The following is a 202,259-nucleotide window of genomic DNA, read 5'->3' on the forward strand; positions in this document are numbered from 1 at the left end:
TGCCTGTCTCATAGTTTGGCTCACTCTTCTATTTTTGCCTATGTTTATACTGAAAACACATTTTGGCCCCAGTCCAAAAAAATGACCAAATCCATGATAATTTCCAGAGACTGTTGGCCAAAGCTTAAATGAAGAAATATGTCACTTCTCTCACAAATAATCAATCAGTCTTGGCAGCAAGTTACAATAGCGGTCCATCTCATCAGAACTGGCTCTTACTACTATGGATTCTAAAAAATCCATAACCCTGAGGTTGAAGACACAGTTCCTCTTTCTACAGCAAAGAGAATGCTTAATATTATCGGAGCCCTGTCTGCTCATAGACAAGGAACTCACAAAATAATAATAATGCTAGAAACTGAAGTGGTATATTACTTAAGAATAAAACTATTACCTTCAATGACATACTGACCAATACAGAATGTAAAGACTTTAGAAGAGGCTGGGCTTTTTTTTTTTGTTTTTTTTTCCTTTGATTTGAGGGGACTTTGGAGTCTCAATGTAAGGAAGCTAGCTGTGAGACTAAAAATTAAGATTCTCAATTTACAGTTGATTTTTCAGGCTATAAAAGATCTTGATGGCTTTTAGACACACTCATGATTTAGCTTTTTGCAAATAAAGGTGTTGAAAGCATAGAAAATTTCCTTATGAAAGAAAAATCTGTCTTGTTTTCTGCGTGTTTTACTCACTGGCTATCATTGACTAAAAATTTACACTACAAGCTGGAATTTTAACTATTCCACAATGTCAATTTAAATTTTCCATGAATAAATGAGAAATGCCATTGAGTGGCTGTTCTCCAGGTACTTTAAACGCCTCAGTAAGTCATGATAGCTGCCTAAGAGGATGGTCTGTACTGCTCATCTAAAGCACCTCTTCATAAACACTGTTTTAACTACTGTCTACACCTCAAACAGAAAACTAACACCACGTGTCACCTAAAAGGTAAACCCGCCTCAGCAAGTGGATCAAAAAGTCATTCTGGTGTCTTGTTAAGTATTACTTTCATCACTAATTTCCTTCTTCAGTTACTTATGTTTAAAGAAAAAAAAAGTGAGCCATTGATTTAGCCACTTCACTCGAAAGTGCACCTTCCAAAGGTGCTCTTGTGGTCAAAATTTTTCTTTGAAGACAGAAAAGGTGAAGGGCGGACTTCTCCTCAGTGATCCTGGTCACTGTGCAGCAGGTGGGTGTATAAGAAATGCACCAATATGGGCAATCTCAGAATAGAGGTTTGCAGAAACCGTTCCTAGAGGCACCAAAACGTAGTTAACCGGGTGTCTGACCACATGGCTGCCAGGAGCCTAGTGAGTCTGCGCACACGCACTACCTCCGCCCCGGCAGTTCCTGAGTGGGTGCGCAGGCGCAAGAGGAGCACACCGTTGCCATTGCAGACCGTCACTCCCTGAGGAGCCTGAGAGCCGGCCGGGTGCTGGGCTCCTGGCTATCCCTGTGATGGTAGCTCAGCGAGATCTGGGGACCTGGCGCTGAGCGCGTTGCCAGCCGGGATCTTCCTCTTCATCTAGGCCTGGGCGCTGGCGTGAGAACTCGGACTGGGTCCTGGACGAGCGCCCCCCGAAACTCCTTGGAACCTTGAACAAGTAAAATGCAGGGTAGTGATGTCGCTTTGCTGGAGTGCTTTCGTGTCAGAAGCCATAAAGGGACACGGAGGCTGATTACGGTGTTCCTCTCCCTATCATACTCTGTAAACAGTAGGCACTATTTACTACTCAGAGATGATAGCTGTAAAATGCCGATATGTTTTAGTCATAGAGAGAGACTTTTCAGTTATGAAGGCTGTTATTCAGAACAGATGGATGAAAGTTGATGCCTCTAATATTAAGGCCTAGAAAGAAGAAAGAAGGCTATTGCTTCTGAATTTGGAGAGGTGGTGACTGAACAATAAGGAAAGGATCAAACTTACGTATTTTCTTCTAAGAAAATAATGTATATGTGCTTTGTACTGTTTTGTAGAAGTTTGCTAATAAAGACATCACCAAAGGTTAAAGAGAAAATCATCTAGAGGAAATGCTGGCAGTATGGCATGTGTTCTTTAACAAATCTCTACAGCAGATTCTCTCGTTTTAGGGGTAAGATTTCACTTTGACTAACTAAATTTAAGATCATGAACTATTTCATTTTTTTAACGGATATATTGGATCTAAAGGGGGACAGACTTGGTTAAATCAAAAGGGTAAAAGTTTTTTTTTTTTCAAATGTTGATTGTCTTCTACAAATTTTGACTGATCTCATGTTCCTTCATGTGCTGAGATATGGGGATACAGACTAAACCAACACACACAGGATAATAGAGAAATCCAAGTAAGGTTTAAAAGGAAAAAAGAGAGTACTGCACTTACATTTATGCAGTAGGATGATTATAAATTTGTCTCTTCTATTAAGTTATAAACATGTGAAGTTACAGTTTAGCTTTCTTAATGAACACCAAGGAATTATGAGTATCATGCTTTTTCACATCCAAAGGGGAGAAAACATTTCCACTCGTGAACTTTTCTTCTGAATTTGAATGTTGCATAGATCAATTATCTAAGTCGCCTATACGACTGTTCAGCAGAGGTTCTTAACCTCTTTGGGGTCACAGACCATTTTGGCATAGAATGAAAACTCTGAATCTTCTTTCCAGAATTATGTACATGTCACAATCCTTCGCATTTTTTTTCCCTGGGGGCAGGGGGTAGGCGGGTCTGACCTCCTGGAACTCATATTGATTCTAGATTAAGAATCATTTTTAAATAAGAAAACCTATCTTGTCCTTCTCCACACACTGGCAGTTCTTAACAAGCATTGGCTAATTAGCTATCTCATGGTTTTATATAAAACAATAGTCAATCATTTAAAAAGAGATAGTACTTTTCAAGCTCACTTACTTTTTTAACAGTTGGGAAAGTCACATGGAATCACTATTCTTGACACCAGTATGCTTATATAAGAGGTATTTGCTGGATGCCTTCTCTATTCTGGGCACCATATTAGAGGCTGGTGATAAAACAATAAAAAAAAAAAAACTCCAGGCCCTAAGGGATTTTGCAGTCTAGTGGGAGATATTTCTCCAGGCAAATCCAAAGAATTTCTGGAAAATTACCATTCTTGCAAATTTGATGCAAGGGGAAACGTTAAATTCTAAATCTATAAAAATGCATGATCGTTACCAAAAAAGAGACTTTTTCTTAAAAAAAAAACAAAACTTCTCCAAAATGTATTTTTTAAAGTTAGCCAATTGCACTTATATATTTCATAGACTGCCTGCTTTGCAAAGAGCTGGAACTCTTAAAACATTAAATAGCTTTCTGTTTAAGTTTATATGAAAATAAAATTTATGTGTCCTCTGTCATTTTTAAAGAGTAATCAAAAATGTGATTAAATATATGAAATATCAGTTCACATATAAATTCAGAAATAAATTTGCTGGGATTATAATTATCTTCTTACAAATTAGAGTTGAGTAATAATTCTCCCCTATTCAAAATCCTTCCCCTTTCCAATGGGAAAACCGAGTTCAAGCGAGTCCATTTTGGATATTTTCTGTATTGCTGTGTTGGATTATGCCCCACTCCAGCATACTTGTGAAAAAAATCATACCAAATACTCCTTGAAGGAAAAGATAAATCAAACCTTTATAAAATTCAAAAAGTGATTCATCTTTAATAAATTACTAATGTACAAGAAAATGTTGGATTTATGGCTTCCTGCATTATAGTAGATTAGTAACCACATTTTCTCTGAAGTAACCCCAATATTCTCTCATACCATTACTTGATAGGTAGGGAGACTATCCAGTGATAGAATCAAACTGTTAACTTACAGGAGAATTGGCCAGAGCTACTATTATTGAACAGCCTGTTGCTTTCAGTATGACTGATTCCTATTTGGTAAATCTCAGTCCTTCCTGATCGGTCCTTTTTTCTGGGATAACCAATCCAGGAAATACATCATTAAGTGCATTGCTGTTTTACTTTTGTATTTGTAAAGGTGTTAAATGCTTCTTATAGTTAACACTTATTGGAATTGTGTTTTAAATTACATTATTTCGGTACTAACATAATTCTCTTCTCACAGACTATCCAGATTATGATTGGCATCTTTCACATTTTCATGTGGTACTTTCTATTGGTTTTGTATATGGGACAAATTAAAGGAGCCTTTGGAACGTATGAACCTGTAACTTACAAAACAGGATGTACTTTATGGGGAATTTTTGTGAGTAGAATACATATATATTGCTTTAATCATACAATAAATAATATTCATGCCAATAGTAGAAGGTAGGGAACGGTTTCTGAACAAGGTTTTCAGGAGAATTATGTAACTAAATCCCATGTTGATAATTTATTCAAAGTCAGATTCCTTTTTTCAACAAATATATATTGAGCACCTTTAATTTACAAGTGCTGTTTCAAGAGATATGGATACAGGAGTACACAATGACAACCATAGGGCAGTTTGTCCCTAGATATGTGAAAGGCAAAGAATCTTAACTATAATATCCATTAGCATGATTAACTTGCATGTTTATTATCTTCACTTCAGTCTCCTCACCCAATGAGTCAGTACTCATTTTCTAAATTTTTCATTACTAACACTCTCCTGTGGTTTCTAGATAGCCATTAGGTAGAGGAAAACCTGGAGAGCATGATATCCTGGAAGCCAAGTGAAGAAATTGTTAGAAGAAATGAGGAAGGATCAACTATATTATATTTTGTTGTTTTGTCAAATAAAATGAGGACTACGAATTGACCATTGGATTTAGCAATATGGAAGTCAGTAGTAAATTTTACAAGTAGTTTCAGTGGAATTGTGAAGCAAAAACCTGGTAGGAGTTGATTTAAGAAAAAAATAGGAAGAGAGGAATTACAGACAGCAAACAGGAGCTTCTTTAAGGACTTTACTGTAATGTGGTATAAAGAAATGGGGTGATAGCTGGGGAAACTTGGCTCAAGAGAGGGTTTGCTTATTAGTTTCTGTGAGTTGAAAGAAACAGCATCATATCCTTTGTTGAGAGGACTGAACCAAAAGAAAGAAAATTGATGATATGAGTAAATGGGGGTGGGTATTGGGATCAAGTATTTGTGTAGGCAAGAGGTGATGGATTTTGATGCACAAATAGCTAGGAGCATAGAAAGTTTATCTAGGGCATGGTTCTCAGCTAGAGGCAATTTTGCCCCTGATAACATTTTATAATATCTGGAGATATTTTGGATTTTCACCGCTGGAGATGTACATCAGATGGGCAGGGGCAAAAGATGCTGCTAAATAGCCTGTGATCCACAGGACAGCACCTCACAACAAAGAATTATCCAGTCTAATTATAAATGGTTTCAAAGTACAAAAACAGAAGGGAAAGGCAGAGAAAGGAGAGTTTTCTTTGATAGGATGTTGGAAGCCTGTGGAAGTTTTTTTTTTTTTCCAGTAGCTTCAAATAGCTCAATGAATTAGGAAGCAAGATTATGAGCTGAGATTGAGTATGGGGAAGTGGTTTGGTTGTTTGAGGAAAGGCAAGAGAATATGAAATAATCATCGAGGAAAAGTGAGAGTGCACAGATTATGGAGAGGTGGTTTTATTTTCACACAGCATTAAGGACATACTTGAGGTTTAGGAACAGGATATGAATATGGGTTGTATGCCTTCCTCAGGCCATGTTCAGCTGCATGAGTGCAACCATGCAGTAGGATAAAAACAATCAGGATCTTTGTTTAGCTGTGCAACTATAATAAAACAAGAAAGGTGCAAAGCAATTGCAAGTGGATATAGGGCAGTGTTTGTAATGGTTGGCCATGAAATTTAAGTTAGTGATGGAAAGAAGAATTTAACAGAGAGTTGAAGTTCTCAGATTATAGACCCAGGTGGGGTCAAAGGGTTGTTAGAATTTTAATACTAGAGGGCATGAGCTAGAAAGATAGCAGGTGATGATCAGGTGGAATACTTGAAATTAAGATTTGAAAGGTACAACAAGGACAAGAGAATGATTATGGGAGTGAGTGACTAAGATAGTTTGGAGTCAGGGATTGGAGGAGAGAACAAGAACCACAAGCCCAAGGTATAGAAAGATGATATGGTTTGGCTGTGTGTCCCCACCCAAATCTCATCTTATAGCTCCCATAATTCCCAAGTATTGTGGGAGGGACCTGGTGGAAGATAACTGAATCATGAGGCTGGGGGGGTGGCGAGTCATTCCCATGCTGTTCTCATGATAGTGAATAAGTCTCACAAGATCTAATGGTTTTAAGAAATGGGAGTTTTTCTGCCCCTGGCCCCTCCTAAATTTCATGTCTTCACATTTCAAAACCAATCATGCCTTCCCAACTGTCCCCCAAAGTCTTAACTCATTTCAGCATTAACTCAAAAGTCCACAGTCCAAAGTCTCATCTGAGACAAGGCAAGGTCCTCTCCACCTATGAGCCTGTAAAATCAATAGCAAGTTAGTTACTTCCTAGATACAATGGGGGTACAGGCTTGAGTAAATACAGCTGTTCCAAATGCGAGAAATTGGTTGAAACAAAGGCTACAGGCCCCATGCAAGTCTAAAATCCAGTGGGGCAGTCAAATCTTAAAGCTCAAAAATGATCTCCTTTGACTCCATGTCTCACATCCAGGTTATGCTGATGCAAGAGGTGGGCTCCCATGGCCTTGGGCTGCTCTACCCCTGTGGCTTCACATGGTGTAGCCCTGATCTGGCTGTTTTCACAGGCTGGCGTTGTCTGCAGCTTTTCCAGGCACACGGTGCAAGCTGTCAGAGGATCTACCATTCTGGGGTCTGGAGGATGGTGGCCTTCTTCTCACAGCTCCACCAGGCAGTGCCTCAGTAGGGACTCTGTGTGGCAGCTCCGACCCCACATTTCCCTTCTGCCCTGCCCTAGCAGAGGTTCTCCATGAGGGCCCCGCCCCTGCAGCAAACTTCCGCTGGGCATCCAGGCAGTTCCATATATCCTCTGAAATCTAGGCAGAGGTTCCAAAACCTTAATTCTTGACTTCTGTGTACCCGCAGGCTCAACACCACATGGAAACTGTCAAGGCTTGGGGCTCGCACCCTCTGAGGCCATGGCCCAAGCTCTACATTGGCCCCTTTCAGCCACAGATGAAGCAGCTGGGATTCAGGGCACCAAGTCCCTAGGCTGCACATAGTACAGGGGCCCTGGGCCCGGCCCATGAAACCACTTTTTCCTCCTAGGCTTCAGGGCCTGTGATGGGAGGGGCTGCCATGAAGATCTCAGACATGCCCTGGAGACATTTTCCCCATTGTCTTGAGAATTAACATTCAGCTCCTCATTTCTTATGCAAATTTCTGCAGCTGGCTTAAATTTCTCCTCAGAAAATGGGTTTTTCTTTTCTATCACATTGTCAGGCTGTAAATTTTTTTGAACTTTTATGCTGTGCTTGCCTTATAAAACTGAATGCCTTTAACAGCATCCAAGTCACCTCTTGAAAGGTTTGCTGCTTAGATCATTTCTTCTGCCAGATATCTTAAATCATCTCTCTCAAGTTCAAAGTTCCACAAATCTCTAGGGAAAAATGCCACCAGTCTCTTTGCTAAAACATAACAAGAGTCACCTTGCTCTAATTCCCAACAAATTCCTCATCTTCCATCTGAGACCACCTCAGCCTTGATTTCATTTTTCATATCATTATTGGCATTTTGGTCAAAGCCATCTGACAAGTCTCTAGGGAGTTCCAAACTTTCCCACATTTTCCTGTCTTCTTCTAAGTCCTCCAAACTGTCCTAACATCTGCCTGTTACCCAGTTCCAAAGTCACTTCCAAATTTTTGGGTATCTTTTCAGCAGCACCCCACTCCTGGTGCCAATTTATTGTAATAGTCCATTTTTATGCTGCTAATAAAGACATACCTGAGACTGGGCAATTTACAAAAGATAGAGGTTTGTTGGACTTACAGTTTCTCATGGCTGGGAAGGCCTCACAATTGTGGCAGAAGGCAAGGAGGAGCAAGTCACATCTTACATGAATGGCAGCAGGCAAAGAGAGAGGGCTTGTGCAGGGAAACTCCCATTTTTAAAACCATCAGATCTCATAGGACTTATTCACTATCACAAGAACAGCATGGGAAGGACCCGCTCCCATGATTCAATTATCTCCCACTGGGTCCCGCCCACAACACATGGGAATTATGGAAGCTACAAGATGAGATTTGGGTGGGGACACAGAGCCAAACCATATCAAAAGATCAGACAGATAGATAGATAGATAGATAGATAGATAGATAGATAGATAGATGTATATATATAGATATATACACACATATATATGTATGTGTGTGTTTGTGTGTGTGTGTAAAAATCACCAAATATTAAGTGATGTTGGAGAGAGAATCAGAGAGTCAAAATTTCAATTCATTCGAAAAGAGGAATGGCCAAGGGGTCAATAGATTACTTAAACCATGAAGGATAGTGAGTTATAGAAACTGACATGTGATTCAAAGGTGGAGGAGAAAGAATGGTTGGATAGCAATAATGAGCAAGGAAACCACTTATCCCACACTTCGAACAGATGGAATGAGGGCTGTAGGATACAATATGGCTGCCCATTGAGACAGCAATTAATCACTAGAAGAAACAATGATCTCTAGGAGGTCTCCCACTTTTATACATACACTAATTCATAAGTGTCAATGGATTGCCTTGAAAAAATAGGAGAAAAATATTGAATTTTTGCACAAAATCCAGATAAATGATACATGGTTCATAAAAGATGAATGGCTCATAAATAATGCACTGGTTCATAGGTGATAAATGATAAATGATGCACTGGGTCACAAGTGTCAAAGCACTACCTTAAAAAAGAGGAGAAAAACTGTGGATTTTCCAACAAAATCCAAATAAATGATGCATTTTCCTTAGTGTTTGACCACTCATATTATAAAAATAGTATATTAAACTCCTAGGATAACTTATCTAAAATTTCAACTAAATGTAATTTAATACTAAACTTCTCACTTAAGCCTAAACTTTGAAAGGCATTTTGTAAAACACATAGTAATCGAAAGATAATCTCATTAGAGAGCACTCTAATTCAAAATTCACAAGATATTTTCACTTTAAATTCTGAGCTAGTTCTTACGTTCACTGTGTACCTCCTTAGAAATCTCAGCTTTTGTTGTGGAATGAAGTGCTGAACAAATAGATTTAAAATTATCCATGGGAAGTTTGTAAGCTTCAGGTTTGGGCTTCCTACATATAGTGTATAGCATGACAAAAATAGCCTTTGACTTGGATCTTTAGTGTCTTATCAATAAAACAAATAAGGAATACTTTGAGGAAATTGTGCAACCCATCTTCAAACAATATGGCATAGTTTTATACTTCTTGGAAGTAGACAGACTTCCTGACATGAAATAATGGAACCTCTGTTTTAAAAAACAAAGGCAAAGGCATGAATTTCTGCCATTACCTTAATAATGACTACAATCTCATAAAAGAGACTGCATATTTTGTACCATCACAATATGGAATAGATTCTTGAACCACTTTTTCCATATTTGGATATGTACATAGTAATCATAAGTAGTGTCATCATCTCATTAGGAAGGATAACATTAAAAGCAATAATCAAATGAGTTATATATGATGTATCTCATACACATAAAAGCAAACTTGGTTCCCGGTCAGGACTGCTTAGGCTGTCTGGCATATTATCACAGTGTGAATCTGCCCACTGTCCCCTATGTGTCTCTGTTATGAGTGACTCTACTATTACCTTTCAATGTATTACTACATGATGTAAATTTGTCCTGACCCATCTACTAAAACTTCTGTATATTTTGTTACTATTAGCATTCTTAAAATAATTGACTTACAAGAGAGTTATTAAAAGTACATTCTAAATTGGCAAGCATTATCAATGAGTATTTATAAATATGTTTTTATATCCAGTTTATCATTGCAGGAGTCTTCCTAATAAGAGTAACAAAGTATCCGACTCGATCTGGAGTAAGTTGAAATGTTTGAGGTATCTCTAGAAATCACTTATCACAAAGCTAAATATTAAGTTTTAATGAAAATATAACGTCTAAACAATGAAGGAATCTACCCTACCTGTAAAGTAAATGAAAGAATTAAGAATGAATCTAGAAGAACATAATTTAATATAGACAAATATACTGTATTGGTTAAAATCATGATTACTTTATGTATAGGTTTCTAAATGTATATATAGTTTTTGTTTTGTTTGATGTTCTGCCTTTTAACATTGTGTAAACTTTATAATTAAAAAATTTTAATAGGACCTAATGCCTTTAGATATAGACATTATACTACTGTAAAACTTCATTTTCTGAACTATCCAGTTTGGGAACAAGATTGTGTCCTGTAACAAAGTACAGAATTGGTCCAGATTAAAGATCCATGCATGGTATAGGTGGATAGAATTGGGAAGAACACTTTAGAATCTTAGAGCTAAAACGTACCTTAGAAATTAGTCTGCCCTCATAATTTTACAGATAAAAAAATGATGTCTGAAGATACTGATAGATTTCCTTAGATAATGAAAACCCAGGATTAAAATTTTATCAACTGACTCCTATTTCTACAAGCAGTCATTTTCCACTTTTTTTTTTTTCTTACAGTGGAACCACTTTTGTCCAAATCATATCTTATATGCTTTCTTCCAAATGACCTATAACATTGAAAAACACAATACTTTTTTTTTTTTTTTTTTGAGATGGAGTCTCTCTCTCTCACCCAGGCTGGAGTGCAGTGGCACAATCTCGGCTCACTGCAAGCTCTGCCTCCTGGGTTTACACCATTCTGCCTCAGCCTCCCAAGTAGCTGGGCCTACAGGTGCCCGCCACCAAGCCCGGCTAATTTTTTTGTATTTTTACTAGAGATGGGGTTTCACCGTGTTAGCCAGGATGGTCTCGATCTCCTGACCTCGTGATCCACCCGTCTCGGCCTCCCAAAGTGCTGGGATTACAGGCGTGAGCCACTGCGCCCGGCCCCAAAAAATACAATATGTTTTAGCCTAAATGGAAGATTAATGATTAATGGACTGATGGTGTTAATGTTTCCTCCAGATTAACTGGGCTTCATATAAATCAGAAAAATATTTTCTTAATATTTAATACTTCTAAGACTTCAGAAACTAGATCAAAGTTTTAACTAGATGAGTTTTTTCAGCAATGCAAACTATTACACCAAAATGTTTATTCTGAATATAATAAATTTGCCCTCTGTCTCCTTTTCAGATTATAAGTACTTTAATCATAAACATCATCTGCATAATTACTACAATTACTGCAGTAACTCTAACAATAATAGAGTTGTCTCATTTTAATTCTGTGTCATACAGGAATTATGGACAAGCAGTAAGTGACCAATTCTATGGGAACATATTAATTTTAAAATTATTCTTTTTAATAATTTTGAAATCTTAGGAGGTAAGATGAGGCTTTTATTCGTCCTCATGAAATTCTTTGATTTAGTTGTGAGCTCTTGATTGAAAATTTTAAATCAAAAATAATTCTAGGCTGTGAGTTTTAGTAAATATTAAGAGAATGTTTGAATTCTTGACTTGCTGAATTAAAGTGAGTAAAAATTTGAAAGCTTCAGTGGCAAGTGTCTATGTATTAGGCACAGAGCCACTTAATGATTCTCTTAATACAAGAAAAGTATAATCCTGGACAATAAAACCATTTTGCAAATAAACAAAAGAATTCTGCTACTGACACATATGGTTCAAATTGTAGACACCTAGTAATTTCTGGCTTAACATAGAATTTTTCATACATAGCCTATCTTTGCATCTTACATAAATTTTGCTTTAAGGCCAAAAATGCTAAATATAAATAAACCTAACTTGTTTCCATTTAGTTGCCCAGTAAATGTGAAGATTTTTACTGATAACACAATAGTTTTATTTTAATTATATTGGCTTTAAATTCAGAATCATAAAATATTAGTGGGGCAAAAGACCTTAGCAAAGTTAATACAAAATCTCACATTTAAAGTGAGGACAAATTGGAGTGAAACACCTTGTCTGACCAACAGAACAAAACAAATAACAATTTCAGTAATGAGTAGAAGCGTCATTACAGGTGAAGGATAAACTTCCTCCTCCTCCCCTACACACTTTCACTCCATACCTGTGACATATTATTAAGGGGGACATCAGAGGAAAGAACCCAAACCTGGAGAACAAAACCCTGGAGGACAGTGATACAATAATAGAAAAATGCACTAATACCCCAAAATATATTATCTGTAACAAGTGATTATGTAAACAAACATGGACCAGATTTTCCCTATAAATTATAAGAAAATTGTCCAGTTGCCCTGAACATTCAATCTAGAAATCTTTAGTTCTAATTTTGAGGGCAGAGAATAGGAAAGGAGGACTTAAGTTATTAAGTGCATAATTGTTTCAAGTTATATGTCACCATTCTTATTCATAAACTTTTAATTATCAGTTTAATATGGCATAATTGCCAAGGATTGCCTTTTGCAGTCAGTGTGACAAACTATTGTAGTCTGTATTTATCTGATCTGAACTCAATGATAACGACCAGTTTTATAGTCTCTCAAAATCACAAGTTCAGCACAAGTTTGCTGTGATTAGTTACACAAAATGAGCTTGTATATTAGACTTATATCTCAAAGCCACCATCTTTTTCTAGTGTCATTACAGAATTATATACTTACACTTGCTAAGGCAGCCAACATTTTACAGGACTTTTACATGCCAACTTTTCTCACATAAGCAAGGGGCTTGGCTAAATCTACAAAGTCATCAAGTTTTCAGTGTTCCCAGGCAGGGTCAGAAAAGTGCATGCATCTGAAATATACTCCTCATATAGCAAAATGGTTAATAGTATAGATTCCAGGATCAGAGTGCACTTATTTAAATACTATCCTCAGTACTCACTGTGTGTAAACCCCTGGAAAAGTTTCTTAACTTAACTGTTTCCAAGTTTTCTTTTGTGAGAAATGAAGAAAATGCCTGCTAGTTAACTGCTCTGTTCTTTCTTCCAAACTCCCGGCCTGTTGTTTTAAAAGCTAGTTTGACTTTTCTACTTGGCTATGTTTCTATCACTATTATATCAAACTCAACAGATATAAAATGGAAATTACTTACCTCCTCAGAAGTACTATACTGCAAGACTCCCTCGTTTCAATCTCCCACATACAAAACCTTGACATAATACCTCATCTCTTTCTACTGTCTTTATAATTACCAAATATTGCTTATTCTTCATTTAAGTATTTATTAATTAGGGTTATCTTGGTTTTAAGTAATAGGAAATACAACCCAAGTTGACTTAAGGCAAAAAGGGTCACTTACTTTACTTAAGCTGGGTCCAGAAGCTTACAGTTTACATCATCTGCCAGGAACTCATTCATTCCGTCTCTCTCTCTCTCTCTCTCTCTCTCTCTCTCTCTCTCTCTCTCTCTCTGTGTGTGTGTGTGTGTGTGTGTGTGTGTGTGTGTTTCCGTTTCCTCAGTTTTCATATTTGAGCTGCTCTGGCCAACCTTTTGCCGCTTTCAGTCAGGGAGGGAGTTTTAGAATAGCACTCTCATATAAATTAAAGAATATGGGGCCAGGCACGGTGGCTCACGCCTGTAATCCCAGCACTTTGGAAGGCCAAGGCAGGCGGATCACTTGAGATCAGATGTTCGAGACCAGCCTGGCCAACAAGGTGAAACCCTGTCTCCACTAAAAATACAAAAGTTAGCTGGGCATGGCGGTGGGCACCTGTAATCCCAGCTACTCCGGAGGCTAAGGCACGAGAATCGCTTGAACCCAGGAGGCAGAGGTTGCAGTGAGCCGAGATTGCGCCACTGCACTCCAGCCTGGGTGATAGAGCGAGACTCAGTCTCAAAATAAATTAAATTAAAAAATTAAAAAAAATAAGGAATATGGGTAAAATGACTTTTCACAGTCTTGTCAGCTAAGAGGTCCCAAGTACTTTCTAGCTAAAATGTTATGATTATGATTGTGCATTTCTGCCAACAAAAGTAAATCAAAATTATTTACCTTGGTATTTCAAACTTTCTACATCTTTTCCTTATCCTCCTGTTTATATCATATATGAATGAACACTGTAATTCAGTTAAAACCTGTTTTTCATTTTCTCAAAATGTTATATTGCTTACACTCAGTTTTGTTCTCACATTAAAAACCATAGGTTGTTCAAATATGTATTTTAGCTTTACTCTACTGGTTGTATTTTATGTCTCAATTTTTAAATTATTTTGTCACACTTTTAATTTATGCTATTAAACTCTTTCTGAAACAAGATAGGTTACAAGGAAACAAGCAAATAAAAATTTAAAGTTGCCTAGAATGCTGTTTCCTTCCTTCGTTTTTCTCAGTCCTACCCTTATTTCAAAGGTCCTACCACTTTATGAAGCCTTCCCAGAGAGTAATAGCTTGGAGTGAACCTCCTGTCCCTCCTGTCCCCTATAATGATTGAGCAAGTTTTTATCCATTTTTTATGGTACCTTATATTATCTTTCTGTCTCTTCTACTTCATTATAAACTCTAAGAAATCAGGAAGTTATGTGTCATTGCATTCCTATCATCTAATTCCTACTACCAGATAGTTTCTTGAATATAAAAGATATTAAATAAACCAAACAAAGAAGGAGGAGGAAGAGTTAGAGAAGGAATTGAAAGGGAGAGAATTATGATGTCATTCTTTCTAGTTCTGAGTATCATTCTTGTCTTTCCACAGCCAGCACAAAACCCACATTTTCAGGATGAGTACCAATATTATTCACATAACTAACCAATCGGATTTGTAGTTGAAAATATCTTTCTGATAGCAACAGAAGGGAATCTGTTTTATTTATCCCAGCAGTCACAATCACCTTATGCTTCCAAGTTAAATGTTCTTTGAACTCTTTTTGAATGTATTAATCATTTTAAATGATATTAGAGCAATATATATGTGAGAGTTTTATCACCATGTATGTAAATTTAAGAAGGGTTGTGATTAATAATAGCTGTTTTAATAGAAAAGGATTGCTTGATAAATCTGTTGGTGGCCATCTTATCATTAGAGACAGGAAAGTCAAATCTTACTAACTGGAGAGTTTAGATAGTGAGCTGTGCCAGCGACTCTGTAAAAGCTGTCAGAAGTGAGACAAGAATGCTAAGCAATGGAGATCAAATGCAGAAGCCACAGATGCTGAATTGAGGAACTGAAAGCTAGGGAAAGTGTAGCAGAGGGCAAAGGAGTAGAAATGTCTAAGGAAATCAAATGGTGAAAGGTTTATCTGTTCTTATTTTCCTTCCTTTTTTTTTTTTTTTTTTTTGACTCTCATACCAGTAGCTCCTTCCATGATCATGTTTGCACTCACTAAAGATAATAGCATTAAGATTTCTCCCTGTTTTTTGGTTATAGAAACTTGGGAGGGAAGTATCACGTATTTTACTGTTCTTCTACGGTTTGGAATTTTCTATTGCACTTACACACTCAATATACAGCTGTTCCAATTTGGTAAGTGTTTACCCACTCTCTGGCAAATCAAAAGATGTTGATTTCTAGTAACTACACTCTATGAGAAGATGAAGTGCACTGATACAAAATATTTAGAACTAATATAAATGGAATGTGTGATATTGCCTTTATTTTTTATTTTTGTTATTTTATAAATAGCATAAAATTATAACAGTAATACATGAAACTACATTTAAAAGCAAAAAGCATATAGAGTAAAAAGTGATTTTTCTTTAATATAGTTCTCATCGTATCCACACATCCAATTCTATACAAAAAAAGACGAATACACACACATTCTCTTTACTAATTGTATGTATTATATTCACATTATTTTGTCACATTCATTTTTTGCAATGATTAGAAATATCTTTCCATTACAAAACATATCTAAATAATGCCTTTTATTGCCTTCATTGTTTTTCTTAGTATTTAGCATTCCCTAATTACTGCATATGTAGCTTGGTTTCCAGTTTTTTCTAAATTATAAACAATGATGCAGTGAACATTTGAGTATAAATATTTTTGCATACAGGACCACTAATTCTTTAGGTGTTTGATTCCTAGAAATGTCATTGCAGGATCAAGTGTAACAACATCCCAAAATGCTATAACAACTCACAAAAGTTTATGAGAATGATTATTTTCTCACAAGCTTAAAAGACTACATATCTAACATTCATTCATTCTTTCTCAAATATTTACGGAGAGCATGCTATTTGCTAGGCATTGTCATAGGCACTAAGGATGCAATGATTAACAAAACAATGGCCTCTCCATTAGGGAGTTTGCATTCCACTGGGGGAGAAAGGCAATAAACAAACACATAAAATTATAAAATGTCAAGAACTGAAAAATGTTATGAAGTAAAATAAAGCAAACTAAGGAGATAAGGCAAGATTATTTTATGTAGGATGGTCAAGGAAGACTACTATGATCAACAACTGATTGAAATACAGAAACAACTATAAGACTACATGGTAAAAGGATTTCTGAAGAGAGGGAATGAGTTGCATTTCCAGAATGGCTGATTGAGGACATGGTAACTCTCCCTAAAAATGAAATTATAAAACTGAACAAAATTGTCAATGAACAACCTTCTAAAGATTCAGGAAGTTGACCAAGCATACAAGAACTTGAGAAGTGTTTATTTAAGAAAATCTACTGGACCTCAGTAAGAACAGTGCATGTCTGTGGCATGTTAGCTTGGGACTGTTCCCACTCTTCCCACCTGATATGGTTAGGCTTTGTGTCCCCACCCAAATCTCATCTTGAATTGTAATCCCCAGGTTTTGAGGGAGGAACCTGATGGGAGGAAACTGGATCATGGGGGCAGTTTTCCCCATGCTATTCTCATGATAGTGAGTGAGTTCTCATGAGATCTGATAGTTTTATAAGTGTTTAGCAAGTTCCTCATTCACTCAGTCTTCTTTCTCCTGCTGCCATGTGAAAAAGGTCCTTGCTTCCCCTTTGCCTTACGCCATCATTGTAAGTTTCCTGAGGTCTCCCAAGCCATGTGGAACTGTAAGTCAATTAAACCTCTTTCCTTTATAAATTACCCAGTCTTGACAAGTTTGTTATAGCAGTGTGAAAACAGACTAATATACTACCCCACCCTCAGATTCCGTTACGCAGAAGTTTACCTTGGTGGGTCAGACTGTGAGGCCCAGCAGCCTCATTGCTTGAGATGACTAGTTTTATTTGGAACAGAGCTCAGAAAGTTCCAAGACCAAAAGCGTTATTAAAACAACAGTAATCCCAGTGACAAACAAGCAGATAAGGCCAAGGTCACTCCTAGCCTGACTAAGATCACAATACTTGTTGGGGCAAAAAATTTACTAGCAACCAACCAGAAACTCAACAGAGAAATTTGAAGAACAGGACAGCCACAGTGGACCTTGATAACTTCCTACTTTTCCCCTGTAGTCTGGAAGAATATAAATATGTGCAAAGCTATACACATACTAAGGAGACAGGAGAAGGTCCTAGTGAGCCCTTGGTTGAACAAGAGGCCTTGCAAAAATAAAGTAAAAGCTGGGGCAACCTCAACTTTGAATATATTGCTCAAGCTACACTGATTCATTGGGAAAGGGTAGAAGTCTTACTGGCTCAAGGTGTCTAATACTTTCCTAGAGCTTCTATAACAAAGCACCACAGACTGTAGCTTAAACAACAAACTTATTTTCTTACAATTCCAGAGGCTAGAAGTTCAAGATCAAGGTGTTGGCAGGGTTAGTTTCTTCTGAGGCATCTCTCTTTGGCTTTCACTTGGCTGTCTTCTCCCTGTGTTTTCACATGGTCTTCTCTTTATTTGTCTGTGTCCTAGTCTCTTCTAAGCTCACCAGTCATATTAGATTAGGGCTCATTCTAATTACCTTATTATAACTTCATTGCCAGTTAAAAGACCCTATTTCCAAATACAGTCACATTCCAAGGTACTGGGAGTTAGGACTTCCAGTATTCCAAGATACTAACCACTGGTATTGCTAACCACCACTCCTGGGAAATGAGGCAATCAGAATCTAAAATTGCTACCATATATTATCTAAAATGTCCAGTTTTCAACAACAAAAAGTATGCAAATAATAATAGTTACCCATAGGGTTCAAAACAACACTTAATAGACATAGCGTCTTTGAGCAAGGGAAGAATAAATGTTGGACTTAACAAAGAAAGGCTTCAAAAATTAGTAAAGTAGGTTGGAGGAGCCAAGATGGCCGAATAGGAACAGCTCCGGTCTACAGCTCCCAGCATGAGCGACGCAGAAGACGGGTGATTTCTGCATTTCCATCTGAGGTACCAGGTTCATCTCACTAGGGAGTGCCAGACAGTGGGCGCAGGCCAGTGTGTGCACGCACCGTGCGCGAGCCGAAGCAGGGCGAGGCATTGCCTCACCTGGGAAGCTCAAGGGGTCAGGGAGTTCCCTTTCCGAGTCAAAGAAAGGGGTGACGGACGCACCTGGAAAATCGGGTCACTCCCACCCGAATATTGCGCTTTTCAGACCGGCTCAAAAAACGGCGCACCAGGAGACTATATCCCACACCTGGCTCAGAGGGTCCTACGCCCACGGAATCTCGCTGATTGCTAGCACAGCAGTCTCAGATCAAACTGCGAGGTGGCAGCGAGGTTGGGGGAGGGGCGCCCGCCATTGCGCAGGCTTGCTTAGGTAAACAAAGCAGCCTGGAAGCTCGAACTGGGTGGAGCCCACCACAGCTCAAGGAGGCCTGCCTGCCTCTGTAGGCTCCACCTCTGGGGGCAGGGCACAGACAAACAAAAAGACAGCAGTAACCTCTGCAGACTTAAGTGTCCCTGTCTGACAGCTTTGAAGAGAGCAGTGGTTCTCCCAGCACGCAGCTGGAGATCTGAGAACGGGCAGACTGCCTCCTCAAGTGGGTCCCTGACCCCTGACCCCCGAGCAGCCTAACTGGGAGGCACCCCCCAGCAGGGGCACACTGACACCTCACACGGCAGGGTATTCCAACAGACCTGCAGCTGAGGGTCCTGTCTGTTAGAAGGAAAACTAACAACCAGAAAGGACATCTACACCAAAAACCCATCTGTACATCACCATCATCAAAGACCAAAAGTAGATAAAACCACAAAGATGGGGAAAAAACAGAACAGAAAAACTGGAAACTCTAAAACGCAGAGCGCCTCTCCTCCTCCAAAGGAACACAGTTCCTCACCAGCAACGGAACAAAGCTGGATGGAGAATGATTTTGACGAGCTGAGAGAAGAAGGCTTCAGACGATCAAATTACTCTGAGCTACGGGAGGACATTCAAACCAAAGGCAAAAAAGTTGAAAACTTCGAAAAAAATTTAGAAGAATGTATAACTAGAATAACCAATACAGAGAAGTGCTTAAAGGAGCTGATGGAGCTGAAAACCAAGGCTCAAGAACTACGTGAAGAATGCAGAAGCCTCAGGAGCCGATGCAATCAACTGGAAGAAAGGGTATCAGCAATGGAAGATGAAATGAATGAAATGAAGCGAGAAGGGAAGTTTAGAGAAAAAAGAATAAAAAGAAATGAGCAAAGCCTCCAAGAAATATGGGACTATGTGAAAAGACCAAATCTACGTCTGATTGGTGTACCTAAAAGTGATGGGGAGAATGGAACCAAGTTGGAAAACACTCTGCAGGATATTATCCAGGAGAACTTCCCCAATCTAGCAAGGCAGGCCAACGTTCAGATTCAGGAAATACAGAGAACGCCACAAAGATACTCCTCGAGAAGAGCAACTCCAAGACACATAATTGTCAGATTCACCAAAGTTGAAATGAAGGAAAAAATGTTAAGGGCAGCCAGAGAGAAAGGTCGGGTTACCCTCAAAGGAAAGCCCATCAGACTAACAGTGGATCTCTCGGCAGAAACCCTACAAGCCAGAAGAGAGTGGGGGCCAATATTCAACATTCTGAAAGAAAAGAATTTTCAACCCAGAATTTCATATCCAGCCAAACTAAGCTTCATAAGTGAAGGAGAAATAAAATACTTTATAGACAAGCAAATGCTGAGAGATTTTGTCACCACCAGGCCTGCCCTAAAAGAGCTCCTGAAGGAAGCGCTAAACATGGAAAGGAACAACCGGTACCAGCCGCTGCAAAATCATGCCAAAATGTAAAGACCATCGAGACTAGGAAGAAACTGCATCAACTAATGAGCAAAATCACCAGCTAACATCATAATGACAGGATCAAATTCACACATAACAATATTAACTTTAAATATAAATGGACTAAATTCTGCAATTAAAAGACACAGACTGGCAAGTTGGATAAAGAGTCAAGACCCATCAGTGTGCTGTATTCAGGAAACCCATCTCACGTGCAGAGACACACATAGGCTCAAAATAAAAGGATGGAGGAAGATCTACCAAGCCAATGGAAAACAAAAAAAGGCAGGGGTTGCAATCCTAGTCTCTGATAAAACAGACTTTAAACCAACAAAGATCAAAAGAGACAAAGAAGGCCATTACATAATGGTAAAGGGATCAATTCAACAAGAGGAGCTAACTATCCTAAATATTTATGCACCCAATACAGGAGCACCCAGATTCATAAAGCAAGTCCTGAGTGACCTACAAAGAGACTTAGACTCCCACACATTAATAATGGGAGACTTTAACACCCCACTGTCAACATTAGACAGATCAACGAGACAGAAAGTCAACAAGGATACCCAGGAATTGAACTCAGCTCTGCACCAAGCGGACCTAATAGACATCTACAGAACTCTACACCCCAAATCAACAGAATATACATTTTTTTCAGCACCACACCACACCTATTCCAAAATTGACCACATAGTTGGAAGTAAAGCTCTCCTCAGCAAATGTAAAAGAACAGAAATTATAACAAACTATCTCTCAGACCACAGTGCAATCAAACTAGAACTCAGGATTAAGAATCTCACTCAAAGCCGCTCAACTACATGGAAACTGAACAACCTGCTCCTGAATGACTACTGGGTACATAACGAAATGAAGGCAGAAATAAAGGTGTTCTTTGAAACCAACGAGAACAAAGACACCACATACCAGAATCTCTGGGACGCATTCAAAGCAGTGTGTAGAGGGAAATTTATAGCACTAAATGCCTACAAGAGAAAGCAGGAAAGATCCAAAATTGACACCCTAACATCACAATTAAAAGAACTAGAAAAGCAAGAGCAAACACATTCAAAAGCTAGCAGAAGGCAAGAAATAACCAAAATCAGAGCAGAACTGAAGGAAATAGAGACACAAAAAACCCTTCAAAAAATCAATGAATCCAGGAGCTGGTTTTTTGAAAGGATCAACAAAATTGATAGACCGCTAGCAAGACTAATAAAGAAAAAAAGAGAGAAGAATCAAATAGACACAATAAAAAATGATAAAGGGGATATCACCACCAATCCCACAGAAATACAAACTACCATCAGAGAATACTACAAACACCTCTACGCAAATAAACTAGAAAATCTAGAAGAAATGGATACATTCCTCGACACATACACTCTGCCAAGACTAAACCAGGAAGAAGTAGAATCTCTGAATAGACCAATAACAGGCTCTGAAATTGTGGCAATAATCAATAGTTTACCAACCAAAAAGAGTCCAGGACCAGATGGATTCACAGCCGAATTCTACCAGAGGTACAAGGAGGAACTGGTACCATTCCTTCTGAAACTATTCCAATCAATAGAAAAAGAGGGAATCCTCCCTAACTCATTTTATGAGGCCAGCATCATTCTGATACCAAAGCCGGGCAGAGACACAACCAAAAAAGAGAATTTTAGACCAATATCCTTGATGAACATTGATGCAAAAATCCTCAATAAAATACTGGCAAACCGAATCCAGCAGCACATCAAAAAGCTTATCCACCATGATCAAGTGGGCTTCATCCCTGGGATGCAAGGCTGGTTCAATATACGCAAATCAATAAATGTAATCCAGCATATAAACAGAGCCAAAGACAAAAACCACATGATTATCTCAATAGATGCAGAAAAACCCTTTGACAAAATTCAACAACCCTTCATGCTAAAAACTCTCAATAAATTAGGTATTGATGGGACGTATTTCAAAATAATAAGAGCTATCTATGACAAACCCACAGCCAATATCATACTGAATGGGCAAAAACTGGAAGCATTCCCTTTGAAAACTGGCACAAGACAGGGATGCCCTCTCTCACCGCTCCTATTCAACATAGTGTTGGAAGTTCTGGCCAGGGCAATCAGGCAGGAGAAGGAAATAAAGGGTATTCAATTAGGAAAAGAGGAAGTCAAATTGTCCCTGTTTGCAGATGACATGATTGTTTATCTAGAAAACCCCATCGTCTCAGCCCAAAATCTCCTTAAGCTGATAAGCAACTTCAGCAAAGTCTCAGGATACAAAATCAATGTACAAAAATCACAAGCATTCTTATACACCAATAACAGACAAACAGAGAGCCAAATCATGAGTGAAATCACATTCACAATTGCTTCAAAGAGAATAAAATACCTAGGAATCCAACTTACAAGGGATGTGAAGGACCTCTTCAAGGAGAACTACAAACCACTGCTCAAGGAAATAAAAGAGGACACAAACAAATGGAAGAACATTCCATGCTCATGGGTAGGAAGAATCAATATCGTGAAAATGGCCATACTGCCCAAGGTAATTTACAGATTCAATGCCATCCCCATCAAGCTACCAATGACTTTCTTCACAGAATTGGAAAAAACTACTTTAAAGTTCATATGGAACCAAAAAAGAGCCCGCATTGCCAAGTCAATCCTAAGCCAAAAGAACAAAGCTGGAGGCATCACACTACCTGACTTCAAACTATACTACAAGGCTACAGTCACCAAAACAGCATGGTACTGGTACCAAAACAGAGATATAGATCAATGGAACAGAACAGAGCCCTCAGAAATAATGCCGCATATCTACAACTATCTGATCTTTGACAAACCTGACAAAAACAAGCAATGGGGAAAGGATTCCCTATTTAATAAATGGTGCTGGGATAACTGGCTAGCCATATGTAGAAAGCTGAAACTGGATCCCTTCCTTACACCTTATACAAAAATCAATTCAAGATGGATTAAAGATTTAAACGTTAGACCTAAAACCATAAAAACCCTAGAAGAAAACCTAGGCATTACCATTCAGGACATAGGCGTGGGCAAGGACTTCATGTCCAAAACACCAAAAGCAATGGCAACAAAAGCCAAAATTGACAAATGGGATCTAATTAAACTAAAGAGCTTCTGCACAGCAAAAGAAACTACCATCAGAGTGAACAGGCAACCTACAACATGGGAGAAAATTTTCGCAACCTACTCATCTGACAAAGGGCTAATATCCAGAATCTACAATGAACTCAAACAAATTTACAAGAAAAAAACAAACAACCCCATCAAAAAGTGGGCGAAGGACATGAACAGACACTTCTCAAAAGAAGACATTTATGCAGCCAAAAAACACATGAAAAAATGCTCATCATCACTGGCCATCAGAGAAATGCAAATCAAAACCACTATGAGATATCATCTCACACCAGTTAGAATGGCAATCATTAAAAAGTCAGGAAACAACAGGTGCTGGAGAGGATGTGGAGAAATAGAAACACTTTTACACTGTTGGTGGGACTGTAAACTAGTTCAACCATTGTGGAAGTCAGTGTGGCGATTCCTCAGGGATCTAGAACTAGAAATACCATTTGACCCAGCCATCCCATTACTGGGTATATACCCAAAGGACTATAAATCATGCTGCTATAAAGACACATGCACACGTATGTTTATTGCGGCATTATTCACAATAGCAAAGACTTGGAACCAACCCAAATGTCCAACAATGATAGACTGGATTAAGAAAATGTGGCACATATACACCATGGAATACTATGCAGCCATAAAAAATGATGAGTTCATGTCCTTTGTAGGGACATGGATGAAATTGGAAACTATCATTCTCAGTAAACTATCGCAAGAACAAAAAACCAAACACCGCATATTCTCACTCATAGGTGGGAATTGAACAATGAGATCACATGGACACAGGAAGGGGAATATCACACTCTGGGGACTGTGGTGGGGTCGGGGGAGGGGGGAGGGATGGCATTGGGAGATATACCTAATGCTGGATGACACGTTGGTGGGTGCAGCGCACCAGCATGGCACATGTATACATATGTAACTAACCTGCACAATGTGCACATGTACCCTAAAACTTAAAGTATAATAAAAAAAAAAAAAACGAAAAAAAAAAACAAAGTTGAACTCATAGAAGCAGAAGGTAGAATGATGAATACCAGAGGCTGGGGGCCGATGGGGCATAGATGAGGCAAAAAGGTGTTGATCAAAGGCCATACAGTTTTCGTTAGACAGGAGGAGTAAGCTTTAGGGATCAATTACGTAGACTGGGGACTATAATAACTAATCATGCACTGGATATTCCAAAACTACCAAAAGAGTTGATTTTAAATGTTTTCATCACAAAGAAAAGTAGTAAGTATATGAGGTTATGAATTTGTTAATTAGCCTGATTTAATCATTCCACCCTGTAAACATATCAAAACATCACATTGTACCCCATAAATATATCTGCAATGATTATGTCAATTAAAAATAAAATTTTAAGAAATAAAAATAAAAAAAAAAATTGCAGGGACAGTACAGAAATTTTTTTCCCTGAATTATTTGAAGGTAAGTTGCCAGCCTGGTGTCCCATCTATCCTATGAGAGGCAGAATTTTAAGATAATCCCTATGACTTTCACTTCCTGGGGTTACTCCTATCACTATGTTACATGACACAGCAAAAAGGAAATTATCTGGGTAGGCCTAATCTAAGCCCCTAAGCTCTTTAAAAGGAGAAAGTTTTATCTGGCTGATGGCAGAAAGGGAAGTCAGAGAGATTTGAATCATGATAAGGGTTGAATGCATCTCCATTGCTGGCCTTGAAGGTGGAGGGGGCCACATGCAAGGACCAGAAAGAAGCCTCTAGGAGCTGAGAGCAGCTGCCTGTCAAAAACCAGCAAAGAAATGGAGCCATCAGTTCTACAACTGCAAGGAACTGAGTTCTGCAAACAACCTGAATGATCTTAGAAGGGGATTCTTCTCCTGGCCCTCCAGATAATAGCCCAGGACAGCCAACAACTTGATTTCAGTCTTGGGAGACCCTAAGCAGAAAACCAGCTGAGGCTACCCAGAATACTGACTTGCAGAACTATGAGTTAATAAATGAGTGTTGTTTCAAAAAAAAAAAAAAAAAAATTTAGTAAAGTAAATATGTTTGAAGAATTATAAGATGGCAACAATGATTCATCAAATAAAAGTCAATAAAAGAGACAGAAATTATGAAAAACCCAATGGAGGTTCTAGAGTTTAAAAATACAAGAACTGAAATGAAAAACCACTAGAGGAACTCAAGAACAGAGGTGAGCTGACAAAAAACAAAATAAACAGACATAAAGAGAGCAAAAAAGATATTGCCCAGTCCGAAGAACAGGAAAAAAAGAAAATGAAGAAAACTGTACAGAACCTCAAAATCCTTTGAGATACCATCACATGTATAATGGGAGTCCCATAAAAATGGGGAGTACCAGAAAAAAAATTAAAGAAATAATGGCTCCCAAATTCCCCTAATTTCATGGAAAACATTCAATACATCCAAAAAGCTCAAGGATCTTCAAGTAAAATAAACACAAAGAGATCCTCCTAGACACCTCCATGTCAAACTGATAAAAAAGAAAATCTTGAAAGCAGCAAAAAAAAATAAAAACAAGACTCTTCATATATAAGGGAACCACAATAATATAAACAGCTGGGTTCTCATCCAAAACAATGGAGGCCTGAAGGTAGTGGAATGGGATATTAAAGTGCAGGGGGAAAAACAGTCAGGCAGGAATTCTTTATCCTTTAAAACTATCCCTCAAAAATGAAGGTGAAATACAGACATACACAGATGAATAATGTGTTGCTAGCAGAAATTCCTCATGAGAAACACTAAAGGAAGTTCTTTAGACTGAAGTGACATCAGATGAAACTCAAATGCACATGAATAAATAAAAAAAGTGCCAGTAAAAGTAATTATGTAGGTGGTTATGAAAATCAGTATAAATACATCTTTTGTGTTTTCTTCTGTTAACTGATTTAAAAGACAGTAGCATTAATTGCATTGGGCTCACCCAGGTAATCCAGGATGATTACCTTAATTTAAGGTCGTGTTATTAGTAACATTAATTCCATCTGTCATAACTACTCAGCTCCACCTTTTAGCATGAAAGTATTCATAGACAATACATAAAGGAATGGATATGGCTTGTTCCAGCAAAACTTTATTTGCAAAAACGGGAGTGGGCTAGATTTGGTCCATGTATCATAGCTTGCCAACCCTTCTTCAATAGACAGTTTCTCAATTTTTCTCTTAAATTTTAAAAGATAAGATTATAAAAGCAGTAATTATAACACCATATTGGTAGTTACATAATATATATAGATAGAATAGATGACAATAATAGCACAAAGAAAAGGAAAGGGAATGAGTTATATGGGAATAAAGTTGCTGTATTTTACTGGAATTGAATTAGCATTCATCTGAAGTAGACTGTGATAAATTAGGGTGCTTATTTAGTGATTAAGCAAGCTAAAAATATAATAGCTTAAAAACAAGGGAATTAACATACACAAAGTATGTTTAATTTTTAAAAAATAAAGAAAGAACACAATGGCCAGGCTTGGTTGGTTAACACCCATATTCCCAGCATTTTGGGAGGCCAACTCGGGAAGACCATATGAGCCCAGGAGTTCAAGACCAGCCTGGGCAACATGACGAGACCTCATCTCTACAAAAAAGTAAAAATAAAAACACTAGCTATGCATAGTGCCACATGCCTGTGGTCCCAGCTACTTAGGCAGCTGAGGTGGGAGGATCACTTGGAACCCAGGAGGTCAAGGCTGCAATGAGCCATATTCAGGCCACCGTACCCCAGTGTGGGTGACAGAGTAAAACCCTATCTCACAAAAAAAAAAAAAAAGGAAAGGAAAAGAAAACACATGAGACGTGTATAAAACAAATAATAAAATGTCAGATATAAATCTATTCATTGTAATAATAACATTAAAATGACAGAGATATTTTAAAGTACCTACTGGAATGACTGAATTTCAAACTATTGACAATGCCAACTGATAGCAAAGATTGTAGATAAAAGAAATATCTCTCAAACTCCTAGTTGAAATATAAGTTATTGCAACAATTTTTAAAACCTTTTGGGCATTACCTACTAAAAATTAAAATGTGCATACCCTATGATCAGTAATTTAAGTCTTTGGTATATAACCAACAGAAATGTTTGCGCTTATGCATTAAGATAAACTTCCAGGAATATATAGAGAGCAGTATTATTCATAGTAGTCCCAAAGTGGAAACAACACAGGTGGGTGAGTGATGAATAAGTTGAGGTGTATTACTTCATTCAAATTTGACATGGTGATTAAAAGCAACTATACCTGCACTTAACATCATGGATGGATCTTACAAATAAAATGTTGAGTATAAAAACTCAAAAGAATGCATACTTGTAAAAAAATCCATTCATATGAAGTTTGAAACCAGGTAAAACTAAAGCTAACCTATAGTGTTTAGGGATGAAGCTTAGTTCATGAAACTAGAAAAAAAATTGACCTTATCTAAAAGTCAAAATGACCATTACCTTGAAGGGAAGGAATAGGTAATGGTTGAGAAATGTCATGAGAGGCTAGGGTGCTGGCATCTATTAAGATTTATGTTCAAGAAGACTATGGTTATTTTTATTATAAAAGTTTGAAGGTACACCAAAAGATACAAGTGATCCAACAGAAATTAAGAAAGTAGGTTGAAGGCTGGGCATGGTGGCTCACACCTGTAATCATAACACTTTGGGAGTCTGAAGCAGGAGGATCACTTGAGGCCAGGAGTTCAAGATCAGCTTGGTCAACATGGTGAAACCCCGTCTCTACTAAAAATACAAAAAAATTAGCCAGGCATGGTGGCACAGGCCTGTAATCCTAACTACTCGGGTGGCTGGGGCATGAGAATCTCTTGAGTCTGAACCTGAAAGAGAGGTGGTTGCAGTGAGCCGAGATCGCACCACTGCACTCCAGCCTGGGCGACATGACCTTGAAAACAGAACAAGACCTTGAAAAAAAAAAAAAACCCAAGGAAGGAAGGAATGTAGGAAGGAAAAAGAGAGAGAGAGAAAGAAAGAAGAAAGGGAAGAAAGGGAGGAAGGGAGGAAGGAAAGAAAGAAAGGAAGGAAGGAAGGAGAAAGAAAAAGAGAAAGAAAGAAAGAAAAAGGAAAGAAAGAAAGAGAAAGAAAGAAGAAAGGGAGGAAGGGAGGAAGGGAAGAAAGAAAGAAAGAGAAAGAGAAAGAAAGGAAGAAAGAAATAAGGTTGAAATAGGAATGGGACAGAAATAGGATACTTTAAGATTTCACTCTATAAATATCAGTATTACCTGTATTTTTTAAGAAAAAGATCTATTTATTAGTTGTATAATATTAAGAAACATGATATGATTTGTAAGAGGTTACTTTTTTTCCAGTTTCGAAGACAAAATGATCTTACATCTGTTACTGAGGAAGCTGAGAGCACTCCTTAAAAACCCTAGAAATATGAGAATTTTGCTGTTGCTGATGCCTGGTGTGGGTCCTAATGATATCTCTGTATAACAAAGCAGTTACGAAGCCTACAGATTTTGTGCAAAATAAAATACAAACAAGGTGAATTTTTCTCCTCATTCAAAAATGTCTCTGCTTATATTTTTCTAGGCTGCAAGGAAAGTTTTTCCCTATTTAAATATGAGATTATTACAGGATGAATGTGTTATCTAGGTACGCTGAATAGCTGTCAACTCTCCATAATAAAGCTTTTGTAAGAGACTGTAAAAAAGATTCATTATTATCTCTAGAGTGAAGGCTATAAAGACTTGGGCCATGATGTCGTATAATTCACAGGAAAACTTTAAATACTTATGTCCATACAAGCAGAAAGCACATTTTACAGTCTGAGTTCTTCTACTTTAACTAGCTTCTATCAAAGTATGAATCAAAAGGCCTCTAATTCATATTTCCTTCATTGTTCTTTGACTTCTCTTCTCCTTATTTAAAGTTCCTTTCTGCCCTGAACATATCTGCTATCTTTCTTATCTTTCTTTCCCCTTGCTTCTTTCTTCTTATCATTGTTTGGATCACCTGTTCAACTGCTTTTCAAAGCAGACAGACTGTCCACAATAAGGAGAATTTTCTAGAAATCGGTTCTGAATTCAATTCACCCTCTCTTCTAATATGGAATATTACTTCAGAAAGATGTTTCACTAATTGTTATCTAACACTGCAAACTAAGGTTACTTGATTCTAAGAATTTCAGCACTTATCTCATTTTTTTTCAGATTGTCTACTGTATGCCAATGAATAATATCTTAAGCTCTGGAGTATCAACAATTAATAAGGTACCTGATGACAAGGAGACTTATTTTAGGGGAGGAAACAAACAGCTACCAAGTTAAGACTATGTATGACATATAAACAGAGTATAAAAAAGTAGAAATAAGACAGAAGAAATAATCCTTCAGATGTGAAATAAGAGTAATAAAGCTTTATGAAAGACCCCTGAGCAGGGGATTAGTAGTTTACCAAACAGAAAGGTAGGAAGACATTTTGAATAGAAGACTTTAGGTTATTAGAAATGTGGGAGAGATCACAGCTAAAATAAATATATTAAAATTTAATGACAGGGAGGAGGAAGTCAAGAATGAAAGCTGGAGAGATCGGGGGAGGCCAGATAATAAAGAAGTCAAATCATCAAAGAGTTAATACTAAAGTATTGAACTAAATCTTGCAGACAGTAAGAGGCCATTGGCAAGTAGTTCAACAGGAAAATTATAGGCTTGGATTTACATTGAAAAAAGTATGAAATATGGGAAAATGCATTAGAAAGTATAAATTTGATTAAAGCAACTAGATTGTGGGAGGGAAAAATGGATAATTATTGTAGTGATTCAGAGAAGCAGTGAAAAGTGGTAAGTTTTAGCCTGACTGGCTGATTAAACATGAAGTGTGAAGGAATCTAAAATAATCCCCTAGTTTCTGGATTAGATAAAACCTACAGTGATATAAAGCATATAAGACATAACAGAATTGGAAAAAATGATCAATTCTATTAGGATAAGTTGAGTTTGAGATAACTAGAGAACATCAAAGTAGAGACGTCAATTAAACAGTTGAAAATACAAATCTGGAGACAGAGGAAAGATCAGCTATAAACTGATTGATTTTGATGGTAATTAAAAATATTGAGGGGTGACGTCACCACGATGGCAGACTAGAAAATAACCTAATCATATCTCCCAGAACAACAACAATTCTGTACCCATTCCAAGTCAAAAGTCTCTCTGCAGGAGCCTCGGGATTCAGGTAGCAGTTTGTCAAATACCCAGTGGAGCCCAAGACCCAGGAGAATCATTTTTAGAGTGCAGACCAACACCCGAGTGGCTGATTTGCCAAGATTTCTTGTAGATTCAAGCCCAGTAATGTCCTAGTCCTTGAAGGGGCTTGTTTAAAGTCTCATTTGGCTTTGAGCTTACAACCAAAACCATCTGCCAAGGGTTCTAGAAGGAATCATGCACACCAATGGCTTGGTGGAAAGGCTTGTCTGCCTGCTGACATTGATCTTGGCAGGGACCCTGAAAAGTGCACTGTGGCTCTGCTTCCGCCTTCCTTAGCTGAGATCCCAGCTCAGAGCTACTCACACAAGAACCCCAAAGGGAGACTCACTCATCTCTTGTAACCCGGAAATCTGAGCCTCCGTGATGGGCTTGCCAACCTCTGTCCCACAGCATATCCCAAGGGGGTCCACTCTCAGCTCCAGTGCCTCTCACTGCAGTTGAGAAACTATCCCATCTGTGCTGAGATCTGCTGGGAAATGAGTACCTGTCTGGGCCAACAAGATGGGCTTTCCATCCTACATCACATAGGAGATCCCAAAGGAGCCCAGTCTCAGCTCCAGTCCCTTCTGCTGCAGTCAAGGAACTATCCCATTTTTGCAGGGTCCTCCTGTGAGACATGTGCCCTCTGAGCCAACAAGACTGGGCTCTATAACCTTTATCACACAGCAGATCCTGAGGGGCCCAATCTCAGCTCTGGCCCCTCTCACTGCAGAGGTGAGGAACTATCCTATCTGTGCAGGAACTTGCTGGGTGGCATGTACCCCTCTACACTGAGATTGACCTCCTCATCCTCTGTCTCACTGAAAATCCCAAGTGGGCCCAATCTCAGCTCAAAACTCTCCTGCTACAGTAAGGTAGCTATACCAGCATGCCAGCCTCTGTTTCACAGCAGATCTTGAAGGGGACCAATCTCAGCTCTGGCCCTTCCTGTAGCAGTCAAGAAACTAGCCCACTTGTGCAGGAATCTGCCGGATGATGCATGCTTATCTGAACTGACATGGGCTCACTAGCCTCCTTCTCACAGCAGCTCCCAAAAGGGCCCAGGCCTTTTGCTACTCTTGCTGCACTTGGGGACACAGCCCACCTGTACAGAGACTTGCTAGGAGGTATGTGCCTATCTGGGCCACTGGGACAGTCATTCAGCATTTTCACACAACCCCAGTACCCTTCTTGAGTCTTTCCCAGGTCCATCTGGGTCAGAAAACTGTGTCAACCTTGAAGCCTTCAAGAGGTTCACAGTAAGCCTGGGCTTAGGGTGTCTTATAATGCTGAGACAGCTGCAGTGGTCACAGGCTTTGGGAAAACAACAGTAAGTCAGCTTAGAATCCCTGGAAATCCCTCTAAAGGACAGGCATAAACAAAGCCAGTCTGTGAAGAATGAAATAAATACCTAATCCCTCAATGCAGGGATATTGTCACACTTCCACAAGCATCAATAACATTTAGGGAAATATGACCTCAACAAATGGACAAAATAAGGCAGCAGAGACCAAACTTAAAATGATGGAGATGTGTGATCTCTCATACAAAGAATTCAAAAAAGCTGCTGTAGGGAAGCTCAATGAACTTTAAGGAACATAGAGAATCCATTTAGAAATTTATCATAGAAATTTTAAGAGAGATTGAAATAATTAAAATCAAACAGAAATCCTGAAGGTATAAAATACAATGAATGAAATGAAAAACGCAATAGTGAGCATAAACAGCAGAAGTGATCAAACAGTATAATCAGTGAGCTCAAAGACAGATTATTTGAAAATATACAGTCAGGAGAAAAAAGAATGAAAAAGAATAAAGAAAGCTTACAGGACCTATGAGACAACATTAAAGGAGAACATATTCAGGTTATTGGAGTTAAAGAGGGAATTGAAAAAGGCAAAGGGGTAGAAAGCTTATTCAAATAAACAATAACATAAACTTTCTAAACCTGAAGAAAGATATAAATATCCAGGTGCAGAAAGGTTAAAGGTCATCAATCAGATTCAACACAAATAGGAACACCCCAAGACATACAAAAACACTAAAAGGTAAAAGACAAAGAGAGGATTCAAAAAGCAGCAAGAGAAAAGAAAGAAAATATAAGGGAGATCCAATACACGTGGCAGCAGCAGACTTCTTAGCAGAAATTTTACAGGCCAGGAGGGAGTAAAACAATATATCCAGAGTGCTAAAGAAAATGCCAGACAAGAACACTGTACCCAACAAAGCTATCCTTCAGAAACGAAGGAGAAAGAAAAAGCTTTAACAGACAAACAAAAGCTGAGGAAACATATTGTTACTAGACCTGTCCAACAAGAAGTGCTAATGGAAGTTCTTCAAACCCAAAGAATAGAATGCTAAGGTGATTGTTACACTGTTATTGTGATTGTGGTGTTTAAACCATTTATATCTTTAGTAAGAAGACTAAAAGACAAAACTATTAAAAATAAGAATATTTTAAACTATTAAAAATAAAAATATTGCCTATTTTAAATAGGCAATATTTATCATAGAAATTTTAAGAGAGATTAAAATAATTAAAATGAAACAGAAATCCTGAAGGTATAAAATACAACTATTTTAAACCAGCATTATTTTTTACACAGTAAATTGTGACTTCAAAAATTCAAAATGTGGGGAGAGAAGGAAGTTAATGTGTACAGGGTTGTTTTTTTCTTCATGTTATGTGCAATCAGTTCAGTTGGTGACAGTTTTAAACAACTTGCTATGGCTATAAGATGCTTTATATAAGCGTCATGGAAACCACAGAGTAAAAACCTATCACTGATATCCTAAAAATTAAAAGCAATGAATTAAAACAATGCTACCAGAGAAAACCACTTACATACAAAGGAAAACAGTATGAAAGGAAGAGAAAAGTTACACAACAACTATAAAACAAGTAGCAAAATGGCAGTAGTAAGGACTTACCTATCAATAATAACACTGTTATTAAGTAAATTAAATTATCCAATTAAAAGACAAAGAGTGGCTGCATGAATTAAAAACAGAACCCAACTATATGCTGCATATAAGAAATTCACTTCACTTATAAAGATGCATGCAGATTGAAAGTGAAGGGATGGAAAAAGATATCCCATGCAAAGGCAAACCAAACATGAACAGGAGTAGCTATGCTTAGATAATATAAAATAGACTTTAAGTCAAAAATTATGAAAACACATGAAAAACACATGAAAACATATGAAAAAATGCTCACCATCACTGGCCATCAGAGAAATGCTAATCAAAATCACAATGAGATACCATCTCACACCAGTTAGAATGGCAATCATTAAAAAGTCAGGAAACAACAGGTGCTGGAGAGGATGTGAAGAAACAGGAACACTTTTACACTGTTGGTGGGACTGTAAACTAGTTCAACCATTGTGGAAGTCAGTGTGGCGATTCCTCAGGGATCTAGAACTAGAAATACCATTTGACCCAGCCATCCCATTACTGGGTATATACCCAAAGGACTATAAATCATGCTGCTATAAAGACACATGCACACGCATGTTTATTGCGGCACTATTCACAATAGCAAAGACTTGGAACCAACCCAAATGTCCAACAATGATAGACTGGATTAAGAAAATGTGGCACATATACACCATGGAATATATGCAGCCATAAAAAATGATGAGTTCATGTCCTTTGTAGGGACATGGATGAAATTGGAAATCATCATTCTCAGTAAACTATCACAAGGACAAAAAACCAAACACCGCATGTTCTCACTCATAGGTGGGAATTGAACAATGAGAACACATGGACACAGGAAGGGGAACATCACACTCTGGGGACTGTTGTGGGGTGGGGGGAGGGGAGAGGGATAGCATTAGGAGATATACCTAATGCTAAATGACGAGATAATGGGTGCAGCACACCAGCATGGCACATGTATACATATGTAACTAACCTGCACATTGTGCACATGTACCCTAAAACTTAAAAGTATAATAATAATAAAATTAAAAAAATAATAAAAAATAAAAAAATTATACAAAAAGGCAAAAAGGCCATTGTATAATTGATAAAGGGGTCACTTCAACAATAGGAGATAACAATAGTAAATATGTATGCACCCAACACCAGAGCACCCAAATATATCAGCAAATATTAACAGATTTGAAATGAGAGATATACTATAATACAATAATAGTTAGGGACTTCAACAACACACTTTTGGTGGTGGACAGATCATCCATGCAGAATATCAACAAAGAAATATTGTAGTTAAACTACACATGAATTCGACCTAACAGACATTTAGAGAACATTCTACCCAACTGCTGCAGAATACACATTCTTCTCATCAGCAAATGGAATAACCTCCAGGATAGACCATATTTTAGCAACAAAATAAGTCTCAACAAATTCAAAAAAGTAAAAATTGTATCAGGTGTCTTTTCCGACCACAATGGAATAAAACTAGAAATCAAGAACAAGTGAAACTTGGGAAACTGTACAAATACATGAAAATTAAACAATATATCCTCAAACAACCAATGGGTCAAGGAAGAAATTAAGAAGGAATTTTAAATACTTTTGAAACAAATGAAAATGGAAACAAAACACACCAGCATCTATGGGATACAGAAAAAGTGTACTAAGAGGGAAGTTTATACGAATAAATAGCTACATTAAATAAATTTCAAATAAGCAACCTAACAGTGCACCTCAAGAAACTATAAAAGCAAGAATAAACCACCCTGAAATTAGTAGAAAGACATTTTTAGAAGATCAGAGCAGAAATAAGTGAAATTGAGACCAAAAAACAATACAAAAGATCAGCAAAATGAAAAGTTGAATTTTGAAAAGATAAAACAAAATTGGCAAATCTTTAGTTAGAATAAAAAGGAGAATAAAAAAGAGAAGCCCCAAATGAATAAAATTGGAGAAGAAAAAGGAAACATTACAACTGAAACCAAAGAAGTACAAAGGATCATTAGAGACTATTATGAGCAACTATGTGCCAATAACTTGGATAATCTAGAAGAAATGGATAAATTTCTGGACACATACAACCTACCAAGATTGAACTATGAAGAAATAGAAAATCTGAACATACCAATAATGAGTAACAAGATCAAAGCAGTTATAATCAGTCTCCCATCAAAGAAAAGCCCAGGATCTGACAGATTCACTGTTAAAGTCTACCAAACATTGGAAGAAGAACTAATATCAACTCTACTAAAATTTTAAATTTCAAAAAATTAAAGAGGAGAGAATAGTATTCAACTCATTTATAAGGCTAGAATTACTCTGATACCAAAACCGAACAAGAACACAACAAAAACTACAGGCCAATATCCCTAATGAACATAGATGCAAAAATCCTCAACAAAATACTAGCAATCTGAACAACATACTAAGAGAGATTATTTATCATGATCTATTGGAATTAAACCTAGAGATGCAAAAATGGTTCAACATGTACAAATCAGTATATGTGCTCAATCGTATCAACAGAATAAAGGACAAAAACTATATGATCATTTCAATACAGGCTTAAAAAACATTCAGTAAAATTCAACATCCCTTCATGATAAAAACCCTCAACAAACTGGTATAGAAGGAACATACCTGCACATGATAAAGGACACATATGACAAGCCCACAGCTAATCTCATACTGAACAAAGAAAAACTGAAAGCCTTCCCACTGAGATCTGTAACAAGGCAAAGATGCCCATTTTCACCACTTGTATTCAAAATAGTACTGGAATTGCTAGCCAGAGCAATTAGGCAAGAGAAAGAAATAAAGGGCACCCAGATTGGAAAGGAAGAAGTCAAATTATCTTTTTTTCCAGATGACATGATCCTATATTTAGAAAAATATAAATACTCCATGAAAAAACTCACAGGACTGATAAACGAATTCAGTAAATTTGCAGGATATAAAATCAACACATACAAAAAATCAATAGTGTTTCTACATGCAAACAGCAATCAATCCAAAAAATAAATCAAGAAAGTGATCCCGAGATCTTTCCAAGATGGCCAAATAGGAACAGCTCCAGTCTACAGCTCCCAGCATGAGCGATGCAGAAGACGGGTGATTTCTGCATTTCCAACTGAGGTACTGGGTTCATCTCACCAGGACTTGTTGGACAGTAGGTGCAGCCCATGGAGTGTGAGCCGAAGCAGGGCAGGGCATCGCCTCACCTGGGAAGTGCAAGGGGTCAGGGAATTCCCTTTCCTAGCCAAGAGAAGCCATGACAGACTGTACCTGGAAAATTGGGACACTCCTGCCCTAATACTGCGGTTTTCCAACAGTCATAACAAACAGCACACCAGATTATATCCCGCTCCTGGCTTGGCAGGTCCCATGCCCATGAAACCTTGCTCACTGCTAGCATAGCAGTCCGAGATTGAACTGACAGGTGGCAGCGAGGCTGGGGGGAGGGGCATCTGCCATTGCTGAGGCTTGACTAGGTAAAAACAGCAACCTGGAAGCTCGAACTGGGTGGAGCCCACTGCAGCTCAATGAGGCCTGCCTGCCTCTGTAGACTCCACTTCTGGGGGCAGGGCATAGCTGAACAAAAGGCAGCAGAAACTTCTGCAGACTTAAATGTCCCTGTCTGACAGCTTTGAAGAGAGCAGTTGTTCTCCAAGAATGGAGTTTGACATCTGAGAACAGATAGACTGCCTCCTCAAGTGGGTCCCTGACCCCCGAGTAGCCTAACTGGGAGACACTTCCCAGTTAGGCACCTCATACAGTGGGGTGCCCTCTGAGATGAAGCTTCCAGAGGAAGATCAGGCAGCAACATTTGCTGTTCTGCAACGTTTGCTGTTCTGCAGCCTCTGCTGGTGATACCCAGGCAAACAGGATCTGGAGTGGACCTCCAGTAAACTCCAACAGACCTGCAGCTGAGGGTCCTGACTGTTAGAAGGAAAACTAACAAACAGAAAGGAATAACATCAACAAAAAGGACATCCACACCAAAATCCCATCTGTAGGTCACCATCATCAAAGACCAAAGGTAGATAAAACCAAAAAGATAGGGAGAAACCAGAGCAGAAAAGCTGAAAATTCTAAAAATCAAAGCGCCTCTTCTCTTCCAAAGGATCGCAGCTCCTTGCCAGCAACAGAACAAAGCTGGATGGAGAATGACTTCAACAAGTTGACAGAAGTAGGCTTCAGAAGATTAATAATAATAAACCTCTGAGCTAAAGGAGGATGTTCGAACCCATCGCAAGGAAGCTAAAAACCTTGAAAAAAGATTAGACGAATGGCTAACTAGAATAAACAGTGTAGAGAAGACCTTAAATGACCTGATGGAGCTGAAAACCATGGCACGAGAATTACCTCGCCAATTTGATCAAGTGGAAGAAAGGGTATCAGTGATTGAAGATCAAATTAATGAAATGAAGCGAGAAGAGAAGTTGAGAGAAAAAAGAGTAAAAAGAAACAAACAAAGCCTCCAAGAAATATGGGACTATGTGAAAAGACCAAATCTACGTTTGACTGGTGTATCTGAAAGTGATGGGGAGAATGGAACCAAATTGGAAAACACTCTTCAGGATATTATCTGGGAGAAAGTCCACAACCAAGCAAGGCAGGCCAACATCCAAATTCAGGAAATACAGAGAACGCCACAAAGATATTCCTCAAGAAGAGCAACCCCAAGACACATAATTGTCAAATTCACCAAGGCTGAAATGAAGGAAAAAATGTTGAGGGCAGCCAGAGAGAAAGGTCAGGTTACCCACAAAGGGAAGCCCATCAGACTAAGATGGGCTCTCGGCAGAAACTCTACAAGCCAGAAGAGAGTGGGGGCCAATATTTAACATTCTTAAAGAAAGGAATTTTCAACCCAGAATTTCATATCCAGCCAAACTAGGCTTCATAAGTGAAGGAGAAATAAAAGCCTTTACAGACAAGCAAATGCTGAGAGATTTTGTCACCACCAGGCCTGCCTTACAAGAGGTCCTGAAGGAAGCACTAACCATGGAAAGGAACAACTGGTACCAGCCACTGTGAAAACATGCCAATTTGTAAAGACCATGGATGCTAGGAAGAAACTGTATCAACTAACGGGCATAATAACCAGCTAACATCATAATGACAGGGTCAAATTCACACATAACAATATTAACCTTAAATGCAAATGGGATAAATGCCCCAATTAAGAGATGCAGACTGGCAAATTGGATAGAGTCAAGACCTATCAATGTGCTGTATTCAGGAAACCCATCTCATGTGCAGAGACATATAGAGGCTCAAAATAAAAGGATGGAGGAAGATCTACCAAGCGAATGGAAAACAAAAAAAGCAGGGATTGCAATCCTAGTCTCTGATAAAACAGACTTTAAACCAACAAAGATCAAAAGAGATAAAGCCATTACATAATGGTAAAGGGATCAATTCAACAAGAGCTAACTATCCTAAATACATATGCACCCAATACAGGAGCACCCAGATTCATAAAGCAAGTCCTTGGAGACCTACAAAGAGACTTTGACTCCCACACAATAATAATGGGAGACTTTAACACCCCACTGTCAACATTAGACAGATCAATGAGACAGAAAGTTAACAAGGATATCCAGGAATTGAATACAGCTGTGCACCAAGTGGACCTAATAGACATCTACCAAACTCTCCACCCTAAATCAACAGAATATACATTTTTCTCAGCACCACATTGAACTTATTCCAAAGTTGACCACATAGTTGGAAGTAAAGCGCTCCTCAGCAAATGTAAAAGAACAGAAATTATAACAAACTGTCTCTCAGACCACAGTGCAATCAAACTAGAACTCAGGATTAAGAAACTCACTCAAAACCGCACAACTACATGGAAACTGAACAACCTGCTCCTGAATGACTACTGGGTACATAACGAAATGAAGGCAGAAATAAAGATGTTCTTTGAAACCAACGAGAACAAAGACACAACTTACCAGAATCTCTGGGACACATTTAAAGCAGCATGTAGAGGGAAATTTATAGTACTAAGTGTCCACAAGAGAAAGCAGGAAATATCTAAAATCAACACCCTAACATCACAATTAAAAGAACTAGAGAAGCAAGAGCAAACACATTCAAAAGCTAGCAGAAGGCAAGAAAAACTGAGACGAGCAGAATGGAAGGAGATAGAGACACAGAAAATCCTTCAAAAAAATCAATGAATCAAGGAGCTGGTTTTTTGAAAAGATCAACAAAATTGATAGACCACTAGCAGGACTGATAAAGAAGAAAAGAGAGAAGAATCAAATAGATGCAATAAAAAATGATAAATGGGATATCACCACTGATCCCACAGAAATACAAACTGATCCCACAGAAATACAAACTACCATCAGAGAATACTATAAACACTTCTATGCAAATAAACTAGAAAATCTAGAAGAAATGGATAAATTCCTGGACACATACACCCTCCCAACACTAAATCAGGAAGAAGTTAAATCCCTGAATAGACTAACACCAAGCTCCGAAATTGAGGCAATAATTAATAGCCTACCAACCATAAAAAGTCCAGGACCAGACGGATTCACAGCCGAATTCTACCAGAGGTACAAAGAGGAGCTGGTACCATTCCTTCTGAAACTATTCCAATCAATAAAAAAAGAGTGAATCCTCCCTAACTCATTTTATGAGGCCAGCATCATCCTCATACCAAAGCCTGGCAGAGACACAACAAGAAAAGAGAATTTTAGACCAATCTCCCTGATGAACATCAATGCAGAAATCCTCAATAAAATACTGGCAAACTGAATCCAGGAGCACATCAAAAAGCTTATCCATCACGATCAAGTTGGCTTCATCCCTGGGACGCAAGGCTGGTTCAATATACACAAATCAATAAAAGTAATCCATCATATAAACAGAACCAAAGACAAAAAACCACATGATTATCTCAATACATGCAGAAAAGGCCTTCGACAAAATTCAACAGCCCTTCATGCTAAAAACTCTCAATAAACTAGATATTGATGGGACGTATCTCAAAATAATAAGAGCTATTTATGACAAAACCACAGCCAGTATCATACTGAATGGGAAAAAACTGGAAGCATTCCCTTTGAAAACTGGTACAACACAGGGATGCCCTCTCTCACCACTCCTATTCAACATAGTGTTAGAAGTTCTGGCCAGGGCAATTAGGCAGGATAAAGAAATAAAGGGTATTCGATTAGGAAAAGAGGAAGTCAAATTGTCCCTGTTTGCAGATGACATGATTGTATATTTAGAAAACCCCATCATCTCAGCCCAAAATCTCCTTAAGCTGATAAGCAACTTCAGTAAAGTCTCAGGACACAAAATCAATCTGCAAAAATCACAAGCATTCCTATACACCAATAACAGACAGACAGCCAAATCATGAGTGAACTCCCATTCACAACTGCTTCAAAGAGAATAAAATACCTAGGAATCCAACTTACAAGAGATGTGAAGGACCTCTTCAAGGAGAACTACAAACCACTGCTCAAGGAAATAAAAGAGGATACAAACAAATGGAAGAACCTTCCATGCTGATGGATAGGAAGAATCAATATTGTGAAAATGGCCATTCTGCCAAGGTAATTTATAGATTCAATGCCATCCCCATCAAGCTACCAATGACTTTCTTCACCGAATTGGAAAAAACTACTTTAAAGTTCATATGGAACCAAAAAAGAGCCCGTATTGCCAAGTCAATCCTAAGCCAAAGAACAAAGCTGGAAGCATCACGCTACCTGACTTCAAACTATACTACAAGGCTACAGTCACCAAAACAGCATGGTACTGGTACCAAAACAGAGATATAGATCAATGGAACAGAACAGAGCCCTCAGAAATAATACCACACATCTACAACCATGTGATCTTTGACAAACCTGACAAAAACAAGAAATGGGGAAAGGATTCCCTATTTAATAAATGGTGCTGGGAAAACTGGCTAGCCATATGTAGAAAGCTGAAACTGGATCCCCTCCTCACACCTTATACTAAAATTAATTCAAGATGGATTAAAGACTTAAATGTTAGACCTGAAACCATAAAAACCCTAGAAGAAAACCTAGGCAATACCATTCAGGACACAGGCATGGGCAAGGACTTATGTCTAAAACACCAAAAGCAATGGCAACAAAAGACAAAATTGACAAATGGGATCTAATTAAACTAAAGAGCTTCTGCACAGCAAAAGAAACTACCATCAGAGTGAACAGGCAACCTACAGAATGGGAGAAAATTTTTGCAATCTACCCATCTGACAAAGGGCTAATATCCAGAATCTACAAAGAACTTAAACAAATTTACAAGAAAAAATCAAACAACCCCATCAAAAAGTGGGTGAAGGATATGAACAGACACTTCTCAAAAGAAGACATTTATGCAGCCAAAAGACACATGAAAAAATGCTCATCATCACTGGCCATCAGAGAAATGCAAATCAAAACCACAATGAGATACCATCTCACACCAGTTAGAATGGCGATCATTAAAAAGTCAGGAAACAACAGGTGCTGGAGAGGATGTGGAGAAACAGGAACACTTTTACACTGTTGGTGGGAGTGTAAACTAGTTCAACCATTGCGGAAGACAGTGTGGCAATTCCTCAAGGATCTAGAACTAGAAATACCATTTGACCCAGCCATCCCATTACTGGGTATATACCCAAAGGATTATAAATCATGCTACTATAAAGACACATGCACACATATGTTTATTGCAGCACTATTCACAATAGCAAAGACTTGGAACCAACCCAAATGTCCATCAATGATAGATGATTAAGAAAATGTGGCACATATGTACCATGGAATACTATGCAGCCATAAAAAAGGATGAGTTCAGGTCCTTCGTAGGGACATGGATGAAGCTGGAAACCATCATTCTGAGCAAACTATCACAAGGACAGAAAGCCAAACACCGCATGATCTCACTCATAGGTGGGAATTGAACAATGAGAACACATGGACACAGGGTGGGGAACATCACACGCCGGGGCCTGTCATGGGGTGGGGGGCTCGGGAAGGGATAGCATTAGCAGAAATCCCTAATATAAATGACGGGTTAATGGGTGCAGCACACCAACATGGCACATGCATACATATGTAACAAAGCTGCACGTTGTGCACATGTATCCTGGAAATTAAAGTATAATAAAAAAAAGAAAGCAATCCCATTTACAATAGCTACAATTTAAAAAAAAATACCTAGGAATAAATTTAACCAAAGAAGTGAAAGATCTGTACAAGGAAAACTATAAAACTCTAATGAAAGAAATGTAAGAGAACACAAAAGATAATAAGATATCTCATAATCATGGATTAAAATGATTAATATTGTTAAGACGTCTATACTACCCAAAGAAATCTACAGACTCAATGCAATCCCTAACAAAATACCAATGACATTTTTCACATAAATAGAAAAAAATCCAAAAATTCATATGAAACTACAAAATATCCTGAATAGCTAAAGTAATCCTGAGCAAAAAGAACAAAGTTGGAGGCATCACACTACATGATTTTAAATTCTACTACAAAAGTATAGTAACCAAAACAGCATCGTACTGGCATGAAAATAGATACAGAGACCAATGGAACAAAATAGTGAATCCAGAAATAAATCCATACACTTACAGCCAACTCATTTTCAACCAGGATGCCAAGAATACACAATGGGAAGAGGACATTCTCTTTAATAAATGATGCTCAGAAAAATCAATATCCATATGCAGCGGAATGAAACTAGATCCGCCTCTCACCATGTGCAAAAAAGCAACTCAAAATAGATTAAATATTTAAATATAAGTCCTCAAACTCTGAAACTAGTAGAAGAAAACATTGGGGGGAAAACACTACAGGACCTTGGTCTGGGCAAAGTTTTTTGGGTAAGACTTCAAAAGCACAGACAACCAAAGCAAAAATAGACAAATAAGATTACATCAAACTAAAAAGCTTCTGCACAACACAGGAAACAATCAACAATCTGCACACTAGGAGAAAATATTCACAGTCTCTTCTTCCACACAGGGGATTAATAACCAGAATATATAAGGAACTTGAGCAACTCAATAGCAGAAAGCCCAACTAATCTAATTTAAAAATGGTTAAAAGACCTAAATAGACATTCCTCAAGAGAAGACATACAAATACTCAACAGGCATATTTTTAAAATGCTCAACATTACTAATAATCAGGGAAATAAAAGTCAAAATCACAATGAGCTATCATCTCACCCTAGTTAGAATGGCTATTATCAAAAAGACAAAAAATAACAAATGTTGGTGGGAATGCAGAGAAAGGGGAATGCCTGTACATCATTGGAAAGAATGTGAAATAATACAACCATTATGGAAGACATTAAGGAGGTTCCTCAAAAAACTAAAAATAGAACTACCATATGATCCAGCAATCCCACTGCTGGGTATATATCCAAAAGAAAGGAAATTAGTGTATGAAAGAAATATCTATTCTCTCATCTTTATTGCAGCACTTTTCATAATAGCAAAGATATGGAATCAACCAAAGTGTCCATTAATGGATAAATGAATTTTAAAATGTGGTATGTATACAAAATGGAATATTATTTAGCCATAAAAAAGAGTGAAGTTTTGTCACTTGCAACAACATGGAAGAACTGGAGGTCATTACGTTAAGGGAAATAAGCCAGGCACCAAAAAACAAATACTGAATGTTCTCACTCATATGTGGAAGCTAAAAAAGTTTATCTCATTGAGGTAGAGAATAGAACAGTGTTTAGCAGAGGCTGGAAAAAGAAGGGAGGAGGGGGTGATGAAGAGAGTTTCATTAATAGGTAAAAAATACAATTAGATAGAAGGAATAAGTTCTGGTATTTGATAGTACAGTAGGGAAATTAAAGTGAACAATAGTTTACTATATATTTCAAATAGCTAGAAGAAATGTAATGTTCCTAACAAAGAAAAGATAAATTATTGATGTATGAACATCCTAATTACCCTGATTTTATTACACACTGTTTACATGTATCAAAATATCACATGTACTTCAAAAATATGTACAACTATGATATAACATTAAAAATGTTTTTAAATGTTTTAATTTTTAAATATGGAAATAAAAGGGTGTCAATTTCCAGCAGTTAAGGACTAGCTTCCTGCAATCAAAGCCTCCTACAAAGAACAACAAAAGGAAGCCAATTTTTAAAAATATCATTTGTTTGAAGGCTGGAGATCTGGGATTTAAGGAGACATGCTTCCAGAGTGGAACCAAGAGATAACCCAGGCTTTTGGCACAACATTTTGCCCAGAGGCATTTTCTAAATCACAAACATCAAATTAGAGGTTAAGAAGTGGAGAAGAGCTTTCATTACTCTCAAAAGATTGTAAAGAGTAACTATAAACACCCAGGACTTACTGCTGTGATCCTTAAAAGGGCTGTATCCTAACAGTAAAGTTGAACGAAAATAGGCTCTACCTCTAATAGAAGGATACTCCGACTCAAATCAGGTCAATCACATGATATTAAAGTGAGCTTCACCAAAACTAACATTCTACCAAAAACAAAAATAAATCATTTCAGGAGGAATATAATATCACCCAGAGCATCAAGTTATCACTACAAATTTTCATACACAATGTCTGAAATTCTGTCAACGTAAAACAAGAAATGACTGAGTAATGTCATCAAGATGACAGAGTAGGAGATACCAGCCTTCATCCGTGCTGACCTGCCCCACCGCAAACACACATACATAAACAAAAAACATATATAGATGTCTACCCACAAACCAAAATCACCCTGAGAAGACTCAAGGGACCAAGAAAAAATCTGCAGCAACGCAATAGAGCACACAAAATAGAGAATATTCACACAGAAAGGATTGCTGGTGAGATCAGTATATTTGTGATAACTAGAGATGGCTAGGAACAAAAATGAAATGCAGAGACTATTAGTATCAGCCATGTACAGGAACCACCATCATCCCCAGTGGCCTGCTCCACAGAAAACACTGGCATCTTTTACTTTTTTACTTTTTACATCCAAGAGACAACTAACAGTCATTCTTGCAGGGGAACCTCAGAGAGAAAGATGCAGCTGTACACCACTTTCCCCTCCAAAGGCAGCCTCTGTTGAGCCCCTAAAGGAATGGAACCGCTATCTTTCCCAACCCTCAACCCTTGAGTAGCAGCCGCCCTGCAAGTGCCCACACTCCAGACTTGGGATCTAGGGCTGCACTGCACATACCCACATATCAGACACCAAAGCCATTGCCATAGCAATCTAGTTCATATTCCAGACCCTGAAGCCAGGGTCTCTTTGAATGTGACCATATTCCAGGCAACAGCCACCATACAGAACTGGGCACCTGAGCCCTGTATCTCTGCATATGTCTCTGCTCAGCTCCACAGTTGCTTCACAAGCACCTATGCATTGCATACTGTTACCAACAAGACAGCAAGGGTGCCAGTGCCCAAGCCACCAATGCCAGTACCACCTCAGATTCAGGATTCATAGACCCTCCACAAGTACCAGTGCTTCAGTGAGATATTGCTCCTCACTGGAGGGCATTAGCTATGGGGGTCCACCCGCAGACCCTGACCCAAACAACAGATGAATAAAACCTACACTGATACACAGATAATCTCTTTTGCCAGTCCTGCTGAGTGTCCGACTGCCTGCACACCAAGAGGGGTTTGTCACTGCGGCCAGCCCTGAGCAGTTCGCACTCCAGGCATTTATTTAGTATACAATAAATAACAAAAGCTCTGAGTCGACACACTTGTGGATAATTAACATGGTTAAGAGAGTAGTTCTAGGAATGATTAAAGCTCAGGTACTGCCATCTAAACACTATTAGGGGGCAATATCCCTGGTCGACCTCCCCCCAAGAGGGTCATCTGGCTCAAAGGTTAGTTAATGGAAGTAGGGTAAACAGACTTAACTGGGGAAGCCTCTATTGTCCCTAGTATTTACCCTATGACCTAATGCTCTAAGGTAAGAACTGGTTGCCTTCAGCCTGTTCAATTATTACAAGCTATGTAACCTTTCGGCCTTCCAAAAGGTTTGTGACTATTTCTTATAACTTTTCCTAATATTTCCCGTTAATATTTCTGCCACCATCCTGAGTGAATCCCAACATTTCAGGCTTCATTTCTATGGCCACTCCACAGGTACCACTCAGCAGACATCAGTGCCAATGCCATTTGGGCTTGCAAGTAGGATCCAGTGTCAAGAGAACTTCCATCACTACAACATCAGGATCAAGAAGACCTTAGCAGCTACTACCACCATAAACCCCAACAACTCACACTACTGCAACAAACATCCCCACTGTTGCATGCTGAGGATCCATGTAATCTTTGTCAGTACCAAACCCAGCTGACAGAGCTGCAAAGAGACTGCACAGCTGTGCACTCAGTGATGCCAGAACTGCTGTTGCATCCCACCTAGCAAACACTCTTGCACCTCCTTTTTACCCATAGGAAAAGGTGTTTATACAACAAAAACTAGTCTGTAAATTCTAGTATAGGTGACTGCTCTACAAATGCACAGAAATCAACATAAGGCAGTAAAGAACATGAACAACTAAGTAGACATACTACCAAAATAACACAGTCTCCCAGTAGCTGACCCCAAAGAAATAAAGATGTATAAACTGCCTCACAGACCATTTAAAATAATTGCTTTAAGAAAGCTCAGCAAACTTCAAGAAAAAACAGATAAACAATTCAGTGAAATAAGGAAAATAATAAATGATCAAATGAATACACTTAACAGAGAGATTAAAATTATTTTAAACAACAAATTTTGGAGCTGAAAAATACAATAAATGAAGTGAAAAATGCAATAGACCCAGTAATGCAATTGCTGAGTCAAATGAGGCAAATCCTATATCTTTGAGGATTTGCCACACTGTCTTCCATAATGGTTGAACTAATTTATACTCCCACCAAAACTGTGAAAGCATTTCTTTTCTCTGCATCCTCTCCAGCATCTGTTATTTCTTGATTTTTTTAAATAATTGCCATTCTGACTTGCATGAGATGGTATCTTCCTGTGGTTTGGCTTGCATTTCTCTAATAATCAGTGAAGTTGAGCTTTTTTCGTATGCTTGTTGGCCACATGAATGTCTTCTTTTGAGAACTGTCTGTTCATGTCCTTTGCCCAGTTTTTAATGGGATTGCCTGTTTTTTTTCTTGTACATTTGTTTAAGTTCATGGTAGACTCTGAATATTAGATCTTTGTCAGATGGGTAGATTGCAAAAATCTTCTCCCATTCTGTAGGTTGTCTGTTCGCTCTGATCATAGTTTCTTTCTTTCTTTTTCTTTTTTTTTTTTTTTTTTTTTTTTGGGAGACGGAGTCTCTGTCACCCAGGCTGTAGTGTAGTGCAGTGGTGTGATCTCAGCTAACTGCAACCTCTAGTCCCTGGGTTCAAGTAATTCTCTGCCTCAGCCACCCAAGTAGCTGGGATTACAGGTGCCCACCACCACGCCCAGCTAATTTTTGTATTTTTAGTAAAGACAGTGTTTCGCCATCTTGGCCATGTTGGTCTTGAACTCCCAACCTCATGATCCACCTGCCTCAGCCTCCCAAGAGCTGGGATTACAGGCATAAGCCACCGCACCTGGCCTCATGATAGTTTCTTTTGGTATGCAGAAGTTCTTTAGTTTAAGTATGTCTGTTTTGTCAATTTTTGCTTTTGTTGCAATTGCTTTTGGCATTTTCACCATAAAATTTTTGCACTTGCCTATGTCCTGAATGGTATTGCCTAGAGTCTCTTCTAGGACCTTTACAGCTTTGGATTTTACATTTAAGTCTTTAATCCATCTCGAGTTAATTTTTCTATAAGGTCTAAGGAAGGGGTCCTGTTTCAATTTTCTGCATATGGCTAGGCAGTTCTCCTAGCACCATTTATTAAAGAGGGAATGTTTTCCCCATTGCTTGTTTTTGTCAGGTTTGTTGAAGATCAGGTGGTTCTAGGTGTGCAGTCTTATTTCTGAGTTCTCTATTTTGTTCCATTGCTCTACATGTCTGTTTTTGTACCAGTACCATACTGTTTTGGCTACTGTAGCCTTCTAGTATAGTTTGAAGTCAGGTACCATGACATCTCCAGTTGTGTTCTTTTTGCTTAGCAAAAATTTTAAAATAGTTTTTTTCTAATCCTGTGAAGAATGTCAATGGTAGTTTAACTGAAATAGCATTGAATCTGTAAATTACTTTGAGCAGTATGATCATTTTCACGTTATTGATTCTTCCTATCCATGAGCATGGAATGTTTTCTTATTTGTTTGTGTTCTCTCTAACTTCCTTGAGCAGTAGTTTGTAGCTCCCCTTGAAGACATTCTTCACTTCCCTTGTTAGCTGTATTCCTAGGTATTTTATTCTCTTTGTAGCAATTGCAAATGGAAGTTCATTCATATCACTTGAGTCCAGGTGTTGGAGACAAGCCTGGGCAACATGGCCAAACCCTATCTCTACAAAAAAATTAAAAATTAGCTGGGCATGATGGCTCATGCCTGTAGCCCCAGCTACTCTGGAGGCTGAAGTGAGAGGATCTCTTGAGCCCAGGAGGTTGAGTCTAAAGTGATCCAGGATTGCACCACTACACTCTAGCCTGGACAACAGAGTGAGACCCTCTCTCAAAAAAAAAAAAAAAAAAAAAAAAAAGAATATATAAAGAAATCCTACTAAGTACTAAGAAACAGACTAACATAAAATTGGATATAAAATGTGAATAGGTACTTCTCAAATGAGGATCACCAAGTATCCAATAGTCATATAAGAATGTGCTCAACATCACTAGCATTAAAGGAAATGAAAAACCTCAAATACAACTCTACTACAAATATGCTAAAATATAAAATTACAAAAAATAAAAACATCAAGTATTAGCAATATGTGCAAGTCTCATATTGTGTATGAGGGAAGCATAAATTGATATTTTTAGGAAGCTGTTTAGCAGAATCAACTATAGCCAATTAAAAGTATGCCCATGACTCAGCAATCACATTCCTAGGTATATATTCCTAGGTATAACAGAAATTAGTCCATATTTGAACAAAAAAATGTTTAGAATGTTTCTAGTAACTTTATTCAAAAATAGAAAACTGGAAAAAATTGAATCATCCATCAACTGTAAAAAGTGTTGCAGAATCTTGCTCCTTAGTTCAGCTAAAACTGGGTTCTTGTCACTAAACCAGGAAAATTTAGGCATGCAAACACATTGAAGGGTGAGTAGAACAAGATTTTACTGGGTGAAAAGAGAAAAAAAAGAAAAAAAAACTCAGCAAAGTGAGATGGAGTACTGCTAACAGGCCACTGACCTCACAGATTGGATACTGGGCCACCACACAGGAACTGAAGAGAGCAGGCTCCTCTCCTGCATAAGGCCTGAATTCCCCGTGGCTCCACCTACTTCCCCCAGTGTACATGTCGGCCTCCAGTCCGCTGTGGGCATGCCCAGACAAGCCCTGGGCAGGTTTCCCCATCTGCACAAAAGCATCTGATGTAAACACTTCTGGGGCAGGTGGGAGATTCTCCAGGGACCTTTTTTTTTTAATCTGCCTAAGCATTTGGCTGTCTCATTATCCCCTTTAATGAAGTACATCTAGCTGCCATTAGAATAAGGATACGGGTAAGGATGAAGACCGATCTTAACTGCTGCTTCCAACAGTGGGCGCTGTTCGGGAAAATGGCAGTCAGATCTCCCTCAGAGGCCTATCTAAGGGTCGTTGTTAAAGGGGCCATTGTTGGAGGTTCTGGTTGCATGACCATGTGGAGATTGATGGCCTGAAGGCAAGAAGAGACAAACAGGGTTATTAAGAAACACATATCAAAATGAAACAAGGGGTGGGTAAGGACAGCTCAGAGATCCTGAGATCTTTTATTAGTTTGCACAGGGAGAGGGAGGCCAAAAACCCGACTGGTAAAAAAAGAAAAAGAAAAAAAAAACTTTTGCCCTTTTGCTAGCATGTGAGGCTTCTGGGTCCCTTCCCCTGAGCCCAATCCTAAGCCAATTGGTTTAAGGTTTGAGAAATTAATTCTTCCCAGTTTGGAGAATGCATCTGAGGGGAGTGTTCCATAGTATGGATGAGAAGTGAAGCCAGCTGGACTTCCTGGGTCACATGGGGACTTGGAGAACTTTTCTGTCTAGCTAGAGGATTGTAAATGCACCAATCAGCGGTCTGTGTCTAAAGGATTGTTAACGCACCAATCGGCACTCTGTAAAAACACACCAATCAGCACTCTGTGTCTAGCTAAAGGATTGTAAATGCACCAATCAGCACTCTGTGTCTAGCTAAAGGACTGTAAATGCACCAATCAGCACTCTGTAAAATGGACCAATCAGCAGGGCGTGGGCAGGGAAAAATAAGGGAATAAAAGCTGGCCACTCCGGCCAGCAGTGGCAACCCGCTTGGGTCCCCCTCCATGCTGTGGAAGCTTTGTTCTTTCGCTCTTCACAATAAATCTTGCTGCTGCTCACTCTTTGGGTCCGCACTACCTTTATGAGCTGTAACACTCACCGTGAGGGTCTGTGGCTTCATTCCTAAAGTCAGCGAGACCATGAACCCATGGGGAGGAATAAAAAACTCTGGACATGCCACCTTTAAGAGCTGTAACACTCACTGTGAAGGTCTCCAGCTTCACTCCTGAAGTCAGTGAGACCACAAATCCACTGGAAGGAAGAAACTATGGACACCTCTGAACATCTGAAGGAACAAACTCTGGACACACCATCTTGAAGAGCTGTAACGCTCACCGTGAGGGTCCGTGGCTTCATTCTTGAAGTCAGTGAGACCAAGAACCCACCAGAAGGAATAAATTCCAGACACATGGAGACACAATTATGTATCAGTGAAGAGAGAAAGGGAAAGAAAAAGGAAAAAATAAGGTATTTTTTTCAGAGGAGTCCTACAGGTTCAGGATGCATTTGAAAGGGGTACAGACTGAAGATGAATGACTACTCATCTAGAAAGAGGGGAGCAGGTGTCCCTGGTTACTTTCTCTTCCTAGTCAATGCCCAGGGTATATCAGGGAGGGAAAGTGAGACATTCCTCTTTCTTTCCTCTGTCCTTGTATCCCCAAGTCCTGGCAACCGTGATAGGGTGCCCTCCATGGGTGTCAAAGCAGCTTTTGCCCATGTTAATGGGGAGGGGGTGGGGAAGGGAATATTTGCTCTTACCCTATCTCCTCTGCTGTCAGTAGCCTTTGAATTCCCTAGTCCTCATTTTGCACCATGGATACTAGCATGACCTTATCCATGAAATGGGAAGCAAACCTCATATCTGACCCAAATAATTTAGTTTGCCTATTTATATTTTGACTACATCTGCATTTCACCAAAAATCTTTAAGGCTGCTTTTATTTCTCAAAGATTAAAGTCATGTGAACTAAAATGTACCACAGCTTTTATCTTCCCTTTTAAAAAATATTTGATCCAAGTGCTTATCTTCCTTTAGGCCAATTAATTAGCAATTTTTTAATAGACATCACACATACAATACATATATAACTACACAGACAGGCAGAAGAAATCCAGCATCCATAAGATTTTTCATTTGCTAATCTCCTAATTGGATTATTGGTCTCTGGGTGGAGCCCTTTAAGAGACAGGGCTAGGAAAACATGCAGCTTCTAGGGTCTAATAAACAGGCACGACTGGGAGGCAAAATAGATTTTGAGAGAGATCAATCCACTTTTAATTCCTGGGGTTCCATGATGAAAACTGATTTCTTCCCAAAACAGGGTGAGTGGTGCCTTCGCCGTTTTTCCCAAGGAGTCCAATGACCCCAGGAGTTATCTTAAGGCCTCTCATGTGTGTATCGAGTGGAAAGACAAAATGGAGAAAAAGAATTTAGACAACTGAGAACAAAACCTTTTTCCAGCAAAACAAGATCCAAGAAAAGAAAAACATAAAGACCTTTTTAAATATACCTATAACTTGGATATCCACTTTTAATTAAGTTGAGTGCTCTTTAATGCTCATTTACCATGCAAAAATCCTAAGCCTTTAAGAATAATGCCAAGTCTACTCTGCCTGCGCCCTATAAATGGAACAGCATATGAATAACACCTGGATAACAGCACATCTGTTTACAGCATGTTTACTAAATATTTTGAGCCCAGTGTTGAAATCTACTGTGCCAAAAAAAAAACACTTTAAAAATATTACTGCTCATTGACAATGCACCTACTCACCCAAGAGTTCTGATGGAGATATACAAGGAGATAAAGTTTTTTCATGACTTTTCCTTTTCCTCCTTTTCCTCCTATTGCTCTATAGGATATTAACCATTTCATGATTTTAACACAATACCTATTCTGCAGCCAATGGAGCAAGGAGTAATTCTGACTTTCAAGTCTTATTATTTAAGAAATACTTTTTTAGGACTATAGCTGCAATAGATGGTGATTCTTCTAATGGGCCTGGGCAAAGTGAATCCGGGAAAACCTTCTGGAAAGAATTCACCCTTCTAGATGCCATTAAGAACATTTTTGATTCATGGAAAGAGGTCAAAATATCAACATTAAGAAGAATTTAGAAGAAATGAAGACCAAGCCTCATGGATGAGTTTGAGAGGTTTAAGACTTCAGTAGAGGAAGTAACTGCAGATGCGGTGGAGATAGCAAGCAAACTAGAATCAGAAGTGGAGCCTGAATGTGACAGAATTGCTGCAATCTCATAAAACTTGATTGCATAAGGAGTTGCTTCTTTTTTTTTTTTTTTTTTTTTTTTTTGAGGTGGAGTCTTGTTTTGTCACCCAGTCTGGAGTGCAGTGGCGCGATCTCAGTTCACTGCAACCTCCGTCTCCTGGGTTCAAGCGATTCTCCTGCCTCAGCCTCCTGAGTAGCTGGGACTACAGGTGCCCACCACCACACCAGGCTAATTTTTTTTATTTTTAGTAGAGATGGGATTTCACCGTGTTAGCCGGGCTGGTCTTGATCTCCTGACCTCATGATCCGCCCACCTCGGCTTCTCAAAGTGCTGGGATTACAGGAGGAGTTGCTTCTTATGAATGAGCAAAGAAAGTGGTTTTCTGAGATGAAATCTACTCCTGCTGCAGATGCTATGAGCACTGTTGAAATGACAACAAAGGATTTAGAATACTACACATACTTAGTTGATAAAGCGGTGGCAGAGCTGAAGAGGATTGACTTCAATTTTGAAACAAGTTCTGTGAGTAAAATACTATCAAACAGCATCACATGCTACAGAGAAGTCTTTCAAGAAAGGAAGAGTCAATCATCATGACAAACTTCCTTGTCTTATTTTAGGAAATCACTACAGCCATCCCAACCTTTAGCAACCACCACCCTGAGAAGTCAGCAGCCATTAACATCAAGGCAAGACCCTCTACCAACAAAAGATTATGACTCACTGAAGTCTCAGATGATCACTGGCATTTTTAACAATAAAGTATTTTAATTAAGATATGTCCAGTTTTAAATACAATACTGTTGTACACTTAATAGACTACAGTCTAATAGTCTAATAACTTTTTTTCAGATGGAGTCTCACTTTGTCACCGAGGCTGGAGTGCAGTGGCACAATCTTGGCTCACTGCAACCTCCGCCTCTTGGGTTTAAGCGATTCTCCTGCCTCAGCCTCCCTAGTAGCTGGGACTACAGGTGCACACTTCCACACCCAGCTAATTTTTTTCTATTTTTAGTAGAGACGGGTTTCACCATATTGGCCAGGCTGGTCTCGAACTCTTGACATCAGGTGATCTGCCCACCTCAGCCTCCCAAAGTGCTGGGGTTACAGGTATGAGCCATTGCATCCAGCCCTAATAACTTTTATATGCATGGAAAAACCAAAAAATTACTGTGATTCACTTTATTGCAATATTTGCTTTATTGTGGTGATCTAGAACTAAACCCACAATATCTCCAAGGTGTGTCTGTATTTATGTATATATAATATTAAAATAATTCAAAGATCTAATATAGGGGCAAGTCATATTACAAATTAGACGGCTCAAATTTTAAAGATATCAATCCTTCCTGTGGCAAATTAGAAGTGATCATAAACTCTTTGACACTCCTTGACCACAGAAAAAGTCAAGTCTAGGTCCCTTTCTCTTGAATCTAAGTGGACTTTGAACATTTTGACTCACAGAATATAGGAGAAATGATACTGTGACTTTCTAGGCCCACGCTTCAAAAGGACACAGCTTCCATTCTCTATACCTTAGAGCACTCTCTCTGGGACCCCTGAGCTGCTATACAGGAAGTCCAGCTACATTGACACTGCCCTGCTGTAGAAGCCACCTGCAGTGGCTTTTATCAGAGTCTCAGTTCAGCCAGCCTTACTTGCCAGTATATCAGGCATGAGTGAGGTCCTCTCAGACCCTTCAGACCAACCTATCCATCAACTGAATATCACCAAAATTAACAAGCTGAGAGAATACATGGACACATAGAGGGAAATGACAGACACTGGGGCCTATCCAAGGGTGAAGGGCGGGAGTAGAGAGAGGACCAGGAAAAATAACTAATGAGTATCAGGTTTAATACCTGCATGATGAAATAATCTGTTCAACAAACCCCCATGACACAAGTTTACCTATATAACAAACCTGCACAGGTACTCCTGAACTTAAAATAAGAGTTTAGACACAAAACTCATTCTAAATGTATGTGGAAATTAAATGAGACAAGAATGTCCAAGTTTATGTTGAAGAAGAATAAAGTTGGAGAACTCATGCTACCAAATATCAAGACTTATTCTAAAGCTACTAGTTTCTTGAGACACTCTGTTTCTGGGGGAGCCATGAGGGGCCATATTACAAGTATAACTACACTGAGACTGCAGAACTGGAGAAGCCACCTATAGAGCCTATTGTCAGAGTCCTAGCAATTGAGAGATTTAATAACTGTCCCAGTTATTAAGACAGTGCATGTGTAAAATATGCCAACAAAACAGAATAGAGTTCAAAAACAGATGTACACATTTTTAGACAATTTATAACAAGAACAGTTCAGAGCTGTATAAAGTATAGTTTTCAATAAATTGTCTTACAATGGGATAAAATGTACTTATAACTTTCAATAAATTCATAAAAATGAATGAGTTCCAGGCAGATTATAGATCTAATTGTTAAAGATAATACAATCAACAAAATATTAGCAAGTGAAACCCAACAGCATATTATTTACAAAGAAACAGAATTATTTAAAATGACCAAGTTAGATTTATCCTAGAAATGCAAGGGTGGTTCAATATAAGAAAATCAATCAGTGTAATATATCAAATTAATAAAACAAAGGGGAATAAAATGATATGATTATCTCAATTGTTGCAGGAAAAGCATATAACAAAATTCAACACCTTGCATGATAAAAACTCAGAAAACTAGGAATAGAGGAAAAATTTCTGAACACTATAAAGGATATTTATGAATGAATACAGATAATATGATTATCTATGGTAAAAGACTGAAAGACTTCTCTCTAAGATCAGGAACAAGACAAGGATGCCCTCTTCCACCTCTGCTATTTGACATTGTACTGGAAGATCTAGCTAGAGCAGTTAGACAAAAAAAAAAAAAAAAGAAACAAAAGGCATCTAAATTGAAAAGAAAGTGGCAAAGCTCTCTCTGTCAGTAGATAACATTATCTTCTACATAGAAAATAAAAAAGAATCCATATAACAGCTAGTAAAAGCATTTATCAAAGTAGCAAGGTATAAGATCAACACGCAAAAATTAGTTATGTTTTTATATACCAGTAATGAACAATCCAAAAAGGAAATCAAGAAAGCAATACCATTTACAATAGCATATAAAAAACTAAATACTTAGGAATAAAACAAACCAAGGAGGTGAAAGACTTGTATGCTAAAAACTAGAAAATATTGCTGAAAGTAATTAAAGGAGATCTAAATAAATGTAAAGACATATGTGTTCATGGATAGAAAGTCTTAACATTGCTAAGACATTAATACTGTTACCCAAAGCAATATATAGATTCGATGCAATTTCTATCAAAATCCCAACAGCCTTTTTGCAAGAATGGAAAATAAGTTCTTCAAATTCATTTGGAATTACAGGCCAAAATGATCTTGGGAAAGAACAATAATGTTGGAGGACTCACACTTCCTGACTCCAAAAACTGTAGCAAAGCTACAGTTATTAAAAGTATGGTAATGGCATGAAGACAAACATACAGACATATTGAAAAAAATTGAGAGCCCAGAAATAAAGTCTTGCATATATGGTCAATAGATTTTTGTCAAGAATGTCAGGACCACTGAATGGGGAAGGGACAGTATTCTCAACAAATGCTGTGGGAAAATTGGATATCTATATGCAAAAGAATCAAGTTGGACCCTTTATACCATATACAAAAATTAACTGAAGAGAAACTTAACATCTAAACTTAAACAAAAGACAAAACTATAAAATGCTTAGAAGGAAAGAGTGCGGAAAATATTTACAAGACTGGATTTGGCAATAATTTCATAGATATGACACCAAAGGCACAAAGCAGCAAAAGCAAAAAGAGATAAATTCGACTTAATCAAAATTAAGAACTTCTGTGCATCAAAAAACACTCAAAAGAGTGAAAAGACAATCTACAGAGTGGGAAAATAGTTGCAAATCATATATCTGACAAGGAATTAATATCCAGAATATATAAAGAACTCCTATAACTTAATAATAACAAAAAATTTTCAAAGTGGGCAAAGAACTTGAATAGACATTTCTCTAAAGAACATAGACAATGACTAATAACCACATGAAAAGATGTTCAGCATCACTAACCATTAGGGAACTGAAAAATCAAAACCACAATGAGATACCACTTCATACCCATTGGGACAGCCATCACTAAAAAAGGAAAGGAGGGAGGGAGGAAGGAAAGAAAGAAAAAAGGAAGGAAGGAAGGAAGGAAACAAGTGTTGGTGAGGATGTGGAGAAATTGGAACCTTGCGTCTGCTGGTGGGAATGTGAAATGTTAGAGCCTCTGTGGAAAACAGTGTGGTGGTTCCTAAAAAAGTTACACATAACATTACCATATCTTCCAGCAATTCCACTTCTAGGTATATACCTCCAAAGAACCAAAAGCAAGGACTCAAACAGATATTGGTACACTAAGTCAATGTCAACATTATTCATGATAGCCAAAAAATGGAAACAATCCAAATGGCCATCATCAGATGAATGAATAAACAAAATGTGTTATATATGTATGCAATAAAATATTATTGTCTTACAAATGAATGAAATTCTAATGCGTTCAACACCTTGAAAGCAAACCTTGAAAATGTTATGCTTAGTTAAATAAGCCAGGCACAGAAAGACAAATGTTGTATAATTCCACTTACATGAGGTATCTAGAATAGGCAAATTCATACAGCCAGAAAGCAAAATAGAGGTTACAAGGAGACGGAAGAAGAGGAGAAGGGAAGATACTGCTTAATGGGGAGTATTTCATCTTGTTGGGATGATGAAAAAGTTTTGGTTATAGATAGTGATGATTGGTACACAGCATTGTGAATGTATTTAATACCACTGAATTGTATACATACAAATGGTTTAAATGATAAATAATATGCTAAGTATATCTTACCACAATTGAAAAGGATAATACAATAGGCTTCTAGATTTTAGCATAGGTGATTATCATCATCATCTTGGAGCAGCTAAAGATTTCCTAAAATAGATACAGAGAGCACTGATCATGGGGGATAATATTGATAAAATGGTATACATTAAAATCAGGAACATCTATTAAAGGACACTATTTAGAAAGTGAAAAGGCAAGCCACAGACTAGGAGAAGGTATTTCAAAGTATACAGTATCCTAAAAGGTTTACTTTCAAGTTTTGGTAACTTCAAAAGTACAAACTCAAACAAATCATTTTATCATTTAATTACTTAAATTTATTTTACATGTATTTAGTTTTATGAATTTTTAGTAATACAATTTAATGTCCATTTTTCATTTCAGTCACTCTGAAGATGGAAATTTTTTTCTATAGAGTCAATTTGCTGAACATGAAAAAACCAGTGCCACATAGCACAGGGAGGTCTCCAAGAGCCCCTGTGTCTTTCTATTGAGCCCCAAAGCCCCATCCAGATCTCTTCATCCTTCTTGATGAGTTTTCCTATAGTACCTTTTCTTTCTTTTTTTTTTTTTATTATTATACTTTAAGTTTTAGGGTACATGTGCACAACGTGCAGGTTAGTTACATATGTATACATGTGACATGTTGGTGTGCTGCACCCATTAACTCGTCATTTAACATAAGGTATATCTCCTAATGCTATCCCTCCCCCATCCCCCACCCCACAACAGGCCCCAGTGTGTGATGTTCCCCTTCCTGTGTCCATGTGTTCTCATTGTTCAATTCCCACCTATGAGTGAGAACATGTGGTGTTTGGTATTTTTGTCCTTGCCATAGTTTGCTAAGAATGATGGTTTCCAGCTTCATCCATGTCCCTACAAAGGACATGAACTCATCATTTTTTATGGCTGCATAGTATTCCATGGTGTATATGTGCCACATTTTCTTAATCCAGTCTATCATTATTGGACATTTGGCTTGGTTCCAAGTCTTTGCTATTGTGAATAGTGCCACAATAAACATATGTGTGCATGTGTCTTTATAGCAGCATGATTTATAATCCTTTGGGTATATACCCAGTAAAAAAAGAGCCTGCATTGCCAAGTCAATCCTAAGCCAAAAGAACAAAGCTGGAGGTATCATGCTACCTGACTTCAAACTATACTACAAGGCTACAGTCACCAAAACAGCATGGTACTGGTACCAAAACAGAGATATAGACCAATGGAACAGAGCAGAGCCCTCAGAAATAATGCTGCATATCTACAACCATCTGATCTTTGACAAACCTGACAAAAACAAGAAATGGGGAAAGGATTCCCTATTATTAAGACAAGAAAATTGTCAAATAAATACTCCAAACTCTCACCTAAAAAAAACTAGAAAAGGAAGAGCAAAATAAACCCAAATAAATCAGGAGAAAATAATAAAGATAAGTCAATAAAATTAAAATTTAAAAAGTAGAGAAAATCAGTACAACAAATAGTTGATTCTTTTAAAAGATCATCAAAATCAACAAACATCTAGCAAAACTGATCAAGAAAAAGAAAGAGAAGACAAAAATTATCAAACTCAGAAATAAAATAGAGTATATTACTACAGATAATTTATATCTCAAAATAATATTAAGAGACTACTATCAGTAACTCTATAGACACAAATTTGACAACTTTGATAAAATGAACAAATTTTCCCAAAAAGCACAAACTACAACTCAATATGAAATAGATCATTTTAATGGCCCTATAATTGTTAGAAAAATAAAATTTGTAATTTTAAAACTCCTGAAAAAGACATCTCCAGGCCTGATTTCACCAAAGAATTCTACCAGATGTTCTTAGAATATTCAACACCAGTTTTTCTCAATATTTTTCAAAAAAACAGAAGAGAATGAAACATTTCCCAACTTATTTGAAGAAGCCAATATTATTCTGATACCAAAATCAAATAAGACAAAGATAGTACAAAAGAAGAAAACTATAGATCCATATCCTTCAGAATATAGACAAAAACATCATTTATGAAGTATTAGGAAATATAATTCAGCAATACTTAAAAATAATTTTCCACCATGACTAAGTGAAACTTATTCCAGATATACACAGCTGGTTTAGTACTCAAGAAGCAATCAATGTAACCCATCATATTAATAGGCTAAAGAAGGAAAATCACATGATCATGTCAGTTGATGCAAAATAAACCACATTTGACAAAATTTAACACCCATTCATGATATTTTAGAAAGCTCTTAGAATAATAGAAATGTAGGAGAACTTCCACAACCTGATAAAGAACACCTACAAAAAAACTTACAGCTAACATTATATTTCATCTTTAAAAATTGAATTATTTTCCCCTAAGATTGGTAACAGTGCAAAGATACCATCTCTCACCATGCTTACTAGCACAGTACTAGAAGTCTTAGCACAGATCAATAAGATAAAAAAAGAAACATAAAAAGCATACAGATTGTAAAGGAGAAAATAAAAATATCCCTGTTTGCAGATGACATGATGATCTGTGTAGAAAATCCCATGCAATAAAAAAGAAAAGGACTCCTGGAACTAATAAGTGAGTTCAGCAAGGTCACAGGATACAAGATTAATGATCAACATACAAAATTAATTATATTTTTATATAATAGCAATGAACATATGGACAACAAAATTTAAAACAATATTATTTAAAATCACTCAAACAATTAAATACTTAGGTATAAATTTAGCAAAATATGTACAGGACTTATATTTTGAAAATTATCTAATACTAATAAAAGAATTCAGGAGGCTGAGGTGGGTGGATCACCTGAGGTCAGGAGTTCAAGACAAGCCTGACCAACCTGGTAAAACCCCATCTCTACTAAAAATACAAAAATTAGCCTGGCGTGGTGGCATGTGCCTGTAATCCCAGCTACTCAGGAGGCTGAGGCAGGAGGATTGCTTGAATCTGGGAGGCAAAGGTTGCAGTGAGCCAAGATCATGCCACTGAATTCCAGCCTGGTTGACAAGAGCAAAACTTCACCTCTGAAAAAAAAATAAATTAAATAAAATAAAACAATTCCAAGTAGGTTACATAAATGAAAAGCCATTTATATTTGTGGCTGAAAATCTCAACATAGTAAAAATATTAATTGTCCCAAAATTGACATATAGATTTAGCACAATTCCTATCAAAATCCTGGAAACATTTTTTGTAGATTTAAATAAGATTATCTAAAATTTCTATGGAAAGGTTGAGAAGCTAGAATAGCTAAAATTTTTTAAAGAAGAATGAAGTGAAAGGAAACATACTACCTGATTTTAATACATATAACTACAGATATTAAGACTGTGTGGTATTGGTGTAGCAACAGATACATGGATAAATGGAACAGAACACAGAATCCATGAGTAGACTCATACAAGTACGGTTGACTGATTTTTTATAAAAGTAATTCAACGGAGGAAGTATAGTCATCTCTAAAAATGGTGTTGGACTAACTGGATAACCAGTGGCAAAAAATAAAAGAAAAGAACCTCAAATTAAAGTCTCCTACCTTATACAAAAATTAATTCAAAATGAATAATATGTTTAAATATAAAACTATAACACTTTTAGAAGAAAGCATAGGAGAAAATATTTAGTACCTAGGACTCTAGAGCTCTTTAACATGACCTTAAAAACATGATCCATCCACAAAAGACACAAATCAATACATTTTACTTCACCAAAATTAAGTTTTGTTTTGTGAAATACCCTTGTTAGGAAGATGGAATGACAAGCTACAGAGTAGGAGAAAATACTTGCTAACCACATCTCTGACAAAGGATTTGTGTCTAAGAATATCCTTCTTAAAATCCTTAAAACTCAACAGCAGAAAATACACAAATGATCCAACTTTAAAACCAGCAAAAGACGTGAAAAGACATTTCACTGAAGAAGATATACAGACGGCATAAGCATATAGAAAGATGCTCAACATCATTAGCCACCAGAGAAATGCAAATTAAAACCACAATGAGATATCACTACAAACCTATTAGAACAACTAAAATAAGAAATTGTGACAATACCAAATGCTGGAGATGATGCAGAGAAACTGGATCTCTCTTACATTGCCAATGAGAATATAAAAATGATACAATCACTCTCGAAAATAGTTTGACATCTTATTTAAATACTAAACATACACTTAACATTAAATTTAGCAAGTGAGCTCCAGGGTATTTATCTTGGACAACTGAAAACTGATGTCTGCAGAATTTACACATGACTATTCATAGCATCTTTATTTGTAATAGCTCCCAAAGTGGAAACTATCAAAATACCCCCTCAAGAGCTGAATAAACTCTAGTTGTTCATACCGTAGACTACTACTCAGAAATTAAAAAGGAGTGAACTACATTATTACACATAACAACTTGATGGATCTCAAAGGTATTTTGCTGGACAACAACAAAAAAGCCAATCACAAAATGAACATACTGAATTATTCCATTTATTTGACATTATCAAAATGATAATAGTGAGGATAAGAAAAACAAATTAGTGACTACCAGAAGTTCAGCATTGTTGGGACAATAAAGATATAGCATGAGGGATATCTTCATGGTGATAGAATAGTTCTGTATCCTGATTATGGTTGTGATTATGCAAATATGCTTATGTGCTCAAATGACACATAACTATACACACACACTATATCAAGGTTATTTTCCTAACTTTGATATCGTCATATAGTTATGTAAGATGGTGCCATTCTGAAAATCTGGATTCAGGACACAAGGACCTGTCCATACTAGTTTTGAAAATTCCTATGAATTTGTAATTACTTAAAAAATAAAGTTATTTTTAAATTCTACATCCTTCACTAAACTCAGACTTCAGAGAAAGTCATCGTTTTCCATGCCAAGCAAGGAGATGAAATGTGCACAGCATGTCAATCAGTGGGAAAAGTCCTATCCATTCCAGTTTCCCCTTGCTTCCTGCCACAGCCTGCCTGAAGTACCTCTAAATGCATAGTTTTGTGTTGCCTAGGGGTTAATCTGTAAGTGAAAATAGTATTTTCATTAATTAGCCACTTCTTGGCTCTCCCCAGAATCACACACCAGAACAGAAGCTCATTGCAAACTTCAAGTAGAGATGTCCAGTGTTTTAAGAAAATCTGTGAGAAAAATATGTCAGGAATCCCCAGACATTGTGAAAATATGGTTGCAGTATGGCAAAAGATGCTAAGTTATGAACTCCAATCCTGCTCCTTCAGCTTTTTCAAACTTAACCACTGCGCTTACCTGGGGGTGTAGGTAGGGAGAGTCGGAATGTTGGTTCATTCAGCTGTGGCAGAACAAAAGCACCCCTGAGAAATATCTACCTGAAAACCAACTGGAAGGCCCTACAGTGATACGTTAGAGGGCTCTTCATACAACTTAGAATTGTCCTCCTCCTATGGCTCAGAAACTGTCATAGCTGGCCTATAACTTCTGTGGGTACAAATTATCTGAGACCTCCACATCAGGAAATAGCCCCTTGGAAGAGTGACAGAAAACCAAGGATCCCAAAGGCTCACTATCCTTTTGAAAGGACCCTCTTATAAAGGACCCAGGACTATCAGTTATAGATGTTATGGAGGTGGGAAGAACAAAAGGAACCAAAGTCCAAAAATCAGCTTTGGTAAAATAAGAGAAATCTAGGGAAGGTCAGAAATACCAAGTCTAGTTGCCTGTAGAACATAAAAGCTGTATATTCAGGATAAGATTGTTGACCTAGGTCAAGAATTCTTGACCATACAGGTACATAGTCATTATATCTACAAACTGCTCTGAAATAATAAACTTTCCTTATCTGAGTTGAATGTTGAGAAATTTAAAATTCTGTTAGGTCATCACCTTCTGTCTTCATCATGGCTTTTTCTTGATGTGTATTCCTTTCAAAGGTTGAACTAAAATAATAATTAGTGATAGTGTTATTTTCTTCTAGGTGATACAAGTAATGACTGGCATACTTCTTCACTGCCTGGGACTGCTCTGGATGTATTTGTTACTCACACAAACTACTGCATTTGGAGCCACATATATTCCTCTTGCATTACTAACGGCATACCCATTTTGGTCATCCTTGCTTGTGGTAAATAATCAAATTTCTGATTGTTATTCATTAATTTATTCGTTACATGTAATGACTGTTTATCAGTCAAGCAGTGTGCCAGAGACTGAACACTAAAAATGCACAATCTCTATTCTCAAGGAACTCATTTTACCTGGTTGAAAATAATATACCAATATGAAAAAACTTAGATTCTTATCAGTGATATTCTTTAATAATAAGAGTCTATTTTGTTAAAAGGCTACATTTTACATTCTTCTAGGATATGGAGAAAAATGATAAGATGCCCAAGGGGCATTTTGGGAAAACAGAAAATGGTTGGTGACTATTCAACTGCCCATATGGTATTTATTTTGCCAGTGGGGCAAATAAAAAATGAGAGAGCATAACTGCTGAGGAAATAGTGGGATATATACAATTTGTGTAGGGAAAGAAGCATAAAATCTTTGTGTTGTATTCAAGAAGTATTTGGTAAAATTGAACAGAGATTTTGAAATTGAATTTTATTGTGACTGATAGTATGATGAGTGATGTGCCATTGTCTTTAAAGGGGATATCATGAAGAAGATATTATGGTGGTTGATGTGCCATGTTTCCTACAAAATCCTGAGTAAAGTTTATTATAATATCACATTTGGAGTTTGATCACTCAACCAGTACTTATTGAGTACTATGATGTGTCAGGCACTGTTTTAGGTGCCTGAGATACATTAGCAAACAAAACAAAGATCCCACTTCTTATGGAGCTTTTATTCTAGCATGGTGTAGTATATTAGAAGATGATAAGGCCATAGAAGCAGAAAGAAAAAGAGTAGGCTAAGGGGGACTGGAATTTTTGGGAAAGTGGCAAAGGGATGTAGGTTATCATCTAAAATTGGATGGTTGAGGTAGGGCTCCTTGAAAAAGTGACTCTATTACTGATCTATTGTTATATAATAAACCACCAAAAACCCAGTGGCATACAATTACAAGCATTTATTTTTTACTCATGCAGACTTGGCAGAGATTCAACTGCTCTTGGCCTGGTTTCAAGCTATAGGACAGGTCCAGATCCACTCCATATGTATCTTATTGCCTTTAGACTAGTGACTACTAGAGGCATATTCTTCTCACAATGAAAAGCAAGAACACAAGAGGACAATCCTAATCACACAAGACCATTTCAAGCTTTGGCTTGGGTCATGTTTGTTAAAATCCCAGCTAAAACAAATAAAATGATCAAGTCCTAAATTAAAGAGCAGGGAAGCATAATCTAAGCACCATGAGATCACAGCAAGAGTATGAAAATATATTATTATTACCTAAAAGTAAAAAATTGTGACCAACAGTTCAAACTACCATAGTGACATTTGAGCAAAGACTTGAAAAAGTGATGGTTTTGACCACAAGGATATGCTGGGAAAGAACATCTCAGGAGAACAGTTAGAATGAATTCTTCAATGAAGGTTCCTAGAAAAATGTAGTCAGTATTTCTGGAACAGAGTGAGCAAGCACAATAGTAGTAGAAAACAAGTTAGAAAAAATAATGGGGCGCCGGTTAATATAGGGCTATGTAAGCCATTGTAAAGATTTTAGCTTTTACTGTTAGTGAAATTGGAGTTATTATAGTGTTTCATAAACAGAGTTAAATAATCTGGCTTAGGTTTTAAAGGAATCACTTTGGTTTCTGTGTTGAAAAGAGAATGAAGGGGTCCAAAGAGACTTTTTAGAAAGCTACTTCAAAAGTCCAGGTGAGACTCAAACAAAGTTGTTAGTAGTGAAGGTGGTGAAAGTAATGATGTAGATATATGTTGAGGTAGAGCCAATTTAATATCCTGATGGATTGGGTATGGAGTGTGAAAGAAGTTAAAGATAATGCCAGGGTTTTTGTTCAAGCTAATAGAAGGAATGACTTGACATCAACTGATACAGGGAAGACTGTGTACAGAACTGGTTTTCAGAGGAAGACAATGAGTTTGCTTTGAAAATGTTGAGTTTGAAGTATTTATTTAATATTCAACTGGAGATGTCAAGTAGCCTGTTGGACATGGAATGTAGAGTTCAGAAGACAGAATTAGAATAAAAGATACAGACTTGCAGAAAGGACAAGACTTCACCAACCAAGTATCTGCTGCCTTCAAGAGACTCACCTAACACATAAGGAATCACATAAACTTAAAGGAAAGGGGTAGAAAAAGATGTTCCATGCAAATGGACACCAAAAGCTAGCAGGAGTAACTATTCCTCTATGAGACAAAACAAACTTCAAAGGAACAGCAGTTAAAAAAGACAAAGATAGACCTTATATAATAATAAAAGGCCTTGTCCAACAAGAAAATATCACAGTCCTAAATATATACGCACCTAATGCTGGAGCTCCCAAATTTATAAAACAATTACTACTAGACCTAAGAAATGAGATAGCAACACAATAATAGGGGGGACTTCAATACTCCACTGGCAGCACTAGACAGGTCATCAAGACAGAAAATCGACAAAGAAACTATTGATTTAAACTATACCCTGGAAGAAATTGACTTAACAGATATTTACAAAACCATTGTACCCAACAACTGCAGAATATGCATTCTATTCATCAGCACATGGAACTTTCTCCAAGATAGACCAAATGATAGGCCACAAAACAGGTCTCAATAAATTTAGGAAAACTGAAATAATATCAAGTATTCTCTCAGACCACGTGGAATAAAATTGGAAATCAACTCCAAAAGGGACCTTCAAAACCATGCAAATACATGGAAATTAAATAACCTGCTCCTGAATGATCATTGGGTCAACAATGAAATCACAATGGAAATTACAAAATTCTTTGAACTGAATAATAGTGACACAAACTATCAAAACCTCTGGGATACAGCAAAGGCAGTACTAAGAAAAAAGTTCATACCCTTACATGCCTACATCAAAAAGTCTGAAAGAGCACAAATAGACAATCTAAGGTCACACCTCAAGGAACTAGAGAAACAAGAACAAACCAAACACAAACCCAGCAGAAGAAAAGAAATAGCCAAGATTAGAGCAGAACAAAATGAAATTGGGGGAAAAAAGCAATGCAAAAGATAAATGAAACAAAGAGCTGGCTCTTTGAAAAGGTAAATAAAATTGATAGACCATTAGCAAGAGTAACCAAGAAAAGAGAGATGATCCAAATAAGCTCAATTAGAAATGAAATGGGAGATATTACAACTGAAACCACAGAAATACAAAAGTTAACTCAAGGCTACTATGAACACCTTGTGCACATAAATTAGAAAACCTAGAGGAGATGGAAAAATTTCTGGAAATTTACTACCCTCTTAGATTAAACCAGGAAGATATAGAAGCTCTGAACATACCAAAAACAAGCAGCAAGATTAAAATGGTAATTAAAAATTACTAACAAAAAAAAAGCCCAGGACCAGTTGGATTCACAGCAGAATTCTATCAGACCTTCAAAGAAGAATTGGTACCAATCCTACTGACACAACTCCAAAAGACAGAGAAAGAGGGAATCCTCCCTAAATCATTCTATGAGGCCAGTATCACCCCAATACCAAAACCAGGAAAAGGACATAACAAAAAAAGAAAACTACAGACAAATATCCCTGATGAACATAAATGCAAAAATCCTTAACAAAATACTAGCTAACCAAATCCAACAGCATATCAAAAAAGTAATCCACCATGATCAAGTGGGTTTCACACCAGGAAGGCAGGGGTGTTTTAACATACTCAAGTCAATAAATGTGATACGCCACATAAACAGAATTAAAAACAAAAATCACATGATCATCTCAATAGATGCAGAAAAAGCATTTGACAAAATCCAGCATCACTTTATTATTAAAACCCTCAGCAAAATTGGCATACAAGGGACATACCTCAATGTAATAAAAGCCATCTAACAAATCTACAGCCAACATAATACTGAATGGGGAAAAGTTGAAAGCATTCCCTCTGAGAACTGGAACAAGACAAGGATGCTCACTCTCACCACTTCTATTCAACATAGTGCTGGAAGTCCTAGCCAGAGCAATCAGACAAGAGAAAGAAATAAAAGGCATCCAAATCAATAAAGAGGAAGTCAAACTCTTGCTGTTTCCTAATGATACAGTTGTATATCCAGAAAACCCTAATGACTCATCCAAAAAACTCTTAAAACTGGTAAATGAATTCAGCAAAGTTTCAGGATATAAAATTAATGTACACAAATCAGTAGCTCTGCTATACACCAACAGCAACCAAGCTGAGAAACAAATGAAGAACTCAACCCCTTTTACAATAGCTGCAAAAAAAATAAAATATTTAGGAGTACACCTAACTAAGGAGTTGAAAGACCTCTACAATGAAAACTACAAAACACCACTAAAAGAAATCATAGATGACAGAAATAAATAGAAACATCCCATGCTCATTTGCTGGGTAGAATCAGTATTTTGAAAATGGCCATACTGCCAAAAGCAATCTACAAATTCAGCACAATTCCCATCAAAATACTACCATCGTTCCTCACAGAACTGGAAAAAAACAATCCTACAGTTCATATGGAACCAAAAAAAAAAAAAAAAAGCCTACATAGCTAAAGCAAGATTAAGCAAAAACAACAGATCTGGAAGCATCATATTACCCAACTTCAAACTATACTATAAAGCCCAAACAGCATGGCACTGGTATAAAAATAGGCACATAGACCAGTGGAACAGAATAGAGAACCCAGAAATAAAGCCAAATACTTACAGTTGGTGTATCTTTGACAAAGCAAACAAAAACATAAAGTGGGGAAAGGACACCCTATTTAACAAATGGTGCTGAGAGAATTGGCAAGCCACATATAGGAGAATGAAACTGGACCCTCATCTCTCACCTTATTCAAAAATCAACTCAACATGGATCAAGGACTTAAATCTAAAAAAAAATATATAGAAGATAACATCGGAAGAACCCTTCTAGACATTGGCTTGGGCAAAGACTTCATGACCAAGAACCCAAAAGCAAATGCAACGAAAACAAAGATAAATAGGTGGGATTTAATTAAACTAAAGAGCTTCTGCACAGCAACAGGAACAGTCAGCAGAGTAAACATCAGAGTAAACAGACAACCCACAGAGTGGGAGAAAATCTTCACAATCTACACATCTGACACAGGACTAATATCCAGAATCTACAAGAAACTCAAACAAATTAGCAAGAAAAAATCAAACAGTCCCATCAAAAAGTGGGCTAAGGACATGAATACACAATTCTCAAAAGAAGATATACAAATGGCCAATAAACATATGAAAAAATGCTCAACATCACTAATGATCAGGGAAATGCAAATCAAAACCACAATGTGATACCACCTTACTCCTGCAAGAATGGCCATAATAAAAAAATTAAAAAAAATAGATGTTGGCATGGATGCAGTGAAAAGGGAACACTTCTATGCTGGTGGGGGAATGTAAACTAATACAACCATTATGGAAAACAGTGTGGAGAGTTCTTAAAGAACTAAAAGTAGAACTACGATTTGATCCAGTAATCCCACTGCTGGGTATCTACTCAGAGGAAAAAAAAAGGTCATACAAAAAAGATACTTGCACCCACATGTTTATAGCAGCACAATTTGCAATTGAAAAAATATGGAACCAGCCCAAATGTCCATCAATCTACAAGTAGATAAAGAAGCTGTGGTATACATTTACAATGGAATACTACTCAGCCATAAAAAGCAACAAATTAATGGCATTCACAACAACCTGGATGGAACTGGAGACTACTATTTTAAGTGAAGTAACTCAGGAATGAAAAACCAAACATTGTATGTTCTCACCCATAAGTGGGAGCTAAGCTATGAGGCTGCAAGGGCATAAGAATGATACAGTGGACTTTGGGGACTCAGGGGAAAGGGTGGGAGAGGGTGAGGGATAAAAGACTACAAATTGGGTTCAGTGTATACTGCTCAGGTGATGGGTGCACCAAAATCTCACAAGTCACCGCTAAAGAATTTACTCATGTAACCAAATACCACCTGTTCCCAAAAACCTATATAAATTTTTTAAAAATAATAAATGTAATGACAAAAAAGCTTAAAAAAGTAAGAAATCTTTAAAAAATAGAATAAAGAGTCATTGGCATCTAGTAATGAGACTAGATGAGATCACCAAAGAAATAAATAAACATAGAAAAGAAGAGATAACTAAGGACTAGAGCAGCACTGTCCAATACAATAGTCACATGTACCTACTGAACCTGGAAAATGCAACTAAACTGCCCTGAGAAGTGCTGTAAAGATAAAATACATATAAGATTTCAAAACTTAGTATACATTTTAAAATGTAAAATATATAATTATTTTATAGTGATTCTGTCTCGAAATAATTTTGGATATGTGAACTTATAGAAAATATATTATTAAAATAAGTTGTATATATTTCTTTTTAGTTTTCTTAATATGGCACTTGGAAACTTACAATTACATATGTTGCTTGCATTATATTTCTATTGGACAGCCCTAGACAATATTCTGACTGAGGACAGTGCTATGATTAGGTTTGTTTTAATACTATCACTCTATGAGTAATAAGAGATTAGATTAGAGGAGTTAGAAGAGGCTACTGCAGTGATTCAGACAAGAAAAATGGGGCCTTAATTCAATTTAGAGGTGCCAAAAATATAGGTTCTGTCTTAGTCCATTTTGTGTTGCTGTAATAGAACATCACAGGCTAAGTAATTTATAAAAGAAAACAAATGTACTTCTCACAGTTCTTCGGGATGGGGACTCTAATATCAAGATGCTGGCATCTTGTGAGGGCCTTCATGCTGCATCGTCTCATGATGGAAAGTCTAAGGGCAGGTCGGGCGCGGTGGCTCATGTCTGTAATCCCAGCACTTTGGGAGGCTGAAGTGGGTAGATCACGAGGTCAGGAGATCGAGACCATCCTGCCTACCACGGTGAAACCTTGCCTCTACTAAAAATACAAAAAATTAGCCAGGCATTGTGGCGGGCACCTGTAGTCCCAGCTACTCGGGAGGCTGAGCCGAGATCATGCCACTGCACTCCAGCCTGGGCCACAGAGCAAGACTCCATCTCGGGAAAAAAAAAAATCAATGAAACAGGTAGTTGGTATTTTGCAAAGTTTAACAAAATTGACAAATGTTTAGACAGACTAACCAGGAAAAAAAGAGAGAAGATTCAAATAAATAAAATCTCAAATTAAAAAGGAGACATTACAACTGATGTTGCAGAAATTCAAAAGATCATTAGTGGCTACTATGAGCAACTATATGCCAATAAATTGGAGAATCTAGAAGAAATGAACAAATTCCAAGATACATACAACCTACCGAGATTGAACCATAAAGAAACCCAAAACCTGAACAGACCAATAACAAGTAATGAGGTCAAAGCCATAGTAAAAAGTCTCTCAGTAAAGAAAAACCTGGGACCGATAGCTTAACTGATGAATTCTACCAAACATTTAAAGATTCTACTCAATTCTACTCAAACTGTTTCAAAAAAACAGAGGAGAAGGGAATACTTCCAAAGTCATTCTATAAGGCTAGTAAAACCCTAATACCAAAACCAGACAAGGACACATCAAAAAAATAAAAAGAAAAAAAAAACTACAGGCCAATCTGATGAATATTGATGCAAAAATCCTCAACAAAATAATAGCAAACCAAATTCAACAATACATCAGAAAGATCATTCATCATGACCAAGTGGGATTTACCCCTGGGATGCAAGGATGAATAAACATACCCAAATAAATCAACATAATACATTATATCAACAAAATGAAAAATAAAAACCATCAGATCACTTCAATTGATGCTGAAAAGTCATATGATAAAACCCAACATCTCTTCATGATAAAAACTCTCAAAAAACTGAGGATAAAAGGGACATACCTCAATATAATAAAAGTCACTTATGACAGACCCACAGCTAGCATACTGAATGGGGAAAAATGGAAAGCCTTTCCTCTAAGATCTGGAACACAACAAGGATGCCTACTGCCACCACTGTTATTTAACGTAGTACTGAAGTCCCAGCTAGAGCAATCAGACAAGAGAAAGCTATGAAGGCCATCCAAATTGAAAAGAAAAAAGTCAAATTATTCTTGTTTGCACATCATATTGTCTTATATTTGGAAAAACCTAAAGACTCCACTAGAAAACTATTAAAACTGATAAACTCAGTAAAGTTTGCAGGATGCAACACCAACATACAAAAATCAGTAGCATTTCTATATGCCAACAGTGAACAATCTGAAAAAGAAATTTAAAAATTAATCTCATTTACAACAGCCACACATAAAATTGAATACCTAGAAATTAACTAGGGAACCAGGAAACAAATCCACACACCTAGAGTGAACATGTATTCAACAAAGGTGCCAAGAACATATGCTGGGAAAAAGACAGTCTCTTCAATAAATGGTGATGGGAAAACTGGATATCCATATGCAGAAGAATGAATATCTCTCACCATACACAAAAACCAAATCAAAATGGATTAAAGACAAATCTAAGACCTCAGACTATGAAATGACTACAAGAAAACATGAGGAAAATCTCCAGGACATTGGTTTGGGCAAAAATTTCTTGAGCAATACCTCACAAGCACAGGCAATCAGAGCAAACACGGACAAATGGGATCACATCAAGTTAAAAAGCTGCTGCACAGCAAGGGACACAATCAACAAAGTGAAGACACAACCCACAGAATGGGAGAAAATGTTTGCAAACTACCCATCTGACAAGGGATTCATAGCCAGAATATATAAGGAGCTCAAACAACTCTATAAGAAAAAAATCTAATAGTCTGATTTTAAAAAAGGGCAAAAGATTTCAGTAGACATTTCTCAAAAGAAGACATACAAATGACAAACAGGCATATGAAAAGGTGCTCAACATCACTGATCATCAGAGAAATACAAATCAAAACTACAATGAAATATCATCTCACCCCGGTGAAAATGGCTTATATCCAAAAGATAGGCACTAACAAATGCTGGTGACGATGTAGAGGAAAGGGAACCTTTGTACACTGTTCATGGGAATGTAAATTATTACACCCACTATGCAGAATAGTTTGGAGGTTCCTCGAAAACTAAAAATTCAGCTACTATATGATCCAGCAATCCCACTGCTACATATATACCCAAAGGAAGGGAAATCAGTATGTTGAAGAGATATCTGCACTCTTATATTTATTGCAGCACTGTTTACAATAGCTAAGATTTGGAAGCAACCTAAGTGTACATAAACAGATGAATAAAGAAAATGTGGTGCATATACACAAAGGAGGACTATTCAACCATACAAAAGAATGAGATCCACAACTGTAGCAGCTCTGCTCCCACCTCAGGCCTGCAACACAGGAGAGCACAATTCCAGTGCTCACTGCTGAGACACTTTCCACAATTCTAGCTGTGGAGGCTCCTAGCCCACTCCAGGGCAAGAACTCCCATCTCTGGCCCAAGACTATAATCCTTACGTGGCCATGCTGCAGGGTCACCATAGAATGACTGACTTTGTATGCACCCAGATTAAAAATGATGTCCTGCTATTGGTCCTGGGTTTGGGAAAATGTCTGCAGCTTTTCCTAGCACCTTTCCCTCTCAGTGTCTCCAAGCTTCTCCCTAAGTTAGCTCCAGGGCTTGGGAGAAATAAAATGCTCCCCCTCAGCCTGGGTTGCTTGGATTTCCAGTGGAAAGATGAGTCACAGAGGGACGCTTTCTGCTTCTCTCACACAGTGGGACTTCACTCACTTTTATCAGCCAGACATCATCACGGGGACTGTTTTCCCATGCTTTCTTCTCCAGGATCTGGGTGTCCTTAACAACACCAGTGAGTTTCTGTTTTCCTTTTTGAATTAAAGCTCACAGAGTTGATCTTTATGCACTGTTTTTTTATTTCCAAGTTGCTAACGTATGGTAAAAGCCCCTAATCTGCCATCTTGGAAAAAAATCAAACATTATATGTAACTATTACAACACTACAACAATAACACAATGTAACAGACTATCCTCATTTTACCAATGAAAAAAGCAAAACTAAGTTATAGGTTAAGTAATTTTCCTGAGTCACAGAGAAAGCAAAGAGCAAAGAACTCAACCTCAGATCCTTCTTACTTCAAAATTCTATTTAGTATTGACATGTGAGTTTCCAGATTTTTCTGGGAAAACAATATCCCTCTCCCATACTACTAACTGACCTGTTCATTTCTTAATGCTGTGGAAAGTTTTATGTGTTCATAAATGTTGCATCTGTGAGGAAAATAAATTTCTGATACACCATAACTGCCATCTTTCTAACAAGTGTCACGAAATGATGGAATATCTCAGAAAAAGCTACTCATGGAAGACATTGTATAATTCTTCTATTTAAATATGTAAACTGAAGCATCAATATTTTATGAATGATATTTTCTATTAATAAAATATTTAAGCATTATATTAAAAGTATTTTCATATGAAGTCACCAAGATATAACATTTCCCAGTAGTAAATTCATTAATTGGGTGCATTTTCTTCTAATTCACATATTGGCTTAATAAATTATGATTGACAAAAACTAAGGAAACACTGAAACTCCTTTTTCCATAAAGTCACTTCAGAATGCCCTTAGATTCTATTTCCAATACATATATTAAATTAGTAGCCAGAGATTTCATGGCTTTCTCCCATCTCCACAAATAAAAAAAACCCTTGAATTATATCCTGAATGATTTTCTCAATGGTCCCATATTCTTTATGTTAAAACGCTCCGGAATTCTCTTACTTTTTAAGTTTATACATAAACATAATGACTGGGTATTAATAAATGTGATCTTGTTTCCAGTTTATCTTCACGGGAGCATTTACAGTATCGTTAGAAAAGATATGTTCACCATTCTTGGTAAGTCAGAATGCTTATAGCAGCTCTAGAGTTTTATTTGCCAAAAGAAGGAAAGTCAGTGCGTAGGCAGCATTGTCTGTGTGTCACTAGAAACCTATATATAATTGAAGAATAGATTTTTAAAATGTAAGAAATGTAAGTTTCCATTGCATTTTCAAACAAAAACAGAATACGTGCCAGTTACTGAAGTCATTGTTATATTTCATTAGTTATAAAAATAACTCAGGATGTATGAAGTTAATCAAGAAACTAAATTTCTACATCATAAATCATTTAATGTAAATTAAAATTCAATTAAGATGTAAATACAGCTATCTTGAAATGACCCAGTTTCTGTTATTACCTTCTTTTTCTCTTGCTTCTTTCTTCACATGTCTAGAAACTTTTAATTGTATGGAGGCTACTGTGTATGTGGTGTTTTAAAGAGTCTGGATCATGTTGATTTCCTTTAGTGAATATTGCATTTTGTATTGATAGGAAGTGAGGTGAAAGAACAAGAAATTAGAATAATTATGTATGTAAATGCTAGGAGATTGACTTCTGGAATGGCAGACTGAGAACTCCATGAAATCGTTCTTTAACAAAAACAGAGAAACCGCTGGCAAAACAACCAAAAGTAATGATTTCAAAGCATTGGAAATTAATCAAAGCCACAGCTAAAACAGAAAATTATCTAAGAGATACTAGTAAACCTCAGAAAAACGGAGAGATCTATAATGTTTTAATTTGAGGCTAATTTCCATCCCCTCTCCCTTCAAGCTCCTTGGCAGAGTATGTATGAAAAGCCAGCAGTATAGCAACCAGCTGAGAGGACCAACATCATGTGATGCTCTATTAAAAGTGCCATCATCTGAGCACAGTCAATATTTTGTCTGAAATTGCATCTCTGTTCCCAGGATATTTTGGCTATTTTTTGGATAAAGATTTCCGCTCAGTGAAAACAAAGTCCTACCACTAGATGGCTTAAACACTATCAATCTGCTAGCAATAGCACAGCTTAATAAGACTATGAATTCAGGTAAATAAGGGCTTGGTCAGAAATTTAAAAGACGATCCTGAATAACTAGATAATCATAAGGAGCTTTGAAAAGCTCTGACATATTCTTGGAGATCTAAAGTCCCTCACAAATATGGAAAGCTATGTGCATGCCCAGGAAGCAACAAAGAAAGAAGAAAGGCCCACCACTCATTTACCTCTGGCTGACTATGAGGCCCTAGGCAAGGAAGAAGTGAAAGCTGAAGCTGTCTTATAAACTAACTGAAGTTTTAAGCATATATTCTCATACACACTCTCCTTGGCAAAGGATTATTGACTGACATTAAATTACACTGAGCCAGGGATGGCTCCTAGGAAGCAGATAACCCATGGGCTTGACATTGAGGGAATAAAATATTTGCAGAATTAATCCAGGAAACTTAACAAAGACAAAGGAATAAGAAAAACAACAACAACAAAAGCAAAAATAGCAAACCCTGGGGGTGGGGAAGCAATTAAATACCAAATATGCTACAATGTATTATGTAAAATGTCAATTTTTCTAAAAAACATAAAACATGCGAAGAAACTGAAACATATTTTACATACACAGGAGAAAAAAAGCAACCAACAGAAAAATATTCCTATGGGGGCCAAAATTTGGTACTTTAACTACTCAAAGACTTTAAATTAGATCTTTTAAGTATGGTCAGAGAACCAAAAAAAAATTGTTAAAAGAATTAAAAGAAAGCATGAAAGTGATATGTCACCAAATACAGAATATCAATAAAGAGATAGAAATTATAGATTTTAAAAAATTAATACATTAATTGGATTTCCCATAGAAATCACTTTAAAACATGACTGAAAGTATACACAACAAGAAATAAGGCCATCTCCAGTGATGCCAGGCACAAGTTCAGCTCAAACCATCCTAGACTCCAGACTAGTCCTACGGACCCAGACTCTACACCTGCCCTAGCACCAGGCCAACCCTAAGCTGCAGGCCAGTCCCTGTAGCCCAAGTCTCCAGAGGACCCAGGGTCTAGGCCTGCTCCAGCAGACCCAAGGTCCAGGCCCACCCCAGTGCACCCCATTGCCAAAATGAGCCACATGGAATGAGGCACCATGACCACCCTTGCAGACCCATTCCAATGCCCATGGACTCAGGACCCAGACTCATCCTTACAGACTTGGTTTAGACTAGCCCCAGCACCAGCCCAGCCCCATGGACTCAAAATGCAGACCCATATCAGTGGTCCCAGGTGCCAGGCCCATCACAACATCTGAGTGACCCCTAAACAGTCAGGCTCAAGGTTCACACCAGTATCAGCTCAGCTCTTGTAGACTCAGGCTTCAGGCTGGCCCCCATGGATACAGGCCTCTGGCCCATCCCCATATGCCAATCAACAAGTCCACCATGGTAGATCAAGGCTACAGGCACAACTCCACAGAACCAGGATTCAGGCCTACCCACCTGCTAACCTGGTATCAGGCCATCTTGCCTGAGGACTCCAGCAACAAGCCAGCCATACCAGATGTCCTGCCCAGAATCTTTGAATGAGCTCACTGGTGAAAGTCTTTTCCAGACAAAGCCAGCATGAAAAAACTGGAATAAGGCTCCTACTTCAAATGGACAGATATCAATATAAGGCAAAAAAAGATGAGAAAACAAGAAGACATACCACCAAAAGAACACAATATGCTCCCAGTAGCTGACCCCAAAGAAATGGAAATATATGAACTTCATCATCAATAATTCAAAATAATTGTTATTGAAAGGCTCAAAGAACGTCAAGAAAATGCATATAATTTTATAAAATCAGGAAAACAATAAATGACCAAAATGAGAAATTTTACAAGAGTGAATAAAATTATTTTTAAAAATTAAATTCTGAAGCTGAAAAATAATGAATGAAATTAAAAATACAATAGAGAGCAGCAACAACAGAATTCATCAAGGAGAAGAAAGACTGTGACATTGAAGACAAGGCGTTTGAAAATATACAGTCATAGGAGAAAAAAATGAAAAGGACAAAAAAGTCTATAGGATTCATGGGACAAGATCAAGAGAGGAAATATTCAAAATATAGGAGTTCAAGAAGGAGAAGACAAAGACAAATGGGTAGGAATATTATTAAAATAACATAAGAAAGCTTTCTAAATCTGGGAAAAGATATAAATATCCAGGTACAGGAAGGTCCAAAGGTCTCCAATTAGATCAATCCAAGCAAGATTACACCAAGATATAATCAAACTGTCAAAAATCAAAGACCAAGAGAGGCTCCTGAAAGCAACAAGAAAAAAAGAAGTAACTAATGTATAAGAAAGTTTCAATAAGGCTAGTAGGAGATTTCTCAGCAGAAACCTAACAGACCTGGACAGAATAGGATGATATATTCAAAGTGGTGAAAGAAAAATACTGTCAACAAATAACCCAGGAAAGCTGTTCTTCAAAAATTAAGAATGAAGACTTTCTCAGACAAACAAAAGCTGAGAGAGTGTATTATCCTGTGATGGAAGGGTCAAAGCTTACAAAATTTTAGTTAGTTAGGAGTAATAAGTGCAAGAGACCTTATGGTGCAACATGATGACTGTAGTTAAAAACACCAGATGTAACAGAGGTGTTGGAATTATCACACTGTGACTTAGAAAAGCTATGATTAATATGCTAAGAAATATCACGGAAAAAAGTGGGCAACATGCAAGAACAGATAAGTAATGTAATCAGAGAAACAGAAATTCTAAGAAGTGATAAAAAGGAAATGCTAGAAATAAAAAACCTTTTAACAGAAATGAATCATGCCTTTGATGGGCTCATTAGTAGTCTGGACATGTCTGAGGAAAGAATTAGTGAGTTTAAGGATCAGTAAATAGAAGCATCCAAAACTAAAAAGTAAAGGGGAAAAAAACTGGAAAAAAAAAAAAAAACAGGACAAAAATCCAAGAACTGTGAGATAAAGACAAAAGAAGTAACATGTGCGTAATGGAACTGCCAAAAACAGAACACGAGGGAACGCAAGAAATGTTTGTAGCAATGACTGAGAATTTCATAAAATTAATATCAGACCAAACCACAGATCCAGAAACTTAAAGGACATTAAGCAGAATAAATGCCAAAAACATACACTTAGGAAAATTATATTTAAACCGCAGAAAATCAAATATTTAAAAAAATCTTGAAAGAAGTTTTATTAGTTTGTTCTTGCACTGCTATATAGAAATACCTGAGACTGAGTATTTATAAAAAGAAAAGAGGTTTAATTGACTCACAGTTCCTCAGGCTGTATAGGAAGCAGGATAGCATCTGCTCGGCTTCTGAAGAGGCCTCAGGAAACTTACAATCATGGCAGAAGGTGAAAGGGAAACAGGCATATCTTACATGACAGGAGCATGACCAAGGTGCGGGGAGGTGCCACACATTTTTAAACAGCCAGCTCTCATGATAATTCATTCACTATCATGAGAACAGAGGGGGAAATCCACCCTTTTGATCTAATCACCTCCCACCAGGCCCTACCTCCAACATGAGAGATTACAGTTCAACATGAGAGATTACAGTTCAACATGAGATTTGGGCAGTGACACAGATCCAAACCATATCAGAAGCCAAAAAAAAAAAATTACCTATAGAGGATCAAGGATAAGAATTACATAGGACTTCTCCTCATGCAACATGCAAGTAAAAAGAGTGGAGTTAAATATTTAAAGTATTTGGAGAAGTGCCAACCTAGAATTCTGCACTCTATGAAATTATACTTCAGAAGTGAAGGAGAAACAAAGATTTTCTCAGACAAGCAAATTTGAAGAAATTTGATGAGAGTAAACCTGCCTTGCAAGAAATGTTAAAATAAGTTTTTTCAGGAACCAAAAAATATTGATATTTGTCAGACTCAGAACTTAATAAAGAAAAAAAGATAGAGAAAGAAAAAGTGAAGGTAAAAAATTAAAACTTTTATTTTTCTTATATTTAACCTAACAGTTTGCTCAAAATGATGATAGCAGCAATGTATTCAATGATCATACCCTATGAATAGATGTAATGAAAGAAAGCAATGATACAAAAGATGAGAGGAAGGAATTAGGACTACTTTGTTAATATAAGATACTTGTACTATCTGTGAAGTAGTATATTGTTATTTGACAAATAGAGTTGGATTAGTTGTAAATGTATATTGAAAACACTGTGGTAACCACTTTAAGAAGTTTTCTTAAATACTTGATTTGCTAATAAAGAAGAGAAAATAGAATCACATAAAATGTTCATTTAAGCCAAACAAAAAGGTAGAAAAACAGCATAATCTGAAAAAAACAATCATGGACAAGGGAAATGAATAGAGACCAGTAATAAATATATGACAGATATTAATCCACCTCTATCAATAATCACTATAAACACCAGTGATCTAAATGCACCTATCAAAAGACAGATTTTTGAAGAGTGAAACAAAAAACAATATTCAACAATATGTTGTCTACAGGAAACCTGCTCTAAATATAAAGACACATATAGATTGAAAGTAAAAGTATGGAAAAAGATATCACATGTTAACACTAATTATCGCTTCTCGGCTTTTAGGCTAAGATCAAGTGTAGTACATGTGAACGCTAATTGAAAGAAAGTAGGAGTAACTATATTAACTTCAGACAGAGCAGATATCAGAGCAAGGAAAATTATCAGGAATAAAGAGAGGCATTGCATAATGATAAAGGGGTCAATGTATGTGGCCAACAGCAAAGTGATAAAATACATGAGGCAATAGCTGATAGAACTACAAGAAAACATATATGGATCCACTATTAGAGTTGAAGACTTTAACTCCTGTGATTAATAAAGACATTCTGCAAGCAGAAAATCAGTATATACAGAGTTGAACTCAACAGCACTGTCAATCATCTGGATATGATTGACACCAATGCAATACTCATACAATAAAATAATACATTTTTCTCAAGGACACTTGTAACAGCCCCTAAGATAGACCATGTTCTGAGTCATAAAATACATGCTAGTCGATTTTTAAAAATAAATATTGTACAATTTATGCTCTCAGATCACACTGTGATGAAAATACAAGCCACATTAGAAAGGTAAGAGAAATGATTTCACTTTGACTATGTCACCTCTCCACAACAATGGCATAGCACCCACCACACAGAAAGGATTTCCCTAGGCCCAAGATTTCTACAAGGGAATAAAGAGGGCGCCCGTGGTGGACATCCAGCTTCCCCAGCATTCTTGGGTGTGTTGCAGGAGGCCCACCTGCCAAATGGGGAACATTAGAAGTATCAGCAGGGGTAGACTATGTGGTGTCAGCTAGAAATAGAAAGTTGGGGCCCACAGCAACCAGCATGTGAATCTTGGCTGTGGCTCTGTATTCTGGTCAGCAGAGGCACCTGACCAGAGAGATTAGCCAAAAGCATCTCTCTGCAGGAAGCACAGTTGAGAGATTTGCCAGGCTCAAGTCTTTGTCTAGCTTTGACACCCAGCATCAGAGCTCTGCATAAGGCTCTCCCAGGCTGAGAAGCAGGTCTGCATTTGTACATTACTACAGAGTGTACCTTCTGGCCCAGCTCAACATGATTAGCTAAGCAGTAACCCAGCCTCAGAGACCTGCATAAGGATTTATCAGGCTGGGAGGCAAGCCAACATATGAGCATATCTGTGAAGCAAAGCATCTGGCTCTGCCTGACACTAGCAGTTGAGCAGAGGCCCCATCAATCTTCAGAACCCAGTCGGAGGTTCTGTCCAGACCCAGGCGGGGAGGGAATCCTATGACTACACATATCTGTGGAATATAGTCTCTGACCCTGACCATTTCAAATAACATTTTCATAATTGAATTTATAGAAGGAAAAGAGAGAAAGCAAGAGCAAGCATATTTAAGAAAATAATGGCTGAAAACTTTTCAAATCTGGAAAAAGATGGCAACATGCAGATACAGGAAGCTCAGAAGTCTTCAACCAAATTAAACCCAAAGAAGGGTTAACCGAGACATATCATGTTCAAACTAACAAAAATCAAAGACAAAGAATTCTGAAAGTAGCAAGAGATAAGAAACATATCATATTCAAGAGGGTTCCAATACAGCTATCGGCAGACTTCTCAGCAGATATCATGCAGGCCAGGAGAGAGTGAATAATATACTTCAAGTGCTGTAAAAACAACAACAACAACAACAACAAAAAAGTCAACCAAGAATGTTTTACCTTGCAAAGCTATTCTTTTTTTGACTTTTTTTCTTTTTTCTTTTCTTTCTTTTCTTTTTTTTTTTTTTGACACAAAGTCTCGCTTTTGTCACCCAGGCTGGAGTGCAATGGCGTGATCTCAGCTCACTGCAACCTCCACCTCCCAGGTTCAAGCCATTCTCCTGCCTCAGCCTCCTGAGCAGCTGGGATTACAGGCACCTGCCATCACGCCTGGCTAATTTTTGTATTTTTAGTAGAGATGGGTTTCACCATGTTGGCCAGTCTGGTCTCAAACTCCTGATCTCAGGCGATCCACCCACCTCAGCCTCCCAAAGTGCTGGGATTACAGGCATGAGCCACCGTGCCCAGTCCTTGCAAAGCTATTCTAAGGAAATAAGGGAAAAATTAAAATTTTCCCAGATCAAAAAAAAAAAAAAAAAAAAAGCTAAGGGGGCTCATCATCACTACACCTGCGTTACAGGAATCATGAAAGGGAGCTATTTAAGCTGAAACCAAAAAAAGACACAAATTCATAACAAAAAACATATAAAAGTATAAAACTTGATGGTATAAATAATACGGTCATATTCAGAATATTCTACTACTGTAATGGTAGTACATAAAGCAATTTTATCTCTAATATGAGTGTTAAAAGACAAAACTTTTTTTTATTTTATTTTATTATTATTATACTTTAAATTTTAGGGTACATGTGCACAATGTGCAGGTTAGTTACATATGTATACATGTGCCATGCTGGTGTGCTGCACCCAGTAACTCAAAAGACAAAACTATTAAAACAACTATAACTACAATAAACTAAGGGATACAAATTACAAAAGATATACTTTTTTGACATCCAAATAACAAATAGGGGAAAAAGTAAAATGTAGACATTTTGTATTGAAAGTTAAGTTGTTATCAGCTTTAAAAGCCTGGTACGACTACAAAATAATTTATTTGTGCCTCATGGTAACCACAATACAAAAACTTATAATACTTGCACAAAATATAAAAACCAAGAAATCAAATCATACCACCATAGAAAATCATCAAATCACAAAAGTCAGTAAGAGAGGAGGAAAGAAACAAAGGATGGTTTAAAAAGAAAATAAACCACAAAACAGCAATGAGTTCTTATATATTAATAATTACCTGGAATGTAAATTGATTAAATTCTCCAATAAAAAAATTAAGTAACTAAATGGACTGAAAAACAAAATGCAACTATATGCTGCCTACAAGACACTCGCTTCACCTTTAAGGACACATATAGGCTGAAAGTGAAGGGGTGAAGAAAGATATTTCAAAAAGTGGGCGAAGGATATGAACAGACACTTCTCAAAAGAAGACATTTATGCAGCCAACAGACACATGCAAAAATGCTCATCATCACTGGCCATCAGAGAAATGCAAATCAAAACCACAACGAGATACCATCTCACACCAGTTAGAATGGCAATCATTAAAAAGTCAGGAAACAACAGGTGCTGGAGAGGATGTGGAGAAATAGGAACACTTTTACACTGTTAGTGGGACTGTAAACTAGTTCAACCATTGTGGAAGACAGTGTGGCGATTCCTCAAGGATCTAGAACTAGAAATACCATTTGACCCAGCCATCCCATTACTGGGTATATACCCAAAGGATTATAAATCATGCTGCTATAAAGACACATGCACACGTATGTTTATTGCGGCACTATTCACAATAGCAAAGACTTGGAACCAACCCAAATGTCCATCAATGATAGACTGGATTAAGAAAATGTGGCACATATACACCATGGAATACTATGCAGCCATAAAAAAGGATGAGTTTATGTCCTTTGTAGGGACATGGATGAAGCTGGAAACCATCATTCTCAGCAAACTATCGCAAGACCAAAAAAACAAACACCTCATGTTCTCACTCATAGGTGGGAAATGAACAATGAGAACACTTGGACACAGGAAGGGGAACATCACACACCAGAGCCTGTCATGGGGTGAGGGGAGGGGGGAAGGAAAGCATTAGGAGATATATCTAATGTAAATGATGAGTTAATGGGTGCAGCACACCAACATGGCACATGTATACATATGTAACAAACCTGCACGTTGTGCACATGTACCCTAGAACTTAAAGTATAATTAAAAACAAAAAGAATTTTAAAAACTGAGAAAAAAAAAGAAAGATATTTCCTGAAAATAGAAGCCAAAAAGGGAAGAAATAGCATACTTAACACCACATGTCAACAAGTATGTGAAGAAAACAAGCCCTTCATATTGTCATTGGAAGTGTAAAATGACACCATGACCTTGTAAAAATATGTGGTCATTCATTCAAAATTTAAATATATACCTGCCATATGACCCAGCAATTCATTGCTAGGCACTTACCTCTGAGAAATAAAAACGTATGTCAAAACCAGAAAACAAAAACTTGCCTATATGTTTATAGGAGTTTATTCACAATAGCCAAAACCTGAAATTGAACTAGGCAAGAAAACTTTTATCTGAAATGTTTTAGTTATTTTAGAAATAAAGCCTGGGTTTTTTTAAATAAAGGTTAATAATTGATTATTTTCTCTGGCTGCAATAAAAGTATAAAAGTGTTGCTTAAAATATTCTTTATACCATCTCACTGGGCACGGTGGCTCATGCCTGTAATCCCAGCACTTTGGGAGACCAAGATGGGCAGATCACTTGAGGTCAGGAGATCAAGACCAGCCTGGCCAGCATAGTGAAACCCTGTCTCTACTAAAAATACAAAAATTAACCGGGCGTGATGGCATGTGCCTGTAATCCCAGCTACTTGGGAAGCTGAGGCATGAGAATTGCTTGAACCTGGGAGGTGGAGGTTGCAGTGAGCCAAGATCCCATTACTGCACTCCAGCCCAGGTGACAGAGTGAGGCTCTGTCTCAAAAAAAAAAAAAAATGTTTATATGGTCTCTATTTTCAAAAATTACTAAAAAACAAACAAAACTTCATAGTAGATGGCAGGGTCATAGAGGGTAGCTTATCCCATGCCTCACACTTTTTTATTGCATCTGGCTCTCATAGTGCCCCTTCATGCTCTTCTTTCTTAATTTTTAATAGCTTTATTGAGGCATAATTGACATATAATAATCAATAAGCTGTACATATTTAAAGTACACAATTTGGTAAGCCATTAATACAATAAGACAGTGCATATGTTACCTCCAACAGTTTTCTCTGCCCCTTTGTCATCCCTCTTGCTTATCCCTCCTCAAAACCCTGCCTCCCCCAGGCATCTACTTATCTGCTTTTTATCACTACAGATTAATTTGCATTCTCTAGAGTTTTATACACATGGAATAATACAGTACATATGCTTTCTTGTTTCACTTATTTCATTCAGCATAATTATCCTGAGATTCATCCATGTATATAAATTATCAATCCCTTTTTTATTTCTAAGTGATATTCAATTTTATGGATATATCACAATTCATTTATCCATTCACCTATTGATGGAACTTGCATTGTTTCCAGTTTTGAGCTTTTACAAATAAAGCTACTATGAACATTTACAAGTCTTTGTACAGACGTATGCCCTCATTTCTCTTTAGTAAATACCTGAGTCATAGGATATATGCATGTTTAACTTTTCAAGAAACTGCTAACCTGTTTTCCAAAGTGGTTGTAGCATATTACATTTCCACTCACAGGCTGAGTATTCCAGTTCCTCCATATTTTCACTCTCTTCTTACAGTGCACTTATTGTATATCTTTTTGTATTAATGATTTATCAAATTGTGTACTTTAAATATGTCCAATACCACCCCGAGAGCAGGAATCAAAACAAGTGTTTCTGCTTGTTTTATTCAGATAAGTTTTTCCCAGAAAAACTTCATGCTCCAGAGAAGAACATCTGCTCCGTGGGGTCTTATTCATGCATTTCCTCAACAAGGTGGCTCTTTTCTAAATAAAAACAGATTATTTTGACATAGCTATTGCCTACTGTATAGTTGAGAAAATGAAATATTTACCAAATATACTTCATTTTAAAGACTGGATTATGTCAACACGCCAAAATTTACTAAGCAATACAGTTGTATGTTTACATAATAATAAACATTTTATTTTAATTTGTCTTTCTTTAAGGGAGATTTGTTACAAAAGAATAAATTAGTTGAGATCACTATACAACATACAACAGCAACTTCAATAAACACATCCTTTATCCAGTGAAACTGGTTTCAGAATTCAGTAGTTTAAGCTTTTGTAGTTATTATCTAATTCATATTAGATAGAAGGAAATATACATATCTTTTTAAATTTAACTTTTATTTTAAGTTCAGGGGTACATGTGCAGGTTTGTTATACAGGTAAACCTGTGTCATGGGGGTTTGTTTTACAGATTATTTCATCACCCAGGCATTAAGCCTAGTACCCATCAGTTATTTTTTCTCATCCTCTCCCTTCTCTCACCCTCACCCTCCAATAGGCTCCAGTGTGTTGTTTCCCTCTATGTGTTCATGTGTTCTCATCATTTAGCTCCCATTTACAAGTGAGAACAGGCGGTATTTGGTTTTCTGTTCCTGCATTAGTTTGCTAAGGATAATGGCCTCCAGCTCCTTCCATGTTCCTGCAAAGAAAATGATCTTCTCCTTTTTATTGCTGCATAGTATTCCATGGTGTATATGTACCACATTTTATTTATCCAGTCTACCATTGACGGACATTTAGGTGGATTCCATGCTTTGTTATTGTGAATCATGCTGCAGTGAACATACACATGCATGTGTCTGTATGACAGAATGATTTATATTCCCTTGGATATATTTCCAGTAATGGGACTGCTGGGTCAAACTGTAGTTCTGTTCTTATGTCTTTGAGGAATCACCACACTGTCTTCCACACTAATTGAACTAATTTACACTCCCACCCACAGTGTATAAGTGTTACTTTTTCTCTAAAACCTTATCAGCATCTGTCATTTTTTGTTGTTTTTTTTAATTATTATTATTATACTTTAAGTTTTAGGGTACATGTGCACAATGTGCAGGTTAGTTACATATGTACACATGTGCCATGCTGGTGTGCTGCACCCATTAAGTCGTCATTTAGCATTAGGTATATCTCCTAATGCTATCCCTCCCCACTCCCCCCACCCCGCAACAGTCCCCAGAGTGTGATGTTCCCCTTCCTGTGTCCATGTGTTCTCATTGTTCAATTCCCACCTATGAGTGAGAACATGTGGTGTTTGGTTTTTTGTCCTTGCGATAGTTTACCGAGAATGATGATTTCCAATTTCATCCATGTCCCTACAAAGGACATGAACTCATCCTTTTTTATGGCTGCATAGTATTCCATGGTGTATATGTGCCACATTGTCTTAATCCAGTCTATCGTTGTTGGACATTTGGCTTGGTTCCAAGTCTTTGCTATTGTGAATAGTGCTGCAATAAACATACATGTGCATATGTCTTTATAGGAGCATGATTTATAGTCCTTGGGATGGCTGGGTCAAATGGTATTTCTAGTTCTAGATCCCTGAGGAATTGCCACACTGACTTCCACAATGGTTGAACTAGTTTACAGTCCCACCAACAGTGTAAAAGTGTTCCTATTTCTCCACATCCTCTCCAGCACCTGTTGTTTCCTGACTTTTTAATGATTGCCATTCTAACTGGTGTGAGATGGTATCTCATTGTGGTTTTGATTTGCATTTCTCTGATGGCCAGTGATGATGAGCATTTTTGCATGTGTTTTTTGGCTGCATAAATGTCTTCTTTTGAGAAGTGTCTGTTCATATCCTTCACCCACTTTTTGATGGGGTTGTTTGTTTTTTTCTTGCAAATTTGTCTGATTTCATTGTAGATTCTGGATATTAGCCCTTTGTCAGATGAGTAGGTTGCAGAAATTTTCTCCCATTTTGTAGGTTGCCTGTTCACTCTGATGGTAGTTTCTTTTGCTGTGCAGAAGCTCTTTAGTTTAATTAGATCCCATTTGTCAATTTTGTCTTTTGTTGCCATTGCTTTTGGTGTTTTAGACATGAAGTCCTTGCCAATGCCTATGTCCTGAATGGTAATGCCTAGGTTTTCTTCTAGAGTTTTTATGGTTTTAGGTCTAACGTTTAAGTCTTTAATCCATCTTGAATTAATTTTTGTATAAGGTGTAAGGAAGGGATCCAGTTTCAGCTTTCTACATATGGCTAGCCAGTTTTCCCAGCACCATTCATTAAATAGGGAATCCTTTCCCCATTGCTTGTTTTTCTCAGGTTTGTCAAAGATCAGATAGCTGTAGATATGCGGCATTATTTCTGAGGGCTCTGTTCTGTTCCATTGATCTATATCTCTGTTTTGGTACTAGTACCATGCTGTTTTGGTGACTGTAGCCTTGTAGTATAGTTTGAAGTCAGGTAGCATGATGCCTCCAGCTTTGTTCTTTTGGCTTACGATTGACTTGGTGATGCGGGCTCTTTTTTGGTTCCATATGAACTTTAAAGTAGTTTTTTCCAATTCTGTGAAGAAAGTCATTGGTAGCTTGATGGGGATGGCATTGAATCAGAGCAGAACTGAAGGAAATAGAGACACAAAAAGCCCTTCAAAAAATTAATGAATCCAGGAGCTTGTTTTTTGAAAGGATCAACAAAATTGATAGACCGCTAGCAAGACTAATAAAGAAAAAAAGAGAGAAGAATCAAATAGACGCAATAAAAAATGATAAAGGGGATATCACCACTGATCCCACAGAAATACAAACTACCATCAGAGAATACTACAAACACCTCTACACAAATAAACTAGAAAATCTAGAAGAAATGGATAAATTCCTCGACACATACACTGTCCCAAGACTAAACCAGGAAGAAGTTGAATCTCTGAATAGACCAACAACAGGATCTGAAATTGTGGCAATAATCAATAGCTTACCAACCAAAAAGAGTCCAGGACCAGATGGATTCACAGCCGAATTCTACCAGAGGTACAAGGAGGAACTGGTACCATTCCTTCTGAAACTATTCCAATCAATAGAAAAAGAGGGAATCCTCCCTAACTCATTTTATGAGGCCAGCATCATCCTGATACCAAAGCCGGGCAGAGACACAACCAAAAAAGAGAATTTTAGACCAATATCCTTGATGAACATTGATACAAAAATCCTCAATAAAATACTGGCAAACTGAATCCAGCAGCACATCAAAAAGCTTATCCACCATGATCAAGTGGGCTTCATCCCTGGGATGCAAGGCTGGTTCAATATATGCAAATCAATAAATGTAATCCAGCATATAAACAGAACCAAAGACAAAAACCACATGATTATCTCAATAGATGCAGAAAAGGCCTTTGACAAAATTCAACAACACTTCATGCTAAAAACTCTCAATCAATTAGGTATTGATGGGATGTATCTCAAAATAATAAGAGCTATCTATGACAAACCCACAGCCAATATCATACTGAATGGGCAAAAACTGGAAGCATTCCCTTTGAAAATTGGCACAAGACAAGGATGCCCTCTCTCACCACTCCATTCAACATAGTGTTGGAAGTTCTGGCCAGGGCAATTAGGCAGGAGAAAGAAATAAAGGGTATTCAGTTAGGAAAAGAGGAAGTCAAATTGTCCCTGTTTGCAGATGACATGATTGTATATCTAGAAAACCCCATTGTCTCAGCCCAAAATCTCCTTAAGCTGATAAGCAACTTCAGCAAAGTCTCAGGATACAAAATCAATGTACAAAAATCACAAGCATTCTTATACACCAATAACAGACAAACAGAGAGCCAAATCATGAGTGAACTCCCATTCACAATTGCTTCAAAGAGAATAAAATACCTAGGAATCCAACTTACAAGGGACGTGAAGGACCTCTTCAAGGAGAACTACAAACCACTGCTCAAGGAAATAAAAGAGGATACAAACAAATGGAAGAACATTCCATGCTCATGGGTAGGAAGAATCAATATCGTGAAAATGGCCATCTGTCATTTTTTGACTTCTTAGTAATAGCCATTCTAAGTGGTGTGAGATGGTATCCCATTGTGGTTTTGATTTGCATTTCGCTAATGATCAGTGATGTTGAGCTTTTTTTCATATGCTGGTTGGCCACATGTATGTCTTCTTTTGAAAAATGTCTGCTCCTGTCCTTTGCCTGCTTTTTAATGGGGATGTTTGGTTTTATCTTTGTAAATTTGTTTAAGTTTCTTACAGATGCTGGATATTAGACATTTGTCAGATGCATAGTTTGCAAAAATTTTCTCTCATTCTGTAGGTTGTCTGTTCACTCTGTTGATGGTTTATTTTGCTGTGAGCAGAAGTTGCTTGGTTTAATTAGATCCCATTTTTCAATTTTCAAATTTTGTTTTTGTTGCAATTGCTTTTGGTGTCGTCATGAAAACTTTGCCGGTTTCTATATCCAGAATGGTATTATCTAGTTTGTACAGGATATATTATATATATGATATCATATATATCATATATATCATATGCATAATTATATATAATATATAATGATATATAATCATATATCATTATATATGATATATATGATATATTATATTTATATATGATATATGATATCATATATTATATATCCTGTACAAACTAGATAATACTAGATAATTTCCAATGACCAAGTAATTATATATGGTATGTATCATATATTATTATAATATTATTTTTATTATATATTATATTATATATTATATTATTATAATAGTATTATATTATTATATTATATATTATATTATATTTATAATATATTATATATTATATATATATATTATATATATATTATATATATTATATATTATATATATAATATATATATATAATATATATATAATATATATAATATATATATAATATATATTATATATATAATATAATATATATTATATATTGTATATTCTTTGTCTATAAATGTAGACAAAGAAATAAAATATAGTATATTTCATATTATATATTATATATTATATATTGTATATTCTTTGTCTATAAATGTAGACAAAGAAATAAAATATAGTATATTTCATATTATATATTATATATCATATATATTATATGTCATATATATCATATATCATATATATCATATATATCATATATATCATATATATCATATATCATATATATCATATATATTATATATCATATATATCATATATATTATATATCATATATATCATATTATATATCATATATTATATATATTATATATTATATTATATAATATTCTATATTCTATATTCTTTTTCTATAAATGTAGACAAAGAAATAAATATAATAAATAAGGATCTTCTTAATATCATATCACCTCTCTGATTCTATACATGGACAAAGTGCAATTATGCAGCAGCATTATACATATGCATGCAGTTCTCTACCATCTTCAAGATAAAATCCTAAATATCTAGCTAGATAGCACCTATCTTTCCAACAAAATTTTCTACATCTCTCCTTCTTCCACTCCAAAATGAACCATAACAAACTCCTGAAATGTTAGTTCTCTGATATCCTGAAACTGTATGGCACTATGAATTTGCCTAAATTATTACAATTTTTTACATTCTATTCATATTTAACATGCACTTGTTTGTCTTCCTCAATAGTCTGAAAATTCCTTGAGTGCAGAGACCATTTCTTTCCTTTTTATCAACTAATGCAGAGCATAGATTGCAGAATATAGAATAGGCATTCAATAAATTGTCAGTGGATAAATAAACTTGTTTATTATATCAAAAGTTTTATCATCTCCAAAATTGTTTATTCCTATTGGGATCCTGACAAATCTGCAGTTCTGACAGTCTTTGTAATGATCCTACTATGCTGAAAAGATCAGAATTTATATAAACCTTTTACTTTTAAAAAAACTTTTACTTTAATATACTTGTCAATGATGCATATGGATAATTTCCAATGACCAAATGATTATTTTTCTCTATTGCAGGTGTCTTATACTTTAGTAGCAAACATCGTAAGTGCCTGTATTTCAGTGATTGGTCTGCTTTTACTATCAGTTGAGTTTATAATATATAGTAAAAGTTCAAAAAATTCTCTTTGGCCACATGTATGTACCAGGTTTCTGTGAGAATCTCATCACAATTTTAGAATTATGTGTTAAATATTTCCTAAGTGGTCAGACTACTTAAGTACAATGCAAGTCATGGAGGTGACCCTCACCATTAGTTTACCTCATGGTATATGCATATATTAAAAATGTGAATCAAACTACAAGTTATATTTCTAAACCTAAGACCAACCAAAACCTCAAGTAAACAAATGAAAGGTATTATACATATTAATAGATGCATTTTGAGTAACTAAGCATTATATTCAATTCTGGACCCACCTGATAGCCATGATATTTTTACGATGGGCAGCTCAGTTCATTCCAGGTACCTGCATCTCTGAGGTCAGTTCTCCCAGGCCTTAAAAGATCAAGTTTGTTATAGCAAGACTTGGTCTTCCAAGAAGGAACTGGCATACTCATGTACCTGTGATACCCAAGGGCTTATGTTCAATGTCAGGGCTGTAGTTTACAGACAGAATAAAGCTGAACTCTGTACATGTATGTAATTTTGAATGCACGTACTCAGTTCTATATCGTTCATGACTATGTGGACATTTTTGCACTGCCTGCTTTGAGTCTGTCAGTTGTTCAGCAGGTCTGTGGGAGTCTAACTGTGTTCACATTTGCATTTCAATATCTGTGTATATCTATGTTCCCATTCATGTGGAACTGTGGACATATGTGCATTTATCTGTATACATTTGTTGGTGTAGAGAGAAGGGGCTAGGAGGGCAAGAAGGCAGAAGTCAGTGCTAAGCAAGTTGTGCAGAAATTGAAGCGATAAGGGCCAAAGTCTTCTCTAGGATTTCGGTCCTTCTGCTCTATCCCATCTGCCCAGGGCTTGATGAAGGGCAAAATAGTGGGAACTTTTACCAATACTTAGAAATCAACTTTTCTGAATTGAACCCATTGGATATTGCCTGTATTTAAATTCCTAACTAATTAAGTAAACTCTCCTTACTTCAACATCCAAAACTCTTGGTTAATTATCTAGTTGCAAAGAATACACCAGTTTGCATTTTATTGGATTTTTCTTATTTCTATGTAGCTTTGAAAGTGATTTTACAGTGAGTGCAATGGTAAACCTCCTTAGGAACGATTTATGTCTCTGATTCAATAAAGAAATGAGTTTAGAAATTTTAAACTACTTGCTCAGAGTCACGTGGCTAGTCACTTACAGATCATTTTTTCTAATGCAGAATGGTTTTAAATTCTAAATTATCTTACCCCACAAAATGGAGCTTTTACAAAAATCAATTCAGTGGCACATCAAAGAATCATTTTGCTGCTGCGGAGAATGCTAATATTTTATGACACATACCCTGATGGATACCTTAAAGTGGTATCTTAAATAAATAGAAACATAAAGATATTGCTTAAGATTATATTTGTATAACAAGAATGGCTCATTTTATTGGATTGATCTTTAATTATGATCTTAACTCTTTCATTTTTCTAATTTATCTCTTAAACTATCATATTCATATTAGTAGGAAATCCAGAATCTTCCTTCTGAGGGCCCCTCCCTGTTGACCCTCTCAAGTTACTCAAAACCACTGGGATCCAAAGGTTCGATATTGACTCCAAGCCCTTAGTTAACAGAGTCATGTAGTACCTCATCAGTCCACCAGTGTGCCCTTAATTTCCACTGCTATGGTTCAGTTACTATTAAATGACGCCATTATTTAACACTGATTTGAGTAGCCCATGGTGACCTTGTCATAAAAGTGCACTGAGTACTGAAGAGGCTTGGGCTTCCAATATTACGGATTCTGTATTCTTGTCTCTAACCCAGCTATACTGTCAGGATATGGGTCTATTGGAGCTTATAGACAGAGGCACAATCCCAGGAGGAAATTCCTACCCCCAGGTCACATCAGCCCTTGTGTTGAGTCCAGGTTACAAGTCCAAACATTCTTTTCTTTCATTGTTTCTCTTTAGTGTCCTTTCCTATCAACAGGGCAAATTTATGTAAGTTTCTCTATTAAATAAGTTCTATAACACTAAACCTCAAGGGTGTCACAATTCCATCTTCCCCAGAGATTTATTGGACTCAATGAAAATTTCCTGTTATTATCCACAACAATAAACAGGAAAACACAATCAATGATTCTCATCATACATTTGGCAGAAATATATCAGTATATCATCATCCTCAATAATTATCCATTGTAATTACAATTAAAAAATATTTAAAATTCTATTGTTGAGGGTGGAGGATAGGGTGGGTAGTTTTTCTCTTCTATTTTTCTTCTTCAATTTTAAGATACCTTTATTATTTCTAAAGTGCTCACATAGAAAGATCTGTAAGGAATGTACATTTTCTTTGTGGATACAGAAAAGTGGCAAACTCCTTTCGGAATATCTGTTCATATTAACCATCTTGGAGTTGTTTGTGGCAAGTATAGTCAGCCACTGGGCATCCTAAGCAAAAAAGAGAAGAAGATAAAGATGCAGTGAGTATCCCATTTTTCCCTTAGTAGATCAGAAGATGTTGTCTTCTGTTATGAACACTATTTGAATAACTAAGGTTTTGATATGAATTAAGTATAAATAATGCCATCACTAAGCTGTGATTGTAGATAGCTGAAAACACTCGGCACTAACTGTCATGCACTTATATGGGTCCCTCCACAACTGAATAAATAATTTTCCCTTTTATAAAGGTGTTTTGCATTACAGGATGCTTTTATGTCCATAACATATGAGAGAATAAGGTAGAAGATATGTGATTTTCTGGCTCAGGTCTGTTTAATTCTACAGACATTACCCTGGAAACAAAAAGCTTTGTAGAAGTTGTTACCAGGCACGGGGATATGGGACTACTGAAGACTGAAGCCTTTATTTCTCAAAATTTGGGAGAACAAGTTGAATATCTAAGTGTAGAACTTTAGTGTCTTCAGAAACCAAGATTTGGGAGTAATGGAGAAGTTGAAAAAGATGGTAAAGCCTTTTTTCAATAAAGCTATTTTCCTACTTTCTCCATATCAACTACTTCACGTCTAAAGGAAAACTTAACCTCCATTTGACCTCACTAAATCAGAGAACTTCAATCTCACTAAATCAGAGAACTTCAGTGAAAGATATGCCTGCCCTTTTTCCCCAGTACCCACTCAACAGGCCGAGGCTTAGAGATCTATGAGATCATAAAAACAACTGAGAAGGAGACCACAGTTAACACAAAGAAGAAAGTGAGTTGTCCATATATCCTAGACCACATGTGTAGAAAGGTTTAGGAAATTTAAGCTTCCTCCCCATTTTACCACTTTCTAATCTCATCTGTTTGACCCTTTGACCTGCCTTCTTACCTGGGTCTTACTTAATCTCTTCAGGTTGCTGTTCTGTCCCTTGACTTTTCCAACTGTACCTCTATAGTTTTTGTATAGGCAACACCATATATACCTACAGCTTGGTAGATGTATACCATCTATAAATTTATAATAATCCAAATGTTAAATCTCCACCCTAGACCTTTCTACTGAGCTCTAGGCTCATATTGCCAACTTCTCTCTAGAGAGTTTGATTCGAAGGATTCCAAAGCACCTCAAATAAAACATATCTAAAACTGAACTAATCATCTCACCCACAAAGTCATTACCTTGTCTTTTCCATTTAAGAGCACCACCATCTATCTACCTGCCTGCCCTGGCGAGGGAGCTGAGAAATACTCTCAAATTGAAACAATTTGACAATCCTTTTTACATGATCCCCTAAATGTATTTCAATTCTGTCCTCTGTTTCTTCATCTCCCCAAATGAAAGTTTAAACAGGAAACACTTACCACACGAAAGCCTGATATTCTAGCACAACATTCATTTCTGTAATAATTTAGCCCAATCTACTTTCTTGACTTCATTTCCTACCACTCACGCCCATAAATGCTGTGCTCCAGCCTCACCAATTTACTTATCATTCCATAAATATGCCTTGTTAAGTTTACCATCTTAATTTGTAAATAGCTTTGTTTAGGAATCTCTATTTTGAATTAAACTGATAAAATGAATTAGGAGGGAGAGGAATTTATCATATAGATTTCTTTTCTTGTATTTCCCACTTTCTCTTGACACTCAGAGGCTACATCTTCATTTGTACTGCAAAAGTCACTTGCTTTTCAAAACATGTGAATTAGCTATAATTCCAGATGAATTAGGGTATTGAAAACCTGTTATCTGGATCACTGATTGCCTTTCAATGAATCTTCTTTAAGTAAGGTATTAAAATGGGGAGCTGAAGTTCCATCTAAAGGTATTCAAACTCGAAATCTCAAAAAAATATGGCTCTAACTAAAAGCAAAGTAAACAAAACACACCAAACACACACACACACACACACACACACACACACACACACTCACAGAGGTCTTATTCTTAATTCTTCTCTGAATAAAGTGAAAAGAGAACAAACATGGATTGGGTATATAAGAACATATAGATTTCTACTCCAACTAAATAGAATTTAAACTGACAGCTATTCAATGCTATACTTAATAATGTAATCAAGTTTGAGTAGAAAACAATATGCCCTTTATGATCAATCATTGTCTTGGGGACTGTCTTTTCATATAGCATTGTCTTTGGCTTTCAATCTATAGAAACAAAAAAGAAGGGAGGATGGAAACCAGGGAGAAAGGGAGAGAGGACAAAGAAAAAAACTAAAAAGTATCAAAAGCACATGGTTTAATTTAAAAATCTCGCCTGGTGGGGTGGTTCACACCCATAATTCCAGCACTTTGAGAGGCTAAAGCAGGGGAATTGCTTGAGCTCAGGATTTTGAGACCAGCCTGGGGAACACAATGAGACCCCATCTCTACAAAAATATAAAATAAAATAAAATAAAATAAAATAAAATAAAATAAAATAAAATAAAATAAAATAGTAAAGTAAAGTAAAATAAAATAAAATAAAATGCATAAAGTTGAAAAAATTACCCAGGAGTGGTGGCACATCCCTGCAGTCCTTAGCTACTTAGGAGGGGAAGGTGGAAGGAGGGCTTGTGCCCAGGAATTCAGAGTTACAGTGAGCAATGATAGTGCCACTGCATTCCAGGCTGGGTGACAGAGACCTCATCTCTAAAAAAATAAATAAAATAAAAATCTCAATGAGGAGAATACTTCTATTAGAATTATTTCCAAAATTCTAACCCAAATTCTATAGTTCTTTATTTTAGAGTGTGCTAATGATCAATTTACTGATATCTAACTTACCTCAGGTTCATGGCAGAAGGAGATCCTTTCTCTGCATATTAAAGAAACCATCAGTGAGCTCAGTCAAGGAGGAAAGTTTAGTGGCAAATGAAGAACTTCATTCTGTTCAAGAGGCTTCTTGGAAAATGTAATTTCATTAAATCCATCTCAGTATTCTCTTCCCCCTATTTCATTAATAAAAATTAAAATTGATGAATATGGTTATTTTTGTCTACATGAGGAACTGTGCATGAATTTATCTCAGTTTGAATATGGTCAGCCTGAGTTAAGGGATTCTTCCATACAAGAGAAGTTCTATGAATGGGCACATGTTACTAGAGTAGAATCTATACCTAAAATTGATAATGATGTAATAAATGCTAACTCGAGAAAATTATTTCATTGTGAGAAGGAGACTTCGCATAAATGATAAATAATCCCATTGCTTGTGAAGGCTTCTTTGCTTATTAGCTCTAAATACTACTAATTATTTCTTTCTCACTGGATATTATTAAAACATGCATAGCTTACCTACAGTGAAGAAGGTATATTACAATTAGCCATATCTTTATGTTATTGAGACTACATGAATTAATAGCTACTGGATTTAGTTTGTCTAGAAAGTCCAGCTCCCAAAACGTTACATATTTTTGCCTATAATTTTACACTGTGGCTTATCACACTCAAATTTTAAGCAAATTATCTTAGAAATGTTTTGTTGTGTCTATAAGGATGCTTCCTATTTTTTAAATTTTCTTTGATCTCCATACCCCACTCCCCCTTCCCTCCCTCCATGAGCAATTGTTCCACTTTATAAAACATGCATATTTTATTTGTCAGTATCTCCCCAAAAATGTATGGCATTCTATTGTAGGAATGTATCTGGAATCCATGAAGTTCATACACACCCATAAATTACATGCACAAACTTTGCTCCTCCTAACAGTAAGTTTTAAAGATCTATCCGTGTGGCTATCAGTACCTCTATCAGTTGATTTTAAATGCTGCCTAAAGTCTGTGCCATGCACCCCGCACATTTATACATTCGCTGTCCCAGAAATGGGCAACTGGGTTCCCCCCATCTTGCCCCTTAAGTAATTTGGGGGGATACAAATTCAAGATTAGAGTATCTGTGTTATTTACATATATGCCATTTGTTTATGAAGTGCAAAAATTTCCACCATTTAGAACAGTCTTCTGTTGCAGGTCCTTTATTATTGTGTGTTTTTCTTCAGTCTAGTCTGTATACTTTTGTTCTCTTAGGAATTCACAGATTCTGGTTCACCAAGAGAGTTGCTTCTTATTTTTCAATGTGGCAATGGAATTTTTTTTGTAAGTGTGCTCCTTGGAATTGGAGTTCATATGAAGAATAAGTAGCATCTGCTTGGTCTACCTTCATGAACTAAAAACCACAACTGTGAGAGAGACTTGCATAAATGTATGGGTTGAGAAGAAATACAAAGCAGGGAGTAATATTTGAATATACTGGGGAGAAAGAGATAATTGATGGATTAAGGTTTATAAGCCCTTTGAAGGACATGAGATTAGTAGCACAGGGACAGATTACACTTTAGAATAGAGGAAAGACACCTAATTCTGATCAAGTAAGAAAATAGTGAAAAATTAGCTTTAATGTAAATGTTCTTTATCCATTCCTCCATATGAGAAGGATAAGAAAGAACATGAGAGACTTTGTCTTTCCTTTGAAAAAATTGACAAGGCAGTCATTTAGGAGTGAGGGGTGGTAATGAATAAAGTACTTGTTTGGATTAAGAGTTGCCAGGAATCAGAGGCAAAATTGGCCAAATTATACTCAACGATTTAATTAGAAGCACAGATGAAGATACTGGACTTTCAGATGACATCTTTGTTGGGTGTCTATCCATGCCATTGTGAGAGTTTCCCTAAAATATCCTACACAGAAAAGGTGGCATTACAAGGTGGCAAACTTGCATTTGTGGGTTTTAATAAGATGATAATTAGTGGATCTGTGGGATCCAGGCTGAATGAGGAAGGATATGATGCCAGAAATTTTGAAAGAAATGTAGAGATTGGGGGCCAATAATCTGAAAAGGGGCTGCTAACACCTAAGATGCCTTTGTGCAAACTAGACAAAAGTACCCCGTTCAAAAGGACAGATTGCTTAATAACAGCTCCTCTGGGAAAATGAAATAGAAGGTAAGTCCCCTCTGAACAGTACAATTAGAAATTGAGGCCCCTTCCTCCTAGCTAATCAACCCAGCACCAAGGGAGTCTGCCCTGCAAGTGGAGACCAGGTGCAACTGCAGCCCCAATCTTTGACCCCATTTACATGCATCCTTGAACAAGGTCCCAGCTTCAGAGCCTGAGCTAGTTTAACACAAAGAACAGCTCTAGATAGGGAGTCATGACATGGCAGATCTGAAAGATATTTGTTTTTGATCACAGAGCAGGATATCACAATTGAGATACCGGAGAGAATGAGCCGCAAATGTAAATATAGGGTAGCTCCTCCATTTATTCATACATTCATCATAAACTACTTTTTGACAATCTACTTTGCACCAGGCATAATTCTTGCTTCTGGCAACAGATTTAAACAGAAGAGACAAGATCCTGCCTTCAGGGAGCTTATATTCTAGGGAGAGGAAGTCAGTGACACTATATGGACCATGCACTGGTCAACAAAGCAAATACATAAAAATTTAAAAGGCCAATCTCTCCTTCCCCCATAAAAAAAAAAAGAAAAAGAATCATAGTCACCCTTGGAGGGTGTTCATTATTTCAAAATTTCATAAGTAAAGAGATAAAGCACACATCTTGCCTTTCATTTTTGTAACAGTTTCATTGAGATATAATTCACATATTATAAAATTTACCTATTTATTTGTGGGTTTTTTTGTTTCTTTGTTTGTTTTTGAGATGGGGTCTCGCTCTGTTGCCCAGGCTGGAGTGCAGTGGCGCAATCTCAGCTCAGTGAAAGCTATGCCTCCTGGGTTCACACCATTCTCCTGCCTCAGCCTCCCAAGTAGCTGGGACTACAGGCACCCGCCACCATGCCTGACTAATTTTTTGTATTTTTAGTAGAGCCAGGATGGTCTTGATCTCCTGACCTCGTGATCTGCCCGCCTCCGCCTCCCAAAGTGCTGGGATTACAGGCGTGAGCGACTGTGCCCAGCCTGAAATTTACCTATTTAAAGTATATAGTTTAGTGGCTTTTAGTATATTCACAGAGTTGTGTAAGTAACACCACCTAATTTTGGACCCAAACCCATTAGGAGTAATTCTTATTCTCCACCCACTTACCTCAGTATTAGCAAATCACTGGTCTACTTTCTGTCTCTGTGGATTTGCCTACCAGGGCTATTTTATATGAACGTCTTTTGTGACTTGCTTCTTTCACTTACCGTAATGATTCCAAGGCTTATTCATGCTGTAGCATAAACTATAACTTTGTTGTGTTTCATTATCAAATAATACATTATATGGATATACCAAATATTGTTTGTTCATTCATGAGTTGATAGGGATTTGGGTTGTTTTCATTTTTGGCTATTAGGAATATATAAGAATGCTCCTATGAACATTTGTGTGCAAGTTTTTTTTGTAATGAGGACTTTCCTGACTCCCCTCATTTACATTTCCATTGACGCCACCTCCCTTTCATACTTTATTATTCTCCTTAGCTCTCATTATTCTTAACATGCTATAAATTTTCCTTATGAATCTTATTATTGTTTTCCTTATTATTAGAATTTCATCTGTTTTGTTCACTACAGTATCCCCAGCATTGAGAACAATGCCTAGCACATACTGGCACTCAGTGGAAATTTGCTAAATTCATTAATCATAAAAACGGCAAACATAAAAGAGTTCAACAAACATGACTGTCATCTATTACTCATTAGCCAGCTGATGCTAACACTTTAATAAATTAGACAAAACCTTGCAATCATTCATTTATTCCTACTATGTGTTGAGGATAGTTGTTAAACACTGAATATACAACTCAAACTGTCAGGTTCAGCATGACGGACATATATGCACCCGGTTATTGCAGTGGAATATGTTTGTAATCGCAGTGGAATGTGTTTGTAAAACATCTTTGGTTTTCAAAGTTCTGCAGTATAAGCGTATGAGGTACCTGAGCGGGTATCATCTCCACTCTACAAAATAATAAACTAAGGACCAAAGGAGTTAAGTGCAGTGCTGTACCCACCACATCTTGCAGAGGATTCTAAGTGGCAACGAGCTTCTGACAACGATGCTGCTTCTAAGCGGGGGTGTGTCTGGGGTTAGCAGTGGGGCCACCACGTGATCAGTCCGCCGACAGATCAAGCACAGCCTCTTCCTCCTGGGTGTGCCAGGCCCAGGGACAGAGGATGATGCCCACACAGCCAGCAAAGGGCAGCATTGTTGTCAGCCGCCACCCCACCCTCGTCTTGGGAGCCTGCAGGCTCCGCGGAGCCATGGGAGCCCCACCGCGCCTCAGGTGTCCGCGCGGGTCTCTCGGACAGCCCCGCTCTTGGACGTTAGAACCCCGCGAGGCAGGGTGAGGGGCGCCACCGAGGAAGCGCCCACCGGGCTCCCGGGGCTGCCAGGCCCCAAATTGAGGAAGTTGACTGCCAGATCACACTCTGTTGGCCCACGCGTGAGTGTAGGGATCCCTGGTTGGATTTGCACTGGCGCTGGGAATAAAACTAGCACCTGCTGAGGGTCAGGTGTTCCCCACGACCCCATAGTCACAGTGTTTTCCAAACCACTTCCAGTTGGAAAGAGCCTTAATTAATACTCTGTGGCACTTTTCACGTATTTCTTTCAATACCTTTTCTTCCAATGTGTGTTTTCAATAAGTGACCTGTTTGACACACCCAGCATCCTCTCATGTAAAAATAAATTGGCTAATTCACAGGAGGAGAATATGGAGATAGTGTAGTGAATTGGGGATCCCAGGGTCATGGTTGTGGCAATAATGACTCTTACTTTCCATCTTTTACCATCTTTCTATATTCTTTTTAGCTTAGGAGATGCGCCTTGGGTTTTGCGCTAGAGATCATATAAACAGAAACTCATATTTTGGATGATAGGAATGGTTGATTTCCAAGAACAGTAACTTAAGAGTTTCCCTGATTGTGTGTATTCCCTTTCCTGGCTGACCTACAAAGCTTTAGTAGGGAGAATCCTTAACCAGGATTATATAAGTAGATTCTGCTGCTGCTCCTCTGGAGCAGGCCACAGAGTCCTCGTGTGAAAAGTGGCTCTTCTGAGAATCGCCTCTTGAAATTCATATTGTCTGCGTGTATAAATTCAATTTGATCCTTAACATTGAAACCGAGGTTTGCTTTCTCAAGACTTTTTAGTACCTGCCGCATGTCTCAGTCAAGTCTGTTCTATCTCCTTGGGTTCATCTGCTATGGAGAAAGACAGTATGTGTCTTTGGGGTAACCTTCCAAGGCTGCCCAAAACTAATTCAATAAATGCCAGAGAACCTATGCTCTAAGGCTGAACTTCCCAAACATGTTTCATGACTGGCATAAACAAATCTACCCATTTATACGTAATGTGGTAATGTATCATGCATTTCCTGGTAACACATCAGCCAGGAAAGGGAATACACAATCAGGGAAACTCTTGGAAAATCACTGTTCTTGGAAATCAACCATTCCTATCATCCAAAATATGAGTTTCTGTTTATATAATCTCTAATGCAAAACTCAAGGCACAAGATACCCAAAATGGATAGAAAGGATTCTGCAAGCAATTATTGTTTTCCAACAATGTGCAAACTCATTGCTAGAGCCAGATACTGTGACATTGTGAGATTTTGCAGCAGCAATGATGTATATGGGAAGGCACTTAAAAATCGTAAGGTACTTAAATATCACATGGTAGTGGAAATGTCAGCGGTCAGGAATGGATGGAGTGCTGTGTGGGGAAAAGAAGCATAGGCCAAATATACCTGGCTCCAATGTGCCACACAAAGAAATGTGTACTGTGGCCCGAAGACAACAAGGAGCCATTGAAAGATTTTTTTTTCTTTCCAACTTTTATTTTAACATGTCCAGGTTTGTTACATGGGTAAACTCCATGTCATAGGGGTTTGGTATACAGATTATTTTATTACCCAGGTAATAAGCATAGTACTTGAAGGGTAGATTTCCATTTTTTTTTTTTTTTGAGACAGAATCTCACACTGTCACCCCAGCTGGAGTGCAGTGGCACAATCTCAGCTCACTGCAATCCTCACCTCCTGGGTTCAAGCGATTCTCCTGCCTCAGCCTCCCAAGTAGCTGGGATTACAGATGCCTGCCACCATGCCCAACTAATTTTTTGTACTCTTAGTAGAGATGGGGTTTCACCATGTTGGCCAGGCTGGTCTTGAACTCCTGTCCTCATGATTTCCCTGCCTCGGTCGCCCAAAGTGCTGGGATTACAGGAGTGAGCCACCGCGCCCAGCCCAATAGGTAGATTTTCTATCTTCACCTCCTCCCACCATCCACCATCACGTAGGGCCTAGTGTCTATTGTTCCTTTCTTCGTGTTCATGTGTACTCAATGTTTAGCTCACATAAGTAAGAACATGCAGTATTTGGTTTTCTGTTCCTGGATTAATTTACTTAGGATAATGACTTCCAGCTCCATTCATGTTGCTGCAAAGGACATGATTTTGTTCTTTTTTATGGCTGCGTAGTATTCCATGGTGCATATGTGTCATATTTATCTAGTCCACTTTTGATGGGTATTTAGGTTGATTCCATGTCTTTGCCATTGTGAATAGCATGGCAATGAACATACAAGTGCATGTGTCTTTGTGGTAGAATGATTTAAGCAAGTGATTCCTACATGTGATTTCTGTTTTAGAAATGCCACTGTGGTCATATTATAGAGGCTGGATTTAAGCTTTTAGGTTCCTTTGCTGTGGTGATTGGGTGGTTTCATATTTTGCTATTTTGTAGCAAATTGTAACTCAAGGGAATAATTCAAAGGAATGGTGTGAAATAACCTGTAGGGTCCAGCCCTACAGGGCCTGTGGGTTTTTCTCTTCGTGTTCAGAGACAAGAGATTGTAGAAATAAAGACACAAGACAAAGAGATAGAAGAAAAGACAGCTGGGCCTGGTGGACCACTACCACCAAGGCGTGGAGACCGGTAGTGGCCCCGAATGCCTGACCGTGCTATTTATTGGATACAAGGCAAAAGGGGCAGGGTAAGGAGTGTGAGTCATCTCCAGTGATTGATAAGGTCACGTGAGTCATGTGTCCACCGGACAGGGGGCCTTTCCCTTTTAGGTAGCCAAGGCAGAGAGAGAGAGGACAGCTTACGTCATTATTTCTTCTATGCTCTTCTCAGAAAGATCAAAGACTTTAATACTTTCACTAATAATGCTACTGCTATCTAGAAGGCAGAGCCAGGTGTACAGGGTGGAACATGAAAGTGGACCAGGAGCGTGACCGCTGAAGCACAGCATCACAGGGAGACGGTTAGGCCTCCGCATGGCTGTGGGCAGGCCTGACTCATGTCAGGCCTTCCCCAAGAGATGGTGGAGCAGAGTCTTCTTTAACTCCCCCCGGGAAAGGGAGACTCCCTTTCCAGGTCTGCTAAGTAACGGGTGCCTTCCGAGGCACTGGCGCTACCGCTAGACCAAGGTCGGCTAAGTAATGGGAGCCCTCCCAGGCACTGGCATTACCACTAGACCAGGGAGCCCTCTAGTGGCCCTGTCCGAGCATGACAGAGGGCTCACACTCTGCTGGTCACTTCTCACCGTGTCCCTTCAGCTCCTACCTCTGTATAGCCTGTTTTTTCCTAGGTTATAATTGTAGAACAAAGATTATTATAATATTGGAATAAAGAATAATGCTATAAACTAATGATTAGTAATATTCATAGATAATCATATCTATATTCTATGTCTAATATAACTATTCTTATTTTAAGTATTTTCTTTATTATACCAGAACAGCTTGTGCCTTCAGTCTCTTGCCTTGGCACCTGGGTGGCTTGCTGCCCACAAATAACCAGTGAGGTTGTTTCTAATAAAATCTGGAAAAGAAACCAAAAGTAGTGTCCAAAACTATAGGGGAATCGGGAATCTGATACAAGTAACTGGAGAGAGGTTGAAGGGAAACAGGAAAAAAGCATTATTGGCATTTGACTTTGTGGCAGTTCCTATTATTTGCTTCCCAAAACAACTCTGTGGGATTAGAAAACTAATTCTCTGAAATATTAAGTAGAACTTAACATTAGTAATTAATATAGACAACTGTTATTAGTCTAAAAGTAGTTGTACCAATTATACAGTTAGCAGTCAATATAGACAAGATTTGAACTCAAGTCTATATCCACTTGTTTCACAACACTATGCTCCATTTTCTTAGTTTCATGTGTCATTGGTACATCTATTTGGTAACTGATCCTTAGGAATTAGTGGATGATGTAAATCAGAAAGAAAAATAATATAAGTAAAGATTTTGAAACCAAGATCTTAGACTTCAGAGTTGGCTATTGGCAAAATATTGAGAAAAAATCTAAACTAGGTAATGAACAAAGATCCATCAGATATTGTAAAATCTAAAGAGTAAATTCTCAAAGCCATATGGCAAGAGTTATAAGAAAGACAAATCAATAATTTAAAAAGACTTTGGCTGCAAGTAACAGAAAACAACTCTTGCTAGCTTAAGCAAAACAAAGAAACATGTATTTTCCAAGGGCAGGAAGACATCTCAGCTTCAGAAAAGGACTATAACTAGGAAATTGAAAGTTATTAGGAACTCCAGTAGTTCTCTTGGTCTATTTTTTATTTTTTATTTTTCTGGACGTCTTCTCAGCTTATGCGGTAGAACACATTAATGTTCTTCATTTCAAGAGTTTATATAATCTCATCTAGAAGCAAACCCAGACTAAGGTTATAATATCTAAGTTCTAAATATGCAATTCCTGGGAAAGTGACACTGATGGATCCAACATGAGACAGATTCCCCACCTCTCTTCCAGTTAGTACAATAAGGGAATAATTCCTACAGATGACAAGCATGAAACAGAGGTGAGTGGGCCACATACCCAAAATGGTGTCCACAATAGCGAAGTCATAGAGATAATTTGTGGCTGCCATCTTTTAAACATTCATGGCTGCCATGTGTTAAACATCTTCCCTACTTTTTTATTGGTCACTAAGTTGTAAAAGCTACCTTTCCCAAAATGGAATCCAAAAAATTATATTCCCTTGCCTCCCTTGAAATCAAAGTGCAGGCATTTGATCTAGGTTCTGCCAATTACACATTCTTGCACTAAAGTTTGATTTAGGAGAGAACAACAAAAGAGACCCTACAGTAGGCATCAATTGGACAGATGATGGTCCAGGAGACAGGGAAGGTTTTATCATGATGCCAGTTCTACAACAGACTTCTGAGGCAGGAAATGGCAAGAGCACTTCCTCCTCAGTTTTGATCAGCGATTTGTCTCTGGCATTATTTGAAAAGCCCACCCTTCCCAGTGATTACGTGAGCTCACTCATGTTCTATTTTGCTTAAACAAGCCATATTAAATTATGCTGTCTGCATCTTAGCATCCTAAGGACCCACAGGATGTCATTTAAAATTGGTAAAAATGTATAAAATCTAATAGGACAATTAGAATTGCCAAGAGGTTAGCCAAGTCCAAGAGAGCATATCAATTGATTAATTTTAAATACCTATTTCAGGGAACGGTTTCATTATTTAAAAATTAAAGACAACAATAATAGGGTTCTCAATGACCTTTAAGTGCTTATCTGAGATCACTATTTTTAAAATCACTATGTTTATTTTTTCTATGTTGCCTTTTAGAGATAGATTCCATTCATCCTTTCTAATGTCTACACCATATTTTGGATAACATGCCATCATCTCACATTGTGTTGAAAGAAGAAACCAGAATGTTGGGGGTAAGATTCATTGCTACTTGAGTAGATAAATGGTTTTAGTGTTGCAGATCCCAAATATTTAAGGAAAGAGACATTGATTCCTCTATCTCAGTTACCCAATGGGAGAGAGTTGATAAGCTGAGTCCCAGCAATCCTACTGCTGTGATTTTCCCTTTGTCTGTGTGTATCTATAAAGAGCTTGAAATAGAGACGCTGAAGTGAAGTTACAAAGGTTACACGTTGCCCTCTCCCTCCCCCTCCCCCTCCCCCTCTCCCTCTCCCCACGGTCTCCCTCTCCCTCTCTTTCCACGGTCTCCCTCTGATACCGAGCCGAAGCTGGACTGTACTGCTGCCATCTCGGCTCACTGCAACCTCGCTGCCTGATTCTCCTGCCTCAGCTTGCTGAGTGCCTGCGATTGCAGGCACGCGCCGCCACGCCTGACTGGTTTTCGTATTTTTTTGGTGGAGACAGGGTTTCGCTGTGTTGGCCGGGCTGGTCTCCAGCTCCTAACCGCGAGTGATCCGCCAGCCTCGGCCTCCCGAGGTGCCGGGATTGCAGACGGAGTCTGGTTCACTCAGTGCTCAATGTTGCCCAGGCTGGAGTGCAGTGGCGTGATCTCGGCTCGCTACAACCTCCACCTCCCAGCCACCTGCCTTGGCCTCCCAAAGTGCCAAGATTGCAGCCTCTGCCCGGCCGCCACCCCGTCTGGGAAGTGAGGAGCATCTGCCTGGCCGCCCATCATCTGGGACGTGAGGAGCCCCTCTGCCTGGCTGCCCAGTCTGGAAAGTGAGGAGCGTCTCTGCCCGGCCGCCATCCCATCTAGGAAGTGAGGAGCACCTCTTCCCAGCCACCATCCCATCTAGGAAGTGAGGAGTGCCTCTTCCCGGCCGCCATCCCATCTAGGAAGTGAGGAGGGTCTCTGCCCGGCCGCCCATCATCTGAGATGTGGGGAGCGGCTCTGCCCCGCCGCCCCGTCTGGGATGTGAGGAGCGCCTCTACCCGGCCGCGACCCCGTCTGGGAGGTGAGGAGCGTCTCTGCCTGGCCGCCCCATCTGAGAAGTGAGGAGCCCCTCCGCCCGGAAGCTGCCCCGTTTGAGAAGTGAGGAGCGTCACCGCCCGGCAGCCACCCCGTCCAGGAAGGAGGAGGGGGTCACCCACCGCCAGGCCAGCCGCCCCGTCCGGGAGGGAGGTGGGGGGGTCAGCCCGCGACGGGGCCAGCCGCCCCATCTGGGAGGTGAGGGGCGCCTCTGCCCGGCCGCCCCTACTGGGAAGTGAGGAGCCCCTCTGCCCGGCCAGCCGCCCCGTCCGGGAGGGAGGTGGGGGGTCAGCCCCCCGCCCGGCCAGCCGCCCCGTCTGGGAGGTGGGGGGCACCTCTGCCCGACCGCCCCTACTGGGAAGTGAGGAGCCCCTCTGCCCGGCCAGCCGCCCCGTCCGGGAGGGAGGTGGGGGGGTCAGCCCCCCGCCCGGCCAGTCGCCCCGTCCGGGAGGTGAGGGGCACCTCTGCCTGGCTGCCCCTACTGGGAAGTGAGGAGCCCCTCTGCCCGGCCAGCCGCCCCGTCCGGGAGGGAGGTGGGGGGGTCAGCCCCCCACCCGGCCAGCCGCCCCGTCCGGGAGGTGGGGGGCACCTCTGCCCGGCCACCCCTACTGGGAAGTGAGGAGCCCCTCTGCCCGGCCAGCCGCCCCATCCGGGAGGGAGGTGGGGGGGTCAGCCCCCCGCCCGGCCAGCCACCCCGTCCGGGAGGGAGGTGGGGGGGTCAGCCCCCCGCCCGGCCAGCCGCCCCGTCCAGGAGGGAGGTGGGGGGGTCAGCCCCCTGCCCAGCCAGCCGCCCCATCCGGGAGGTGAGGGGCACCTCTGCCTGGCCGCCCCTACTGGGAAGTGAGGAGCCCCTCTGCCCGGCCAGCCGCCCGGTCCGCGAGGGAGGTGGGGGGGTCAGCCCCCAGCCCAGCCAGCCGCCCCGTCCGGGAGGTGGGGGGCGCCTCTGCCCGGCCGCCCCTACTGGGAGGTGAGGAGCCCCTCTGCCCGGCCACCACCCCATCTGGGAGGTGTGCCCGGCAGCTCATTGAGAACGGGCCATGATGACAATGGCGGTTTTGTGGAGTAGAAAGTGGGGAGAGGTGGGGAAAAGAGTGAGAAATCAGACGGTTGCCGTGTTTGTGTAGTAGGAGGTAGACATGGGAGACTTTTCATTTTGTTCTGTACTAAGAAAAATTCTTCTGCCTTGGGATCCTGTTGATCTGTGACCTTACCCCCAACCCTGTGCTCTCTGAAACATGTGCTGTGTCCACTCAGGGTTAAATGGATTAAGGGCGGTGCAAGATGTGCTTTGTTAAACAGATGCTTGAAGGCAGCATGCTCGTTAAGAGTCATCACCACTCCCTAATCTCAAGTACCCAGGGACACAAACACTGCGGAAGGCCGCGGGGTCCTCCGCCTAGGAAAACCAGAGACCTTTGTTCACTTGTTTATCTGCTGACCTTCCCTCCACTATTGTCCTGTGACCCTGCCAAATCCCCCTCTGTGAGAAACACCCAAGAATGATCAATAAAAAATAAATAAATTAAAAAAAAAAAGCTACAAGAGTATGTTATAACTCAATGCAAGGAAGCTAAAAATCATAATAAAACATTGCAAGAGCTGACAGACAAAATAGACACTACAAGAATTTCATAATGTAAACACAAGTATTAATAACAAAATAAACCGAGCAGAGGAAAGAATCTTAGAGCTTGAAGACTGGCTTTCTGAAAAAAGACAGGCAGACAAGAATAGAGAGAAAAGAATGAAAAGGAATGAACAAAACCTCCAAGAAAATAAGGGATAATGTAGAGACTGGATCTATGACTGATTGATGTACCTGAAAGATATGGTTGGTTCTATGCAGAGAACAGAACCAATCTGGAAAACATATATCATGATATCATCCATGAGAACTTCCTCAATATAGTGAGGGAGACCAACATTCAAATTCAGGAAATGCAGAGAACTCCAGTAAAATACTCTACAAGAAGATCATCCACAAGACACACAATCATCAGATTCTTCCAACACCAATATGAGGAGAAAAACATATATTAAAGGTAGTGAGAGAGAAAGGCCAAGTCATGTACAAAGGGAAGCCCATCAGACTAACAACAGACCTCTCAGATGAAATACAACAAGCCAGAAGAGACTGGAGGACAATATTCAATATTCATAAAGAAAAGAAATTTCAAACCAGAATTTTATATCCAGCCAAACTAAGCTTCATAAGTGAAGGAGAAACACGATTCTTTTTAGACAAGCAAATGCTGAGGGAATTTGTTACCACCAGACCTGCCTAACAAGAGCTCCTGAAGAAGGCACTAAATATGGACAAGAAAGACCATTACCAGCCACTACAAAAACACACTGAAGTACACAAACCAGTGACACTATAAAGCGACCACATAAACAAGTTGACAAAATAACCGGCTAACATGATGATGACAGGATCAAATACACACATATCAATATTAATCTTAAATGTAAAAGTGACAAGCTGGATAAGGAACCAAGACCCACCAGTATGCGGTCTTCAAGAGATCCATCTCACATACAATGACATACACAGGCTCAAAATAAATAGATGGAGAAAAATCTACCAAACAAATGGTAAACAGAAAAAAGCAGGGGTTGCAATCCTACTGTCTGGCAAAACAGACTTTAAACCAACAAAGATCAAAATAGACAAAGTAGGGCATTACATAATGATAAAGGGGAAGTCAGGAGGTATATGGAAAATTTCTGCTCAACTTTTCCATTAACCTAAAACTGCTCTTTAAAAATTACCTATTTTGGCCAGCCACAGTGGCTGACGCCTGTAATCCCAGCACTTTGGGAGGCCGAGGTGGGCAGATCACAAGGTCAAGAGATCAAGACCATCCTGGCCAACATGGTGAAACCCCGTCTCTACTAAAAATAAAAAAATTAGCTGGGTATGGTGGCACATGCCTGTAGTCCCAGCTACTCGGGAGGCTGAGGCAGGAGAATCGCTTGAACCCGGGAGACAGAGATTGCAGTAAGCCAGGATCGCACCGCTGCACTCTAGCCTGGCAACAGAGTGAGACTCCATCTAAAAAAAAAAAAAAAAAACTATTTTTAGAAAGTCAACTTGATCCCAAAATGTATGTGTAAATAAAAAAGGCTGCAATGATCTTGAAGAAAAACAGTGTGGATGTACTCTCTCAAATTTTAAGACTTATTAAAACTTTAAAAAGACAGTATGATATTATCACTCAAATAGACCAATAAATAGAACAGAATAGTTTCCAGAAACAGACACATGCTTACATAGACATTTGATTTCTGACCAAGGTGGCGCTGCAGAGCAATGGGAACCAAGCAGCCTTTTCAGTAATTAGAGCCATCTGAATGTGACTCATGTGAAAAGAATGAAACTTTAGTCCTACCGTACCCCATACACACTCAAAAAAGTCAGTTTTAAGAAGATTTCAAATATAAATGTGAAAAGTAAAATTAAATGCTTCTAGATGATAAGTGTATATTTTCATGATTTTGTGGTGGGTAAAAATTTCCTAAACCAGATATAAACAGGAAAACACATTAAAATTAGAAACTTTGATTCACCAAATGGCACTATTCACAAAAACTAGGTAAGCCACACAGGGAAAGTTAATTTCACATTTATCACCAGTGAAAGACTTGTATCCACAACATATCAAGAACTTCTAAAAATCAATAAAAAGTGCAGATAGCCCAATAAAAATAGACAAAATCCTTGAGCAGCCACCTTATACAAAATGATATTCAAATGGCCAATACATTCATTAAAATATAATTAAACTGAAAAGGGAACCCTTATACGCTGTTGTTGGGAATGTAAATTGGTACAGCCATTATGGAAGACAGTATGGGGATTCCTCAAGAAATTACAAATGAAACTACCACATAACCCAGCAATCCCTCTTTTACCAAAGGAAATGAAATCAGCAAATCATAGACATATCTGTACTCTCATTTTCATTGCAGCATTATTCACTATAGCGTATATTTGGAAACAACCTGTGTCCATCAATGATGAATGGATAAAGAAACTGGTACACACACACACACACACACATACACACACACACACATACACAATGGAATATTGTTAAGCCTTAAAAAAAAAAAAAGGAAATACTGCCATTTGCAACAACATGGATGAACCTGAGGAACACTGTGCTAAGTGAAATAAGCTATACACAAAAATAAAAAGAATGTATGATCTCACTTATATGTGGAATCTAATAAACAACAAATACATTGAAACAGAGAGTAGGACAGTGGTAATCAGAGGCAGAGAGGGGAGGAAATGGGGAGAAGTAGATCAAAAGGTGCAAACTTGCAGTGATGTAGGATGAATAAGCCTAGAGATCTAATGTACAGCATGAGGACTATAGGCGATAACATATATTTAAAATTTGCTCAGTGAATAGATTTTAAGTGGTCTTACCACAAAAGAAGTAGTTATGTGATGTGATGGACATGATCTTTTGTGTGACAGTAGTAATCATTACACTATGTATATGTGTATCAAAACATCATACTGTATAACTCAAATACATCACAAAATGGTACAGCTGTTTTGTAAGTTTGGCAGAAATGATAAAAATAGAAAAAAATAAAAGTGATATGCTTAAGCTCATTAAAAATTAGGAAAATAAAAATTAAAACCACAATGAAATATTACAGCAAACTTGCCAGAATGGTTAACTTATTGGCAAGAATGTAAAACAACTACTAGTGGAAGTTTAAATTTCTACAACCACTGGAAATTTGTTTGACCGTATCTTCCAGAGTTGAACACATGTTTACCCTATGACTGAGTAATTCTACTTCTAGATATAGGCCTATCAGAAATGCTTACCTATGTTTTACGAAAGGAAATACAAGTTTATAGCCTCCTTTTTCACAGTAGCCAAAACTGGAAATAACCCAAATGTGCATTGGTAAAAATATGGATAGACAAATTATAGCACACTGATAGAATGGAAAATAACATAGCAATGAAAATGAACAAAACTACTACTAAACATAACAACATTGATGGATTTCATACAAACATAATTTTGAGTGAAAGCAACAAGGCACAAAACGGTACGTACTGCATGATTACATTTATATAAAGTTCAAAAATAGACAAAACGAATCAATGGTGTTGGAAGTCAGCTAGTGGTTTCTCTTATGGAGGAGGATGGGAATAGGGAATGAAAAGAGATATAAGTGATTTCTGGGTTGCTGAATATGTTTGGTGTCTTGATATGGGTGGTGGCTACATGAATGCTTACACTTTGTAATAATTCTCTGAGCTGCATACTTTAGAATGCATGTTATGCATCAATGTTTATTTTTAAAACTATTTCAATGTAATTTACCACATTAAAGGATAAGAAAATATTTGATCATCTTAAAAGATGTCAAAAAATAATTCAACAAAATCTGTAATCATTCATGGTAAAAAGCTATTAGGAATATCTAGGAATGTCCTTTTGATGACAAAAATATTTATTAAAAATTTACAGCAAATATCATACTTGATAATGCAACTTTAGAAGCATTCCTATTAAAACAAGGCACAAGACAAGAATGAACACTTTCATTGTTACTACTCAGTATACAAATTTGACATCCTGGTTAATGAAATAAGACCAAAAAAAGTCAGAAATATAAATATTGGAAAGGAAGAGCCAAAACTCACTATTTTAAGATGGTAGGCATGGCTTCTCCTGGGGCCTTGGAAAAGACCTGTGCATTTGAGAAGCTCAGACACAAGTGCCTTTAGCTTCATTTTAATCTGCCCCTGCAGAGAACATTGGGTTTATTCATGATGTCAGTATATATTGCATTCTCTTCACATTTACTGTTGCTAGTTTTTCTCTCCCATTAGAATGTAGCACTTTCTTTTTTGCCTCAACACAGTGCCCATAAGAATTTTATATTTAATGAGGAAATGAAATATCTGCATGCAGTATCAGAAAACCATGTGTATTATTGGAATCCTGACACATTTGGAGGTTGGGAACCCTTAGAGTAAACGCTGATTCAGAAAAAAATCAGAAGTTATAACAAATCCTCAGCTTTAACATGTTTATCAGTAATGCAAACTAATAACTTCATGTCAGCTTGTTTGTTCCACATATAACTAGTTGACATTTTGTATCTATTCCAGTTGATGTATGCCATATGGATGAATTTAAACAGTTTCGGCCTTGCAATAATTGGTATACTTCTAATTGCATGTGAAATTATACTCTTTTTAACGAAAGATGAAACTATTCAGTGGCCACATGTAAGTACAAGGTTTTACAATGTTTTTTTCACAGAAACTTACACTTTAAATTTGTTTGTAAATGAGCAGAGCCTATTTTGGTGTTGGACAAATGCAGAGGTGATCAAAATTAACAATTCACATTTGGCATGACCACAAGTAAGGATCCAAACCACTGAACAGACCTTTAAAACTGGGACCAAAACAAACCTCAAGAAATCAAATGGTGTTACATAAAATAAAATAACTAAAATGTAGATTATTGAGATTCAGATGAAGGATGATGGTAAAGATACAAAAACCTTAAATAAATATAGATATCTCTTCAAAATAAGGATATATTGGAAGTTGGCAGGCTCACTGACACAATGTACTAGATACATTCTAGTTATCTGTGTCTCCCCAATCCTTATTCGCAGGGCCCAGAACTTAATAGATATCTAATAAGTGTTTATTGAGTGAATGTAAATACTTTTTATTTTACTATCCTCTCTGAAAGTATTCCCAGCAAAATACTCCTGAAAATCAGTAATCAGAAATTCTCTGTATGCAATAGGCAGGTTAAGTCCCAAGTCCCCTGAATATGCTGTAAATTCACCTTTTTTTCACATGGCACTAACCATTTGATTTTAAGGTAAATATTATGGATATGAAAATTGAAATGGAAAAAAAAGATGAACATATGGTCATTGGCTAAATGTGCATGGGATTCCTAGTTGCTTAAAGTTAGAAACCTATATATACCGGAACGGGGGAGACGATACACTAACACTTCAGGATGTCAAAGACCTGATGGAATTAGGACAAAGAAAGGAAGTCCCACTTTTTTCAAATTTTAAAAATGACAGGATAGTTAGGACAGATATCTGCAGTTCAGAATTTTTACACTCATAAGCATTATTGGCATTTTGGTCATTTTAGGACTACCCTTAATATTTTATGCCACCAGGTGTATTGCATGCCTTATGCAGAAGGAAAGTCTTAAGAATTCTGAGACCTATCAAGCGTACATATCTCTATTTCAAATCCTGCTTATGCTTTATTGATGTGACAGCTCAGTACATATCTGGAAGTTTTGTTTTTATAGGCTATAGGAGTAAATAAGAACACTTTAAATACTTGATTGAGTAACTAGCTGGTAGGTCTTGGAGGATATCACTCATATGCACAAACACAAAAGATATAGAGCAAAGGCCTAAGACATCACAGTATGTTCAAAGGTCAGCCTGTCCTACTCCCTGGAAGTTTATTTTGTCACACATCATGGGCAGAACCCTATCAAGCAAATTTAATGACAAGGAGGTTGAAGTATGATGGCTTTCCATACCTAAAGCTATTATAGAGGTCAAATAAGAACTAAAGCCCTATAGGGGAAAATAGAGTATGAAAAAAACCTCTATATGAGTTTTTTTTATTTCAGTTCCTAAGTTTTTCTTCAACACCAATACTGAAATATGCCATACTAGAACTCATACTCTACAATCTCAGTTGCTAGCATTGTTTGTACCTAACAGATTCATTCCCAAATGCAAGAAGTCCGAGGATTAGTAAATATGCTATTCTGGCTGAGGGGTCAGACACAGCAAGCTCTGAGGCCTTTCCTTACGGCAGACCAATTTGGAAATTACAGGATATCAGTTCCTTTCCTCCCAGGAGGCTCTTGGCATCTGTGAAAACTTGCCTATATTATTGCCAACAAGAATCTTTGTTTACCAAAAGCTACCAGGATGAGCAGGCTTTCTCAGGCATTCCACAACTATTCTTCTGAAGAAACCACTCAAGTGTTCAGGAAAGAATCAGAAAATATCTGCCCAAGTAACTTTCTAAATCTTTCAAGACAGTGAAATGGCTAGCAGCTTCTCTTGCTAACAACAGGTTCAATTTCTCTTCTTTCTCCACAAGCACACAGCTACATTTATTTTATAATAAATGTATTTGTATAATTATTGACCAAAGATAAATATATAATTAATTATAAATTACTTACTTTTTAATATTCTATTTCATTTCACATAGGATTTGAAAGAGCTTAACGAATACCTGTAGTAATATAATTAAAATATATCTAAAATGAGTAAATACTTTAAAAATGTTTATTAGCATAAATTGTTATAAGTATATAGTATAGTGATATATGTGAGGAGACTTCAAAAAGTTTGTGGAAAATGGAGTTAAAAGATGAAAAATATGAACTTTATTTCTCAACATAAGATCCACCAAGGTCAAGACACTTCTGTAAGCAATACCAGCCATTTAGTCCATCTCTAAAGGACTGAGGGTCCTGGTATTTTAACCATGTCGGTAAAGCATTTTCTTACATTATTAACTGAAGAGAAATGGGTGTCCTTTAAAGATTTTTTAAGATTAGAAAACAAAATAAATCCAAGGGAGCCAAATCAGGACTGCGAGGTGGATGCCTAATGATTCCCCATCCAAGTTCTCACAAAATTGCCCTTGTTTGCCGAGAGGAACGAGCAGAAGCATTGTTGTGGTGGAGAAGGGCTCTCTGGTGAAACCTTCCCAAGCATTTTTCTGCTAAAACTTTAGCTAACTTTCTCAAAACACTCTTATAATAAGCAGGTGTTACTGTTCCTTGGCCCTCCAGAAAGTCAACAAGCAAAATGCCTTGAGCATACCAAAGAACTGTTACCATAATATTTGGTTTTGACTGATTCAAACTTGCTATGACTGGACCACTTCCACCTCTTGGTAGCCATTACTTTGACTGTGCATTGTCTTCAGGATCATACTGGAAAAGCCATGTTTCACCCCCTATTAAAATTATTCCAAGAAATGCTTCAGGATCTTGATTCCTCTTGTTTAAAATTTTTATTGAAAGTTCTTCTTTTGTATGCAGCTGATCTAGGCACAACAGTTTGGGGACCTATCAAGCGGAAAGTTTGCTCAACTTTAATTTTTCAGCCAGAATTGTGTAAGCAGAACCAATTGAGATATCTATGGTGCTGGCTATTGTTCCAACTGTTAATCATGGGTCCTCTTCAATTAGGGCATGAACAAGATGAACTTTTTTTTCTTGTTAATTGATGTGGATGGTCTGCATGTTTCATCTTCAACATCGTCTCATCACTTCTTAAAACAAGTTATCTATTTTTTGTTTGTTTTTCAAAATGATAGATTGGAGTCTTTGTTAGCACATTGCACCCACTTGATAAGAGCAATATAGTGTGTAGATTCATGCTATGAACTTTTATCCAAGAAGGAGCACAGGAACTCAACAGAAACACTGAAACAAACTTTGAATACCTTGAAAGGAGTGGCAGACAGCAACTTGCACTATGAGTCCGTTGGAAAACTATGAGTCTTGAGAACATGAAAGGGAGACAGACTGTCTCCATGATACAAATTCCCACTTGGGAGCTGTGCAATCCAGGCCATGAGGGAGTGACTTGACCCTACCAGGAGCTGGAGCTAATTTGGTGAGTAGTGGGGAGTATATGAAAAGGAATGGCATCAGGATGTGCTTTGCATGAACTCCCAGATGTCAGTGGGGACAGAAAGAAGGCATTCCTGATCCTAACTCACAGGGAATCTTTCAGAAACTTGCCAGCTAACTCAGGCAGTGGTCATAGGTTGAGAGAAGCTCCAAACTGAGATGTGTGATCTCATCTCAAGTAAGAATGAGATGTAATCTCAATAATCTCAAGGCCAGAACCAAGAGGCAAGAAGAAAGCATGCTCTTGCTACAGGTCCAAAATTAGGCGCCCCTGTTTTGCAGGTCATATTGGGAAGGATGTGGCTTTCAGGCCACATCCTTCTGTTTCTGTCTTGGTTGGGAAGTTTTGCATTCTGAGCATGAACTGTCTGGAACTCAGCTGGCTGTTTCAGCTTTCTGCCAGCAGAAGTTTGTGTATGTGAGACCTACTGTGCCAAAGGCATGGGAGTTGGGTGGGTCTTACTGCCACCTGCTACCCCTTTTCCCCATACAGACACTTTTGTGCAGCAAAAGTGGTTGTACCCCTCCCCGCATCATTGTCCCAGTGGCCAGGGAGCTGCCCTCTGACCCCCATCAGGGCCACCATTTGTACCCACACTTGAGGAGCTAGAGCACTGACTTGCCTGATCCAACCCTCACCTGGCTTTGCCCTTCCACTCGCTTTGGTAGCAGAACATGGACAGGAATTTTTGAGAGTTCCATGGGCTCACCCATTGCCTAGGATATCTGAGTATTTACCCTGGGTAATATAGACCAAGCATAAATTCCACAGCTGCCACTGCAGCTGGCTCTCTACTGCACGCACCACATCCTGGCCAGAGGTCAACTGGCCTAGCCCACTACAATATCTGATGGCACAATAACAGCACTCAAGAAGAAAAAGGCTTTTGCATGATCTCAGCTAACACTATTGACTGCACCACCAAAGCTACTCAGGAGGCCTTGAGCCCATTCACATGCCCAACACATTACTACTACATCTAACAATGGAGAAAGCCACAATGCCAAGGCTATTTACAACCAAGGAAATCTTACAGAGTGTAAGCCACTCCCGTGCCACCATCATTAGAGCTGGTACTTGAACCTGCCACTGGGAAACCATAGGATGGGTCAGCCTGGTCCAGCTCCACTCAACATCACCTCTGGAGCATAAGAGTGGAGTCCAGGCTACTGCACATCTCACAGACCACTCCATAGCCTGAAGCATCCGAGAGCTTCTCCAGATGGCTGACTAGAGATTATCAGTGACAAATTCTGGGAAGGAAAAACCAAAATTACACTTGGATGATCACAGCGCAAATGGAGTATTAAGGGGAGAGTGCTGGAGCTTTTTGGAGAGTTCACTGGAAAAATCTATGATACACAAAAAAAGAAAGAAACAAGAAGCTGGTAGAGCTTAAACCCCAAGAGACAGAGCATTCTGTGGAAAGTGAATGGAATGCTTTCAGCCTCTGTAGGCCTTGTGGCAGCCTGCTGGTATCCAAACTCAAGGAGAGCTTATTTGGACTTGTAAGCCCAAGTATTGGATTGGCCTGTGATTTGGGGGCTTCTTAAGGGCATTACACTGGGCTACCAGCTTGTGCATGTTCCTTCCTTTCCCCCTAGACCTGAGCTATAGAAGCAAGTGCCATACTGGATGTGCAATCATTATGGGACATTGTTCTGCTATGGGACTTTCAACCCTTGTGTCTTCACATCCCCAGATCACTTGCTGACATTTCCCAGCATCAGCCTGGATTGCGGCAGACCCGCGAGGTGATGGCTAGAGCCAGAGGAGCATCAGGATTCACAGTAGTCTTGCTCTCCAAGACTGCCACTCCTGGGGGAAGGAGGAGTGTACCACATCAAGGGAGCACTCTGGGGAACAAAAGAAACTAGAATGTGGGCTTTTCTGTGTCCCAGATCTTCCCACTGTGGGCAGGAAGCACCTGCACCTCCTTCAACAAAGGCACGGGTGCAGTCTTGGGCTTAGTAGGGGAAGACTGGTTCTGCCCTAGCAGTTGAATAGCCCTGGTGCTTATAAAGGGACTTTTCATACCTCTCACCATTTTGCATAAAGGGACTTTTTATCTCTCTCACCCACCACTGAAGACACCACCAGAGCTTCTCCCATGGGAGCTTGGCAAGGGTGCACCTGTAGAAGGCTTTTATGGAACATTCTGAGGTGACAGCATCACCATAGGAGGTGTGCCCTCTGGGTTCAGGATTGCATGAGGAGTGGAGTCCCACTCCCTCTATACAAGAAACATCAGCATTTCTGCAGATGGACGAGGTCCCTGTCTGATCTGAATATCCAGAGTACTAGGACAAGGGTGTGACAGGGAGTTTGATCACTTTCCTCCTGGCCTGGTACTGGAAATAAAGTGGCTGTTTCCGTCCCCCCACTGCAAAGGCGTCAGTGAATTTCACCAGGAGCTCCCCCAGCTGCCTCATCAGGGATAGGGCTTTTGCTCACCAATGGGGTATTGAATATACCCACCTGCTTCAGCCACAGCCAATTCTTACCCACAGGTGCCTCCTGCTGGCCTGAAGGCTAAACTGCTCAACCCAGTTTAAAAAAAAAAAAATGGAATGCACACCACTGGGGAACAAGATAAGTTTCCTGAGAACTCTGCCATTCTGACCCCAAAGGAGACAATAAGCCTGCTCATACACCCAGTACATCACTACTATGAGCAACATCTGAGAAAGCTATAATATAAAGATTCTCTATAACCAAGGAACTCATACAGTGTCTTTGCCACTGAAAGCACCACCCAGAGCTGAAGTTAGGTCATCATAAACTGTACATTATTGTCACATCCTCAAGGTATAAAAAGAAAACTTAGTCCAATCAAAAAATAAATTCAAAAATAATGAAAAGAAATAGTCTATCCAGATGAGAAGAAGCCAGAAAAATAATTCTGGCAATATAGAAAAGCAGAACCTTGCAACACCCTGAAAGGATCATATTAACTCTTCAGCAGTGGATCCAAACCAAAATGAAATATTTGAAATACCAGATAAAGAATTCAAAATATTGATTGTAAAGTTGCTCAATGAGATCCAAGAAAAATTTTAAATCTAACAAAAAGAAATCAAAAATAAATTCAGGATAAGAATGAAAAATTTTCCAAAGAGATAAATACTTTTTTAAATAAAACAGAACATCTACAAATGAAAGACTAATTTAGGGAATTACAAAATGCAGTGGAAAGTATTAACAATAAACTGTACCAAGCAGAAAAAAATCATTTCAGAGCTTGAAGACATGGCTTTTGAATTAATTCAATCATACAAAAATAAATAAACAAAGTTTCCAAAAAATATGGGATTATGCAAAAGGTCCAAACCTAAGAATCATAGATATTCCTGGCCAGGCTCAGTGGCTCACATCTGTAATCCCAGCACTTTGGGAGGCCAAGGCATGCAGATTGCTTGAGCTCAGGACTTTGAGGCCAGCTTGGGCAACATGGCAAAACCCAGTCTCTACAAAATATACAAAAATTAGCAAGGCATGGTGGCATGTGCCTATAAACCCAGCTACTTGGGAGGCTGAGGCACAAGAATCACTTAAACCCAGGAAGTGGAGGTTGCAGTGAGCCAAGATCATGCCACTGCACTCCAGCCTGGGTGACAGGGTGAGACTCTGTCTCAAAAGAAAGAAAAAAGAAAAAAAAGAATCATAGATATTACTCATAGATATTCCTGAGAAAGAAGAAGAAAAAGCAAAAAGTTTGGAAACCTATTTTTGAGAGAATAATTAAGGAAAACTTCCCTAGTCTTGCCAGAGACTTAGACATCCAGATTCAAAATCTCAAGAACTTCTGGAAGATGCATTGCAGAAAGGACATTAGGAAGGCATATAGTCATCAAGCTACCTAAAGGCAACATGAAGAAAGAATTCTAAGAATAGTGAGACAAAAGCATCAAATAACTTAAAAAGAAAAATCTATCAGACTAACAGCAGATTTTTCAGTAGAAACCTGACAATCCAGAAGGAATTGGGGTCCTAGCTTTAGTCTTCTTAAACAAAATAACTGTCAGCCAAGAACTTTGTATCTTGCAAAACTGATTCATAAATGAAGTCCTTCCCAGATAAGCAAACACTAAGGGAATTTGCCACCATTAGATCAGTCTTGCAAAAAATACTCAAAAGAGTTCTAAACATCAAAACGAAATATCCATATGCACCAGTATAAAAACACTTAAAAGTATAAAACTCACAGGGATTAAAAAACAGTAGCACAATGGAAAATAAAAGCAACTAGGTAACAATCAACATGATGACTGGAACAGTACCTTACATATCAATATCAACTTTGAATGTAAATGATATAAATGCCCCACTTGAAAGATATCAATGGTGGAATGGATTTTGAAAACACAATCCAAATATCTACTGCCTTCAAGAGACTAGTAAAGAGTCTTATAGACCCAACGATATAAAAATACCAAATATATATGCACGTAATATCAGAGTTACCAGATTCATAAAACTACTAGATCTAAGAAAAGAGAAGACACCAATATAATAATAGTGGGGGACTTCAACAGTCCACTGGCAGCACTAAGCAGATCATCAAGGCAGAAAGTCAACAAAGAAACACTGGACCTAACAGACATTTACAGAACATTCTAGCAAAAAAAATTGCATAATATACATTCTTCTCATCAGCACATGGAATATTTTCCAAGATACATCACATGATAGGCCACAAAAAAGCTTCAATAATTTTTAAAAGGTTGAAATTATATTACATATCTTCTCAGACCACAGCAAAATAAAACTAGAAATCAATTCCAAGATGACTCTCAAAATCATACAAATACATGGAAATTAAACAACCTGCACCTGAATGAGCTTTGGATCAATGATGAAATAAAAATGGAAATTTAAAAATTTTTTGAAATTATTGATAACAATGGCACAAGTTATCAAAATCTCTAGGATATCACAAAAGTAGTGCTAACAGGGAAGTTTGGGCCAGGCACAGTGGCTCACACCTGTAATCCCAGCATTTCGGGAGGCCAAGGCAGGTGAATCATTTGAGGTCAGGAGTTCAAGACTAGCCTGGCCAACATGGTGAAACCCCATCTCTACTAAGAATACAAAAGTTAGCTGGGCGTGGTGGTGGGCATCTGTAGTCCCAGCTACTCAGGAAGCTGAGGCAGAAGAACCGCTTGAATCGGGGAGGTGGTGGTTGCAGTGAGCCGAGATTGTGCCACTGCACTCCAGCCTGGGTAACAGAGCTAGACTCCATCTCAAAAAAAAAAAAAAAAAAAAAAAGATGGAAGTTTGTAGTCCTAAATGTCTACATCAAAAAGACAGAAAGATCACAAATTGAGAGCCTAGAAACATGCCTGAAGGAACTAGAAAAATAAGAGCAAACCAAAACCAAAGCTAGAATAAAAGAAATCACTAAGATCAGAGTAGAATAATGAAATTGAAACTAAAAAAAAAAAAAAATACAAAGGATCAATGAAATGAAAAGCTGATTCTTTGAAAAGATAAACAAAATTGACAGACAAATATCTAGATTAACCAAGAAAAGAAGGCCGGGCGCTGTGGCTCACGCCTGTAATCCCAGCACTTTGGGAGGCCAAGACGGGCGGATCACGAGGTCAGGAGATCGAGACCATCCTGGCTAACATGGTGAAACCCCGTCTCTACTAAAAATACAAAAAAAAAAAAAAAAAAAAAACAATTAGCCGGGCGTGGTGGCGGGCGCCTGTAGTCCCAGCTACTCGAGAGGCTGAGGCAGGAGAATGGCGTGAACCCGGGAGGCGGAGCTTGCAGTGAGCCGAGATCGCGCCACTGCACTACAGCCTGGGGGACAGAGCAAGACTCCGCCTCAAAAAAAAAAAAAAAAAAAAGAATAGAGAGGATTCAAATAAGCTCAATCAGAAATGAAAATAGAGACATTACAAGTGATTAGACGGAAATACAGAAGATCATCCAAGACTTCTACGAACATTTCTATGCACACAAACTAGAAAATCTAGAGGAAATTGACAATTTCTGGGAAACATGCAATCCCCAAGCTTGAATCAAGAAGAAATAGAAATCCTGAACAAACCAATAATAAGTACTGAGATTGAATCGGTAATTTTAAAAAATCTCCCAACAAGAACAAAAAAAGAGCCCAGGGCAAGACAGATTCACAGCCAAATTCTACCAGACCTTCAAATAACTGACATACTTAAAATATCCCAAAAAACTAAGAAAAAGGGAATTCTCTCTTACTCATTCTACAAAGCCGGTAGCACCCTGATACCAAAGCCAGGAAAGGACACAACAAAAAAAGGAAAACTACAGACCTAAATCCCTGATAAAATTAAATGTGAAAATCCTCAACAAAATACTAGCAAACTGAATCCAACAGCACACCAAAAAATTAATTCACCAAGATCAGGTGGATTTCATCCCAGGGACACAATGATAGTTTAACATATGCAAGTCAATAAATGTAATTCACCACATAAAAAGAACTTAAAACAAAAACTATATGATAGACTCAAAGGGCACAGAAAAAGCATTTGATAAAATTCAGCATCTCTTCATGATAAAAAACCCTCAACAAACTAGGCATAGAAGAAACATACCTCAAAATAATAAAAGAGGTTGGGCGCAGTGGCTTAAGCCTGTAATCCCAGCACTTTGGGAGGCTGAGGCAGGCAGATCACTTGAGGTCAAGAGTTAGAGACCAGCGTGGCCAACATGGTGAAACCCCCTCCACCAAACCTGGCTAATTTTTATCTTTACTAAAAATAAAAAATTAGCCAGGTTTCTGTACTCCCAGCTACTCGGGAGTTGAGCTCCCAGCTACTCGGGAGGCTGAGGCAGGAGAATCACTTGAACCCAGGAGGCAGAGGCTGCAGTGAGCTGAGAGCACGCCACTGCACTCCAGCCTGGGCGAAGGGAGAGAAACCTTGTCTCAAAAAAAAAAATTAAATAATAATAAAAGCTATATGTGACAAACCCACAGCCAACATCATACTGAATGGGAAAAAATTAAAAGCATTCCCCTTCATAACTGGAGCAAGACAAGAATGCCCACTTTCACTACTCCTATTCAACATAGTACTCAAAGTCCTGGCCAGAGCAATCAGGCAAAAGAAAAATAAAAAAATAAGGCGCATCCAAATTGAAAAAGAGGAAGTCAAATTATTTATCTTTGCTAGTAATATGACCTTATGCCTTAAAAACCTTAAAGACTCCTCCAAAAGACTCCCAGATTTGATAAATGAATTCAGTAAAGTCTCAGGTTACAAAATCAACATACACAAATCAGTAGCACTGCTATATACTAATAACAACCAAGCTGAGAATCAAATCAGGAACTCAATCCCATTTACAATAACTATAGAAAAAAACACCTAAAAATATACTTAACCAAGGAGTTGAAGGATCTGTACAAGGAGAATTACAAAACACTGGTAAAAAGAAATCACAGATGACACAAATGGAAAAACATCCCATGCTCGTAGATTCGAAGAACCAATATTGTGAAAATGACCATACTGTTCAAAGAAGTGTACAGATTCAATGAAATTCCTATCAAGAAACCAATGTCATTTTTCACAGAATTTACCCCAGTAACAATGACCATTATTGAAAAGTCAAAAACCCATAGACGTTGGTGAGGATGCAGTTAAATGGAAATGCTTATGCACTGTTGATGGGACGTAAATTAGAATAACCTCTATGGAAAACAGTATGGAGGTTTCTCAAAGAACTACAAGTAAGTCTACCATTCAATGCAACAATCCCACTACTGGGTATCTATCCAAAGGAATAGAAGTCATATCAAAAAGTTACCTGTACTTATATGTTTATCACAGCACAATTCACAATTGCAAAGATACTGTGATGGTTAATACTGAATGTCAACTTCTTTTGGATAGAAGGATGCAAAGTATTGCGCCTCAGTGTGTCTGTGAGGGTGTTGCCAAAGGAGATTAACATTTGAGTCAGTGGGCTGGGCACCATCTAATCAGCCAGCGCAGCTCGGATATAAAGCAGGCAGAAAAACGTGAAAAGGCTAGAGACTGGCTTAGCCTCCCAACCTACATCTTTCTCCCATGCTGGATGCTTCTTGCCCTCGAACATCAGACTCCAAGTTCTTCATCTTTGGGATTTGAACTGGCTTCCTTGCTCCTCAGATTGCAGACAGACTATTGTGGGACCTTGTGACCATGCGAGTTAATACTACTTAATAAACTCTCATATATATATATATATAATCCTATTAGTTCTGTGCCTCTAGAGAACCCTGACTAATACAGATATGGAATGTACCTAAGTGCCCATCAACTGATGAGTGGATAAAGAAAATATGGGAGATATGTATATATACACCATGGAATATTTATACACCAGCAATAAAAGAGAACAGAAAGCCAAATATACATGTTCCCACTTATAAATGTGGCTAAGTTACGGTTCTCAAGGCCATATAAAGGTCTATAATGGACACTGGAGACTCAGAAGCGGGAGGGTGGAGGGGGAGTGAGGGATGAAAAATTACCTATTGGATACAATGTACACTCTTGAAGTGATAGGTACGCTAAAAGCCCAAACATCACCCCTATGTAATTCAGTCATATAAACAAAAACCACTTGTACCCCTAAATCTATTGAAATTTTAAAATTTGATTTAATTTAAATATAAAAGTGATGCTTTTAAAATCTTTAAAAAAAATTCCATTTGTAAACTGCCTATTTCTCTGGAGCATTCTCTTCATAAACTTTTTGGTTTTCTTGTGTTTTGTTTTGTTTTGTTTTGTTTGTTTTGTTTTGCTTTTGAGACAGGGTCTTGCTCTGATGCCCAGGCTGAAGCACAGTGGCGTGATCATGGCTCACTGCAGCCTGGACCTCCTGGCCTCAACTGATCCTCCCACATCAGCCTTCTTAGTAGCTGGGACTTATAGGTGCACACCACCAGGTCTAGCTAATTTTTTTTGTAGAGGTGCCGTTTCATCATATTGCCCAGGCTGGTTTCAAATTCCTGGGCTCAAGTGATCCACCCACCTCGGCCTCCCAAAGTGCTGGGATTACAGGTGTGAGCCACCACACCTGGCCCCTCATAAACTTTTTGTAAAGCGTCAATAGTTTATGAATTCATTAGTCTTCCACCCGGGCTTTGACATCAATTTTATGCTTGTTCTTTCTTCAATTTTAGCAGAATTCATGTTTCTCTGGTAGGGGCTCTTTTCAAACTGACTTCTTATCCTTCTAAGTGCCTCAAACTAAATCCTGTTAAGACATGTTATAACAATTTTGTGTGAGTTTATTTTGGTGCAAAAATTTTTTGAAATCCGTGCGTAGTTTTTCCATAGTATGCATTTCCCACAAACTTTTTGAAGACCCCTTGTATTAGGTTGAACCATTTGAAATTGCTGATATCAGACCATTTTTAATCTACAAAATTGTCAGTATTGTATGATCCAATCCAATGTATTAGACTATTCCAATATATGCAATTTGGAATATGATCCTTGTGAAATCAAGAGGAAAATAATAACATAGATATATAGGTTTTAGAATACTATGAATTACCAATATTGACACAGTTTTTGCACTAAGTTTCCTGATAGGCAAAGTGAAAATGAAATTCAATCATTATGTGAATAAATTATCTATTAGGCAGAAATGTTTCAGTTCATTATGGATAAAATGATTCCTGTAATAGTACTTTATAACCATTTATTCGTGTATAGTTCAGTATAATAAGCAGTATATAACAGTATATAACAGTTATATATATACTGTTATATACTTTCCCCCGTTCTATAATTAAAAATTAGAATACATGGCGGGGCACGGTGGCTCACGCCTGTAATCCCAACACTTTGGGAGGCTGAGGCAAGTGGATCACGAGGTCAGGAGATTGAGACCATCCTGGCTAACACGGTGAAACCCCGTCTCCACTAAAAATACAAAAAATTAGCCGGGCGTGGTGGCAGGCGCCCGTAGTCCCAGCTACTCGGGAGGTTGAGGCAGGAGAATGGCGTGAACCCAGGAGGCGGAGCTTGCAGTGAGCTGAGATCGGGCCACTGCACTCCAGCCTGGGCGACAGAGTGAGACTCCGTCTCAAAAAAAAAAAAAAAATAGAATACGTAACTCTGGTTACATTTTCTGTTTGGAGATACTGAGCATTCTCAGTCTGGATCTGGTTGTCTTGAGTTAAGGAATTATTTCACCCAAGAAAACTTCCAGGAGTGGTGACAGATTCTCCAAAGTAGACATAATAAGCAAGATGGATGCAAGGAGGAAGCATAGGTTGATAGCGTAATATTTTAAATGCTGACTCAAAGAAATCATTATTTCATTACTAAGAGTAAAATTAGCGTGAAGTATAAGCAGCCCCATAGCCTAGTCTTCTCTAGATCAATAATAGTTCTAAACATACTGTACTCTAACTACATTATTTCTGAGTAATTTCTCCTGAATGAACACTTGAAATTTGCATAACCTGCCATTAGAGAGAAGGCATACTTCAATTATCCATATTCTTATAAAGTTGAGACTGCATAAACTAATGCCCACTAGGTTAACACGAAATGTTTTAACAACAGCTCAGCCTTCAGTTTTCTAGAAGGTCCAGTTTCCAAAAAATTATAGCATTCTTTATGCCTAATGTCCTAGCTACAAATAATGATACTGCATAGTTTTTTCACAATATGAATTTTATGAAATATTTTACTGAGATTATCTCATTAGATCTGTTAAATCTCTACCCTATTTTTATTTCCTTTATCTCTACACTCTACTCTCAAATATCTCCCTTCATGAGGAACCATTCCTTTGTATTTAATATAAATGGTTTTTTAAAACCACTTTTTAATTTTAAGCTACTTTATATGATTAATACATAAAAATGTATACATATGTAATGCATAGATCTGAGTGAGTTTGGGGATAGGTATACACCTATGAAACTATCACCACCATCAAGGCCATAAACACATTTATCACATCCCGAAGGTTCTTCCCACACCCTTTATTATTATTGCTTTTTACTTTTTCTTTGGGTATTAACATTTAACACACCGCTATCCCCTTAGCAATTTTAAGCACACAATACAGTTTTATTCACCACAGGCACTATGCTATAGAGTAGATCTCCAGAGCTTAGTTATTTTGCATAACTAAAATGTTGTGACTTTTAACCATCATCTTCCCATTTATCCCTCCCACAAGCCACTGACAGCTACTATTCTACTCTCTGCTTTTAAGAGTTTGGCGATTTTAGGCTATTATCTAAAAGAAAAATACAGCAGATGCTGGTGAGGTTGAGGAGAAAAGGGAACACTTCTACACTGTTGGTGAGAATGTAAATTAGTTCAGCCACTGTGCAAAGCAGTTTGGAGATTGCTCAAAGAACTTTAAACAGAACTACCATTTAACTCAGCAATCCCATTACTGAGTATATATCCAAAAGGAAATAAATCATTCCACCAAAAAGATATATGCATTCACAAGTTCCATCACAGCACTATTCACAATAGCAAAGACGTGAAATCAATCCAAGTGCCCATTAATGGTGGATTGCCTAAAGAAAATGTAATATATACACCATGGAATACTACACAGGCATAAAAAAGGGTGAAATCATGTCCTTTGCAGCAACATGGATGCAGCTGGAGACCATTATCCTAGGCAAATTAGCACAGAAACAGAAAACCAAATGCCGCGTGTTCTCACTTGTAAGTGGGAGTTAAACATTGTGCACACATGGACATAAAGATTGCAACAATAGACACTAAGACTATCAAAAGGGGGAGGAAGAAAGGGGGAAAGGGTTGAAAAAGCATAGTGGGTACAATGCTCACTACCTGGGTGATGGAATCAATCATACCCCAAACCTCAGCATCACCCAATATACCCATGTTTCAAACCTGCATGTGTACCCCTGAATCTAAAATAAAATTTGAAATTATAAAAAATAAAATTATGTAACTTAAAAAAATATTGCTGAGATGGATAAATACATAAATAAAATGGAAAAAAATTTAAGAGTTTAGATTCCACATAGTGAGATCATACAGTACAGCTATTTGTCTTTCTGTGTCTGGCTTATTTCACTTAATATCCTCCAGATCCATTCATGTTCTCACAAATGGAAGGATTTCTTTCTTTTCTAAGGCCAGATTACACACACACACACACACACACACACACAATTTATTCACTCATCCATTGGTAACATTTAGCTTGTTCCATATCTGACTATTACGAATAATGCTGCAATGAAAATGGAAGTGCCAAATTTCAAATCCTTTGGCTATATATCCAAAAGTGAGATTGTTTGATCATATGTCAGTTCTATTTTTAACTTTTCTAGGGACCTCCATATTGTTTTCAATAACAGCTATAGAATTTACATTCTCACCAACAGTGTGTAAGTGTTCCCTATTCACCACATCCTCACCAGCACTTGTTATCTTTTGATTTTTAATAATAGCCATCCCAACAAATGTAAGATGCTATCTCACTATGGTTTTGATTTACATTTCCCTGATTATTAGTGATGTTGAGCACATTTGCATATACTTCTTGGCCATTTCTATGACCTCTTTTAAGAAATGCCTATTGAGAAAGTCATGGAATAAACTTAAGTGCCCATCAATAAATGATTGGATTTTTAAAATGTGGTGTGTATATACATATTGTGGAATACTACTTTGCTGTGGAAAAGAATTAAATCATGTCTTTTGCAGCAACATGAATGAAACTGCGGCCATTATCCTAAATGAAATGACTCAGAAACAGAAAGTCAAAAACCACACATTCTCATTTATAAGTGGGAGCAAAAAAGTTGTTACACACGGACATACAGAGTAGAATAATACAAATTGGAAACTCCAAAAGGTGAGAGTGTGGAAGGGAGTTGAGGAATGAAATACTACCTATTGGGTACAGTGCACAGTATTTGGGTGATGAGTACACTAAAAGCCGAGGTCCAGACTTCACCACTTACAATATGTTCATGCAACAGAACTGCACTTGTACCCCATAAATCTATTTTTTTAAATTGCCCATTTTTAAATTTGGTTGCTTTATTTTTTTTATTCTGTTGTATGTGTCCTTTGTATATTTTGGATATTAAATCCCTTATCAGATATATGGTTTGCAAATATTTTCTCTCATTCCATAGGTTGCTTTTTCATTGTTTTTCTTACTGTGTGGAAGCTTTTTAGTTTGATGTAGTCCCACTTGTTTATTTTTGCTTTGTTGCCTATGCTTTACAGGTCATATCCAAAAGACATCATTGCCAAGATAAATGTTAAGGATCTTTCTCTCTGTGTTTTCTTCTAGGAGTCTTAGGGTTTCAGATTTTAAAATAAATTACTTTATTCATTTTTACTTAATTTCTGTGTTTGATATAAAATAAGGCTCCAATTCATCCTTTTCCATGTTAATATCCAGTTTTACTAACAACATTTATTGAAGAGACTACCCTTTCCCCATTATGTAGTCTTTCTGCCTTTGCTGAAAATTAGCTGGCCATCTATGCATGGGTTTATTTCTGTTCTCTCTGTTCTGTTCCATTAGTCTATATATCTGTTTTTATGTCAGTACCACTCTGCTTTCTTTACTATAGCTTTGTAATATAGTTTGAAATCAGGAAGTGTGATGCCTCCAGCTTTGTTCTTGCTCAAGATTGCTATGGCTATTCAGAGTCTTTTGTGAGTCCATACAAATTTTAAGATTGTTTTTTCTATTTCTGTGAAGTATACTGCTTTTGATAGAATAGACATTTTAACAATATTAGTTCTTCCAATCTATGAACATGGGATATCTTTCCATTTATTTGTGTCTACTTTAATTTCTTTCATCAACATTTTATAGTTTTCAGTGTACAACTTTGGCATTTCCTTGGTTAAATGTATGCCAGTGTTTTCACAATTTTTCTCTGTTAAACATCATTTTGTGTGTGTTTATTGTTTTCCTGGTTTTGTTAAATTGTCTCTATGTTCTCTTGCAGCTCACTGATGTTCTTTAAGATGATTATTTTGAATTCTTTGTCATGCAGTTCATAGATATCCAATTTTAAAGGTCAACCACAAGAGCTTCACTTTGTTCTTTTGGTGGTGTCCTATTTCCTTGATACTTTGTGTTCCTCAAAGCTTTGCATTACTGTCTTCACATTTGAAGAAGCAGTCAATGTTTCTAATCTTTACTGGTTTTCTTCAGTAGAGAAAGACCTTCACAGTGAGCCCAGCCAGAGATTCTTGGGGCCTCATGTACTTTTTCTATAATGTGCACACTCTATTTCTCTTGTTCCTTCTTAGTGGGCAAGTCTCAGGATTGTGTGCCTTCTTTCAATCCAAAGTCAGGCCTGATGCTGAGAGCCTGCCATTTATTTTCCCTAAGGCAATGTCCTGAAGTTTTAAAGGTTGTGCATCTTTTTTTTTTTTTTTTTTTTTTTTTTTTTTTGAGATAGGGTCTCACTCTGTTGCCCAGGCTGGAGTGCAGTGGCACAATCTCGGCTCACTGCAACCTCTGCCTCCCAGGTTCAAGAGATTCTCCTGCCTCAGCCTCCCAAGTAGCTAGGGCTACAGGGGCATGCCACCATGCCCAGCTAATTTTTTTGTATTTTTAGTAGAGATAGGGTTTCACCATGTTAGCCAGGATGGTCTCGGTCTCCTGACCTCAGGTGATCCGCCCTCCTGGGCCTCCCAAAGTGCTGGGATTACAGGCGTGAGCCACCACGCCCTGCCTCATCTTCTTTCAAAGCAGCAGTGTCAAGCCAGTTGGTAAGATCCACAGCTGCTGTTGAGATCCAAGTGCTGTCTGTGGGAGCTCATTCTGAGCTGTGCATGGGCATGTGTGGGGTACTATTCAAGGTGGGGTTCCCAGGGTGCTAGGAGAATGTGTTGGCTATTTGGGAAGCCCTCTGACAAGTCATTCTGCAGGGTTTATGGGCAGGCCTCTTGGCGGAGTTCAAGAGCTGGTTATCCCAGTGGAATATGTTTGTAATTGCAGTGGAATGTGTTTGTAAAACATCTTTGGTTTTCAAAGTTCTGCAGCATGAGCATATGAGGTACCTGAGCAGGTATCATCTCCACTCTACAAAAGAATAAACTGAGGACCAAAGGATTTAAGTGCAGTGCTGTACCCACCACATCTTGCAGAGGATTCTAAGTGGCAAGGAGCTTCTGACAATGATGCTGCTTCTAAGCGGGGGTGTGTCTGGGGTTAGCAGTGGGGCCACCACGTGATCAATCCGCCGACAGATCAAGCACAGCCTCTTCCTCCTGGGTGCGCCAGGCCCAAGGACAGAGGATGATGCCCACGCAGCCAGGAAAGAGCGGCATCATTGTCAGCCCCTACCCCACCCTCGTCTTGGGAGCCTGCAGGCTCCGTGGTGCCACGGGAGCCCCACCGCACCTCACGTATCCGCGCGAGTCTCTAGCACAGCCCCGCTCTTGGGCGTTAGAACCCCGCGAGGGGGGATGAAGGACGCCACCGAGGAAGCAGACCCCACCGGGCTCCCGAGGCTGCCAGGCCCCCCGCTCAGGGCGCTGCCTGCAGAACCACGCCCCCCTGTCCCTGTGCTAAGAGGGTGACGCGAGTGCCCGAAGCCCTGGCCTGGTTACCATTCGCGACTCCCTCGTCCTGGGTTCTCCCATTGCCAGGAATGTTTTACTAGTAACCATGGTATAGTTGAGACGATCCACTCTTGTCCTACGCATTTCGGCACAATACAGGCGTCTAGGAGGCTTACCTGGCATTGCCTGAGAGAATCTTCCATCCATTTAAGTAAGTAAACACCAGCGGGGCTGTTGGCCTTGTGAGTTGTGGCACCGTGAAAAACCAAGGCCTGCAGTTCTCAGCATCTGCCCAATTTGAGCTCCTGTTTGAAACCACTGTTGGGTTTCCCTTCTCTTCCTAATGGTTCAGGTGGCCATAAGATATCCTCTTAAGCTTGAGTGTCAGTTATTTTATAAGATCTCTGTTTATCACCTTGAGATGTTCTGCAGGGTCCCTGAAGTGAATTTCGTGTATTCACATAGCCTAGATTTTAAGTCGTTGCATTCCAGACTTACCATTCAAATTTGGAGTTTCAGCTTGCTCTTTAGGACAGTAGTAATAAAACTACAATCATGACTACATTTATTGCACAATGTTACATACTAGACACTTTTCTAAATTATCTATTAATACTAATTTTATGAATGCCATGAGCTCCTATACTAAGACCTCAAATAGCATGAAATGAAATCCAGTCAGTTTAGCTGTTTGCAAACTGCAGGAACACATAGAAACTTCGTTGTACTTATACATTTATTTGACAGTCACTGAGCTCCAAAAAAAAAAAAAAATGTACCATGCACAGTGCTTAGAATCTACAGTTACAAAGATGAATATGACAAAAACATACAAAAAAATGACTTATTGGTGGAACTGAAACTGACCAGAAATGGCTGGAGTATGGTTTGAGAAATTAGCCTGGAAAGGAAGCTGGAGGGCACATCGTGAAAGCCTCTTGTATGTTTGCAGACTATTCTAAAGTCAGTAGGGAGCCTCTAAAATGGTATGATGATATATGAAGAATTGCTGTGGCTGAGATGTGGGGAATAGGCTGAAGGAGCAATGAAATGAATAATGAATATTAGAGGACAGATGACCGAATAAGAAATCTTCATAATAGTCCAAGCAAAAAAATGAGCTCCTTGCGAACTGAGCCAGTGATCTTTGTCTACCATTTCTATCTCTACACCCACCCCTCAATATAGTAACAGATTTGGATTTGGAGTTTTCCATGTTTTAATGGGTTGGTTGATTTGGTTCAGCTGGGTTGGACTGGCTTTGGGGGAAGACTAAAGGGGAGGAAGTTGGAAGGGAGCAGTGAGGTATTCAAGTTTAACAATACTTCAGTTGGATTTCTGGGCACCATTTTAATTCCACTGAGGAATAGAAGTTTAAATTAGGAATGGGACAAAAGCCAAGTGCAGGATATGGAAAGCTCATGGAGAAGGTTAGAGGAGAGTTCCAATGCAGTGAGCATGTGGGAACCCAAAAGACTCATTCCTAAGATATAAGACTTATGTCAGTGAAAGTAATCTAAAACGACATGGTTAGAGGTGACATCAGTGAAAATGGCACAGTGGGGAACACCAAGCAATTAATAAGCTGGAAAAAACTTTCAGAAGCAACATTCTCACAACTCTGAAAATTAACGAAAACTTGCAGCAACCAAGGGATGCTTGATCAAGAAAACACAAGGAAATGTTGGAAACAGATTTTTGTGACATTTTAATTTATCCTAGTCTCATTTCCCACTCCCCAGCTCGTCAGTGCCCTTGAATAAAACAGCCTTCATTCTCTGTATAGGTACCCAGTAACAGAGGGAGCAAAGCAAATCTTATCCTCAAAGAACTGCAGCTGCTTGTTAGATCTACCTGGTGGTTCCATAGAGAAACTGCTCAGAGAACCTGCCTTTACCTCGCCTAAAACAGAACTATCCCGGAGCTCAGGTAAGCAGTGGCATTTGTCAAAAACATGTAAAGGAAAAAACATAATAGTCATTGATTTCTGAGGCAAGGAATAATGGTTGGGACAAATAATAGACTAACTGAAAAGTTTGGGAGAAAAGGCCAGGGAATGAGATGCTTTGAGTAACAAACTCCCACATATTTCTGATAATCTAGAAGGCCACAGACATGCCCTGGGCTAGACACATGCTCAGAAAAGACCTGAAAACATCCTAAGGTCTCACCTTCGGATAATGTTCAGACTCTGCACAAGTAGGAAGTAAAGGATAAGCAGAGTGGTCTTTAATGCATTTTGAGTTGATTTTTGTATATGGTGTGAGAAAAGGGTCCAATTTCATTATTCTGCATGTGGATACCCAGTTGTCTCAACACCATTTATTGAAGAGGCTGTCCTTTCTCCATTGTGTGCTTTTGGCATCTTTGCCAAAAATCTGTTGACCATAAATGTGCAGGTTTATTTGTGAGTTCTTCAGTCTGTTCCATTGGTCACTGAGTCTGTTTTCATGGCAATACCATGTTGTTTTGATTATTATAGCTTTGTAATATATTTCAAGATTATATAGTGTGATGACTTCAGCTTTGTTCATTTTGCTGAAGATTGCTTTGGCTAGTTGGGGTCTTTTGTGATTCCACACAAATTTCAGATTTTTTCTCTATTTCTGTGAGAAATAGATTGAATTTTGATAGAGATTGCATTGAATCCATAGACTGATTTGGGTAGTATGGATATTTCAACAATATTAACTCATCCAATCCATGAACATGAAATAGCTTTTCATTTATTTGTGTTTTCTTCCATTCCTTTTATCAATGGTTTGTAGTTTTCAGTATATAAATCATTTAACTCCTTGGTTAAATTTGTTTCTACATATTTTTTATACTACTGTAACTGGGTTTGTTTCCTTAATTTATTTTTTGGATAGTTCATTGTTAGTACAAAGAAAACCTTCTGATTCTTGCATGTTGATTTTTTCTTTTTCTTTTTTTCTTTCTTTTTTTTTTTTTTTTTTTTTGAGATGGAGTCTTGTTCTGTCACCCCAGGCTGGAATGCAGTGGCATGATCTTAGCTCACTGCAACCTCCACCTCCCAGGTTCAAGTGATTCTTATGCCTCAGCCTCCTGAGTAGCTGTGATTACAGATGTGTGCCACCATGCCCAGCTAATTTTTGTATTTTTAGTAGAGACAAGGTTTCACCATGTTGGCCAGGCTGGTCTCGAACTCCTGACCTCAAGCGATCCACCTGCCTTGGCCTCCCAGAGTGCTGGGATTATAGACATGAGCCACCACATCCAGCCGCATGTTGGTTTTTAACCTTGAAACCTTACTGAATTTGCTTATTAGTTCTAATAGTTTTTTGGTGGAATCTATGGGATTTTCTATATATAGGATCATGTCATCATGTCTATGGGGTTTTCTATACATAGGATTCATTTCCTATCTGGATGCCAATGTGTCCAGGAAGTGGAACATGGAGTCAAGCAAGATTATTCTGTAGACTTGAGATTTAACATTCTTTACCCAGTTGAGTTTTTCTTTGTTGCTATTTCTCCCTTTTAGAATGAAAATATCTATCCTATGCCTGTCACACTATTGTGTTTTGGAAGCACAAAACTTATTCGATTTCACAGGCCCACAGCTGGAGGGAAACTTATCTCAGGATGAATCATGCCTTGAATCTCATGCCTATATCTGATTTAGATGATACTCTTGACTTTGGACTTTTGAGCTGTTGCTGGAACAAGTTAAGACTTTGGGTCTCTAGGGATAGAATGACTGCATTTTGTATATTAGGACATATGTTTTGGGGGACTATGGGATAAATGCTATGGTTTGAAGGTTTGTCCCCTCCCAAATCGTGTTGAAATTTAGTTGCCGTTTTATCAATATTAAGAGGCAAGACCTTTAAGAGTGATTCATCCATGATGTCTCTGCTCTCATGAATGGATTAATGCCTTATCACTGGAGTGGCTTTGTTATTGAGGGAATCGGTTCATTATAAAAGGAAGAGTTTGGTCCTCTTTTGCCTCTCTATCTCTCACCATCTCTTTGCCTTTCCACCATGGGATGACACAACAGTAAGACCCTTGCCAGATGCCAACTCCTCAATCTTAGACTTCCCAGCTTCCAAAACTTTGAGCCAATAAATTACACAGTCTGTGGTATTCTATTACAGCACAAAATGGACTAATACAACTTGAGAGGAGCCTAATATATGATGTATCCTGGAGAATGTTCCATTAGTACTTGAGAAGAATGTGTATTCTGCTACTATTAGAAGAAATGTTCTTTATTTGTATATTAGGTCTATTAGGTCTACAGTGTAGTTCAAGTCCAGGATTTCCTTAATGATTTTCTGTCTGGATGATCTGTCCATTGCTGAAAGTGGGATATTGAAGTTGCCTACTATTATTGAATTGCAGTTTATTGCTCCCTTCATATCTATTAATATTATATATATGCACACATTTATATGGTGCTCCAATGTCGGGTGCATATATATTTACAATTGTTATGTCCTTTTGATGAATTGACCCCTTTATCACTATATAATTACTTTGTCTCTTTTTACGATTTTTTACTTAAAGTCTATCTTGACACATATAAGATAGCTACCCATGCACTGGTCTCCCTTTGTGTGGAATATCTTTTTCCATCCCTTCACTTTTAGTCTAAGAGTGTCTTTAAAGGTGAAGTGAGTCTCTTATAGGTTCCATAGAGTTGGGTCTTATTTGTTTATTCATTCAACCACTCTGTCTTTTGATTGGAGAATTTAATCTATTTACATTTAAGGTAATGTTTGACAAGTGAAGAGTTAGTATTGCCATTTTGGTATTTGTTTACTGACTGTTTTGTAGTTCCTTTGTTCTTCCAATCTTGCTGGTTTCCTTTGTGATTTGTTGAATTTTTGTAGTGATATGCTTTGATTTTTTTTTTATCTTTTTCACATCTGCTATAGGCTTTCTTTGTTTTGTTTTGGGTTTTTTTTGGTTTTTCTAATACTTTAAGTTCTAGGGTACATGTGCACAACGTGCAAGTTTGTTACATAGGTACACATGTGCCATGTTGGTTTGCTGCACCGATCAACTCATCATTTACATTAGGTATTTCTCCTAATGCTATTCCTCCCCCAGCCCCCTGACAGGCCCTGGTGTGTGATGTTCCCCACCCTGTGTCCACGTGTTCTAGTTGTTCAACTCTCACCTATGAGTGAGAACATGAGGTGTTTAGTTTTCTGTCCTTGTGATAGTTTGCTGAGAATGATGGTTTCCAGCTTCATCCATGTCCTGGCAAAGGACATGAACTTATCCTTTTTTATGGCTGCATAGTATTCCACGGTGTATATGTGCCACATTTTCTTAATCCAGTCTATCATTGATGGACATTTGGGTTGGTTCCAAGTCTCTGCCATTGTGAATAGTGCCACAATAAACATACGTGTGCATGTGTCTTTACAGTAGCATGATTTATAATCCTTTGGGTGTATACCCAGTAGTGGGATTGCTGGGTCAAATGGTATTTCTAGTTCTAGATCCCTGAGGAATCGCCACACTGTCTTCCATAATGGTTGAACTAGTTTACAGTCCCACCAACAGTGTAAAAGTGTTCCTATTTCTCCACATCCTCTCCAGCACCTGTTGTTTCCTGACTTTTTTATGAACACCATTCTAACTGGTGTGAGATGGTACCTCATTGTGGTTTTGATTCGCATTTCTCTGATGAACAGTGATGATGAGCATTTTTTCATGTGTCTGTTGGCTGCATAAATGTCTTCTTTTGAGAAGTGTCTGTTCATATCCTTTGCCCACTTTTTGATGGGGTTTTTTTTTTCTTGTAAATTGGTTTAAGTTCTTTGTAGAATCTGGATATTAAGCCCTTTGTCAGATGGGTAGATTGCAAAGATTTTCTCCCATTCTGTAGGTTGCTGCTATAGGCTTTCTTTTGTATTTACCATGAGGCTTAAATAAAAAATCTTGTAGATATACCTATTTTAAGCTGATGACAACCCAACCTCACTTGCATACAAAACCTCTACACTTTTACACCCCATACCACATTTTACATTTTTCTGTTACAGTTTACTTCTCTAGGAAAGACGAAAATAATGGGAGTGGGTCAGCTACATCAAAAGGTATCTACTCAGTCTCATTTTAAGGTCATTACAGAAGAATAAAATCTAAGAGGTAGCTTTTGGCTTTTGCCAGGAAGTTATTGCTGTTTAGCAGAGAATAGTGTCAGTGGGTTGATGCAAAAAGCTTTTTGCAAGGAATTGCTAAGCAGTGGAAAATCAGAGGCTTCCATTTCAAGTGCCTTATCTCAAAATAATCATTAGTATTACTTGTTCTCTATATTTCTCTATAGCAAAGGAGTCCATTCATCCTCTATAACTGCTATACAATATCTCTGTTAAAATGCTGAGAAGATTTATCCTAAAAGAAGGCACCAAAGCAATGGGGGTAAGGACTAAGTGCTACTTGGGTTAATAAATGACTAGTGTTGCTTCTTCCTAATAGAAAAAGGAAAAGACATTGACCACATCTTCCCCAAAGGAAGGAGAATTGACAAAAGTGTCCTAAGGTGATGATAACTAGCCTAAAGCTAATTGGACTCAAATGTGACGGACCCAAAAAAACATTCCGGAATAGTTCAACGTTACCACAATCCACCCAGGGTTCTAACAAATACATTCTGTGTTTGCTGATATATGAGAGGTCCATTTTCTGCCTGTGTCTGTAAACAGTTTGAATCAAAGCTCATCAATCATAAAGTGGTCAGGTAATGGGCTTAAAACCAGAAAAGGCTGTAGACCCTGGGGCACTGTACTGTCAACATGTGCCCCTTACATTCAGCTCAGGTGGGTCACATTCTGCTTCAATGATCTCCCGCTCAGCTCTCCTCAATCTTAGAATACTATACCCTTTTGTATTATCCAATATTTGTGGGACCTTGAATCACATTTGCATTTAAGTCAGCAACATTAAACCTTGCACTAGGAAAATTCTCAACGTATCAAATATATTATTATCTCCAGCTGGTTGAGACCTACCCAGTACACTATCAGAATGCAGGGCATACCTACATGCCTCTGAGTCAACAGGCAAAAATGAGAGTTAACGATGTTAGCTAGGGTGATCAATCCAGGATGCCAAGGGGAAATTGGACCACTACTTCACAATGAATAGAGGCAAAAATGAATATGTCTGGAATACAGGAGATCCTTTAAGATGTCTCTTAGTACTGTCATGCCCCATGATTAAGGTCAATGGGAAATTACAACAACCCAATCCAGGCAAGCCTATGAATGGCCCAGACTCTTCAGGATTAAAGGTTTGGGTTATCCTGTCAGGTAAAGAAACATGACCAGCCAAGGTTGCATAATACCCAGGCACAACCCCAAAGTAGACAGCTGTAGCACTGTAGCCCCTTTCTGAGGCATTCCTGAAGAAAATAATGAAGAAAAATCTTCCCAGTGGACAGAACTTCAAGCAGTACACGAGGTTGTATATTTTGCTTGGAAGGAGAAATAGCCGGGTGTGTGACTATATACTAATTCATGGGCTGTGGCCAATGGTGTGGCTGGAATGTCAGGGACTTGAAACGAATATGATTAGAAAAGTGGTGACATAGGAGTCTAGAGAACAGGTTTGTGGATAGACTTCTGAATAGGCAAAACACATAAAGATATTTGTGTCCCATGTTAATGTCCACCAAAGAGCATGATTCTCCTGCCTCAGCCTCCCAAGTAGCTGGGATTACAGGTGCACACCACTATGCCCAGCTAATTTTTGTATTTTTAGTAGAGATGGGGTTTCACCATGTTGGCCAGGCTAGTCTTGAACTCCTGACTTCAGGAAATCCACCCGCCTCGGCCTCCCAAAGTGCTGGGATTACAGGCATGAGCCACCATGCCCAGCCAGCAGAGGAAGATCTTAATAATCAAGTAGATAGGATGGCCCATTCTGTGGATACCACTCAGCCTCTTTCCTCAGCCACCCCATCATTGTCCAATGGGCCCATTAACAAAGTGGCCATGGTGGCAGTGGCAGGGATGGAGGTTATGCATGAGCTCAGCCACATGGGCTTCCACTCACCAAGGCTGACTTGGCTACAGTCACTGATAGGTGCCCAAAATGCCAGCAGCAGAGATGAACATTAGGTTCCTGATATGGTACTATTCCCTGGGGTGATTAGCCTGGTGGCAGAATGGCTACATTGGACCATTTCTGTCATGGAGAGGGCAGTGTTTTCTTCTTACTGGAATAGATACTTATTCTAGATATGGTTTTACCTTCCCTGCATTCAATGCCTCTGCAAAAACTACCATCCATGGACTTACAGAATGCCATATCTATTGCCATGGTAATGCCACACAGCATTGTTTTTGATCAGCGAACTCACTTCAGAGCAAATGAAGTGCAACAATAAGCTCAAGCTCATGTAATTTGCTGGTCTTACTATGTTCCCCACCATTATGAAGCAGCTGGTTTGACAGGATGATGGAATGAACTTTTGAAGACAATTACAGCACCAGCTAGCTGGCAATATCCTGCATAACTGGGGGAAGGTTCACTAGCAGAGTGTTTCTCCCACAGCTAGGATTCACAGGTCCAGAAATCAGGGAGTGAAAATGGGAGTGACACCACTCACTATTACCCATAGTTACCTACTAGCAAAAATTTGCTTCCTGTCCTGAAACATTATACTGTGCTTGTCAGATGTCTTTATTCCAATGGAAGAAATGCTTCTACCAGGAGACATAATAATGATTTCATTGAACTGGAAGTTAGGACTCCCAACTAGCCATTTTGGACTTTTTATCTCTGAATCAGTTGGCAAAGAAGGGAGTTATTGTGCTGGAAGGGGTTATCGATACTGACTACCATAAGGAAATTTGGCCTATTACTTCACAGTTAAGGAAGTGTATATTAGTAATACAGGAAGCCCCCTAGGGTATCCTCAGTATTACCATGTCCTGTGATTAAGGTCAATGGAAAACTACAACAACCCAATTAGAACAGGACTACTGATGGCCCAGACTCTTCAGGAGTGATGGTTTGGGTCAACCCACCAAGTCAATAATCACAGCCTGCTGAGGTGCTTGCTGAAAGCAAAGGAAATATGGAATGGGTAGTGGGAGAAAATAATCATAAATACCAGCTATAACCATGTGGCCAGTTACAGAAATAAGGACTGTAATTGTCATGAGTATTTTTCCTTATTTTGTTATGAACATGTTTGTGTGTTTGTGTGTATTACATACCTTTGTTTTCTTCCCTCTCTTATCCCCTTATTATGTAACATAAGATGTGTTGACTTTATGTTATGGCTTTTAAGTTGTGGTATTTCAACAGAAGAGTAAACGTCACTCAAGAATTTTGCATCCTCTTCTGGAAAAGTGTTAGTGCATTTTTTGTTGTATGCATGACAGCTGTTAGGCAAAAGTACATCTTTCTTTGGAGATTAAGTATGGTTTCACGAGATGTGTAAGTGGACTGCTAAGTGGACTGCTAAGTGGACATGAAGTTGACTTGTGATGGGTAATTTTATGTGTCAACTTATCTCTGTCAAAATATGCCTAGATAGTTGTTCAAACATTATTCTGGCTGTTCCTGTGAGGGTGTTTGTGGATGACATTAACATTTAAGTCGCTGGTCTTTGAGTAAAGCAGATTGCCCTTCATAATGTGGGTAGATTTTATTCAATCAGTTGAAGGTCTGAGTGAAACAAAAGGCTGACCTTCCCCCCTCCATTTCCCTCATCCCTCCCCTCATGGAGCAAGAGGAATTTTCCAGAAGACTGCCTTCAAGCTTCATCTGCACCATCAGCTCTTCCGTATCTCCAGCCTGCTGGCCCACACTATAAATTTTGGACTTGCCAGCCAAAATTTACAGAGTACATGTACAGATACAGAGTAAATCAAAACGACTGAGGCAAGTCTAAATCATTTTAAGATGTTTGTTTGCCAAGGTTAAGGACATGCCTGAGAAAGAACCCAGAACCACAGGGAAAATTGTGACCCATACTTTTTCTGAAGAGGGTCTGGAGACCTCAGTATTCAAAGGCAAAAGCGCAGGTATGAGGAAAGAGGAAGAAATTTTTTAAAGGGTGTGACTAGATAAGAGGCAAGCAGTTGCATCCTCTTGAGTGTTTCATCAGCCATTCCCTGAATACACAATGTACGCATGACAGGGGGGTACAGGAATAGTTACTTATACATTTGTCTAGTCCAATAAATCTGCCTTTTCACATAAGATAAAATAAACATAGGGCAGAGGAAGCAATCAGATATGCATTTGTCTCAGGTGAGCAGAGAGATGACTGAGTTCTGTCCTTCGTCCCACACCTGTGAAGATAAGGTCCTAAGATTTATTTTCCTTTTACTAACATATATATTATACACACATATATGTATATATAAAATATATAGGGTCTGTTTCTCTGGAGAACTCTGAATAATATACTTTTACATAATCTCAATACCAGAACAGAAACCCATATATTCCCTATGAACATGAATTTTAAGGTAATCTGATTGAAGTAGCTTTAATTCACTTAAAACTACCTAAATAGATCAGAAAGAAAGAATGGGCACCAGGGGATAAAGTAGTTGCAGGGCAGATGATGTTGGGTTTTAATCTCCAATACGGCCCCTTCGGTGGTTGCACACATCCTAGTCACTGGTGTGCGCAGGTGGCTCTACTCCGGCTGGAAAATAAAGCCCAGCTCCAAGCAGGCCCCAGAGAACCACTTCACATAAGAGCTATAGAAAACCAGGAGTCACTAGAGGGCCTGCTTGCCTGCTTTTTTGAACAAGGTCTAGAGCTGTGATCCAGATTGGTTACAAAGGTCAGCACTGGTTGCAGGAGCAGGCAGAGCAGAGAGAAACTGAGGTCCAAGTCACAAACAAGAGAGGATGAGGGAAGTAAGGCAAGATCAAAAGTTCCTATTTGGGATTCACAGTGGAGAACAAGAGCTGAGTCTACAGGCTGGAGCTGGCCTCAGAGAACCAACCATGGGACGGAGACAAATATCAAGGAGAACCTTAAGGATCCTCAGAGCCAACAGCTCTCCTTTTGTTGTGTGTCCTGGGCCAAACAAATAGGCCTCTGCTTTTTACTTAACTAGAACCAACTAGAAAAATAAATATTAGTTGTCTCTAAAGGTTGCTATGAAACAAAAGCAAATACTCCCTGTTTAAATACATGAGGAGACCGCACCACCTAACTGTGGCTGCCATTTCTCTATTCAGCCTGCTTTCTCTCTGACACACAATTCTTTCACTACTGCTTCAGAAGTACCAGGGTAAAGCAAACATTCTCCTAACCTCTCAGTCACCCAGACTGTAATCATCTGTGGTAGATTTGACTTGAGTAATAATGTTGGCTCTCTCTTCTCACAGGCTGTGCAAATAATGATTGGCCTGATTCACAGTGCACTGGGAACTCTCTGAATTCATTGGATTTTGCTAAGAGAGGATTCAAGTGGTTCTGGTCCTATCCCTATAATTGCTGTAGTAATTTACTCATTTTTGTCATTATTTTTTGTGAGTAAACCATGGTATTATTGCTTTCAATTCATTTATTTTTTTCTATTGAATTCAGGTGTCTAGAAATGGGCTAAAGACCCAATCTCTAACTTAAAGGAGCCCATTTTTGTGTGAATACAGACTTAGAAATGCCTTATGTTTGTTGTATATTTTAATAATTTTCTTGAGAGGTTGAGGTGCCTATATGGAAAATATATTAAAGGAGGATGCTTGAAGAATAATAAAGAGAGTGGCTATTTGGGTAACTACAAGGCTTATCTTTTGCAGAATGAAAAATCCAAAGGCCTTAGCTTAATGTCTGGGGCTACAGAGGCAATTTTTAGAGAGCATGTATACAGAAAAAAAAAAAAAAGGAGACCTAGAGGCACAGGAGGAATTTGGGGAAATTAAACAGAGATTTCTAAAGTAGATGTTCTGAATAAGGGTATTATAATAATTCCATGGTAGCAGTTGCCAAAACTCCCACCAAGGGCATGCCCAATTACAGAAGCAGAAAGTTTACCCAAGGTTAAATTTCTCCATAGAAGAGAGTTTTATTACCTCCTTACCCACAACTTTGTACTTTTCAACCAAAAACAGGGCTTCAAGGGAGAGAAGATTTAGTATAACACATTCCCTTTTGCTTTGTGAAAAGGCCTCTGAGACATCCCTGTACAGTCATTTCACCCAGAGAAGGGCCTGGTGATCTCTGCTCTGGATAAAAGACATTATTTTCTCTAAGGCTTTCTTATAGTGGGAGTCCTCAAGTGGAAGACATTTACAAACACCGAGAACTTTCTGGAAAGAGTGTATGTAATAAAGACAAATCATTTAAACTGAAATAATACAATTAATCACTTATTGCAAATCATCTAGAAAGAATCCTCAGCCCAAGATATGAAAGAGGAGCATATGACAGATATTTAGCCATAGATAATAATTACTCAATTTTATACCTATTATGTATCAGGCATCTCCAAAAGGCACTCCAAGTTCATTTTACCTTAATTGCCACGACAACCCCATGAGATAGCTATCATTCATCTCCATTTGACAAACAGGGAAACTGAGGCTTGGAGAACTTAAGTGACTCTCACAGAGTGACACAGCAATGAAGTGTCAGAGGTAAAAACAAACAAACACAAGCTAAGATGATTCTGCCTTCATGACAGGATTTCATTTTCCTGGGCTGAAGGATCCCCAGTCCCCTTCTTAGTATGTTTGAATCATCTTTTGTTATTGCCGCAGGCAGATTGAAGACAGGTATATGATTTACTGGAAAAAAATTAATTCTTGGTATTCCAGAAACAACAATCCTTTCAATTAGTGCCAGAAGGTGATGATAGCACTTAGGGTATGATATTTGTGGAAGGCAACCTATAAATCTTCAGATGTAATGTTTTCTGAAACTATTCCCACTGATGAAATTTTTTTTATAACATTATGGGAGAAACGTAGTTCTTGCAAGTGAGAGCCACCACACTAGCCACTAGGAAATATTTTCTAATAATTCATTTCAAGGGATCAATAAATGACAATTAAAACAAGTGAAGTGCCTACAACTTGTCCTCATAAAATCATTGTGAGCTCCCTAAGTCCCATCACCTATGCAAAGGTCTCATTAATGACCGGAGACTTTAAAACATTTTTCATCCCTATAACAGAGAAATAGTGAATCCATGCTTTAGAAATTGTACTAGCGGTCACTACAGACTTCGAATGGGGTTTTTCATGTTAAAATCACTTTCTTCAGAAATGCATTCAGTGCCACTTTGGATATTAGGAATGCCACTGGCTCTAGGGAAAGAAGCTATTGAGGGGATTATCATAAGGCATTGTGTGTTTATAAATGCTTATTTCTATCCCCAGTTCATCAACTCAGGATCCAGTAGTGTAATACAGAAGCCTGTTACGAGATATAAGGTATGTCAGAATATTCGGAGCAACTCTAAAGATTAAAATGTTACTTGGTGCAAACAAACAAAAAAAGAAATTATTGCTGGGCCAACATTTTTGGGGAAAAAAAACTTTTCCAAATGTTTAAATGAAAAAAAATTATTTAATTTTTGTAAAGATATCCTCCAGTGCATCCTCTGTGCATGAATGTTGGAGGAGGATACAGTGTGAGCAATAATATTGTATACAGAGACAGACGTGAGAGTTTCCATGAAATAAATCATTTCAAGCTATCTCAACGAGCATATATAACCAAATAAAACTTAAGACAAGGCCTTACTCTGTCACCCAGGCTGGTGTGCAGTGGGTGATCACAGCTCAATGCAACCTGGAGCTCCTGGGCTCAAGTGATCCTCCAGCCTCTGCCTCCCAAATAGCTGGGACTGCAGGTGTGTGCCACCACACCTGGTTTTTTCATTTTTTGCAGAGATAAGGGTCTTGCTATGTTTCCCAGGCTGGTTTTGGACTCCTGGCCTCAAGGCATACTCCTGCCTTGGTCTCCGAAAGTGCAGGGATTATAGACATGAGCCACTAAACCTAGCCACCAAACAAAACTTCGACCCTGAGAATCAAAGCATTGGGAAGCGAAGAAATGTAATTAGGATAAGATTAGAAAATTAGTGTCTAGTTAAGGAGAATGGATAAGACAAAATAATGTGTGAAAAGAGAATTGCCTTCAGCAAAACCAGGTCAGGAAATATCAATTAGAACACAAACCAGATATCATGACAACACATCTAACGAAGGATGGTCCTTTTTCTTTTAGAACTTCCCTCCTGTCTCTCACAGCCCCCCTTGTGATTAGGATCACAGCTCTGGAGGCAGATAGCCTGAATTTTCCAATTCTGACTGCCTTACTAGTGCCTGTGTAACCCTGAGCAAATTACTTTACTCTGTGCCTCACTCTCCTCATTTAAAAAATAAAATGTGGTTAATAATAGTAACTGCCTCAAAGGGTTGCTGTGAGGATTAAATTAGTATGTAAGCATAAAGAACAGTACCTGGGGCCACACAGGGTGGCTCATGCCTATAATCTCAGCCCTTTGGGAAGCCAAAGGCAGGTGGATCAGCTGAAGTCGCGTGTTCGAGACCAGCCTGGTCAACATGGCAAAGCCCCGTCTCTACTAAAAATACAAAAATTAGCTGGGTGTGATGGCGCACGTCTGTAATCCCAGCTACTCAGGAGGCTGAGGCACGAGAATCGCTTGAACCTGGGAGGCAAAGGTTGCCGTGAGCTGAGATCCTGCCACTGCTCTCCAGCCTGAGTGACAGAGCAAGTCTCCATCTCAAGAAAAAAGAACAGTAACTGGCACAAAGATACCACTCTGCTTATCAAAACCCGCTGAGAAAAAACAGGTGGATTCTCCTCTTTCCCCAGGGGAAAATCTGCTTTCAGGGACTGGTAAGAGAAGAAATTGAAATTGTATTTCATATTTCAGATAAAGGGGTCCTCCTATTTTTTCTTTCAGTAGAATAGGGTCAGAGTGGTATGAGAGGCCATTTTTCTCAGCCCCAGATTGGAAGCTATAATTATGGGCATTAAGCTATTACACTTTTTTTAACTTCTATTCCCAAGGTAGCCACTGTTAATATCATTTTTCATTCTAGGCCTTTTTCTAAGCTTTTTTTTTTTTTTTTTTTTTGTAATTTGTTTGCAAGCAGAGTGAACATGTGACTTAGAAGTCACCTGGTGTTGCTTTTCCACGGAAAACCTTACATCCACAGAGATATAAGTACAGATGACATGAAAGCCCATAAAGCCCCCATGTGATTTGGTAAACTCCCAGAACTAGCATTCTCATAGTTTAGTTTCTGTATTGGTGCATACTGTCCCAAATTTTCTCCACAACACCCAAAGAAACAGTTGTGAATAAACTCAGCCCCTTGACTGATTTTCACAAAAACTCACAAAAAGTTTTGGGTTTTTTTACTCGAGGATTGGTGGGGGAAGATTATGATTGTAATTTCCAAGTTCCAGTCACAACCTAGATCCCTTTGTAACTCTCTCCCTAATCCCCATCACTCCGTCTTCTGCCCTTCTTTTTCCATCTCCCCACTCCACCTCAATCAATCAATCTATACATATACATATATGTGTGTGTGTGTGTGTGTGTGTGTGTGTAGATATATATATATATAATTTGCTGCATGTCAGGCATGTTCTATGTATGTAGGATGCATCAGTGAACAAACAGATGAAAATTTATTACCCTTAGGGAGCTTACATTCTAATAGCAGGATAAAAGCAATAACAATAAACAGGACAAACAGGGAAATAATATAATATGTTAGAAGGTGATAGGTGTGATGAAAAAAAGAAAACGTAATAAGGGCTGCCATAGTTTCGTCTTGAACATTTGGACGGATTCAGTTGAGAATCTTAGACATGAAGATATTTAAAGCCAGGAGACTTGTTGAGATCTCCAGTGGAAAGAACACAACAAAGACGAAAAGAGAAACAAGAACTGAGCCCTAGGGCACTCCAACATGAAAAATAGAAAAAAGGGGAGAAAATAATAATTTTTTTACTTGAAAAGTTTCTTGGTTTAATCATGTTCTAAAGAGTAAAATATTATATCTTATTCGTGTGCATGTTTTCAAGTTAAAGCAGAAAATAAATGTAGAATATATGTTTTTGTTTGAATTTTTTTTTTTGTTTTTTGCTTGTTTGTTTGTTTTTTGAGACAGAATCTTGCTCTGTTACCCAGGCTGGAGTGCAGTGGTGCAGTCTCAGCTCACTGCAACCTCTGCCTCCCAGGTACAAGCAATCCTCCCAACTCAGCCTCCCAAGTAGCTGGGACTACAGGCTCCCACCACCACGCCCTGCTAATTTTTGTATTTTTAGTGGAGACGGTGTTTCATCATATTGGCCAGGCTGGTCTCAAACTCCTGACCTCAAGTGATCTACCCACTTCAGCCTCCCAAAATGCTGGAATTACAGTCATTAGCCACCGTGCCCCACCAGAATATATGTCTTTTGTACCATAATTTTTAAATTGTTTTTTCAAACAATATACATTAAGTGACTTCCTTTTGGGGTGCAGATATTTGAGTTCAGGAACTTTTTTCTGAAAACATATATATTTATTTTCATGTAAACCTGGGAAAATCTTTAGCTGTCTATGTAAGTATTATCTTAATTGATTCTTTTCTTAAGCATACAACTCAATAGTTTTTAGTATATTCACTGATATGTGCAATTATTAACACAGTCCATTCAAAAACATTTTCATCACCTCAAAAAGCAACTCTGTACCCCTTGGCTATCACTCCCATCCCCAACTTCCCATTCTCCCCAACCTTAGGCAGCCACTAATCTACATAGGGTCTCCATATATTTTCCTACTCCAGACATTTCATTAAAAATGAATCACATCATATGTAATTTCTTGTTAACTGGCTTATTTCACTCAATATATTGTGGTAAAAGTTCACTCATGTTGTAGCATATATCAGTACTTTATTCTTTTTATGACTAAACATTTCTATACACCATAACATTCAAGCTGAGAGTCAAATCAAGAATGCAATTGCATTTACAATAGCCACAAAAGTAATAAAATACCTAGAAATACATCTAACCAAGGAGGTGAAAGATCTCTACAAGGAAAACTAGTTAATACAAAATATTGCTTAAAGAAATCATATATGACACAAACAAATGGAAAAACATTTTATACTCATGGATTAGAAGAATCAAAATCATTAAAATGGCCATACTGCGCAAAGCAAGCTACAGATTCAATGCTATTTCTATCAAACCACCAATTATCATTTTTAGCACAATTAGAAAAAGTATTTCTAAAATTCATATGGAATCAAAAAAGAACCCAAATAGCAAAAGCAATCTTAATCAAAAGGAATAAAGCCAGAAGCATCCACATTACCTGACTTCAAAGTATACTACAAGGGTATAGTAACTAACCAGTACCATGCTGGTACTGGTGCAAAAACAGGCACATAGATCAGTGGAACCAAATAGAGAATTTGGAAATACATCTGCACACCCAAAACCAACTTATATTCAACAAAGTCAACAAAAATAAGCAATTGGGTAAGGATTCCCCATTCAGTAATGGTGCTGGGATAAGTGGCCATCCATATACAGAATAATAAAACCGAACCCTCAAAAGCAATTGCAACAAAAACAAAAATTGACAAATGGGACCTAATTAAACTAAAGACTTTCTGCACAGCAAAAAAAAGAAACTATTAAACTAAACAGACAACCTGCAGAATGGGAGAAAATATTTGCAAACTATACGTCCTACAAAGGACAAATACTCAGAATCTATAAGTAACTTAAACAATTCAACAAGCAAAAAACAAATAACCAAATTAAAAAGTGGGCAAATGACATGAACAGTCACTTCTTAAAAAGAAGACATACAAGCAGCCAACAAACATGAAAAATGCTTAATATCACTAATTGTCAGGAAAATGTAAACCAAAACCAAATGAGATAACATCTCATACCAGTCAGAATGGCTATTACTAAAAAGTCAAAAAATAGATATTGGTGAGAATGCGGACAAAAGGAACACTTATACACTGCTGGTGGAAAAGTAAATTAGCTCAGTCCCTATGGAAAGCATCTGGAAATTTCTAAAGAACTAAAAATAAAACTACCACTTGACCCAGCAATCCCATTACTGCATATACACCCAAAGGAAAATAAATCATTTTACCAAAAAGACATGCATTTACATGTTCATCACAGCACTATTCACAATAGCAAAGACATGGGATAAATCCAGGTGCCCATCAATGGTGAATTGGGTAAAGAAAATGTGATATATATATATATATACATATATATATATATATATATATATATATATATATATATATATATATATGCATACCATGGAATACTACACAGCCATAAAAAAGAGTGAAATCATGTCCTTTGCAGCAATATGGATGCAGCTGGAGGCCATTGTCCTAGGTGAATTAATGCAGAAACAGAAAACCAAATGCCAGTGGGGTTATAATAAGTGGGAGCAAAACGTTGGGTACATATGCACATAAAGATAAGAAAATAGACATTGATGAATGCTACTGGGGGAAGGCAGGAGGGAAGAAAGTTTTAAAAACTACCTCTTGGGTACTAACTGGGTGATGGGATCAATCATACCCCAAACCTCAGCATTATAAAATACACCCAAATAACAAAACTGTACATATGCCCCCTGAATCTAAAATGAAAGTTGAATTTTTTTTAAAGAACGTGAATAGATATTGTTTTATTTCTATAGTTTATTCAGAAATAAATCTGCACACCCACAACCAACTGGTATTCAACAAAGTCAACAAAAATAAGCAATGGGGTAAGGAGTCCCTATTCAATAATGGTGCTGGGATCATTGGCCATCCATACACAGAATAATAAAACTGGACCCTCTGAATGCCTTTTGGGTTTTCTTTACTGCCGAACTGCCCTGGTTAGAATTTCTAATACAAGGTTGAATAGATATAATGAGAGTATATCTCACCGTCTTATTCCTCATGAAAGCATTGAGTCTTTCACCAATAGGTGTGTTAGGTGTGGATTTTTATTAGATGCTCCTTATCAGGTTGAGAAAGATCCCATCTATTTTGAGTATTTTGAGTGTTTTTATCATAAAACAGTGAAGAATTTTCACCAAATGCTTTGTCTACATCAATTGAGATGATCATATGTGTGTTTTTCTATTTTACTGATATGGCATATGACATTAATTGTATAAGATAAAACCAGCCTTGCATTTGTGGAATAAATCACACTTGCTTACAGTGTACAAGCATACCTCGTTTTATTGTGCTTTGCTATATTGCACCTCACAGATAATGAGGTTTTTTACAAAGTGAAGGTTTATAATAACACTGCATCAAGCAAAGCTGTTTCTTCAACATCACGTGCTCACTTCATGTCTCCGTGTCACCTTTTAGTAATTCTCACAATATTTCAAACTTTTTTATGATTATTATATTTGTCATAGTGATCTGTGATCAGTGACCTTTATGATTATTATATTTGTCATAGTGATCTGTGATTGGTGACCTTCGATATTAACATTGTTATTGTTTTGGCATACCATAAACTGTGTCTATATAAGACAACAAATTTAATTGATAAATATGTGCGTTCTGACTGCTCTACCAACCACACTTACCCTTGTCTCTCTCCATCTCCTTGGGCTTCTCTATTTTCTAATATACAACAACATTGAAATTAGGCCAATTAATTATATTTGTCATAGTGATCTGTGATCAGTGACCTTTATGATTATTATATTTGTCATAGTGATCTGTGATCGGTGACCTTTGATATTAACATTGTTATTGTTTTGGCATACCATAAACTGTGTCTATATAAGATAACAAATTTAATTGATAAATATGTGTGTTCTGACTGCTCTACCAACCATCCTTACCCCTGTCTCTCTCCATCTCCTTGGGCTTCTCTATTTTCTGAGATACAACAACATTGAAATTAGGCCAATTAATAACCATACAATGGCCTCTAAATTTTAAGTGAAAAGAAGAGCCACACATCTCTCTCTTAAGTCAAAAGTTATAAATGATTAAGCTTATGAGGAAGGCATATAGAAAGGTGAGATAGGCCAAAGTTAATCCTCTTGCACCCAACCATTAACATAGGTGTGAATGTAAAGGAAAAATTCTTGAAGGAAATTAAAAGTGCTGCTTGAGTTAACACACAAGTGATAAGAAAACAAAACAAGCTTGTTGCTGATGTGGAGAAAGTTTTAGTTGTCTGGACAGATCAAACCAACTACAGCATTTCCTTAAGCCAAAGCCTAATCCCTAGCAAGGCCCTAATTGGCTCTTTTCAATTCTGTGAAGACCGAGAGAGATGAAGAAGCTTCAGAAGAAGAGTTTGAAGCTAGCAAGGTTGATTCATGAGGTTTAAGGAAAGAAGTTGTCTCCATAACATAAAAATACAAGGTGAAACAGCAAGTGATAATGTAGGAGCTGCAGCAAGTTATCCAGAAGATCTAGCTAAAATAATTGATGAAGGTGGCTGTATTAAACAACAGATTTTCAATGTAGATAAAACAGCCTTATATTGGAAGAAGACGTCTTATAGGACTTTCCCAGCTAGAGACAATGCTTGGGCTCAGAGCTTCAAAGGACAGGCTGACTCTCTTGTTAGAGGCTAATGCAGCTGATGACTGTAAGTTGAAGCTAATGCTCATTTACTATACTGAAAATTCTAGGGCCCTTAAGAATTAATCTACTCTGCTTATGGTCTGTAAATGGCATAAGAAAGCATGGATAACAGCACATCTGTTTACAGCATGATTTACAGAATATTTTAAATTCAATATTAAGAACTACTACTCAGGAAAAAAAGCTTCCTTTTAAAATATTACTGCTCATTGACAGTGCACCTGGTCACATGTGTTTTCATGTCTGTTAACATAACATCCAATTTGCAGTGATGAATCAAGGAGTAATTTGTACTTTCAAGTCTTGTTATTTAAGAAATACATTTTGTAAGACTACAGCTGTCATAGCTAGTGATTCCTCTGATAGATCTCGGCAAAGTAAATTGAAGAGCTTCTGGAAGATTCACCATTCTAGATGACATTAAGAGCATTAATGACATACAGGAGGAGGTCAAGATAGCAACATTAGCAGGACTTTGGAAAAAGTTGATACTACCTCTCATGAATAACTTTGAGGGGTTCAAGACCTCGGCGGAGGAAATCACTGCAGATGGGATGGAAATAGCAAGAAGGGAAGCCTGAAGATGTGACTGAATTGCTGTAATCTCCTGATAAAACTTTAATGGATAAGGAGTTGCTTCTTATGGATGAGTAAAGAAAGTGCTTTCTTCAGGTGGATTCTACTCCAGTGAAGATGCTATGAACATTGCTGAAATGACAATGAAGAATTCAGAATATTACATAAGCTTAGTTGATAAAGCACTGTCAAGGTTGGAGAGGATTGACTCCAATTTTGGAAGAAGTTGTATGGTGGATAAAATGCTATCAAAAAACATTGCATACAACAGAGGAAACTTTTGGGAAAAGAAGAGTTGATGGGTGCAGCAAACTTCATGTTATCTAATCTTAAGAAATTGCCACAGGGACCCCAACCTTCAGTAAACACCACCCTAATCAGTCAGCAGCCAACAACATCAAGGCAAGACCCTCCACCAGCAAAAACATTACAGCTCACTGAGGCTTAGGTGATCATTAGCTTTTTTTAGCAATAAAATATTCTTAAATTAAGTACATTTTTAGACATAAAGCTATTGCACACTTGCACACTTAATAGACGACAATAAACTGTAAACAGTAGCATAACTTTTTTTTTTTTAAGGCGGAGTCTCTCTCTGTCCCCCAGGCTGGAGTGCAGTGGCACAATCTCGGCTCACTGCAAGCTCCGCCTCCTGGGTTCATGCCATTCTCCTGCCTCAGCCTCCCAAGTAGCTGGGATTACAGGCACCTGCCACCACGCCCGGCTAATTTTTTTGTATTTTTAGTAGAGATGGGGTTTCGCCATGTTAGCCAGGATGGTCTTGATCTCCTGACCTTGTGATCCACCTGCCTCGGCCTCCCAAAGTGCTGGGATTACAGGTGTGAGCCACTGCGCCCAGCCAGCATAACTTTTATATGCATTGGGAAACTAAAAAATTCATCTGTTACGTTATTAAAGTATTCATTTTATTGCAGTGGCCTGAATCTGAACCTGCAATATCTCCAAAGTATGCCTGCATATTTCTTTTTCTGTGTTGCTGTATTGAGTTTGCTAACATTTTGTTGAAGATTTTTGTGTCCATGTTCATAAGAGATCATGGTTTTTAGTTTTCTTTTGTTGTGATGCATTAGTCTGATTTTGATCTCAGGGTAATAGTGGCCTCACAGAACGAGTTAGGAAGTGTTCCCTCCTCTTCTATTCTTAGAAGAGTTTGTGAAGAAGGTAATTCTTTAAATATTTGGTAGAAGTCACCACTGAAGTAATCTGGGTCTGCACTTTTCTTCATAGAAGATCTGATTATAAATTTAAATACCTTAATTCTTTATAGTCTATTCAGATTTTCTATTTCTTCCTTAGTTTTAGTAGTTTGCATGTTTCTAGGAACTTGTCCATTTCAGCAGGTTATCTAATTTGTTGGCATATAATTGTTCATAGTATTCTTTCATAATCACATTTATTTCTATAAGGTTTGTAGTAATGTTTCCACATTCATTTCTGATTGTACTAATTTGAGACTTCTCTATTTTTCTTTAGTCTCATTAAAGGCTTTTCCATTTTGTTCATCTTTCAAAGAATCAACTTTTGTGTTCATTGATTTTATCTACTGTTTTTCTATTTTGCTTCTAAATAATTTTCACTTTAATCTTTACTACTTTATTTCCTTCTGCTTTCTTCAGGTTTGATATGGGTTTTTTTTATTTTCATTATCTTAAGATGGAAAGTTAGGTTATTGATTTGGGGTCTTTCTTCTTTGTTAGTATAGGCATTTACAGCTATAAATTTCTATCTAAGCACTAATTTAGCTGCATCCTATAAGCATTGATATGCTGTATCTTCATTTTCATTCATCGCAAAGTATTTTCTAATTTTCTTTTTATTTCTTCTTTAATCCCTTGGTTATTTAGGAGTATGTTGTTAATTTCCACATATTTGGGGTTTCCCAAATTTGTGTTATTAATTTTAATTTTGTTCCATTGTACTTAGAGAAAATACTTTACTATTTCTAGCCTTTTAAATTTATTAAAATGTGTTATGCCCTAAACTCTGGTCTATTCCAAAGAATGTCCCATGTGCAGTTCAGAAAACCGTGTATTCTTCTGTTGTTGGGTGAAATGTTCTATAGATGTCTGTTAGGTTTAGTTGGTTTATAATGTTGTTCAAATCTTCTATTTCCTTGTTTATCTTCTGCCTTGTTGCTCTACTCATCATTAAAAGTGGGTCATTGAAGTCCCTAACTATTATTGTTAAATTGTCTGTTTCTTTCTTTGTTTCTGTCTGGTTCTGCTTTGCGTGTTTCAAGCCTCTGTTCTTAGAAAATATATGTTTATAACCATTATAAAATGTTCCTCTCTATCTCTAGTAGCATTTTTTTTTTTTTGAGACGGAGTCTCACTCTGTTGCCCAGGTTGGAGTGCAGTGGCCCCATCTCTGCTCACTGCCAGTTCCGCCTCCTGGGTTCACACCATTCTCCTGCCACAGCCTCCCGAGTAGCTGGGACCACAGGCGCCCACCACCACGCCCAGCTAATTTTTTGTATTTTTAGTAGAGATGGGGTTTCACCATGTTAGCCAGGATGGTCTCCATCTCCTGACCTCGTGATCTGCCCGCCTCGGCCTCCCAAAGTGCTGGGATTACAGGCATGAGCCACCATGCCCGGCCAACATTTTTAAAATATATTTTGTCTGGTATTAGTATAGCCATTCTAGCTTTCTTGTGTTTGTTCTTTGGATTACAAATATTTTTCTATTTTTTTGTTTTCATTCTTTTTGTGTCTTTGAATCTAAAGTGTGTCTCCCATAGACAGCACATAGTTGGATCTGGTTTTTGTATCCAATCTGACAATCTCTGCCTTTAATTGAATTGTTTTATTAATTCACATTTAATCTTATATTGAAATAGTTAGGCTTGCATTTGACATTTTACTTTTTCTCCATGTTTTATGTTTTTTGTTTCTCTATTCTGCCTTGACTGCTTTATTTTTTGGCTAAGTGGATATTTTCTAATGTAGTATTTTAATTTTTAATAATTTTTTACTGTATATTTCAGTTATTTCATTAATTGTCGCTCTAAGGCTCATCATATTTTAACTTATCAAAATCTGCTTCACATTTATACTAATTTAATTCCAGTGAAATATAGAAACATTATCCCTGTATAGCTCTATTTCAATACCTCTTTATGTGATATTATTGATGTATTACATCTATGAATGTTACAAACATAAGATAACATTATGATTATTACTTTATATAATTCTATCTCTTTTAAAGAAGCAAAGAGAAGAAAAGGAACAAGTATACATTTACAGTTTTTGTTATTTACCATTTATCTATTTACCATTACAATTTATTATTTACCAGAAATTTTTTATTTATAATTTCTTGTTCTCCTCATTTGTTCCTGTGGGTTCAAATTTAACATCTAGAGTTAAACTCCTAGATGTTGATTCCTTAGCTTAAAATACATTTGCTCCTCTCCCCCCACTTTTGCTGTTATTGGCAAATATATTGCATTTCCCTATGTTATAGACCCAACAATACGTTACATACATATTGTTTCATATGATTGCTTTTTAAATAAGTTAGTAGAAGAAAGAGGATAAATTTGCATTTACACTTTCTTTTATATTTGTATAATTTTCTTTTGTCAGTGATCTTTATATTTTCATGAGATTCAAATTACTGTCTGTAGTCACTTGCTTTTGGTCTGAAGAATTTTCTTTAGTATTTTTTGTAAGGCATGCTAGCAACAAATTCTTTCAGATTTTGTTCATCTGCAAATGTCTTTATTTTGTTTTCATTTTTGAAAGACAGCTTTGCTAGAAGTAGGATTCTTGGTTGATAGGTCTTTTTTTTCTTTGAACCCTTTGAATTTGTTATCCCACTACCTTCTGGGTTTCAATGTTTCTGATTAGAAGTCAGCTGTTAATCTTATTGGAGTTCCCTTGTATGTCTCAAGTCATTTTTCTCTTGCTGCTTTCGAGATTTTCTCTTTGTTGGCTTTCAGCGTTTTTACTGTGATATGTCTACTTGTGGATTTCTTTGTGAGTTTCTTCCTTGGGATTTGTTGAGATTCCTAGGCGGTATAGATTAATGGCTTTGAATAAATATGGAAAATTTTCAGGCATTATTTCTTTGAATATATTTTCTGCTTCTTTCTCTTTCTCCCCCTTTCTGGTACTTTCATTATGTATATGTTGTTTCCTTAATGGTATTTCACATTTCTCTAAGTCTCTATTCATATTTCTTCATTCACTTTTCTCTCTGTCTTTCAGATTGCATAATCTCTATCAATCTATCTTGAAATTCACTAATTCTTTCTTCTGCCACTTCAAATCTACTGTTGTGCCACTCTAACGAATTTTTTATTTTAGCTGTTATAATTTTCAACTCCAGAATTTCCATTTGGTGTTTTAAAAATGATTTATATATCTTTACTGATATTCTCTATTTGATGCAATATTGTTATCACACCTTCCTTTACTTCCTTAATCGTGGCTTACTTAAGTGCTCAAACATCTTTATAATGACTATTTTGAAACATTTGTTTATTAAATATTATATCTGGTCTCTCACAGTTTTTGTTGCCTACAGTTTATATCATCTATGGGTCAAACTTGCCTGTTTCATTGTCTGTTTTATATTGTTGCCTATTATATAATTGTTTTGCTGGAAACTGGGCATTTTCGATAATATATTATAGCAACTCTGGGTACTCATCCCCCACACCAGGACTTATTGTTATTTACTTGATTAGAAAAAAACTGTCTAGGTTGTTTCAGTGAAGTCTATTTCTCCGTCCTCACTGTTAAGCTTTGATGTTGCCCCTTATAGGGTACAGGCTTGTGATGCCCACAGTCACCCTGGGATGACATTTATCTTGGAAAGGCTCTTTGTCTCTTTCCCTAACCATACCCAGCTGTTAAGCTCTGCTAGTGCTTGCTGGTTGTTCTGAGGCAAAAACTGCTTCACAGACTAACCCAAACAAATTTGAGCTCCTTTGAGGGGATAGCTCCCAAAATCAGTGTTTGAGATTTGTTCTGACTCCAAAAGGGCTCTTCCTAGCTTCCCCTTTTCCCATTTCTCTCTGGGAAACTCGTGGGCCTACAGTTTAGCCTGTATCTAAAATGTATCTGTGAACACCTACCAAGTGCCTTTTACCACAACTTCCACTGTTTTTGAGAGTACTTGTAAGCCTAAACTTCTCCACATGCTACAAATGAAGTCACCTCCTTTGGGAACAGAGTGGAGATTTCTATTCCATAGCCTATTTCTCTCCCAACATCTCTGAGCTAAGGATCTGGTGCAGGGGTGAGGAAGTGGGTAGGGACAACGGAGTCTTTCTCTTTAAGAGTTGAGGGTTTGGTGAATGGGGGAGGGGACAGAAGCCCCAGTTCCTCTCAACTTGCCTCTCATGATGTGAAACCCTTACCCCAAAGCCAGAAAAAGGTCAATTAGAGCCCAGTATTATAGAGTCTTCATCCCATGAGTAAAAGCTGGGTAGAAGAGATCACCCATCTCTTGGCTGCATTCACTTGGTACTTAGCCTCAGTGTTAGTATTTGGGCAGGACCAGAAAGGCTAATTAGATGGCCTACCCTTCCTGAGAAGATAGTATAGCACTCTGACTGGGATCTTTGAGAAAAGGGAGCCCTGTGTTTTTGGCTATTCCAATCTAGAGTGGTCTTGCTGATCTGAGAGGAGGGAGGGAGGGTGCAGATCTTGGTTCAGATACCATACCAGAAACTCTTACAGCATTTACTGAGTAGATTTTCTTGAATAAATGTTCCTTTATTTGCTATATTCCATTAAAAAGGTTTACAGAGTACAGAGGTTTTAAAGGATTAAGATTTTTGAAATAATTTTTACAAATTTGGCTGGGGAGCTGGTTGAGTTCCTCCCATTCTTATGCTGGAAGTGGGACTCTCCAAAAATAATAATGCTGTACACTTAATTCTATAAATAATTTATTAGAATTTTTAGGAACATAGATACCTTCTTAAGTGATCCTGGTTCATAAGCCTCTCTATCCTCATTAATGGACATAGGATAAGTGTGCAGAGGCATTCTAAGCATACCACAATCTGACTTTGTACTAAGGATGAATCTTTTTAGTTGACAACTCCAGCAGCATAGTTCTACATATTCACAAAGCTAAAATTGAAAATCCTAATCACAATATACTAGATTATTCCTCCTTTAGTATGCCATGTATTAAATGTATTATTTATACATGACTAATACATATATGTATTAATACATGACATGTATTAAATGTATTAAATGTATTAAATTTTATTAAATGAAATTGTGCTTGTAATTATATCTCCCCCATTAGATTAAAAGCTCCTTGAGTAGAAACCTGAGGTTTAGTACATTGTAGGCATTGTATAATTAATGAATAAATAAATATTCCCTCTGAAAAAAAAATTATCCTACTAGCTTCTAGACAAATTTGAGGTGGACTCCTGATATCAACCTCTGTGACAATCAAAGAAAGTCAGATTTTTAAAACTTTAACTTGAATGTTCTAGCCAGTAGGACAGACTGATTGCTTCAGCAACATCTGTTTATGCTGTCCATAACCAATTTTTCTTTGTATGTCTATTACACCTTACTTTAGCAATTGTAATGAACAGCATAACTATTTGTGTGACTACACTTGGTATAATTCTATTAAGCATGGAGATTGCAACTTTTGCATTAAATGCAACCACATACAATTGGTCAAACGTAAGTACCAATTTTAATAATAATTAGATCAAAATTTTAATATAAATGAAAAATTATGGTGAATGATGTATGTTGAAGTGAGTAAGGCATAGAAAAGGCCACCAAATGTGTCAATTATCTTTGGCATAGAAATGTAAAGATAAACTGTATTTTCTCTATATTCTTGCTATAAGCACATTGAAAAATAAGTTTTTCTCAAAAATCGTGATGCACTATAAACCTCAAAGAGAGATTAAAATTATCGTTAAGATAAAATGATAGAATACTTAGAAACCCCAAAGACCTACCTGAAAAACAACTGCAGAAGTCAAACAGTTTAGAGAGGTGGCTGGACAAAAGAAAAACCTGCAAAAATTAATAGATTGTCTTTACACTAGAAATAACCACTTAAATATTGAAATTTTTAAAAAAATCAAAATAACAGCAAAACTATAAATGTTTAATAAGAAGCATTTTAAAAGGACTGAATACTTTGAAAAATTATGTTCTTGAATGCGAATTTACAAAATCATAAAATTGCAAGTTTCTGCAAATTAACACATAATTGTGATGCAATTCCATTTAGAATCTCAACAGCATTTCGGAAGTCATGCAATAAAATTACTCTAAAATGCATATAGATAGATGAATAATTGCATAAAAATGCCAAGAAAGTCTAGAAGTTACATAGTGATTGAGGAGGATCAGATAATTTGCTGCACTAGATATTAAAACTTGTTATTAGGCTATTATAATAAAAATAGTACAGTATTTACACACTAAAAGGAAAATTTAACTAAGCACAGAATAGAGAGTTGAAAAATAAATCTAAGTATAAGTGAACACATATTATTTTGTAGGTGATAACATGACCAGTCAATAGAGAAAAGATGAAATTGGAAAAAAACAGTATTAAATCAATAAGCTATTGATTTCCAAGAAAATAATAATGGACACCTACTTTGTACCACAAATAAAAATAAATCACAGATGAAGTATGTGTACATAAAAACCATTAAAATTAGCATAAAATATAGAACTAATATATTATTTACATAAGCAACAGAGAAAACCAAGAAGGAGGAAAGATAGAAAGACATTTTATGTCACAAATATTTGCACTTTTTATACAATACAGGCTGAGACAACAATAGCCTAAAGAGTTAAAATACTGCCCCAGTGGGCTGAGGGAGTGGGGTCCCCACCCCAGGGTGACAAAGAATAGGGCTGTCCCCTAGCTGACTCAGAAGACAGAACCACAGAGGATTATCCTCAGGCCTCAAAAATCTAACAAAATTTTCTCTATTGGGTTTTGGACTTGCTTAGGTCTGCTGCCCACTTCTTTCTTTCTTATTTTCTCTATTGGAAATCGAAATGACTATCCTCTGCCAGTCCCACCATTGTATTTTAGAAGTAGATTACTAGTTTTCTGGCTTCACAAGTCCACAGATAGTGAGGAATTTTTGCCCCAAGATGAATCATGCTATAAGTGATGATTTCTAGCATGAATCTAGATGCTATAACTGATTTAGATGATGAGATTTGAGGATTTTTGATTTTATAATATTTAGGAAAAGTTTGGACATAGAGTTGATTCTAGAGTGGGTTACAACTTTCGGAGATGTTGAAATTAGCTGAATATATTTTGCACATGGGAAGGACATGAATTGAGGGGAACTAGAGGCAGACTGTTATGGGTTGAATTGTGATACCGAAACATATATGTTGCAGTCCTAACCCATGGCACCTCAGAATGTGACATTTTGGGGGAATGGGATTATTCCAGGTATAATAAGCTAAATTAAGATGAGGTCATACAGGGGTAGGTAGGTCATTAATCCAGTATGATTGGTATTCTTATAAGAGAGAAATTTGGACATAGGTACATAAGGAAGATGGCACTGTGTATTAGTTCATTTTTACACTGCTATAAAGAACTGACTGAGACAGAGTAATTTATAAAGGAAAGAGGTTTAATTGACTCACAGTTTTGCATGGCTCGGGAGGTCTCACAAAACTTATAGTCATGACAGAAGGCAAAGGAGAAGCAAGTACCTTCTTCACAAGGAGGCAGGAGAGAGAGCAAAAGGGGAACAGCTACAGACTTTTAAACCACCATATCTCATGAGAACTCACTCACTACCATGAAACAGCATGGGGGAGCCACTCCCATGATCCAATTACCTCCCACCAGGTCCCTCCCTCAACACGTGGGGATTACAATTCGAGATGAGATTTGGGTGGGGACACAGAGCCAAACCATATTATTCCATCCCTGGCCCCTCCCAAACTTCATCTCCTGCTCACATTTCAAAACACAATCATGCCCTCCCAGCAGTCCTCCAAAGTCTTAACTCATTCCAGCATTAATTCAAAAGTCTAAGTTCAAAGTCTCACCTGAGACAAGGAAATTTCCTTCCACTGAGCCTGTAAAATCAAAAACAAGTTAGTTACTTCCAAGGTACAATGGGGGTACAAGCATTAGGTAAATGTTCCCATTCCAAATGGGACAAATTGGCCAAAACAAAGGGGCCACAGGTCCCATGCAAGTCTGAAACCCAGTAGGGCTGTTATTAAATTCTAAAGCTTCAAAATGATCTCCTTTGGCTCCATGTCTCACATCTGGGGTACACAGATGCAAGAGGTGGGCTCCCAAGGCCTTGGGCAGCTCCACCCCTGTGGCTCTGCAGGGTAAAGCCTCTGCAGCTGTTTTCATAGGCTGATGCTGAGTGCCTGCAGCTTTTCCAGGTGCGTTGTAGAGGCTGTCAGTGGATTTACCATTCTTGGGTCTGGAGAATGGTGGCCCTCTTCTCACGGGTCTAGTGGGCAGTGCCCCAGTGGGGACTCTGTGGGGGCCTCAACCCCACATTTCCCCTCTGCAGTGCCCTAGTAGAAGTTCTCCATGAGGGCTCCAACCCTGTCACAGCCTTCTTCCTGGACATCCAGGCATTTTCATACATCCTCTGAAATCTAGGTGGAGCCCACCAAGCCTCAACTCCTGACCTCGGTGCACCCACAGGCCCAACACCATGTGAAAGCCACCAAGGCTTGGGGCTTGCTCCCTCTGAAGCAACAGCCCAAGCTGTACCTTGGCCCCTTTTAGCCACAGCTGGAGCTGGTGTGGCTGGGAAGCAGGGCCCCAAGTCCCGAGACTGCACAGAGCAGCAGCAGGGGCCCTGGACCTGGGCCACAAAACCATTTTTTCCTCCTAGGCCTCCAGGCCTGTGATGGGAGGGGCTACAGTGAAGATGTTTGACATGCCCTGGAGACATTTTCCCCATTGTCTTGGCTATTAATATTTGGTTCCTTGTTACTTATGCAAATTTCTGCAGCTGGCTTGAATTTATCCCCAGAAAATGAGTTTTTCTTTTATACCATGTATCAGGCTGCAAATTTTCCAAATTTCTATGCTTTGCTTCCCTTTTAAACACAACTTCCAGTTTCAGATAATCTCTTTGCTCACACATATGTGAACACACCTCTAGAAAAAAACAGGTCACCTCTTAAACACTTTGCTGCTTAGAAATTTCTTCCACCAGATACCCTAAATCATCTCTCTCAAGTTCAAAGTTCCACAAATCTCTAGGGCAGGGCAAAATGCCACCAGTCTCTCTGCTAAAGCATAGCAAGACTGACCTTTGCTCCAGTTCCCAAAAAGTTCCTCATCTCCATCTGAAACCACCTCAGCCTGGACTTCATTGTCCATATCACTATCAGCATTTCAGTCAAAAGCATTCAACGAGTCTCTAGGAAGTTCCTAACTTTCCCACATCTTCCTGTCTTCTTTTAAGCCCTTCAAACTCTTCCAACTTCTGCCTATTTCCCAGTTCCAAAGTTGCTTCCACATTTTCAGGCTATCTTTATACCAGTACCCCACTCCTGGTACCAATTTCCTGTGTTAGTCCATTTTCACACTGCTATAAAGAGCTGCCTGAGACTGGGTAATTTATAAAGTAAAGAGGGTTAATTGGCTCACAGTTTCACATGGCTGGGGAAGCCTCAGGAAATGTACAATCATGGCGGAAGGCAAAGGAGAAACAAGTACCTTCTTCAAAAGGAAGCAGGAGAGAGAGAGTAAAGGGGGAACTTCCACAGACTTTTCAACCATCAAGTCTCATGAGAACTCACTCACTATCATGAGAACAGCATGGGTGAAACTGCCCCCATGATCTAATCACCTCCCACCAGATCCCCCCTCAACACATGGGGATTACAGTTTGAAATGAGATTTAAGTGGGGACACAGAGATGAACCATATCACCATCTGAACATAGAGGCAGAGATAGGAGTTATACTATTACAAGTCAAAAACACCTGGGGCTACCAGAACCTGGATGAGACAAGGGAGGATTCTCTCCTATATGCCTTAGAAAGAGCATGATCCTGCCAATACATTTATTTTGAACTTTTGGCATCCAGACCCATAAAACAATAAACTTCTGTTGTGTTAAGCCACCCAGTTTGTGGTACTTTATTATATTGCCCTAGGAAATGAATACATGAGGACAATATGTAAGTACTCAATAAATTTAAAACATACTTAGTTGTTATGAAAATACCCAAAAATAATCATAATTGTGTGAGACTGCTAGGATGAATATTTACTCCTGATTTTCTAAATGTTGATCTTATATAATTTTAAATGGTTAATTAATATGAAGATTTTTTTATTCAGATGGTTGGTATGATGCTTTTACAATATTTACTACTCTGCACCATCTTAGAGATGACCATTGTAATCATAATCATCCAGTGGGTTGTAAGAGCATTTCATCATGAAAAACACACTGAAGAAAGTGAGTAACTTTGTTTCTGGCAGTCAAATCAAGATAAAGGCAGTTTATAATAAGGGCCCTCTCTGAGAGTTCAAAGTTTAGACTTGGTGAACAGGAGTGTTGCTTCAGAAGTAAGGTCAAGTGTATCTGAAAACATGCTGAAATATCTTCTGCTTGATATTGTGTGGAATTGAAGTCAAACAACTTGCCCTGGCAAAACTATGTAGAAGTCTTTTAGACTTACATCTCCCAGGAGATTAACAGAGGAAATATATAGACTAAAAGGGTTTCAGAGATCATACTTGTGATATGGGGATACTGACTGCTATAAACCCAAAAATTCAAATTTAGTTCTGAAATGTTGGTTTCCAACATTTGGAATATCAAATGCCTTCAGAAAATAAACATTTTAGAGGACACTGAAAAGAGTACTTCTAGAATAGAACAGTAAGAACCTCCAAAAACCCATCTCTCAATAAAAGCAATGAGAATACTGAAAAATTTGTCAAAATCAACTTTTTCAGAACTTTGGAAATTAGTCAAAGACCTATGAAAATCCAATAAGCATTTATTCAAGTTAAATGGCCAAATCATGGTAAGAACAGTGAGCTCTATGGTATTGCAGCGTGCCCTATTCCCATCCGTCTTACCCTATCTCCTCAGTAGCCTTTAAAAGTAACAGCCTTGCAACCATAGTACCTGTGGGAAAAAACGGCCTAACAACAACAGGAAAGGATAAAATAGGATTTAAGTGCCCCAAAAAAGCCCCATTCTCAGAGAATTGTTGTTAACTTGTCTGGCAGCTCCCCAGACATCCCCACTGGCAAGACTCTTTAATTTGATTTCATTCAGAACTCAGTCACTGTAAACAGCTTTTCTTTCTGGGATATTTGTCAGAACAATCAATAGCATTTAACAACACAGCTGCCTGAGGCAGAGATAACAGTTGTGCCAAACAAAAGGTCACATTTTAAAAAAAAATCTGAGCAGTAAGATGTCCATAGAGTATTTTGAAATTATGACAATATCTGGAAACATAAAAGGTCACATGCATATGCTGGGATGTGTACATGCCAAGAAAAGACCTGAAAAATGTCCTAACCTCCCACCTCTGGCTGACCTGAAGAAAATCCAATTCAACCATTCAAGTTAAATGGCCGAATCATGGTAAGAACAGTGAGCTTTGTGGTATTGTAACTTGTCCTATTCCCATCCCTCACAACCCATCTCCTGCTTTTATGATAAAAGCAGGAAGTGATAGCTAAGGCAGAGTTGCAAACTCTCCCAGAGCTTTAAAACCTTACCCCAACACAAACACATGCAAACACGCACACACACAATCTCTCAGCAAAGTCTAGGAAACTTACTGGTTCAAAAGAATTAAGGAAATCTTTGTCCAATCACTAGCTGACCACTAAGTTAACAAAGCAGAATAACAAAGACAATGATAAAACCAACCCCTAGAGGGCTATGATTTACAATGTTGCCACACTATATTATTTTAAATGTTCAATTTTTAACAAGTAAAAATATAAAATATGCAAGGAAACAGAGAAGTATGGCTTAAATACAGGAGAAAAAAACAGTCAATAAAAATTTTCCCCAAAGAAGTCTAAATGTTGAGGTTACTAGAAAAAAAAGGTATTTTAACTCAGCAAGTATAAATAAGTATAAAGAACTTTTAAAAACCATGTCTAAAAAAACTAAAAGTATGAACGCAATGTCTCACCAAAAAGAGAATATTAATAGTGACATAAAATAGGAACTATTTTTCCAAAAGAACCAAATAGAAATTGTAGAGCAGAAAATTATAATAACTAAAATGAAAATTTTACTCAAGGGTCTCAACAGAAAATTTGAGCTGGCAGAAGAAATAATCCACAAACTTGACAGTAGGTCAATTGGAATTACCTAATCTATGAAACAGAATGAAGAAAAAAGAACAGAGCTTCAGACACCTTTGAAACATCAGCAAGCATACCAAAATGTGCATAATGGTGAACACATAAGGAAAGAAGAGAGAAAGAAATAAAAAAATGGCACAGTGAGTTTGTGAAGAAATATTGGAAAATGTATAGCTGTAAAGACTATATTTTGAATAAGTATCTGAAATCAAAAACCCAACTTTCCCCCTTAAAAAATCAGGAAAAGAAAACTAAACCTAAAGTGAAAATAATAAAGACTAGAGTAGAACTAAATGAAATAGAAGATAGGAAAACAATAGAGAAAAACAATAAAACCAGAAGTTCCTTCTTTAAAAAGAATCCCAAAATAACAAACCATTAACCACACTGACCAAGAAAAAAAGAAAGAAGACTTAATTTACTATAATTATAAAGAAAGAACATTACTGACAATGTTATAGAAGTAAAAATATTGAACAATCATATGGCAACAAATTAGATAACCTACATAAAATGGACAAATTTCTAGAAATACAGACATGACTGAAACTGACTCAAGAAGAAATAGAAATCTAAGTACACCTATCACAAGTTAAAGAATCAAATTAATAATCAAAAACTTTCCATAAAGAATAGCCCAGTCTCAGATAGCTACATTGTGAACTCTACCAAAGGTTTAAAGCATTAATACTAGTTATTCACAAACTTTTTCCCAAAAAAAAGAGGAGGAATAAATACTTCCTAACTCATTCTATAAGGCTAACACTAGTTTGGTACTAAAATAAAACAAAGACATTATAATAAAAGGAAACTATAGACTAATATCCATTATGAATATAGATGCATAAATCCTCAAAAACTATTAACAAATGGAATCTAGCAACATACAAAAAGTATTATATATCATGACCAGTTAGGATTTATCCTAAGAGTACAGAGCTGGTTCAATATATGAAAACTAATCAATGTATTCCACCTTACTAATAGAATAAAAGCCAGAAACCACATGATCACCTCAAAAGACATAGAAGAAGCATTTAAGAAAATTGAACACCCTTTTATGATTAAAAAAGTTGAAAAACTAGGAATAGAATGGAATTTTCTCAACCTAAATATGGGCGTTTATTAAAAATTTATAGTTAACATAATACTTGATAAAGAGACACTGAATCATTTTCTTCTTAAGATAAGAAACAAGATATCTTGTCACTTACATTCAACATTGTATTGTAGGTTCTATCCAGGAAAATCAGGCAATAAAAAATAAAGAATTTAGTTTAATCAAGGAAAAATTAAAACTAACACTCTTTACAAATGACATTATCTGATCTCGTATAAAATGCTAAAAAAATCCATAAAAATCTAGTCGAACTAATAAATAAGTTTAACAAAATGGCAGAATACATGGCCAATATACAGAAACCAACTGTATTTTTGTATACAAAAACACAGTTACAGTAACATCAAAAGGAATAAATATACATATACTTCACATTCAGGAATAAATTTTTAAAAAGAAGTGCGAGACTTGTCTACCACAAACTCTAAAACATTATTGAAAGAAATTTAAGAAGATACAAACAAATGAAAAGACATCCCATGTTCATTGATAAAAGACAATATTTGAAGACAATATTATGATGGTAATACTCCCCAACCAATTTAACACAACCCCTGTTAAATTACAGCTGGCATTTTTCAGAAATTGACAAGCTTATCCTAACATTCATATGAACATGGAAAAGACCCAAAATAGTCAAACCAATATTAAAAAAGAAAAACAAAGTAGGAGGTGTTAGGTTTTGAAGGGAAGGTAAGGGTTAAAGAAAGACACACACACACACACACACACACACACACACACACACACACACATATAAAAAGGGCACCTCAGCAGCAAATGCAGGCTTTACATCCAGCATAAAACCTACAGAAGTGGGGAACCAGTGTAATGCCAGAGCCCACCGCTGCTTATAGCCTGGGGGTACTTATAGGTATGGGTGGGAGGGGTCTAGGCAGTACGGCTTGCTACCCAGCAGGATATTGATAAGATGTTCCCATGATGAGGTGGTTCTGGCCCTTGGTTTGGCAGAATGTCATTATGGTGTTCCTTGGACCTTTGCCCAGCAAGATATAATAGGGATGTTTCTTTAGTTGGGCCTTTGTCTGCCTTGTGGTCATGTGGTTAGGCAGAATGTTTCTCACGGCCCGAACTCCTGTGAAATGTTTCACTTTGACCAAGGTCTGCAAAATAGCAGAGAATTTACAAAATGGTGCAGTTTGGACTAACAGGAAGGCTCGCACTTCCTAGTTTCAAAAGTTACTAAAAAATTACAGTAATCAAGAAATTGTGGTGTAGCAGGATGAGCCGTGGACAAAACTCCACAGACACTGAGAAAGTGAAGGAAGTAGCTTTAATCAGCTGGAAGCATCGGCAGACTAGCGTCTTAAAATCCAAGCTTGTTGAGTGCACAATTTCTGTCCCTTTTTTTTTTTTAGCGCTCACAATACTAAAGGTTTCGCATGAAAGGGTTGTGATTGATTGAGCAGTCTAGGGTGGTACCGGACAGGGGCTGCAGCTACATGCACCAGTAATCAGAGTGAAACAGAACAGAATGGAAAATTTGTTGTATGTCCTTCCACACAATGTCTGGAATCTATGGATAACATCAGTTGCTAAGTCATGGGTTGAATTTTAACCATCAGGCTAAGGTCAGGCAGGCCCAGGCCTGGTTTTGGGTCTGGTTTTGGGTCTGGTGCCTGGCGCCAGGCTGCCTGCCTTTGGTTTCGCTTCCTTGTTTCTTCTTAAAACAGGTACTGAGTATAAAACAGTATAGAACAATATGGGGGGGTCTCTTTCTTTCTTCTCTCAGTGATACTGCCATAATGATAGACATAAAAATCAGTAGAATAGGATCAAAAACCCAAAAATAAGTTCATACGTAGCTACTTGATTTTTGACTAGCATGACAAGACAATTCAATGGAGAAATAGTGGTCTCTTCAACAAATGGTGCCAGGACAACTGGATATCTGCATACAAAAGAATGAAGTTAGACCACTACCTCACAGAATATACACAAATTAACTAAAAATGCATAGACCTAGATTTAAGAGCTAACATTACAAAACTCTTAGAAGAAAATACAGGCATAATTATTTCTGGCCTGAATTAGTTAATGGTATATTAGCTATCACACCAAAAGCATATTTAACAAAAGAAAAATCATAGATAAATTGACCAAGGGAAGAAAACTACAGACCAACATGTCTGATGACTACGGATACAAAAATCTTCAAAAAAAAAACTAGCAAACCAAATCTAGCAACATATAAATATGATTATACAACAGGGTCAAGTGAGATTTATTACAGGAATTCAAAGTTAGTTTAACATACCAAAATCAATCAATGCAATATATTTCATTAAAATAATAAAGGGCAAAAACATGCTCACTAAACAAAGTGATGAAAGGAAATAGATTGTAATGGCTGATGATTTTATCTCCTTACTTATCTATCTTCCCTAAATCCTTTCAAAATAGATAATTAATTCCAAAAACAAAAATCTGTAGTTTGGTGTCAACCTAAAACTCTGTCAGGAGCCAAAGGAATGGCTTGTTTGTGGAATTCCTGTAGGATAATATGTGGGGGATCATGGCAGGAAATGAGGCTGTAGAAGTACCTTGAGACCAGATCTTAATGGGGCTTAACTATACCTTATTAAAGAATTTTGAATTTAGTCTATAGATACCAGGGTGCTCTTGCAGGGTTTTTAACAACAGTGTTTCTTGATCAAACTTTTCATTTATATAATTATTTTCATTAGAATATTTCCTGCAGCAAGTTACAGCCCTTCCCCCCTACCCTCAACTCAAACTGCTAAATCAATCAGGAATCATCTCATGATCATAAGACGGCTTAGGCAGCATAATTTCCGGTTCACATCCAGCAGGAGAAACTGGCCTTTCTCAGAAGCTACAAGGAGACCTCTCTTTACTTCACTTGGCTTAATTGCCTCAGATCTGCTAATCTCTGAGTTGAGTAATAGCAAAGGGAATAGGATTACCATGAAGGATTCAGACAAATCATTTGTAGCAGGATAATTTTGAGGGAGTCAACCAGTGTCCTCAGTCATTCTGGGAGGAAAATAGAGATAGAGATAGGAAAAAGAAGAACAAAGCTAGAGATGAATATAATTAGCTGGTTGCCCCAACAGGCAAGCCAAACAATGAGTACCTAAACCTAAACAATGAAGAATAAAGAGAAGATGATAAATTTGAAAGATATTTAGGAGGCTTATTAATGTCTTGTATGTTCGTTTCACACTCAATGTTAAATCTTAGATTAAATAAAATTAGTTTAATAAACTGCTTATCCCTTATTTCTATTTCCCATACTGCTCAATAACTATTGAACATAGCTTTAAATACTAACCTGTATTTTACTTGATTAGGAAACTATTTTTTAAATCATGTATTTTCAGTTTTGTGTGTATGCGCTTATACGATATAATATTCTGCTGTGAACTTAAAAACAAAATAGAAAAACAGAGGTTTACTCAAGAAAAGAATGACACTGTTCCCATTAGAATGGCTTCTACAGTGGCTCCCAAAAATCCTGTAGTATGAGCCAGATGGCTCTCCGCTCCAATGGTTGTTCTCTTCTGATCTAGAATATGAAGTAGAGTACCCAAGAGGAATCAGGACTCACCAGAGTCCAGTTAAAATCATTTTAAGAAGAATAATTTAGTTTAATATGTTTGTTGTAGTTCATTGAAACCTCTGGTATCTGATGAGTTATAGGTCTGATATGCCTTTGGCTAGGCCCCCCAGAACTGAGTAGGTACTGTCTTCTCAGTACACTTTTAACTAACCACATTCCAGGTTTACATATTTGTTCATTTTTTGTTGTTGTTTTGTCTTACTTTAACTCAATGTCTCAGGATAAGGCTTTTATTTTAGACTGTAATAATGATCAATTTGCTATCTCAATTCATCTCAGGCACTTTGCCCTCGGAAATCTCACTGTCGGAATCCTTGGAAATCACACCACGCACAACTTCTATTTCTTCATAATTTGCAAAGAACCAGTGTGACTCCAGTCAAGAACAAAAGATTAATTGTGAATTAGCGAAGAACTCTAATTTTTTCAAGCAGCCACATGGAAAACGCATTCTAATGAAATCCTTTCCATTGCTCTTTTTTCTTAGTTCTTCAATAAAGCATGCGATTTGATCACAAATTGACTCTTCCCTTTTTAAAAGCCAGTATGGGTTAACACGGATAAATATAGCCCCTGCAATCCCTGTGGTTGAAGGGATGTAGGAGAGTAGTGTTGAATGCCCACTTTATCTTAGGTTGGAGGAGATTGGCTTGAATTAAGGAACTCCTTCATCCAAGAGGAGAAAATACTCTGATTTTGGAAGTTGGCATAATGTTCATGTGATAATGTCAATACTCTTGCTCTCTCTGTACTTTTGTTTTCTCATCTGTAAAACAGAAATAATAGTCTCTAACCCACAGAGTAGATGGGAGGATTAAATGACAATATATCATTAAAAGAGCTTACAACAGCTCCTAACTCATAGTTGTCCCTCAATAAGTTTTTATTATTTATTATTTATCAGCTCTTATCATTGTATCAGTAGCATAATGATATATGAAGCCAGATTGAATTTTTCTTGTTTTCCAAGAATTGGTGACTAGAACCTCCCTCTGAAAGCAGATGTACTGAAATGAGGCCACAAAACTACTTAAAATCTTGATGAAAATGTTATGTATTGAGTTGTGTCCCCCTCAAAAAAATATATTGAGGTCCTAATCCCCAGTACTCAGAATATGACCTAATTTAGAAGTAGGGTCTTTAAATAACCAATCGAATTAAAATGAAGTCATTAGGAGAGAGTCTAATCCAATATCACTGGTTTCCTTATAAAAAGAGAAAATTGGGCCAGGCGCAGTGGCTCACGCCTGTAATCCCAACACTTTGGGAGGCCGAGGCAGGTGGATTGCTTGAGGTCAGGAGTTCAAGACTAGCCTGACCAACATGGTGAAATCCTGTCTCTACTAAAAATACAAAAATTAGCCGGGCATAGTGGTGCGCACCTGTAATCCCACCTACTCGGGAGGCTGAGGCAGGAGAATCACTTGAACCCAGGAGGCAGAGATTGTGATGAGACTAGATCGCACCATTGCACTCCAGCCTGGGCGACAGAGTGAGACTCTCATCTCAAAACAAAGAAAAGGGGAAATTAGACACAGACACAGATATGCACAGAGGGAAAACGATGTGAAGACACACAAAGAGAAAACCATGTAAAGATGAAGGATTGGGTGATGCATCGACAAGCCAAGAAGTGCCAAAGATTTCTAGCAAATCAGGAGGACGTCAGGAAGGATCCTTCTCCTCCAGGTTTCTGAGGGAGCATGACCCTGAGAGCACCTTGATTTTGGACTTCCAACCTCCAGAACAGTGAGATAATAAATTTCTCATTTTAACACCTTGTTTTAACCACTCGTTTTAACCACTCGTTTTAACACCTTGTTACATTAGCTCGGGGAAACTAATGCAGGTGGCTTTTCACTATAAGGGGCACTAGATTTCCCCCACCCCATGGAACATGTTAGGTGTTTATGAAAGCAGGTTATCCTCTCACCTCAGCATTCCACAGTAGGAGTGCAGCATTCGAACGGCTCTACTCTCTGAAGCTCGGGGAGAGAAGAAGCAGCTGTAAAGTGTGTGGCTGTTTACAGGAAGCATCCCACTCCCCAACGATAGTCTTTGGGACCCAGGTGGGACTTGCTGACCTGATCTAGAAAAGCCAGAGCAAAAGCCAGCAATGTTAAAAAGAAGGCATGGTATAGGAGCCTGCAGAGAGGGACCATGGACCACTCCTAAAAGTCGGAGCTTGCAAGAGGTAAAAAAGAAAGATACCTATCACCACTGCCTGCAGGCCCCAACCCTGGAACACTAGAGGGAAATGAGACTGGAAGCCTCAGGTTACCTGAGAATTGCTGTAGCATGGGGAGCAAGGCATATGAAAGCACTTCAGCAAAATGCTGCCAATGGAGGGTCAGTACGAAGGTGTAGCCAAATTACCAAAGAAGCACTAATGCCTAGGAGAGAGCTTCTCAGAATTGAGTGGCTCTTAACTGTGGCCAGTAGAAGCTTCCACATACCTGCCTAGGTTAGGAATATAATCCACAGAAAGAGAACTATATTCTGACATGGGAGCTCATTTAATTTCATTTAATTTTTTTAAAATAAAGGTTTTTTTATATGTATAAAATTTGTCATTTTATAGGCATATTTTAAATGTGGATATTTTAATTTATATCATAATTGTATAATTTATATGCATATTTTAAATGTGCATATTTTGTAACATAATTTTTAAAGCCTCTGCTGTGAACATTACATATTGAATGTATATGTTTGGGTTGTCTGTTGTTTTTCAGTCTTATTCTGATGTTATCTCCAGGAGTCCACCATACAATTTCTCCAGAGCCTCTGTTACATCTATCTTCTTCCAATCCATCCTTGATACACTTTTAAAGATAACAGCACCCAAGATCATGTTAAGTACTAGAGACTGAACATATATCTCTACAGATAGTGGGATCTCTCATAGTTCAAACTTTGTGTGGGATAGTTTTCTAATTCCCCATTCCATGTAATAACAAAAGAAATTAATACTGTATTTGCCCTGGTTAATTATGAGACTATTTCTCACTTTTTCTACTTCAGCACTCTGTAATTGGCCTCAGCCTGTTCTGCCTACACAGATTAACATTATATCCTCCTTCCTCCTATATTAGATGAATAAGTCTGTTCTTTTATTATCTCATTCTATTCTTTATTATTTATAATAGTAATTCCCATTAATACCTCTGCTCTTTCTTTTTTATATATTTTTTGTACATATGACTTCTGATCTTTTTCTCTTACATACAAAGTATTATTATAAAAATGTACAGGCATATCTAATTATTATGTATTTCAGTATATTCAGGTCTGACATTTTATATAATAAAATGGATATTTTATAATAAATTTACTTGCCCTTTATATTACAGTTAAGCATTATATTGATCTCTTAAATTATGTAGATCTCATTATTTGTAGTTTGTATCTCAGGATATGAAAAATATTAACTCTACATTTATTTTACTGAGAAATTTTTAAACCATCTAGATTTTGACTAAAAGTCTTAGTACAGACTTTTAATTCCATCCAATGTGAAATAACTGATATCAGATATACTGAAACTAGCTACAAAAACTGGGGAAAATGCATAAAACATCAATTTTTAGGCACTGTACAAAAACCAACAGAAGGTTTCCATTCTTTGGAAATGGGAAACATACAAGGTGAGCCCCCACATTCACCCAGACTTCCCCTTGGGAACATTTTCCAGGCCATGTGGTAGGAACGTAGAACCCAAATAGTTACAGTGGTCTTGCTGGATGGAAGCAGAGATTAAGTTTGAAACTGCTAAAGTAGCTGGAATTCGATGGGCATACCTACAGAGATAGGGAAGCTACTGAACAGATACCTCAGAAGTCTACAAAGAAATTTTCCTTAGGTCCTTAGCTGAATCCTGGCCATATCCTTTAATACAACTTCAGAAGGCCTAACAGAAAGTAAATTCCTGGCCGGGTGTGGTGGCTCACGCCTGTAATCACAGCACTTTGTAAGGGAGGCCGAAGAGGGCAGATCACTTGAGGTCAGGGGTTTGAGACCAGCCTGGCCAACATAGTAAAACCCCATCTCTACTAAAAACACAAAAATTACTCAGGCATGGTGGTGGGCGCCTGTAGTCCCAGCTACTCAGGTGGCTGAGGCAGAAGAATCACTTGAAACAGGAGACGGAGGTTGCAGTGAGCCGAGATCCTGCCACTGCAGACCAGCCTGGGTGACAGAGCAAGACCCTGTCTTAAAAAAAAAAAAAAAAAGAAAAAAAAAAGGAAGTAAATTCCAGGGAGACTGAGAGCTGAGCATGGATTCTTGATCCTACACAGTGTGGTGAGTGGTGAAGTGCAGGCGCAGCCAAAAGAGAGAAACCTTCTTGATCATCCCTGACATTCAAAGGATACTCCAGAGATGCTACAGCTTCTAATTAAGAACGATGAACTAGGAGTACAGGCTACACCTTGGAATAAGAAAAAGGGAGAAAAAGACGCACCCTAACAAAGCCTAAAATCAGGATGCAAGATGATCTGCAAAAATGTAATTGCTGGTGTGCCTCCTCCAAGGAGAGGAAAGAGAATAGTACCCAGATCCTCACATTTTGAACAGATCATCTAGGAAAGAACACTTGGATACAGCAGAGAACAGACGAGAAACACCAGCAGTAAGAAAGGACATGGTGTGAGGAAGCTTGCCCAGCCAGGAACTGACCAAGAGCCAAGAGAGGCTCCTGGACCTAGGGAAACAGGAAGAGAGAAACCCCTAGAACTCCAAAATGGGCTTTTATGATCTTGGCTATGGGAGAAACCCTGTAGTGGATTCACGACAGCATCAGGCCTGGCATATGGAGCTTCCTAAAGATTGCACAGAGATGTTGCCCCAGAAAGGGAACCCACACAGAATCCCACAAGCTTCAGCACCCAGAGCAGCCTCAGCTGGGAGCCATTTTGAGAGCCTGGATACCGGGTATCTACAGACACAGCTGCTGCCACTGAGCAGCTCCAAGGAGGGAGAGGGAAGAACAGGTGCTCCCATGCACCAATGAGAGGGTACCTGCCGCCCTGCTATGGGCTGCAGTTGAGACTGAGACATAAATGAGCCACGTTCCCCACAGCTTCTTGCTCACACTGCTTGCCTGGGAGATGCCCCACCGTCTCTGGTCTAAACCCCAAGGCACCATCTTAAGAGTTGAGTGCTGGACTGTGCCCTGCCCTTGGGCTGAGGTCAAACTAACACAATTACAGCTGCTGCCTAGCCAAGGAGTGACGGGGAAACCAGGCTATCTCATGCAAATATAGGACAATACCCACTGATCTGCAACAGGCTGCTGTGAGACTGAGACGTGAGGGGATGACACTCCCCACAGCTTCTTACATATGCTTCTTGCCTAGGAGGGACCCCACCCTCCCTGGCCACAGGCCTAAGGTGCCATTTTGAGAGTTTAATGCTGGGCTATGCCCCACGGTCAGGCCAAATTCAAGTTGACATGGCTGCAACTACTGCCCAGTCAAGGAGGGATAGGGCAGCCAGGCTTTCCGACGCATACCTAGGACAATATTCAATGCCCTGCCATAGGCTGCTGCAAGACCAACACTCAAGCGAACCACACTTCTCACAGAGTCTTGCCCATACTGTTCGCCTGAGAAGGGCCTGACCCTCTCTGGTCACAAGCCCACAGCTGGCACTATTTTGAGAGTTTAACACTAAGCTGTGCCCCACCCTTGGGCCAAGGTCAAGGTGACACAACAGCAGTCGCCACCCAACTGAGAGAGAGACAAGGAAGACCAAGGTCTCCAAAGCACACTTAGAACAATACCCACTGCCCTGCTAAAGGCAGCTGTGGGACCAGGGAGTAACCCACCCAATCCATTGCAGCTTCCAGCAACACCAACACAGATGGCATGGGTCACTGTGGTTTCCTCCACCACTGCTACTGCCACACCACGCCAGCTTCCCAGGGGCCTGAGACTCCACCCACACACCAGGCCCACTGCTCCCACTGCCCACTTCTAAGCAAGCAGCTTGGAGGCCCAAGAATGAGCCCTCTAGGACCGCTAACACAAGGGCCAGTATAAGCCACTCTGGAGCCTTAAAACAGGCTCGCTCACCCCAATGCTGCCACTACTCGGGCCCAAAGACTGGCTCAGTTGGTGTATTAGTTTGTTCTCACACTGCTATAGAGAAATACCTGATGGCCAGGCACAGTATTTGGGAGGGTGAGGCAGACAGATCACTTGAGGCCAGGAGTTTGAGACCAGCCTGGACAACATGGTGAAACCCTGTCTCTACTAAAATACAAAAATTAGATGGGTGTGGTGGTGCACACCTGTAATTCCAGCTACTTGGGAGGCTGAGGCATGAGAATCACTTGAACCTGGAAGGCGGAGGCTGCAGTGAGCTGAGATCGCAACACTGCACTCCAGCCTGGGTGACAGAGTGAGACCCTGTCTAAAAAAAAAAAAGAAGAAAGAAAGAGAGAGAGGGAGAGAGAGAAAGAAAGAGAGAAAGAGAGAAAGGAAGGAAGGAAGGAAGAGAAAGAAAAAAAGAAAGAAAGAAAGAGAAAGGAAAGAAAGAAAGAAAGAAAGAAAGAAAGAAAGAAAGAAAGAAAGAAAGAAGGAAAGAAAAAGAAAGAAAGAAAGAAAGAAAGAAAGAAAGAAAGAAAGAAAGAAAGAAAGAAAGAAAGAAAGAAAGAAAGAAAGAAAAAGAAAGAGAAAGAAAGAAAGAAAGGAAAGACCTGAGACTGGGTAATTTAAAAGAAAATAGGTTTAATTGCCTGGTGGTTCCACGGACTGTACAGGAAGCATGGCAGCATATGCTTCTGCAGAGGCCTCAGGGAGCTTTTCCTCATGACAGAAGGCAACATGGGAACAGGCATCTTACATGGTAGGAGCAGAACCGAGGCGGGGGGGTGCCCCACACTTTTAAACAACCAGATATCACACAAACTCACTCACTATTGTGACACAGTACCAAGGGGAAAATCTGCTCCTGTGATTCAATCGCCTGTCACCAGGCCCCACCTCCAACACTGGGGATTGCAATTCAACATGAGATTTGGGCAGGGACACAGACCAAAACCACATCAGTTGGCATCTAAGTCCCCAGCTAAAAGTCACCACAACCTTAACTGTACCATAAGTCACCAAGGCAATCCCAGAGACCACTGACTTTGTGTACTGCGAAAGAAGTCAAACAAAGATCACACTACTGCCAGCATGCAAAATCAAAGTCGAAGTATCTTAATCAACAACACGTACACAACCTCAGAAAAAAAAAAAAAATTCCCCTACCAAAGCAATTTCAAAAAATTGGAACAAGCAACTGCTACACTAGATGCAAAGACATCAATGGAAAAACACAGGAAGCATGAAAAAGCAGGGAAATGGGATATCATCAAAGGACCATAATTGTCCAGCAACAGATTCCAACAAAATGAATCCCTTGAAATGCCAGATAAATAATTTAAAATATTGATTTTTAAAGAAGCTTAATGAGATGCAAAGGATATCTGAAAATCAGGCCAGGCATAGTGTCTCGTGCCTGTAATCCCACTGTAATCCCAGCACTTTGGGAGGCCATGGCAGGTAGATCACATGAGGCCAGGAGTTCAAGACCAGCCTGGGCACCATACTGAAACCCTGTCTTTCTACTAAAAATACAAAAAAAAATGTAAGCTAATACAAGAAAATCAGTAAATCAATTCAGAAAATGAAAGAAAATAAAATCTCAGTACCTGAAGACATGTCTTTTGAAGTAATTCAGCCAGACAAAAATAAGGAAAAAAGAATTACAAAGGATAAACAAAGCCTTTAAGATATCTGAGATGATATAAAACAACCAAACTTACAAATTATCAGTACACCCAAGGGGGTAGAGAGATTCAAAAGTTTAGAAATGGCCAGGTGTAGCGGCTCATGCCTGTACTCCCAGCAATTTGGGAGGCCAAAGTGGGAGGACTGCTTGAGATCAAGAGTTCAAGACTAGCCTAAGCAAGAAAACAAGAATCTGCCTTTACAAATTTTTTTTTTTAAATTAGCCAGGCATGGTGGCTCATGTGTGTCATCCCAGCTACTTGAAGGGCTAAGGTGGGAGGATTGCTTGAGCCCAGGAGTTTGAGGTTGCAATGGGCCATGATTGTGCCACTGCACTCCAACCTGGGTGACAGAGTGAAACAAAACAAAACAAAAGCTTAGAAAACATATTTGAGGAAATAATCAATAAAAATGTCCCAAGAATATCAAGAGAGTTAGACATAAAGATACAGGAAGTCCAGTGATACCCAGGCAAACACATTGCAAAAAGGATCTCACCATGGCAATATTATATTCAGAATGTCTAAAGTCAATGAGAAAGAAAGAATTTTGTCAGTAACAATACAAAAGTTTCTAGTCACCTATAAAGAAAACTCCATTAGACTAACAGCAGACTTTTCAGCAGAAATCTTACAGGCCAGAAGAGAAGGGAATGGTATTTTCAAAGTGCTTGAACAAAAGAACTATCAGCCAAGAATTTTGTGTCCTGCCAAAATAGGTTTCATAAATAAAGTCCTTTCCAGGCAAGCAAACACTGAGGGAATTTGTCACCCCTACAAATGGTCACCCTACAGGAAATGCTCAAAGAGGTCTTAAACATGTGAATGAAAAGTCAATATCCATCATCATTAAAACCCATGGAAATATAAAACTTACAGTTTGTATAAAACAATCACACAAAGGAGGAAAAGAAAGGAATCAAATGGCAACATGACAAAATTTTACTAAACCACAAAGACAAAAAGACAGAAACAAAGAATCTATAACTTGAAATCGATCAACAATATGACAGGAACAAAGCTTCACATATCAATATTAACCCCGAAAGTAAATGGACTAAATGCTCCACTGAAAAGATGCAGATTGGCAGAATGGGTTTAAAAAATAATCCAAGTATATGCTGCCTACAAGAAACTCACCTTACCCACAAAAACACATATAGGTTGAAAGTAAAGAGGTGGAAAAGATATTCCAAGCAAACAGAAATAAAAGCAAGCAGGAGTAGTTATCCTTATGTCAGATAAAATAGACTTTAAATCAAAAACAGTAAGAAAGAACACAGAAGGGCATTACATAGTGATAAAGTGATCAAGAAGATGTAACAATCCTAAATATATATGCACCCAACATTGGAGCACCCAAATTTACAAAACAAATATTACTGCAGAAAACCAAATACCACATGTTCTCACTTATAAGTGGGAGCTAAATGATGAAAACTCATCAACACAAAGGGAACAATAGACACTGAGATCTATTTGAGGGTGAAGGGTAGGACGAGGAAGAGGAGCAGTAACATAACTATTGGGTACTGGGCTTAATACCTGGGTGATGAAATAATCTGTACAATGAACCCCCATGACATAAGTTTACCTATGTAATAAACCTTCATGTGTACCCCCAAACCTAAAAAAACACACACAAATATTACTACACCTAAAGAAAGAGAAAGACGAGAAAGGCAGCAACACAATAATAGTGGGGGACTTAACCACCCCACTTGCAGCACTAGACAGATCATAGGGAGAAAAAATTAACAAAGAAACATTGGCCTTAAATTGGACTTTAGACCAAATGGATTTAACAGGTATTTGTGCAGTGGTGCAATCTTGGCTCACTGCAACCTCCACTTCCTGGGTTCAAGTGATTCTCCTGCCTCAGCCTCCCAAGTAGCTGGGACTACAGGCATGCACCACCATGCCCGGCTACTTTTTTGTGTTTTTAGTAGAGACGGGGTTTCAGCATGTTGGTCAGGCTGGTCTTGAACTACTGACCTCAGATGATCCACCCTCCTCGGCCTCCCAAAATGCTGGGTTTACAGGCATGAGTCACTGCGCCTGGCCCAGAATATGCATTATTTTTATCAGCACATGGACCATTCCCCAAGATAGACTACATGTTAGGCCACAAAACTAGCCTTAAGAAATTTTTAAAAATTGAAATCATGTCAACTATCTTCTCAGATGACAATGCAATAAAGGTAAAAATCAGTACCAAGAGAAATTTCAGAAAGTATACAAATACATGGAAACTAAACAGCATGCTCCTGAACAATCACTGGGTCAATGAAGAAATTAAGACAGAAATTTAAAATTTTTATGAAATGAAAAGAAAAACACATCTTACCAAAACCTGTGGGATACAGTGAAAGTAGTTCTATGAGGGAAATTTATAGCATTAAATGCCTACATCAAAAAAAGCAGAAAGATGACAAATTAACAGCTTAATATTGTATCTCAAGGATGTAGAGAAACAAGGAGAAATCAAACCCGAAATTGGCAGAAGAAAAAAAAAAAGATCAAGGCAGGACTAAATAAATCAGAAATGAAAAAAGAATAAAAAGGATCAACGAAATGAAAAGTTTGTTCCTTGAAAAGATAAAATTGATAAACCACTAGCTAGACTAATAAAAGGGAGAGAAGATTCAAATAAACACAATCAGAATTGAAAATGAAGACATTACAATTGATACCACAGCAATACAAAAGGCTCTGACATAAGGATTTGGGTGCTTACTTGGGAAGTGACCCAAGACTCACTGTGAAAAAAAATGGAAAAGTGATACCAAAAAAAGGAAGAAAGTCAATAGACTATGTATTAATGAATGAGTTCTGTTATAGGGAACTGGTGCTTAATCCTGTTGGAGACTCTCTAAGAGACAGTTGAAACACACTTCAAAATTATTTCTCTTAGGGGACAGAGAAGCTAGGGTAGTTATCCAGCATATGCACGTTACACTGGATAGGAAAAATTCTTGTGGGATTAACTTCCCAGCACCTATGGCCTGCCCCATACCTATGCATCCTCGGAAAAGAAAGGAGTTGTCCATAGATGTGGAGACTGGCTGAAGATGCAGCATCAATACAGCATTTGCTGCAGAGTTTGCTCAGAGTTTGAGGCTGCAGTGAGCTATGATCACGTTACTGTACTCTAGCTTGAGCAAGACCCTGTCTCAAGACCTCCAGAGTGGATCAAGGGGATATAGATGCTGCATCAACAGCATTTGCTGAAGTAGGTTTGGACAATAATAATCTCCCTTGTATGTCTCCGGTCCCTTCTAGAAAGTTGGCACCACTTCTATAAACTCAATTAAAAGGTGACAAATTTCATCTTCTACAATATCTGGTTAAACCTGGTCCTGAATGTCCCACGTGCACTAGGGCTTAGCCACCTATATGTCCTCATTCAGATGCCTCTTATTATTTCTGTCAATACAGTTTGGTTCATGTTATTCGTCTTTACAAAAAGCTATTGAGTTACTTTATAGAGTTAGACAAATGCTAAAGTTCATTTGGAAAAACAAACATGCAAGAATAGCCATAAAATATAATGAAAAAGGAAAAATTACACAGGAGACTAACCCTACAGGACATTGAAGTACACTGGAAAGCCTCTATAATTAAAACATTGTTGAAATAACACATGAATAGACAAATAGACCAATAGAAAGTAAAAGAAAGACCAGAATTAGAACCAAATGCATATAGAAATTTAGGCTGTGACAAAGGTGGCATTTCAAATGCCGCTGAAGAGAAGATGAGCTATTTAATAAATTGCCCTGGGGCAGCCAGGTAGACTTTTGGAAAAATTTAAAATTAGACCCACATCTCATAGCATTCACAAAAAAATACATTTTACATGTATTAAGAATCAAAATGTAAAAAGTAAAACAATACAAGTATTAGAAGAAAACACAGCTAAATTCCTGTTTAATCTTAGTGTTAGGAAAGGCTTTCAAACAATGACTCAAATGCATAGGTAATAAAAGATAAGACTGATAAATTTTACTACAAAAATTTTTAAAATTTTTCTTGACAGAAAACCACCCTAAACAAAATCAAAAGACACTGTCAAAATTGGAGAATATACCAAAGACAAAGACCTAAAATCCCTAGTATGTAAAGAACTCTTTAAAAATTAAGGGACAAAGGTCCAGGAATCTGATAGAAAAAATGGGTAAAGAAGTAAAATTTGGGTTAGGCATGGTGGCTCACTCCTGTAATCCCTGCACTTTGGGAGGCCGAGGCAGGAGAATCATTTGAGGCCAGGAATTGAAGACCAGCCTGGGCAGCATAGTGAAATCCTGTCTCTACAAAAAATTTTAAGATTTAGCTGGCCACAGTAGTGCGTGCCTGCAGTCCCAGCTATTCAGGAGGCTGAGGCAGGTGGATTGCTTGAGCCTGGGAGTTTGAGGCTGCAGTGAACTATCACTGCACTCCAGCCTGAGCAAGACCCTGTCTCTAAAAAATACAAACAACAACAAAAAAGTGAAGTCTGACTCCAGCTACCTTTTCATCTTTTTTACATTCAATGTCCTTCACTGTGAGCCATTCCCAACATATCTCTACCTTCTCTTCCCCAAGACTTTTCCCTTTCCATACCCTCAACGGTGTTCTTTTTGTTTTGACCATCTTACAATGTTCTAGCCATCCCATCAACTTCATTTGTTCTTCATTGTTCACCTTCTTCAACGGTAAATCTGTCATGGACTATTACATGCAGCTGTTTTTGTACTGTGCAATTCACACGATGTATGTCATAGATATGTGGAATGCCCTCCCATGGATGGCTTCTGATTTTCTATTGGCTCTGACTTGGATGAAAATAGATCTAAGTTGATTACAAGTCTCATTTCACTCGCTGTGATTCTATCCCTTTCTGGACTGCAGTTTATTGATTTCATATGCCACCTTCTGTTTGAAGTCTTCCCTAATCTCTTCAAGTCCAACAAATCATTTTCTCCTCTGTTCTCCTGTGGGGACATTTATCTCTCTTCTGTGGTGTTTATTTCATCCTGTCTCATGTTACAGCTAAATACAGCACACCCTGGGTGCCCAGTTCATTTCTGTGTCTCCCAGAGCAACCAGCCCAACCCTTTCTTCTCCATGGAGATTATACCATAGACTCTTGTCAAATCAAACCATATTTAACTGGCTCATTAACCAAAACAGGAAATAAATACGAATGAAACTGAGCTCTAAGCAGCATGTAACCTGGCCTGCATCCAGGAAATAGAGGACTTCGGATCCTTCTAACCCTACCACCCAACTGGCCCCAGTACATTCATTCTCTCAGGAAAAAAAACAAGGTCCCCACAGCAAAGAAAAGGAATAGGATCAAGAGATACGTGGCTGCTGGCAGAGCAAGGTGAGTCTGCTTAATCTGGTGGTTGGTAACTGGGAGTTGGTGATAAGGTTTTTCTACCAAGTGAGACTTACGGCGAACCAGTGTGGATGAGGGATAGACAGAGTGTATTGTACTAGCTTTATTGAGTCTGCTCCAAGAGAAAGAAAGAGAAAGATAGGACATGGAGGGGGATGGGAGAAACAAAAAGAAAAAGAATTTTTAAAACCACATTAGAATGTATAAGTAGCCTAGAAAATTGAGCAGTGGAAGCCACCCAATGAACAGACACTGCCTTGGCAATGGGGCTTCCCTTGAGAAGGATAATCTCCATTTAACTAATATTGACATACCTGGGACCTTGGAGGATTCTTGTCCACTCTCTCACCCTGTTTCCTTTTCCAGAAAATGAGAGAATTGAACTCAATGTTGTCCAAGAGATTTTCTAGTTCTGAACTTTTGCTTTCAGCCAGTACTAACATATGCAAAGCAGCACTCTAAACACTATGAGAGGCCGGGTGCGGTGGTTCACATCTGTAATCCCAGCACTTTGGGAGGCCGAGGCAAGCGGATCGCCTGAGGTCAGGAGTTCGAGACCAGCCTGGCCAACAGGGGGAAACCCCATCTCTACTAAAAATACAAAAATTAGCTGGGTGTGGTGGCGGGGGCCTGTAATCCCAGATACTCAGGAGGCTGAGGCAGGAGAATTGCTTGAACCTGGGAGGCGGAGGTTGCAGTGAGCCAAGATCGTACCACTGCACTCCAGCCTGGGTGACAGAGCCAGACTCTGTCTCAAAAAAAAATTAAAAAATAAACACTATGAGAGACACAAAGATGGAAAAGATGGACCCCTTGCCCTCTGGTAGCCTTTAGCCTCTTTGAGTCTTAGTTTTCTCATCTGTAAAACTGGGCGGGTGAGAGGATGAAAGGAAATGTATTTGTAAAGCACCTCTTAAGTGCCCTATAACTGATATCTATTATTTGTAACATGGGATTCATAAACTTGTAGAGGGTTAAGATGCTCCAATGAGCTAGAAGAAGCAAAAGTCCTTTTTAAAGGACAAGTCCATATGTGAGGGAAAATTCTCTCGCATTTATTTCTTGGCAGCATGAATTCGATGACTTCAGCAGTTCCGGTGGCCAATTCTGTGTTGGTGGTGGCACCCCACAATGGTTATCCTGTGACCCCAGGAATTATGTCTCACGTGCCCCTGTATCCAAACAGCCAGCCGCAAGTCCACCTAGTTCCTGGGAACCCACCTAGTTTGGTGTCGAATGTGAATGGGCAGCCTGTGCAGAAAGCTCTGAAAGAAGGCAAAACCTTGGGGGTAAGTGAGATTTCCCTTTGCAGGCCACAGACTGCACAGCTGGAGTGATGGCAGGGGGAAGGGAAGGCCTGGGAAATACACAAACACTACATCCCGCAAGTGGGGCTGAGTTGATCGCGCCTTGCCAAGCACAGGTCTATTAGAAAGCTCAGCTGCACAACATCACAGGCGGCCTCTGCTCAGACCTTGTATTTTCTGATTTAGGCATTTTCGGAAAGAGAAAGAAAAGCAACAAAAAAGCAGCACGCTTGAAGGTTGATCCTGTTGCCAGGATCCACGCCCAGCCCTGTGGCCTCTGAAGAAAGGGGTCCCAGCAAGACCAAAATAGACCACAAGGTGGAGTCAGAATCCAATAAGATCGAATCAAATATTTGCCCAACAGGAAACAAAGCAGGTTAGGCAACCAACAACATAAATGGTCACCGCAACCCCTGAGAGGCTGTCCTGCGCTGGACAAAGAAAGGCCCATTTCACTGTGTAGCTGAATGATGGGCATGAATTTGGATGCAGACTGCCCGAGCTCCAACCCTAGCTCCACCCTCAGATAGTGCTCATGGGAACAAAAATTGATACAACCCTTAGGGAGGGAAATTTGTATCTGCCAAATTTACAAAATATCCAATAATTCCATTGCTGGAACTTCATCCTCCAGATATGCCTGTGCCCACAAAAACTGTGATATGTATGAGCTTATTCATTGCAGCGTGGTTTGTGATAACAAAAATATTGTAATATCCATCAATATAATACCGGTTAAGTCAGTATATTGGTTAAGTCAGTGTAATATACTGGTTAAGTCAGTGCATCCAAAGAATAAAATGTAGTGGAGCTATGAAAAGAACAAGAAAGCTCTTTGTGTAATGATAGGGACACACCCCAAGATATGGAGTTAATGGAAGAAAGTAAGGGGCAGACACTGTGTATAATTTGCTTACATTTATGTGAATTTAAGGAAGTAATATATTTGTATTTGCTACCACGTGTGTAATATACAAACATACACAGATGTTCTTTCATTTACAATGGGATTATGTCCCAGTGTACCCATCGTAAATTAAAAATATCATAAGTAAAAAATACATTTAATACATGTAGCCTACCAAACATCATAGCTTAGCCTCGCCTACCTTAAACAAGTTCAGAACACTTAGGTTAGCTTACAGCTGGGCAAAATCATCTAACACAAAGCCTATTTAATAGTGTTCTTGAATATCTAATGTAGTTTACTGAACACTGGACTGAAAATGAAAAGCAGAATGATTGTATGGGTACTCCAAATACGGTTTCTACTGAATTCATGTCACTTTCACACCATAATAAAGTTGAAAACTTTGTTTTTTTGAGACAGAGTCTCACTCTGTCACCCAGGCTGGAGCGCAGTGGCGCAGTCTTGGCTCACTGCAACCTCTGCCTCCTGGGTTTAAGCGATTCTCCCGCCTCAGCCTCCCAAGTAGCTGGGATTACAGGCACCCACCATCATGCCGAGCTAGTTTTTGTATTTTTGTAGAGACAGGGTTTCACCATGTTGGCCAGGCTGGTCTTGAACTCCTGACCTGTGATCCGCCCGTCTCAGCTTCCCAAAGTGCTGAGATTACAGGTGTGAGCCACTGTGCCTGGCCCACATGGCATTTTTTATAAGGACACCAATCATATTGGATTGGAGACCCACTCTACTCCAGTGTGACCTCATCTTGGCTGATTATATCTGCAACAACTCTGTTTTCAAATAGAGTCACATTCTGAGGCACTCAGCATTAGAATTTCAACACATGAATTTGGAGGAGGGTTGGGGGAGGGGAGCATAATTTAACACATAACAATATCCTAAAGAAATAAGAGATGAAGGCAAAGATTTACATAGAAGGATGTTTATCACAATGTTACATATAATAGAAAAAAGTAGAAATAATCTTACCTGTCCAATAACTCTGTCTCAACTACTCCACAGACCATCCATAATGGGATCTGAGCAGCCCTGAAAAAACATATGTTCCAAGAATACTTAATGCCATGAGGACACATTCATGATGAAATATTAAGTTAATAAAATTCAGGGGGCCATGTTGTGCTATCAAGGTATATATTTGAAAAGAATAATGGGAGAATACACCAAAATGTAAACAGTTGTTTTCTCCAGGCGGAGGGGAGATTACAGGTAGTTTTTATTTCATTTTTGTATTTCCCATATTACTTTTTAGACCATGAAAATAAAACATTTATTAAAATTAAAAGGAGGCTCATAGGGGAGGCAGGACCCAGCCTCAGAAACAAGACTTCAGCTTGTGGCTCTCCTGACAGGCCATCCAGATCATCATTGGCCTGGCTCACATCGGCCTCGGCTCCATCATGGCGACGGTTCTCGTAGGGGAATACCTGTCTATTTCATTCTACGGAGGCTTTCCCTTCTGGGGAGGCTTGTGGGTGAGTAACTCAAGTCCTCCTGCCGATGAGCTCCCAGAAGGTGCCAAGGCACTCAAGGCCACCTTGCCAAGTTGTGCAGCTGTGCCCTGCAGAAGGTTCCCAGCCACCCAAATGTGGGGGATAGGAAACCAGCCAGCCCTGGCCTCGTTCCGCAAGCATATTAGTTTGGTAGGGCCGGCCCAACAGAGTATAGCACCACAGGTTGGATGGCTTAAACAACAGAAATTTGTTATCTCACAGTTCTGGCGGCTGAAAGTCTGCGATGGAGATGTTAGCAGATGTTTTCCCCTAAGGTCTCTCTCCTTGGCTTGCAGAAGGTCGTCTTCTCCCTGAGCCTTTCCACGGCCTTCCTCCATGCCTGTGCCCTAGTCTCCTCTTCCTATGAGGACACCAGTCATTTTGGATTAGGGTCCCCCCTGATGACCTCATTTAACCTGAATGACGGTTTTAACAACCCTATCTCCAAACACAGTCAGATTCTGGAGCACTACAGATTAGGGCTTCAATCTACGAAATTTGGTGGGGGATAGAGGGTGTGGACACAATTCAGCCCATAATATCAAGCTACAACCCCGCAAGGTGACATCCCCTCAAAAGGGATGTATTTTCTTTTTACTTTTTTTTTTTTTTTTTTTTTTGAGATGGAGTCTCACTCTGTCGCCCAAGCTGGAGCGCAGTGGTGCAATCTCGGCTCACCGCAACCTCCCCCTCCCGGATTCAAGCAATTCTCCTGCCTCAGCCTCCCTAGTAGCTGGGATTACAGACGCGCACCACCACGCCCGGCTAATTTTTGTATTTTTAGTAGTGACAAGATTTCACCACGTTGGCCAGGCTGGTCTCAAACTCCTGACCTCAGGTGATCCACTTGCCTCAGCCTCCCAAAGTGCTGGGATTACAGGTGTGAGCCACCACACCCGGCCAAAAGGGATGTGTTTTCTTAATTCACAAAGAAAACATCCACATGTAAAAAATACACTGGGAATAGCCCCTGGCATTGTTGGACATAGGCCCACAAGCCTGAGCTCCAGGAGAAAAACACTCAGCAAAGGTGAAGAGTGGCTTCCCAGCTGTAGAACAGCAAGGGTTTGAGTGCTTGAGCACTGGGGACTCAATCTAGATCTGCAGATGGGCTTTGGGGGCTCCATTTTGGCAAAATACCTAATATGCTAAATGTGTATTATTTTTCTGGAAGGGTCCATAGCTTTCATCAGATTATCAGAGTGATCCGTGACTCCATAAAGTGTTAAGAACTACAGTCCTTCTTCCACATCAGTTTATTACCTTTATGGTTCCTTTGCAGTGTCCCCCTGCCCACACACACACACACACACACACATACACACACACACATACAAACAAACACACATACACACACACACACATACACACACACACTCTCTCTCTCTCTCCTTCTCCTCCCCTCTCCACCTTCCTTTCTCCTTTCTCTCCCTTCTGTTACAGTCTTCCTCCTGACTCACACACCTACATGTGACACTAATGCAACTTTCCTCATAAATGGCACAACTCCAGAGTAACCTAGGTGCCAGCCCAAGTCCCTCTACCTTATAAGAGTTAAATAAAATAGCCTAGAGCTATCTCCATCCCCGACAGCCACACAAGTTCTGCAAATGAACAGGGCTCCTCTAGCGAGGCTCTGCACACACCCAAACTCAGAACTCAGCCCCTTTCCCTCCCACAACCACTCACAAGATACCTGTTCCTGTATCTCTGACCTTCGTGGAATGTGGGGCTATGGAGAGGGCTAGCATCACGGCCACCCAGGCCTACCATTGAGCACACAATGCCTACCACGGAGCACTGGATTCCACCAAGTGCCAGTGAGCAGCAGGCAGTTGTCCTGGCATCTCAAATGCCTCACTGACCACGCCTCCTCCCACCAGGCTGCTGAGTCCCTTCAGCCCTCATGACCTTCCTCCTTTTGCTCTGCAGGGCAGTTGTGCTCTTTGCTGCCTTCTTGATCCCAGGACTGTCTTTCTATTTCCCAAAGATCATCAATATCCTCTTCTGAAACAAAGGCTCATCTCCTCTGGCACCTCAGAAGGACTGAGAGGGATACCAAAAGTCCAGCCCTTCCTCCCCATCAAATCTCTATAAACAGAAGGGTGTGAGCCTGAGATTTGTTTTTCCACTCATAGGAGAATATGGCCTTGGCCTTGGAAGGCAGAAACAGCTGGAATAAGTTTTCACTGTAAATAACTATGTCCACTCTATGGCACATGCATCTGCCGTGGGTGGGAGGGAGTATGGAGTGAGGGTTAGGAACATGGAGTCTGAAATCAAGCTGTCTGGATTTGATTCTCAAATGCATGTGCCATAGAGTGGAAACACTTATTTACAATGAAAACTCCGCTGGATGATGTTGTGTGAGTTGTTCAAAATCTCTAAGCCTCAGTCTCCTCATTGATAAAATGGCAAGAGTAATACTGCTTGATGGGCCACCATGTGGTTAAATGAGGCGAGGTTGAACAAGTACTTCATCTGTTGGGGGGAGGGCGGTGATGGGTTGCTAGTCGGTACGTGGCTTCTTTTGGGGCCGTTGCAAATGTTCTAACTTACATTGTAGTGATGATTGCACAACTTTATAAATATACTAAAAATAATTGCATAATATACTTTAAATGGGTGAATTATATGATACATGAATTATATGTCAATGAAGCCTTTTCTAAAAAAGCATTTTCTATAGTGCCCCACAAATGGTAGCTCCTATTAAATATAGCTCATGCCCTCTCATACCACTCTTGCTAGCCCACTGGGCAAATGATGGCAGGCAATCCCATCAGCCACAGTGCCTGCGGAATACCATGTTGGATGAAATGCACGCAATTGACATCATCATCCTCGTATTTGATGTTCAGCATCATAGCGACACAATGTTTATCTGAGTAACTAAAAGTTATTTGTCCAGATATGCAGGCAGGCAAGGATTGATGTCAGGCTTCTATCTAAAAGCAGCAGAGAAGACGCTGGTAACCCCTTCCTTCTCCCCTCCAGAGCCCCCAAACCTAACTGAATCTTGATATAAAGATTGGAAAACAATAGGGTGTACTTGTGGGAAAATAAAATACAAGGAAATAATCCAACATTTGAGCATCTACTAAGTGTAAAGATATACTAAATGCCAGATGTAGGGCATAAGTTGTCTCATGACAATGACACTTGGGAAGAGCTATAAATTTTTCCATTTTGTAGATGAGGAAATAAAGACTTAGAGAAGTTAATAACTTACCCAAGGTCAAGAGTTTCTAGCCAGAATTTAAAACCAGGTTTGCTGGATCCTAGAATATATATTTATCCCACCCCAGTGCCTTTTCAGGCAGTGCAAAACAGCTCATTTTTTCTGTTGCCCATGTTGAGCTGATGGTTCCAGCAAAGGTACCCACTGTGTGTGACCAGAATCACAGAAGCCTGGGGAAGGGCACCCTAGCCCCTGACCTCTTTCTAAACCCACTCTGTTCTGTACCAGTTTATCATTTCAGGATCTCTCTCCGTGGCAGCAGAAAATCAGCCATATTCTTATTGCCTGGTAAGTTACATTCTGAGACCAGCTCTTCCAACTGGAGACCTATAGAATGGTGTCACAAAGGGGAAAATAAGGTCACATACGATTCCTCCCCCAGCCTTGCACCTACTATAACCAGACACACGGTGCTCACACACATTCCCGCTCATACAGACTGGCCACAGGAGCCTGGCCCTGGAGTCACATGTGGAAAAGTCCCAAGAGGATGCAGAAGTGAGAAGGGGCAATACAGTCACCTTAGTTAAGGCATCAGAGTATGGAGAGCGAGAGAGAGAGAGAGAGAGAGAGATAACAGCTTTCCTAAGAAGCCCTGCCACAGAGAGGCACAGAGCTCCCAGGGGCCCAGGGCTGCCCTCTAGCAGACCAGGAGCCAAGAGTACTTCCAGTACAGAGAAGAGGACTCCGGGGAAGCCGAAGGAGGCTCAGTCACTCGCTTTCCTAAGGAATCCAGCCAACAGAACTCTGATAATCAACATGGACAAAGCTTTGTGCTCCCCTAGCAACAGACCAAGAAATACCTTCATTTGTCTCATAATCAGGTTACGAAGGGTAAAGGGTGACCAGGTCCCTACAACCAGATGAGATCTATTTGAAAGTCTTCAAAAGAAAGCTCAAAATGTGGAAGCGTATCTTTCTGCACATGGCCCAGAATCATGGAGCATCTGAGCTTATCACATCCCAAGACACTTGGGCTAAGATTCTATTTATCCTATGGGACAAATAGGTCAAGTGTTTCCCAGAGATTATTCTTTTTTCTTTTTCTTTTTCTTTTTTTTTTTTTTTTTTTTTTTGTGTGTGTGTGTGAGACAGAGTCTCACTGTGTCCCCCAGGCTGGAATGCAGTGGTTTGATCTCAACTCACTGCAGCATCTGCCTCCTGGGTTCAAGCAATTCTCCTGCCTCAGCCTCCCTAGTAGCTGGGATTACAGGTGCACACCACCATGCCCAGCTAATTATTGTATTTTTTGTATTTTTTGGTATTTTGGTAGAGACGGAGTTTTGCCATTTTGGCCAGGCTGGTCTTGAACTCCTGACCTCAGGTGATCCACCTGCCTCAGCCTCCCAAAGTGCTGGGATTACAGATGTGAGCATCCGCGTCCAGCCCCAAAGATTATTCTTGAGAACACTTCTCCCATGATATGCTCAATGAAGATAGTTACATGAACTTGGGAAAATCTCTATGTATTGTTTCCTCTCTGAAAGATCTAAAGTCCTCATTAAAGGCTCTGAGAAGTCCCACCACGATGATCTGTTTACCTTTGCCCAACCCAGCTATTTTCAAAGCTAACTTACCCCAAAACCTTTCTTGCACAGAACACCCCTTTACTTGCAGTGGAAATAGGGTTCCTGGGATTCACATTAAGAAACACTTTTTGATGAAAAGAGTTATAGAGATGGATGGTGGCAATGGTTGCACAGCATTGTAGATGTGTTTAATGCTACTGAACTGTAACACTTGAAAATGATTAGGATGTTAAATTTTATGTTACATATATGTTAACACAATTTTAGAAATTGGGGGGAAAAAGAAACACTTGTTGGGTCTCCATTCATCTCAGCTATAACAGCTTTTCTCGCCCATCCTGACCCTCTGTGTCTTCTTCAGCTGTCTGGCAGTTTGGGCTTGAACATCGTCAGTGCAATCTGCTCTGCAGTTGGAGTCATACTCTTCATCACAGATCTAAGTATTCCCCACCCATATGCCTACCCCGACTATTATCCTTACGCCTGGGGTGTGGTGAGTATCCCTCTCAACCAAAGATCCTCTAAGTTCTGAATTAGCTACATTTAGAAAACTCCCAGAAAGGGCTTGACAACCAAGCTACCTCACTGAACATGGTAGGAAAAGGAGGTGCTTTCAGCATAGGAACAAATTTTAAAGTCCTTGACCCATAGCTTTAAGCACATGACCTTTCCCAGTTTGGGTTTCTGCCTTTGTAGAACAATACCTACCTTGTGGCAATGTTGAGAGAATTAAATGCAATTTTACAAAGAATGCATATGTGCCCACCAACCAGCACCTCTCCTCACATTCTCTGCCTTCTTGCCCATTACTATAAGCCAGAGGTTAGCAAACTTATTCTCTAAAGAGCCAATAGTAAGCAGTTAAGGTTTTGCAGGCCTACAGTCTCTGTCATGTAGCTATAGCTGCCTTACAGCAGCCACAGAAAGCACTAAACAAATGAATATGGCTGTGTTCTGATAAAACTTTATTTACAAAACAGGCAGCAGGCAGGATTTGACCCATGGATCATAATTCACCCACCTCTGCTATACACTAGCACTGTCCAATAGAAATATGCAAGCCACATGTTATTTTAAATTTTCTAGTTGCCACATTTAAAAGAGAGAGAGAGTGAAAGCAACAGGTGAAATTGATTTTAATAATCTATTTTATTTAACCCCGTATATCTAAAATATTGTCATTTCAACATGTAATCAGTATAAAAACTTGGTTTGCTATTTTGCATTTGGGGAACTAAATCTTTGAAATCCAGTTTATATTTTGTGCTATGGCACATCTCGATTTGGGACCAGCTACATCTCAAGTGTTTAAAAGCCACATGGGAATTGTGGTTGCTGAATAGAACAGGGCAGCTACAGATGAGCTACCTGTGTCCCACGTAAATTCAATCCTCTGTCTGCGCAACTGAGTCCCTCCTCTCCTACCTGCTCAAGTTCTCCTCCCCTCTCCCTCATCCCGTCTCTCCTCTACATCATCAGTCTTTCCCCCTTTGCTGGGGCTTTTGCATCAGCATTAAGCATGCTTTTGTTTCTTAAAAAACAAACCAACCCACCTCCTCTTCGTTGTACTTCCTTTATCCACTACCACTGTATCTCTCTGGCCCTCTTTGCAGACAAATTCTTAAAAGAATTGTCTACACTTTAGTGAGTCCAATCCTCTTCTCTCATATTCTCTCTGAACCTGCTCCAATTAGACTTTCAGCCTCACTTCCCTAAACACCTGCTCTTCTCCAAATCCCCAATGGGGTGATTGATCCTTCTTCTCGGAGGGACTTTGCTTGACTTCCAGGCTCCACCCTCACTGGTTGCCCTCTTCTCTGTCTCCTCTGCTAGTTCTGTTTTTCCCAATCTCTTAGGCTCAATAATTGGTTCTCTGGTTTTCTTTCTGTACTCATTTGTCTATCTCATTTAGTCTGGCAACTTGAAACACCTTGTCTATGACAATTGTTCTAGAATACATGGCTCCAGCCAAATCTTCTCCCCTATACACCAGTCTAGCATGTCCAATGGTCAACTCAATAGCTCATAGTTCATACATCCAAGTCTGATCTCCAGATTTCACTTCCCAAACCTTCTCTACTCAGTTTTCCTGATTCCAGTTGATGGCAACTCCATCCTTCCAGTTGCTCGGGACAAAACCTTGGAGTCGTCATTGACCCTGTCTTTCTCTCACACCTCACAGCCAATCCCTCGGGCAATCCTGTTGGTTCTACTTTCAAAATGCATTCAGAATCCCACCATTTTCCCCCAGCCCCTCTACTCCCACGCTGGCCTGAGCCACCGCATCTCTCATCTAATCATGGAAACAGCCTCCTGACTGTTCCCTTTCTCCTACTCTGGGCTCACTGCAGCTGTTTATAGCATGGCCACCAGAGGGATCCTTTGGAAACACAAGATCCCATCACTTCTCTGCTGGCATCTTACTCAGAAAAAAAGCCAATGTCCTTCCAGCAGCCTGAAGATGCTGGCCCTCTGGTGCCCCCCGCCCCTGGCTCTGCTGCCATCCTCTGGTTCTGCTGCTGAACCACGGGAACCTCCATGATGTTTTCTCCAACACTCCAGGCATCTTTCCACCTTTGGGCCTGGAATGTTCCCTCCGACTGGGGAACTCTTCCCTCAGATGTTCCCACAGCTTCCTCTGTCCCTTCCTCACCTCCTTCAGATCACTAATCTGCAACCACCTTCCCAATGAGGCCTACCTGAACAACCCAACACCCACACTCTCCCAGTAACCCGCTTCCCTTCCCCTTATCTATCTTTCCTGTAGTCTATGCATCTAACACCCTCTGCAACTGACTTATTTGTTACATTTCATGCTTACTGCCTGTCCCTAGAATGAGATTCTTAAGGACAGGGATGTTTTTGGTTTCACTCACTGTCATACCTCAAATACCTAGAACTGTGTCTGGCACACGGTTGACACTTCATAAGCATTTGTCAAGGAATAAATGAATGTGCCAGCTGTGATGCATACTCAGTAAACATCAACAGCCATTAACTGTTGTTTGTATTTGACCAGATCCTTTTATCTTCAAGAGACTTAAAGACTTATCTTTCCAAGATTCTTAGGCAAAGCCTCTCCCTAGAGATCCTATGGACCAAGTCCATGTCATTTATCAAAAGTACCTTGAGTTTCTCCCCTCCCAGAAACATTTTATGGCTCCCAGATACTTTAGGATTAAAGTCCAAATTCCTCAGCCAGGTATTTGCCCTCCCTGGGGGATCTGGCTCTATCTCACTGTGCCCTACAGTTCACCTCCCTTCGAATCTCTCACTCACCCTGAACCCCAGCTACTCCCGTCCACTGCGAGAGACAGGCACAAGCGAGTACTTGGGAATTTTCCTGCTGGGAAAGAACCAATCAGGGAGGCATGGACTGCCCAATAGAAGAAATTAAGAAGCAAATGCTGGTGGAGGAACTAAGGGAAAGGAAGATGGGAGAAGAGTTTAGGAAAGACTAAACCCCAAGCAGCACAGCCAGGTGCCCTGGAGTAGAGGGAGCAGCAATTTTTGATTCAGAAAACTTGGCTTTTAATCTTAGTTCTGCCAATGATTGATCTTGGAATGAGAACTCGCCCCATGCCCACCACCCATTCCACCTTCAAGCCTCAGTCATCCCATCTGAACATGGAGGGTCGGACTGCATCTGAGCTTTGCAAATAATGACCCAAGGAATGGAGATACTCCGGGGTTTCCACATCAGGAATTATTTTTCATCAAATAAAAAAAATCTCAGCTGCTTGAGGGACCCCTTTTCCATGAAATATTTTATGTGTAAAAAAATTTTATTTAAAAAAAATTGAAAAAGACCAGCATACTTTGCCCAGGCCATTCTACTCTAAGTCTCTGTGATCCGTTGACTTAGACATCCTGCACTCCCCTTTTCCTGGGACAACTGCCTCTACCCTCACCCTCTCTAAATCCCTTCATGACAATGAACCTCTCCCTCCTCAGTGCTCTGGGATACCTTTTTGCTGTTCTGTAGCTCTTACCCTATCTGATGTGAATTATAATTATCATCTGCATCTGTTTTCCTACTAGATTGTGCCTCTCAGGATGCATTTCTTAGCCGCTTCTACCAAGCAGATGTTTAATAACCACTTGCTAAATGGAGAGGAAGGAGAAGAAAAGGGGCTAAGGAGAGGCCTCTCCAGAAGAGAGAATTCTCCAAGCATCTGGCTGTCACCAATGCTGTTTTTAAAAATCATAATTGAGATAATTGAGGCCGGTCACGGTGGCTCACACCTGTAATCCCAGCACTTTGGGAGACCGAGGCAGGTGGATCACTTGAGCTCAGGAGTTCAAGACCAGCCTGGGCAACATGGCGAAATCCCATCTATACAAAATATACAAAAATTAGCCAGGCATGGTAGCGCGTGCCTGTAATCCCAGCTACTCGGGAGGCTGAGGCAGGAGAATCGCTTCAACCCAGGAGGCGGAGCTCACAATGCTGAGCTCATGCCACTGCTCTCCAACCTGAGTGGCAGAGCAACACTCTGTCTCAAAAAAAAAAAAAATTAAAAAATCATAATTGAGAGGCATTTCTTTGGTACCTACTGCATGCCATCCACCTTCACTATGAAATGTTCTCATGTCACATAATTGGAACCCAAATGGTAATGGGAGTCTCCTGGATGGACCTTTTAGATTGAAACTCGCTTCCCAGATACACTGGAAGACTCCATACTCCTGGGTATTCTTGGGTAACAGCAAATGGAGGGTTTCTATTTCTCCCGGTTACCTCCTGCTATGGTTAATTTACTTCATTTTGGGGATCCTTTCACTGACTGTTCTTCCCAAGCCAGAGAAACAGCCCCAATTCCTGCCCTCCACAAAACACCACTGTCACAAGCCAAGAAAGTCTTTTCAGAGGCTGACATTTTCCCAAAGGTTCAGATGAAGGGGTGGGTTGCCCCTTCACACCTGTGGGTGTTTCTCGTTAGGTGGAACAAGAGACTTGGAAAAGAAAGAGACACAGAGATAAAGTACAGAGAAAGAAAAAGGGGGCCTAGGGGACCGGCGTTCAGCATACAGAGGATCCACGTGGGCACTGGCCTCTGAGTTCCCTTAGTATTTATTGATCATTATTGGGCATGGGTAATAGGATAATAGTGGAGAGAAGGTCAGAAGGTAAACACGTGAACAAATGTCTCTGCATCATAAACAAGGTAAAGAAAAAAGTGCTGTGCTTTTGATGTGCATATACATAAACATCTCAATGCCTTAAGGAGCAGTATTGCTGCCAGCATGTCCCACCTCCAGCCCTAAGGCAGTTTTCCCCTATCTCAGTAAATGGAATATACAATGGACTTTACACCGAGACATTCCATTGCCCAGAGACGAGCAGGAGACAGAAGCTTTCCTCTTACCTCAACTGCAAAGAGCCGTTCCTTCCTCTTTTACTAATCCTCCTCAGCACAGACCCTTTACGGGTGTTGGGCTGGGGGACGGTCAGGTCTTTCCCATCCCATGAGGCCATATTTCAGACTATCACATGGGGAGAAACCTTGGAAAATACCTGGCTTTCCTAGGCAGAGGTCTCTGTGGCCTTCCGCAGTGTTTTGTGTCTCTGGGTACTTGAGATTAGGGAGTGGTTTGAGATTAGGGAGTGGTGATGACTCTTTTTTTTTTTTTTTTTTTTTTTTTTGAGACGGAGTCTCGCTCTGTCGCCCAGGCCGGACTGCGGACTGCAGTGGCGCAATCTCGGCTCACTGCAAGCTCCACTTCCCGGGTTCATGCCATTCTCCTGCCTCAGCCTCCCGAGTAGCTGGGACTACAGGCACCCGCCACCGCGCCCGGCTAATTTTTTGTATTTTTAGTAGAGACAGGGTTTCACCTTGTTAGCCAGGATGGTCTCGATCTCCTGACCTCATGATCCACCCGCCTCGGCCTCCCAAAGTGCTGGGATTACAGGCGTGAGCCACCGCGCCCGGCCGGTGATGACTCTTAACAAGCGTGCTGCCTTCAAGCATTTGTTTAACAAAGCACACCCTGCACAACCCTTAATCCATCTAACCCTGACTTGACACAGCACATGTTTCAGGGAGCACAGGGTTGGGGGTAGGGTTACAGATTAACAGCAGCTCGAGGCAGAAGAATTTTTCTTAGTACAGAACAAAATGGAGTCTCCTATGTCTACTTCCTTCTACACAGACACAGTAACAATCTGATCTCTCTTTCTTTTCCCCACATTCAGAGGGATGGTGGAGGTTTACATCAGAGCCCAGCAAACCACTGATTACTGAAGATAAGACATCCTTGCTTTGGGAAGTCTTCATTTTTCACAGGAGGCCTTTTCCTGTGGCCTCCCCCTTCCCACCATGGCGCTCAACTCCTTCTTTTTCCTCTAACCATCTCCCTGTTCTCTCTGTGTCTTGTCCATACCCTCCAATTCCTACCGACGGCCTCCCCAGAGCAGTGTCACTGCTCCCCTCTCTGACTCCAGAGCACACCCTCAGGTCTCCACACCCAAAGCAACCTATCAAGGGGCTTCCCTAAACATGGTCATCTTTTTTCTCAGAGGAACACTACCAAGTAAATGTTGCAATAACAATTCTTTTACCCCCATACTTGATACTTACAAAAACCCGGTGGGAAATTTCCCCCCACGAGGCTGAGAGAGGATAGGGGACTTCCGCAAAGCCACAAAGAGTCCATGGCAGGGCCCCAGTGAGAGGTCAGTTCGGACTCCCAGTCCCGTGCTCCTGTCCTCCCCATCTGCTCTGCCTACAGAACCCTGGAATGGCGATTTCTGGCGTGCTGCTGGTCTTCTGCCTCCTGGAGTTTGGCATCGCATGCGCATCTTCCCACTTTGGCTGCCAGTTGGTCTGCTGTCAATCAAGCAATGTGAGTCCCAGGGTTCCTCAGTGGGTGGAAAGATGCCCCCAAAAAGGTGGAGACAAGGGAGCTCTTTGTGCTTTCCACTGCCTGCTCAGGAGCAGGAGTAGTTCCTCGGTGTCCGAGGCCTTTGGTGCATGGCCCGTCCTTCTTAGCATGCCCCCTGTGTGCCTGTGTTTTCCAGGTGAGTGTCATCTATCCAAACATCTATGCAGCAAACCCAGTGATCACCCCAGAACCGGTGACCTCACCACCAAGTTATTCCAGTGAGATCCAAGCAAATAAGTAAGGCTACAGATTCTGGAAGCATCTTTCACTGGGACCAAAAGAAGTCCTCCTCCCTTTCTGGGCTTCCATAACCCAGGTCGTTCCTGTTCTGACAGCTGAGGAAACGTCTCTCCCACTGTTTGTACTCTCACCTTCATTCTTCAATTCAGTCTAGGAAACCATGCTGTTTCTCTATCAAGAAGAAGACAGAGATTTTAAACAGATGTTAACCAAGAGGGACTCCCTAGGGCACATGCATCAGCACATATGTGGGCATCCAGCCTCTGGGGCCTTGGCACACACACATTCGTGTGCTCTGCTGCATGTGAGCTTGTGGGTTAGAGGAACAAATATCTAGACATTCAATCTTCACTCTTTCAATTGTGCATTCATTTAATAAATAGATACTGAGCATTCAATGTGTTCAAGGCTCTCTTCATGGCAGGAGGGGGCTGGACATTGACATGACACAGTCTTGGACCTCAAGAAACTTCTGGCCTTAGGAGAGAGGACACCAGGACATCACGGGAGCAATTTTCACTGACAAAGGGCAACATAGGGGAGAGGCAGAAGGAGCCCAGAGTGAATTTATTCTGGCTGTGATGCAGAAAGGAAGGAATGAGGAGAGCAGAGGACAGGTCTGGTTGGGGTAGCAACATCTGAATGGGGCATTAAAGGACAGTAAGGATTTTCCGTGTAATAAGGGACCACGTGGTTCAGGAGGCCTTCAGAGAGAATGATCAGTCCTTTTAGATTCTGTTACCAATGAGGCAACCAAATTCACGAATGTGCAAGAATGTAGAAGGAATCTTCCAGAGACATAAGGCCAATACATCATTATCTGTAAAAGGACTAATTCCA

General features: G+C 38.7%; 2 protein-coding genes, 2 long non-coding RNA genes and 1 pseudogene across 11 annotated transcripts, besides 7 other annotated features; 4 read left to right on the plus strand and 1 right to left on the minus strand.

Moving 5' to 3' along the window:
- The first annotated feature begins 1,397 nt into the window (after positions 1 to 1,397).
- MS4A13 (membrane spanning 4-domains A13) lies at positions 1,398 to 29,430 on the plus strand. Of its 5 annotated transcripts, XM_047427040.1 has the most exons (8): positions 1,398 to 1,613; positions 1,975 to 2,090; positions 4,078 to 4,218; positions 9,903 to 9,959; positions 11,213 to 11,332; positions 15,371 to 15,466; positions 28,525 to 28,702; positions 29,371 to 29,430. In XM_047427040.1, exons 3-7 carry the CDS (start codon positions 4,090 to 4,092, stop codon positions 28,579 to 28,581), a joined length of 459 nt encoding a protein of 152 aa, XP_047282996.1. In that variant the 5' UTR covers positions 1,398 to 1,613; positions 1,975 to 2,090; positions 4,078 to 4,089; the 3' UTR covers positions 28,582 to 28,702; positions 29,371 to 29,430. The 5 variants fall into 5 exon arrangements, with proteins under 5 accessions (XP_047282996.1, NP_001012417.2, XP_047282997.1 ...); NM_001012417.3 differs by lacking the exon at positions 29,371 to 29,430 and having other exon boundaries at positions 28,525 to 28,727; XM_047427041.1 differs by lacking the exons at positions 9,903 to 9,959; positions 11,213 to 11,332.
- Positions 15,071 to 15,220: a silencer, noted in NCBI's record as "silent region_3372". NCBI's record gives its function as "represses an Ori minimal core promoter by ATAC-STARR-seq in GM12878 lymphoblastoid cells {active_cell/tissue: GM12878}" and the evidence as "EXISTENCE:reporter gene assay evidence [ECO:0000049][PMID:35858748]".
- Positions 49,629 to 49,868: an enhancer, noted in NCBI's record as "active region_4773". NCBI's record gives its function as "activates an Ori minimal core promoter by ATAC-STARR-seq in GM12878 lymphoblastoid cells {active_cell/tissue: GM12878}" and the evidence as "EXISTENCE:reporter gene assay evidence [ECO:0000049][PMID:35858748]".
- Positions 63,862 to 94,424, plus strand: MS4A19P (membrane spanning 4-domains A19, pseudogene; annotated as a pseudogene).
- On the minus strand, positions 94,301 to 189,935 carry LOC105369321 (uncharacterized). Of its 4 annotated transcripts, XR_001748240.2 has the most exons (6): positions 189,745 to 189,935; positions 189,001 to 189,060; positions 163,631 to 163,660; positions 161,542 to 161,599; positions 97,250 to 97,413; positions 94,301 to 94,470 (listed from the first exon to the last, which is right to left on the minus strand). It is a non-coding gene; the product is annotated as an uncharacterized LOC105369321 (long non-coding RNA). The 4 variants fall into 4 exon arrangements; XR_950146.2 differs by lacking the exons at positions 189,001 to 189,060; positions 189,745 to 189,935 and adding an exon at positions 185,051 to 185,122; XR_950147.3 differs by lacking the exons at positions 189,001 to 189,060; positions 189,745 to 189,935 and adding an exon at positions 185,016 to 185,113.
- LINC00301 (long intergenic non-protein coding RNA 301) lies at positions 101,757 to 173,155 on the plus strand. The gene is made up of 7 exons (NR_026946.1): positions 101,757 to 101,858; positions 107,027 to 107,124; positions 114,295 to 114,414; positions 135,174 to 135,316; positions 139,695 to 139,789; positions 146,728 to 146,781; positions 172,916 to 173,155. It is a non-coding gene; the product is annotated as a long intergenic non-protein coding RNA 301 (long non-coding RNA).
- Positions 119,978 to 120,077: an enhancer, noted in NCBI's record as "active region_4774". NCBI's record gives its function as "activates an Ori minimal core promoter by ATAC-STARR-seq in GM12878 lymphoblastoid cells {active_cell/tissue: GM12878}" and the evidence as "EXISTENCE:reporter gene assay evidence [ECO:0000049][PMID:35858748]".
- Positions 142,275 to 142,444: an enhancer, noted in NCBI's record as "experimental_21611 CRE fragment used in MPRA reporter constructs". NCBI's record gives its function as "activates a minimal promoter by MPRAs in K562 erythroleukemia cells, with activity observed for both the introgressed and non-introgressed 11:60423827 variant alleles {active_cell/tissue: K562}" and the evidence as "EXISTENCE:reporter gene assay evidence [ECO:0000049][PMID:34662402]".
- Positions 170,004 to 170,053: an enhancer, noted in NCBI's record as "active region_4775". NCBI's record gives its function as "activates an Ori minimal core promoter by ATAC-STARR-seq in GM12878 lymphoblastoid cells {active_cell/tissue: GM12878}" and the evidence as "EXISTENCE:reporter gene assay evidence [ECO:0000049][PMID:35858748]".
- MS4A8 (membrane spanning 4-domains A8) lies at positions 185,618 to 201,813 on the plus strand. Its single transcript, NM_031457.2, has 7 exons — positions 185,618 to 185,781; positions 186,866 to 187,085; positions 189,384 to 189,506; positions 192,994 to 193,053; positions 194,656 to 194,787; positions 201,027 to 201,140; positions 201,316 to 201,813. The coding sequence occupies exons 2-7, from the start codon at positions 186,867 to 186,869 to the stop codon at positions 201,418 to 201,420; spliced, it is 753 nt and encodes a 250-aa protein (NP_113645.1). The 5' UTR covers positions 185,618 to 185,781; position 186,866; the 3' UTR covers positions 201,421 to 201,813.
- Positions 186,662 to 187,163: an enhancer, noted in NCBI's record as "H3K4me1 hESC enhancer chr11:60468129-60468630 (GRCh37/hg19 assembly coordinates)". NCBI's record gives its function as "activates a minimal SCP1, AML or CMV promoter by ChIP-STARR-seq in primed H9 embryonic stem cells {active_cell/tissue: H9 hESC(primed)}" and the evidence as "EXISTENCE:reporter gene assay evidence [ECO:0000049][PMID:30033119]".
- Positions 187,164 to 187,663: an enhancer, noted in NCBI's record as "H3K4me1 hESC enhancer chr11:60468631-60469130 (GRCh37/hg19 assembly coordinates)". NCBI's record gives its function as "activates a minimal SCP1, AML or CMV promoter by ChIP-STARR-seq in primed H9 embryonic stem cells {active_cell/tissue: H9 hESC(primed)}" and the evidence as "EXISTENCE:reporter gene assay evidence [ECO:0000049][PMID:30033119]".
- Positions 201,814 to 202,259: the final 446 nt, after the last annotated feature.

This window comes from Homo sapiens, chromosome 11 (genome assembly GCF_000001405.40).
Source record: "Homo sapiens chromosome 11, GRCh38.p14 Primary Assembly".
Taxonomy (NCBI): domain Eukaryota; kingdom Metazoa; phylum Chordata; class Mammalia; order Primates; family Hominidae; genus Homo; species Homo sapiens.

Coding starts and splice junctions, on each gene's coding strand:
- MS4A13 (XM_047427040.1), top strand. CDS start 4,090: ATGATTGGCATCTTTCACATTTTCATGTGGTACTTTCTATTGGTTTTG. Junction 4,219..9,902: donor GTACTTTATGGGGAATTTTT/GTGAGTAGAATA, acceptor TTTTATATCCAG/TTTATCATTGCAGGAGTCTT. Junction 9,960..11,212: donor AGTATCCGACTCGATCTGGA/GTAAGTTGAAAT, acceptor TCTCCTTTTCAG/ATTATAAGTACTTTAATCAT.
- MS4A8 (NM_031457.2), top strand. CDS start 186,867: ATGAATTCGATGACTTCAGCAGTTCCGGTGGCCAATTCTGTGTTGGTG. Junction 187,086..189,383: donor AAGAAGGCAAAACCTTGGGG/GTAAGTGAGATT, acceptor CTCTCCTGACAG/GCCATCCAGATCATCATTGG. Junction 201,141..201,315: donor TCTGCTGTCAATCAAGCAAT/GTGAGTCCCAGG, acceptor TGTGTTTTCCAG/GTGAGTGTCATCTATCCAAA.